The following is a 288,358-nucleotide window of genomic DNA, read 5'->3' on the forward strand; positions in this document are numbered from 1 at the left end:
CCAATTCACATATGTATAATGCACACTAATACATGTGTGAAATAGGACCAATATAAGCACCAATTGACCAAAAACACTCAGAACACTGAAAGACAAATGCGCATCTTAGTGATCTGTTATTATCCATACAGAGTAGACTCGGGATTCTTATCTAGACTGTTAATGCTCTGATCACTGTTGCAGGTAGGCTGTTGACCAGACATCATCCCAGAGGTGGGAGGGTAATTCAGTCCAGAATATTTCTGATAGCCCTCATATGCAGCCTGTGGGAACTCAGACAGTTCCACTGGCCTATTCCTTCTTCTCCACAGCAGCAGAGACACATTGCACATATCATCCAGCGGGGTACACATCACACACCTCATGGTACCTCAGCATACACTCTGACAGAGCCACACATTTGATCATTCTGCTACTTCTACCTCCGAAGGTCTCTGATCTCAATGAGTTTGAACATTCAGGACAAGGCGTTCAATGATAAATCCCGTACATGTCTTCTTGCGGATAATACGAGGTCAGTATTATCATTTTCAGGGAGAGTTTGGGGTCTATGCCTACCTAGTATGTTGCTAAGCAGATGTGCTTCCCTTTCCCCAGTGGTGGGCCGTCAGGGCCAGCAAGGCCTTCTCTGCTGGCCTAAACATCATCAGAATATAATTATTTTTTAAATATATTTTCCCACAAATATGTATTAAATTATTCCCCAGAGTAAGAGTTATACTCTTCATTTCATAGCTTTCCTCTTGGTTGCACTGCTTCCAGCCCCAGGTTGAGATTTGGAGGGCTGGTCTTTGTTAGATCTTTTATCCAATCATATTCAGCCATCATGTGTTGCCAGGGGTCTAAAATCTGCCCTCAGGCCTTCAGAATCAACAGTGCGGGCGCTTGTAGCTTAAAGGGAATGGAAATGAAAATTTAGTGTCAACCAATCAGCTTTAGAGTTGGCTATTGTACGCCTGCTGGCTGGCTCCAGTGTTACACAGGAGCCAGCTAGCAGGCGTAGTGCGTGCACGTCTTTTGATTGGATTACCAATATTGAGAGGCAGGTCCTATGGGCAGGTCTATGCAGAACCTCAGAACTAGGAAACTGAATTTGATAAACAAATTAATTTGCGTACTTCTAAGCTGTTTTTTCAACCCACAAAGGCGGAAGGAGGAGAAGATATCGATTTGGTCGAGGATATAATTATAACGCCATTCTCAAGATGAACTTTTCAAGAAAAGTTAGACTTTGTAAGGAGAGGTCGCCCGACGCCGACGCTACAAAGCCTGTCACAGGCGGGAAAGGGGTTCGTTCGCAACTTTCAAAGTTCCAACTACGAGCGCTATCAATGGCTCACAGGCTCCGAGAAGCACTGCACACTGTACTGCTGGGAATGCCTATTATTTGCAAGTGATCGATTTGGTGTTTGGAGCCACACTGGCTTTGCAAACTTGAGTTGTCTAACCAAGGCAGCAACGAGACACCAAAGTACGGCTGGGCACTTACAAGCAATGGTGCTTTTGAAAACTTTTGGGGACACCCGAGTGGATCTACAGCTCAACGAACAAGCGCGCAGGGCAACGGAGCTGCACAATGAAAAGGTGAAGAAAAATAGGGAAATATTGAAAACACTCATTGATTGTGTCATGTTTTTGGGTAAACAAAGGCCACTGCCTTTCCCCAATATGTATTTTGTTCAGATGTTCAGTTTCCCTAAGGAGAAATGATACATGAGACATATAAGGATAGATTGTGAAGTCAAATCCATTCTAACTGTATATTAGAGCTTATTCATCTGTTGTAAAAGAAGTGTTCAGACAGGAAAATATGAAAACAGTAACAGTATCTCACTGTGTGCAATTCCAGGACTTATATTAAACAACAATCATTGCTGTATTCTGAAGCATGTCATATTTCATTCAGTTGCCTTAGCTAAATATGCCTGTATGCTGCCACCCACCCCAATTACCATAATAATGTGTCACTGCAGGTCAGTCATTCTCTAAACGGAAAACATCAACATAAAGCGTACCTTCAGGTTGCGTTTTGCTGGAGAAATGGCAGTAGTTCCAAAAGCTACACATCCATCATATTGAATGATAGGCCTACTCCTTGTGCTGCGATGTCTTGTGCTCCTAAGCATGTCTTGCATAATTATCTGTTTAGTATAAGTTAATCCTCGTGATTTTCTGGAGCATTCCAGCTCTGTCCCTTCTAAAAGACACTACAGTCTCAAGGGGTCTGAGAAGCCAGCCTGAGCCAGGTACACAGAACATAACCCGGCATGACAAATAGCAGCTCAAGGGCAATTCCATGATAATGGAATTACTCTCAGATACTCCGGTTTTTCACTTTAAAATGCATACCAAACAAAAAACATTGATTTCAAAGTTTAACAAACCATAGAACTAACTCTATGCGCATGGACTACTTTCAACAGTTTTTCCAAAAACACATTTACAGGAAGAACTGTGCGGATTCAAAGTTTGGTAACAGAATAAAAGTGAGGGAGATTTTACTGTAATTCTGTTACCTAACTTTCCATCTCCACAGTTTTTCCAGTAAGTGTTTTTTTTTTTTTTACTGTGTAAATTGTTAAAAGTGGTATTGTATGGTTTGTTAAACTTTGAAATCAATGGCTTTTGTTTGGCATACATTTTAGTCTCACTGTAATTTCGTTACCGTAGAATTGCACTCAAGTAAATACAGTGGAAGGTGGAGGGGATTTACTGTACATGTTTAGGAACTTACAGGGACTTATGTACATACATTGACTTACATACATGAACTCATTGTAAACTTTTTATAGAATCTTACAGAAGCCATGGGCAATGTGGACTGCAGACATGTGGTGAAGTCTCTGTGCATACTATTTTCTGTGGTTCAATGTGTGTAGGAAGGAGAGAACACCTGATATTAATTTAAACATCCAGAATGGTGCAGATATGTTACAAGTAGGGCTGATATGATTCCCTATGAAACATATTGGCTCTTCGCCTGTATCTGTATGTTCTGTGGCTCTGCCACACCAAAATGCACAGAAATATGAATGTTTTCTTTTTATCAAGGGGTTGACATGTTTTCATCACTAGAATGGTACAGTAATAAGACCAAGACTAGTAGAACAAAACAGTCCTCACCTATCCTCGATGTAAAAATGAGCAGTACTTTAGAAAGTGTAAGCCCTGCCTTCAGCATTTCTACAGTATGCCGTTTCTGCTTTGTCCTTTTCCAGTATCTCTGTATCAGGGCCAGCCCCACTCTTTTCAAAGATGGAACAGCTTATTCAATGTGAAGATGCGTGTTCCCTTTGGATAGTCAAAAATAATGAGCAAGAATCATTCAGAACTAGTCTAATGCTCCTAAATATTTATTAGCATCACATCCTACTGGACAATAATTGGATTGTTTCCCTTTTTGTTGAATTCAATGCAAGATAAGCACTACATTGACAAAGCAGATGGGTTTGGTGCAGTCACATGTACATCCTTACTGAGGATGGTCACCCCACTACACAGAGCTGAATGACCAAGGTTGTGTTCAGCAGACAAAAATGGAAGAAAACTCTTAAAAATAGAGTGAACCGGGTCAGTACTGTCCAATGAAAATGTTTGTTTTCAATTCTAAAAAATGTTTTGCTACAGTGTGCCCTAATGAACCAGACCCACCACACTACACAGAGCTGACCAGACTCATTTGCCTCCAGCAGTGATAGCCAGCAGACTGTTTGTCCTCTTCATAATGTTGGGTACAAAGAGCAGTCCTGAGGCTCTCTCAATGATCTCGATGGGCACCAGGAAGCGCTCCAGAGGAATCTTGTTATCCACAGGTGTGTTGGGCATCACATACGAGCGCAGCTCCACCTCTCCCCTCTGCTTCTCCAGGATCACCACCTTGAAGAAATGGGTGGGGACCGCCACATGGTTCCTCCCCATCACCTGGTACTTCACATACATTTTCCCATCTGGTTCCTGTCTATAAGCAAAGAGAAGGAACAGTTATGACTTCTGTATCATTCTCACCTTGGACCCCATTCACACAGATCATGATGCTTGCATAATGCCTGTTTGCAAAAGCAGATCACTGTGTGAATGGCATTTAAGATGGCAACACTGAAAAATACCATTATGTTTGTTATGGAAGTCGGTTTCAAATGACACTCACCTGGGCAGATAAAGTGGTCCAGTGCACACAAACACATTCATGTAGTGCTTGGTAAGTGAACGGCAGTACTGCTCCAAGTTGTTCCATGTATTTTGATTTAAATTTGGGTTCTAGGGGAAGACAAGAGGTGAATAAAATAAACTTGATTTTCTTGAACAGCCATTCATTGATTCATGTACTTTGCTCTGGAAGTGTAGCTACATGGGATTCTGAAGCCTTTTTGACTCATCATTAGTGTTTTAAACTGCACACTTTTATTGCCACCTTTACCACTCGCACACTGTGTAACACTTATTCATCTTCACATTGCCTAATATGCCATGTTTCCCCACAATACATGACTTGCCTGTGGTGAGACATTACTGAGATAGAACGTGTCATCCATTGCCTTTTGATTCCATTTGTGATTGGCAGCTGCTGCCAAATGCCCCCTGTCAAATCCACTGCCTCTGTAGTCTGCATTGGTAGCCCTGTGGTATACGTGCACCGTATCATCCTCTTTAAAGTCGCACAATTTCCTATCTGAAGGTCCAGTCAAGCCATCAGGACTGAGTTGCTCTATAACCCATGCAGCGGTCCTGTTTCTGGGATCATAAGATGTCACGTAGGACTCCCTCGTCTTGATATTGGCGAGAGATGGGAAGCCGTACTTCATTGCAGCTGTTGATCGGGACCCTACCATTTGACCACCTCCTTGGTACGTGGTAAGGTCGGTTGCTGCGTCCACACTTGGAATAGGAATAACGGGTACTCGATTGAGTAATCCATGACTCGGATTTATGCATCTATTCGTCGAATCTCCATTCAGAGACGCACCAATAGCCGCTCCCACAGTCAAGGACACGCCGGAGATAAACCACTTAGAACAGATAACACGATACATTTTATGCACCGGAATAATTACCACAAACTATTACCAAGTCTTTACCGCTTTTACAACAATCAGCTACATAAAAAGTTAATTTCGTATCACACATTTCCACATGCTCATTTCTTTTTCAATACTCGCTGTTATGGAATGGGCGCATGGATATGACGATTTCAGTAGCTACGTCTTAAAGGTACAATACAGAATTTAGTAGGCTCTAGTACAGCGTAAACTACGGTGCCTTCAGAAAGTATTTATACCCCTTGACTTATTCCACATTTTGTTGTTACAGCCTGAACTCAACATTGATTAAATATATTTGTTTTCCTCACCCATCTACACACAATACCCCTTAATGGCAAAGTGAAAATGTTTATACATTTTAGCAAATTTATTGAAAATGACATTTACATAAGTATTCACACCCCTGAGTCAATACTTTGTAGAAGCACCTTTGTGATTACAGCTTTGAGTCATCTTGGGTATGTTTGTATCAGCTTTGCACTGGATTTGGGGATCTTCTCCCATTCTTCCTTGCAGATTTTCTCAAGCTCTGTTTAGTTAGATGGGGAGTGGCGGTAAACAGCAATCTTCAAGTCTTTCCACAGATTTTCTACATCATGTCCAAACAATTGAATTGGCCACAAGTGGACTCCAATCAAGATGTAGTGACGTCTCAAGGTTGATCAAAGGGAATTCGATACACTTGAACTCAATTTGGAGTGTCATAGAAATGGGGTGTGAATACTTATGTAAATGAGATATTTCTGTATTTATTTTCAATACATTTGGAAACATTTCTAAAAACATGTTTTCACTTTGTCATTATGGGGTGTTGTGTGTAGATGGGTGAGAAAACAATGACATGTTATCAATTTTGAATTCAGGCTATAACACAACAAAATGTGGAATAAGTCAAGGGGTATGAATACTTTCGGAAGGCACTGTACAATTGTATGGCTCTGACTATACCAACAACATTTGACCAACGCATTCAGTTTGACAAAATACATTGGTGGTGGTAGATCATCTTTAATTAATCAATTCAGTCGTTATAACATTTCTGCCTGTTGTCTTTGTGGCCTTAATACAACAAAATATTAATGAAAAAAGCGAACTTACAAAACAAAGTTCAAAATAATATTGGGTATAAGAGCAAAGCAGATCAACCTCTGTTTAAAATCATTTGTATTTCACGTTTTTTTTCATCCAAAACTGAGGTTATTGACCCTCTACATTTTTACATTGTCGTATTTCTACGTTATTCTTAATGACAGAGGCCAGCCTTATGACCTTGATCTCAGGTGCATCATGACTCCTTCTGTAGTCCCATATATGTACTCGGGAGAGCAGCCGGGTGGGTTTGTTGTAGATACGGTAGCGGTTGAGATGGTTCTCCTCTTGCCACGCTGCCTCTATGCCATTAACCCTGTCTCTGTCCAGATGCTCCTGGCATGTCCTAGTCAGCTTGTGGACCTCCTCCACAGTCCCTCCAAACACTGCTCCGTCATAGTAGAAGTCCCCCTCATTCAGGGGCACAAAGGATAATGAGGCAGGTCTGCGTTCGTAGAGGAATTTGTCCCGCCTCTCATAGTAGTAAGATAGGTGAACTGCAGCGACAAGCTGGCTGAGCGCCTCAGCTCCCCAGCGCTGGTGAAACTTTATGTAAATAATATGTATTTACTTTCCAACAGCAAAAATCGTAGTTGCTATAGTGAAGTTTTTGATACATGTTGTCAATGATGTCTAAATTGAAGGTGCACTCCCAGATGATGGGTGCCAACCACGACGTCGCTGTCAGAACGTCTGCTCTCCAGCTCTGCAGTGTCTGAGGAAGTCAGATATAGAGAATCATGATCATAGAAAATACTATCTTCTACATTTGGCATATTGCTTTTCTTTTTCTATTAGATTTCAGGAATTCATAATTTTATGTTCGCAAACACAGTGAATTAACTGTTACCTTGGATTCATACATTTGTGCTGTGTGTAGACACATCTAAAAAATAGTTTTTTATTTAATTCCAAGAATGGAAATGAGGTTTTATATTACTGAAAGTACATTGAATGACTCACCTGTCAGGAGAGGTGACCTCTACTTTTATTTGTCTCCAGGTTTCTTTGACATCCATTTTCTTTCCTTTCCCAATGATCTATTGATCCCTGACTCTGAAATGTCAATAATAGCCATAGTGCTTGAATATTAAACATATAATTTAGTGGAAGAGAAAGTCAAGAAGGGAACTGGACACCCAGAGTTAATAGCATGTGCTTGACTTAGACTGAAATACTGTAGGTGCCGGTACTCATTTTGGGTACTGCTACTGTTTATATTTAGGTGCAGGAGCTCCACAATACTTTCGAGCTAATATTCTATAAGAGGTGCAGGAGCTCAAGCAGTAGAACATTTTAGGTGGCGGTACTCAGCTCCGGTGAGTTCCTGCCCAAGTCAAGTACTGCCCATAGGAGTGTCTACTTACCCCCTTGTTGTAGTAGTTGAAGTTATTTCAAGTGAGACTGATGCTGTTGTACTATAAGAGAGAGAGTAGTATTGTGCATGAAGAAGATGCATTATTTGTTTTAGAGTTGGCCAAATGACCACATAGCAAAGTTAGTATTGTTAATTCCAAATTAAATTATTTATTCATGCTGAATCTTAAGAGCCATACCTAAAAGTCTACCAAACAAACATAAAGCACATGCAGAGGATCCTGCAAAGTTAATCAGAGGGATAATTGAATTTAAAATGAACGTTGCCCCTCACCACTTACCATTCAGTATCAGTACACTGCTATTCCCTGGAGGATCAGTGTGTTCTTACCCAAAAATAGCTGTTGTTCCGATGGCTAACTGGGAAGACCTAACATGTGTCATGCTTCTAGGAATGAGTACAAATGTACACATTAATTAATAAGCTCTCTATCATATACATTTTATTAAACCAAGATAGATTTTTTGGAAAATCACAAACACAAAATAGAAGATTTTGCATACCTTATTTTCTGACTGCGGTGCTCTTCTTCCATTGAGGATTTGTAGTGTCTCTCAATCTTATTTTGTGCTTCACAACTGTCATCCAACAAATCATTGGCTGCTAAAATCCAGAGCTGGGATCTTGTTCATTTTGGATATGCACAGTTTCAAAACAGAATTTCATGACAAATATCCAGTAATGATATCCCTTGCATACCAGGTTTCTGATGCTCAGGATAAGGATACATAGAAAAACATAATACTGTAGTATCAATGTCATGCTTTCATATCATAATACTGTAGTATCAATGTCATGGTTTCATATCATAATACTGTAGTATCAATGTCATGGTTTCATATCGTAATACTGTAGTATCAATGTCATGGTTTCATATCATAATACTGTAGTATCAATGTCATGGTTTCATATCATAATACTGTAGTATCAATGTCACGGTTTCATATCATAATACTGTAGTATCAATGTCATGGTTTCATATCATAATACTGTAGTATCAATGTCATGGTTTCATATCATAATACTGTAGTATCAATGTCATGGTTTCATATCATAATACTGTAGTATCAATGTCATGGTTTCATATCATAATACTGTAGTATCAATGTCATGGTTTCATATCATAATACTGTAGTATCAATGCCATGGTTTCATATTGTGTGACCTAAATCAAGCACCTAATTGTAGCTCTAGCATTGTACATGTTTTGTTAGAGACATACGTGATAATGCTCGTTTGTGATCTCAATGTGTAATGTAAGAACAAGTCAAAATAAATATCTAAAGCTAGGTGTGTGTGTGTGTGTGTGTGTGTGTGTGTGTGTGTGTGTGTGTGTGTGTGTGTGTGTGTGTGTGTGTGTGTGTGTGTGTGTGTGTGTGTGTGTGTGTGTGTGTGTGTGTGTGTGTGTGTGTGTTGGATAAAACCTTGGACTGAATTCTTCAACTTTCAGACCTTCAGGCTTTATTCCTTCAACTGTCTGTATGCAATGGCATCAGGAACATCATCTAACAGTCACATTCTCAGGAAGGTTTACAATAATAAAAAGCTCATCGTGGGTCATTTTCTTCAGAATGATAACGTTTACTTGGAACAAAAATAACAATTTCTACAAAAAAATATTCATACATAGATTTGTTTGATTTGGATAGGTTATACTCTCTCTCGTTGCTTCATGATTTCCATGTGACAATTGATTCTCCACCACAAGCTACTGAAACATCAACTCTGGTAAAAAAAAAAAAAAAAAAAAGGTTTACTTTTTCTCCACTTTTCAGTTCAATGATTGTTCCAGGAAACAAATAAACTATGCAGCAAAGTAAGGAAATGTGAATTTGAGAGTAAGATAAACTTGGCATTAGTAGGCCTCAGCAGTGATTACAGCCATCTCTGTTCAGAAAGCAAGTTGGGTAAGTGCAGTATTTCAGTGAGAACAAACTTAGATGTACGACAATACAATTCGCTCTAAACTTTTCTAAGATAGTGATTTTGTTTTTTTGGTATAAGTTCTTTCAGCACTGGCTTTCATAGAGAGAGAGTAACTCTCTCTGTCTCATCGTGGCGAAGGTGACAGGGGGGCTGGAGCCCTCAAACACTCTCCCAGAATGCAACAGCACAGTTAGACTGAGCTAAGCACTGCGAATGGCGGGTCCCAAAAATGTAGCCAGGTGTACTCCAGCTGTCCCGGGTGTAGCTCAGCAAGCAGTGACTAGTCTAAGCAGGGTGTTGGCTAGAAGGCAACTCAGCATGGCAACCAGGCTGAGGTAGGAGGCAGAGGCACCGCTGCAGCCCCTCTCTCCCTCACAGAGCAGCTGCTCACACAGCAGGCCCTTGTACTCTGGCAGACACAGACACTTCTGGTTCTGGAAGCAGGTGCCTCCATTCTGGCACAGCAGCATGTCGTCGTCGCAGACGTTGGCTACGAGGGGAGACAGGGAGGAGATGGAGAATAAGGAGGGAGGAAACAAAGTGGCCCGCTGAATGCCTCAAGCCTAGAAACAATACAGGATACTCTGGTTCTGGCAACAGTTACTGTACATTAACAAGACACCTGTTCTGACCTTACCTGTACAGTTCTAATTTTCTCTTGAATTAGTGATTATACAGTAAAGTTTGCTAGATTGTTATACAACCTTGCGAAGGACTCATGGCGCTCATTGTGCATTGATTACCAATCCATTGGCAAACTTCTCAACTTTAGGCTACTCAGAACAATACCCTCCATTTTACTTCCCCTACACACACACACACACACACACACACACACACACACACACACACACACACACACTCTCTCCTTACGGGAGCAGCCTTGTCTCCAGCTGTATCCAGGCAGGCAGTCCTCGCACTTTGGCCCAGTGGAGCCATCCCTACACTGGCAGTACCCCGTCTCGTTGCAGCGGGCGTGGAAGGACCCCAGCTGGTTACAGTTACACTCTGCACAAAGGGATTAACAAGACATTGCTGTTTTAGTGAGGGTAGAAATACAACACAGCACATGTAAATAAGCTAAGTGCTCATCAATCTAGTTGAAACAGCAGTGTCACTAGCCCCGGTCACATAGACCTACATCAACATAAACATGTCAGTGGTATTATACTGACCATTCTATGCACGTTTAATCATTTTACATGACACGTCTCTCAGCCTGAGGAAACTTTGACAGCCTGAGGAAACTTTGACAGCCTGAGGAAACTTTGACAGCCTGAGGAAACTTTGACAGCCTGTGGCGTTGCTTTACCATTTCTCTGTAATATTATATTACTTTAGTACATGTCTTATCCTTTGCCTGAAAACATTTGGCCCACTTCACAGCTGTATCTTATAACACTGACACTGGATTCTGTGACAAACTTATTTGGATAAAATATCATAAACTTCATTTTTAACATTTGATAAGAGCTCAGCTGACTTCATTGTTCAAACGTTCAGCATTTTCCCAAGGTAGGACAGGGTCGTCTTCATTCGCTACCAAACAGAAGGAAATGGACTGAAACGGGGGAACTTGCCAAGTAAGAAAACTTCCTGATTTTGTTTCCATTGCAAAATGTTGAATGTCCAATAGATCACGACTAACAGTACGAACAGTATTGCTGTTGTGTATGATAGATCCTCCAGTAGGTGTCAGTGTGCCATTGTGTCATTCTTGCTCGGCACTGTGCAGTACTTTGTGTAGTGCTACTGTATTTGTGTAGTAAAATGTTAATCAAGGGTTTATAAATGGGGCTGAAAAGTGTATACGTTCATAGACTATTTATTATGAGTATATATAAATCAGTAATAAATCATTAAACCTCATTGGTTGAAATTGTGTAATTGTAATTTTCTTGGTTTACAAATCATTTGTTTATAAATACACCTGAATGTTGCATGCTGTTTAAAATTGTCGACAGTTACATTTAATTCTTTAGTTACAGTCATTTTTTCATCTTACCTATGATAAATGGGGAGTTGAATAGGATGCATGGCAATGGGCTCCACCAACACAATTCTAATATAGATGTGAAAAGAGCATTTAAAGTATACTTAACAACGTAACAGTTAACAACTTTAGACAGGGTACCTTCATGTATTGTTACATATGCTGCTTTACAAACATTGTATGCTGATTAATTTAGATCCAGCAGGTGTAATTGTAATTCCTTAACATTTTAGGTTACTATGGTATGAATCGCAATGTTTTCAACCTTTTCTGAATAAATGATTAGCTAGCTATAATGATTCTATTTAGCTGTTATAGGCTCAAGGGATCATGCTTTAATACTCTTGACCTGCAAGGGGTCATACAGGAGACATCACAGATTTGCAGATGATTAGTAAGGATTGAAGGCAATACACAATGATACATCTGTCTTGTTTTGCCTTTATCAAACATTTTCCGTTGTGCATATCATTGTGTAATGTATATGAAGGAACTGATGAGAGGTCCTGACCTATACAAACGTTGTCATCGTCCAGCTCGGCAGAGATATTCCGGAAGTATCCCAGTCGACAGTGCTGACAGTTCTGCCCCCTAGTGTTGTGTTTGCAGCTGACACAAGTCACGATGTTGATAAAGTCAATATAACTGCAGCGGTTCGAGTGGCCATAGCACTCACAGTCTGACAAGGGGAAAGAGCGGAGTAGGGTTAGTGGTGGAGGAGGAGGAGGAGGAGGAGGAGGAGGAGGAGGAGGAGGAATGGTCCTATTCAAACTCAGAGGTAGCACTCAAAGTTATTTACTCTACACTCTTAGAAAAATGTTTCCAAAAGGGTTATTTGGCTGTCCCCATAGGAGAACCCTTTTGGGTTCCATGTAGAACCCACTATGGAAAGGGTTCTACATGCAACCCAAAAGGGTTCTACCTGCAACTAAAAAAGCTTATTCAAAGGGTTCACCTATGGGGACAGCCGAAGAACCCTTCAAGGTTCTAGATAGCAAATGTATTTCTAAGTGTACAACTTAACTGTTTCACTCATTATACAAAAGCCAAATGGATAAGACATAGCAGGCTCCATAGACCTGAATTATGCTGAGTTCAGAAACCAGTTCCTGACTTTGTGGCCCCATGGGAAATCCATTGACCTCAATAAGTCAAAATCTGCATTATTTAACCAGCTAACGATCCGGCCTCAATACTGTACATTGATTTACAGAGGTGTAACATGTAATCAATGGTAGCGCAAATACACCAAATAAGTTGTTTCAATTTTTGCATTACAGTCTTGATCAATTGATTGTCATAATGGAGCTTATTATGCATTAGCAGTTTGTTCCATTATACTACAAGAAGCCTAATAATGCTAAATTTACAAGGAGATTTAGATTATGGTTTAGTTGTTTAATCAGGCATCATGTTACATCTCTTTGTTTAGAGGGGATTCATTATTGACACGTTATTTTGAAGATGCTGCTGGTGCAATATGAAGACCTGCTGTGCCACAGAGTAGAGCAGTGAGACGGGGGGGCGGGACAAGGGGGGCGGGGGGGCAAGAACAGCTTATCAAATATGAATGGGCCAATTACCCTACAGTTTGTTGAAAGAATGGCAACTGTCTCACAAATGAATCCACAGTTCAAACAGACATCCACACTAATGACATTACACAATCAGTGGAAACATAGACGCTATAGGTTGTGAGATTTCATTAAGTTCACAATAAAAAGGAACGACAGTATTACTAAAATGGAAGAGAAATTAGTTGCTTACCTTATGAAACAAACAGAACACCAAAATGCAACAAAGAAACGCATGGAAACAACAAAAGATGAATGAATGAAGGAAAATAATGGACAAACTTTAGCCATTTTTCCACAGTTGTCTTGTCCAAACAGATCTAATGCGGGAAATTATTTCTTACCTTGAAACTGGATGTATGCAACCTTAGACTGGCTGTATTTGGACCCACCAGGAATCAACAGTTTGACAACCGCTTGAGAAATAAAGCATATATTTAACTGAGTTATAGCTAATACTAACATGCCAATGTGAACACGCCTCTACTACGCAGTCGCTGAAATATAGGGACCACTAAAATCAAAATGTCTGTCAAACACAAGAGGGTACGACCTGCTAATAGTGAGTCACTGTCAGACATCTCACAGGATTCACAGAAAAAGACAGCATACAATCCATAAATAGTTATCAACCATGTAAATCTACCCATTAACACAAAGCATTGTGCATTACAACGTTCAGTAATTAACAAAGTATAGATATTTACTGCTCTACCAGAACAACATCTCATTCCCAATCAGACAATCCACCTCACCAGCAGTAAGAGGCCTTATTAGGGATGTGTATATTAGGGAACGCGATGGGGAAAAAGTGTAATGTTTTTTTTACAACTGAAAACAAAAATTAGCTTCAGTCTGTTTTCTTCAGTTTTAGTGCCTAATGAACACCACCCTGAAGTGATTGTAATCACCGTCCAAAGCTAGTTTTCAATACTGGTTCATCTACAGCTGATGAGTGGAGTCTAAGTGGTGACAGAATCACCCACACAATAGTATGTGGCCCATTCTGTAACATGTCAACAACAAAAATACATTAGGTTTCACACACACACACACACACACACACACACACACACACACACACACACACACACACACACACACACACACACACACACACACAAACTACTCCTAATGCATGTTAGCAGCTTGGTGCTTTGAGTCAATAGCCTCATGAAACCATGGATCAGGTATCTTACTAGGACATGGGCTCAGCCAAAAAAATGTCTCAATGCTTTTCTACTCCTATTTTGTCCATCAATTATCTGTTTGCACTCTGACCCCCCATTAGGGATGTTTTCCTATAGCAACCAGGCGACTAACACGTCAACTTCAACCCCATTGCTGAGTCACCGTGAGTGGGTTCAGGGAATTCAAAATGGATGGTTACCGACACCGCTACAAATTGACATGCTAATGATAGCAGAATTAGCATACAGTACAAACACTACTAGACTACTGTTGATCAATATACCTTTTTTTGTCTCTTTCTTTTTCACCTTTCCTTTGCTTTCCCATTTGGCTTCAGTTTTGGGGGTAACTATGTACACCAGAGAGATTGTGAGAGATCAGAATAAATAGCAACTTCAAACTGTTTACTCATTCTTTATTAGTGTCGAATGAACCTTTAGGTATTGTCCCCCCAACTATTTGATGAAGCCATTAAGGCAACACCTTGTGTGAAGGTCATAACACCGTACTGACATGACTGCATATTAGCAGCATATAGACTGCATACACAACTGCACATCAGAGGATAATTTTGTTCATTCTAAATGTGGTTCCTTCAATATTTGCAGTGTTATCATAGTTTACTGATGGAATATGCATAAACTTATAAATGGAAGAAAAAATATATATTACAATGTACCTGTTTCCTGTTTAACATTTTCTTCTTTATTTTCCCCTTTCTCACTATCGCCAGTATCAGGAGCTGGACCACCTGAATCGGGAGCTGGACCACCTGAATCGGGAGCTGGATCACCTGAATCGGGAGCTGGATCACCTGAATCGGGAGCTGGATCACCTGAATCGGGAGCTGGATCACCTGAATCGGGAGCTGGATCAACTGAATCGGGAGCTGGATCAACTGAATCGGGAGCTGGATCAACTGAATCGGGAGCTGGATCACTTGTGTCAGGAGATGGGGTTGCTGAAGATGAGTCTGGAGCTGTAGTAACTACATCAGGTGCCTGGGTAGGATCATCAGATGTTAAGGTATCTGTGTCAGGGGATGGAACAGCTGCATCAGGTGCAACTGTATCAAGAGCTAGGGTAGCAGCATCAGGTGTAGATTTGTCTGGTACTTGGGTGGTAGCTGCACCCAGTGCCCGGGAAAGAGGTTCAGGTTCTGAAGTAACTGTGTCGGGAGGTGGAGGAACTGCTCCTGGTATTGAAATAACTCCATCAGGTGTTGAGATAAGTCCATCAGATGCTGAAGTAGCCACGTCAGAGGCGAGTGTATCTCCATTAGATGCTGGAATAAATGTAGCAGATACTGAGGTATCAGCATCAGGTGCTGAGGTAAATCCATTTATTAGTGGTGTTACTATATCAGATACTGGAGTAACTGTGTCCGATGCCAGAAAGGGCACACCAGATGTCGAAGTGAATACATCAGATGCTGAGGTAACGGTGCCAGAAGTTGTGGTAAATATGTCAGATGTTGGAGTCACTGTGTAAAATGTTGTAGTACTGGTGTCAGATGCTTTGGTACTGGTGTCAGATGCTGTGGGACTGGTGTTAGAAGTCACTGTGTAAGAAGTTGTCATTGTGCTGTCTAGTGTTTGAGTAAATCCATCTGATGTTGAAATGGTTGCATCAAACGTGACGTCAGCTGCTTCAGATGATTGAGTAACTGCAATTGTGTACAGAAAAATCATGAGTTGTCAAGATGGCATATTAACCACTATATCAATAATATATTGATGTTGGCTCACTAACTTTTCCCCCATTTCAGTCAGTATCAGTAGAAATGGAATACCCCATGCCCTGATATCATCACTTCCATTGCATCTGCCCTGTGGCCCAACCTCAGGCACAGTGTTCTGTGCCTCCATCCTGTTATGGTTTCATGTATGTATCTATCTCCACGGGCTCCATAATTTTGCCTGTTTTGGTCTCCCTTACCACGACCGGTCTTCTCTCGGCTTGTGAAATATTTAGCAGCTGTTCATTCAATTGGTATTCAGAAATAGATCAGAAATGCTTGAGCTTTGGCTCCCAGCGCAGTAATGCTGGCTCAACCTTGTGCTCCAGAAAGAGATGATGTTACACAATGATAGCGTATTTCATGATTTATCGCCCCTGGCTGTTGATTGTGTCCAGTGACAGCACTTTCCCTGTACGGTGTGAGGTATAGCACCGGCTGGGCGGGCAGCACACAATGCATCGGTGGATATAATCAGACCCTTGCTAAGCAGGAGGAAGGTGCTAAGGGGGCAACAAACAGAATGGCCATTTGATTTAAAAGTAAAATGCCACAAAGCACTTTGGTGTCGTTTTTATTGCAGGTGATTGGAAATGATCTGTTCCATTCTTTTTCCTATAAAACATTCCCAAGGGAATCAAAGTAGCTACATTCATCTGTGTTCTAGAAATCCCTGGGATAAGATCAACATGCTGCCAGTTCCTGAGAAATAGTGAGCCTGCTGGGTATTTAATCTTCCAAACAATCTTCCAAACAACTTCTCACCTTCAGTATTTACAAACTGTCTCTGTCAAAATAGACAAAAACAGCATAGAATGATAGAGTTACCTTATCATCATTGGTCCTGTCAAAGTATGCTTTCCATACTCTCCATACTCCCCTATTCACTCCACTGTCTCTTTATATCTGGGGGTTACAAATGTGGGCTCTGTACAGTGAGTAAAAAAACAAGGCTCTGTTCTAATACTCACCCAGCCTCTGGGGGACACAACTAAGTGTAAGCTAGTAGCTGACACAAGACAGGAACCCCTGAAGTGTAAGTACCCTAGCACATGGAGATGTTAACAGAGCAGCATCATGGCCCACATACCGTATCGTGCCTTAAGGACTACTTTAGCCTCGTAATCATGTTTAATCTCATTACCCCAGTGCAACCTCCGGGGAGATTAAGACACTCTATGGCCTCCAGCAGTCGTGATCCACACTGAAAGAGGTTAATGGGTGTAAATAGGGGGTCTACAGGCTTCTTTGAGTTTTCTCTGACAAACAGTGAGGATTTCTGATCCTCTTGCCTGTCACGCTTACACATCTGTTTCAAGTGAGGCGTGTTTCGCTATCCTTATAGTCCAAACGTTTGTAAAATGTACTAAATGATAGGTCATAGAAAAATCTGTGACTATCAGTATGTCCAAGGTGGATGCATTGCAAGAATAGTCTAACCAATATTCACATGTTTAGATCTATAAACAATATCAAAAAGACATTTACAGAAAAAGGGTGACAAAGCTAATGTAGTGTAAGGGTGCAAAGTCAGAGGTCAGGGATTCCTCCGGTGTATCTGGGTACTTACCTTTCGGCTGCAGTTTCACTGTGGTTGTGGGGGGTGTTACCTCCAGGGGTGGCGAGGTCACTGTGTTTAACGATGGGCTATCTGTCTGGTCGGGACTGGCAGAGACTGGCACAGTGGCTGGTATAGTGGAGGTTTGGTCAGTTGCCACAAGCAACACTTGAGGGAGCAATTGGAGAGCATTTACTGAGTCAGTAATGAGGTAGTTAGGTTGAGAGGTTTATTGTGTATTCATAAGGCAGGTATTCTTTCATTAACTTCAACAGCTACACACCAATGCTCTCCAGATGTTGTCTAACATCATATTACAACTGCAATCCTAGTGTGTGCCTAGTGAGACTAAATGTACCCCGACTAAAATACTTTGAATTCATATACAGTTTGAGGTGATCATACTCTATACTACTACTACTACGAGACTTGTGTTCATCTCACTAGTTTCCCACCTGGTGTGTCGGTGAGGGAGTCCCTGAGCTGCGTGCTGGATGTGGGACCCACCACAGCTGTCACTGTGTCAGTGAAGCTGCTGGTGTCTATTTGGCACAGAAGATGATGGGGGTCATACAGTGTCTCGTAAGGGTCTGACATTTTGAAGTATTCTAACAATGAACGCTATGCTTCTAACTAAAGGTACATTGGCTGAGAGACAGAAATACAAGCACACACACAAATTAATGCACGCACATATAAAACACACACACACACGTACATGTATGCAAACATGCCTACACACACAATATTGGTTTCTTTGCGTTTGACCTATAACCAAATCATGTTTTTTTTATCCCTTATGTCCGATATTTCAAATCATACTAATATTATGCGTCAACGTCAACATGGTTCAGGTATAGCACTAAGCGTGGAGTCTCCCTGTAGTGTAGTGAGACGTTGGGATTCAGTGGGGCACACTTGGAACAGTGGGAGCATTCCTGCTGTCTGGCAGGCTGATGTTTTATTAACGCAGAATCCCTCCCCAGTGGTTGATCATTAGCACATGGCCAAAAGGACACACTCTCAATGCAATCTTTACTTAAAAAGATGCCCAATTATCAGCCGGGAAGAGTTAATACACGCTGGGCACCAGGCAGAAGCGCATATCATTAAGGAAATGTTTGTGCGTGTACTTTGGGACAACTGCTGGAGCATATCTTAGTAGCATCCATGTGGGGAATTCAATTCTGTTCCGCTTTCTTATGATCTGTATTTACATATTTGAATACTACGTGCCAAGAGGAACATCATGGCTTTGTTAGGGTGGGGTATTATTGCCAAATGGCCGTGCTGAAATCATATGTCTGCTGGAGGTGAATTTACCTGTGGTAAACTATCTGGGCTACATGGGACTCACACGTATGTGGAGCAGAGCTAGGTACTGAGGCAAGTCACAATTCATATGTACTGCAGCTGTGGTAACATGAAGGTTGGGAGATTGGGACAGCTTTCCCCTAACCCCTCCCCTCTCCCCCCACTTACTATCTGCCTCAATGGACAACCAGTTTAGAGAATAATGTTACCAGAGAAGATCTGCTCCCTGAATGACATCCCTAGATCATATATCACTCTCAGCCTCTTGATGGTGGAGTTACACTGACGTGTCTGTGTGTACGTGTGTGCGTGCGTGTGTGTGTGTGCTTGAAGGTAATGTAAATGAACACCACTACAATGTGCCATTGCTTGAATTTGTCATCGGTCATCCATAAATTCAATGAATTTCACCTTGTACATACAGTGCATTCGGAAAGTATTCAGACCCCTTGACTTTTACCAGCCTTATTCTAAAAGTGACTAAATAAAAACAATTCCTCTGCAATCTACAAACAGTACCCAATAATGACGAAGCGAAAACATGGTTTTATAAATGTTTGCACATTAATAAAAAATAAAAAACAGAAATACTATGCTACTAATACTTTGCTATGAGACTCGAAATTGAGCTCAGGTGCATCCTGTTTCAATTGATCATCCTTGATGTTTCTACAACTTGATTGGAGTCCACCTGTGCTAAATTAAATTGATTGGACATGATTTGGAAAGGCAAACACCTGTCTATATAAGGTCCCACAGCTGACAGTGCATGTCAGAGCAAAAACCAAGCCATGAGATAAAATAAATTGTTCATAGAGCTCTGAGACAGGATTGTGTCGAGGCACAAATCAGGGGAAGGGTACCAACACATTTCTGCAGCATTGAAGGTCCCCAAGAACACAGTGGCCTTCATCATTCTTAAATGGAAGAAGTGTGAACCACCAAGACTCTTCCTAAAGCTGGCCACCTGGCCAAACTGAGCAATCGGGGGAGAAGGGCCTTGGTCAGGGAGGTGACCAAGAACCCGATGGTCACTCTGACAGAGTTCTAGAGTTCCTCTGTGGAGATGGGAGAATCATCCAGAAGGACAACTATCTCCGCAGCACTCCACCATTCAGGCCTTTATGGTAGAGTGGCCAGATGGAAGCCACTCCTCAGTAAAAGGCAAATGACAGAACTGCTTGGAGTTTGCCAAAAGGCACCTAAAGACTCTCAGAACATGAGAAACAAGATCCTCTGGTCTGATGAAACCAAGATTGAACTCTTTGGCTTGAATGCCAAGCTTCACGTCTGGAGGAAACCTGGCACCATCCCTACGGTGAAGCATGGTAGTGGCAGCGTCATGCTGTGGGGATGTTTTTCAGCGGCAGGGACTGGGAGACTAGTCAGGATCGAGGGAAAGATTAACAGAGCAAAGTACAGAGAGATCCTTGATGAAAACCTGCTCAAGAGCACTCAGGACCTCAGACTGGGGAGAAGGATCATCTTCCAACTGGACAAAGACCCTAAGCACACAGCCAAGACAACGCAGGAGTGGCTTCGGGACAAGTCTCAATGTCCTTGAGTGGCCCAGCCAGAGCCCAAACTTGAACCCGATCGATCATCTCTGGAGAGACCTGAAAATAGCTGTGCAGCAAGCAACGCTCCCCATCGAACCTGACAGAGCTTGAGAGGATCTGCAGAGAAGAATGGTAGAAACTCCCCAAATACAGGTGTGCCAAGCTTGTAGCGTCATACACAAGAAGACTCAATGCTGTAATCGCTGCCAAAGGTGCTTCAACAAAGTACTAAGTAAATGGTCTGAATACTTATGTCAATGTTATATTATTGTTTTTTATTTTTAATAAATTAGTAAACATATCTAAAAACCTGTTTTTGCTTTGTCATTATGGGTTATTCTGTGTAGTTTTAGAATACGGCTGTAATGTAACAAAATGTGGAAAAAGTCAAGGGGTCTGAATACTTTCCGAAAGGCACTGTATTGTATGGTAAATCCTATTACAACCGTCTTGTGATTGTTTTATAGTATTAATATCTAAAAATATTGCCCTTGGTGGGGAATGTATTGTACAGTATGCACTATTTGTGGTGAGAATGGAGGGATATAAATATTCATCACTCATCCCTCCATCATTCCAACCTTTCTCCCTCCCAGAGACAGGGAAAGGTTCTGTCACCGTGAGGAATCTCACCTTGGAGAACAACGCCACTGTGATACAGGGATCATGTGTGGAATTAATATGATATAGAATGATACAGTCATCCTCTGTTATAATCAATCTTTAATCACCTTTAATCCTATGGTTGGGACTGACTACACACCTGGAATTGATAGGAACCCCACCAAGATCTGTATTCATAAAGCATCTCAGAGCAGGACTGCTGATCTAGGATCAGGACCTCCCCTGTTCATAATCTTATTCATTATTTATTAAAAGTCTAAGCCGTTGGGGGTGGTCATACTATGGATCATTTAGCTATTTGATTTCAATTTTAGGGCCCCTTTAGGTATAAAAAAAATATATATATATACACTGCTCAAAAAAATAAAGGGAACACTAAAATAACACATCCTAGATCTGAATGAATGAAATATTCTTATTAAATACTTTTTTCTTTACATAGTTGAATGTGCTGACAACAAAATCACACAAAAATTATCAATGGAAATCAAATTTATCAACCCATGGAGGTCTGGATTTGGAGTCACACTCAAAATTAAAGTGGAAAACCACACTACAGGCTGATCCAACTTTGATGTAATGTCCTTAAAACAAGTCAAAATGAGGCTCAGTAGTGTGTGTGGCCTCCACGTGCCTGTATGACCTCCCTACAATGCCTGGGCATGCTCCTGATGAGGTGGCGGATGGTCTCCTGAGGGATCTCCTCCCAGACCTGGACTAAAGCATCCGCCAACTCCTGGACAGTCTGTGGTGCAACGTGGCGTTGGTGGATGGAGCGAGACATGATGTCCCAGATGTGCTCAATTGGATTCAGGTCTGGGGAACGGGCGGGCCAGTCCATAACATCAATGCCTTCCTCTTGCAGGAACTGCTGACACACTCCAGCCACATGAGGTCTAGCATTGTCTTGCATTAGGAGGAACCCAGGGCCAACCGCACCAGCATATGGTCTCACAAGGGGTCTGAGGATCTCATCTCGGTACCTAATGGCAGTCAGGCTACCTCTGGCGAGCACATGGAGGGCTGTGCGGCCCCCCAAAGAAATGCCACCCCACACCATAACTGACCCACCGCCAAACCGGTCATGCTGGAGGATGTTGCAGGCAGCAGAACGTTCTCCACGGCGTCTCCAGACTCTGTCACGTCTGTCACATGTGCTCAGTGTGAACCTGCTTTCATCTGTGAAGAGCACAGGGCGCCAGTGGCGAATTTGCCAATCTTGGTGTTCTCTGGCAAATGCCAAACGTCCTGCACGGTGTTGGGCTGTAAGCACAACCCCCACCTGTGGACGTCGGGCCCTCATACCACCCTCATGGAGTCTGTTTCTGACCGTTTGAGCAGACACATGCACATTTGTGGCCTGCTGGAGGTCCTTTTGCAGGGCTCTGGCAGTGCTCCTCCTTGCACAAAGGCGGAGGTAGCGGTCCTGCTGCTGGGTTGTTGCCCTCCTACGGCCTCCTCCACGTCTCCTGATGTACTGGCCTGTCTCCTGGTAGCGCCTCCATGCTCTGGACACTACGCTGACAGACACAGCAAACCTTCTTGTCACAGCTCGCATTGATGTGCCATCCTGGATGAGCTGCACTACCTGAGCCACTTGTGTGGGTTGTAGACTCCGTCTCATGCTACCACTAGAGTGAAAGCACCGCCAGCATTCAAAAGTGACCAAAACATCAGCCAGGAAGCATAGGAACTGAGAAGTGGTCTGTGGTCACCACCTGCAGAACCACTCCTTTATTGGGGGTGTCTTGCTAATTGCATATATTTTCCATCTGTTGTCTATTCCATTTGCACAACAGCATATGAAATTTATTGTCAATCAGTGTTGCTTCCTAAGTGGACAGTTTGATTTCACAGAAGTGTGATTGACTTGGAGTTACATTGTGTTGTTTAAGTGTTCCCTTTATTTTTTTGAGCAGTGTATATATATATATTGAATTTGGCCTTTACTACTATAGCCCAGAGAAACGCTTTGAATAAAACATTCATAACAGTCAAAAAATAAATAATACGAAACAAGGTGTTGAAGTGTTTGTTCTATATCTAGGAGATATAAGACAGCTCAGGAAATATATTTACACTACCGTTCAAAGATTTGGAGCCACTTAGAAATGTCATTTTTTTGTCCATTTAAAATAACATCAAATTGATCAGAAATACCGTGTAGACATTGTTAATGTTGTAAATAACTATTGTAGATGGAAACGGCAGATTTTTTATGTAATATCTATGTAGATGTGCAGAGGCCCATTATCAGCAACCATCACTCCTGTGTTCCAATGGCACGTTGTGTTAGCTAATCCAAGTTTATCATTTTAAAAGGCTAATTGATCATTAGAAAACCCTTTTGCAATTATGTTAGCACAGCTGAAAACTGTTGTACTGATTAAAGAAGCAATAAAACTGGCTATGTAGATATGTAGATATTCCATGAAAAAAAATTGCCGTTTCCAGCTACAATAGTCATTTACAACATGAACAATGTCTACACCGTATTTCTGATCAATTTGATGTTATTTTAAAGGACAAATTTTTTACAATTATTTTAAAGGACAAATTAGGACATTTCTAAGTGACCCCAAACTTTTGAATGGTAGTGTGTATATATATACACACATGTATACTGTATATTTTTACACATATTTAAACCCTTTTTTGGGTAGGCACAAAACTAACTTCTATCACATTTCAGGTAAGACCCAAGTGCAGACTGTGTTGAAGTAACAATGTTTATTACAGCAACAGGGGCAGGCAAACGAGGTCAAGGCAGGCAGGGGTCGGTAATCCAGAGTAGGGGCAAAGGTACAGGACAGCAGGCAGGGGCAGGGGCAGGCAGAGTCAGGACAGGCAATGGTCAAAACCAGAAGGGCGAGAAGAGAGACTAGGGAAACGCAGGAGCTGAGATACAAAACACTGGTTGACCTGACAAACAAGACAAACTGACATAGACAGACAGAAAACACAGGTATAAATACCCAGGGAATAAGTGGGGAAGATGGGCCACACCTGGAGGGGGTGGAGACAAGCACAAGGACAGGTGAAACAGATCAGGGCGTGACACCTTCATCCTTTAAAACCGGTTCCGGGTACCTTCAGACGACTCCCGTGACATTTGTGGAAAACGGATACCAACATCGTGTTCGTGAGAGTCTCCCCTTTCCATAGAGTGGTCATAATAGTTTGTAGGTGAAACCGTTCGGACGCTACATACGTTTTCGTGAGAAGGTCGATTTTCGGGATGTCTCATGGAATGACAAAACACCTCTCTAACTCTGCCACCTTTCACCGCAGATGCGGAAGTGAGATATCGGCAGATGCTGTGAATTTAGACGCATCCTATAAAAAAAGAAAACAGGTCTCTAGTTCAAACTGACAGATTTGAATGGGGACTTTTTTTATTATGTTACTTACATGCAATCGACTATAGATTTTATAATACAAATAATCCAAACTGTTCATAGATCAGCCCTCCAAGTCAAAAAAAGGCTGCCTTTGTACTTTAACAAACAAGTGAGAATTGTCTAATGAACAAGCATGTCGAATTAATTTGGAGAAAAAAATATGACTGCCAAGCATCGTAGGTGGATGTAGAGTAGAATCTACTCTCATACCATTCATTTTGAGCAAATGCATAATTGTCTACTAGGTACAGATGTAGTATCTTAAATTGATCAATGTTTTTGTTGCTGAGAATTTTCCTGCACAGCAGGAAATGCAAACTTGTAGTCTATTTATCAACCCCTCTAAAAAATGTCCATTATAATCCACATAATAATTCACATTTCCTGTTGTTGCAGGATACATTTTCTGCTGTAGCAAACTGGCTCAAACCATATGAAATCTCCCTCTGATCCTTTAACTTATTGTGTACATAATGCTGCTGCTACTGTCTCTTATGACCGAAAATAACTTCTGGACATCAGAAAAGCGATTACTCACCGCTTACTGGAAAAAACGTTTTCCTTTAACGAGTCCGACGAGAAGGATATCTTGCTTTCACTGGAACAGGCCCAGATCCACGCCTTTTGCGTGAAACTGTAACATCTTATGTTTCACCGTGACGTGGCTGGATTTTCCATGCACCGGCAGAACAGAGATGCTACCTCTGGTAAGACGAGGGGCGGGGGTGTGTGTCTTTTTGTCAATAACAGCTGGTGCGCGATGTCTAATATTAAAGAAGTCTCAAGGTATTGCTCGCCTGAGGTAGAGTACCTTATGATAAGCTGTAGACCACACTATCTACCAAGAGAGTTCTCATCTTTATTATTCGTACCCATCTATTTACCACCACAAAGCGAAGCTGGCGCTAAGACAGCTCTCAACCAACTCTATAAGGCCATAAGCAAAAAAGAAAATGCTCATCCAGAAGCGACGCTCCTAGTGGCCGGGGACTTTAATGCAGGCAAACTTAAATCCGTTTTACCAAATTTTTACCAGCATGTCACTTGTGCAATCAGGTAAGGAAAAAAAATCCTAGACCACCTTAACTCCACACACAGAGATGCGTACAAAGCTCTACCCCACCCTCCATTTGGCAAATCTGACCACAATTCTATCCTCCTGATTCCTGCTTACAAGCAAAAACTAAAGCAGGAAGTACCAGTGACTCGCTCAATATGGACGTGGTCAGATGATGCAGATGCTACACTACAGGACTGTTTTGCTAGCACAGACTGGTATTTGTTCCGGGATTCATCCAATGGCATTGAGGAATATACCACCTCAGTCATCGGCTTCATCAATAAGTGCATCGATGACGTCGTCCCCACAGTGACTGTACGTACATACCCCAACCAGAAGCCATGGATTACAGGCAACATCCACATCGAGCTAAAGGCTAGAGCTGCCGCTTTCAAGGAACGGGAGACTAATCCGGGCGCTTATAAGAAATCCAGCTATTCCCTCAGACGAACCATCAAGCAAGCAAAAAGCGTCAATACAGGATTAAGATTGAATCCTACTACACCAGCTCTGACGCTCGGATGTGGTAGGGCTTGAAAACTATTACGGACTACAAAGGGAAACCCAGACATGAGCTGCCCAGTGACGCGAGCTTACCAGATGAGCTAAATGCCTTTAATGCTCGCTTAGAGGCACGCAACACTGAAGCATGCACAAGAGCACCAGCTGTTCTCGATGACTGTGTGATAACGATCTCGGTAGCGATGTAAACAAAAGCTTTAAACAGGTCAACATTCACAAAGCCGCTGGGCCAGACGGATTACCAGGACGTGTACTTAAAGCATGCGCGGACCAACTGTCAAGTGTCTTCACTTGACCGAGTCTGTAATGCCTACATGTTTCAAGCAGACCACCATCGTCCCTGTGCCCAAGGAAGCGAAGGTAACCTGCCTTAATGATTACCGCCCCATGGCACTCACGTCGGTAGCCATGAAGTGCTTTGAGAGACTGGTCATGGCTCACATCAACAGCATCCTCCCGGACACCCTAGACCCAAACCAATTCGCATACCGCCCCAACAGATCAGATGACGCAATCTCAAACGCACTCCACACCGCCCGTTCGCACCACAAAGGAACATCTATGTGAGAATGCTGTTCATCGACTACAGCTTAGCGTTCAACACCATAGTGCCCACGAAGCTTATCACTAAGCTAAGGACTCTGGGACTAAACACCTCCCTTTGCAACTGGATCCTGGACTTCCTGATGGGCCGCCCCCAGGTGGTAAGAGTAGGGGGCCCCTCAGGGATGTGTACTTAGTCCCCTCCTGTATTCCCTGTTCACCCACGACTGCGTGGCCAAACATGACTCCAACACCATCATTACGTTTGCTGACGACATTAACATCGACGGGGCTGTAGTGGAGCGGGTCGGGAGTTTCAAGTTCCTTGCTGTCCACATCACCACGAACTATCATGGTCCAAACTTACCAAGACAGTCGTGAAGACGGTACGACAAAACCTTTTCCCCTCAGGAGACTGAAAAGACTTGGCATGGGCCCCCAGATCCTCCACAGGTTCTACAGCTGCACCATTGAGAGCATCCTGACCGGTTGCATCACCGCCTGGTATGGCAACTGCTCGGCATCTGACCGTAAGTTGCTACAGAGGGTAGTGCGAACGGCCCAGTACATCACTGGGACCAAGCTTCCTGCCATCCAGGAACTATATAATAGGCGGTGTCAGAGGAAAGCCCATAAAATGTCAGAGACTCCAGACGGTTTTCTCTGCTACCGCACGGCAAGTGGTACCGGAACGCCAAGTCTAGGAACAAAAGGCTCCTCAACAGCTTCTACCCCCAAGCCATTAGACTGCTGAACAATTCATAAAAATCGCCAAGGGACACTTTACATTGACACACCCCACCCCCCCTCTTGTACAGTGCTGCTACTCGCTGTTTGTTTGTTACCTATGCGTAGTCACTTCGCCCCCACCTACATGTACAGATTACCTCAACTAGCCTGTACCCCCGACGCAGTACCGGTGCGCCCTGTATATAGCCTTGTTATTGTTACTCTTATTGTGTTCCTTTTTATTATTACTTTTTATTTTAGCCTACTTGGTAAATGTTCTTCTTTTTGAACTGCACTGTTGGTTAAGGGCTTGTAAGTAAGCATTTCACGGTAAAGTCTACACTTGTTGTATTCGGCGCATGTGACAAATAAAGCTTGATTTGATTTGTGTCACCACAGAGAAAGGTATCAGAGCAAGGTGCTTAAAAATAAACATGGATTACCTTTCCTCTTGAGTATTCATATTGAGCATATTCCATAATTCATCAGGACAAATGGGGGGAGACATAACCAGGGCCGGATTAAGATTAAGTTTTTTTTATAGCCCCAAAACACCAAACTGTGTTTTTCCAGCAATTGTATTTTGAAATCTGCAAAAGGCAAACGAACAGCCGCAACCAACCATAGAAATATATATCCTTACATTTTTTTGTTTTCCGGCCTCTTCGGCCCCCCACTGGCCTGGGCTTTAGCCCTGGTAAGCCTCTGCGTTAATCCGGCCCTGTACGTGTCTATAGGCTTCCAATTATGAAATAAAAAAATGACTAATTTCCTCCCATGAGCTTAGAATAGTTCAAGCTATCATGAACATTTTAAACATCTCAGAGTACAACTATGAGCCCTTGACATTAGAAAGACCCATTTCAGTGAAAGCTAAATGGACAACTGACCCTGAAGTTCTCCACTGTTAACACCATATCACTTTCCCAATGGACAGTAGCTGGCATAATCACAGTACAGTATCCTGTCCTATGCTGTTCCCGTGGGGATTGTCCTTAGACTTTACTACACTCTACAAACTAGCCTAGAATTTCTCTATTTTCAGACAGCTAAACTAAAAGATTTCTTCTGTGCAAGTGTATTGTGGAATTTGACATTTTCACTTGTGAGGTTTTGAAGTCACTACTGACAGGGAACACAAGCTGTAAAAACTCTCACACTCAGCGCCTGTGAGAGTTTGTCACTTCACGGCAGTAGACAGAGCCATGAGGTGGTTCCAATCTACTGAGCCGCACGCACACGCGCACGCACACGCACACACACACATCAGAAATCACTAGGCCTGTGTCCAGCCTGACATTCTGGGAGATCCAGTTCTATGGAAGTATAATTCAGCACAAATTCTCTCTCTCACACGCACATACAGAAATTAATGCATACAAATACAAACAGAAATGTGCATGAATGCAAACCATCACACACAAACACACAGAGACAGACACGCACAGAAAATGTTTACTATAAATAACGCCATCTTTACTCCTCTGATAACACAACACACATGCAGATATGAATATGTTCTATTCTTTCCAGTATGCTATGCATCATAAACTACTGTAGTGGGGCTGATAAAAACTATGGGTGAGATATACAACACTCATACTCAACCAACCACTTTACTACTACAAACTAAATGACCAAGATTCATCAACTCCTCTCTTCTCCTTTGCCTTTGTGCTACGTCAACACTATAGTATACTTCCCTTTCAGCTTTGCAGTACTACACATTTCCTGGTCATCAGGAATGTACCGGGGACGCATTCTACTGTATGTGCTGCTTTAGTAAATGTACTCTGGTTTAAAAGTCAATAGGAGGCAGGAGGTTGATGAGCTCTCAGGCTGTCTGCGTCTGAAATGGCACCTTGTGTCTGTCATATACCCGAGTTATAGTAAGTGCACTTAAATGGAACGTAATTGCTTTTTTAATGCGATTTTCTCTCAACGCGTAGTCTGATCTTGAACAGGCATGAGAATAGCATGCTATTCACCTCACTATTCGTTGGGGGAGGAGATCAAAGAAATGAAAGTGTGTCTTCAGATACAACGTATTCTGACCTCGACTTAAATTCCCTCATAACTCCACCACCTTTACGCACGATGAAATTATGAATAAGGTCGAGCAACCTGTTGGTTCCAAGTGGAACATCATCTACATCATTTTTTCAGATAGAAAAAACACCATTCTCCATGCACTGTAATTTACAAATTGATAAGAGCTATAAATAAGAGCTAGGTACATGAGTAATCTGTTCAGGTAAGGGGATTGAAAATATTAATGACAGTTGTTTTAGATCTATTTGACCATATGATCGCTGGTGACAAATGTGAAACCAGTCACATGGTGGCAAACTGAAGAATATCAACATATCACCTTTTCCACAGTGACATTTATAAAATGCTGGCCTTATAACTTATATGAAATGTGGAGACCCAAGCAATAGGCTTTTGTAGCCTATCGCAAATGACAGTGTAGTGCCAAACCTACCAAGTTGATTCATGAATTTTTATAAATCGGCAGACTATTCTCTGTATTTAAAAAAAAATACTAGCCATTATCGGTAGCCACCGTCAGTTATACCAACATACATTTATAACTGTCACTGTCTTTAGTGTTAGTTTCCTTACATTTTGCATCATTCTATTACATGGTTAGTTTACCTTTCTTTCCTCTGTCACGTTTGTGTGGTTGTTCCTGAGGATCGCTAGCAATAGTGGCTAACGTATTACAAGTTGTGCAATAATATGGAACAATATAACCTATTTGAATCATTATGGAACGCAGACCATACATAGCAGACATGGATCCTGGTGCATGGTTCACAACAACTGGAACGCTGTCATCACAGTTCCATGATTAGTGAGGATTATTAGGGTAGATTTATAGGACTACCGTTCAACCCCTATTGTACACTTTCTCACCGTCCAATAATTCATGGACGGAGTAATTGAATATGGCAACTTTCAGGATGAATCAAACCACTGTATTTTTGATTTACCAATATATTTAGTGCATAAAGTTTTTTTTAATTCATAAATACTTTGCTAACCCTAAATAATATAAATATTATTTTATAAATAATAATAATAATATTTTGAAATCTACCAATTGGTGCTGAAAGGAGAGGAATATGCATTTAGGCCTACATGGTTTCCTTTTATTGATCCGTAATATTCTGAAATGTTTTCCTGTATATTTTCTAACTAAGGTAGGCTACCCCATATTAAATGGATGGATTTAGATAAATGTACTGAAAACCTTATTGAATGAAAACTCCACTAGAAATTATATTGGCCAGCAAGTGGGAGGTTTTCAGCAGTTCAATTCATTCAGAGCACGCAAGGGAACCACGCCTGCAAAGCCTGTTACGCAGCTAAAAAATGTACGTCTGCATACCAACTTCTGAGAAGTGCGTAGGAAAGGTGTACATTTCCTAAGTCTGAATCGGGCCCATAGTGCACTACTTTTTACCAGGGCCCATAGGGTTCTGTAGTAGTAGTGCACTATATAGGCAATGTAGGGAATAGGGTGTCATTTCGGATGCAGCCTATGTTCCTTTTAGACAGGCACTCTGCCTGGCTGTCAGACACTCCAACCATAGTTGCTCTCCCACCTTCTATACTAGTGGCAACTGTGGGCAGTTGGTCTGTGGGTGGATTGGCTGTAGTTGCCAACGCAGGTGTGGTTGTTGGCAGGGGCTGGACTGTTGTGGGGGCTGAGAGGGCACAACACCAAGAAGGTAGAGAGAAACAGTCAAATTATATCAACAGATGCACTAACATGGGAATATCCAGATCATGGATATACCATCAAATTAACCCATTATGTGATTTCGCTTGCCACAGACATGTACAGAGCCATCACTTGTTTGGCCGTTGTGGAGAACACCTTGCTTTCAACAATATGGTTACTCCACCACCGCTGTGGCTGTACAGCATCTCTTATACAGATGTACGATCTTAATTTGGAAAAACTTTTCTGCAACACAGGAAATGTAAAACTTATAGTGCATTTGAGGTTTAAAAAGGCTTCTGAAGTTAAATTTCCACTTTGAAATTTCAGACTTGATTTTCCCTTACAAAAAATGTATCAACCCCTACAAAAATGTCCATTAATTATGATCCATATAATAGTTTACATTTCCTGTTGCTGCAGCATTATTGTCCTGCTGTAGAAAACTGGCTTAAATTAAGATCTTACATCTTTAGGTCTGCACAGAACCCCCATACACTCACAGTCCCTCTCACACCATGTCCTTGGGCTAGCCCTCATCTACAAAACCTGTTACACTGAAACACTTTGAATCCCCTTCCCCCATTTGAATTATAGACCAGCACTGAGGGATATAAAACTGTGGAAAAATGTGTTGTGAGTGTGATCATTGTGATTACCATGAAGGGACCCACCACAACACCAGAGGGGAGGGACATAAATTATATAATATGATAGACAATAATTTTTATGGCATACGAACAGAGAATGAAAAAGAAATGATAACAAGCTCTATCCCGTTTGATTAGGATTGTTACTTACTGCCAAGAGTCCCAGCAGCCTCACCTGACAGACAGACAGACAGAGAAAGAGAGAGAGTGAGAGAAACAAATGGAGATTTACTCATTTATTTTTGAGAATCAGTGACTTTATTTATATATACTGTATATATTTTTTTTTATAGATGAAGGCTTTTCAGCTTTCAGTGCTTAATGTACAGAACATCAGGCACCAAATCTGTCATTGGAAGCGGCAAGCCCCCATTCCCGCTGTAGTTTGTGAGTTTAGAATAGGGTGCTTCTGCATACAGTGTCAGTGTACATCTGTAGAATTCCTCAAGAAAACGGACTTCTCTCCTGTGAAATGTGACAGCTTCGGCTGCACCACTCTGTGGCTGTATAGAGCAGATGGCCCAAATTATTTTTCAGCCATTACTTCATCCATCAAGTAATGTGCCTGATACAGTATTTTTGGTATAATATGATGTTTGAAGTGTATAGCTGTCAGCTACGTACAGGTATTGGGGGATCCGTTGGGGGTGGGTAGGTAGGATCCAGGTTTCCATGACTTGGCTTTGAAGCCCCTCTCACAGCGAGTGCAGTCCTGGCCTGTCGTATTGTGCTCACAGTCACACTGCAGGCTGCCCTCCCGAAAGGTGCACTGGCCAGCATGGAGGTTACACTTACACCTATGGCAAGATGGGGGGGGGGGGGGGGGGTAGAAGCAACGTCAATCCACAACACTGTTATGGCCTCACTTGAACAACTCCTGTGCTAATCATGCATGATCAAGTACACCTTGCGGTTATTGACATTGTTTTTGATCAATATTATTTTTTATAAATTGCCTTCCTGGATAAATTGCGGTGTTAAAGAGTAAGCCTAAAGAGTACGATTTATAGCACATTGTTAATTTATTGTGAGCTCAAAGAAGAGTATGACGAGAAAGAGAGAGAGAGAGAGGGAGCACAAGAGATAAAACGTTCTTGAAGATCGTGATTGACAATCAGCAGTATGCATTTGCATGTTTTATAAGTGGCAAGAGCTAAATCTTTCAGGGAAACAGAATAAAATAAATAGATAAGAAAATAAAAAAATACCAGGTCAAACAACATTTTCTGATCTCGAGAAATTACCAGGCCATTTACATCCATATCATTTTTTGAAGGGCTAAGATTGAGATGGCGAGAGAGGTGGCAAGCAGGATAGCATGGTAATGGTGACATTTGAATAACAATCATAATCAGATGAGGGAGTCACTTCCAATATAAAGTGTTCCACTCTGGTGAGCCGACCACCCTTCATTTGCATGAAATATTCATAGGACGGACCTCCACACCTCCACAAGGATTTGTATTTTTGTATTTTATTACGGTTCACCATTAGCTGCTGCCCTGCAGCAGCGACTCTTCCTGTGTTCCAAACAAGATTAAGGCAATTACATACAAAATAAAACAGTACATCACACAACACATTATTACACACTACAACACATTATTACACACTACTCTACCACAACATATCTACAATACAACACATTATAACATACTAATCTACCAAATCTCTACAATACAACACATGATTACACACTACTCTACCACAGCATCTCTACAATACAACACATTATTACACACTACTCTACAACAACATATCTACAATACAACATCCATAATACAGCAATATAACAATATTGCAATGTAGGTGTGTGTAGAGTGCATGTGTCTGACTGTGTGTGTACCTCTTCACAGGATGCACTGTTCCATAAGGTGTATTTTTATCTGTTTTTTTTTTGTCTCTGATTTTACTGCTTCCATGAGTTACTTGATGTGGAATAGAGTTCCATATAGCCATGGCTCTGTGTAAGTACTGTGCGTTTCCCATGGTCTGTTCTGGACTTTGGGACTGTGTAGAGACCTCTGGTGGCATGTCTTGTGGGTTATGCATGGGTGTCTGAGCAGTGTGCTAGTAATTTAAACCGCAAGACAAGTAGTGATGCAGGGGAGATTGACATGCATGTTATTAATGATGTTAGGTCTCTGTGAACATTTAAGGGCCAGCCGTGCTGCTTTTGTCCCTCTTTGTGGCACTTGACCATATGACTGGACAGTAATCCAGGTGTGACAAAACTAGGGACTGTTGGACTTTTTGTTGATAGCGATGTCAAGAAAGCAGAGCAGCACTTTATTATGAACAGACCTCTCCCAATCTTAGCTACCGTTGCATCAATACATTTGACCATGATAGTTTATAATGCAGGGCTGAGCCAAGCAGTTTAGTCTCCTCAACTTGCCCCATTTCCACATTATTCATTACAAGATTTAGCAGAGGTTTAGGGTTTAGTGAATGATTTGTCCCAAATGCAATGCTTTTAGGTTTTAAAATATGTAGGACTACACTCTTAGAAAAAAGGGTTCCAGAAGGGTTATTCGGCTGTCCCCATAAGATAACCCTTTTTGGTTCCAGGTAGAATGCTTTTTTGGTTCCAGGTAGAACCCTTTTTTGGTTCCAGGTAGAACCCTATGTGGAACGGATTCTACACGGAATCCAAACGGGTTTTACCTGGAACCAAAAATGGTTCTTCAAAGGGTTATCTTATGGGGACAGCCAAAGAACCCATTTAGGTTCTAGATAGCACCTTTTTTTCTAAGAGTGTAGCTTATTTCTTGCCACCCATTCTAAAACTGACTGCAGCTCTTTGTTAAGTGTTGCAGAGATTTTACTTGCTGTGGTAGCTGACAGCATACATAGACACACAGGCCTTACTCGTGCCAGTGGCAGGTCATTAGTGTAGATTGAAAAAAGTAAAGGGGCCTAGACAGCTGCCCTGGGGAATGCCTGACTCTACCTGGATTATGTTGGAGAGGCTTCCATTAAAGAACACCCTCTTTGTTCTGCTAGACAGGTAACTCTCTATCCACGATATAGCAGGAGATGGAAAGCCATAACATACATGTTTCCAGTATCAGATGATGATTGATAATGTCAAAAGCTAACAAGACAGCTCCCACAATCTTCTTATTATCAATTTCTTTCAGCCAATGATCAGTCATTTGTATAAGTGCCGTACATGTTGAGTGCCCTTCCTTATAAGCGTGCTGAATGTCAGTTTTTTTTTGTACCTCGTCAAACACCTTTTTTTTTTAAAAATGTACCAAGGGTTGGTAACAGGCTGATTGGTTGGCAGTTTGAGCCAGGAAAGGGTGCTTTACTATTCTTGGGTCGCAGATATCTCGTCTCCTCGCCCCTCTTTGCCTACTCATCTCCTCTGATCTACACTTACTGTGCCCTATAGCTAGCTAGAATTCCATTGAAAAACCTGATTGAGATTACAGTGAACTTCCTGAACTCTCCAAAGGAATGCTCTTTGTCTGTAGATGTCCAGCAAACACAACGACATTGTGCCAACATTGTCCAACAACAAATCATACTGTTAGAGGCATATAAAAAAAAAAATCTGAATCTTATCAATCAATTCTGAGTGAAAATACAATAGAATCAGAATTTGGAATTTGGTACTTAGCATATCCAAATACTGACACTTTGATACCATGAAGACGTACAGTCGTGGCCAAACGTTTTGAGAATGAAACAAATATTAATTTTCACAAAGTCTGCTGCCTCAGTTTGTATGATGGCAATTTGTATATACTCCAGAATGTTATGAAGAGTGGTCAGATGAATTGCAATTCATTGCAAAGTCCCTCTTTGCCATGCAAATGAACTGAATCCCCAAAAAACATTTCCATTGCATTTCAGCCCTGCCACAAAAGGACTAGCAGACATTGTGTCAGTGATTCTCTCGTTAACACAGGTGTGAGTGTTGATGAGGACAAGGCTGGAGACAAGGCTGACAGACTGGAAGCTTCAAAAGGAGGGTGGTGCTTGTAATCATTGTTCTTCCTCTGTCAACCATGGTTACGTGCAAGGAAACACATGCCGTCATCATTGCTTTGCACAAAAAAGGTTTCATAGGCAAGGATATTGCTGCCAGTAAGATTGCACCTAAATCAACCATTTATCGGATCATCAAGAACTTCAAGGGGAGCAGTTCAATTGTTGTGAAGAAGGCTTCAGGGCACCCAAGAAAGTCCAGCAAGCGCCAGGACCGTCATCTAAAGTTGATTCAGCTGTGGGATCGGGGCACCACCAGTACAGAGCTTGCTCAGGAATGGCAGCAGGTAGGTGTGAGTGCATCTGCATGCACAGTGAGGCAAAGACTTTTGGAGGATGGCCTGGTGTCAAGAAGGGCAGCAAAGAAGCCACTTCTCTCCAGGAAAAACATCAGGGACAGACTGATATTCTGCAAAAGGTACAGGGATTGGACTGCTGAGGACTGAGGTAAAGTCATTGTCTCTGATGAATCTCCTTTCCGATTGTTTGGGGCATCCAGAAAAAAGCTTGTCCGGAGAAGACAAGGTGAGCGCTACAATCAGTCCTGCGTCATGCCAACAGTAAAGCATCCTGAGACCATTCATGTGTGGGGTTGCTTCTCAGCCAAGGGAGTGGGCTCACTCACAATTTTGCCTAAGAACACAGCCATGAATAAAGAATGGTACCAACACATCCTCCGAGAGCAACTTCTCCCAACCATCCAGGAACAGTTTGGTGAGGAACAATGCCTTTTCCAGCATGATGGAGCACCTTGCCATAAGGCAAAAGTGATAACTAAGTGGCCCAGGGAGCAAAACATCTATATTTTGGGTCCATGGCCAGGAAACTCCCCAGACCTTAATCCCATTGAGAACGTGTGGTCAATCCTCAAGAGGCGGGTGGACAAACAAAAACCCACAAATTCTGACAAACTCCAAGCATTGATTATGCAAGAATGGGCTGCCATCAGTCAGGATGTGGCCCAGAAGTTAATTGACAGCATGCCAAGGCAGATTGCAGAGGTCTTGAAAAAGAAGGGTCAACACTGCAAATATTGACTGTTTGCATCAACTTCATGTAATTGTCAATAAAAGCCTTTGACACTTATGAAATGCTTGTAATTATACTTCAGTATTCCATAGTAACATCTGACAAAAATATCTAAAGACACTGAAGCAGCAAACTTTGTGGAAATTAATATTTGTGTCATTCTCAAAACTTTTGGCCACGACTGTACTGTAGGCTATCACCTTTTCGGGTGTGTTTTATTCAGTGAATATGTCATCACACGGTCTTCAACATTCGCATAAAATGACATACCCAAATGTAACTGCCTGTAGCTCAGGACCTGAAGCAAGGATATGCATATTATTGATACCATTTGAAAGGAAACACTTTGAAGTTTGTGGAAATTAGAAATGAATGAAGGAGAATAACACATTTGATCTGGTAAAAGATAATACAAACAAAAAAACATTTGATTTCTTATTTTTTTCTGTTCCATCATCTTTGAAATGCAAGAGAAAGACCATAATATAATGTTTCAGTTTAGGCGCAATTTAGATTTTGGACACTAGATGGCAGCAGTGTGTGTGCAAAGTTTCAGATTGATCCAGTGAAGAGTTGCAATACTGTACAGTATTTTGTATCAAGTCTGCACAAAAGTGCCGAATTGGTCAATTGATACATTTTCAAGTACATAACTATAGAGAAGATACAAAAATGATATGCTAATACAAAATATAAGTTTACACACTCCCAGGAATGTCATACATGATGGATCATTAGCTTATACACAAATTTTCACACATCTAGATGGCCGGGCGGGGTAGGTATGGAGCCAGAGACAGCAGGGGTTCAAACTGTTGAACCTAGTTCCTACATTTGAATATGAAATTAATTTTATCAAACATAACTATGCCACATTTTATCTCTGGGACTCTCAGGATGACAAATCAGAGCAAGATTACTGAATGTAAGTACATTATTTACCTTCAGAGGTGAATGTAACAAACCAGTTGCTGTGATACGTTTTTTGTTGTTGTGCACTCTCCTCAAACAATAGCATGGTATTTTGTTCACTGTAATAGCTACTGTAAATTGGACACCGTAGTTAGATTAACAAGAATTTAAGCTTTCTGCCCATTTAAGACATGTCTATGTCCTGGAAAGTTTGCTGTTACTTACAATGTCATTCTGATAACGGGTTTCCAGCATGCATACAAAGAAGGGCATTCTACGAGTACGGTCTTAGCACAAACGACAGATGATTGGTTAAAGAGTATGGATGACAGGAAGTTAGTTGGTGTACTGTTGCTAGATTTCAGTGCTGCTTTTGATGTAATTGATCATGAACTGTTACTAGGTAAACTCAAATGTTATGGTTTTAAGTCTGCAGCTCTCTCCTGGATGGAAAGCTATCTATCCTGGAGATGGCAAAAAGTGTTCTTTAATGGTAGCTTTTCAAACAGTAAAGATATACACTGTGGTGTTCCTCAAGGAAGTTGCCTAGGCCCACTTCTCTACTCTATCTTTACTAATGATTTACCTTCAGTAATGAATAAAGCAAGAGTGGTCATGTATGCTGATGACTCTAGCATCAGAATGCAATGAGCTAACATATGTACTGAGCAGTGAACTAAGAATGGTGTCTGAGTGGGTTGATATGAACAAATTGGTGTTGAACATTTCTAAAACTAAATGTATTGTATTTGGTTCAAGATATATGCGTGCTGATGATCCCCAATTGAATTTGTCGTTGAATAGAACACATGTAGAACAAGTGAAAAAACTAAACTACTAGGCGTCATGTTCGACGCAGCTTAATCATGGTCAGAACACATAGACACTATTATTATTAAGATGGGTAAGGGAATTGCTGTTACAAGAAAATGTTCAGAGTATGTAACATCTAGCACTCTGAATCAGGTGATTAAATCCCTTGTCCTATCACACTTAGAGTACTGTCCAGTTATATGGTCATCTGCAGCAAAGAAAGATATAAAAAAGCTCCAAATCGCTCAAAACAGGGCTGCCAGATTAGCGCTTCATTGCTCTATCTGTATGAATATTATCCAAATGCATCAGAATCTCTCATGGCTTCACATTGAAAACAAATTACTATCCAGTCTTCTGATTTTTTTTAGGAATGTTATATATTTTTAAAAACCACAGTATTTTTCTGGCCAGTTAGTACATCCTAGCAACACGATAACCACCAAACCAGACAGGCAAGGACAAATCACCATAAATCTACAGTTTTATATAGAGCCATAGCTGAATGGAACTCTTTACCAATCCATATTTCTGAGGTAAAGAGTAAATCCACCTTCAAGAAAAAATTTAAATAACATCTAACGCTATAGACCATATCACTGGAGAGGAAATAGAAAGCATCAACTGAATGTTAAATGTGTTTCCTGTCAGGTATTTTAATTGTCTGTATTGTCTACTTGTTGAATGTTTGTGAAGTCTTGATTTGTGGTTGTTTGTAATGTCTTGTTAATTGGTGTTGGACCCCAGGAAGATTAGCTAGCGTTACGGTGTTAGCTAATGTAGATCCTAATAAAAATAACAAATTAGTCACATTAGCGCACGTTAGCATCGACCGTCCCGGTATAGGGACACCGATCCCGTAGAGGTTCCTCCTGGTAAAGATAGATACAAGGATGGATTATATGAAGATGTGGCTCTTTCTCATTTCAAACTGAACACAATGAGGAGGATAATTGACAGACAGAGCCTGGTTTCATTCCAAACCGATTGACTTCAATTAAGTCTGTTTTCAAAACCCCCTCTGGAAACTGTTGGAGTTTCTCCCACCCTCTTGAGACCTTTAAGCCATAATTAAAAAATTGGTGACAATCACAGGGCTTTTTTATCCCAGGGCTCCTGGAAACAGAACTCCCATCAAGTGCCTCTTCATTACAAATAAATCAGCAGCCCACTTCGTCTCAGTGCCCTCTGTGAAAACCCCTGGCGCTCTAGCTTATCACTAGGTCCTCCACTTTAGCTACACTATTAATCAATTACAGAACTCTTTCGGCAGTTAGCGATCTCCCACCAAACATTTATGAACAAAGATAATCTTATTCACTCCTTAACATGCCCATGGAACTTGCTCATCAACTATTTTGCAAGAAAGCTCTAAACATTGGATAAATATAGTCTTTCCCAAACCATTTCTGGCTTTCATAGGAACATTTTACATCCTCCTCCACCATTTATGCTTACAAATACTGCATGAACATTTGCATCCACTGGATGGTCCCTTATTACTGTAACAAAGCAACTGTGCCTTATTTAATGACAGAGACCCTACCCAAGCCCTATCCCTGACTGTAATGCTTCCAGGAGAAAGTGCAAGCTCTAAAAAACATCTGATGCAAAATAGATCTGTCTTGTCTGATGGCAGAATAAATGCCTGCTGGCATATTCTAAATGTGCTTAGTTATGGACTGTGAAACACTATGCAATGTGCACACACTAGTAGGCAGACTGGTATGCATCACCATCAACATGAATATTACAAATTATTGACACCTCACGAAAGTGCAAAGTGGACAGTAAAGCCCCATGATTAAACATGGAGAGTGAGCCAAGGACAGGATGAATCATTTGCTACACTGTAAAGGACAATATGGACAAGGTCGCTCTGTCTTTGACAAAAACATATTGTTTTCCCTTCTCCTTTGAGAAGTCACTGAAGCATGGGGGTGGCTGCGGAATAGAGAACAGACCCTCACACCAAGCCGTATACTATATATTAATGGCTCTGCTCACACTACGCTCTACATTCAGGAAGTATCCTGCCTTCACGCAGTGGCTGTCACACACACGTACACAGTCACACAAGTACACACACAAGCGCACACACACACACACACACAGTCATTCATTACTGAGACCATGTTAGATTTTCAAGCGCAAAAACAGTGTGCGGAAATAGTGCTTTTGTCAAGGTGTGAGGATGTGTGCGTAGGATTTTCAAAGTGCCTTCAGAAACCCCCCGTTATGATTGTGGATGGAGCCTCACTCCTGTACTCTCGGAGGAAAATGCTCTCCTTCCTTCCCAGAACCAGGGCAGCTATATCCGGCTGCTGCAGGGCAACACCCCCGCTGCCTGGGCTCATGAGCTCATGTTAAGGGCCAGAGCCAGCCAGGCCCTGCTATTGGGCCAGGATCAAACCCCCATCCGGCCATCTGGAGAGGAAGAAGGAACAGGACCGTACATTCTACATATTTTTTAACAGGGAAGACATATTGAGACCTAGGTCTCTTTTTCAAATGGGCCCTGTATAATACAATATAAATATACACATTATACACAAAATATATATGTATATATACACACACGTTAAAATAGAAAAACCCAGTCATGGGAAGCACTAATAAAACATTACAAACCACCTGGAAAAACAGCATTCCTCCACAAATAAGTCCCCAATCAATACTTTAAATTGCCCAAATGGCACCAGAACATCAAGATGAAATGTGTTTATAAGTTTGTTCCAGCAATACGGTGCATTAAAACTAAAAGCAGATTTACCTAGCTCGGTGGAGACCCTAGGAACATCAAGAGTTAACCAATCCTATGAACAGGTTAGGCAACTCAGGTGTATATACTTCAACAGCAAAGTTGATAAGACAGAAGTTTATGAAGTAGGGCCTTGTAAACACGAAGGAAGTAATGCAGAGATCTGCGGGTCTTTAGCGAAGTCCAGACAACCTTTTGATACAGAATGCAGTGATGAGTATCAAAACTGTCACCTGTAACAAAACAAAGGGCACTGTGGTAGATGGCATCCAATGGATTAAGAATAGTAGCAGCTGCACCTTGATAAATAATATCACTATAATCAAGAACAGATAAAAAGGTTGACTGAAAATGTGATTCCTACTACTTAGAAAAAAGCACCATTTGTTTCTGTAGAAAAAGTCAACTTTAAATCTTAGCTTCTTAACCAGTTCATCTATATGTTTTTTAAAACGTCAAATCCATATAAATCCAAATGCATAAGTATTTATATGCGGGAACACATTCAATTGGAGAACCATCTAATGAGTGAACATGTAGATCTGAAACATTCTTACGAGAGATTAAAAACAACGTGTATTCGGTTTTGCCCCCATTAAGCACAAGTTTTAAATCAGCAAGGGATTCCTGCATAGCTATACAATCTGACAGTAGTTTTGACACAGACCGGATCTACAGTTAGGGCAATAGTATAATAGTATCAGCCGCATGTAGATTAAGTTTACAATTTTTAACAGATTGACCAATGGTATTTATATAAATAGTGAAGAGAACAGGTTCCAAAATCAACCCCTGTGGTACATCTTTATGTACTTTTAAAAATTCAGATTTAAATCCATCAATCATGATGGCCTGAGTTCTGTCACTAAGATAATCATAAAACCATGAACAGGCATTAGAGCTCAGGCCTATCAAGGACAACTTATTCAATAAAAAATTATGATCAACAGTATCGAAAGCTTTTGACAGGTCCACAAATAAAGCAGAACATTTAATTTTAGTGTCTAAAGCATGGACAAGATCATTAACTGGTTGCTGTAATAGTGCTATGCCCAGGCATAAACCCTGATTAGTTTACATTCAAAATACATTTCTAAAATAAAAAAGAGCAAAGTACTGTGATGGAAATGTTATACTTGTGCTTTTCTAATAACTCATTTCTGTGTTCTATTCATGTGCTGTTCTAATAACCAATTTCTGTTTTCATGCAAGTGACTGATTGAACGAATCCTCACTTATCAGTATCTGCAATTTGGTAGTACGCCCAGACCTTGTTTTGAGAACGAAAGACATCTCAGTTTTAAGGTCTCAGCTTTGAGAGAAGCCTTGTGAGGTATTGGTCGGTCACATGAATGAAGCAAATGCTAATGATTAATTAATTATGAATAAGCTAAATCATGCAAATATGACTTCAGAGCTCAGTATATAAGTATATAAGGGAACTAACGGGATATAAGGGAACTAACGGGACTGCCCCATTAGAGCTCTTGACAGATGTTCATCAAGCTTCTTGGAACATCTCCAGCGTGCTGACAATAAACAATGATTCATTTAAGATTGACTTCGAGTGTCCCTGTGTAAGAATTTCCACAACAGTACATTTACCAACGATTCAAGAATCTTAGCTAGACAAGGAAGCCTTGAAATAGGTAGATAATGATTAAGATCACTACTATCCCCGTCCTTATGGAGTGGCAGATCAAGAACTGATTTCCATACTTTTGGAATATTTCCTGATAACATTGTTAAATAAAAGAATGTGGGTACTTAAGCAGACCAGGATCCAATTGGTCGGCCCCTGTGGATTTCTTGTTGTCTATTGCTAGTAAAGCATCCAGTACTTTTTTCTTCTGTAAATAGCCTAAAAGAAAAGCTTTGACTATCATTTCTCTGAACATTCACCAAATTTCCCCTATCAGCATCCAGCACAATATCATTGTGAATAGGCTTAGAAGTTATTTCAAAGAGACAGTCTGCTGAAATAAAATGGTTATTAAATGCATCAATGATGTCATTTTTTCCCTTAATGAGGCCAGTGTCTGAATAATTTTTTTGTGGCAGAGAGGAAGCAGACCCAGTTTTTTTTGGACAGTTTTCCATAATTTAGCCAGGTTCCCATTACAATCCAAAAGAGTGGTTACATAATGCTCTCGAGTGGCGCAGTATTCTAAGGCACTGCATCTCAGTGCAAGAGGTGTCACTACAGTCCCTGGTTCAAATCCAGGCTTTATCACATCCGGCTGTGATTGGGAGTCCCATAGGGCGGCGCACAATTGGCCCAGCATTGTCTGGGTTTAGCCGGGGTAGGCCGTCATTGAAAATAAGAATTTGTTCTTAACTGACTTGCCTAGTTAAATAAAAGTTAAATAAATAAATAAAACATAATCATCAGATTTAGCCTTTCTGATTTGTCTTACACAATGATTCCGCAGTTGCTTAAACAATTGCCAGTCTGGGCCTAAGTCTATGTTCCTGGCCTTGACCCAAGCATCATCTCTTTTATGAATGACTTCTGATCATTCCGGAGTGTACTAGGCATTCAATCTACCTTCAACCCTTCATTTTATGAAGGCAGCATGATTATCCACAATAGTATTGAAGACAAAGCTAAATCAGGCTCAAAGCTAAATCAAGTTCAGGGATCTGAAATACAATCAAGGTCACTAAAATAAAGATAATGTGAAAAAAAGCTTGTTCACTTACGTTTTAAAGTTCCTGTTTGTGATGACACGAGGCTTACACTTTTTGTATTCTCACATCTCTAACACAAACAACTGGGAAAAGGTCACTAATGTCTTGGGCGAAGACACCAGTTGAAACATATTTCTTTGGTGTATTCATTAAAATAAGATCAATCAGAGTTTACTTTGAAGGATCTTTAGGGTTGGGCTGTGTATGCTTAGTCATCATCTGGGTTAGGTTTAGTTCATTACAAATGTATTTTAGATTGTCTGAAGAATGCATTTCCCAATCATAATTTAAGTCACCCAGGATAATTTCTGATTTAGTAAAAGAAGACAACTAGTTAACTCCTCGAGTACACAAAGATTAGCAGAGGTCGGTCGACCACTACAACAGTTATGGATACATTTTTCTCCAGAGAGAAGGCTTAAATATGGTAGCAAAAAAAAACATTTCAAGAATGAAGAATGATCAGTCTACCACCTCTACCCTGTCTGTCAGCTCTAAACACATTATAACCCTCAATATTAATATCAGAATCCAGAATGTCACCAGAGGTCCAAGTTTCCGTCAGTACCAGAATGTCCGGATTCGTCTGCATAGCCCAAATCCTGATGTAATCCAGTTTAGGAAGTAAAATCCTGATGTTCAGATGCATCAACCCAAGTCCTTTACGATTTTTTAAAAGTCACATGGAGTCTCCAACTCAATCAAGTCACTGTACGTTCAATAGGCGGTTGCAGACCCTGTTTGATGGTTGATATTGATATAGTTGGTATGGCTATAAGATTGCATAGAACTGCACCATTTGGTATATCTATCCCTATTAGTATTAGAGGAAGGAAAATACATTTGAATGACTTTTCCAATTACTTTTCTAAAGTTAGCACCAAAGGGCCTGAGGCCACAGCCAATGTCAATATGAGGGACTCTCAGAGTAACCAATGATAGAATGTTATAAACTGACTTACATGGGCTTTGGTTGCTATCGTGCAACAGCCCAAGGCCTCTATGTGATTTGGAAACCGATGGAGTATTAAAGTTTATGGAATTCACATTTGAACTAAAAGCACTGGGTGAGCAGACCACAGTGGGCTCCTATTTTGAGCTAACAATAGCAGATCTAAGAGTGGAGTTCAAACAAATAGGTACAAGATTACAACTGACGACACCCCTGGCAGTATAGACAACAGTACGACGATAACGCTTAGAGAGGATGGGAAGTATTACCTGAGCGGGTTTGGTCTGTCACTGAGTCAATATCTTAACGCGGCCTTGAAAAGGTGAAGAGAGGGTTCAGGCTCCTAGATGGTTTGGGTGTAGTCCAATATCTCTGTAGAGCATCTTTTGCTTCCAAAAAGTGCAGAAATTGTCAATAACAGTTATGCCAACAGAGTGGCAGTAGTCTTTAAGCCAGATATGAAGTGCTAAGAGCCTGCTGAACCTTTCGTAACCACAATCCAGCGACAGCACGGGACCAGAGATAATCGGCTGATTTTCAGAGCCTTTCAGAGTGTTGATCAGCCCAATAAAATCCTGTTTCATTAGCTCTGATTGACCCTTTTTGATGTAATTTTAATCCCAGATGCACTACGACAGCAGCGGCCCTGGGATGCAGGATCGATAACCGAAGCATCCGTCAGCTCCTCATAAATCATCCTTGCTCCTTTATTCTCCAAAGGGGGTGGGGAGGGGGGGCTGGGATGGGATGTTGGTTGGTAGGATGGGAAGAGGGAGTGAGATGGGAGGGGAGAGGTGGCCCCGGCCAGGCCACACTACTGCTACAACGCACGGCTTGAAGTCATATGAAGTCAGTTGCAATTTCAAACACATACTTAGAAACAATGTTTTTAATCCACCTAATATAAAGACATAATCACAGCCTGTAAACAGCTGAATGTTTATTACCATTGGTGAGCCAGAGACGCCAGCTCCACCTTTCAATAAGAAACACGCAAAAAAAGGTTTGCATCTGCCGGAAATTAGAAATTCCGCATTTAGGTGAGTAAATAACAGCAAGTGCTAAACAAATATGGATAGACAGATCAAAGGCTGGCGTAGAGTCAGGTGCCCCGCTCCATCACAGCTGGGAGCTACCGTTAATGGGAGCTGTATTTAATTCCTCAATTTCTCTCGTGAGAATTGCCGGGCGTCCACTCCCACTGCCTCATGATGACTTGCTTAATCCCAAATAAGAATGGATAGCGAGGACACAGGAACAAATGGTGCCTTCCGATTCACCCTCCTGCACAGAGGGGGCCACAACCATCATTATTACAGCTGTTAACACTCACTTCTTTCCCTAGTGGGGCTGTTCATGCATAGAAAGACGAGTGTTCCTCGAGAAGGAAAGAAAGAGAAGAGAAGGACAGAAACACTCAAACGTAGAAATGTACAATCACTTTTTCAAATCAAATCAAATTGTATTTGTCACATGCTTTGTAAACAACAGTTAAATGCTTACTTACGGGTCCTTTTCCAACAATGCAGAGTTAAAGATAACCTACTACTCAGCCGTCAAAACTAGGCTCATAACCACCATGATGCATTTATAGAGTGGGCTACACTTGACTACTGGGATGGTCGGTGAATCTGAGAGGATAAAAGAAATTGCATGACTTCATTCTGTATATCAGTATTGGTTGTTTAGGAGGAACATTGTACTGCTACTCATATTGATTTTCAGGAATACAGGTTGTCTCCATGGGCCTTGAAGAGGATATGTAGAATTGGCTTTAACCCTTCTGCTGTGTTCTGGTCGAATTGGACCGATTTACAAGTTCTCTCTGAAAAATGTAGTTCATTTGATCTGATTATCATAAGGTTCCATGACTTTGTCCACACAGCGCATCTGAACACACAAAATACATTTTGATTATTTTCATAAAATTTTGGGTGTTTTATTTAACTTTTGTACACCTGTGGTGTTCCCGGTCAAAAATGACCAGTGATTAGAAATGAATGGGTGAGACTAAAATTAGTGTATAAAATTGAGCTCAGGCACATGCCCATTCATCAGATGGATACACTTCCTCTCCCAGACCCCCACATGCATGTGTGTTTGAGCACACACACACACACACACACACACACACACACACACACACACACACACACACACACACACACACACACACACACACACACACACACACACACACACACACACACACACACACACACCTCACTCCCCTTCTTGGCCTCCATGGCAACCCCCACAGGAACCTTTCCTCAGTAGAATCTTTCCCCCACAGGAACCACACCTGATGGCATTCTCACAGACAATCGCAACATTGTTTCAATAATATATCAATCTTTTCTCGCAGCTCTGGTATATAAAGCTTTTTTGAGGCCTTGCTCACAATTCATTCTGTGGCAGCACAATGACCAAACGATATACTATATGTGAGGCTCTTGATCATATCTTTGATCATGACACTGGTGAGGAGGAGAGAGTCCTTGTTAAACTTTGACACAAAGTTGTCTGTGATAAATAGCAGAATATGTTTCATCTGAGTGTTTGTTATAATCAAAATAATTCATACATTATGCTTTTTTTACTCAAAAACTAGTTGTATGAGCTCAGGTTAATGAGGCCTACAGGCCATAAATAGCAAATAGAAGTTCAAACCCTGTAATGTTCACAAGAACTTAAGTTGATAAAGAGATCTAACACAACATTAGGTGGTAATATATGTATTATTATGGATTTATAATCAGCTATAATGGGGGCGGTCATTTTGGACTGGGAACACAGAATTAATTAACATGAAACGAACACAACAGGAGGGTTAAACAGCCTTTTCTGCTTTGGTTTAGATCTGTGCCTGGGACCAGAAGGACTCTGACCTCCGCTAATGATAACCTGCTCAGGGTTTTCACAACAGCTCTCCACTGGAGGTAACATTTCACCTGACTAACAGTGAAACTAACAGCCCCTGTACATTCTTATAGAGGTTCTGAGGCACAGGCTTTAGAATGCTGCTAGCCCCTTGCCAGGGAATATGTCTGAGAGAGGCAGTCATACAGAGTTCATTGCTCCACATGCTTTTTGCATTTTCTCTCTTTTCTCTTTCACTGTGCTCTGAGGAACGTCAGATATGAGAAGAAAACAAAACCCTGCTGTTTCCAGCTAATACCCGCGAGAGCACTGGATCCCAACGCAACCCGGAGGGATGGACATCTACAGGAGACTTTTTCTCCACATTTTTCACCCTTGCCCCTACCGGAGAATTTTGCGATTTAAGTGTTGGTGAGCGCCAGCACGGCCCAGGGAGACACCACCTCATGAAGGGAGCAGCAACCCTTCTACAACATCAAGCTGCTGGCTCTTTTACTACCAATCGCCAACGACCTTGAAAGCTTTGGCACGGACATCTCCTTTAAATTATTCACACAGGATGCAAAAAAACCAACATTTACTGCACTCCCAACCAACAAGGGCGGAAGTCAAATGCAAAGCGCAGCTCCTTTTCCTGAAGGGATATGCAGATAGGCAGAGATATACTGTAGATACATAGTGTAAGTGAGAAGTGTAGACAAAGGGGAGCTTTAGAAAGGGAGACGGCTTCAAATTTCCAAGAGCACACCAAAATAGTTAAAGCACACTGGGAAAATAAAAGGGTCCGTCCTTGCATAATTAATTTGTGGGCTCCGTGGGTTGAGTCTCAGTGGGATTCTGCCAATTATGACCAGAATGTGCTGAAAGCACCCGCAGTGCAACTGTCCACAGCAGGGACAGTTAGGGACTGGATCCCCTGCACTTCTCCCACTATACACCATAGTGGAGGCTCCTCAGAGGAGGAAGGGCAGGACCATACTCCTCAGTGAATTTCATAAAAATTTTAATTGTAAAAAAGTTAAGTTATCCTTTTTAGATAAAACTATACTAAATATAGTCACATCACCAAATAACTGAACACACTATTTTGTAAAGAAGGTCTACAGTAGCCTCAACAGCACTCTGTAGGGTAGTACCATGGTGTAGCCAGAGGACAGCTAGCTTCCGTCCTTCTTTGCGTACATTGACTTCAATACAAAACCTAGGAGGCTCATGGTTCTCACCCCCTTCCATAGACTTACACAGTAATTATGACAACTTCCGGAGGACGTCCTCCAGCCTATCAGAGCTCTTGCAGCATGAACTGACATGTTGTCCACCCAATCAAAGGATAAGATAATTAATCTAGCACTGAAAGCATAAACTACAGCTAACTAGCACTGCATTGTATAAAATGTGGTGAGTAGCTGACTCAAAAGAGAGTGAAAGACAGTAGTTGAACAGTTTTGAACAAATTCATTGCTTCCAAAATGAAGGAGAAGCCTAATGAAACACCCTGCTCAAACAGAGGGGTGCTATGTTAGCTAGCTGGCTATGACTTTCCAACACAAAACTGGAACTCTTCCAAGTCAAGGTGTAACTGCTTACTGACTGTACACTAACGTTACTGAATGATTGTAGAGGGTTTACAAACGCGCTAGTTCTATTAGCTATGCTGACTATGACGTTACTTTAGCTAATATGGTGACAACGATGTAGGCTGTTTGTAGAGGTTTGGCTTGGCTGTTATGAGCGTGAACTCTGTTTACGTGGGATCAGGGGTGTATTCATTCTGCCGATTCTGTTGAAAAACGTTTTTTAAACGGAAGTAAACTCAAATTTGTCTCTCGACCTGTGTGCACCTATGTTGTACATTTTAATTTCATAGGCTCTGTCATAGCAACCTCATGATGGGTATAGGGAAAATGTTACTATCATGTGGTAGCCTAAACCTATCGCTGTTACATTGAACTGGGTGAATGGAATATGAATGAGGGTCATCCAATATGCTGTAATAGAAATAAGGCCATGCTCATTAAAAAAAATCTCCTCCCTCCTCTTAAAACAGCACACCGTGTGTAGAAGCACATCTAGCCTTTTTGAGGCCAAAAAGTGAGGTTTGGTTTGAGGGTCCCCCACCGTATGGGCAAAATTTTATTGAAAATATTGCATTTTTGAATCTAATTTCATGCCATTCTACAGATTTTGCCATGGATTGGTGGGAAACTTTTGCAGTTTTAAAGCTAATTTCCTGCAATTCTACACATTTTGTCAATACTTACACCATGTTCATATGATATCAGGACTACTGAGCACATGCCCTGCGTGCCTGGTCAGTAATTTGGTGATGATTACTACAAGATTTAGATAGCTGGCTAGACTACCTTACCAAGCAATCTAAAAATGTTTAGCTGACATGGGTTAATTGGGTAACTGTCAGTGGAAAACTGCTGATGCGCTGCCAAATTTTTAAATTGCATATTGTGTACTCTACTTTTTTAACTCTCAACAGTAAGTTGAGTTCCTAAACTCCTAGCGGCCACGGGGCCCTACGCACATTGCGTAGTCTGCATATAGGCAGAGACGCTTCTGACACAGTGTATCTGTATCTGTGCAATTTATATCTACAGCAAGTGAAGAGAGTAAAAAGCTATATGACAAAGTAATTATTGTCATTGTAAATTATTTGACACACACTGTCTGTACCCTCTCCATGTGACACAAGCACAGCCAAAACATCTGTGTCTGAGTCAGACAGATCATTACCAGGTCACAACTTCCATGACAATCCTATAAGGTCCCTGGAAAGTTCAGGATGTGGCCTATCACTGCTTTGAGCTGTACATCCTGGTAGTAAGGCTAATAATACCCAACTAGCACATAACATTCTGAGAACCATATGTTTCTTAGAGCTTGGTGAGAGCGTGATTGTCCTATGGTTATTTTGCATACAACCTTTCCACAACTTTCTGGGAATGGTTTAGTTTAGTTTATTAGGACCCCCATTAGCTACTGCACATGCAGCAGTTACTCTTCCTGGGGTCCACATATAACATACTAATACATGACAAAGTACAGAACAGATATAGACAAGAACAACATAAGATATTACATTCAATTCTAAATTAAAAATAATAATGTATTTATTTACATAAGTATTCAGACCCTTTTCTATGAGACTCAAAATTGAGCTCAGGTGCATCCTGTTTCCAATGATCATCCTTGAGATGTTTCTACAACTTGATTGGAGTTCACCTGTGGTAAATGCAATTGGTTGGACATGATTTGGAAAGGCACACACCTGTCTGTCTATATAAGGTCCCAAAGTTGAAAGTGCATGTCAGAGCAAAAACCAAGCCATGAGGTCGAAGGAAATTGTCCGTAGAGCTCCGAGACAGGATTGTGTCGAGGCACAGATCTGGGGAAGGGTACCAAAAACTTTCAAAACTTTCTGCAGCATTGAAGATCCCCAAGAACACACTGGCCTCCATCAATCTTAAATGGAAGAAGTTTGGAACCACCAAGACTCTTCCTAGAGCTGGCTGCCCAGCCAAACTGAGCAATCAGGGGAGAAGGGCCTCGGTCAGGGAGGTGACCAAGAACCCGATTGTCGCTCTGACAGAGCTCTAGAGTTCCCCTGTGGAAATGGGGGAAACTTCAAGAAGGACAACCATCTCCGCAGCACTCCACCAATCAGGCCATCATGGTAGAGTGGCCAGACTGTCACGCCCTGGCCTTAGTTATCTTTGTTTTCTTTATTATTTTAGTTAGGTCAGGGTGTGACATGGGGGATGTATGTGTTTTGTATTGTCTAGGGGTTTTGTATGTTGATGGGGCAGTGTCTAGTCTAGGTGTTTGTATGTCTATGGCTGCCTAGATTGGTTCTCAATTAGAGGCAGCTGTTGATCATTGTCTCTGATTGGGAACCATATTTAGGCAGCCATATTCATTGGGTATTTCGTGGGTTATTGTCTATGTCTATGTGTAGTGTTTAGTGTCAGCACTATTTGTTTATAGCGTCACATTCGTCGGTTTGTTGTTTTGTTTAGTTTGTCAAGTGTTCTTCGTTTCGTGTCATTACACGTAGAATGTATTCACTTCACGCTGCGCCTTGGTCCTCCTCTCTTCCACCATACGACGATCGTGACACAGACGGAAGCCACTCCTCAGTAAAAGGCACATGACAGCCCGCTTAGAGTTGGCCAAAAAGCATTTAAAAACTTTCAGACCATGAGAAAAAAGATTCTCTGGTCTGATGAAACCAAGATTGAACTCTTTGGCCTGAATGCCAAGTGTTACTTCTAGAGGAAACCTGGCACCATCCCTACAGTGAAGCATGGTGGTGGCAGCATCATGCTGTGGGAATGTTTTTCAGCGGCAGGGACTGGGAGACTAGTCAGGATAGAGCCAAAGATTAACGGAGCAAAGTAGCAGCACCCCGATCGAACGACGCTGGAGAGACCTGAAAATAGCTGTGCAGTGACGCTCCCCATCCAACCTGACAGAGCGTGACAGGATCTGCAGAGAAGAATGGGAGAAACTCCCCAAATACAGGTGTGCCAAGCGTGAATTTCAGTATTTCAGCATAACGTCTCCTAGAGGTTTCTTCATGGTTCTAATTAAAGTCATGTTCTCAGAATGTTCAGAGATCATAAGTTTAAATATCACTGAAGCCTTGCCACAATAAAAAACAAATGTGTTTGCATGATTAATGCCTAAGCAAATACATTTCCACAGCTGTGTTCGAAAAACCCATACTAACATACAGTAAACTACATACAGTGGCTTGCGAAAGTATTCACCCCCCTTGGCATTTTTCCTATTTTGTTGCCTTACAACCTGGAATTAAAATAGATTTTTGGGGGGTTTGTATCATTTGATTTACACAACATGCCTACCACTTTGAAGATGCAAAATATGTTTTATTGTGAAACAAACAAGAAATAAGACCAAAAAAAACATAAAGCATAACTATTCACCCCCCCAAAGTCAATACATTGTAGAGCCACCTTTTGCAGCAATTACAGCTGCATGTCTCTTGGGGTATGTCTCTATAAGCTTGGCACATCTAGCCACTCTGATTTTTGCCCATTGTTCAAGGCGAAACTGCTCCAGCTCCTTCAAGTTGGATGGGTTCCGCTGGTGTACAGCAATCTTTAAGTCATACCACAAATTTGCAATTAGATTGAGGTCTGGGCTTTGACTAGGCCATTCCAAGACATTCAAATGTTTCCCCTTAAACCACTCGAGTGTTGCTTTAGCAGTATGCTTCGAGTCATTGTCCTGCTGGAAAGGGAACCTCATTCCCAGTCTCAAATCTCTGGAACACTGAAACAAGTTTCCCTCAAGAATTTCCCTGTATTTAGCGCCATCCATCAGTTTCCCAGTCCCTGCCAATGAAAAACATCCCCACTGCATGATGCTGCCACCAACATCATGGTGGGGATGGAGTTCTTGGGGTGATGAGAGGTGTTGGGTTTGCGCCAGACATAGCGTTTTCCTTGATGGCCAAAAAGCTAAATTTTAGTCTCATCTGACCAGAGTACCTTCTTCCATATGTTTGGGGAGTCTCCCACATGCCTTTTGGTGAACCCCAAACGTGTTTGATTTTTTTTTCTTGAAGCAATGCCTTTTTTCTGGTCACTCTTCTGTAAAGCCCAGCTCCGTGGAGTGTACAGCTTAAAGTGGTCCTATGGACAGATACTCCAATCTCCGCTGTGGAGCTTTGCAGCTCCTTCAGGGTTATCTTTGGTCGCTTTGTTGCCTCTCTGATTAATGCCCTCCTTGCCTGGTCCGTGAGTTTTGGTGGACTGCCCTCTCTTGGCAGGTTTGTTGTGGTTCCATATTCTTTCCATTTTTTTTATAATGGATTTAATGGTGTTCTGTGGGATGTTCAAACCCTGATCTGTACTTCTCCACAACTGTGGGATGTTCAAACCCTGATCTGTACTTCTCCACAACTTTGCCCCAGACCTGTTTGGAGAGCTCCTTGATCTTCATGGTGCCACTTGCTTGGTGGTGCCCCTTGCTTAGTGGTGTTGCAGACTCTGGGGCCTTTCAGAACAGGTACTGAGATCATGTGACAGATCATGTGATACTTAGATTGCACACATATGGACTTTATTTAACTAATTATGTGACTTCTGAAGGTAATTGGTTGCGCCAGATCTTATTTAGGGGTTTCATAGCAAAGGGAGTGAACACATATGCACGCACCACTTTTCAATTTTGTATTTTTTGAAACAAGTTATTTTTTAAATTTAACTTCACCAATTATTTTGTGTATGTCCATTACATGAAATCCAAATAAAAATCTATTTAAATTACAGGTTGTAATGCAACAAAATAGGAAAACCGCCAAGGGAGATGAATACTTTTGCAAGGCACTGTACAAACTGGGGTACACGTATTTAAAAAAAAAAAAAAAAAAATTGTCACATTTTCAAACAGTCCAGTTCTAAGCCACGGGAGTTTTTTGAGCGAGAATTAAGACGACTTTCGACTAGTAAGACATGTATAAAAGCAACAGATACCATTAATAAGAAGGGGCTAGAAGCGCCTTTGTCACGCCCTGACCATTGAGAGCCCTTGTAGGTCAATGCGTGACTAGGGTGTGTTCTAGTCGCTATATTTCTATGTTTGGGTTTGAGTATGGTTCCCAATTAGAGACAGCTGATTATCGTTGTCTCTAATTGGGGATCATACTTAAGGTGTCCCTGTTTCCACCTGTATTTGTGGGATATTGTTTTGTGTATGTGCATGTAGCACCACGTAGGTCACGTTTCGTTGTTTGTTTATTGTTTTGCTGAAATTTCACTTTAAATAAAGATGTGGAACTCGAATCACGCTGCGCCTTGGTCCGTCCATTATCACGACCGTGACACTCTTATATAGTGAGCTACCGAGTGGCTAGAACAGGCAAGCCCCATACTATTGTGGAGGACTTAATTCTTCCTGCTGCCGCGAATATGGCTAGGACAATGCTGGGGGAAAAGGCCCAAAAAACTATACAGACAATGCCTTCAACAAACAACACTGTTTCACAACGCATCAGTGACATGGCAGGAGATGTTTTGAAACAATTACTGCTTCGCATACAAGCCAGTGAATTCTATATGTTACAGCTGGATGAGTCAACAGACATGGCAGGCCTGGCACAGCTCCTGGTATATGTCCGTTACGTTTATGTGGGGTCAATTAAGGAAGACATCCTCTTCTGCAAACCACTGGAAACCAGGACAGCAGGAGAGGATATTTTTTTAGTTCTGGACATCTTTGTGACATCAAATGGACTTTGGTGGTCAAGATGTGTTGGTATCTGTACTGATAGCGCAAAAGCCATGACAGGGAGACATAGTGGAGTGGTAATGTGCGTGCAAGCAGTTGCATCCACCGAGAGGCTCTTGCTTCCAAGGAAATGCCTGACAGCTTGAAAGATGTTTTGGACACGACAGTAAAACTTTGTTAAAGCAAGGCCCCTGAACTCTTGTGTATTTACGGCACTATGCAATGATATGGGCAGTGACCATGTAACGCTTTTACCATGCAGAAGTGCGCTGGTTATCAATGGGCAAAGTATTGACACCGTTTGAATTGAGAGACGAGCTTAAATTTTTCACTTGTCTGACCACTTGCATGTTGACAAGTTTCTCACACAACTGGCCTATCTGGGTGATGTTTTTCCCTCGCCTGAATGATCTGAATCTAGCATTACAGGGACTCTCCGCAACTATATTCAATGTGCGGGACAAAATTGAGGCTATGATTAAGAAGTTGGAGCGCTTCTCTGTCTGTATTAACAAGGACAACACACAAGTCTTTCCATCACTGTATAATGTTTTGTGTGCAAATGAACTCAAGCTTACGGACAATGTCAAATCTGATATAGCGAAGCACCTGAGGGAGTTGGGTGCGCAATTACTTTCCCAAACCGGATGACACAAACAACTGGATTCGTTATCCTTTTCATGCCCTGCCTCCAGTCTTCTTACCGATATCTGAACAAGAGAGCCTCATCAAAATTGCAACAAGCGGTTCTGTGAAAGTTGAATTTAAATCAGAAGCCAATGCCAGATTTATGGAATGGGCTGCGCTCAGAGTATCCTGCCTTGGCAAATTGCGCTGTTAAGACACTGATGCCCTTTACAACCAAGTACCTATGTGATAGTGTATTCTCGGCCCTCACTAGCATGAAAACTAAATACAGGCACAGACTGTGTGTGGGAAATTATTTAAGACTGAGACTCTCTCCAATACAACCCAACATTGCAGAGTTATGTGCATCCTTTCAAGCACACCCTTCTCATTAACCTGTGGTGAGTTATTCACAATTTTCGATGAACAAATAAGGTTTTATATGTAATATGGTTAAAAACTAAGCTAAATTATTGATTATTATTATATTATTATTTGTGCCCTGGTCCTATAAGAGCTCTTTGTCACTTCCCACGAGCCGGGTTGTGACAAAAACTCACACTCATTCTTATGTTTAATAAATGTATAGTATAGTGTGTGTGTGTGGCAGGCTTACAATGATGGCAAAAAAACAACATTTGACAGTGCGCTGACCCTGGTGCTAGAGGGGTACACAGCTGGAGGTTGAATGTTAGAAGGGGTACGGGACTATAAAAAGTTTGGAAACCACTGCTGTAAACGAACGGTATCCTTTCAGTTGAGCGTACTAGAGCTTTGCCTGTCTACCGAAAGTTGATGCTGTTGCTATGCAACCTCTTGCTAGCTTGTTTCTTTTACGACTTCAGGTGTTTTCTTAAATTCAATCTGGAGCACCAGAGGGTGCTCAGAGTGCGCTCTGGGCGTTCATAAATTCAGAGCATTGTCAGATTGTCCATTTGTAAGTTCGGGGTGTTCAGAGCGCACACTGGATGCTCTGGCCGAGGAGTAGGGTTGACCCGAGCTTTCTGGCCTCATAACGACAGTCAAGCACCCAAGCTAACTGGCTAGCTACTTCCAGACACAAATGAGAGAACACCTCACTGACCATTTTACTCAACCTAGCAGAGCTGGTTAGGCGGTTTTCATGTTATCCAGACCATTGGTGACTAACTGTGCTGCTGGCAACAATTTAATGTTGCTTATGTTTACTGACACTGGCCATATTCAACGGGTGTTGAGTGTTCGTAAATTCATCAGTTATTCTGCGCTCTGGTACACTCAGAGGAGAGTGCTCTGAAATTGGAGTAGATCACCAGAGCGAATTTACGAAAGCACCCGAATGTCCATTGAGAATGCACAACAACTATACCATTTAGCTAAGCTAAGAATGACGGGAATAATCAAGTCAATAAATGTTGGGTAATTAGTTAGATAGCATATAGTTAATATACTGGTAAGTTTGATATATTATAAGCCAACTAACGTTAGGTAGCTAGCTAACATACCGGTACATACTGCTGTAATGATATGCTATGTGGTTCATAAGGATAACGTAGCTAACAAATTGTCAGCCAACATAACGTGAAAGCTAACTTATTTGAAAAGGCATAGCTTTATTACATTGCTCAACATTTTCTTAACATTTGTCATAATTAGTTAAAGCAAGGAATTTGTATCCGCTCACGTTGGACTTCGGCTGCATATTTAACGCCATTTTCTTCAAATCTGAAAACGATGTGAAGCCACGCCCATTTTCTGAAGAATTGCATTATGGGCCCTAAAAGCACAGAAATAGTGTCCACTGCTTGTATACTTCGTATTTTGGCGAATGTAGTACAACATCCGGGAACTTTTGGCATACTCACTATATCCATAATATGACCAATAAGCATACTATATACTCAATTTACGTCACAAATAATATGGTTAGTATGAGTATTTGAACACAGCATGAGTTCAAAACAGTTAACCTAATCTAGCAGTGTTATCAAAAGTCTTATTGAAACATTATTCAAAAACCTCAAATAACCTATAATCTCCATTCTCAAAACGTAAAAAAATGAACTCCCAGTAAAAGGTTAAAGGAACAATAGTAAAATGTTCTCAGAACCTCCCTGCAACCTAAAAATGTATGTTCCCAGAACAGGTGAAATGTTCACTTACATTCTCAGAACGGTAAAACTGAACGTTTTTAAAGCGGTCAGGTACGTATGGCTTTGTTCCCAGAACCAATGGGAAACCAAAAACTTGCGCTCCCACAACTTCCAAAGAACCAAATGTGCTAGCTGGGTAATGATAATGACCCGTATGCTCTCGATCATTAGAGGACGGATGGACAGGTTGGCTGGCCAGGGATCTCCTACTGTGATGGAGCTGCACCAAAAATAGTCCTCCTCATCATAGAATTGGGCAGATGAAAATTTGATGAGGGACAGCGTGCTGCTGAAATATTCTGTTTGCCTTCATAAGGACACCCTCTTTTGTTTGGGCCCCTGGGGGCATGGGATCCATGTAGGCTGCCATGATATTTACGCCTGAGGTGCTGCTGGCATACAAGTAGGATCCCACACTTAGCAGCCTTTCAAAAATCCCATATCTGCAAACGTTGCTTGCTGCATGAAAACCAGACATTTCCAGCCTTTTCCTAAGAGACAAATTGTCCGCAGAGTAACCTTTGAAAAAACTGGCATCATTGGGGAAACAAACCACTCTTCACTTCAAATGATGCTTTACTCCCTCAATTAAGCCCTTGTAAATTTACATTTCAATATTTCCCTCTACAAATAGAAACCTTTATCCTCTTGCTTAATAACATCTTACTTCAGCAATCTGGAAGATAGAGTTTTTGACAATAAACTATAACGATAACAGACCCAAAATGATCCTGCTGTGACAATTCATATTTTATTTTTTTACCTTTATTGCAATGCAAAGCTAGTCAGAGGATTACTTTTTTATTCACAAATTGACACACTAGAAGCTCACAGTGTCAAATGGCTGTTTCATCTCATTGGGTAATGATGCCCCAACAGTAACCAACCCCCCAAAAAGTATGTTTATTGTCACATACACCGGATAGCAGAGCAGGGGGACTGGGAAGAGCGAGCGTGGGAGAGAGTGTGCTGTTCTCCACTCATACAGAGCTTACTTCCTGAGATGACAGCATTAATTCCTCATGTTCCAACCCCCTGAAATGTTAATTTCATTAGCCGCATTAGGGTTGAACTGTAAGTGTTGGAGTACCAGACGGTGAGCAGTGTTTTCTATTTTCATAATTCATCTGCAACCCAAAGCTGACAACGACAGGGCAGAAAGCATGGACTGGTTAACTCTGTTATCATCCTAAGCCTGGGCAGAGCATCATTAGTCATACAATAAGCTACTCCCCTACAGGGAAACACAGAGAGAAAATAACTGTTGGAAAACTATGGTTCAGTACAGTATGTCTTGTGAACAGGCATACTGTACTGATATATTGTAGGCCTACTAAACATTCAGTAGGAGCAGACAGCAATTCCTTAAAAGGCTTTCAAATTAAAGTTATAAACAGACATAATAACACAATGCATTTCACATACATTTTCTAGAACGGTCCGTTTCTGCAGACAGTCTTGAAAATGTTGGGAATACCCGAGTGGCTGTATCACAACCGGCCGTGATTGGGAGTCCCATAGGGCGGCGCTCAATTGGCCCAGCGTCGTCCGGGTTTAGCTGGGGTAGGCCGTCATTCTAAATAAGAATTTGATCTTAACTGACTTGCCTAGTTAAATAAAAGGTTAAATAAAAATATATTTAAAAAAAATGTAAATGAGAAGAGCATGTGCCTCGACAAAGCAACACAAAGTTCACAGAATCACAAAATCAAGTGCTGAGTCAGCGTGATTCCACAAAATGTTACTACACTCCATGCCACTGTGTGAGTGTGTGTGTGCCATTTCATGCCGTGCACAGGTGTCATCATGCCAGCCAGGTTTCGGCTCTATCGGCAGAATCCCTCAGACAAACAAACTGTATGTGCACTAACTAAGTGTCACGCCCTGGCCTTAGTATTCTTTGTTTTCTTTATTATTTTAGTTAGGTCAGGGTGTGACATGGGGAATGTATGTGTTTTTTGTAGTGTCTAGGGTGGTTGTAAAGTTTAGGGGGTTTATTAGAGTAGTTGGGTTCATGTTTAGTATAGAAGTCTAGCTGTGTCTATGGTTGAGTGTAGGTATCTAGGAAAGTCTATGGTTGCCTGAATTGGGTCTCAATTAGAGACAGCTGGTTATTGTTGTCTCTGATTGGGAGCCATATTTAAGGCAACCATAGGCTTTAGCTGTTTGTGGGGAATTGTCTATGTCGATGTTCTATGTTGCATGTATGCACTTAGTTCTTGCTTAGCTTCACGTTCGTCTGTTTGTTGTTTTTGTTTCGGTTTTTTCCTTCTTCTAATAAAGAGAAGATGTACTTTCCACGCGCTGCGCCTTGGTCCTCTCTCAGTCCCTTTGACGATCGTGACACTAAGTGACGCCTTGCAGTTTCCTCCAGAAGCATATCATTATTGATAATCTGTCGATTACATACCAGTAATGATATATGTACTGTATATAATTACTTGTACAATGGAAGGGCAGGCATCCATTCTCTTGTGGTTTACCGACTCCAGACAGGGCGCGATTGAGCATTTGACCTCGCCCTCACTGAAGCCAAGGCCCATTGCTGGATGTTTGACAGACAGCACTGATTGTGATGGCATAAGGATTTTTTAGAAGCAAACTCAGTAGTCTCATGAAAGTTGTTTAAGTGCCCTCTCCCCTCACTCCCAACCTGCAATCATTACATTCATAATGTTTTTCCTCATACTACTGCTCCACAGCACACGACTCCGCTCTAGAAGCACAATATGCTCCCAAAACTAGGCCAAGTCCTGCATCATGCACAACCAATTGCAGACCAAAGCAAAAATGTACAGAAAGACTGTAGCCTATAGACACAGTAGCAGCAGTGCACTAACTTCATCCCTACCCTTGCCTTACCCAAGACAAGAAAGTTGTGCTGAGGTCATACTGACATTTATTCTTCTGTGCTCTACAGAGATCTATCCAGAGTGTGCCCTCAGTTGAGTCAGTTCCAGATACACGTGTCCTTTTTACCCCCACTCAAATAATGACCTTACAAGGACATAGGCAGGTAAAATAATGGTGTCAGAGACCAGCCCTTTGTCACAGTGACAGTTAAGGATATATCCCATAATACTTTTCACATCTGTGATTGGACAGGCCCATAAGGCTGAGAGGGTCACTGCTGTCACTGTCAGGTGTGACAGACTGTCATCTTAGGGAGACACTCTCTCTGGGCTCCTCGTAATATCAGCCACCCTGTCTTCTTCACAGCTCAAATCCCTCCACAGTCACAACACAGTGCAGCAACACCAGCAATGGAGAAAAGCCACTCCGAGCTCCTGTACACAGGCCTGAGAGGACACCGTTTGACAACTATCTGGACGCCATGCCGACTGGACTGTCTGTGTGGATATAAATGATTGGCTGGAAAACTCTCTCCAATGGTAGAGTTCTCATTCCAACACTGCTAAACACAGTTAACAAAGTAATGCCTGTGTTCTGTATATTACTATATTATTAACAGCCATTGTGGGCTGGGGTGGTGCATGTTTAGAGGTGGTTGGATTGGGAGGATCTGGAGAGAAATATAGTGGTCTCTCCTATTGGTCTCTCCCTTAATCCACTTACTTTCTAAGAGCTTACCGTCTGGATACATGTTTTTTTTTTATTTTTTTTACATGGAGCTGTTTTCCAACGGGAGAGGAAGCAGGAGATTTAAAGGGAGAGAGTTCAAAATGTCACTGTCAGCTCTGCCTACAGGATCCTTGTGGGAAAAAATGAATCATGTTAGCACACAGAGGTATTCCTCCACACTTATATAATCAGGTTGCCCATGTGTCTCCCTAGTCCCAGCCCAAGGAAATCCCCTGTTCCACAGTCACTTAATTAGACTGTGTGGAAGGAGGATCAGGCCTAACATTATACAGTATTACATTCTCACTACCTAGGTTTTGGAAAAGAAAAAAAAATCACAGAAACCCAACAGGCAAAAATTAGCGTCTGGAACCCTAACTTGAGACAAGCCTGTGAACTTCAAGCTTTCGTGGAAAATTATTAATTATAAACAGTTGTTAGTGTCAAGGTCCTTTTCCCCACTGTGACAGGTGCCCGAAACAGGACCAAAGTTTACACAGACCACCTCACAGAGCCCAGGCAGATGAAGACAGCATTAGTGGGGCCTCTGTCTGTCTGACACTTGGGTTTCTGCTGACAGCTCGACGTCTCCTATCATTGTGTATTAGAGGAAGGTGGGCGAGGAGGTCAGACAGATGATGGCTATGCCAATATATTACACCCAACAACTGGAGCCATCTCGAAACAAGATAATACTGTATGCACCAGGGTCACTCTCACACTAACCTAACGTAGCAGGCGTAAAAGATACACCTGAAACTATATCCCCTACTTATTGGTCTTGACAAGAAGAAAAATAAATAAAAACCTTCCCCGACAGTTTTATCTTCTGTGCTGTTCAACCAATCCAGTAAATGTGGAGAAGGAATTAAGATGGAGTGTCACCTTGTTAATGTCCAAAAGTGGAAGTCGCATCACAGGCTGTTACGGCTATCGTCATATTCTTCCTCCTCCTCGGACGAGGAGAGGCGAGACGGATCGGACCAATACGCAGAGTGATTAGTGTTCATAATGATTTATTAAAACGAAACTGAATACTGAATTACAAAACAAATAAACGAAGTGCATAAACCGATACAGTACCGTGTGGTGCAACAAACACAGACACGGAAACAAACACCCACAAAACACACGTGAAACCCAGGCTGCCCAAGTATGATTCTCAATCAGGGACAACGATTGACAGCTGTCTCTGATTGAGAATCATACCCGGCCGAACACAAACATCCCAACATAGAAAATAACACATAGACAACCCACCCCAACTCACGCCCTGACCAACTAAATAAATACAAGAAAAAGGAAAAACAGGTCAGGAACGTGACACAGGCTCTCTTTCCATTTCCCCTTAAAACTGGAACATCTGGTTGTTGTGGGCTGGACAGAGGTCACTCTCACCCCAATCCACCTATCAATGACAGCGTCCCTATTTCCACCCTTTATTTAATAGTTTCCTGATTGTCACAATATGATTCATTTAGATATGTGTTTGTATAATACAAACCAAGGGTTTTCAAATGCCTTCTGGACACAAATAGGCTCCACACCATAAAGATTTTGTAATGTTCTATTTGTAGACTACCCGGCCAGCTCAACTTCATCCACACCAGCTGGTGATTATTTAGATATTGCCGTATCAGGCTTGTGTGTGTGTGCGGTTTAGTCGTTTTCTAAGCAGACAGATTAATTTCAGACTGTGGGATAGTAATGATCCCATGCACGCTGAGTGACCAGAGTGGAGGTCTGAGAATGGTTTCCTTCTTTTCTTCTTGTTCTATCCTTCTTTTAACAGGCGCACGGACAGAATGAGAGAAACAGATATATCTGGTTTGCTCTAGCACGCTGTTTGTCAAAATAATATGTGCCATCTAAGGACAGGCAAGCTATGGTCCTTCCTCCTTGAGGCCGCTTCAAACTAGCACTTTGAGGAACGAGGGAGGAGGAAGGAGGGAGGGAGGAGAAGGAGCAGGGGGAGGAGAGGAGGAAGGGGAAGGTGAGGTGGAGGAGAAGGAGGAGGGGGGGGGTGGAGAAGGAGGAGGGGAGGAGAGAAGGGGAAGAGGAGGTGGAGGAGAAGGAGGAGGGGGGTGGAGAAGGAGGAGGGGGAGGAGAGAAGGGGAAGAGGAGGTGGAGGAGAAGGAGGAGGGGGGGTGGAGAAGGAGGAGGGGGAGGAGAGAAGGGGAAGAGGAGGTGGAGGAGAAGGAGGAGGGGGGTGGAGAAGGAGGAGGGGGAGGAGAGAAGGGGAAGAGGAGGTGGAGCAGAAGGAGGGGGGGTGGAGAAGGAGGAGGGGGAGGGGGAGGAGAGAAAAGGGAGAGTAGGAAGAAGTGAAGAGGGAGGCGAGGAGAGGAGAGAAAAGGGGGAGTAGGAGAAGGAGTCAGTTCCATCCCTGTGCTGATGGTCCTGATGTCATTATAGAGCCCTGGGCCTCCTCCATCCATGTGTGCAGTCCATGTAGGGAGGCACACACACACAGGCCATCAGGGAGGCCGTCCCATCCCCTTTATTTAAACACTGCAAGCGCTTCTCAATACTTAGGGATGATCAAAATATCCAAGAAGAATTTCCTAGTGGTTATTAGCTTAACATGTCCCTATTCCCTGATCATTATAAACCAGTGAACATCAGTCATGGGTCCATTTGACTGCTCAACTTCCCTTGCCCCCATCCTCAACCCCCTTTAAAAACAATTTGCTCTTTGACATACAGGAATAACTATTGATTGACAGCTTGTGTTACCGGAGGTTTGGGCAATGCAATGATGCCTGGAGGGGCTAATTCATACATTTTTATCAATATTTATATTAGCAAAGGTTACTGATTTAGCACTAAGATTGGATTGCTATAGATTTGACTGTCAGTAGAAAGAGCGACCGTTTCTTTGACAGTATCAAGCCGGTTTGTGTTTCAGACAATTTCCTGCACAGCTCCTCATCAGAAACCAAGACCTTGGCCACTCTTTCCTTCTGGACTATTGTATACAGTGTACACTGTACGGTATAACATTAGGACTGTGCATTTTGCCATTTGACTACAAAAAAAGACCCTTACTCAAATATCTTTGCAAGAGATACTGTCCAAAGAGGCAAAGAAAGGTAAGGTTGTGTGTATTTACCTGGCTGGTACATCTATGTTGGATATGGCGTAGAAGTATTTGAGAAGGTTGTCTCTCTGGACGTAGGTTCCCCCCAAGGCCGGCTTCAGCAGCCTCAGTCTCAGGTTGGTGAAGGTGAAGAAGTCCCTCAGGCCCTTCATACTCTCCATGCGTGTGTACAGACTGTCCATATTGAGCAGCTTGGGCCCTGCGAAGATAGCAAAGCGCGCCATCACCTCGAAGCGCAGCACCTTCTCGTTCTTGGAGCCCACCCAGCGAGAGTACTGCTCGGTACAGATGACCCGAGTCACGTTTGTCGCCGACAGGTCCTGCACCTGCTTGGCGGGCATGTCGAAGGCGTCCATGCAGTCGTCGGCGTAAAACTGGTAGGGCTGCCAGGTGCGCCCTTTGTCCAGGGACTTGTCCAGCACCATGACGGTGGGGCGGCCATACTCGAAAGTGACCTGGATGTCATCGGTCAGCTCCAAGCTCTTGTTCCAGGCCAGGGAGATGTTGGCCAGCAGGGGCTCCGGGTAGCGGCTCCACGTCACCGTCTGCCAGTAGGTGATGAGGCCGCTGCTCTCACGGTCCTGCATCAGCTGGGGAGGGTGAGCCAGGTCCGGGTTGGAGGCGTCACATTCGTCACTACACAGGTACGGGTTCTCCTGAAAGAGGGACAGGGGGGAAAAGACAACTGGTCAGTGTTGGAAAACACTGTTCTACTCCCTTCCCTTTAGAATATAGTACACATTTACGATCTCACCATTTTATAACATTCTAAATCCATACTGAGTTTTTTTTTTCATTCAGCATAGTGTCTATGAATTATACAATCTGAGAAAAAAGGGTTCCAAAAGCGTCTTTAGGCTGTCCCCATAAGACAACCCTTTTTGGTTCCAAGTAGAATCCTTTTGGGTTCTATGTAGAATCGTCTGTGGAAAGGCTTCTACATTGAACCAAAAAAGGTTCTACCTGGAACCAAATAGGGTTATTTAAATGGTTCTCCTATGGGAATAGCCAAAGAACCCTTTTAGGTTCTAGATAGCACCTTTTATTAAGTGTAGGAATGACTCCCTAAAGGTTCCTACAAGCTCACAAAGTACGCAACTGATGTTTTTGTAGTATCTATTGGTTCTTTGGAAGCCTTTGCTTATGAGAAACAAGTCAGATAAAATGAAAGTAACATTTGCATTATCTCATATAGGCTACTTCCCCCCCAACAAAGAAACCTGAAACAACCTGGAAACAGATTTTCCTAAACAATCTGGCCAACCTTTTTAATGGGTCCCCCTGGGACCATGTTTGTGTGTTTGTCCCAACATGTTAACACGCTCAGCATATGTCTCCATTAAACACTTTGTAGGCTGTGTTTGGTGAATATCCATCGGGGAATTGCCCTGTATGCAGGAATCATTGCCTCTGGTTATAACAACACTAATTTAATGCACATTGTGAATTAGTGTTTCCATTTAATCAAATGACATCACTCAACAACAAAAAACATCAGAAAGACTAATGAGATGGGTTGCATACCTAAATGTCTGAAAATAGATAGCTTCAACAGTGTTGAGGTGTAACACTAATCTACTGACACAGATGGATTACACACGGAATGGATCAACAAGGGGGGTTGCCTGCTATGTGGTCATCCCTGACCTCTAAATCCCAGTGTCAATACGTCACATTGGTCTGCCTGAGTGCAAACTGTCACACTCGTCACCAACAGTCATACTCACCCACACAGCTTCCAGGCCTGGGTTCAAATACTATTTGAATTTGTATTTGTATTTATTAAGGATCCCTATTAGCTGCTGCCTTGGCAGCAGCTACTCTTCCTGTGGTCCAGCAAAAATTAAGGCAGTAATATACATTATAATAAAAAAAGGTAACATTAAAATACATTTTACAACAGGTTTCACAATACATTAAGTGTGTGCAAATCATCTCAAATACTGTATTTGTGCTTGATTGAGCTTGCCTGTTGCAATTGAACCAATAAAAAAGTCTACAAAATGTCTTAAACCCCAGCTTCCTGGAACTCCAGACAGACAGGCATTAGATATATTTCAAATATACTGAACAAAAATATAAACGCAACATGTAAAGTGTTGGTCCCATGTTACATGAGCTGAAATAAAATATCCCCAAAATTTTCTCTCTCTAAAATGTTGTGCAGTGAGCATTTCTCCTTTGCCAAAATAATCCATCCACCTGACAGGTGTGGCATATCAAGAAGCTGATTAAACAGCATGATCATTACCCAGGTGCACCTTGTGCTGGGGAAAATAAAGGTGCTCTAAAACATGCAGTTTCGTCACACAACACAATGCCACAGATGTCTCAAGTTTTGAGGGAGCGTGCAATTGGTATGCTGACTGCAGGAATGTCCACCAGAGCTGTTGCCAGAGAATTTAATGTTCAGTTCTCTACCATAAGCCGCCTCCAATGTCGCTTTAGAGAATTTGCCAGTAAGTCCAATCAGCTTCACAACCGCAGACCACGTGTAACCACACCAGCCCAGGACCTCCACATCCGCTTCTTCACCTGCGGGATCGTCTGAGACGAGCCACCCGGACAACTGATGAAACAGTGGGTTTGCAAAATGAAGAATTTCTGCACAAACTGCCAGAAACCGTCTCAGGGAAGCGCATCTACGTTCTTGTCATCCTCACCAGAGTCTTGACCTGACTGCAGTTCGGCGTCATAACCGACTTAGTGGGAAAATGCTCACCTTTGATGGCCACTGGCACGCTGGAGAAGTGTGCTCTTCACGGATGAATCCCCATGTCAAAAATATCTGTACACAATTCTTGGAAGCTGAAAATGTCCCAGTTCTTCCATGGCCTGCATACTCACAAGACATGTCACCCATTGAGCATGTTTGAGATGCTCTGGATCGACGTGTACGACAGCATGGTGGTCATCCTAGATACTGACTGGTTTTCTGATCCATGCCCCTACCTTTTTTTAAGGTATCTATGACAAACAAATGCATAGCTGTATTCCCAGTCATGTGAAATCCATAGATTAGGGCCTGATGAATTTATTTCAATTGACTGACTACCTTATATGAACTATAACTCAGTAAAGTTTTAGAAATTGTTGCATGTTGCGTTTATATTTTTGTCCAGTGTGGTATTTCAACCTAGGTCTGATGGCTTCAAGTGATTTGGCTAGAGTACTGTAAAAACCACAGCTTTTTTGAATGTGTGTGTGTGAGTATGAAAGTGCATGTGTGTTTACGTGGATGTATGCATGCCAGATTATAGGATTATTGCCTGCTCACACAGGATAGTGGTACAAAGGATAGTAATCCCCCTGTATGTTCATGGCATTATGAGAACCACACACAACAGGTGCACAGTTTCCTCTACCTCTAGCCCCCAATCCTAGCCTCCCTCTGCAGAGCACACGAATCCATTCCAACTGCTACACCAGGTGGCTTTCTCCACTAAACCGCTCCAGCAATTATTCACACAGGATTCCTGTCACAGTTAAAGAGCAGCCCAGCGCTAAGCAGACTGTACCCCACTTCTCAGTGACAGCCATGGGGAATTCTGTCAACAAACCCAGAATGGATCGCTCTCGCTCTCTCGTACACACACAAACTGGAGGGGATCGTGCACCTCGATCCCCTTTCAGTGACCAACAGGTCTTGTGTATTTTTAAGACGATCCAACATTCTATCTATTCTGATAACAGAGGGGTTTCTCTCTCTGTTAGAGTGGAAGCCCTCCACTGATCCCCCCCTTTAAGATGTAGTCTAATAGCATTAGTAAGGCACTACGGCCTGTAACCAAGGATCGCTGACGTCTGAATAGGGTTGCACATTTTGGGGAATATTCAGAGGTGGAAACTTTCTGTGAATTAATGAAAATATATGTAAGTTAATATTAATACCATTAATATTAATACTAATTCATATTAATACAGTCGTGAAGAGGGCATGACAAAGCCTATTCCCCCTCAGAAAACGAAAAAGATTTGGCATGGGTCCTGAGATCCTCAAAAGGTTCTACAGCTGCAACATCGAGAGCATCCTGACTGGTTGCATCACTGCCTGGTACGGCAACTGCTCGGCCTCTGACCGCAAGGCACTGCAGAGGGTAGTGCGTACGGCTCAGTACATCACTGGGGCTAAGCTGCCTGCCATCCAGGGCCTCTACACCAGGCGGTGTTAGAGGAAGGCCCTAAAAATTGTCAAAGACCCCAGCCCCCCCAGTCATAGACTGTTCTCTCTACTACCGCATGGCAAGCGGTACCGGAGTGCCAAGTCTAGGACAAAAAGGCTTCTCAACAGTTTTTACCCCCAAGCCATAAGACTCCTGAACAGGTAATCAAATGGCTACCCGGACTATTTGCATTGTGTGTGCCCCCCCAACCCTTCTTTTTACGCTGCGGCTACTCTCTGTTTGTCATATATGCATAGTCACTTTAACTATACATTAATGTACATACTACCTCAATTGGGCCGATCAACCAGTGCTCCTACACAGTGGCTAACCGGGCTATCTGCATTGTGTCCCACCCACCACCCGCCACCTGCCAACCCCTCTTTTACGCTACTGCTACTCGCTCTTCATCATATATGCATAGTCACTTTAACCATATCTACATGTACATACTACCTCAATCAGCCTGATTAACCGGTGTCTGTATGTAGCCTTGCTACTTAATATAGCCTCGCTACTGTATATAGCCTGTCTTTTTACTGTTGTTTTATTTCTTTACCTACCTATTGGTCACCTAATACCTTTTTTGCACTATTGGTTAGAGCCTGTAAGTAAGCATTTCACTGTAAGGTCTACACCTGCTGTATTCGGCGCACGTGACAAATAAACTTTGATTTGATTTAAAATGTAGATGTTTTTTGTATTGGATATATTTACCATATCATATGGAGACAGAAACATAAACATTTTACATCATCATAAGTAGACATAATTGCAAATGATTAAATCCTTCCTATATCAATAAAAATACAATTTAGTTACGAATTAAACTTTAATTAAATGAGTTGACTCTTCACATGGGATGATTTCACTGAACAACTATAGAAAGGGAATATTGAATGATCCCCAATGATCCATCACATCTCCCAAAAACGTTTTCAACATTCGTCTGTAAAATTATAGTCTAGAAACTCTAAAGCTGTGGTTGTCTTCCTCTCAGTCTTCCATTACTTCTCCCTGGACCTCCTCAATGTCCACCTCTTGAACATCAGACTCTGAGGCCTCATTTTCACTGTCACTTTCCAACCTTGTTGAGGATGGCTCGTTGTATTGGTCAGCCTGTTGCGTGCTTTGGTGTGTGTGTTCCCAAACAAGGACCAGCTGTGCTCTGAGGCAGTTGATGTTGGTGGGATTTGGAGGATGATAGAAGCAACAGGGGAAAGAGCCTCAGATCGTCAAAGTCCCTTCCACCAGGTGGCTGATAAGATATGTTGTTCACGGCTGCCATATTGCATCTCCATCCCAAAGCCCTTGCTTGGAAGTGTACTTTGCCAGACTGCCATGAACCTTGCCCTCATCCAGGCCAAGGTGGCGAGACACGGTAGTGATGACACCATAGGCCTTGTTGATCTCTGCACCAGACAGGATGCTCTTGCCAGTATACTTGGGGTCCAACATGTACGCTGCGGCGTGTATGGGCTTAAGGCAGAAGTCTTCACGCTTTTTGATGTATTTCAGAACTGCAGTTTCCTCTGCTTGGAGCACCAGTGAAGTGGGCAGGGCAGTAAGGATTTCTTCTCTTACATCTGCAAGCAGAGTCGAAACATCAGACAGAATGGCATTGTCTCCCTCAATCCTTGCAATGGCTACTGCTATAGGTTTCAGGAGTTTCAGGCTGCTTACCACTCTCCCAAAATACATCATCCAGGAGTATTCTCTTGATGGGGCTGTCCATATCGGCAGACTGTGATATGGCCATTTCTTGGAGAGACTCCTTCCCCTCCAGGAGACTGTCAAACATGATGACAACACCACCCCAATGGGTGTTGCTGGGCAGCTTCAATGTGGTGATCTTATTCTTCTCACTTTACTTGGTGAGGTAGATTGCTGCTATAACTTGATAACCTTTCACATACCTAACCATTTCCTTGGCTCTCTTGTAGTGTATCCATTGTTTTCAGTGCCATGATGTCCTTGAGGAAGAGATTCAATGCATGAGCAGCACAGCCAATGGGTGTGATGTGAGGGTAGGACTTCTCCACTATAGACCAAACAGCCTTCATGTTCGCAGCATTGTCTGTCACCAGTGCAAATACAATCTGTGGTCCAAGGTCATTGAAGACTGCCTTCAGCTCATCTGCAATGTAGAGACCGGTGTGTCTGTGGTCCCTTGTGTCTGTGCTCTTGTAGAATACTGGTTGAGGGGTGGAGATGATGTAGTTCATTATTCCTTGCCCACGAACATTTGACCACCCATCAGTGATGATTGCAATACAGTCTGATTTCTCTATGATTTGCTTGACCTTCACTTGAACTCTGTTGAACTCTGCATCCAGCAAATGAGTAGATAAAGCATGTCTGGTTGGAGGGGCGTACGCTGGATGAAGAACATTCAGAAATCTCTTTCAATACACATTGCCTGTGAGCATCAGCGGTGAACCAGTTGCATACACAGCTCGAGCAAGACATTCATCAGCATTTCTCTGACTACGTTCCTCCATTGAGTCAAAAAAAAAAATCTGATTCCAGGAGGACCATGAGCTGTTGCTATCGATTTATCATTTTCACCTCAAATAGAAGTAGAGGGACTTTTGTCAGAGGTTGCTTGTTGTGAGGGTTGAGGGAACTTTATGCACTTGGCCAGATGAATCTGCATCTTTGTTGCATTCTTCACATATGATTTGGCACAGTATTTGCAAATGTACACTGCTTTTCCTTCTACATTAGCTACAGTGAAATGTCTCCACACATCAGATAGTGCCCGTGGCATTTTACGGTAAAGATGAGAAATAAATGAGTAAAAAAATAATAATACAATTCCATGTACAGATAAATTGTTAAGCAGTTAGATTAAACAACTCCTTTGTAAGATAAATGTTTTAAAATGAAACATGTACGGAAACAGGTGAATTAACACTCCTCAGTTAGCAGGCTTAAGCAAGCTAAAAACCACATGGAGCAAAAACTAACTAGCAGAAATTGTTATCAATTCAGAAAATATTTAAACACACTTTGCTGGAGGCTACTATTTACTAGTTAACAAAAAATTCTGTATATCATATAAAATATATTCACCCCACCCAGTATTGTAATCAAAACTTACCAGAAAGCATGTAGTCCTTGGCTCAGACAGTGTAGTAGTGTGGGCTCTATAGCATCTCATTAGTGTGCAAGATCTTGAGAATCAGCTGTACAGTCGTGGCCAAAAGTTGAGAATGACACAATTTTAATTTTCACAAAGTCTGCTGCCGGAGTTTGTATGATGGCAATTTGCATATACTCCAGAATGTTATGAAGAGTGATCAGATGAATTGCAATTAATTGCAAAGTCCCTCTTTGCCATGTAAATGAACTGAATCCCCAAAACACATTTCCACTGCATTTCAGCCCTGCCACAAAAAGACCAGCTGACATCATGTCAGTGATTCTCTCGTTAACACAGGTGTGAGTGTTGACGAGGACAAGGCTGGAGATCACTCTGTCATGCTGATTGAGTTCGAATAACAGACTGTAAGCTTCAAAAGGAGGGTGGTGCTTGGAATCATTGTTCTTCCTCTGTCAACCATGGTTACCTCCAAGGAAACACGTGCCGTCATCATTGCTTTGCACAAAAAGGGCTTCACAGGCAAGGATATTGCTGCCAGTAAGATTGCACCTAAATCAACCATTTATCGGATCATCAAGAACTTCAAGGAGAGCGGTTCAATTGTTGTGAAGAAAGCTTCAGAGCACCCAAGAAAGTCCAGCAAGCGCCAGGACCGTCTCCCAAAGTTGATTCAGCTGCGGGGTTGGGGCACCACCAGTACAGAGCTTGCTCAGGAATGGCAGCAGGCAGTTGTGAGTGCATCTGCACGCACAGTGAGGCAAAGACTTTTGGAGGATGGCCTGGTGCCAAGAAGGGCAGCAAAGAAGCCACTTCTCTCCAGGAAAAACATCAGGGATAGACTGATATTCTGCAAAAGGTACAGGGATTGGACTGCTGAGGACTGGTGTAAAGTCATTTTCTCTGATGAATCCCCTTTCCGATTGTTTGGGGCATCCGGAAAAAGCTTGTCTCGAGAAGACAAGGTGAGCGCTACCATCAGTCCTGCGTCATGCCAACAGTAAAGCATCCTGAGACCATTCATGTTTGGGGTTGCTTCTCAGCCAAGGGAGTGGGCTCACTCACAATTTTGCCTAAGAACACAGCCATGAATAAAGAATGGTACCAACACATCCTCCGAGAGCAACTTCTTCCAACCATCCAGGAACAGTTTGGTGACGAACAATGCCTTTTCCAGCATGATGGAGCACCTTGCCATAAGGCAAAAGTGATAACTCAGTGGCTTGGGGAACAAAACATCGATATTTTGGGTCCATGGCCAGGAAACTCCCCAGACCTTAATACCATTGAGAACGTGTGGTCAATCCTCAAGAGGCAGGTGGACAAACAAAAACCCACAAATTCTGACAAATTCCAAGCATTGATTATGCAAGAATCGGCTGCCATCAGTCAGGATGTGGCCCAGAAGTTATTTGACAGCATGCCAGGGCGGATTGCAGAGGTCTTGAAAAAGAAGGGTCAACACTGCAAATATTGACTGTTTGCATCAACTTCATGTAATTGTCAATAAAAGCCTTTGACACTTATGAAATGCTTGTAATTATACTTCAGTATTCCATAGTAACATCTGACAAAAATATCTAAAGACACTGAAGCAGCAAACTTTGTGGAAATTAATATTTGTGTCATTCTCAAAACTTTCGGCCATGACTGTACATGTGATGGAAGAATGCACTGTGCATGCAGAGGGTTGCAATTCTATTGAATTGGGGATAGTTTAACCAAAATATGCCACAAGATCTAGAATTGCCTTGTGTATCCCACAAAAAAGGTTCACTGTTATAAGCTAACATTTTTTATGAATTTAAGCAAAGTTCCCGGCTTAACTTCCCATGGAAAATTTCAGAATTTTTTTTACCGGAAAGTTTACGACCGTTTGCAACCCTACCTCTGACCTACCCTGAAGACGACCTCACCAGTTCGTTCACACAGTCAGAGGCCAGTCGACATTATTAATCCCAATCATAGTCAGCCAGTCGACATTGTTAAGACATTGTTAAGACATTGTCTTTAAGTCCAATCAGAGGGACATCTGTGGAACTGCACTGACCGAAATAGGAAAAAGGAAGAGACATGTAGAGAGGAGAGGAGAGGAAAGTGAAGAGAAGAGAGCCCAGAGATTTGGACAGGACCACAGTCTACAAACATGCCCAACTGCATTGGTGTGGATGGAAAGTCATGTACTGTATGGGAAGCTAGTGTTTAGCGCTGCTATTTACCCACCTGGAGAGATGTGTCTCCTCTCCTCTCTGGCTCTCTTGCTTGACTTAATTACAGTGAAAGAAGCTCCTGTGGGAGGGCTGCTGATATAACAGCTGGGAAACAGCAGCCTAATTATACCAGAGAGAAAACAAGCCTCACAAGAGCCTCACCTTTCCCAGCATGGACCACAGCCTACTGTATTTTAATCTGCACGCACACACTATGATGTTCATAGCACTGTAAAAGGGCTGTTCAAAATCAGAATGTAATCAATCAAAAACCCCATTTTTTTCATGTTGGTTTCCTAAAAATCTTGTAATTCCCTGAAAGGTGACGTAGACGATTACCACACTAACAACTTAATTTGAAGAATTCCCCAAGACCTCCAGTTGCATGACAACAGGCAGATGGAGATTATTGCATGTGGTCATAGCCAAATGGGATGAAATCTTTCCCCTTTGGGAGCACAGGAGGGGGGCTGAAGCTGCCAGGACTTATGTATAATTCATGACACAGGACAAAACTGGCCAAAGCTGCACATTTGTGACATTACAGTACCTCTACACCGGTAGGATAAATACACCATGGTGACATATCTAATCTAAACAGTTCTCATAACACACTGCAAATAGTGTACCAAATTGAAGCCCTTTCTATAATGCACTCCACTGCTGTGTTGTAACCTGCAGTGCTATTTTTAGTTTTGGATGTTTTTACATTCTAATGTAGGGCATTTCTGTTGAAAAAGAGTACTGGTAAATAATAATTTGAGCTCATAGGATTGAGAGTGGCAGTGATGACTCACTTCACATATGGACACTGTCTGTCTCCTCTCTTTGTCTTTCAATGTGTGTATAATTACATCAGAAGTGGGTCTGATTTTTGTTGTTTTGCATAGCTCCCGCCCTCCCTCGTTCTATCCCTCCCTCTCTCCATGATTCTCTCCCTCAGTATTACTTTCCCTCTTCCCTCCTCTAATTGAGCAATGCTACATGCAGTCTGCTCTGTTCCCAGCAATGGTATATACAGTCTGCTCTGCTCCCAGCACTGAGTAAAAATGCAATGGCATTTCCTGTGGGCCTACATTGACAGATACAGTATTTGCTCTAAATCATTCATGAGCAGGAAAGCTTTTCCAAGGAAAGTCAACATACTCAATAGGGGGATGGCTTATTCTAAGCAATGAAGTTGCTTTTTTAGTTAACTGTCCCTTTAATGTAAATGTTTTGTTAACTCTCCCTTTTGTTAACTCTCCCTATAATTGCAGGCACCTCTGAGCCACAGAGATGTGTAGAGATCGCTACTATCAGTCCTCAAATGGAACTTCCTGTGTTATACAGGCTATTGAGCATTAGCGATCTCTATACATCTCTATGCTCTGAGAGCACCTGCAACCAATTTCCCTCATTAAATACCCGCGTTCCTTTGTCTTTTAGTTCAGTGCCAAACAAGCCATGCAGTTGTGAAGAACTCTCCCGCATTTATCCTTTTATTTCTGTTATCTGTGCGTCACAGTATCCAGCCACACACAAATCAATAATGGACATTGAATGGATTATGACTGAAAGAAGAAAATGAACGGGAGCACAGACTCTAAAATGCCACCTGACGTCGCTCTCCCTATCGTCGTCTTACTGGGACACCTGCTTCTGTATCAGCACCTACCTCACCCAGTGCATTCAGAATAGGCAACCTGCTTTAACCATTTTTATGATTTTTGAAATTTTTAAGTAGAGGCGTGGATTAAAAAAAACAGTGTGACCACCATGTGCCTCACGCAGCGCAACACATCTCCTTCGCATAGAGTTGATCAGGCTGTTGATTGTGGCCTGTGGAATCTTGTCCCACTCCTATTCAAAGGCTGTGCGATGTTGCTGGATATTGGCGGGAACTGGAACACGCTGTCGTACACGTCGATCCAGAGCATCCCAAACGTGCTCAATGGGTGACATGTCTGGTGAGTATGAAGGCCATGGAAGAACTGGGACATTTTCAGCTTCCAGGAATTGTGTACAGATCCTTGCGACATGGGGCCGTACATTATAATTCTGAAATGTGAGGTGATGGCGGCAGATGAATGGCATGACAATGGGCCTCAGGTTCTCGTGATGGGATATCTGTGCATTCAAATTGCCATCGATAAAACGCAATTGTGTTCGTTGTTCATAGCTTATGCCTGCCCATACCATAACCCCACCATGGGGCAGTCTGTTCACAATGTTGACTTCAGCTAACCACTCGCTGCCATACAAGCTGTCTTCTATCTGCCCGGTACAGTTGAAACCGGGATTCATCTGTGAAGAGGACACTTCAAGTGTGCCAGTGGCCATTGAAGGGGAGCATTTGCCCACTGAAGTCGGTTATGATGCCGAACTGCAGTCAGTTCAAGACCCTGGTGAGGACAACGAGCATGCAGATGAGCATCCCTGAGATGGTTTCTGAAAGTTTGTGCAGAAATTCTTCAGTTGTGCAAATCCACAGTTTTATCAGCTGTCCGGGTGGCTGGTCTCCGACGATCTTGCAGGGGAAGAAGCCGGATGTGGAGGTCCTGGGCTGGCGTGGTTACACGTGGTCTGCGTTTGTGAGGCCGGTTGGACATATTGCCAAATTCTCTAAAATTATGTTGGAGGTGGCTTATGGTAGAGAAATGAACATTTAATTTCCTGGCAACAGTTCTGGTGGACATTCCTGCATCCAGTATGCCAATTACATGCTCCCTCAAACTGCATACTTTAGTGGTCTTTGTCCCCAGCACAAGGTGCACCCGTGTAATGATCATGCTGTTCAATTAGCTTTTTGATATGCCACACCTGTCAGGTAGGTGAATTATCTTGGCAAAGGAGAAATGCTCAATAACAGGGACATGCACAAAATGTTATAGAAATAAGATTTTTGTGCATATGGAACAATCTTGGGATCTTATTTCAGCTCATGAAACATGGGACCAACACTTTACATGTTGCGTTTTATATTTTTTTCAGTGTATATACAATATTGTTTTTATGACTGTCCACACTCAGTTTTACATGTGACCCATATAAGATTTGCTCATTCACACTGATGTTGTCTCTGAAGTAGCACACAGATACAATGCTAATTTCCTGTCACCTTTTATTGGATGACACTTAAAATCTGACTCCCTGTGGCCTCTAAAGATCCCTTATCAATCATGGTGAGAGACAGGGTGTTAGCATGAGCCAGGTTGCGACATCGAGCCTATCATGGCTATCTCTAATTATCCCCCTTTCAATTTGGCACAATCCATCCTAACCTCTCCACTACCACAGCCAATGTGAGGTTTGCAATCTGGCAAAAAGAAAGCTGCTGTAAGCATTACCCAGGTATATGCCACATATTGCTGCATGTTTAGTTGTAAATGTGATGATCATAATTACCATTGGGGATATTTAGGATGTTAAAAGTGACTTGTCACTAAACACAGACAGATGCTCAAATCAGTGAGTAAGTCTATGGCTATATGACAATTGATCAGCAGAAGTTGCAGATAACACAGTATCAAAATGTACATAGTATGCTTTGTGATCATTATTTGACCTGTGAAGGTCTCTCTTCATGGGTTCCAAAATATTATTTGCCATTTTGTTGCAGTTCTACAGTTCACTGTTTCTGTCCCCATGTAGTACAGCCCAGCTGGACAAATTATACATCTGTTTATTCTACAATCAAGCCAGCTGGTTGCCCACAGCAACATTGTCAGCCTCTCTTAGACCCTTGTCAGCACCACCCCCCAAAAAACTGAGCTTACACATAAACAAGCGTATAACTTTACAGGATACAAAATACTACAAAGAAATGTGAATGTAGCCCTATACCATTCACATGCGCTCATGATAGTGCACCTCGCATAGCCCCATAGTCTAGTGTGTCCTGTTAAACAATGTTGGTTATAAGTTAGTGATGGGGGGTGGGAAATCGTTAGTTACATACAGTATGGAAATATTTTGGGAAGATAATGCCTGACTCCAAGTATCGATTTGTAAACAAACAAAAAAAGTCTACCTAGTCAGCTGTACCTGCACCAAAAATCTGGTATTTTGCATCCTAAGACTTCTCCATCTTCTTTTTAAATTGTGAGCCAACATGTTTTCAGCACTTTTATTTCCATGACTGATCAAAACTAATTTTCTCATGCTCTCTCCTGTCCCTCTGCAGCAGACACAGTATAGTGAGCAATATGTTTGGAACATCAAATCCCAATAAAACCGCAGTATCCAATTGCAATACATAGAATAGTAATTCATATCAGTACCTAGTATCTCTCCAGGCGTAAGTCCCGTAGGAAGGCAGAGTTCCACAAACACAATACAAATGTAATCTAATAATATTGTTTGAAAATCAAACACATTTTAATTTAGTTAAATAACCAGAGATAGACTTAGTGGGTTTTAGTATGCAACCGTTAGGTAATAAATTACTGTATTGATGCATAAACCTGTGTAACATTGTCCAATGTACTAATGTTCAATTACCTGACGATTTTGAAGATAAAGTATTTTCTGATTTGTTTCAGTGTATTTCTGCTGCTAAAAAAATATATATATATTAATATATTTAATATTTATATAAAATAATTTTTTATATAATTAAGTTATTATATTCTATTGGTGCATTTATGGAGACAGTGATTCCACACAATTTTAATTGTCTTTAAGTCTTGTTTACATTTTTCACTATAATTAAAAGTAGGTTTCAACTCTTCTGTCCTGAGTTGTCTCATAGAAAAAGTACATTGTCATGCCATCATTGTCCTACCATTAGCTCGAGGTAAAAGGATCAGATACCCTACCCACATCCTAATTAACAACTCCTTCCATGTCAATTTTCTGTTATAGAGACAACACTTCAAAGTTTAGGCCTATTGTAAAAATCATGAACCTGAAACTTACCAGAGTACAGAACCTCTCCGGGGGATTGCCGCAAGTGATGCCGGGGGGATCCACCGTAATTTGCATGAACTCTTTCATAGCCGTGGGTTTGGGCTGGCATGCGTAAAACTCCCATGTTTGTCCATTATCCATACTAACCAAACTCTTGCATATGTCATACTGGCCAAGTGTCAAAGTCACAAAGTGCAGAAGAAAGACCACCTGTGAGAACATGGCACTCGTAGAGACCACATCCATGGTCCAAGACCGAGTGTCCGGAGGGAGGCAAGATGTGCCACCGTCGGTCCACACACAAAGAGGATCAACTTCGAATCTGTTTTGAGGTTTTCATGTTGAGACACCTGCCGCTTGTAGGATACGACCTAACTCTGCTGGATGTCTATACAAATCTAGGCCTATGCCTTCCCAAATAAGCTACATGTACTTCCGTTTCGAAATATGTGTTGTCCTAAATTGAAATTACATCAATGAAAGCATCCCTTTAAAGTATAGTTAGTTGCACGGTAAAAGGAGCCTGTTGTGTTTGATATTGTTGACATGCAAATCTTGCTCAGATCAAACACCTTTGGCACTCCAGGCAAGTCACACTAAAAGCAGTCGCATGTCCATGAGTGTCCTATACCATTTAGAATATTCCCGCTGTCCACTCAGAAGCTCCCTCTTGATGAGATTTTGTTGAGTTTAATGTCATTCAAATGATGGGTTTACAGGCTCCATCTTTGGCTATATCGAAAAGGAGAAAAGACAATTTGTTTAACACACACTGGACGATAAACGTGGTTTCCACGTGAAATAGACGTTGAATTGATGGCACACTAAAACTCTACTGTAGGCTACTGCTACTTCTTTATTGTTATTATAATTGTTTAAGACAACTAACAAACATCAATCTTTAATTAGAGAAACTTGAACATATTTGAAACCCTTTATAATAAATATTGGTGTAGACCTAAATCTGAAATATTGTAGCCGTTCAATTTGTTTTCACAACCAATTCATATTCATAAGACTACCATAATTGATGCATTTTCGTAACTCAAATGCAAGTTCAAAAAGTTATCCAACGTCCCCACAGAAGGATGACTGTTGAACTCATATACTCTGCCATTAGAGGTAACGGAACTGTCGACCATTTCTCCCAGGCAAATGGAGACATACCTAGGCTACACTTTGCAAATAAGTACGCTAGAAATGTCGCATTGTGACAAATTCTATAAACTTTGAAAATGTTTCGTTTCCCAGGTGGGGGACGGATGTTCTCAACTTTGACACTACAGCCTATGTCAAACCTCTAAAGCTCTCTGTAGTGTATTTCTGATTCCAAATGTATTAAGGTAATACGAAATATGTGGCTAGTCATTACTGCATGGTTGCAAGCGTTATTCATTTTTGACGGTGCAATTAGTCTTTAATAGATACATAAATAAGCACCATCAATTCCTCATGTTCTAGGTAGAACTCGAATAGCACGGCACTTACCAAATTGCTCCGAGAGGGTCGGCATGTTTATATTCTGCCATGGGTGCATCCCTTTGCAAAAGTGTTGTCAGCATTCTGAAGCCTGCCGTCGCACCTTGTTTCGTCGTTAAAAAGAAGCTTAACGTCACTGTATTTAACTGTATTCCCTTCAGTAAGAGGATTAGATGAGATGCTCTCCCCTTCTGTTTGTTTCTCTTCTGTTTGACACTTTTGAGGAAAGCAGTACGTTGTTAGGATGATACCGACTACATCCCGTACGCGAAATAGATGACTTCTTCTAAATATATCATATTTCAATACTTTTTCAGGAATGGCACTGCGTCTATTCATGTTCCCCTACTTTTTACGATATCAGTTTTGTCCTACGCGCTCAAGGGCAGAAGGAAATAGCTTAATTTCTCTCTCTCTCTTTCGACCTCACTTTCCCCATGCATTAACACACTATCTTATTTCAAAAATTCCCTACTGCTCTTGTTCTCCTGCGCTCTTTTCGTCTCCATATTTGGCTATCAGAATCTGATCTGCAAACTACGTGTTTGTGAAGAGGGTGCGCAACTTCATCTACCGCCCAGTAATATAACCATCCCATGAGTCGATCGGGCTACCTGTCCTGCTTAAAGGAACAGCTCAAACGAGTCACTCAAGGCAGATATGAATATCTAGTTTTCACTCAGCAATAGAATAACGCAAATTGTTTTACAGTTAAACAACTTGAAGTTCCTTTATAGCTCTTGAAAAGTATTGCCTATGTATGCTATACAGTCTAGGCCTGTAGCCTAAAACTCTAGAGGAATATGTAGGCTAGCTTATGCTTTTTTATTGTTGACAAATGCATTAATGAATAATTAAGATGGACAATAAAACGAAAAAGTAGCCTAACCCTAAAGGTGCGACTTTTGGATATAGGTGTAATTCAAGTAATAGCATCAAGCCAAGGGGAGCTTCTTACTTAAGGAACACTAAGTTGAGCTGTCCATGGTCCTGATGGCCACACACACTTTATTTGTTGCTGTAAATTTAACCTTGATTTAACTAGGCAAGTCAGTTAAGAACAACTTCTTATTTACAATGACAGCCTACCCTGGCCAAACCTGGCCGACGCTGGACCAATTGTGCACCGGCCCTATGGGACTCCCAATCACGGCCGGATGTGATACAGCCTGGATTCGAACCAGGGACTGTAGTGACGCCTCTTGCACTGAGATGCAGCGCCTCAGACCGCTGCGCCACTTGGGAGCAGAGCAAAGCAATGAGTGTAAAGCCTACACATTTCTACAAGGTCACATGAAGCCAAATTATTGTCACAGGCAGGCAGTGACACAATGCACATGAAGCCAAATTATTGTCACAGGCAGACAGTGACACAATGTTTGTAGACAGAAAACTTAGCAATGATTAAAAAAATTGATTAAGGGGGAAATGTTATACCTGTTGTTGGCAAATGAGAGCAAAAGTGTGGGCATGGGAAGAGAGAACTACAATTCCCTTGCTACATGCAATCCAAATCAATGACGTTGTTTATGCGACATACAGTCCCAGCGTGTGGAAAAAATGGCGGACGCAATGAACGTCGGTGTGAATTTAGAAGCATTTTCTCAAGCAATAAATGCTATTCAGGCACTTCGTTCGAGTGTAACAAGGGTTTTTGACTCTCTGAAAGATGGGATGAAAAACAAAGAAACCCTTGAAGGACGCGAAAAGGTTTTTATTACCGAGTTTCAAGATAACCTGCAGTCTGTGAATCGCGACTTGAAGTGAGTAACGTTAGCCGTAGCTAGCTGTAAACCGAAGAAAATGCGAAATATTTGCTGTAAACAGACAGCATGCTGTTTAGTTATAGTCCGTGAGGAATGTATTGTTGAAGTAGAAATGGTGTGTGTGTATATATGTAACGTTAGCTTGTGTGTGCTCAAGAGCAATTAATAATAATATATGTATTTTATATAGCGCTTTTCGTTGCAAAAATTAAAAAAAACGCATAATGGCAACTAGCTAGCTAACCCCAGCACACTGGCAGTCTTACATGCACACCCCAAGTGCTTTCCATTGCATGGTGATTGTCAATAGCTATGTTTCCATCCAATTGGCGAAAGTTTTTTATGCAAATATTCTAAAATCAGCATGAAAATAATATGCGCATTTTCCCACCAGAGATGTGTTTCCATCAAATTGACTTGTTGCAGATAAAAGGCGGTGTGTGATGATGTAGTTCACATAAAACAAACCTATTGGGATTAAATTCCCATCTACTGATAAAAAAAATACAAGTTAAATGGGTTTCCATTTAACCAGCCTGAATTCAAAATGTATTGAAAGTTGTTTTTTTACCCATCTACACACAATACCCCATAATGACAAAATGAAAACATGTTTTTAGACTTTTTTGCAAATATATTGAAAATGAAATGGGTTTCCATCACATTTTCAACTCTACTGATGAATGTTGCATTATATAGTGAGTGCCCACTCTGCTATTGGCACGTGCGCTGTAGCTGTAGCCAACAGCGCTATATAGCCTACATGATTAAATTATTATGGACAAAAGAGTGAGATTTATTTTTATTTGTCAAATGGCAACAAGCATCGATCATCATGTTTTTTCCCCCACCTTTATTTAACCAGGTAGGCTAGTTGAGAACAAGTTCTCATTTACAACTGTGACCTGGCCAAGATAAAGCAAAGCAGTGCGACACAAACAACAACACAGAGTTACACATGGAATAAACAAACATACAGTCAATAATACAACAGAGAAAGTCTATATACAGTGTGTGCAAATGAGGTAGGATAAGGGACGTGAGACAATAAATAGGCCATAGTGGCAATTATTACAGTATGGCAAATTAAACACTGGGGTGATAGATGTGCAGAAGATGAGTGTGCAAGTAGCGATACTGGAGCAAAATAAATAACAATATGGTGATGAGGTAGTTGGATGGGCTATTTACAGATTGGCTATGTACAGGTGCAGTGATCTGTGAGCTGCTCTGACAGCCTGTGCTTAAAGCTAGTGAGGGAGATATGAGTCTCCAGCTTCAGTGATTTTTGCAGTTTGTTTCAGTCATTGGCAGCAGAGAACTGGAAGGAAAGGTGGCCGGAGGAATTGGCTTTGGGGGTGACCAGTGAAATATACCTGCTGGATCACGTGCTACGGGTGGGTGCTGCTATGGTGACCAGTGAGCTGAGATAAGGCGGGGCTTTACCTAGCAACGACTTATAGATGACCTGGAGCCAGTGGGTTTGGCGATGGATATGAAGCGAGGGCCAGCCAACGAGAGCATACAGGTCGCAGTAGTAGTATATGGGACTTTGGTGACAAAACGGATGGTATTGTGATAGACTGTATCCAGTTTGCTGAGTAGTGTTGGAGGCTATTTTGTAAATGACATTGCATAGTCAAGGATCGGTAGGATAGTCAGTTTTACGAGGGTATGTTTGGCAGCATGAGTGAAGGATGCTTTGTTGCGAAATAGGAAGCCAATTCTAAATTTAATTTTGAATTGGAGATGCTTTATGTGAGTCTGGAAGGAGAGTTTACAGTCTAACCAGACACCTAGGTATTTGTAGTAGTCCACATATTCTAAGTCAGAACCGTCCAGAGTAGAGGTCGACCGATTATGATTTTTCAACGCCGATACCAATATCAATTATTGGAGGACCAAAAAAGCCGCTACTGATTAATCGGCCGATTAAAATTTGTATTTGTAATAATGACAATTACAACAATACTGAATGAACACTTATTTTAACTTAATATAATACATAAATAAAATCTATTTAGCCTCAAATATATCATAAAACATGTTCAATTTGGTTTAAATAATGCAAAAACAAAGTGTTGGAGAAGAAAGTAAAAGTGCAATATGTGCCATGTAAGAAAGCTAACGTTTAAGTTCCTTGCTCAGAACATGAGAACATATGAAAGCTGGTGGTTCCTTTTAACATGAGTCTTCAATATTCCCAGGTAAGAAGTTTTAGGTTGTAGTTATTATAGGAATTATTGGACTATTTCTCTCTATACCATTTGTATTTCATTAACCTTTGACTATTGGATGTTCTTATAGGCACTTTAGTATTGTCAGTGTAACAGTATAGCTTCCGTCCCTCTCCTCGCTCCTCCCTGGGCTTGAACCAGGAACACAACGACAACAGCCACCCTCGAAGCAGCGTTACCCATGCAGAGCAAGGGGAACAACCACTCCAAGTCTCAGAGCGAGTGACGTTTGAAACGCTATTAGCGCGCACCCGCTAACTAGCTAGCCATTTCACATCGGTTACACAAGCTTTATCTCGGGAGTTGATAGGCTTGAAGTCATTAACAGCGCAATGCTTGACGCACAAAGAAGAGCTGCTGGCAAAACGCACAAAAGTGCTGTTTGAATGAATACTTACGAGCCTGCTGCTGCCTACCACCGCTCAGTCAGACTGCTCTATCAAATCATAGACTTAGTTATAACATAATAACACACAGAAATACGAGCCTTAGGTCATTAATATGGTCGAATCCGGAAACTATCATCTCGAAAACAAGACGTTTATTCTTTCAGTGAAATATGGAACCGTTCCGTATTTTATCTAAGGGGTGGCATCCATTAGTCTAAATATTCCTGTTACATTGCACAACCTTCAATGTTATGTCATAATTACGTAAAATTCTGGCAAATTAGGTGGCCCAAACTGTTGCATATACACTGACTCTGCGTGCAATGAACGCAAGAGAAGTGACACAATTTCACCTGGTTATTATTGCCTGCTAACCTGGATTTCTTTTAGCTAAATATGCAGGTTTAAAAATATATACTTCTGTGTATTGATTTTAAGAAAGCATTGATGTTTATGGTTAGGTACACATTGGAGCAACGATACGCACCGCATCGATTATATGCAACTCAGGACACGCTAGATAAACTAGTAATATCATCAACCATGTGTAGTTAACTAGTGATTATGATTGATTGATTGTTTTTATAAGATAAGTTTAATGCTAGCTAGCAACTTACCTTGGCTTACTGCATTCGCGTAACAGGCAGTCTCCTCGTGGAGTGCAATTAGAGGCAGGTGGTTAGAGCGTTGGACTAGTTAACTGTAAGGTTGCAAGATTGAATCCCCCGAGCTGACAAGGTGAAAATCTGTCATTCTGCCCCTGAACGAGGCAGTTAACCCACCGTTCCTAGGCCGTCATTGAAAATAAGAATGTGTTCTTAACTGACTTGCCTAGTTTAAATAAAGGTGTAAAAAAAAAAAATACAGATTTCCGATTGTTATAAAAACTTGAAATCGGCCCTAATTAATCGTCCATTCCGAATAATCGGTCGACCTCTAGTCCAGAGTAGTGACGCTGGACAGGTGGGTAGGTGTGGGCAGCGATTGATTGAAGAGCATGCATTTAGTTTTGCTTGCATTTAAGAGCAGTTGGAGGCCACGGAAGGAGAGTTGTATGGCATTGAAGCTTGTCTGGAGGTTAGTTAACAGTGTCCAAAGAAGGGCCAGAAGTATACAGAATGGTGTCATCCGAATAAGACCCCCAATGTTTATTGGAAAGGAGCATCAAGCTCATCACTGCACTTTCACCACACTGAAGTTCATCACAATTTATTTAATCTGTAGCCTAATAAACTGCATGCTTTCCCAACGAGTCTAGTGGGAGGACCACACAACATGTCATCGTGTGACTCCAAGTTTACTTTGATATGATGGTTATTATCAATATTTGCGCATAAGCTTTCCAGCAAAATTTCTCGCATAATTTTACAGACACAAAAAGATCTCACCTTGTCTAGCATATTCTGTTTTGTAGACATTTGGAAAGTTTACCAACATAAATTCTGTTTCCATCAGGCCTGTCATGACATTTTGTATCTGACTTACTTTACTCACATAAAAAGGTTGGATGGAAACCTGGTTGAATGTGAAACATTTGTTCCGCTCGCTAGATACTGTTGATGTGAAGGACTCTAACATAAATATTAATCTCCCACAAAGGAATATGCTGAAAAATCAAGATTTTTTTGTGGACTACTTTGCAAAAGTATAAATTACATCAGATTTGTAAAATATTAACAGAAAAGCACTTTTAATTGAAAATATTGGGCATTTGCTATGTGCGCTGTTTTCTTTGGATAGTCTAGTAAATCTTAGATGATTAATATACATGTGTATTGATATAATTTCTGTGTTGGCTCCATTGTGGTGAATCTATTCTGTTGTCTTTTTATTGATGTGTTAAAGGGAACAACAAGCCTATTCTAACAGCTGCTATTCTATGTACTTGCGTAGTGAATTGGAACGCCTCAGTACGCTGGTTGGCAGACCTTCAGAGAGTCATCCCCTTCACAACAGTGGCCTGCTGAGTCTGGACCCAGTTCAGGACAAGACTCCGCTGTACAGTCAGCTCCTTCAGGCTTACAAGTGGTCTAACAAGGTAGGCTAAGCTTTTCTACTGGGCTAAAAATTCAAAATATAAGGCCAGTATTCAGTCGTAGTGCATACTGGATTTTCTGCAATGCAGTTTCCCTCATGTTGTGTGAAATATTGGAATCTTGTGGACTATTTCCTTGGATGTCAATGTGAAGCCCCTCCATCCTTAAAAATATTTGTTTGTATCCCATCTATTATCCCAATTTTAGACATTGTAAACTCATTGATAAAGTAGCTCCCGTTTCCTCCGTGATACGCTTCCAGTGCATTAGCTAAAGACCTACAATGACATGCTAGCATCTCTGTTAGCCAAAAAAACACCTGACCACCCTATTGTTACGAAATTGTTACGTTTTTAAAGCATAGGCTGCTGCTACTCGCTGTTTATTATCCATGCATAGTCACTTTACAAATGATCTCGACTAACCTGTGTCCTCACACATTGACTCGGTACCGGTACCCCCTGTACATAGCCTCGTTATTATGTACATTTGTTGTTACTTTTTGATTGATTTAAAAAAAAAAAACTTTTGTTTATTTAGTAAATATTTTATTAACTCTATTTCTTGAACTGCATTGTTGGTTAAGGGCTTGTAAGTAAGCATTTCACGGTAAGGTTGGAACAAAGAACTTTCTTCTGAAACTCGTCAGTCTATTCTTGTTCTGAGAAATTAAGGCTATTCCATGTGAGAAATTGCCAAGAATCTGAAGATCTCGTGCAACGCTGTCTACTACTCTCTTCACAGAACAGCGCAAACTGGCCCTAACCAGAATATAAAGAGGAGTGGGAGGCCCCGGTGCACAACTGAGCAAGAAGACAAGTATATTAGTGTCAAGTTTGAGAATCAGACACCTCACATGTCCTCAACTGGCAACTTCATTAAATAGTACCCGCAAAACACCAGTCTCAACGTCAACAGTGAAGATGCGACTCTGAGATGCTGGCCTTCTAGGCAGAGTTGCAAAGAAAAAGCCATATCTCAGACTGGCCAAAAAAAAGAAAAGATTAAGATGGGCAAAAGAACATGGACACTGGACAGAGGAAGACTGGAAAAAGTGTTATAGATAGACTAAGTTTGAGGTGTTCGGATCACAAAGAAGAACATTTGTGAGACGCAGAAAAAATTAAAAGATGCAGGAGGAGTGCTTGACGCCATCTGTCAAGCATGGTGGAGGCAATGCGATGGTCTGGGGGTGCTTTGGTGGTGGTAAAATGGGAGATTTGTACAGGGTAGAAGGGATCTTGAAGAAGGAAGGCTATTACTCCATTTTGCAACGCCATGCCATACCCTGTGGACGGCTCTTAATTGGAGCCAATTTCCTCCTACAACAGGACAATGACCCAAAGCACAGCTCCAAACTATGCAATAACTATTTAGGGAAGAAGTCAGCCGGTATTCTGTCTATAATGGAGTGGCCAGCACAGTCACCGGATCTCAACCCTATTGAGCTGTTGTGGGAGCAGCTTGACCGTACGTAAGAAGTGCCCATCAAGCCAATCCAACTTGTGGGAGGTGCTTCAGGAAGCATGGGGTGAAATCTCTTCAGATTTCCTCAACAAATTGACAATTAGAATGCCAAAGGTCTGCAAGGCTTTAATTGCTGCAATGGAGGATTCTTTGACGAAAGCAAAGTTTGAAGGACACAATTACTATTTCAATTAAAAATCATTATTTATAACCTTGTCAACGTCTTGACTATATTTCCTATTCATTTTGCAAATAATTTCATGTATGTTTTCATGTGTCGAATCGGAGGGCCTTTTGTCCAGACCTCTGGCAGTCTCTATGGGGGTGCCACAGAGTTCATATCTCGGGCCGACTCTTTTCTCTATATATCAATGATGTCGCTCTTGCTCTTGTGGATCAGGTGATTCTCTGATCCACCTCTACGCAGACAAAACCATTCTGTATACTTCTGGCCCTTCTTTGGACACTGTGTTAACAAACCTCCAAACGAGCTTCAATGCCATACATCACTCCTTCCATGGCCTCCAACTGCTTTTAAATGCTAGTAAAACTAAATGCATGCTCTTCAACCGATTGCTGCCCGCGCCCGCCCGCCTAGCATTACTACTCTGGACGGTTCTGACTTAGAATATGTGGATAACTACAAATACCTAGGTGTCTGGTTAGACTGTAAACTCTCCTTCCAGACTCACATTAAGCATATCCAATCCAAAATTAAATCTAGAATCAGCTTCTTATTTCGCAAACAAAGCATCCTTCACTCATGCTGCCAAACATACCCTAGTAAAACTGACTATCCTACCGATCCTTGACTTTGGCGATGTCATTTACAAAATAGCCTCCAACACTCTACTCAACAAATTGGATGCAGTCTATCACAGTGCCATCCGTTTCGTCACCAAAGCCCCATATACTACCCACCACTGCGACCTGTATGCTCTCGTTGGCTGGCCCTCGCTACATATTCGTCGCCAAACCCACTGGCTTCAGGTTATCTTTTTACTCGTTGCTAGGTAAAGCCCCACCTTATCTCAGCTCACTGGTCACCATAGCAACACCCACCCGTAGCACGTGCTCCAGCGGGTATGTTTCACTGGGCATCCCCAAAGCCTTTGGCCACCTTTCCTTCCAATTCTCTGCTGTCAATGACTGGAACGAATTGCAAAAATCACTGAAGCTGGAGACGCAACTACCTCATCACCATATTGTTATTTATTTATTTTGCTCTTTTGCACTCCAGTATCTCTACTTGCACATCATCATCTGCACATCTATCACTACAGTGTTAATGCCAAATTGTAATTATTTTGCTTCTTTGGCCTATTTATTGCCTTACCTCTTTAATCTTACTACATTTGCACACATTGTACGTAGATTTTTCTAATGTGTTATTGACTGTACGTTTGTTTATCCCATGTGTAACTCTGTGTTGTTGTTTTTGTCGCACTGATTTGCTTTATCTTGGCCAGGTCGCAGTTGTAAATGTGAACTTGTTCTCGACTGGCCTACCTGATTAAATATAGGTGAAATACATCAATGGAAAACAAGGACATTTCTAAGTTACCCCAAACTTTTGAACGGTAGTGTATCTAGCTTATTTTTATTTCAGGGTGACTGTTGCCTTTATTTCGCACTGGAAAGGGTGCTCACTAAGTCACCATTGTGGACTAATATTGTTTTAGAAATAAGATTTTTATGTATCACTGTGACAGTTTTCTGATCATGTTCTGGAGTGCTTGTGATGGAGCCAGTCACAATGTTTGATGTAGCCTAATATAAAAGTCCAGGGCTCTCCTGTTGAGAATGCACAGATGTCTCCCACTCCAGTAGCTGATACACTTGTGCCTGAAGTGATCTTGAACCCCATGTCCCCATTTTCAATGTCCATTTTCATGGGGTACTTTGGCTTTCTTTGATCACTTGGCTTTCAGAAGAAAATAACTCAATGAATGTTATTTCCCTTACACACAAGACTCCCTCCTAGTGCTCTTATATAGATAAGAGAAAGCAAGGTAGCGTGTCTTCATTAAGGAAGATGCAGTGCCTTCAGAAAGTGTACATACCCCTTGACTTATTCCTCATTTTGCTGTGTTATAGCCTGAATTCAAAATGTATTAAATAACTGTGTTTTTCACCAATCTACACATAATACCCCATAATGACAAAGTGAAAACATGTTTTTAGACATTTTTTCAAATATATTGAAAATTAAATACAGGTATCTAATTTAAATAAGTATTCACACCCCTGAGTCAATACATGTTACAATCACCTTTGGCAGCGATTACAGCTATGAGTCTTTCTGCCTAAGTCTGTAGAACTTTCCACACCTTGGATTGTACAAGATTTGCCCATTTTATTATTTTCAAAGACTTTAAGCTCTGTCAAGTTGTTTGTTGATCATTGCAACACAGCCATTTTCATGTCTTGCCATAGATTTTCAAGCCGATTTAAGTCAAGCGTAACTAGACCGCTCAAGGACATTCAATGTTGTCTTGGTAAGCAACTCCAGTGTAGATTTGGCCTGTTTTAGGTTATTGTCCTGCTGAAAGGTGAATTCATCTCCCAGTGTCTGACTGAACCAGATTCCCGGCTAGGATTTTGCCTGTGCTTAGCTCCATTCAGCTTATTTATTTCCCTGAAAAACTCCCCCGTCCTTAACGATTACAAGCGATTACATAACATGATGCAGCCACCACTATTTTTTTTAAATATGGAGAGTGATATTGAGTAATGTATTGGATTTGCCCCAACACTTTGTATCCAAGACAAAAAGTAAGTTGCTTTGCCACGTTTTTTCCTGAATTATACTGAACAAAAAAAATAAATGCAACATGCAACAATTTCAAGATTCTACTGAGTTACAGTTCATATAAGAAAATCAGTCAATTTAAGTAAATAAATTAGGCCCTAATCTGTAGATTTCACATGGCTGGGCAGGGGCGCAGCCATGGGTGGGCCTAGGAGAGCCACTTGGGAGCCAGGCCCAGCCAATCAGAATGGGATTTTCCCCACAAAATGGTGTTATTACAGACAGAAATGCTCCTCAATTTCATCAGCTGTCCGGGTGGCTGGTCCCAGACGATCCCGCATGTGAAGAAGCCGGATGTGGAGTCCTTGGCTGGCGTGGTTACAAGTGGTCTGAGTTTTTTTTGTCCGTTTCTACGTACTGCCAAATTCTCTAAAATGACGTTGGAGGTGGCTTATGGTAGAGAATTGAACATTCACAAGGTGCACCTGTGTAATGATCATGCTGTTTAATCAGCTTCTTGATTTGCCACATCTGTCAGGTGGATGGATTAACATGGCAAAGGAGAAATACTCACTAACAGGGACATAAACAAATTAGTGGCTGCCGCCTGCAAGTTATATAATTTCAGGGAAAATGTGGTCAGTCTGGAATTATGCAATTCTGATATAATTTTTTTTTTTTACGTATCGATATAAATAAATAATTTGTTTTGAAAAATATGGGGGAAAATGAAATAAATCTATTTTTTTATAACAATCTTTTATCTGTCATATTCCATTTTTTATATAAAACATTTTGAATATCTTTCAATAATTGTAATGTTTGATATCAACCTATTTCTGATATCAATAATTCAAATTATTCTGTGTTTAATATATATGTTTTGAATATGATATTGATAATTACATTTTTATATAAAAAATCGAATTACTGATATAACCATTCAAATGGTTGATATTGAAAATTATATTGATATCAAGAAATACAGTTATTGATATATATTTTAAAACTACTTTGCATACATAATCTGAGCCGTTGCCTTTTTAGGTCCATGACCACCCGAACTTGATCAACGGTTATTGTCTGCTAAAGAAATAAAAAAAATACACGTAACTGTCTCCCATTCCAGTGTGTTGCTTTTTTTGTCCAAAGGGAGGATAAAAACAGTTGATCAATAGAAGTTTTCCAGCTATTGATCAGTCGGCTAAGGCTGCATACCTGCTGTCTTTTCCCATGTCTCTATCTGACTTGCTTGCCAACTTGATTCCTCACGGTCATGGGCAGAGGGCACCCACCCAAATCCACTGTGAAGTTTCACTTCTTATGGTAGTTTGTCTCACGTCAACGGTACTTTCATTCATCATTACCAGTGCATATGGAACTCCGGATGTTGTTGAACTACTTTTTGGATGTATGCTGAACAAAAATATAAATGCAACATGCAACAATTTCAAAGATTTTACTTAGTTACCGTTCATATAAGGAAATAAATGTATTAAATCTGTAACGTTCTTTGCTTCACGGAAACATGGCTCACTCGAGACACGCTATCGGAATCGGTAGAGCCAGCTGGTTTCTTCACGCATCGCGCCGACAGAAACAAGCATCTTTCTGGTAAGAAGAAGAGCGGGGGAGGGGTATGCCTTATGATTAACGAGACGTGGTGTGATCATAACAACATACAGGAACTCAAATCCTTCTGTTCACCTGACTTAGAATTCCTCACAATCAAATGTCGACCGCATTATCTACCAAGAGAATTCTCTTCGATTATAATCACAGCCGCATATATTCCCCCCAAGCAGACACATCGATGGCCCTGAACAAACTTCATTTGACTCTATGTAAACTGTAAACCACATATCCTGAGGCTGCATTCATTGTAGTTGGGGATTTTAACAAGGCTAATCTGAAAACAAGGCTCCCTAAATTCTATCAGCATATCGATTGTGCAACCAGGGCTGGTAAAACCCTGGATCATTGTTATTCTAACTTCTGTGACGCATATAAGGCCCTCCCCCGCCCTTCTTTCGGAAAAGCTGACCACGACTCCATTTTGTTGCTCCCAGCCTATAGACAGAAACTAAAACAGGAAGCTCACGCGCTCAAGGCAGGTTCAATGCTGGTCCGACCAATCTGATTCCACGCTTCAAGATTGCTTCGATCACGTGGACTGGGATATGTTCCGCATTGTGTCAAACAACAACATTGACGAATACGCTGATTCGGTGAGCGAGTTTATTAGCAAGTGCATCGGCGATGTCGTACCCACAGCAACTATTAAAACATTCCCAAACCAGAAACCGTGGATTGATGGCAGCATTCGCGCAAAACTGAAAGCGCGAACCACTGCTTTTAATCAGGGCAAGGTGACTGGAAACATGACCGAATACAAACAGTGTAGCTATTCCCTCCAAGGCAATCAAACAAGCTAAGCGTCAGTATAGAGACAAAGTAGAGTCGCAATTCAACGGCTCAGACACGAGGTATGTGGCAGGGTCTACAGTCAATCACAGACTACAAAAAGAAAACCAGCCTCGTCGCGGACCAGGATGTCTTGCTCCCAGACAGACTAAACTTCTTTGCTTGCTTTGAGGACAATACAGTGCCACTGACACGGCCCGCTACCAAAACCTGCAGATTCTCCTTCACTGCAGCCGACGTGGCATCCCCAGCCGCGTCCTCAGAGCATGCGCAGACCAGCTGGCTGGTGTGTTTACGGACATATTCAATCAATCCTTATCCCAGTCTGCTGTTCCCACATGCTTCAAGAGGGCCACCATTGTTCCTGATCCCAAGAAAGCTAAGGTAACTGAGCTAAACGACTACCGCCCCGTAGTACTCACTTCTGTCATCATGAAGTGCTTTGAGAGACTAGTCAAGGACCATATCACCTCCACCCTACCTGACACCCTAGACCCACTCCAATTTGCTTACTCCCCCAATAGGTCCACAGACGATGCAATCGCAACCACACTGCACACTGCCCTAACCCATCTGGACAAGAGGAATACCTATGTGAGAATGCTGTTCATCGACTACAGCTCAGCATTTAACACCATACTACCCTCCAAACTCGTCATCAAGCTCAAACCCCTGGGTCTCGACCCCGCCCTGTGCAACTGGGTACTGGACTTCCTGACGGGCCGCCCCCAGGTGGTGAGGGTAGGTAACAACATCTCCACCCCGCTGATCCTCAACACTGGGGCCCCACAAGGGTGCGTTCTGAGCCCTCTCCTGTACTCCCTGTTCACCCACGACTGCGTGGCCACGCACGCCTCCAACTCAATCATCAAGTTTGCAAACGACACTACAGTGGTAGGCTTGATTACCAACAACAATGAGACGGCCTACAGGGAGGAGGTGAGGGCCCTCTGAGTGTGGTGTCAGGAAAATAACTTCACACTCGACGTCAACAAAACAAAGGAGATGATCGTGGACTTCAGGAAACAGCAGAGGGAGAACCCCCCCCCTATCCACATCTACGGGACCGCAGTGAATAAGATGGAAAGGTTCTAGTTCCTCGGTGTACACATCACTGACAAACTGAAATGGTTCACCCACACAGACAGCGTGGTGAAGAAGGCGCAGCAGCGCCTCTTCAACCTCAGGAGGCTGAAGAAATTCGGCTTGTCACCAAAAGCACTCACAAACTTTTACAGATGCACAATCGAGAGCATCCTGTCAGGCTGTATCACCGCCTGGTACGGCAACTGCTCCGCCCGCAACCGTAAGGCTCTCCAGAGGGTAGTGAGGTCTGCACAACGCATCACCGGGGGCAAACTACCTGCCCTCCAGGACACACCCGATGTCAGTACAGGTGCATCATTCCTCTCCTTAAAGTACAATATTCTGTGTAAAAGAGAAAGACTTGCTCAGTGGTTGGTGAAGGGAGGGAGGTGTCTTTGTCCATCTTCTCCCCACCTCCACCCCTCTCTGGTGTCTTTTTCCCAGCCCAGGCGTGAAGCAGAGTTGGAGGGAGATTAGCTCTGTCTCCCCCACGCCTCCAGAGGGGTCCACAGAAGGGCCGGGGCTCTGGTGCAGGAGTATCGACTCTCCCCGTGCACTTGGCCAAAGACTACAGCACTGACCCTTTCTCCTGCATTCTTTATGTTAATGTGAACACAATTGATTAGAGAATTACCAGTTCCGCAAATATAAAGGAAGCAACAAACAAAAAAAGTTTGCACAGTTGTGCTGTGACTCATGTGTGCACAAATGGTAGGCTATACCCAAGCTAGTGGTAAACCAAGGTCATTAACAAGGGTACATGATGCTTCTGGAATTGCCATTCATCTCAGGTTCTTTTTCTCCATGAATTGCTTTCCAGGATATTCAATAACATGGATTGTAGTTCTCATAAAATGATAACAAAGTGTGGAAAATGATACAGCCTGGTTTAGAAATACAACCAGATTTCAAGACGGGATGTATGCAAGAATGAGTAAACAAACATTTCATTAAAGGGAAACATGTTCAGCCCACGGCTACTACTTGTCACTCACCATAGCCCAACCGTAGATATGTTCAGTTTGAGAAAGCTCAAGGTCCATTTTGTCCTGAGGCCTAGACTATTATGTTTAATAAAAACATATTTTTCTTCCTATTGCTCTAATGTAAGGTGACCATGTAGCTCACTTGGTAGCCTGTTTGCCCTGTCATGTTCTTTTTGGCCTTAAGCAAGGTGAATTATATATTAGCCAACTCCTCTGACTGCTGTTTCACTGTGCGAAAATACACACAAGCTCCTACACTGATACATAATAAGTTTTCTAAAACTATTACATTGAAATCTAATTGTATTTTTCACAGGTGTAGATTAACAGGGAAATGCTTACTTGCGGGCCCCAACAATGCAGAGAGAAAAATAATAGAAAGATGATATCATGAGGAATAAATACACAATGAGTAACAATAACTTGGCTATACACTGAGTATACCAAACATTAGGAACACCTTCCTAATATTGAGTTTCGCCCCCCTCCCTTTTGCCCTCAGAACAGCTTCAATTTGTCGGGGCATGAACAATCTACAAGGTGTCGAAAGTGTTCCACAGGGAGGCTGGCCCATGTTGACTCCAATGCTACCCACAGGTATGTCAAGTTGGCTGGATGTCCTTTGGGTTTTGGACTATTTTTGATACACACGGGAAACTGTTGAGTGTGAAAAACCCAGCAGCGTTGCAGTTCTTGATATAAACCAGTGTGCTTGGCACCTACTACCATACCCAGTTCAAAGGTACTTTTGTCTTGCCCATTCACCCTCTGAATGGCGCACACACACACAATCCATGTCTCAATTGTCTCAAGGCTTAAAAATCCTTCTTCAACCTGTCTCCTCCATCTACACTGCTTGAAGTGGATTTAATGAGTGACCTCAAAAAGAGATCATAGCTTTCACCTGGTCAATCTATCATTGATAGAGTAGGTGTTCCTAATGTTTTGTACACTCAGTGGATACACATGTACAGGGGTACAAGGTAATTGAGGTAGATATGTACATATAGGTAGGGGTAAAGTGACTTAGCAACAGGATAGATAATAAGCAGTATTAGTATTATAAGCAGCATTCTGATCCAAATCCAAAATGCTTGTGACAAAGACCTTTCATGTCTAAGACCATGGGCTACGTGCCAGTGAAAATAATATCTTGGTTTGTTAACTACATCAGTCTTGACTGCTTAATCATATTTGTCTGCTAAATCAATGCGTTAGCCTACATTATTTTAGTCCATAATTGAATCGTGATTCCATCGCACCTCATTCTCTTAGGTCAGAGGTCGGCAACCCGTGATTTTTGGTTTTAGTTAGAACAGTATAATAAATATTGATTACAATCAAACCTGTTTGTATTATAATACTTGTATATTGTGCTTTATTATTCAATTTCATGTGGCTTGATGTGGGTATTTCAATTAATCACTGGAGTACAATATTTCCTTTTGTTGGTAGGTTTTTAAATCCAAAAAGTAACATCACTCCTGTAGCATATTTAATGTATGTTCACGAGTTTCGATTCTCCCTGCAACTTCACCAGACAGCCATTGTGTCCACTACTCTGTGGCCCTGAACGTCAGATTTCATGGTAATTTGATCCGACTGCTATCCGTGGTGCTGAATATCATATATTGCTGCTATTGTGCTCGAAAGGGCTGGAATTTATTTTGCGTCTCCCTCAACAGGTGACATCAATAAGAGATCATAGCTTTCACCTGGATTCACCTGGTCAGTCTGTCATGGAAAGAGCGTGTTTTGTACACTCAGTGTATATATACATTATTTTAATAGCAGGACACTAAGGTTCATTGTTCCACTGAAGAGTATGAATTAGGCTGTTTGAGAAGATTTAAATCCTAAGTAACATGTACACTCATTGTTTGATGTACAATATACAGTGCATTTGGAAAGTATTCAGACCTCTGGACTTTTTCCAAATTTTGTTACTTTACAGCGTTATTCTAAAATTGATGAAATCAATTATTTTCCTCATCAATCTATACACAATACCCCATGATGACTAAGCAAAACAGGTTTTTAGACATTTTTGCAAATTAATTATTTACAGTTGAAGTCGGAAGTTTACATACACACCTTGGCCAAATACATTTAAACTCAGTTTTTCACAATTCCTGACATTTAATCCGAGTAAAAATTCCCTGTTTTAGGTCAGTTAGGATCACCACTTTATTTTAAGAATGTGAAATGTCAGAATAATAGTAGAGAGAATGATTAATTTCAGCTTTAATTTCTTTGATCACATTCCCAGTGGGTCAGAAGTTTACATATACTCAATTAGTATTTGTTAGCATTGCCTTTAAATTGTTTAACTTGGGTCAAACGTTTCGGGTAGCCTTCCACAAGCTTCCCACAATAAGTTGGGTGAATTTTGGCCCATTCCTCCTGACAGAGCTGGTGTAACTGAGTCAGGTTTGTAGGGCTCCTTGCTCACACACGCTTTTTCAGTTCTGCCCACACATTTTCTATGGGATTGAGGTCAGAGCTTTGTGATGGACACTCCAATACCTTGACTTTGTTGTCCTTAAGCCATTTTGCCACAACTTTGGAAGTATGCTTGGGGTCATTGTCCATTTGGAAGACCCATTTACGACCAAGCTTTAAGGAGAAGTTTATCTAAAGTTTAATGTATAATAGCTGTATTTTCATCAACATTTATTATGAGTATTTCTGTGAATTCATGTGGCTCTCTGCAATATCACTGCATGTTTTGGAACTACTGAATCGAACACGCCAATGTAAAATAAGATTTTTGGATATAAATATGAACTTTACCGAACAAAACATACATGTATTGTGTAACATGAAGTCCAATGAGTGTCATCTGATGAAGATCATCAAAGGTTAGTGATACATTTTTATCTCTATTTGTGCTTTTTGTGACTCCTCTCTTTGGCGGGAAAAATGGCTGGGTTTATCTGTGACTTGGTGGTAACCTAACAATCGTTTGTGGCGCTTTCGCTGTAAAGCATTTTTTAAATCAGACACTGTGGCTGGATTAACGAGAATTTTATCTTTAAAATGGTGCCTAATACTTGTATGTTTGAGAAATTTGATTTCTGAGATTTCTGTTGTTTTGTATTTGGCGCCCTGCAATTTTATTGGCTCTTGGCGAGGGGTTCCACTAGCTGTCCTAGAAAGGTTAACTTCCTGACTGATGTCTTGACATGTTGCTTAAATATATCCACATAAATGTCCTCCCTCATGATGCCATCTATTTTGTGAAGTGCACCAGTCCCTCCTACAGCAAAGCACCCCCACAACATGATGCTGCCACCCTCGTGCTTCACGGTTGGGATGGTGTTCTTCGGCTTGCAAGCATCCCCCTTTTTCCTCCAAACATAACGATGGTCATTATGGCCAAACAGTTCTATTTTTGTTTCATCAGACCAAAAGACATTTCTCCAAATAGTACGATCTTTGTCCCCATGTGCAGTTGCAAATTGTAGTCTGGCTTTTTTATGGCGGTTTTGAAGCAGTGGCTTCTTCCTTGCTGGCCGGCATTTTAGGTTAGGTCGATATAGGACTTGTTTTACTGTGGATATAGACACTTTTGTACCAGTTTCCTACAGCATCTTCACAAGGTCCTTTGCTGTTGTTCTGGGATTGATTTGCACTTTTCGCACCAAAGTACGTTCATCTCTAGGAAGCAGAACGTGTACTATTGTTTGTACAGATAAAGATGGTACCTTCAGGCTTTTGGAAATTGCTTCCAATGGATGAACCCGACTTGTGGAGGTCTACAACTTTTTTCCTGAGGTCTTGGCTGATTTCTTTTGATTTTACAATGATGTCAAGCAAAGAGGCACTGAGTTTGAAGGTAGGCCTTGAAATACATCCACAGGTAGACCTCCAATTAACTCAAATGATGTAAATTAGCCTTTCAGAAGCTTCTAAAGCCATGACATAACTTTCTGGAACTGTCCAAGCTGTTTAAAAGACACAGTCAACTTAGTGCATGTAAACTTCTGACCCACTGGAATTGTGATACAGTGAATTATAAGTGAAATAATCTGTCTGTAAACAATTGTTGGAAAAAGGACTTGCCGACTTGCCAAAACTATAGTTTGTTAACAAGAAATTTATGGAGTGGTTGAAAAACGAGTTTTAATGACTCCAACATAAGTGTATGTTAACTTCCGACTTCAACTGTTTATAGTCTTAATTCCATTCCTTCAGATGTGTGTATTTTGTGAAATTGTTAGATATTACTTGTTAGATATTACTGCACTGTTGGAGATAGAAACAAGTTTTTCACTACACCCGTAATAACATCTGCTTAACACGTGACAAATAAAATTTGATTTGTACTTTCCTCCATCTTTCCCTCAATCCTTACTATTCTCCAAGTCTCTGACGCTGAAAAACATCCCTGCAGCATGATGCTGCCACCACCACCATGCTTCACCGTAGGGATGGCGCCAGGTTTCTTCCAGTTGTGATGCTTGGCATTCAGGCAAAAGGGTTCAATCTTGGTTTCATCAGTGCCTTTTGGCAAACTCCAAGTGGGCTGTCATGTGCCTTTTACTGAGGAGTGGCTTCCGTCTGCCAACTCTACCACAAAGGCCTGACTGGTGGAGTGCTGTAAGATGGTTGTCCTATGGAAGGTTCTCCCATCTCCACAGAGGAACTCGAGCAATGTCAGAGTGACCATCAGGTTCTTGGTCACCTCCCTGACCAAGGCCCTTCTCCCCCGATTGCTCAGTTTGGCCAGGCGGCCAGCTCTAAGAAGAGTCTTGGTGGTTATGGTATGGGCAGGCATAAGCTACGGACAATGAACACAATTGCATTATATCAAGGTTAATGGGAATGCACAAAAATAGCGTGACTAGATTCTTAGGTCCATTGCGAGGCCATTTTAGAGGTATCTATGACCAACAGATGCATATCTGTATTCACAGTTATGTGAAATCCATAGATTAGGGCCTAAGGAAGTTATTTAAATTGACTGATTTCCTCATTTGAACTGTAACTCCTTAATAATCAATGAAATTGTTGCATGTTGCTTTTATATTTATGTTCTGTATATATACACACACACTACATGACCAAATGTTTGTGGACAACAGCTCGTTGAACATCACATTCCAAAATCATGGGCATAAATATGGAATATGCCACCCCCTTGCTGCTATAATAGCCTCCAATCTTCTGGGAAGACTTTCCACTAGATGTTGGAACACCGCTGCCGGGACTTGCTTCCATTCAGCCAAACTGTTGCCACAAAGTTGGAAGCACAGAATCGTCTAGAATGTCACTGTAAGCTGTAGTGTTAAGATTTCCCTTCACTGAAACTAAGGGGCCTAGCCGGAACCATGAAACCATTAATTCCACCTCCACCAAACTTTACAGTTGGCACTATGCGTTCGGGCAGGTAGCGTTCTCATGGCATTCGCCAAACGCAGATTTGTCCGTCAGACTGCCAAATGGTGAAGCGTGATTCATCACTCCAGAGAACGCGTTTCCACTGCTCCAGAGTACAGTTGCGGCGGGCTTTACACCACTCCAGCTGACGCTTGGCATTGCGCATGGGGATCTAAGGCTTGTGTGCCGCTGCTCGGCCATGGAAACCCATTTTATGACGCTCCCGCCGAACAGTTCTTGTGCCGACGTTGCTTCCAGAGGCAGTTTGGAACTTGGTAGTGAGTGTTGCAACCAAGGACAGATGATTTGTACGCGCTACAGTACTCTGCGGTCCCGTTCTGTGAGCTTGTATGGCTTACCACTGCGTGGCTGAGCCGTTGTTGCTCCTAGACCTTTCCACTTCACAATAAGAGCACTTACAGTTGACCGGGGCAGCTCTATCAGGGCAGAATTTTGACAAACTGACGTGTTGGAAAGGTGGCATCCTACAGTGGTGTAAAGTAGTTAAGAAAAATACAAGTACCACTTAAGTAGGTGTTTGGGGTATCTGTACTTTACTATTAATCTTTTTGACAACTTTTACTTCACTACATTCATAAAGAAAATTATGTACTTTTTACTCCATACATTTTCCCTGACACCCAAAAGTACTAGCTACATTTTGAATGCTTAGGACAGGAAAATGGTCTAATTAACACACTTATCAAGAGAACATCCCTGGTCATCCCTACTGCCTCTGATCTGGCGGACTCACTAAACACATGCTTCATTTGTAAATTATGTCCAAGTTGGAGCGTGCCCCTGGCTATCTGTAAATAAATCCACTAGAACATGTGGCCAGCTGCTTTGCTTAATATAAGGAATTTGAAACAATATTTTTATTTTGATACTTAAGTATATTTAAAACCAAATACTATTGTCTGACATTTGGGTACTTTTTCCCACCACTGGCATCCTATGACGGTGTCACGTTGAAAGTCACTGAGCTCTTAAGTCCATTCTACCAGCAATGTTTTTCTATAGAGATTTCATGGCTGTGTGCTCATTTTTTTTTTACACCTGTCAGCAACGGGTGTGGTTGAAATGGCCAAATCCACTAATTTGATGTATATTTTGTGTATATATACAGTACCTGTCAAAAGTTGGCACTCACGTACTCATTCCAGGTTTTTTCTTTATTTTTACTATTTTCTACATTGTAGAATAATAGTGAAGACATCAACACTATGAAATACACACATGGAATCATGTAGTAACCAAAAAAGTGTTAAATCAATATAAACGTTGCAATGATGCCCCTGCTCCCCTTTTGCTGCTCGTGTCCCCTCTCGGGCCACCTGTTTGATTTGCTTGTTCAATTGTGGGAGCCCGTGTGAAGTTCTACTGGCCCAATAGTTTTGGTATTACCTTTTCCAGGAATTCGTCCATTCCGGTTGTTCCACAGCTTTAGGGAAATTTACGAAATTAAGATTTGAACGGCAACTGAAGACCTCCATCCCATTTAATCTTTCAGTAAGCCCCGTAATTATGTATTTTGTTCATCCACCGTTTTCTGGAGCTTTTCCCGTGGGATATCCTCCAGAGTTAACATGGTTTCGGCCTTCTCTACATGTTTACCCAGCTCAGCCATATCAGTTTAGATTTTTTTAACATCAGATATCTGCTTAGACAGTTTCTCATTGCCAGTGCGAATTTCTGTCAGTAGCGTCTCTAAACTCACTTCGTTAGCTACTCGGTCCATGGTCACATTGTTTAGCTGTGCTTGTTTGTGTCCATTTCTAGATGTAGTATTTGCCATAACATGTAGTTGCCAAGATAACGTTTCAGTTATTTCTTGAATCACCTTCACCCGACTACCTCACGGTCGACATATCAAAAATTGGATAGCTAAAAGCCGGTTTCTGTTTCTAACTGGTAGTTAAACTTACCTTTTGTCCCTGTTTAAAGGCCCCTCCGTTGCGACGTAACCTGAACGCCCATCTGCGGCCCGCTAATCGTTAGCTGTCTTATCGGCTGCTATCTGAATAGGTCTATCGGACAATTTTCTTGGGTCACTATAACTATATCTATTTTGCCAATTGGACTGGTCCCCTCTACCACACGGAACCCCACTTATCTACCGATGGAAACGCACGAGGTGGCTAAAAACCGACCTCCATCCTCTGCCAGCTTGCTACCCATGGCCCGGCTAGCTCTCTGAATCGCCGTGACCCCAACCAACCTCATTACTCACTGGACCCTTATGATCACTCGACTAAGCATGCCGCTCCCTAATGTCAATATGCCTTGTCCATTGCTGTTCTGGTTAGTGTTTATTGGCTTATTTCACTGTAGAGCCTCTAGCCATGCTCATTATACCTTATCCAACCTTTCAGTTCCACCACCCACACATGCGATGACATCACCTGGATTCAATGATGTTTCTAGAGACAATATCTCTCTCATCATCACTCAATGCCTAGGTTTACATCCACTGTATTCACATCCTACCATACCTTTGTCTGTACATTATACCGTGAGGCTATTTTATCGCCCCCAGAAACCTGCTCCTTTTACTCTCTGTTCCGGACGTCCTAGACGACCAATTCTCATAGCTTTTAGCCGTACCCTTATCCTACTCCTCCTCTGTTCCTCTGGTGATGTAGAGGTGAATCCAGGCCCTGCAGTGCCTAGCTCCACTCCTATTCCCCAGGCGCTCTCTTTTGATGACTTCTGTAACCGTAATAGCCTTGGTTTCATGCATGTTAACATTAGAAGCCTCCTCCCTAAGTTTGTTTTATTCACTGCTTTAGCACACTCTGCCAACCCAGATGTCCTAGCTGTGACTGAATCCTGGCTTAGGAAGACCACCAAAAACTCTGAAATCTCCATCCCTAACTACATCATTTTCAGACAAGATAGAACGGCCAAAGGGGGCGGTGTTGCAATCTACTGCAGAGTTCTGTCCTACTATCCAGGTCTGTACCCAAACAATTCGAACTTCTACTTTTAAAAATCCACCTCTCTAAAAACAAGTCTCTCACTGTTGCCACCTGCTATAGACCACCCTCTGCCCCCAGCTGTGCTCTGGACACCATATGTGAACTGATTCCCCCCATCTATCTTCAGAGCTCGTGCTGCTAGGTGACCTAAACTGGGACATGCTTAACACCCCGGCCATCCTACAATCTAAGCTTGATGCCCTCAATCTCACACAAATGATCAATGAACCCACCAGGTACAACCCCAAAGCCGAAAACACGGGCACCCTCATAGATATCATCCTAACCAACTTGCCCTCTAAATACACCTCTGCTGTTTTCAACCAAGATCTCAGGGATCACTGCCTCATTGCCTGCATCCGTAATGAGTCAGCGGTCAAACGACCTCCACTAATCACTATCAAACGCTCCCTGAAACACTTCAGCGAGCAGGCCTTTCTTATTGACCTGGCCCAGGTATCCTGGAAGGATATTGACCTCATCCCGTCAGTAGAGGATGCCTGTTTTTTTTTTTTAAATGCCTTCCTCACCATCTTAAATAAGCATGCCCCATTCAAGAAATGTAGAACCAGGAACAGATATAGCCCTTGGTTATAGCCCCAGACCTGACTGCCCTTAACTTCTTTGGGGTACCCCCCCTTCTTCTCAATTTCCGCCTAAAGACATACCCTAATCTAACTGCCTGTAGCTCAGGCCCAGAAGCAAGGATATGCATATTCTTGGTATCATTTGAAAGGAAACACTCTGAATTTTGTGGAAATGTGAATTGAATGTAGGAGAATATAACACAATAGATCTGGTAGAAGAAAATACAAGGAAATAAACATACGTTTTCTGTTTTTTATTGTTGCTGCATCATCTTTCAAATGACCAAGAACAGCCAAACATACAGATAGGATGCTGTGGATGATTTGAATGAAGAACATAAAATGGCAACAATAGCTGAGCAAAGGTTTAGACAGATAACTTCAAAAATGAGCGAGCTACATGACATTGAGCATGAAGTCACCCAGGTGTCCCACACAAATGTACCCAAGTGGCCGAATTGGTACAGTGATACATTTTGAAGGAAAGAACTATATAATAATACATAAATGCTATTCTAACACACCCCCAAAAAATTAATATATATATATATATATATATATATGAAAAAAATAATTAAATAAATAATAATAAACAAACAAATAACAAGGGTAACTATTTACACATTTTCTATTTACAATATTGTGAAGACCCTCAGTCCTCTACACAATATTGTGCTGCTGGTGCCATGGCCCATAGCAGTCTCTTTCTGCTGTAAAGCAGAGGCTTACTGAACAGGTGGTGCAGGTGATGGGGCATTTCCTGTGACAAAGGGCACAACGGCGTCTCCCTACTGTGCCCTTTTTGCCCTGAGGCACATTCATGCCTGCAGAGATGAATCTGGGCAGGTGAACACCACTGGTTGGAGCAGAAGGTGCTGCAGTGGACTTGCTGTAGCTAGCAAGCTCCTGGATGAGCAGCTCCCTGAAGGCTAGCTGTGAGATGGGGGGCTGTCTCTATCAATTTCCTCTATAATTTGGGTTAAATCTGTATACCTAGACTTTGTTTTAGCTATTCCTGATTTATTCGCCATAATTTAAATATATAAACTTGTTGAAAATGGTATTGAATATGTACTGCTATGCTTAACACTCGTGGCTCCTTCAAGTAGGATTTGCAATGGCGAATGAACCTCTTTTACGCCAGAGTTTACGACAAAGGCTGGTCTTCAAACTTATAACCATTACATATTGCCGTTTACCTCAGCTTATTGGCTATCTTCCAAGCTAGATTTCAAGATGATCAGTGGTCATTGGGCCAAAATACAGTCAATCAACGATAGACCGGTCCTACCATTGGTGCGCAATGAGGTCATTGATTGGTGTCTTCAAATCGGTTTGTTTCGGTCAATACGTCCCGGGAAAGAGCCATCATGTATGGTTGTGTTAGTAACAACCAGAGGATTGCAATGAAACCAACCATGACTGGATAAACGTTTGTTTAGTGTGTGTAATTACCACGAACGCTTCGTCCAAAGTTGAATGAGACGGAAATCACGACGCAACCGGTTTACAAATGTTTCGTGTTAGGCTATATAAATTGATTTTATCAAACAAAACGAACATTCACTGTGTAGTTAGGACACTTGGCATTGCCACCAGAGGAAGATCTTCAATGGTAAGCGATTTATTTTATTGTTATTTCTGACTTTCGTGACGCTAATGGAAAATTGGAAAATGCTAGTAATACTTGTGTGTGTGGGGCGCCGTCCTCAGAAAATCGCATGTTTGCTTTTGCAGTAAACCTTTTTGAAATCTGACACAGCGGCTGGATTAATAAGACGTTCATCTTTTAAATGATGTAAGATACATGTATTTACAAGAATGTTTAATACAACGAATGGTGTATTTAAAATGTTAGCTCTCTGCAGTTTCACCGGATGTTGGCCTGGTGGGACGTTAGCGTCTCACCTACCCTAGAGAAGTTAACCAACACAAAAATATCCTATGGCGTTCTGCATTAGCATCGAACAGCCCCCGTGATATGCAACTTTTCAGGGAAGTTAGAAACCAATATACACAGGCCGTTAGAAAAGCCAAGGCTAGCTTTTTCAAGCAGAAATTTGCTTCCTGCAACACAAACTCAAAAAAGTTCTGGGACACTGTAAAGTCCATGGAGAATAAGAACACCTCCTCCCAGCTGCCCACTGCACTGAGGATAGGAAACTGTCACCACCGATAAATCCACTACAATTTCTACGGCTGGCCATGCTTTCCACCTGGCTACCCCTACCCCGAGCAACAGCACTGTACCCCCCACAGCAACTCGCCCAAGCCTTCCCCATTTCTCCTTCTCCCAAATCCAGTCAGCTGATGTTCTGAAAGAGCTGCAAAATCTGGACCCCTACAAATCAGCCGGGCTAGACAATCTGGATCCTTTCTAAAAATGATCTGCCGAAATTGTTGCAACCCCTATTACTAGCCTGTTCAACCTCTCTTTCGTGTCGTCTGAGATTCCCAAAGATTGGAAAGCAGCTGCGGTCATCCCCCTCTTCAAAGGGGGGGGACACTCTTGACCCAAACTGCTACAGACCTATATCTATCCTACCCTGCCTTTCTAAGGTCTTCGAAAGCCAAGTCAACAAACAGATTACCGACCATTTCGAATCCCACCGCACCTTCTCCGCTATGCAATCTGGTTTCAGAGCTGGTCATGGGTGCACCTCAGACACGCTCAAGGTCCTAAATGATATCTTAACCGCCATCGATAAGAAACAATACTGTGCAGCCGTATTCATCGACCTGGCCAAGGCTTTCGACTCTGTCAATCACAACACTCAGCAGACTCAACAGCCTTGGCTTCTCAAATGATTGCCTCGCCTGGTTCACCAACTACTTCTCTGATAGAGTTCAGTGTGTCAAATCGGAGGGCCTGTTGTCCGGGCCTCTGGCAGTCTCTATGGGGGTGCCACAGGGTTCAATTCTTGGGCCGACTCTCTTCTCTGTATACATCAATGATGTCGCTCTTGCTGCTGGTGAGTCTCTGATCCACCTCTACGCAGACGACACCATTCTGTATACTTCTGGCCCTCCTTTGGACACTGTGTTAACAGCCCTCCAGACGAGCTTCAATGCCATACAACTCTTAAATACAAGTAAAACTAAATGCATGCTCTTCAACCGATCGCTGCCTGCACCTGCCCGCCCGTCCAGCATCACTACTCTGGACGGTTCTGACTTAGAATATGTGGACAACTACAAATACCTAGGTGTCTGGTTAGACTGTAAACCCTCCTTCCAGACTCACATTAAACATCTCCAATGCAAAATTAAATCTAGAATCGGCTTCCTATTTCACAACAAAGCATCCTTCACTCATGCTGCCAAACATATCCTCGTAAAACTGACCATCCTACCGATCCTCGACTTCGGCGATGTCATTTACAAAATAGCTTCCAATACCCTACTCAATAAATTGGATGCAGTCTATCACAGTGCCATCCGTTTTGTCACCAAAGCCCCATATACTACCCACCACTGCGATCTGTACGCTCTCGTTGGCTGGCCCTCGCTTCATACTCGTTGCCAAACCCACTGGCTCCAGGTCATCTACAAGACCCTGCTAGGTAACGTCCCCCCTTATCTCAGCTCGCTGGTCACCATAGCAGTACCCACCTGTAGCACGCGCTCCAGCAGGTATATCTTTCTGGTCACCCCCATAGCCAATTCCTCCTTTGGCCGCCTCTCCTTCCAGTTCTCTGCTGCCAATGACTGGAATGAACTACAAAACTCTCTGAAACTGGAAACACGTATCTCCCTCACTAGCTTTAAGCACCAGCTGTCAGAGCAGCTCACAGATTACTGCACCTGTACATAGCCCATCTATAATTTAGCCCAAACAACTACCTCTTCCCCTACTGTATTTATTTATTTTGCTCCTTTGCACCCCATTATTTCTATTTTTACTTTGCACATTCTTCCACTGCAAATCTACCATTCCAGTGTTTTACTTGCTCTAATGTATTTACTTCGCCACCATGGCCTTTTTTGCCTTTACCTCCCTTATCTCACCTCATTTGCTCACATTGTATATAGACTTATTTTTCTACCCTATTATTGACTGTATGTTTGTTTTACTCCATGTGTAACTCTGTGTTGTTGTATGTGTCGAACTGCTTTGCTTTATCTTGGCCAGGTCGCAATTGTAAATGAGAACTTGTTCTCAACTTGCCTACCTGGTTAAATAAAGGTGGGGGGGAAAAAAGGAGAGGATGAAAACCAGAAGTGTTTTGACCCTCCAGGACTGGAATTGAACAGTCCTGCGTTAAGCCCATATGACAGATGATGGTAGTAGCTAGCCACGGCAGAAGTCAACTGCAGCAGCAACGTAGCACAGTGTATACAGTAAGGCCTACATATTATTCAATAATAGTGGCTCTACTCCCACTTCAGAATATTGTTTGGGAACTCTTTCACAAAGAAGATAATACTGAATAAACATGTCATTTTCGAACGTTCTGACAGCATTTCTTCCCCCTTTTCAGTCAAGTTACAGAGCGCTCCCAAAACCCCCATGTTGGAGAGAGCGGGAACAGCAGGGTGCTGTGTGAACGGAACCGGTTATTATCTCCATTCAGCTCTGACACAAGCTCTAGTTACCTGCTACCCATTCCGTTCATTTAGAGCCAGCTGTGTCCTTGCCTGTCCAGGGCCCCAACCTCCACAACTCCCTGCATCTCCTCCCAATGGCGAACCGTGACTATTGGTCCTAGGCCTTCAGTTGGAGAAAACATTTCCAATACATCAAATCAAATTCAAACCTCAAGAAAATAACAAACAGAGCATCACTGAAAGCGCCCAACATTATATTGTGTAGTCGGACCATACTAGCACGCTCAAGTGCAGGTGAAGCAATGCTTTTACGACAAAATCAAAACGGGACACAGCTCACACAGAGACAGCACACGGACACAACAGCGGCACAAAAGTAGCGGTGTGTGTTAATCACGAGGGAACCAAGCCAGGAAAATCCAGATTACAACCTGTTGTGATAATTGCATTGTTTAGGCTAATCTACAACCCGTTAGAAATGCATTCATACGCCACCGTGATATAAGGACAAAAAGACATACATCGTTTCAAAAGAAACAGTTCCAACAGACAACAGTCAAATATAGGATTAACTACTGATTCAGGACCACGGAGAGTTGCTGCAACTCAAAGCAAAGAAAACGGGTGCCCTGCCTCCAAAATTTCAGCATGCTGAAAGAGAGTGCTGATAGAAACAGCAGCCACACACAGCATCAAATAATGTGAAATAATAAGCTGCCCATTCACTCAAATAAATAAGCCAGTAGACCTCAATCATAACAATAGAAAAACAACCATTTAGTAGTTCCAACACGAAATTAACAAGCCAGCTATTACTTCCCATTGCAAACATATTTTAAATCCCTTTCAACACACCAAATAACCAGCAATCTAAAGTTCAAATGCAACAATGTTTCACACGCATTATATCAAAGAGATTAATAGCAACAGCAAGCAAACTGTACATTTAAAAAAAAAAACTGTGCCACTCACCAGATGATCAATTGAAAACTAAGGCCATCCTCCAGTCCTTCTTTATGACATGGGCAATGGCAGGGACATATACTTTGTCCTTAGATTTTACAGTGCATCTAGAAAGTGTTCAGACCCCTTCCCTTTTTCCACATTTTGTTACGTTACAGCCTTATTCTAAAATGGATACAATTATTTATTTCCCTTATAAATCTACACCCAACAGTTGAATGGCAGAGGCCTTCTGTCCAGCTTCTGAATACCAAGCCAATGGCTGGCTGAGCTAGATTGGTTGTGTCTGGGTAGAAAAATCTAAGAAAAATTCTGATTGGATATTTTTTCTCTTCAGTATTAAAGGCCTAGAAGGCCCTCAGGGCTCCCCAATGTGTCATCCCCATCCAGCATAATGGGAGAGAACAGTCAAAGAGTTTTAACTATAGGATTAGTGGGAGCATCAAAGTAAGTCTCATTCACATTTTATATAGGAAAAATGTCAATCACGTTAAAACACAAAATAGGGAATCACAGAGGGGCAATTCTGATGATGGCCGATTATGTTGATGTAGAAGTTACACGGAGCTTGTCTGAAAATAGTTTGACTTGAGTTCAACTCTCGAATGACAAAAACGGTCAATGATGAATGTGTCATTCAATTTCATACGTCTTCATGAAATTGGACTTTGTGGCCATAGCCTAGAAGGCACATATTAATAAAGGCCTGATGAAAGACCTCCACCTCTACAATGAGGTGTTCTCCGTATACTGGGCGCATAACTCATTATCGCTGATGGATTTTGCCATTGGTTTTCTTTATCACAGGACAGTAAGAGGGAACAAGCAGGGTTATGCGAAACGCAAATGAGATTGGACATATTCCTCACAGGAAACTAATTTGGGTTTAAACAAGTTTCTACTGACTCTGATTAAACAAGAAGAAGCGGTGTGACAGTGCAGTCCTGTTTTAATAAAAGCCTAACCGCCAATGACCGCTGCCGGAATGACTGAACAAATGCTCCCGTTTTATTTTTTTTTATCAGTAATCTTTTCACAAATAAAAAAACAGAATGGGAACCTTTTGTTGGGCATACACTACACGTAAATGTAAAATCTTATCTTGGACGTGCTCACATTTTGCGATTTCCTTGTCCCACATCTTTCATTCCTCAACCCCAGGACGTGGCCGCTCTTACTACACGATGATTCCCAAGTTGATCCAGCCCTGCTTTTTTTCGGTTGTCAAAGGAATTTTGATTTGCACATTATTAAGTGCAGAAACATAAAAAATAAATGGAGGCGCAGAATATGGACTTAATATGAAATAATGATAATATTAAATTATCTTTTTGGTTTCTGTCATGGTAGGACGCACGCGGATGTAATATTGATGGAGTTCGTTTTGCATGGCCTGGTGCCTCGTATGATGCATTTTGCATTATATGATGCAAAACGCATCATCATAAGATACAAAAACTATTCAAAATGCATCATAAAGGGATGATTTCCGTATCTTTAAAGTTAAATATCGCTCAAACCACGCCAGTCCCAACGTACTGATCATTGCCCAAGTTCATAGGATTTCACCCCGATCATGAAAATGTGTCTTGGGCGGCAAAACGTGACGAATGTGGCAAAATCATGTAGTGTATGCCTGGTATTAATTACACCCCCCCCAACTCCTCTTTTACGCTGCTGCTACTCTCCGTTTATCATATATGCACAGTCACTTTAACTATACATTCATACATACTACTTCAATTAGCCCGACCAACCAGTGCTCCCGCACATTGGCTAACCGGCCTATCTGCATTGTGTCCCGCCACCCGCAAACCCCTCTTAACGCTACTGCTACTCTCTGTTCATCATATATGCATAGTCACTTTAACCATATCTACATGTACATACTACCTCAATCAGCCTGACTAACCGGTGTCTGTATGTAGCCTCGCTACTGTTTTTCACTGTCTTTTAACTGTTGTTTTATTTCTTTACTTACCTATTGTTCACCTAATACCTTTTTTTGCACTATTGGTTAGAGCCTGTAAGTAAGCATTTCACTGTAAGGTCTACACCTGTTGTATTCGGCGCACGTGACAAATAAACTTTGATTTGATTTGAGCAACCTCTTACCAACAGCATAGAATCATTTTAGAATACACTTTGATATCAGAAACAACTTGGGGTCGTGCACATTGGTGAGGCAACCGCTACAGGCATAGGCTAATGCAATTGACAAAGTGTACTGTGAAAGATTATGGAATATTCCAATTATTGGATTGCTCAAAGAAGATTGGCTGAAAAATCATCATGTCCACAGGGTTCAACACAACGTGTTGGCTAGTTTTGGAAGAAAATACACTGCAAATAATGAAAGAAATCCAAGATGAAAAGGTCCTTCTGAAAGCATCAGACACGAGCAGTTACAGATGAATCTGTGGTATTCAGAAAACAAATATTTGGAAAATATTATCAAAAGGTCCCCTGCAGTCCTGAACTTTTTTAATGAGGAATTAGCAGGCGAAAGCAAACACAGGCGACTGTTCCTCTAAGCTTTATAGTCCCGTGTCTGAGAACTAATAAGGGATCCAAGCCAGCAAAGTTTGAACATCAAACATCTTTTCTCTGAGCAGCATATTTTCAAAAGGTCTTTGCTTTTTAAAAGTTGATTCCCCCTCCCCCTCACAGTCCAGATCTTCCAAACTGACCAGCCATTAGTTGTGTCTTTGCCGCAATCTGCAGACATGTGCTCCATCATTACTGGCAAAGCAGAGCCGTGTTGTGTGGTGTGGAGGCAAGCTTTCTGCTCTCTGATCATAACTTAGGTAAGGGGCTGAGCCCCGTCATTCATCTGTTTTGACAGCCTTGTTCAACAGATGATTAAGACTTACAACCTGTTGGTGGAATATCGGGACTGTGCAGAGAACAAAATTATCAGCTTATTCTATTGCCATCAGGGTTTTTTGATTAGACTAGTTTACCAAGAAAGATAGAGACATAAGTAATGACATTGGATGAGAAATGCTGTACACGACGCCAGTCAGAAGGATTTTTACCAGTAGCAAGTGAGGTCGTTCAAATGCCACATTAATGCATTCTAGCATTGAATTCTAATGCATGAAACTGTATATTGAATTGAATTTCACACCAGCATTACGGAAAAGCAAGATGTGAACCTTCTCACTAATTAAATTGAGTGCAAGTGAATGGAGTAATGTAGATCTAGAGAGGGATTTTTTAAGATAACATCAATGCATAATTTGCTATTCGACCAATTCTCAGAAAGATAGGACTAATAGTGGCTTCTTAATCTCTGAGATCATTAGCTGTCTGGGTTTGTGGCCGCTGGCCTCTTGCTTTTTAAGTGGGGAATGTAAGACTGCCGCTGGCAATGTGACCTTGAAGAAGCAAACAGGGCTGGAAGGGTTGAGGGGAAATGTAGCAATGCAGTCCGGAGGATACAGCTTAGCACTGTATATCAGTAGCCGCGCCACATCTGCAGTGCCTTCAGAAAGTATTATGCAGACCTCGACTTATTCCACATTTTGTTGTGTTACAGCCTGAATTCAAAATGGATTCAAATTGTTTTTTTCTCACCCATCTACACACAATACCCCATAATGAAAGAGTGAAAACATGTTTTCAGACATTTTTGCTAATTTATTGAAAATGAAATACAGAAATATCTAATTTTCCTATGTATTTACACCCCTGAGACAATACATGTTAAAATCACATTTAGCAGCGATTACAGCTGTGAGTTTTCTGGGTAAGTCTAAGAGCCTTGCACACCTGGATTGTACAATATTTGCACACTTTTTTTTTTATTCTTCAAGCTCTGTCAAGTTGGTTCTTGATCATTGCTAGTAGAGGTCGACCGATTTATGATTTTTCAACGCCGATACCGATTATTGGAGGAACAAAAAAAGCCGATACCGATTAATCGGACAATTTTATTTATTTATTTGTAATAATGACAATTACAACAATACTGAATGAACACTTATTCTAACTTCATATAATACATCAATAAAATCAATTTAGCCTCAAATAAATAATGAAACATGTTCAATTTGGTTTAAATAATGCAAAAACAAAGTGTTGGAGAAGAAAGTAAAAGTGCAATATGTGCCATGTAAGAAAGCTAACGTTTAAGTTCCTTGCTCAGAGAACATGAGAACATATGAACATGAGAACATATGAAAGCTGGTGGTTCCTTTTAACATGAATCTTCAATATTCCCAGGTAAGAAGTTTTAGGTTGTAGTTATTATTGGAATTATAGGACTATTTCTCTCTATACGATTTGTATTTCATATACCTTTGACTATTGGATGTTCTTATAGGCACTTTAGTATTGCCAGTGTAACAGTATAGCTTCCATCCCTCTCCTCGCCGGTACCTGGGCTCGAACCAGGAACACATCGACAACAGCCACCCTCGAAACAGCGTTACCATGCAGAGCAAGGGGAACAACTACTCCAAGTCTCAGAGCGAGTGACGTTTGAAACGCTATTAGCGCGCACCCCGCTAACTAGCTAGCCATTTAACATCGGTTACACCAGCCTAATCTCGGGAGTTGATAGGCTTGAAGTCATAAACAGCGCAATAGCTGCTGGCAAATGCACGAAAGTGCTGTTTGAATGAATGCTTACGAGCATGCTGCTGCCTACCACCGCTCAGTCAGACTGCTCTATCAAATCATAGACTTATTTATAACATAATAACACACAGAAATACGAGCCTTAGGTCATTAATATGGTTGAATCCGGAAACTATCATCTCAAAAACAAAACGTTTATTCTTTCAGTGAAATATGCAGGTTTAAAAATATATACTTCTGTGTATTGATTTTAAGAAAGGCATTGATGTTTAGGGTTAGGTACACGTTGGAGCAATGACAGTCCTTTTTTGCGAATGCGCACTGCATCGATTATATGCAACGCAGGACACGCTAGATAAACTAGTAATATCATCAACCATGTGTAGTTATAACTAGTGATTATTATTGATTGATTGTTTTTATAAGATACGTTTAATGCTAGCTAGCAACTTACCTTGGCTTCTTACTGCATTCACGTAACAGGCGGGCTCCTCGTGAGGCAGGTGGTTAGAGCATTGGACTAGTTAACCGTAAGGTGGCAAGATAGAATCCCTGAGTTGACAAGGTAAAAATCTGTCATTCTGCCCCTGAACAAGGCAGTTAACCCACCGTTCCTAGGCCGTCATTGAAAATAAGAATAGGTTCTTAACTGACTTGCCTAGTTAAATAAAGGTGTAAAAAAAAAAAAATTGTTCCAATTGTTATGAAAATTTGAAATCGGCCCTAATTAATCGGCCATTCCGATTAATCGGTCGATCTCTAATTGCTAGACAGCCATTTTCATGTCTTGCCATATATTTTCAAGCCGATTTAAATCGAAACTGTAATAAGCCACTCAAGAACATTCCATGTCTTCTTAATAAGCAACTCGTGTAGATTTGGCCTTGTGTTTTAGGTTATTGTCCTGCTAAAAAGTTAATTTGTTCCCCAGTGTCTGTTGGAAAGCAGACAACCAGGTTTTCCTCTAGGGTTTTGCCTTTGCTTAGCGCTATGCCGTTTATTTTTATCCTAAACATTTCCCTCGTCCTTGCCGATGACAAGCATACCCATAACGTGATGCAGCCACCACCATGCTTGAAAATATGAAGAGTGGTACTCAGTGATGTGTTGTATTTGCCCCAAACATAACATTTTGTATTCAAAAAACTTTTTTTGCAGTTTTACTTTAGTACCTTACTGCAAAACGGATGCCTGTTTTGGAATATACTTTTACTTATTTTCACTCTGTCATTTAGGTTAGTATTGTGGAGTAACTGCAATGTTGTTGATCTATCTTGAGTCCTCCTATCACAGCCATTAATGACCTTATACTGAAACTATCTCAATGTGAGGCAATATTATATGGGGGGGGTGATTTTATTTGTGTGCGGGATGCAACTCTAGACAAATCATCAACTAAACTGTATTCTATTCCTAACATGTCTAAGGTATTAAACCACAACAGATCCATCTCGTTGATATGTGAACTGTGGAGATATTAATATCCAACTGAAAGACAATACTCCTTTTACGCTCATGTCCACAACTCATATTCAAGTATTCACTTTAAAAAAAATTGTAAACCTTTCTTCATTTGACTGTTTCTGTGTAAATGCCTTTGAATAATTACAGACCATATCCCATTTTTTTGAAGGCACTGAATACCAATTATTCAGTGCCTTCAGAAAGTATTCATACCCGTTGACTTACTCCACATTTTAGTGTTACAGCCTGAATTCAAAATGTATTAAATTGTTTTTGTTTTTTTCTCCCATCTGCACACAATACCCAATGATGATAATGTGAGAACATGTTTTAAGAAATGTTTGCTAATAAATGAAATGCAGAAATATCTCATTTACGTAAGTATTCTCACCCCTGAGTCATTACTTTGTAGAAGCATCTTTGACAGCAATTACAGCTGTGAGTCTTTCTGGGCTCCTGAGTGGCGCAGCGGTCCAAGGCACTGTCTCAGTGCAAGAGGCATCACCATAGTACCTGGTTTGAATCCAGGCTGTATCACATCTGGCCGTGATTGGGAGTCCCATAGGGCGGCTCACAATTGGCCCAGCATCGTTATTGACCCAGCATTTTTATTTTTACCAATCCACCCAATCCACCCCCATGCTTCACAGTAGATATGGTGTTCTTTGGATGCAACTCAGCATTCTTTGTCCTCCAAACACGAGGAGTTGAGTTTTTACCAAAAAGTTCTATTTTGGTTTCATCTGACCATATGACATTCTCCCAATCTTCTTCTGGATCATCCAAATGCTCTCTAGCAAACTTCAGACGGGCCTGGACATGTACTGGCTTAAGCAGGGGGACACGTCTGGCACTGCAGGATTTGAGTCCCTGGCGGCGTAGTGTGTTACTGATGGTAGGCTTTGTTACTTTGGTCCCAGCTCTCTGCAGGTCATTCACTAGGTCCCCCCGTGTGGTTCTGGGATTTTTGCTCACCGTTCTTGTGATCATTTTGACCCCACGGGGTGAGATCTTGCGTGGAGCCCCAGATCGAGGGAGATTATCAGTGGTCTTGTATGTCTTCCATTTCCTAATAATTGCTCCCACAGTTGATTTCTTCAAACCAAGCTGCTTACCTATTGCAGATTCAGTCTTCCCAGCCTGGTGCAGGTCTACAATTTTGTTTCTGGTGTCCTTTGACAGCTCTTTGGTCTTGGCCATAGTGGAGTTTGGAGTGTGACTGTTTGAGGTTGTGGACAGGTGTCTTTTTTATACTGATAACAAGTTCAAACAGGTGCCATTAATACAGGCAACGAGTGGAGGACAGAGGAGCCTCTTAAAGAAGAAGTTACAGGTCTGTGAGAGCCAGAAATCTTGCTTGTTTGTAGGTGACCAAATAATTATTTTCCACCATAATTTGCAAATAAATTCATTAAAAATCCTACAATGTGATTTTCTGGATTTTTTTTCCTCATTTTGTCTGTCATAGTTGAAGTGTACCTATGATGAAAATTACAGGCCTCTCTCATCTTTTTAAGTGGGAGAACTACAATTGGTGGCTGACTAAATACTTTTTTGCCCCACTGTATGGTCAGCATAATCAAAATGAATAGATTATCAAGGTTGATGTATTTATTCTTGGCCCTGCCAGTTTCAATTCCATGTACATTTTTTAATAAAAGAAATGGCCTGCTCTCAACTGTATTTGGAATGGAAAGACCTTGAGTCAAATTGACTGTTTTACACTTACCCTATAAAGCTGGAGTTCTTGGACTACCTCTTATGAAGATGTATTACTGAGATGCACAATTGCCTTCACTTAAACAATGAACAGCAGACTATCCTTGTGCATTTAGGAGTATCAAAGCCACAAAAGTAATACATTGTGATGTAAAATATATTCACTACTTCGGGTCCAAGGCATCGAAGAAAAAAACAGACAGTCCAATGATTCTCAATTCCATTTGTATTTGGGTAAATGTACATGCATTCATGAGGTGGAAAAGCCAGTATCGTCAGGCATCCCTGTTTGGAATAACCCCACCTTTCCTCCAGTGTCCTTTAAGTCCTCGTTCCAAAGTGGCATCATGAATTTTGAACATGAACATTACAAGAAAGATTTGGAATATCCAAGGCCCAGATCTTACAACTCAGAAATCGTATTCAATTGCTTCAACAGAATCTGGATGAACCTAAGGCATCTAGCACAGAAAAAATCCTGAAAGAAGCTGCTACGCCAAAGAAGTTGATTGCCAAGTTATATTAAGGGTTGATTGAAACTATACCTGATGGTTCAGAACCTATAAGGAAAAAATGGGAAAAGGATCTAAATGAAGAAATTGAGGAGAACCATTGGTCACAGATATGTGAAAATGCTCATCATACCTGTTCCTACAACCTAAGACTTAAACTACTGCAATTTAAGATAATTCATAGGACTTGTTCACAGAAATGTCACATCTCTGTTGGAGATGCAAAAAGCATTACATATTCTGTGGTCCTGTGTCAAACTGACACCATTTTGGGATAATATTTGTATCATTTCATTGTGTCTATGAATTTATATTCATCCATCTCCACGATTATGTCTGTTGAAAATGTAAATATTACTGATCAATATCAGAGAAATGTATAGCCGTCAATTGGAAAGCTTTGTATTCACCTTCAATAACAAACTGGAGGACAGAAGTATCTAGTTACATGCCTTTAGATATGGTATATTATAAAGTTAAACAAACAACTGAGAGATTTGACAGAATTTGGAGGACATGCAGTATGTTGATCACCTTGGAGAATGTTTTGCATAGTGGGCGTTTTGTTTTCATATTTGAAAGAAAAATGTCAAAACAGAATCCAGAAGTGTTTCGGCCCTCGAGGACCGTAATTGAACAGCCCTGGGCTAAAGCATCACTGTCTGCTCTGCAGCTTTTATGCTTGTTTATTTCTATCCATTGGATTTAGTGTGTTTGGCATTCAGGTTGAGCTTCACTGGGCTCCTGCAGCATCGGGCTTCTTCACAATCCAGGCCTAACAAAGTAGCCTCATTAGCCATGAAGAGGAGGCTTGGTCAATTAAAATAATTCCCCGTTAGCACAGCTGCTTTGGTCAGCCAAATTTAGCCAGGGGAGTGCTGTGTAGTCTGCCTCTCGCGTTGATTTGATTTGAAACGGCTCTCCGTAGCCGCACATCTTGGCTAATTAGTTCAAGAGGAGGAATATTTGAATAGCAATTAATGAGCTGCGGGATTATATGAGCCCCAATTTAAGTGCTCTGTCTGTGGATGAGCCCTGTGGCGAATCGACAATGAAGTGAGGTGATGTACCGTAGGATAGCTGGTGGAATCAGTCCAGATGAGACCTGCTATCTGTTTGCACTGCAGCCAGGAGACCCTGAGGAATGGTGCTAGGTTGTCCTCTACCTGTTGATTTTATTTCGGTTGTCTCCTGTTGTGGTAATACTTTGTGACATACTGGTATAGGCTTACTGCATTTTGATACAGGATACATTAAAGCTGATCAGAAGTATGGCTTTATCATATCAGCAATTTTCAACCTGTTGAAAAATTGCTGCATAGAAACCCTTAACATTGACTAAACAAAAATATACACAGCATGAAACAATTTCTAATATTTTACTGAGTTACAGTTCATATAAGCAAATCAGTCAATTGAAATGAATACATTAGGCCCTAATCTATGGATTTCACATGACAGGGAATTCAGATATGAATCTATTGGTCACAGATACCTAAAAACAAAAATAGGGGTGTGGATCAGAAAACCAGTCAGTATCTGGTGTGACCACCATTTTTACCTCATGCAGCGCGACACATCTTCTTCACATGGCGTTGATCAGGCTTGTTGATTGTGGCCTGTGGAATGTTGTCCCACTCCTTTTCAATGGCTGTGCAAAGATGCTGGATATTGGCGGGAACTGGAAAACTCTGTCAAACACGTCGATCCAGAGCATCCCAAACATGCTCAATGGGTGACATGCCTGGTGAGTATGCAGGCCATAGAAGAACTGGGACATGTTCAGCTTCCAGGAGTTGTGTATAGATCCTTGCGACATAGGGCCGTGTATTATCATGCTGAAACATGAGGGGATGGCGGTGCAGGAATGGCAAGACAATGTGCCTCAGGATCTCCTCACGGTATCTCTTTAAATTGCCATTGATAAAATGCAATTGTTTTCGTTGTCCATAGCTTATGCCTGCCTGCCCATACCATAACCCGACCTCCACCACGGGGCACTCTGTTCACAACATTGACATCAGCAAACAGCTCGGCCACACGACGCCATACACATTGCCTGATTTCTGCCCGGGTACAGTTGAAACCGGGATTCATCCGTGAAGAGCATACTTCTCCAGCGTGCCAGAGGCCGTCGATGGGGAGCATTTGCCCAATGAAGTCGGTTACAACGCTCAACGGCAGTCATGTCAAGACCCTGGTGAGGACGATGAGCACGCAGATGAGCATCCCTGAGACGGTTTCTGACAGTTTGATGAAATTCTTCAGTTGTGCAAACCCACAGTTTCATCAGCATGTCCGGGTGGCTGGTCTCCGACCATCCCGCAGGTGAAGACGCCGGATGTTGAGGTCCTGGGCTGGCGAGGTCATGTGGTCTGCAGTTGTGAGGCCGGGTTGGATGTACTGCCAAATTCTCTAAAAAGAGGCAGCTTATGGTAGAGAAATGAACATTCAATTCCCTGGCAACAGCTCTGGTGGATATTCCTGCAGTCAGCATGCCAATTGCACTCTCACTAAAAAATTGACATCTGTGGCGTTGTGTGACAAAACTGCACATTTTAATGGCCTTGCATTGTCCCCAGCACAAGTTGCACATGTGTACTGATCATGCTGTATAGTCAGCTTCTTGATATGCCACACCTGTCAGGTGGATGAATTATCTTCCCAAAGATGAAATGCTCACTAACAGGGATGTTAACAAATTTGGTGCTCAATTTTAGAGAAATAAGCTTTTTGTGCTTATGGAACATTTCTAGGATCTTTATTTCAGTTCATAAAGTATGAAGTATTTTTGTTCAGTATAAGTTGACTAATAAAACATTTATTATACACGGAGGGTAAAAAAACATTATGAACACCTGCTCTTTCCATGACACTGTCTGACTAGGTGAATGCTATGATCCCTTATTGATGTCACCTGTTAAATCCACTTCAGTCAGTGTAGATTTAAGAAGGTTTAAGGTTTAAGAACGATTTTTAAGCCTTGAGACAATTGAGACATGGATTGTGTATGTATGCCATTCAGAGGGTGAATGGGCAAGACAAAAAAATGTAAGTGTGTGCCTTTGAATGGGTTTATGGTAGTAGGTGCCAGGCTCACCTGTTTGAGAGTGTCAAGAACTGCGATGCTGCTGGGTTTTTCACGCTCAACAGTTACCCGTGTGTATCCAGAATGGTCCACCACCCAGAGGACATCCAGCCAAAGGCAGGCCTGTGGTCGAAAATGGGTCATTGATGAAAGCGGACAAAGGAGGCTGACACGAATTGTGCAGAGCAACAGATGGGAAATGGGCTACAATTAGTCAGCTAACAGTCCAGTACAACATTGGTGCTCAAAGACCCATAAAAGAATGCACAACGTGTCATACCTTGACACGAATGGGTTATGGCAGCCGACGACAGAGTTCCACTTCTTTCAGCATAAATGTAAAACTGCGGATGCAGTGGGCTAAGGAACGAAAACACTGCACCCTGGAGAATTGGAGAATCTGATGAATCCCAGTTCCTGCTATTTCATGCTTTTGGGAGGACTAGGGTATGGAGAAAACCCCATGGGTACATGCATCCATCCTGTCCCGTGTCAACATTGCAGGTTGGTGGTGATGGTGTGGGTTGTGTTTTCATGGCACATATTGGGCACCTTGATAAAAGTGGAGCAACCTTTAAATGCCACAGGATATCTGAACATCATTGCCAGTCAGGTGCATCCTTCATGGCAGCAGTGTATCCATCTGCAAATAGATTTTTTCCCAGCAGGATAATGCCCTATGCCACAAGGCTAGGATTGTCCGGGAATGGTTCCACGAACATGACAGTTAATTCCGCTTACTGCAGTGGCCTGTCCAGTCACCAGATCTCAATCCAATTGAGCATCTGTAGGATGAGATGGAACAAGCTATTCGGAGTAGAGATCCACTACCAGCCAACTGGTGGGAAGCATATGAGTCAACATGGGCCAGAATCCCTGTGGAACGCCCCAACGAATTGAGACTGTTCTGAGGGCAAAGGGTGGTGCAACTCAATATTAGGAAAGTGCTCCTCATGTTTTGTACACTCAGTGTACATGCTTATAAAACATTATGCTAATTATACCTGTAAATTCATACCAAATTAGTAATGTCTTTATCAGGCCTGTACATACCCTGTTTTTATTTTTGGGGAATATCAAATAGAGGTATTGCTGGTCCCTTTAGGCTTTACTGTCACATTTGACACCTGCCGTTGGGCTGTAGGACAGACGCTGATTTTAACACGCGTGTTCTGCATAGCTTCCATCTCTTTCACGCCGTTTCATCAGACGTGGAGTGGCACTGCCGACAGGCTTCTGTCGCTTCTACATCAAAGTGAGAGCTGCTTTACTTGCCACTCGTCGCTCCCAAACCAACGACAGGAGGAGAGGGGGAGGCAGAGTGGGCAGGAGTGGAGGATATAGTTGGGCTACCAAACAAAATATTTCTCCTTTTTAAGTGAGCAGATTGTTGTCAGGCTTGGGTTTTAGCTTTGGGAAAACAGTCGGCTACAGTGTCTCAATTAAACTTGATGATGACTCACTTCTTTTCTTATTTTTCTCTACTCTGCTGCCAATGTTATCTTGTGAATTTTCTTGTTTTGTGTGGGCTGCTCCAGGCTAGAACAGAGGACACATTATAATATGTAACAGTACAGCTTTCAACATGTCATGTGTCACTTAACTCAAGGTCAGATTTCTACCTTTTATTAACTTTAATCTGACGCCTGTCACATTACTGTCACATCGTTGGCCTTGGAGCTGTATTTAAGTGTCTCAAGGTTTAGTGACAAAACAGACCCAGACTAACTCAGCTTTTGGGTATTCACTATGTATGCTTGATGTGATGTGGTTTAGAGCTCCTCAGGATGATCTCAACCCTGTAATAGAGTACCGTCTGAAGTGTCTTGTCCTTCTCACCACAGTAGATACATATCCTACCACATGGTTCCAATGGTTCTGTGGGTTGTTAAAGCAAGGTGCATTTGGATTTAAGCATTGGCCATATATGTCTTAATCCCTAATGCCCCATGTTTCCTGTTAGGCCTAGTTATTGTACTAAAACATGGCATGTTTTTATTATTTTCTGTTCTTTTCTCCCCATTCAGTTGCAGTACCATGCTGGCTTGGCGTCCAGTCTTCTTAACCAGCAGTCATTGAAGCGCTCAGCTAACCAAATGGGGGCATCTGCCAAGAGAAGACCCAAAGTCCAGCCCAGTACCCTGGTTCTGCCACCACAGTAAGTACAGCCCCTCTTCCTGCTTAAACATTTCCATGATAGTTGCTAATGCAATGGCTGAATGACTGAAAGATGAATAATCTCCCTCCAGTTATTTGTCTTTCTGTTTAGAGTTGTCATAGTCCAGAGGGATCATGTGACTAATACAAATGGTGCATTGTCTTATTTTGTTGTCTTAGACCTCTTGCTTTGATAGGAGAGTGATGAGAGTGGGGGAAGGGCATGCAGGAGGTCTGGTTGGAGGGACTGAGGGACGACGTCCCTGGTGGAAGATGAAAGTGGTTGAAGGAGAGCGAAAATAGTGGTCCCCGCGGGCATAGTGCGTGGTCCCCAGCTGGAAAAGCTGCTACAAAACAGAAATCCATTGTGTGTTGGGCTCTTATGAATAGTCCTTGATCAGTGTGGCATTGTACCCTTAATAATCTTTGTACCCTGGTCTTTGAAATCGCCCACCTTTTTTCATCAATGTGCCTTTTGATAGATCTAGGCTTTGGTTTTCATAATGTTATTACAATGCAGCTTTCTGGTGGATCAGGTTTGCAGAATGTGTGAAAATGGCACCTGGTGCTCTCTTCTGTTCACCCTCACACCCCTTGTCAACAAAAGAAAGATCCTCACAAAATGTCAGATTCACTGGGTTTGGGTGACATTTTCCCCCCATATTTCCCATCTGGCACTTTAGCAGTTTTTGGCTTGGGAGGTAGGGCTGTCTTTGCTCAGTAAAGTGTCTGCACTCTGGATGTAAAAGGAAATATCAATAGTGGGCAACAGTGAAGGCACGGCTGTCACTGTACATCTTCCCTGAGCAGCTTCTCACTGTCCGTTTTCCTGCGTTGTGCCGGGGTGACTCTGAGCTTTGGGGAAGTCTAATGGCTCCGTACAGCACAGGAAGAGAGTGGATGAAGAGTGGGTCAAGGTGAAGCCAACCAGCGGCTGCTCTGTCAAACGTCATTGTTCTGATGAATTTGCCGTTTCTAAAAGGAGCAGCCAGCGCATGAATTATGCAGCACAACCTTTAACTTTTTTGCATCCACCCTCTGGCATTTTTCTTCTGTATGTAGCTACAGAAATGCCCCAGAAAGTGCACGGTGTAATTACAGTATTCCAAAGAAATGTTGATGGTAGTGAAAATGATATGATAGTACTGAAAATGATATAATAATGGGTTTATGCAGACACTCTAGCTACCAAGGAGTCAACTCCTTAACAGACACATTTCTGTTGGAGATTAGATCAAAGGCAGGCCATTAGAGACTGGCCAGGGTGATTGTTCAATTCGAAATATGCTTTGTCATGTGAGCTAATCCTTGAAATCAATCATGGTCAATGTATGGAGAAACCAGGTTATACAATCTAATAGCCTATTAGTCCAACAAGTCACAAGAAGAGTTTGGCATGCAGGAGTCAAGACTGGATGCTGAAGAGATTAACAAATAATAGAATACATCTGACTGCTAACTAGCATGCCTCATGGTAGGACGACGTCTGGGATGTGGCTTTGGTATGAAAGGGGGTTTCCAGACGCATATGAGAGAAGCGAAGAGGCAAAATTCTATTTTGCTGAATTTGCCGAAATAGTCATACCTGAACAGCAAACCTGGTTTTTAAAAAACAGATAAAGCAACACCTCACTGCACAACGTCTCTCCCCTATTTGACCTAGATATTTTGTGTTTATGTATTAATAAAATTTTATTTGTCACATACGCATGGTTAGCAGATGTTAATGTCAGTGTAGCAAAATGCTTGTGCTTCTAGTTCCGACAGTGCAGTAATATCTCACAAATTCACAACTACAGTTTAAGTCGGAAGTTTACATACACTTAGGTTGGAGTCATTAAAACTCGTTTTTCAACCACTCCACAAATTTCTTGTTTACAAACTATAGTTTTGGCAAGTCGTTTAGGACATCTACTTTGTGCATGACACAAGTCATTTTTCCAACAATTGTTTACAGACAGATTATTTCACTTATAATTTGCCGTATCACAATTCCAATGGGTCAGAAGTTTACATACACTAAGTTGCCTGTGTCTTTAAACAGCTTGGAAAATTCCAGAAAATGTCATGGCTTTAGAAACTTCTGATAGGCTAATTGACATCATTTGAGTCAATTGGAGGCATACCTGTGGATGTATTTCAAGGTCTACCTTCAAACTCAGTGCCTCTTTGCTTGACATCATTGTAAAATCAAAAGATATCAGCCAAGACCTCAGAAAAAATAGTTGTAGACCTCCACAATTCTGGTTCATCCTTGGGAGCAATTTCCAAACGCCAGAAGGTACCACGTTCATCTGTACAAACAATAGTACGCAAGTATAAACACCATGGGACCACGCAGCCGTCATACCACTCAGGAAGGAGACGCGTTCTGTCTCCTAGAGATGCACTTTTCGCAACAAAGTACGGTCAAATCAATCCTGGAACAACAGCAAATGACCTTGTGAAGATGCTGTAGGAAACAGGTACAAAAGTATCTATATCCACAGAAAACGAGTCCTATATCGACATAACCTGAAAGGCCGCTCAGCAAGGAAGAAGCCACTGCTCCAAAACCGCCCAAAAAAGCCAGACTACGGTTTTCAACTGCACGTGGGGACAAAGTTTGTACTTTTTGGAGAAATATCCTCTGGTCTGATGAAACAAAAATAGAACTATTTGGCCATAATGACCATTGTTATATTTGGAGGAAAAAGGGGGATGCTTGCATTGCAAGCCGAAGAACAACAACCCAACCGTGAAGCACGGGGGTGGCAGCATCATGTTGTGTGGATGCTTTGCTGCAGGACAGACTGGTGCACTTAACAAAATAGATCATGAGGGAGGAAAATTATGTGGATATATTCAAGTAACATCTCAAGACATCAGTCAGGAAGTTAAAGCTTGGTCGCAAATGGGTCTTCCAAATGGACAATGACCCCAAGCATACTTCCAAAGTTGTTGCAAAATGGCTTAAGGACAACAAAGTCAAGGTATCGGAGTGGCCATCACAAAGCCCTGACATCAATCCTATAGAAAATGTGTGGGCAGAACTGAAAAAGCGTGTGCGAGCAAGGAGGCCTACAAAACTGACTCAGTTACACCAGCTCTGTCTTGAGGAATGGGCCAAAATTCACCCAACTTATTGTGGGAAGCTTGTGGAAGTCTACCTGAAACGTTTGACCCAAGTTAAACAATTTAAAGGCAATGCTACCAAATACTAATTGAGTGTATGTAAACTTCTGACCCACTGGGAATGTGATCAAAGAAATAAAAGCTGAAATAAATCATTCTCTCTACTATTATTCAGACATTTCCGGTTCTCAAAATAAAGTGGTGATCCTAACTGACGTAAGACAGGGAATTTTTACTTGGATTAAATGTCAAAAATTTAAAAATTAAATAAATGAACTGAGTTTAAATGTATTTGGCTAAGGTGTATGTAAACATCCGACTTCAACTGTACCTTATACACACAAATGTAAAGAAGATGGAATAAGAATATGTACATATAAATATATGGATGAGCGTTGGCCGTGCGGCATAGGCAAGATGCAATAGATGGTATGAAATACAGTATATACATATGAGATGAGTAATGTAGGATATGTAAACATTATTAAAGAGGCATTATTTAAAGTGACTAGTGATACCTTTATTAAAACTTCTTATGGCTGAGATCCCGTTAACGGGATTGATATCACAACAGCCAGTGAAAGTGCAGGGCGCCAAATTCAAACAACAGAAATCTCATAATTAAAATTCCTCAAACATACAAGTATTTTACACCATTTTAAAGATAAACTTGTTGTAAATCCAGCCACAGTGTCCGATTTCAAAAAGGCTTTACGACGAAAGCACACCAAACAATTATGTTAGGTCAGTACCAAGTCACAGAAAAACACAGCCATTTTTCCAGAGATAAAATTAATCACTAACCTTTAATGATCTTCATCAGATGACACTCATAGGACTTCATGTTACACAATACATGTATGTTTTGTTTGATAAAGTCCATATTTATATCCAAAAATCTTAGTTTACATTGGCGCGTTATGTTCAGTAATGTTTTGCCTCCAAAACATCCGGTGATTTTGCAGAGAGCCACATCAATTTACAGAAATACTCATAATAAACATTGATAAAAGATACAAGTATTATACATGGAACTTTAGATAAACTTCTCCTTAATGCAACCGCTGTGTCAGTTTTACGGAAAAAGCACACCATGCTATAATCTGAGTACAGCGCTCAGAGCCCAAACAAGCCATACAGATATCCGCCATGTTGTGGTGTCAACAGAAATCAGAAATAGTATTATAAATATTCACTTACCTTTGATGATCTTCATCAGAATGCACTCCCAGGAATCCCAGGTCCACAATAAATGTTTGTTTTGTTCGATAACGTCCAGAATGTATGTCCAAATACCTCCTTTTTGTTCGCGCGTTTAGTTCCAAAATCCAAATTGATGACGCGCAGGTCAGACAAAAAGTCAAAAAATTCCATTACAGTTCGTAGAAACATGTCAAACGATGTATAGAATCAATCTTTAGGATGTTTTTAACATAAATCTTCAATAATGTTTCAACCGGAGAATTCCTTTGTCTTCAGAAATGCGATGGAACGCAGGTCGCTCTCACGGGACCACACATGATCAGCTCATGCCAGACACCTGACTCAAAGAGCTCTCCTTCCCTCATTCTTCACAGTAGAAGCATCAAACAAGGTTCTAAAGACTGTTGACATCTAGTGGAAGCCTTAGGTAGTGCAATATGACCCCAAAGACACTTTATATTGGATAGGCAAACCTACAAACCTCAAGATTTCCCACTTTCTGGTTGGATTTCTTCTCAGGTTTTTGCCTGCCATATGAGTTCTGTTATACTCACAGACATCATTCAAACAGTTTTATAAACTTCAGAGTGTTTTCTATCCAACTCTACTAATAATGTGCATATCTTAGCTTCTGGGACTGAGTAGCAGGCAGTTTACTCTGGGAACCTTATTCATCCAAGCTACTCAATACTGCCCCCAGCCATAAGAAGTTAAATCCATTTGTAAAATTGCCAGTGATTTGGTTCTGTATGTTGGCAGCAGCCATACAGTTAGTGATGGCTGTTTAACAGTCTAATGGCCTTGAGATAGAAGCTGTTTTTCAGTCTCTCGGTCCCAGCTTTGATGCACCTTTACTGACCTTGTCTCCTGGATGATAGCGTGAACAGGCAGTGGCTCGGGTGGTTGTTGTCCTTGATGATCTTTTTGGCATTCCTGTGACATCGGGTGCTGTTGGTGTCCTGGAGGGCAGGTAGTTTGCCCCCGGTGATCCGTTGTGCAGACTGCACTACCCTCTGGAGAGCCTTGCGGTTGAGGGCGGTGCAATTGCCGTACCAGGCGGTGGTACAGCCCAACAGGATGCTCTCGATTGTGCATCTGTAAAAGTTTGTGAGGGTTTTAAGTGACAAGCCACAGTTCTTCAGCCTCCTGAAGTGGGTGGACCATTTCAGTTTGTCCTTGATGTGTACGCCGAGGAACTTAAGTTTCCACCTTCTCCACTACTGTCCCGTCGATGTGGATAAGGGGGTGCTCCCTCTGCTGTTTCCTGAAGTCCACGATCATCTCCTTTGTTTTTTTGTCGTTAAGTGAGAGGTTGTTTTCCTGACACCACACTCCGAGTGCCCTCACCTCCTCCCTGTAGGCTGTCTCGTCATTGTTGGTAATCAGGCCCACTACTGTTGTCATCTCAAACTTGATGATTGAGTTGGAGGTGTGCATGGCCACGCAGTTATGGGTGTACAGTAGAGGGCTGAGCACGCACCCTTGTGGAGCCTCAGTGTTGAGGATCAGTGAAGTGGAGATGTTGTTTCCTACCTTCACCACCTGGGGGCAGCCCGCTTAATGATGAGCTTGGAAGGTACTATGGTGTTGAATGCTGAGCTGTAGTCAGTGAACAGCATTCTTACATAGGTATTCCTCTTGTCTAGATGGGATAGAGCAGTGTGATGGCGATTGCATCGTTTGTGGACCTGTTGGGGTGCTATGCAAACTGAAGTGGGTCTAGATATGTAGCTATGTGCGCCATTTTAAAATTAATCTAGTTCTGTTATTGTCTATGAATGTTCTGTATTATGTCATGTTTTGTGTGGACGCCAGGAAGAGAAGCTGCTTCTTTCGCAACAGCTAATGGGGATCCTAATAAAATACCAAACAGTCAGATCACTGTATCAATGAGGCAGATCACTGTCATGCGTATGTGTTAATCCTCTAAATGGAGTCATGCTGAATGTAATCAGCTAAACTGGCACATATTGACTGACTCCTCTCATGCATAAGCCAACCTCCCTTAGACCGCTAGCTACCCCCCCCGTCTGGATTATTATGTTAAGTGGTTAACACATTTAGGTTAATCATGCATCTCTTTGAGCTGCTAGAGTTGCTGCTTTGTTTAATCCAGAGACGCAGTGACCGAGTTAGAGCGATCTATTGTTAAAAGTGAAGATAAATGTATGTTTAGAGTCAAACTAACCAGTAAGCTTGATCGTGATTCCGACTGACTGATATCAGATCTATTTTTTCTCTGGAGGGGTACCACTGTACACTGAGTGTACAAAATATTAGGAACACCTGCTCTTTCCGTGACATTGACTGACCAGGTGAATCCAGGGGTGAAAGCTATGATACCTTATTGATGTCACCTGTTAAAACCACTTCAATCAGTGTAGATGGTGAGGACACAGGTTAAAGAAGGATGTTTAAGCCTTGAGACATGGATTGTGTATGTGTGCCATTGAGGGTGAATGGGCAAGACAAAATATTTAAGTGTCTTTGAACGGGGTATGGTAGTAGGCGACAGGCCCTCTGGTTTGAGTGTGTCAAGAACTGTAATTCTGCTGGGTTTTTCATGCTCAACAGTTTCCCTGTGTATCAAGAATGGTTCACTACCCAAGGACATGCAGCCAACTTGACACAACAGTGGGAAGCATTGGCAGCAACAGTGGCCAGCATCCCTGTCGAACGCTTTTGACATCTTGTGGAGTCCACACCCCAACGAATTGAGGCTGTTCTGAAGGCAAAAGGGGGTGCAACTCAATAGTAGGAAGGTGTTTGTAATGTGTAGTAATATGGTGATATTGCCTCTGCTTCTGGAAGGTCACCTGCATACTGTGAGCCGTGCAATGTCATTTTTGTGGGACTCGTGCTGGGGTTGTCGTCTGTTGGCCAACGATGATAATTCTGTCTCTCCTGGGACACAGACCTTTGTCCTTGGAACATCAATTCAGATTGGCGTTGTCACCTTGGACTTGTCTATTCCTATCAGCATAGAGGCTAAGCAGGTCTATTGGGAGCCAACCCTATCCCCTTCCCCACTGCACTGCTCTCTTAGGTCTGGCCTTGTCACAAGCATCACACAAACACACGGGCCCCACGTCCACTCACATATTAACACGGTAACAGAACAAGAGGAGGAACATTTCTGAAACACAAGCTATTTTTCACATTGATCTTAAATGTGACATCACATTGTAACTGGGGTGATCATTTCCAGATGGTTTGTCTTCTCGTTGAAGCTTGGGCCATCACATGGTTCTTCCCATTTTCTTTCATTGATCCCTAATATTCTGAAACCATCTCTCCATATATTCTAGTGAGTCTGTGGATAAAATTCCAACTAAAAAAGGTACACCATTTTTAAAGGGATAACTTAAGATAAAAGTACTGAAAAGCCTATTGAATGAAAACTTAATGAGAAAATCTGTTGGCCAGTAAGTGGGAGTGTTTTCAGCAGTTGAATTACATTTATTTTGCGTGCACAAGGGAACCATGCCTGCAAAGCCTGTTAAGCACCTGCACAAGTTAAGTCTGAATACCAACTTACTGAGAAGTGAGTAGGAAAGGCATGTGTAATAAAGGTGTAATATCCTAAGTCGGAATCAGGCCCTATGTACATTGGGTTGAACATAGGCAGTAGAGTTGCTTAATAAAGATGCAGAACAATGACAATTGGCAGCATTGTAGGGTGCAGGCTGCCAGACAGTAACAAGACAAGACTTGTTCTTACATCTAGCTGCTTAATAATTCATCTATGGAGTGAAACTCATTTAACCACAACACAACACATTTTCACTGACTCAAATCAGTATTGTAAATTAACATCTCCCTAGGCGTTGGATACTTGCCATTCTGGGCTAGGAGTTCCAAGTTCCACTTATAACCAAACCAAGATATTTGAGCCTGACCCCCCCAAACGTCCCCTGGTACATGTATGGTTCAACATTAAAAACTTCAGTACACCCTTTAAAAAAACAGCGGCCTCTGTTTCTTTAACTTGCAAGAAAAGCACTTGGATCGCAGGATGTCTCCAGTCCCCATGTAAAGTCGACTTCCCTAAAACGAAACCATGCACCATGGGGATACTCAATTAGCATAGCCCTAATTACTTGATATTGAGCTGCTCCCTAAATATTTGCCTCTGTGTGTAGAAGTGGCTGCCATATCATCCTTTGTCCTAATGAGGGCTTGGAATTGCCAAGACCTATATTATCACAATACTTAGGTGCCAATATAATATGTATTGCAATTCTGCTGCAGAGAAACAAGAGAGAGCCAAGAGAAAACAAGTTTTGGAGATAAGTGCTCAAAAATGTTGGCACAACATTTTAAAGATTTAAAAAGAAGACGGAGAACAAGCTATAGGATAAGAAATGCCAGAGTTTTGGCACAGGTACAACCGACAAACACTAGCTAATGTTTACTACTTAGCAAAAAATCATATATATACACTACCAATCAAAAGTTTGGTAGTGTATGTATAAGGGTTTTTCTTCATTTTTACTGTTTTCTACATTGTAGAATAATAGTGGAGACATCAAAACTATGAAATAACACATATGGAATCATTCAGTAACTGGAAAAGTGTTAAACAGAGATTCTTCAAAGTAGCCACCCGTTCTTTGCCTTGATGACAGCTTTGCACAATCTTCAGAAACGTTGAGCTCTGCCATGTCTGGTGTGCTCACAGCAAATGTGGCCCTGATGAGAGACAATAGTCTATAGATGGTTCGGAGGGTTAAAGATGAAAACACAATGGCGCAAAAACGTTCAGCTCGCTGTAGACTGACAAAATGTTCTTTCTTTTTCTTGTGGGGAGAGCACCCCTGTGCTCTGATTGGCTTCTCAATTTAAGCCTTCATCAACAGCCGAATATTCTGAATGTTGAATTGGGAAAGTCAACCACCCCTTGCCACCAAGTCCTCCATGGTGCGGGCAGCAGGTGATTCTGGGACATCATCATGTAACCTAGTGACCACATTGAGCAATCAAAACCCAGCAATCAAATTCAAATGCTCCAAACAGGGAATTTAGGCCTAACTCTATGCGAGAGCTGATTGTACATATGGATTAAAAAAATAGGACTTGACTAAAAGAAAACACATGAAGATTAGATTGTCTGTGTAGCAGCTAGTCTTTTTGAAGCTACAGTATGAATACTGTATTTATCCTTCCGCTGACAACACTACCTTATGCACTTTGCTGAATATTCCTCCACTGAATAATCTTCCCATTAGTGTTCATGAGAGATGTTTTATTGAATAATTTACCAGGCATAATATTGGTAATATAGAGGGATGAACGTGGACTTGGTTTGGTTATAAGTGGAACTTGGAACTCCTAGCCCAGAATGGCAAGTATCCAACGCCTAGGGAGATGTTAATTTACAATACTGATTTGAGTCAGTGAAAATGTGTTGTGTTGTGGTTAAATGAGTTTCACTCCATAGATGAATTATTAAGCAGCTAGATGTAAGAACAAGTCTTGTCTTGTAACTGTCTGGCAGCCTGCACCCTACAATGCTGCCAATTGACATTGTTCTGCATCTTTATTAACTTGTTTGGGATAGGGGGCAGCAAAAATCCAAACAGGAAGTGGGAAATCTGAGGTTTGTAGTTTTTGAACTCACCCCTATCGAATACAGAGTGGGATATGGGTTATTTTTCACTTCCTAAGGCTTCCACTAGATGTCAACCGTCTTTAGAACGTGGTTTCAGGCTCCTCATGTGAAGGGGGGCCGGATGGGAGCTGTTTTACTAAGGGGTCTGCCTACAGCCTCGTTCTCAGTCATGCGCTTTCACTTGAGAGGTTGCTCTCGTTCCAGTGCAATTCTACAGAAAATGGAATTCTCCGGTTGGAACAGTATTGAACTTTTATGATAAAAACATCCTTTAGATTGATTCTATACTTAGTTTGACAAGTTTCTTCGACCTGTAATATAACTTTTTGAACATTTCGTCCGAATTGGACCAGATTGCGCTTTTGGATTGTTTACCAAACGCCCTAACAAAAGACGCTATTTGACATAAATGGACATAAATGATGGACATTATCGAACAAAACAAGCATTTATTGTGGAACTGCGATTCCTGGGAGTGCATTCTGATGAAGATCATCAAAGGTAAGTGAATATTTATATATGAATAATATGAATAATGTTGACTACCCAACATGGCGTATATTTCTCTGGCTGGTTTGGGCTCTGAGCGCCGTTCTCAGATTATGCTTTTTCCGTAAAGTTTTTTTGAAATCTGACACAGAGGTTGCATTAAGGAGAAGTGTATCTAAAGTTTCGTGTGTAATAGCTGTATTTTAATCAACATTTATTATGAGTATTTCTGTGAATTCATGTGGCTCTGCAATATCACTGCATGTTTTGGAACTACTGAATCTAACACGCCAATGTAAAATAAGATTTCTGGATATAAATATGAACTTTACCGAACAAAACATACATGTATTGTGTAACATGAAGTCCTATGAGTGTCATCTGATGAAGATCATCAAAGGTTAGGGATTCATTTTATCTCTCTTTGTGCTTTTTGTGACTCCTCTCTTTTGGCGGGAAAAATGGCTGGGTTTATCTGTGACTTGGTGGTGACCTAACATAATCGTTTGTGGAGCTTTCGCTATAAAGCATTTTTGAAATCAGACACTGTGGCTGGATTAACAAGCATTTTATCTTTAAAATGGTGCCTAATGCTTGTGTGTTTGAGAAATTTGATTTCTGAGATTTCTGTTGTTTTGTATTTGGCCGCCCTGCAATTTTATTGGCTGTTGGCAGTCCTAGACAGGTTAAGCAACTCTACTGCCTATGTTCAACCCAATGCACATAGGGCCTGATTCCGACTTAGGATATTACACCTTTATTACACATGCCTTTCCTACTCACTTCTCAGTAAGTTGGTATTCAGACTTACCTTGTGCAGGTGCTTAATGGGCTTTGCAGGCATGGTTCCCTTGTGCACGCAAAATAAATGTAAATCAACTGCTGAAAACACTCCCACTTACTGGCCAACAGATTTTCTCATGAAGTTTTCATTCAATAGGCTTTTCAGTACATTTATCTTAAGTCATCCCTTTAAAAATGGTGTAGCTTTTTTAGTTGGAATTTTGTCCACAGACTCAGTAGAATATATGGAGAGAATGGGTTCAGAATATTAGGGATCAATGAAAGAAATCCATCTAAATATATGCATATTCGTCTCTGTTTCAGCACCAATTGGTACATTTTAAAATACTCTGATCTTGTAGATTATTTAGGGTTAGGAAACTATTTGTGAATAAACATTTTTTTTAAATCAGGTTTGGAGAGCCTTTAAAAACATTCAGTTCTTCAACCCATGGTAATATTGGAAGATTAGTGTACATAGAATTATAATAGGGAGAATAGTGTACAATACTAGGCTATACCCTTGTCTATTACCTGCACTAGCCATGGAACTGTGTGACGACACAGCCAAGTATTGTGCCATGCGTCGGGTTCAAACTGTTGCAGCTTGGTCTGAGCTCCGCTAAATAACAATTTAATTAGCCCACATGTCTTTAAAAAAAGATATATACTACCGTTCAAAAGTTTGGGGTCACTTAGAAATGTCCTTGTTTTTGAAAGAAAAGCAAAAATGTTGGTCCATTAAAAAACATCAAATTGATCAGAAATACAGTGTAGACATTGTTAATGTTGTAAATGACTATTGTAGCTGGAAACAGCAGATTTTTTATGACATATTTACATAGGCGTACAGAGACCCATTATCAGCAAACATCACTCCTGTGTTCCAATGGCATGTTGTGTTAGTTTGAGAAACAGACGCCTCACAAGTCCTTAACTGGCAGCTTCATTAAATAACACCCACAAAACACCAGTCTCAATGTCAACAATGAAGAGACGACTCCGGGATGCTGGCCTTCGAGGCAGAGTTGCAAAGAAAAAGCCATATCTCAGACTGGCCAATAAAAATAAAAGATTAAGATGGGCAAAAGAACACAGACCCTGGACAGAGGAACTCTGCCTAGAAGGCCAGCATCCCAGAGTCGCATCTTCACTGTTGACGTTGAGACGGGTGTTTTGCGGGTACTATTTAATGAAGCTGCTAGTTGAGGACTTGTGAGGTGTCTGTTTCTCAAACTAGACACTCTAATGTACTTGTCCTCTTGCTCAGTTGTGCACCGGCGCCTCCCACTTCTCTTTCTATTCTGGTTAGAGCCAGTTTGCGCTGTTCTGTAAAGGGAGTAGTACACAGCGTTGTACGAGATCTTCAGTTTCTTGCCAATTTCTTGCATGGAATTGCCTTCATTTCTCAGAACAAGAATAGACTGACGAGTTTCAGAAGAAAGATCTTGGTTTCTGGCCATTTTGAGCCTGTAATCAAACCCACAAATGCCAATGCTCCAGATACTCAACTAGTCTAAAGAAGGCCAGTTTTATTGCTTCTTTAATCAGTTTTCAGCTGTGCTAACATAATTGCAAAAGGGTTTTCTAATGATCAATTAGCCTTTTAAAATTATAAACTTGGATTAGCTAACACAACGTGCCATTGGAACACAGGAGTGATGTTTGCTGATTATTGGCCTCTCTACGTACGCCTATGTGGATATTCCATAAAAAAAATTCTGCCCTTTCCAGCTACAATAGTCATTTACAACATTAACAATGTCTACACTGTATTTCTGATCAATTTGATGTTATTTTAATGGACAAAAAAATTGATTTTCTTTCAAAAACAAGGACATTTCTTAGTGACTCCAAACTTTTGAACGGTAGTGTATATTATCAACTGTTACTAATGATCCTCAGCAACAACCAGCTGAAGGGAACTAACAGTAAATTGACAGTTGAATGTGTGTGGTTATTAGGCCTACTGAGGGTCGGTCGATACTGATAGTTGCTAATATTTAACATGATAGAAAAGAGGCGGGTTGGCCAATAAATAAGACATTCGAGACTGCCCCTCCCTGCAAGTTAAAAGGCTCTACAATTTAAATTCTGCATAATGGCACAGCATTTCATAAACTTTACTGTGGGAAAGTTATGTTGATATGCTTCAGTTTGCTGCCATATGACTGGTTTCACATTTGTCTCCAGCTATTATAAGGTAGAATTGATCTAAAACAACGGTCATTTATATTTACAATTCCCTTATCCAAACTGATTACTCATTTACCTAGCTCTTATCAAGTTGTAAGTTGTAATGCATGGAGAATGCTGTTATTTCTATCGGAAAAAAGAGAGTATATACTTTGTCCACTTGTACTTGAAACTAGCAGGTTTGCTAGTTTTATTCATGGTTTCATCTCAGGTAAAGGTAGTGGAATTATTAGGGAATTTACTCAAGGTCAGAACAAGGCATATCTGTAGACACACCCCCATCACACCTTCATTTATTCTATCTCCACCCCAAAAGAAAAGCGGGTAAATAGCATTCTATTAATGAGGGGAATAAAACAATTTCGTACATTTTAGAATAAGGCTGTAACCTAACAATGTTTAAATAAATAAATAAATACTTTCCAAAGGCAGTGTTTAGACCCCTTGACTTTTTCCACATGTTGTAAGGTTACAGCCTTATTCTAAAATATCATTAATCTACACACAATACCCCATAATGACAAAACAAAACAAAAAAGTTTTTTTTTTTGTAATTTATATGAAATAAAACAAGACATCACATTTACATAAGTATTCAGACCGTTTACTCAGTACTCTGTTGAAGCACCTTTGGCAGTGATTACAGCGTTGAGTCTTCCTCTCAAGCTCTGTCAGGTTGGTGCACAGCTATTTTCAGGTCTCTCCAGAGAGGTTTGTTCGGGTACGAGTCCGGGCTCTGGCTGGGCAGTTCAAGGACATTCAGAGATTGTCCCAAAGCCACTCCTGCATTGCCTTGGCTGTGTGCTTAGGGTCGTGGTCCTGTTGGAAGGTGAACCTTCGCCCCAGTCTGAGGTCCTGAGCGCTCTGGAGCAGGTTTTCATCAAGGATCGCTCTGTACTTTGTTCAGTTAATCTTTCCCTTGATCCTGACTAGTCTCAGAGTCCCTGCTGCCAAAAGACATCCCCTCAGCATGATGCTGCCACCAATTTGATTTGATTTGACCACCATGCTTCACCGTAGGGATGGTACCAGGTTTCCTCCAGACGTGACGCTTGGCATTCAGGACAAAGAGTTCCATCTTGGTTTCATCAGACCAGAGAATCTTGTTTCTCATGGTCTGAGAGTCTTTAGGTGCCTTTTGGCAAACTCCAAGCGGGCTGTCATGTGCCTTTTACTGAGGACTGGCTTCGGTCTGGCCACTCTACCATAAAGGCCTAATTGGTGGAGGGCTGCAGAGATGGTTGTCCTTCTGGAAGGTTCTCCCATTTCCACAGAGGAACTCTTGAGCTCTGTCAGAGTGACCATCAGGTTCTTGGTCATCTCCCTGACCGAGGCCCTTCTCCCTGGATTGCTCAGTTTGGTCGGGCGGCCAGCTCTAGGAAGAGTCTTGGTGGTTCCAAACTTCTTCCATTTAAGAATGATAGGATTCTGTCACAGTGGCCTCTGTCTCGGAGCTCTACGGACAATTCCTTCGACCTCATGGCTTGGTGTTTGCTCTGACATGCACTGTCAACTGTGGGACCTTATGTAGACAGGTGTGTGCCTTTCCAAGTTATGTCCAATCAATTGAATTTACCAAAGGGGGACTCCAAGTTATAGAAACATCTCAAGGATGATCCATGTAAACAGGATGCACCTGAGCTCAATTTTGAGTCTCATAGCAAAGGGTCTGAATACTTATATAAATATTTTTTATACATTTTCAAAAATATCTAAAAACCTGTTTTCACTGTCATGTGTAGATTGCTGAATAAATTGTTTTATTTAATCAATTTTAGAATAAGGCTGTAACCTAACAAAATGTAGAAAAAGTCAAGGGGTCTTAATACTTTCCAAATGCACTGTTTTGTAGTTTGAAACATTTGCAATTTTTTTTCCCTAAGGGTAAAAATGTTCTCTGTCATTCTCCAGGTATGTGGACGACGTGATATCAAGGATCGGCAGGATGTTTCCAGACATGTCAATTGAACTCTTCCGACCCAACGGGACGTCAGCAGTACTTCTGGTAAGATTCCTCCTCACCACCGGGAATACAACACTCCTCTGGTCCAAAACTGCTTCTCACACATTCAACATCTGACCAATTATTCAAGTTTGGAAGGCCACTCCCAATATAAATATATAAAAATGCTGACCAAGATGATATTTGCATGGTGTCAGCAATATCCACAAAAGAACATGCAAGCTATGCACCTAGTCCTCAGTTTTTTCCTTCATCGGATACCAGAATGAGTGCAGCTTCCTGTCCATGACTGCTGTCCAAAAATACAGAACCAAGGAGCTATTATGGTGTGTGCATTCTGTGGCAAGAAATCCATGATCGAGGAACACTGGTTAAGTTCCTTGACTAATGATTGTCATGTGCAGTTGAAAGGGTACTGCACATCTGACTGTTCATGCAAGAGGTAGATTATAGAGAAACATCTTCAGTCCTCCTACCAACACTAGGTTCTCCCCAGCTCTGCTTTTGCTCTGAGTTTTATTTATACGAAGTGCTTAAGCATTCGAAGAAGACTTGAACTGTTAAATATTAATACTACCTGTAACCTCTAACGAGTCACAAACCCGGATCCGGGATTCCCCCCCATCAAAAAAGCTGACTAGCATAGCCTAGCCTAACCCGACAGGGATATCATATAACATAATTTTCATGAAATCACAAGTCCAATACAGCAAATGAAAGATAAACATCTTGTGAATCCAGCCATCATTTCCGATTTTTAAAATGTTTTACAGCGAAAACACAATATGTATTTCTATTAGCCAACCACAATAGCAAAAGACTCAACCGCATATTTTCACCATTTTTCTACCGCATAGGTAGCTATCACAAAACCGACCAAATAGAGATATAATTAGTCACTAACCAAGAAACAACTTCATCAGATGACAGTCTTATAACATGTTATACAATAAATCTATGTTTTGTTTGAAAATGTGCTTATTTGAGGTATAAATCATAGTTTTACATTGCAGCTACCATCAAAAATATCACCAAAGCAGCCAGAATAATTACAGAGAGCAACGTGAAATACCTAAATACTCATCATAAAACATTTATGAAAAATACATGGTGTACAGCAAATGAAAGATAAACATCTTGTGAATCCAGCCAATATTTCTGATTTCTTTTAAGTGTTTTACAGCGAAAACACAATATAGCATTATATTAGCTTACCACAATAGCCAAACACACAGATGCATTTATCAGCAGCAAAAGGTAGCGATCGCAAAAACCAGCAAACGATATAAAATTAATCACTAACCTTGACCAACTTCATCAGATGACAGTCGTATAACATCATGTTACACAAAACACTTATGTTTTGTTCGAAAATGTGCATATTTTGAGCTGCAAACCGTGGTTATACGTTGTGAATATATAGCATCGATTCACCAAATTATCCGGAGATATTTTGGACAGTCACCTAATCTGACCAAAGAACTCATCATAAACTTTACTAAAAAATACATGTTGGACAGCAAATCAAAGATACACTAGTTCTTAATGCAATCGCCGTGTTAGATTTTTTAAAATAACTTTACCATAACAAACAGCTTACGTTATAGCGAGGCAGCGCCCGCAAAATGGGCGGAAAATAGGACTAAACATTTTCCACAGAAATACGAAATAACATCATAAATGGTTCCTACTTTTGCTGAGCTTCCATCAGAATCTTGTACAAGGAGTCCTTTGTCCAGAATAAATCGTTGTTTGGTTTTAGAATGTCCTCTTCTCCTGTCGAATTAGCAACCTTAGCTAGCCATGTGGCGCGAACATGTCCAAATTCTCCTGACGCAAAGAAAGGAAAATTCCAAAACTCGCAATAAACGTTGAATAAACTGATACAACTCGGTTGAAAAAAAATACTTTATGATGTTTTTATCACATCTATCAAATAAAATCAGAGCCGGAGATATCTACCATGTATACCGAAAGCTTTTCAGAAGCCAATGTCGATGTCCTTCCCGCGCCTAGGTAGAGAAAGGAAATTGTGGTCACGTCATTCCAAGAGCTCTTGTTCGACCTCAGATCAAGCTAGACACCCCATTCCACCTTCCACTGCCTGTTGACATCTAGTGGAAGGCGTATGCAGTGCATGCAAATCCATAGAAATTAGGCAATTGAATAGGCAGGCCCTGGAACAGAGCATCGTTTTCAGATTTTTCACTTCCTGTCTGGAAGTTTGCTGCCAAATGAGTTCTGTTTTACTCACAGATATAATTCAAACAGTTTTAGAAACGTGAGAGTGTTTTCTATCCAATAGTAATAATAATATGTATATTGTATAGAGTACGAGGCCGTTTAAATTGGGCACGATTTTTTCCAAAGTGGAAATAGCGCCCCCCTATTGACAATAAGTTTTAACATGGTTCCCTGGGATGTGTGGTGGAGCTCTGCTCTACAGTAGCATACATACTGCTGAACGACACAGCTACTGTTCTTTACCGTCTCTTACCACAAAAAGGGCCCTACAAAGTCGGTGCCTCTGACTTAGTGATGTGAGGAATAGCACTCTGGTCAGTCTTGCTATTTTAATCATGACCGCCAGGTCGTCAGCACTCAGCACTTTGGCCTTTCCTTTAAGTATTTTAGTATTTTATGACAGATCCCCATTAGCTGTTGCCAAGGCTACTCTTCCTGGGGTCCAAACAAGATTAAGGCAATTACATACAAAATAATACAGTACATCACACAACACATTATTACACACTACATATCTACAATACAACACATTATAACATAATTATCTACCACATCTCTACAATACAACACAACACATTATTGCACACTACTCTACCACAACATATCTACAATACAACATCCATAATACAGTAATATAACAATATTACAATGTAAGTGTGTGTAGAGTGCGTGTGTTAGCGTGTCTTCACAGACCGCGCTGTTCTCCTTATGAGGTGTAGTTTTTTCTTTTTTTTCTTGCATTAGTTACAGTGCCTTCAGAAATTAATAAAAAATGATAAGCCGAAATGTCAATAAGTATTCAACCCCATTTATGGCAAGCCTAAATAAATTCAAAAGTAAAAATGTGCTTAACAAGTCACATAATAAGTTGCAAGGACTCACTCTGTGTGCAATAATAGTGTTTAACATAATATTTGAATCGCTACCTCAACTCTGTACCCCACACATACAATTATCTGTATGGTCCCTCAGTCGAGCAGTGAATTTCGAACACAGATTCAACCACAAAGACCAGGGAGGTTTTCCAATGCCTTGCAAATAAGGCCCCCCCCCCTTTTTTAATTTTTTTTATTAAATAAATGTTCCCCCCTTTTCTCCCCAATTTTTCGTGGTATCCAATTGTTAGTAATTACTATCTTGTCTCATCGCTACAACTCCCGTACGGGCTCGGGAAAGACGAAGGTCGGAAGCCATGCGTCCTCCGATACACAACCCAACCAAGCCGCACTGCTTCTTAACACAGCGCGCCTCCAACCCGGAAGCCAGCCGCACCAATGTGTCGGAGGAAACACCGTGCACCTGGCTCCCTTGGTTAGCGCGCACTGCGCCCGGCCCGCCACAGGAGTCGCTGGTGCGCGATGAGACAAGGATATCCCTACCGGCCAAACCCTCCCTAACCCGGACGACGCTAGGCCAATTGTGCGTCGCTCCACGGACCTCCCGGTCGCGGCCGGCTGCGACAGAGCCTGGGCGCAAACCCAGAGTCTCTGGTGGCGCAGCTTGCGCTGCGATGCAGTGCCCTAGACCACTGCGCCACCCGGGAGGCAAGAAGGGCACCTTTTGATAGAGATAAAAACATTTAAACAAAGAAGACCTTGAATATCCCTTTGAGCATGATGAAGTTATTAATTACTCTTTGGATGGTATACACCCAGTCACTACAAAGATACAAGCGTCCTTCCTAACTCAGTTGCTGGAGAGGAAGGAAAACGCTCAGGGATTTCTCCGTGAGGCCAATGGTGACTTTAAAATATTTACAGGGTTTAATGGCTGCGATAGGAGAACTGAGGATGGATCAACAAAATTGTAGTTACTCCACAAGACTAACCTAATTGACAGAGTGAAAAGGGAACCTGAGCAGAATAAAATATTGCAAAAGATTCATCCTGTTTGTAGCGCATTTACTAAAGTAGCACTGCAAAAAATGCGACAAAGCAAATAACTTTCTGTCCTAAATACAAAGTGTTATGTTTGGGGCAAATCCAATACAACACATTACTGAGTACTAATGTTCCCCATAATTTTTTTGTAGCACTGAGAAAATGTAAAGTCTTTTGAGTGAAATTTTTGTGCAACTTCCGGTGCGCATTTACAGTGAACACTGAGGCTATACCCTTACAGTTTTAGACAGTAGCCTTGTGGCCAATGTTCCCTCAAAAAAATATCAACAGTGAGCAAATTTCAGGTCTGCTAAGCTCAAACTTGAATGTTGTGTGGAGTACAGGCTGAGTCGTGCGCAATATAATGTTTTGTTTCGGTATTTTGCATTGAAAGTGGCTAATATTGCATTGATTCGATCACAATTGCCACAGTAAAGGGAAACGTTGATAGTGTTAGCTAACAGGGAGAGCTCTAGAATGTTGAGTGAAGTTAAATCTCATGCTTCTCTCTGTGGGCTGATAGTTCTTCTGCGCTTTGCGTGGCAGTCCCAGGGGAGCTACCAGGCAGTCTCGGGCGCATTTGAGCATAATATAGGCCTACCAACAAAACTAATAGACAAAATCCAATAAGATTTTCACATGGAAATATATTTTGATTTCAATGATATAGCCTACCGTAGCCTATATGTGGTGTTCAATGCAGGCCTAGATTGCATGAGTCTTTTAAAAACATTTTTACATTATGAAGGGCTTGACATTATTTTACTTGGTCTGGTACACCATGTGCCAAATAGGTGACTGTAAATAGCATTGTGTTGTATGATGCAAGAAACCACTTTACAAAATAAAATGTATTATTATTACAATATAGAAAATTAGACAATGTAGGCTGCCCCTCTGCCTATTGGCTTATTTGCATATTCAAGCATGTCTCAAAATACAACACTGCTCCTTCTAATTAAGACATACGCTTTTTACAGACAGCTTGAAATGTAGCCTACGCGTTCCTGCCCTATACATATCTCTAACTAGGCTAATCATTTGCTAAGGAGCAAAGAATATCAACAAATCTGCACACGTGCGGATCTGCGCTCTGATCTGAAAAGCGTATTTACTCGTGGGTGATTGAAAGACCACTCTGTTGCGCTCTGGCTATGCCTCCAACAATATCAGACTCAATCTTGCAAAGTCAGAAAAGGGGCTTATATAATGTTTACTCAATCACAGATAAAACTATATGATCTATAGTGAAAATAATGGGGCGAACTCAGTGATGTGCAATCTCTTGGGTCTCTGCGTGGCCTGGCATTTCTTCTGCACCGGCACTCCTGAAGGAGGTGCACGGCTGCGCACGAGCACAGTTTAGAGGGAACATTGCTGAGTACAACTCTCCATATTTTCAAGCATAGTGGTGGCTGCATCATGTTATGGGTATGCTTGTAATAATTAAGGACTGGGGAGTTTTTCAGCATAAAAAATAAACGGAATGGAGCACAGCCAAATCCTAGAGGAAAACCTGCATCTGTCTACTTTCCACCAGACACTGGGAGATTAATTCACCTTTCAGCAGGAAAATAACCTTAAACACATGGCCAAATCTAACTGGAGTTCATAGGAGGTTGGTGGCACCTTAATTGGGGAGGACGGGCTTGTGGTAATGGCTGGAGTGGAATGGTATCAAACACATAGTTTCCATGTGTTTGTCATTCCATTCGCTCCGTTCCAGACGTTATTATGAGCCGTCCTCCCCTCAGCAGCCTCCACTGCTGGAGTTGCTCTTCAAGAAGACAGTTCAAGTTCCTGAGTGGTTGAGTTAGATTTTCAAGCTGATTTAAGTCAAAACTATGGCAAGACCTGAAAATGGGTGCTTAGCAATGATCAACATTTGACAGAGCTTGAAGAATTTAGACAATAGTAATGGCCAATTGTTGCACAATCCAGGTGTGTAAAGCTCCTAGAGACTTACCCAGAAAGACTCACAGCTGTAATCGCTACCAAAGGTGATTCTAACATGTACTGACTCAGGCGTGTGAATACTTATGTAATGAGATATTTATATGTTCCATTTTCAATAAATTTGCAAACATTTCTAAAAACATGTTTTCGCTTTGTCATTATGGGGTGTAGATGGTGGAGAAAACACAACAAAATGTGGAATAACTCAAGAGGTATGAATACTTTCTGAAGGCACTGTACTTGATGTGGAATAGAGTTCCTTATAGTCATGGCTCTATGTAGTACTGTGCGTTTCCCATTGTCTGTTCTGGATTTGGGGACTGTGAAGAGACCTCTGGTGGCATGTCTTGTGGGGTGTGCCTTGTGGGGTATGCATGTCTGAGCTGTGTGCTAGTCATTTAAACAGATAGCTTGGTACTTTCAACATGTCAATACCTCTAATAAAGATAAGTAGTGATGCAGTCACTCTCCTATACTTTGAGCCAGGAGAGATTGACAGGCATGTTATTGATGTTAGCTCTTCGTGTGCATTTTAAGGGCCAGCCGTGCTGCTCGGGCCAACTGTAATTTGCCTATGTCCTTTTTTGTGGCACTTGACCATATGACTGGGCAGTAGTCCAGGTGCGACAAAACTAGGATCTGTTGGACTTGTTTTGTTGATAGCGATGTCAAGCAAGCAGAGCAGCACTTTATTACGGACAGACCTCTCCCAATCTTAGCTACCCATCAATACATTTTGACCATGACAGTTTACAATGCAGGGCTGAGCCAAGCAGTTTAGTCCCCTCAACTTGCTCCATTTCCACATTATTCATTACAAGATTCAATTGAGGTTTTGGATTTAGTGAATGATTTGTCACAAATACAATGCTATAAAAAAATATATATTTAGGACTAGCTTATGTCTTGCCTCCCATTCTAAAACTGACTGAAGCTCTTTGTAGCCAATAAGACTTCTGAACAGTTAATCTAATGGCTACCCAGACAATTTACATTGACCCCCTTTATTATTTATTTATTTATCTTAATTGGTTTCCACTGACTCCCTTGAACTGGCTGTATGCACTCACTAGATCGGCGGGGGGGGGGGGGTAAAGTTCGGCCCGCGAAACATACATTTTTTTCTCCCCAATTTCGTGGTATCCAATTGGTAGTTACAGTCTTGTTCCATCGCTGCAACTCCCATACGGACTCGGGAGAGGCGAAGGTCGAGAGCCGTGCGTCCTCTGAAACACGACTGCTTCTTGACACAATGCACGCTTAAGCCGGAAGCCAGCCGCACCAATTTGTTGGAGGAAACACTGTATACCTGGCGACCGTGTCAGCGTGCATGCGCCCGGCCCGCCACAGGAGTCGCTAGAGCGCGATGGGACAAGGAAATCTCGGCCTGCCAAACCTTCTCCTAACCTGGACGATGCCAATTGTGCGTCGCCTCATGGGTCTCCCAGCCACGGCCAGCTGTGAGACAGCCTGGGAATGAACCCGGGTCTGTAGTGACGCATCAAGCACTGCAATGCAGTGTCTTAGACTGCTGAGCCACTCGGAAGGCCCCCACAAATTGATTTTAACAAATAATTAGTCCCCCAAAAAATGCGTCCCTCCGTTGAATTTCAAAATCCTGATGTGGCCCTCGAGCCAAAAAGTTTGCCCACCCCTGAACTAGACTCTACCCACACACTCACACATACTACACTGACACTCCAACACACACACACACACACACACATGCACATGCATATTGACGCCATGCACATACATACTCACACATAGACACACTTTACATATGCTGCTGCTACTCTGTTTATAATATATCCTGATTGCTTAGTCACTTTTACCCCTACCAACATGTACATACTCTGTTACTTCAATTACCTCAACTACCTCGTACCACTGCACATTGACTCGGTACTGGTACTCCTTGTATATAGCCTTATTTTTTTTATTGTTACTATTTCCTTTTTTTATTTAGCATTTCATTGGAAAGTCTACACCTATTGTTTTCGGTGCATCTAACAATGATTTGATTTGTTAAGTGTTGCAGTGATTTTACTTATTGTGGTTGATGTGTTAAGTCATCAGCATACATAGACACACAGGCTTTACTCAGTACCAGTGGCAGGTCAAAAGTAAACATTTTAAAAAGTAAGGGGCCTAGACAGCTGGCCTGGGTAATGCCTGACTCTACCTGGATTATGTTGGAGAGGATTCCATTAAAGAACACCCTCTGTGTCCTGTTGGACAGGTAACTCTCCATCCACGATATAGCAGGGAATGTAAAACCATAACACATACAGTACTTTTTTCCAGCAGCACATTTTGATCGATAATGTCAAAAGCTACACTGACGTGTAACAAGACAGCTTCTTATTATCAATTTTTTCAGCGAATCATCAGTCATTTGTGTAAGTGCCGTACATGTTTTTGTGTAAGTGCCGTACATGTTGAGTGCCCTTCCCTATAAGCATGCTGAAAGTCTGTTAATTTGTTTACCGTGAAATACACTGAACAAAAATATAAACACAACATTTAAAGTGTTGGTCCCATGTTTCATGAGCTGAAATAAAAGATCCCAGACATGTCCCATATGCACAAAAGCTTATTTCTCTCAAATGTTGTGCAGAAATTAGTTTACATCCATGTTAGTGAGCATTTCTCCTTTGCCAAGATAATCCATCCACCTGGCAGGTGTGGCATATCAATAACGTTGAGTAAACAGCATGATCAGAACACAGGTGCACCTTGTGCTGGGGACAATAAAAGGTCACTCTAAAATGTGCAGTTTTGTTACAAAACACAATGCCACAGATGTCTCACATTTCTCACATTTTATAGGAGTGTGCAATTGGCATGCTAACTGCAGGAATGTCCACGAGCTGTTGCCAGATAATTGAATGTTCATGTTTCTACTATAAGCCGCCTCCAACGTCATTTTAGAGAATTTGGCAGTACGTTCAACCGGCCTCACAATCGCAGACCAAGTGTAACCACGGCAGCCCAGGACCTCCACATCCGGGTTCTTCACCTGCGGAATCGTCTGAGACCAGCCACCCAGACAGTTGATGCAACTGTGGGTTTGCCCAACCAAATAATTTCTGCACAAACTGTCAAACCGTCTCAGGGAAGCTCATCTGCGTGACCATCGTCCTCACCAGGGTCTTGACCTGACTGCAGTTTGGTGTTGTAACCAACTTCAGTGGGCAAATGCTCACCTTCACTGGCATGCTGGAGAAGTGTGCTCTTCACGGATGAATCTTGGTTTCAGCTGTACCGGGCAGATTGCAGACATGGTGTCGTCTGGGCGAGTGGTTTGCTGGAGTCAATGTTGTGAACAGTGTGGTGGGGTTATGGTATGGGCAGGCATAAGCTATGGCAATTTGAATGCACAGAGATCCTGAGGCCTATTGGCATGCCATACATTCACTGCCATCACCTTATGATTCAGCATGATAATGCACAACCCAATGTCTCTAGGATCTGTACACAATTCCTGGAATCTGAAACTGTCCCAGTTCTTCCATGGCCTGCATACTCACCAGACATGTCACCCGTTGAGCATGTTTGGGATGCTCTGGATTGACGTGTACGACAGCGCGTTCCAGTTCCCACCAACGCCCAGCAACCACTCACAGCCATTGAAGAGGAATGGGACAACATTCCACAGGCCACAATCAACAGCCTGGTCAACTACGTAATGTAGATGTCACACTGCATGAGGATAATGGTGATCACACCAGAAACTGACTGGTTTTCTGATCCAGGCCCCTACATTTTTAAAAGTTTTTTGTGGCCAACAGATGCATACCTGTATTCTCAGTCGTGGGAAATCCATAGATTAGGGCCTAATTTATTCATTTCAATTTACTGATTTCCTTATATGAACCGTAACAGTAACATCTTTGAAGTTGTTCCATGTTGCGGGTTTTTTAAATTTATTTTTATTTAACCTTTATTTAACCAGGTAGGCTAGTTGAGAACAAGTTCTCAGTTGCAACTGCGACCTGGCCAAGATAAAGCATAGCAATTTGACACATACAACAACACAGAGTTACACATGGAATAAACAAAACATAGTCAATAATACAGTAGAACAAAAGAAAACAAAAAGTCTATATACAGTGAGTGCAAATGAGGTAAGATAAGGGAGTTAAGGCAATAAATAGGTCATGGTGGCGAAGTAATTACAATATAGCAATTACACACTGGAATGGTAGATGTGCAGAAGATGAATGTGCAAGTAGAGATACTGGGGTGCAAAGGAGCAAGATAAATACATAAATACAGTATGGGGATGAGGTAGGTAGATGGGCTGTTTACAGATGGGCTATGTACAGGTGCAGTGATCTGTGCGCTGCTCTGACAGCTGGCACTTAAAGCTAGCAGAGACTTGTAGATAACCTGTAGCCAGTGGGTTTGGCGACGTGTATGAAGCGAGGGCCAACCAACGAGAGCGTACAGGTCGCAATGGTGGGTAGTGTATGGGGCTTTGGTGACAAAACGGATGGCACTGTGATAGACTGCATCCAGTTTGTTGAGTAGAATGTTGGATGCTATTTTATAGATGACATCACCGAAGTCGAGGATCGGTAGGATGGTCAGTTTTACGAGGGTATGTTTGGCAGCATGAGTGAAGGATGCTTTGTTGCGATATAGGAAGCCAATTCTAGATTTAATTTTGGATTGGAGATGCTTAATGTGAGTCTGGAAGGGGAGTTTACAGTCTAACCAGACACCTAGGTATTTGTAGTTGTCCACGTATTCTAAGTCAGAGCCGTCCAGAGTAGTGATGCTGGACGGGCGAGCAGGTGCGGGCAGTGATCGGTTGAATAGCATGCATTTAGTTTTACTTGCATTTAAGAGCAGTTGGAGGCACGGAAGGAGAGTTGTATGGCATTGAAGCTCGTCTGGAGGTTAGTTAACACAGTGTCCAAAGAGGGGCCAGAAGTATACAGAATGGTGTCGTCTGCGTAGAGGTGTATCAGAGAATCACCAGCAGCAAGAGCAACATCATTGATGTATACAGAGAAGAGAGTCGGCCCGAGGATTGAACCCTGTGGCACCCCCATAGAGACTGCCAGAGGTCTGGACAACAGGCCCTCCGATTTGAGACACTGAACTCTGTCTGAGAAGTAGTTGGTGAACCAGGCGAGGCAATCATTTGAGAAACCAAGGCTGTCGAGTCTGCCAATAAGAATGTGGTGATTGACAGAGTCGAAAGCCTTGGCCAGGTCGATGAATATGGCTGCACAGTAATGTCTCTTATCGATGGCGGTTATGATGTCGTTTAGAACCTTGAGCGTGGCTGAGGTGCACCCATGACCAGCTTTGAAACCAGATTGCATAGCGGAGAAGGTACGGTGGGATTCGAAATGGTTGGTAATCTGTTTGTTAACTTGGCTTTCGAAGACCTTAGAAAGGCAGGGTAGGATAGATATAGGTCTGTAGCAGTTTGGGTCTAGAGTGTCACCCCCTTTGAAGAGGGGGATGACCGCGGCAGCTTTCCAATCTTTGGGAATCTCAGACAATACGAAGAGAGGTTGAACAGACTAGTAATAGGGGTTGCAACAATTTCGGCAGATAATTTTAGAAAGAGAGGGTCCAGATTGTCTAGCCCGGCTGATTTGTAGGGGTCCAGATTTTGCCGCTCTTTCAGAATATCAGCTATCTGGATTTGGGTGAAGGAGAAATGGTGGGGGCTTTGGCGGATTGCTGTGAAGGGTGCCGGGCAGTTGACCGGGGTAGGGGTAGCCAGGTGGAAAGCATGGCCAACCGTAGAGAAATGCTTATTGAAATTCTCAATTATAGTGGATTTATCGGTGGTGACAGTGTTTCCTAGCCTAAGAGCAGTGGGCAGCTGGGAGGAGGTGCTCTTATTCTCCATGGACTTTACAGTGTCCCAGAACTTTTTTGAGTTAGTATTACAGGATGCAAATTTCTGTTTGAAAAAGCTAGCCTTAGTGTTCCTAACTGCCTGTGTATATTTGTTCCTAACTTCCCTGAAATATTTTTTGTTCAGTGTAGCATTGTATCTAGCTGACCGGTGGCTTCAACCATTTGTCTGTGTCTTTGCTCAATGATGCTAAGATCCCTTCATGCGCCAGTACTGTGTCCAACTCTAATCCATTTGGCGTGCGAAGACAGAAATTAGAGGATAGAGAGGGTGAGAGAAAGAGAGGCAGAAAGAGAGAGGCTGGCAGGGGAGAGAAAGAGACAGGAAGATTACAAATACGCCATCCAAATGATGTATATAAACCCTGGATTGCTGATATGTATTGGCCAGTGAGATGCTTTGACGCCACCGGTCAGCCATATTGGCACTCCTCAGTAGGAACAGTCCTCCATAGGAATTAATGGAATTCAATGAAATTATTAAAGGACAAAATGTAAGAGGTTTTTGTTGTTGTAGTGGGGACAGTAACATTAGAAGATTCAAAAAATTATACTTTAACTTCTCTGGGATATGTGGGACGCTAACGTCCCACTTGGCCAAAAGCCAGTAAAAATGCAGAGTGCCAAATTCAAATAAATTACTATAAAAATCAAACTTTCACAACTTTGTTGTGAATCCAGCCAACATGTCTGATTTCAAAAAGGATTTACGGGGAAAGCACACCTTGCGATTATGTTAGGTCAGTACATAGCCACAGAAAAACACAGCCATTTTTCCAGCCAAAGAGAGGAGTAACAAAAGGCAGAAATGGATTTAAAATGAATCACTAACCTTTGATGATCTTCATCAGATGACACTCATAGGACTTCATGTTACACAATACATGTATGTTTTGTTCGGTAAAGTTCATATTTATATCCAAAAATCTGAGTTTAGGCGGGCCGCTACTGTCTCACTTGGCCAAAAGCCAGAGAAAATACAGAGCGCCAAATTCAAATAAATTATTATAAAAATCAAACTTTCATTAAATCACACATGAAAGATACCAAATTAAAGCTACACTGGTTGTGAATCCAGCCAACATGTCAGAATTCAAATAGGCTTTTCGGCGAAAGCAAACGATGCTATTATCTGAGTTAGCATCATAGTAAACAAAGAGAAAGAAGCATATTTCAACCCTGCAGGCGCGATACAAAACGCAAAAATAAAAAATATAATTCATGCCTTACCTTTGACGAGCTTCTGTTGTTGGCACTCCAATATGTCCCATAAACATCACAAATGGTCCTTTTGTTCGATTAATTCCGTTGATATATATCCAAAATGTCCATTTATTTGGCGCGTTTGATCCAGAAAAACACCGGTTTCAACTTGTGAAACATGACTACAAAATATCTCAAAAGTTACCTGTAAACTTTGCCAAAACATTTCAAACTACTTTTGTAATACAACTTTAGGTATTTTTTTACGTAAATAATCGATAAAATTGAAGACGGGATGATCTGTGTTCAATACAGGATTAAAACAAACTGTAGCTAGCTTTCTGGTCATGCGCCTCTAACAAACAGGACACTTCGAGTGACCCTCGTTCAAGATGGCCGTACTTCTTCATTACACAAAGGAAAAACCCTCAACCAATTTCTAAAGACTGTTGACATCCAGTGGAAGCGGTAGGAACTGCAAGAAGGTCAATTAGAAAGCTGTATTCCCAATGAAAATCCATTGAGAAGAGAGTGACCCCAAAAAAGAAAAATCTGAATGGTTTGTCCTCGGGGTTTCGCCTGCTAAATAAGTTCTGTTATACTCACAGACATGATTCAAACAGTTTTAGAAACTTCAGAGTGTTTTCTATCCAAATCTACTAATAATATGCATATCTTATCTTCCGGGGATGAGTAGCTGGCAGTCGAATTTGGGTATGCTTTTCATCCAAATGTGAAAATGCTGCCCCCTATCCTAGAGAAGTTAAGGAACATTTTTCTATGTATTCTTCTTTTTAATGTTGAGCGCAAGATAATTTAAAATTATGCATTGTCTGTAATGTAATAAACATTACAAATACAATTCTAGACATAAATGCATTTCTATAGCTTCCATAATTTGTTGTAAAATTATGTGGAAGTGCCAAGATGGAGTTGCGGTTGCTTTAAAACAGCGCCCCCTGTCAGTCATCTAATGTATATATAAATCATTGCTCCATCCCCACCAACAGGGGTTCACTGGCTCACAGATGGCCCAGGTGGCAGGCTGGCAGCCCAGCCAGATCCAGTTCTACTCCCAGCCCTGTCCTCCATAGTACACCCAGGCCTCATTACCTCACCACCACCGTCACTGGTTCAGCAGAGCTCGAAAGAACACAGTCATTTAAATACAAGCAACCCATATGTCGGTTTCTTGCACGTGGATTTGTTAATGGACTGTTAGTTTTGTAACAATCACTGTGTGTGTGTGTTTTGCCACTGTTAAAGTTAATAATTTGTCCATCCCTTAAAGTGGGTTGTAAGGGATGGACAATCATTTTTGCGTCGCCCATCAGAATACAATGTACTTCATTGTCAGAAGATTTTTAAAGAGCGGTTAGCTTTCGAAAAGCCCAGAATGTACGAATTAACGATTTACAAAACTGAAGATCTTGCCTTTTGGGGTGGTGTGTCCTTGAAGGAATTTAGTGAAAAGGGGGTATGCACTGTTGTAGAACATGACTGACAACTGACAGGCGTGTGTTCTGCTAAGGGAAATCAATAGCATAGAGGAACAAAGTCTACCAGGCCACCATGGGTTTCGTCTGGTAACCTGTAATAGAAAATGAAAGGCCCTGCTTGTGCTGTGTTACTCGCTCTCCCCCTTTCTCTCTTTCTCTCCTCTCTCCCCATCCTCCCTTTCTCTCGTTTTCCCCTTCTCTCTCGCCCCCATTTTCTTTCTCTCTCGCCCCCATTTTCTCTTTCTCTCTCACCCCCTTTTCTCTCTCTCTCGCCCCCATTTTCTCTTTCTCTCTCACCCCCTTTTCTCTTTCTCTCGCTCATTCATCCACCCTCTCTCTCTCGCTCTCTCTTTCTCATTCTCACGTTCTGTGTTTGTAAATGGCGTCAGCAGCGAGAGGGAATGCAGCGTTAATTGGGGCGGTTGATTGAGGTCAGAGGAAAGGCTCAGTGTTGTAACTTTAATGTGTTACAGAGTTAATGTTTAAGTTAATTCATTGAGCTGTATCTAAAGATATTTCTTTACAGTTATTTACATATGTAATTGTATTGGTTAGTATTGAATTACGCTTTTGACTGCAAGTTCCAGAATGCCTTGCGACAGGAAGTAGAGAGTGAACGCGCTAGTTAAGTGCAATTATCAGGTGATTGATGGTTCCTTTGCGCTAGCATCTTACTGGCATTGCTCTGTAGAATCTAAAGTTGTTAAATGTAACGTGATCAAGAATTATTACTAAAAGAAGCTTTCATATCAAACCCGACGTCCCGAGTCATTACTTTGAAGATAGTTATTCTATATTTTGGTGCCGAAACCCGGGATATGAGCTGCGACGAAGAAGCGGCTGAAATGGCTGAGGAGGAACGTCGGCATGAAACCGAAAGAATGAGACGAAAGCGGGGTACAATTCGAGGTGCCACAACACGGATTTTGAATCAGATTGACGTGGAAATAACCCAGTCAAATCCGGATACCGATCACTTGAGTACATTGTTGGAATTGCTGTCAGCTAAGGAGAACAGTTTGTTTGAACTTGATCGTGGAATTGAACAGTTAACCCCATTGGACGGATTGGAGGCAGAGATTGCATGCACGGAGGATTACAAAGAGCGCGTGATCATGCTGAAGAGCCGTGCACAACGAGTGATAAAGAAAAACCAGGATCTCAATCCACTAGCAGCACGGGTGAGTGACGCTAACTCCAACAGATCACAGAGACAATCAGTAAGGTTACCAAAGTTGATTATTGAGACATTCTATGGAGATGTCAGTATGTGGCAGGAGTTTTGGAGCCAGTATGAGACCGCTATTCACAACAATGATTCACTGTGTAATAAAGAGAAGTTTACCTATCTGAAAACATATCTCACTGGACCAGCTGCAAAGGCAGTAGCAGGACTGATGTTAACAGACAGTAACTATGATGATGCAATCGCTCTACTCAAGAGCAGATTTGGAAGAAAAGATCTTGTGATTAGTGCTCATATGTCAAAGCTGCTGAATCTCACCCCTGTGAAGAAATCCTCTGATCTAAATGCATTGAGGCAGCTATATGATGAATGTGAAATTCAGATTAGGAGCCTGGAATCACTGGGTGTAGTGTCAGAAACCTATGGAAGCCTACTATGCCCAATCTTACTGCAGATGATTCCAGAGGACATAGCTCTTGACTATAGTCGTCAGAGGGGAGTAGATGATGAATGGAAAGTGTCTGAGATTGTCAGTTTCCTACAGAAGGAGGTTCAGAGCAGGGAGAGAGCGCTACAAATGACAAGATCATGCAACCAACAGAAAGAGAGCAAACCATGGAACAAGTCATGCTTCTCCAATGAAATGAAAACAAAAAGACCCAACATGCCCTCTGCTGCAGCACTGCATACAGCCAGCCAGAAGGAACAAAACTGTCTATTATGTGACAGTGCAGACCACAAATCAGAAAACTGCCCTGACCACAATATTGCTACACGCAAAGAGAAACTGAAGAAAATGGGAAGATGCTTTGTATGTTTAGGACAGAGACACATAGCAAAATTCTGTAAAGTCAAAGATGTGTCATGTGCAACATGTGGAAGCAGACATCACATTGCTGTGTGTACCGGTAAGAGGAGTGAGGTGCAACCCCCTACTGTTTCTGCAGATGCTGTTGTTTCCTCAGTTATTCCCCATTCAGTGAAGATGAAACCAGATGGACAGAACACTGTGTTGCTACAAACGGCAAAGGCATGGGTAGAAGGCCCATCGGGCAGGAAGATAGCTCGTTGCTTACTAGATGGAGGCAGTCAGAGAAGCTTCATACATGAAAACCTTGTGAAGGGCTTGAAGCTACCAGTAATCAGACAAGAGGCACTCACTCTTCACACGTTTGGCTCCTCTGCCCCAGCAACGTCCCAACGCAACACAGTGAAAGTCATCTTGGAGAATGTCTGGGACAAACAGCAGAGAATAGAGATAGAGGCAATTGAAACCCCACAAGTGTGCACAGCTGTGATGAAGGTTCCTGGTGAACAGATTCGACATGAGCTCAATAGAAAAGGACTGCAGCTCGCAGACTTTCCAGGAGATGACAATGATCCTGAACTCTCTGTCCTGATAGGAGCAGACTACTACTGGCAGATAGTATCAGGCAGAGTGGAGCGACTGACGGAGACGCTGGTTGCTTTAGAGAGCACCTTTGGATGGTCGGTGCAGGGACCCGTGTTCATGTCAAGTGTCGCCGAGGCAACTTGCATGTTCATCCCACTTGATGAAGACACACTAGTCTCCAAACAACTGCATGCATTCTGGGAGCTTGAGTCTCTGGGTATTATAAGCGAGAAAACACAGAACCCAGAGGAAAACGAGGCTCTACAGAGGTTCGAGGAAACAACCACCTTCAAAGATGGGCGATACCACGTGGAGTTGCCATGGAAACGAGAAATGCCAGAACTCAAAGACAACTATAGAATCGCCAAGAAACGGTTTGAAGGTCTGAAGAAAAGACTGAAGAAGGATGTGACGTTGTACAGCAGATACAATGAAGTGGTAGAGGACTACTTACAACAGGATATGGCAGAGGACGTGCCCAAGGACAACGCATCAAGTGCAGACAACGTAAAATACTACTTACCTCACCATGCAGTACTCCGAGAAGATAAGGTGACAACAAAACTGAGAGTGGTGTTTGATGCCTCGTCCCATGAAGATGGCTGTCCATCCCTCAATGACTGTCTACTCACAGGACCGAACCTGAATCCGGATCTGCTCAGCGTTCTGATAAAGTTCAGACTACATGAGATCGCATTCATGGCAGACATCAAGAAAGCTTTCCTGCAGATATCCCTAGCAGAGAGAGACAGAGACGCCGTGAGATTTCTATGGCTCACAGGCCCACCAAGGGGAGAAAATGAAGAGGAGCTGCGTGTGCTGAGGATGAAAAGAGTGGTATTTGGAGCTTCCCCAAGTCCATTTTTGCTGGCAGCTACAATCAGGAAGCACCTAAAACAATATGAAACAGAACAACCAGAAGTTGTAGAGATACTGAGAGAGTCACTCTATGTAGATGATTTCATTGCAAGTTCACGCAATGTTGAAGAGGCTTACCTTGTGACAACAACTGCAAAGCGAATGTTGTCGATTGCAGGCATGGACCTCTGCAAGTGGATGACCAATTCTCCTGAATTGAAAACAAAATGGGAGGAGAGTACGACAACTGACCACCCGTTGACGCTAGAAACACAAGGATTAGTGCTGAAGGTTTTAGGTTTAGTATGGAGACCGGAAACGGATGACTTTGTTTGATCTCAGGCCGCTACTGAGCATTCTAAAGCAAAAGGAAAACACAAAGAGAAGTGTTCTACAGTCGTCTGCACGTATCTTCGACCCTCTTGGTTTCTTAACTCCCTTCACCATCAGGATCAAGTGCATGTTCCAGGAAATGTGGGAGAGGGGACTCAGCTGGGACGAAGAATTACCGCCTGATCTGACACGAGAATGGCAACAGTGGTGTTCAGAACTACCCCAGTTACACCAGCTCACCATACCAAGGTGGTACAGAACAGACATGCGGCCACAGAATAGCCACACTCTGAAACTACACGTGTTCTGTGATGCAAGTGAAAGGGCTTACAGTGCAGTAGCTTACTTGCAAGGTGAGTCACAAGACAGGGAAACAACAAGTCTAGTCGCATCCAAGTCCAGGGTAGCCCCACTCAAGAAAATGACGCTGCCACGCCTGGAGCTCATGGGAGCTGTGATTGGAGCGAGACTCGCAAACAACTTGATGACCACACTGAAATTGGAAGAAAAACAGATCCAAATGTGGACAGACTCGATGATCGTGCTGCATTGGATTTGCAGCTCAGCTCAGAAATGGAAACAGTTTGTTGCGAACAGAGTGACGGAGATCCAGTCCTTGACCAATCCAGAGTCATGGTCACATATTGAAGGGAAAACTAATCCAGCTGACCTCCCTACAAGAGGACAAACTGTTCGAAACTTGACACAGAGCGAGCTATGGTGGAATGGACCCAGAATTCTGATATCACCCAATCAGTCCGAAGAGACTGATGATAACAAGGTTCCGGAAGAGGTGAATATAGAACTCAAGTCCAGCTGCCAGGTTACTGTACAACTCGCAGCAAACAGCACAGCAATCACTGAACCTGTGTTGGAGCTTGAAAGGTACAGCAAACTGAAAAGAGTGTTCAGAGTCACCGCCTGGATAAAGAGATTCATAGCCAATGCTCGTACAACCATAAAGATACAAGGTGAACTGACTGCTGACGAACTGTTCGATGCAGAAAAGTACTGGATTAAGGTAACACAACAACAGAGTTTTGGACAGGAGATCAAACTACTGAAGGCAGGAAAAAGCCTAAACAATGACTGTAAAATCAGAGAACTGAAACCGTTCCTGGACGAACACGAACTACTCAGTGTAGGAGGAAGACTGCAACAGTCCAGCTTCACATTCAGAGAGCAGCACCCATGGGTTCTGCCCAACAAGTACAGATACTCAGAAATGCTGATACAGTACCACCATGAGAAGGTGATGCATTCTGGAGCAAGAGACACTCTAGTACAAATCAGAGAGCGATACTGGATCTTGCGTGCTAGGCAGCTAGTCAAGAGCACAGTGGCAAGATGTATAGTGTGCAAAAGATTCAAGGCAAGAGCCGGACAGCAGGTCACTGCGCCTTTACCAAAAGACAGAATAACTGAATCGCCACCATTTGAAGTCACAGGTGTGGATTTTGCAGGACCGCTCTATGTGAAAGAAAATGGGTCTGTGAAGAAGTCATACATTGCACTGTTCACTTGTGCGGTAACCAGAGCAGTGCATTTGGAACTGGTCTCAGATCAGTCCACAGAGAAATTCCTGTTAGCTCTAAAAAGATTCATCTCAAGGAGAGGATTATGCAAGGTAATCTACTCAGACAATGCAAAAACGTTCAAGAGAGCTGATCAGGACTTGAAAGAGCTGTGGAAGGCAATCGAAGAGCCCCAACTCTTGGCTTTTTTCTCAGAAAGGGGCATCACCTGGAGGTTCATCGCCGAGCGAGCAGCCTGGTGGGGCGGATTCTGGGAAAGACTTGTCAGGTCAGTGAAAACATCCCTGCGAAAGGTTCTTGGGAGAGCTTCACTCAACTTTGAAGAGATGTGCACAGTCCTGACAGAGGTTGAAGCAATTCTAAATTCTAGGCCTCTGACCTTCGTGCACAATGAAGTGGATGAACCACAACCCCTGACCCCAGCACACTTCCTGGTGGGTAAACGACTAACCTCTTTGCCTCCAAAGCCATTTCCAGCTGACACTCAGCACCCAACGCTAAACAAGGAGGACATGACACGCAGATGGAAGTACAGGCAGAGACTTGTGACCAGCTTCTGGAACAGTTGGCGAAGAGACTACTTGCTGGATCTAAAGTCAGCACACCGCTGTGATACACCACAGCCCACCCCACTGAAAGCGGGTGACGTTGTACTCATTGGAGAAGATAACACACCCAGACAAACCTGGAAACTAGGAAAGATTGAGGAACTGTTTCCAGGCCGAGATGGCCTAGTTAGATCATGTTCAGTTCGTACTGCTTCAGGGACTTTGTTGAGGAGACCTATTCAGTTGATATACTGCCTAGAGATCTAGATGAACAAAGTTGTTCATCGGGGGGGGAGGATGTTGTAACTTTAATGTGTTACAGAGTTAATGTTTAAGTTAATTCATTGAGCTGTATCTAAAGATATTTCTTTACAGTTATTTACATATGTAATTGTATTGGTTAGTATTGAATTACGCTTTTGACTGCAAGTTCCAGAATGCCTTGCGACAGGAAGTAGAGAGTGAACGCGCTAGTTAAGTGCAATTATCAGGTGATTGATGGTTCCTTTGCGCTAGCATCTTACTGGCATTGCTCTGTAGAATCTAAAGTTGTTAAATGTAACGTGATCAAGAATTATTACTAAAAGAAGCTTTCATATCAAACCCGACGTCCCGAGTCATTACTTTGAAGATAGTTATTCTATACTCAGCTCGTGTAATCCCCTCCAGTGGCAGGCGAAGGCTAAAGGCGTCCACAGGCTTCCCATCCGAAACTGTTCGGAACAGTTCATGCATATATTATGATGGCATTTTGTGACATTTTTGCTCGGTTTGGTCTTGGGCAATTTTTGGGCTGGTCGTGTACATTACATATTTTCTCGAGGCAAGATTACGCCCCTTCGTCAGTAATTGGTCAACAGTAGGGATTCTACAATAGTGTTGTCATTCAACGATAGACGACTCGTTTTCATGGACATTTTTTCCCTTGAGTAATATTACACCGAACATCTTAGTTACAGTACCTTCAGAAAGTACCTTTTCCACATTTTGTTGTGTTACAGCCTCAATTACAAATTGATTAAATGTAGATTTTCTGACACTAGCCTACACACAATAGGGCTGTCCCCGACAACAGCAACCGTTGTTCGTCGACAGAGTCGTCTGTTCCTTCGCCCAATCGATTGGTCGACATTTTACAATACAGTCAACTACATGTAGGCTACTGAGCTTGTTTGATGCTTTAAGCACTGCGATGAAAAATTAATTCACAGATTCTGCCGTTAAGCTCCAGAAGGTGCGGGTAATGGGCTACACCATCAGTTGGCAACGTTTTCCATTTGGTGTGCCAAGTTATCGTACCATTTCTACTGACCTGCATGCCAGTTATTTTAGACGCAGTATTTGCAGCATACTGCAGTTATGCTGCACTCTAACTGTAGTTATACTGCAATTATACTGCACTCTGACTGCAGTCTTTTTTCGTGATGGAAATTATACAAATCTAAAAGTAACTTCTGTTGCCATTGCCAATATTTAACAATAGCCTACATAAAGCCAACAAATAAAAACATTACAGCCCGCAAGTATAAAATATCCTTATCATCACATTGGCTACGCGTGGCCAATCTGCAAGGAACTTGAAACATTGTATTAACTTGGTCTGGCGCGAAGCTTGTGCAAACTTGCAACGTTGTATAAAATATTCTGGGCCCTCAGAGTTTCCTGTGCCATTGAGCTCCAGACAGACAGACACTGCTGTAGGCTGTTTACGCAAGGAATAAGAAGGTAGGCCTATTTTATGAAGTTTCCACCAGATCAGAGCATGACATTTTTTCCCCTTTCATGCTGTGGTAATCGAAAGCGAGAGAGCTGGAAAGATTACATTGAGGAACTATTGTCAATGGATGTAAAAACAGACTTTGTTAACTTGCTGTTTGAGGTCAAGAAAAAATTACTTTGAGAAGCTCCACAATGATGGTGAGTTAATAAGACAATCAGAAATAGTATCAGATACCCAAATGGGCACATTTTTATAGGGCTACATTTGCACGCAGGCCAGGTAGACTAGTACTACTTCTATATGCATACTAAAGTGTGTGTCCTTACTCAAGATTGACAGGAGCGTTCCGAACAGAAGACAATTAATAAATTGACAACTCGTAAATGGAATAGGGAGAAAATTACACTTTTTTCTGACAAGTGTAGTCTAGGTTGTGCGCTCTGCAAACGTGTCTACTACTACAATGATAACTTTAAAACTGTAACATTAATATATTGAATGCATTAACATAATTACCTTAACCAAACAAACATTGTAGATTAGAAATTATGGGAATTAACGGTAAATGTACTACTGGTGATACTGGTGTGCCGTCCCCTCAGCCTCCCAATGGATTAGTCCACTGACAGACGTGAAATCCTTTAAATAAATTTGCCACTTCTCGACTAAAAAAACCTTAGGCTGTTGGTCGACCATCAACAAAACAATCGACCAGTTGACTAAATGTGGTCAGCCCTAACACACAGTACCCCATAGTGTCAAAGTGGACTCATGTTTATCTTTACAAATTAATAAACAATTAAAAGCTGAAATGTCTTGAGTCAATAAGTATTCAACCCCTTTGTTACGACAAGCCTAAATAACTTCAGGAGTAAAAATGTGCTTAACAAGTCCCATAAGTTGCATGGACTATAATAGTATTTAGATAGCCAGTATGAGGGTTTGCACTTAGTTAGAATGAAAGGCGGATGGTGCGTGGAGGAGAAAATATCTGTAGAGTTCAAAAAGTACTCGCATGAAAAGGAATAACCCAAGGAGTCCGAGATGATGTAAAAAAGAATGTAATTAATTGAATCCATGCTCGAAAGAATACAAAAAGTGAAAAGGCAAGGTGCTAAATAAAATGAAAAGGGAACAGAGCATATGTTTCGGCCTTATGCCTTCATCAGTGCTGTAGAAACAAATTAAGAAGACAACTACTTAAGAAGACACACCTGCTGTACGTAACAGGTGCAGGCAGATAGTTGATTAGAGACTGGCGAATCGGAAGTCAATGCATATTAACAAGGAATACATAGAAGAGTATCAAAAATTGACAATTCAAATGTCACATATAATTGGAACGAGACAACAGTCTGGGCTATATAATATCAGAAGCAATAGATGTGAAATACTCAAGTAGGCGAAACATTTCTTTGTACAGCACTGTCGTATGCATAAGGGCAAAACGTATGCTCTGTTCCTTTTTCATTTTGTTTAGCACCTTGCACTTTCACTTTTTATTTCAAGCATGGATTCAATTAATTATATTATTTTTTTCCATTGCGACCTCCTTGGGTTATTCCTTTTCATGCTTTTGGGTGTGAGTACTTTTTGAATGATGTTCCAAAACATGCATATTGTTTGAAATAAGACACTAAAGTAAAACTGCAAAAAATGTGGCTACTTTGAATACAAAGCATTATGATTTGGGCAAAACCAACACAACACATCACTGAGTACCACTTCATATTTTCAAGCATGGTGGTGGCTGCAGCATGTTATGGGTATGCTTGTCATCGGCAAGGACTAGGGAGTTTTTTAGGATAAAAAGAAACGGAATAGAGATAAGCACATGCACAATCTTAAAGGGAAACCTGAAACCTGACCTTTCAGCAGGACAATAATGTAAAACACAAGGCCAAATATATGCTGGAGCTGCTTACCAAGATGCCATTGAATGGTCCTGAGTGGCCTAGTTAAAGTTTTGACTTAAATCGGCTTGAAAATCTATGGCAAGATTTGAAAAAATCTAGTAATGACCAACAATCGAGGTGAAAATCTCTTTAGACTTACCCAGAAAGATTCACAGCTGTAATCGCTACCAAAGGTGATTCTAACCTGTATTGACTCAGGGGTGTGAATACTGCGTCTTGATAGTTATGTTTGATGACCCTAGTTGTTTGTTGTTGCCTCTTTTGAAACATTTGAGAGGAGCAGGGGCGTGCTGTACATGGGGCTCATTCATTTAATTTTAAAGTGACCTTGTTGGGGTATCGATCTAAATTTAAAAAATGAAAAAAATCCCACATCAAGGTCGCTACACCAGGAGCGGAACTGAACACCTGGGCCAAGGGGAGCGGGGCGGGCAGGCAGCGCTCCATGTGTGGATTATTGACCTGATATCCTCTGACTGGCTTAATTCTGAGGGGGAGAGACCCTCCAAGCGCTGAGGTCAGGACAGGGAGACCAACAAACATGGCCGTCATCAAAAGATATAGCCAGCCTCAGCAAACCCTCAACAAGCAGGATCAGGTAGCAGACTGACTGGCAGCCAGGTGGGCAAATAAGTCCTGTTTTGGTGATGAAATAAATCAGTGATCCCTCTCACACTGTTTTTTTTAACCAGTTCAAAGAAGAAACAGATTCACTGTCAACAATTCACTCCCCCTTGTGTCACACAGCAGCATTGTTGGATTTAATTGACTTTTTCTTCAGACCAAATGATTAACTGTCAAGAGGAAAGGTTATTGTTGTTTTTTCTACCATTTGTTGCCCAGAGCCACACAAACTCAAAAAACTTGACGTCATTCCTTATGGTGACATATCAGTGGGCTAATAGTTTGGGATGTTAAATTATGAACCTCTACGTGTCTTTGGCATGTTTGCTGTGAATAGGCTATAGGATGTGAAAATGGCAGAGCATTTTATTGCAAGGCTGACTTCCCTCTTTCTCTCACTATCTTTTTCTGTTCTCCATCTCAACTTGTCAGCTTTCTTTTTTTCCTCTCAGGACCATGGAGGATGTCAGTCACATCCAGACCCACTTGTTGCTTGGAAACTGTTACTTTTTTTTAATTGTGTCTCCAATTTGTTGTGTGCTCTGCTCTCTACAGTATGCGATCTGCTGCCCACTCTCTCGCTAAATAAAACGGCCCACCATCTGTGAGCCTATGCTGCAGCCACGGACAGAAATGTACTTTTCCTTTTCCTAATTAACCACAGTAGGCCAGCTCATCGGGGTCCAAAGTGGAGCTCTGTTCTGCCCACTGAGTCATACTTTTAGTCTGGGCATCAGGAGAGCACTTTGTAAACGTATGAAGTATAGCTGCCTCGGATGGAGTCAGCTAGTCTCATTTGTAAAATATGTAATAGTAGTGTGTCAGTCATTTCAAACGCGTTTGAAACATTCAGAAAATATTAAGTAGAGAGTACCTGAGTGTAGGGAGAAGTCTTAGACTCTATGCTTGTGTTTATTGTGGTTGGGAATATGTTCAACATAATCTGTCAACATTTGTTCAGGAAGGAGACCCAGATCAATTCCTCATGTAAGCGTACGTGCACCTGTGCGTCTGTGTGTGAGTGCACTGCTAGGCTTTCGTCTGTCCCATTTTCATTGGATAGACAGAGCCATTAGTTGATGTTTGTATTTTAGCGCCTCGTTCGTGTAGGTTATGTAGTACTTTGGAGCTCCACACACACACTCTGTTTGGACCTCCACAGAGAGAAGGCATCAAGGACTAGAACAAGGCACTATGTTAAAGGTGATTCACAAACACAAGTCAGGGCACTGGCTGGGCCACTCAAGGACATTCAGAGACTTGTCCCGAAGCCACTCCTGCGTTGTCTTGGCTGTGTGCTTAGGGTCGTTCTCCTGTTGGAAGGTGAACCTTTGCCACACTCCGAGGTCCTGAGCGCTCTGGAGCAGGTTTTCATCAAGGATCTCACTGTACTTAGCTCTGTTCAGCTTTCCCGTGATCCTGACTAGTCTCCCAGTCCCTGCCTCTGAAAAACATTCCCACAGCATGATGCTGCCGCCATGATTTTATTATTATTTTATTTTTATTTCATCTTTATTTAACCAGGTAGGCTAGTTGAGAACAAGTTCTCATTTACAACTGCGACCTGGCCAAGATAAAGCAAAGCAGTGCGACACAAACAACAACACAGAGTTACACATGGAATAAACAAACATACAATCAATAATACAATAGAAAGAAAAAGAAAGTCTGTATACAGTGTGTGCAAATGGCGTGAGGAGGTTAGGCAATAAATAGGCCATAGTAGCAAAGTAATTACAATTTACAGATTAACGCTGGAGTGATAGATGAGCAGATGATGATGAGCAGATGATGGTGTGTAAGTAGTGATACTGGTGTGTAAAAGAGCAGCAAAGTAAATTAAAACAATATGGGGATGAGGTAGGTAGATTGGGTGGGCTATTTACAGATGGACTATGTACAGATGCAGCGATCGGTTGGCTGCTAAGATAGCTGATGTTTAAAGTTTGTGAGGGAATGTAAGTCTCCAGCTTCAGCAATTTTTGCAATTCGTTTCAGTCACTGGCAGCAGAGAACTGGAAGGAAAGGCGGCCAAAGGAGGTGTTGGCTTTGGGGATGACCCGTGAGATATACCTGCTGGAGCGCGTGCTACGGGTGGGTGTTGGTATCGTGACCAGTGAGCTGAGAAAAGGTGGAGCTTTACCTAGCATAGACTTATAGATGACCTGGAGCCAGTGGGTCTGGCGACGAATATGTAGCGAGGGCCAGCCGACTAGAGCATACAAGTCGCAGTGGTGGGTGGTATAAGGCGCTTTGGTAACAAAACGGATGGCACTGTGATAGACTGCATCCAATTTGCTGAGTAGAGTATTGGAAGCTATTTTGTAGATGACATCGCCGAATTCGAGGAACGGTAGGATAGTCAGTTTTACTAGGGTAAGTTTGGCGGCGTGAGTGAAGGAGGCTTTGTTGCGAAATAGAAAGCTGATTCTAGATTTGATTTTGGATTGGAGATCATGCTTCACCGTAGTGATGGTGCCAGGTTTCCTCCAGACGTGACGTGACGCTTGACATTCAGGCCAAAGAGTTCAATCTTGGTTTCATCAGACCAGAGTATCTTGTTTCTCATGGTCTGATAGTCCTTGAGGTGCCTGTTGGCAAACTCCAAGTGGGCTGTCATGTGCCTTTTACTGAGACAATTCCTTCGACCTCATGGCTTGGTTTTTGCTCTGCCATGCATCAACTGTGGGATCTAATATACAGTACCAGTCAATAGTTTGGACACACCTACTCATTCAAGAGTTTTTTCTTTATTTGTACTATTTTCTACATTGTAGAATAATAGTGAAGACATCAAAACTATGAAATAACATATGGAATCATCTAGTAACCAATATTTTATATTTTATATTCTTCAAAGTAGTCACTCTCTGCCTTGATGACAGCTTTGCGCGCTCTTGCTTTGCACATGCATTCTTTGCACACGTATTCTCTCAACCAGCTTCGCCTAGAATGCTTTTCCAACAGTCTTGAAGGATTTCCCACATATGCTGAGCACTTGTTGGCTGCTTGTCCTTCACTCTGCGATCCAACTCATCCCAAACCCTCTCAATTAGGTTGAGGTTGGGTGATTGTGGAGGCCAGGTCATCTGATGCAGCACTCCATCACTCTCCTTCTTGGTCATATCGCCCTTACACACCTGGAGGTGTGTTGGGTCATTGTCCTGTTGAAAAACAAATGATAGTTCCACTAAGCGCAAACTAGACGGGATGGCGTATCGCTGCGGAATACTGTGGTAGCAATGCTGGTTAAGTGTGCCTTAAATTCTAAATAAATCACTGACAGTGTCACCAGCAGTGCACCATCACACCACCTCCTCCATGCTTCACGGTGGGAACCACGAATGCGGAAATAATCAGTTTACCTGCTCTGCGTCTCACAAAGACATGGCTGTTGGAACCAAAAATCTCAAATTTGGACTCATCAGAACAATGGACAGATTTCCACCGTTCTTATATCCATTGCTTGTGTTTCTTGGCCCAAGCAAGTCTCTTCTTATTATTGGTGTCCTTTAGTAGTGGTTTCTTTGCAGCTAACAGACCATGAAGGTCTCCTCTGATATGTTGATGTGTCTGTTACTTGAACTCTGTGAAACATTTTATTTGGGCTGCAATCTGAAATGCAGTTAACTCTAATGAACTTATTCTCTGCAGCAGAGGTAACTCTGGGTCTTCCTTTCCTGTGGCGGTCCTCATGAGAGCCATTTTCACCATAGCGCTTGATGGTTTTTGCGTCTGCACTTGAAGAAAGTTTTATAGTCCTTGAAATTGTTTAACACTATTTTCTGTTTACTACATGATTCCGTATGTGTTATTTCATAGTTTTGATGTCTTCACTATTGTAGATTAAAATAAGAAAAAACCTGGAATGAGTAGGAATACAAACTTTTGACTGGTACTGTATGTAAATAAGATATTTCTGTTATTTATTTTAAATACATTTGCAAAAATGTCTAAAAAACAGTTTTTGCTTTGTCATTATGGGTTATTGTGTGTAGATAGATGAGGGGGGGGGGGAGTTATTTAATCCATTTTAGAATAAGGTTGTAACATAACAAAATGTGGAAAAGGGGAAGGAGTCTGAATACTTTTTGAATGTACTGTATATCAAATTTATTTATAAAGCCCTTTTTACATCAGCTGATATCTCAAAGTGCTGTACAGAAACCCATCCTAAAACCCCAAACAGCAAGCAATGCAGGTGTAGAAGCATGCCAGGTTCTTCATCCTCTAGTCAACTGTAATTTTAGCTGTTTACAAATAAATGTTTTTCTAGACTCCATATTGACTTGTGAGGTACATAAACTTCTGACAACTTTGATTCGGTGTGAACCGTCCATGTAATGATGATGATTGATTTGTTGTCAATTACAAACTTTCTTGCAGAATAATTTATAAATACTGAAAAGGCTACTAAAACTACAGAAAAGGCTCTTAAAATGGAGGATTTATTTGGATTTGCTGAAGTGAGCTTGTTGACTGTTTCTCAGACATGGGAGAAGTCAGTACTCAGTCATTCAGTCAATGTGTACTTGAGCCTCATGTCCTGGGCCTGGCCAGGGTAAAGCAGAGCAGAGAGCCAGGGCCCTGCCTTTATAAAAGGCCTGTCGTCAGTAATGTATTTTCCCTTTGAGCACCTGTCTTGGCAAGTAGCGAGCAGGCCGCCGGAGAGGTTTGACAGCCTTAGAGCCGCCCTGACATAGCCCAACCGCTAAAGACTGGAAAATGTGTGTTGCTGAGGAACCCTCATGAAATATGAATGGATGCTCCTGCGTTTTCTAGACATGTTTGATCACGTCAGAGAATTTTCTAGTCCACGCTCCTACGTTGAACTTAAAGGGGCCTTCCAGGTCTGCAGTATTCAATTGTTTCAAAATGTATTTTGGTGTGTCATCTCTCTGAAGGACTTTTTGAGAGACATGTGTGTACTTCTCTCAGTAGTGGTTCTGGGTTGATCCACAGTTTATCCTACATTGACTGGCCATGCAGCAAGACTTTCCTCCTCTCATCATACTGCATAAATACTGCATTTACCTAGTTAGCCTTGAACTGTTTTGGAACCATCACTGTCTTTTACTAGTCTGTGATAACACTTAACAGGAGTACGTTTCTCACTCGATGGGTTCAGGCGCTCCTTGAAATTTGTTTGCTGATCACCTCTCCAATTAGCTGGCTTACAAGAGATGTGGAAGTGACAAGCCTTTTACAGAAGCCTCTTAGGCCATCTAACAGGCCGTCTTCTGTGGAGAAACAAATTATTTTCAATGGTGATATTTTCTCCATTAATGGATTTATTCATTTATGCATGGAGGGTTGTTAGATTTTCTGTCACCGGACTTAAAAAGTGTCCTTTTGTTTTTTGTTTTGGTGTGCAGAACAATCCATCAAGTCAAATGTTTTTGAAGTGTTCGACAATGCTGGGGGGGTTTTCCTCACTGCACAAATTCAAATACCGACCACAGTAAGATGAACATTTTCTCTCATAGCTTAGAGCTTACAAATCCACTATGAACTGAAACTCTGATCAGTTTCCATTGTATTTAGAGCTAGAAAAACATCCAACTGGTCAATTATTTAATAAGAAACGATTTAATGAGTCATCTGAAATGACTATTGCAGATGTCTTGGGGGCACTTCATTTTACGGTACTGCTTCCACAATGTTTGTATGATATTAACAGGAAATGATCTGGCAACAAATGGATATGTTAGAATTCAACACAATTGGTAACTACTGTAACTGGTACTAAATTGTACCCATGAAACGGTTTAATGATTTAATTGGTTAGCTTATTACTGTGTAATGAACATGTTACCATGTAAGCCTACCATAAGGCTTTCACAGACTCCAAAACAATGTCAACACAATGTTCTCAGCTTGGGGAAGCCTGATGAAGACAATTTAGTTGTGAACGCTATACTATATTCATGAAAATAGTTTTTTTGTAGATATAGCCTAATGTCGAGGTAAATGGCTGGTAACATTCGTAAAAAAGACTGCCTCTGATTATTTAGGTCTTTAATTTATTGAAAAATCAATTTCAAAATGTGTAGGCCTACTTAGTATATTTTGTAACATGCAACCTCTTTTGAAACATCTTCTTTCTTTTCTCTCGAAGGTGTTGTTGCTCCGTTCATGCAAAGTTGTTCTGCTAAGTCTGCCATTGAATCCAACTGGCTTGTTTAAATGAAAGGTTTTCTCAGTCACCCCCTCTTTCTCATGTTTGAGTGGAGTCATGAAAGCCCTCCCAAATACTGTGCTCTCCCTGTCAGTCTGGGACCGTCTTCCCTCCCGTTCGCCAACTGAGCCGGAGCGCTGACTTGGATGAATAATTCCGACTGGGTAGAGCAGGCGATAAGCACCGCTCTTTTGTTCTAGGGACGCTGCTGCTGTTGGAACAGCTTTGACAAATAAAGCAAGGGTTTTTTCTCTTATCATTCTCCCCCTCTAACCCCTTCTCTCCCCCTATATCTCTCTCTCTCTCCTCTCTCTCTCTCTCCTCTCTCTCTTTCTCTCTCTCTCTCTCTCTCTCTCTCTCTTTCTCTCTCTCCCTTTTTCTCCATCTTTCCCTCTCTCTCCCTCCCTCCCTCTCTGGTACCTAAAGAGGTCAATTTCTGCTGTTTCTTTCTTATCCCCTGCTCTTACACAGAGATAGTCAAAGCCCTTTGTAAGCTTTACTCAGCCTTGAAAGATCAAGGTCAATATCTAACAGGGCACACTTTGCAACTCAGTAATTATGTATGTCAAGCGTGTGTCAGATGAAAAGAGGTGTCTGCTCTTTTCCAAGGTTAATTCACTGGAAAGTACAATAAGCCTATTGGGCCATCCAGTGGAGAGCACTGTAGGTTAACCTTCGCCTCAAGGGGAGAGTGAAGGGTAGAGAAGTCTAAGCACATTTCTTTGACATGGCAGTTGGTTAGGAGAGGTTTGAACAAGGCTTCATTTGTCGTTGTCTTTTCATCTCTGCTGTCTCTTCCTTTAGGTGACGTTGGGGAAGGTGCTGAAAGCCATTGTGGTGATGAGAAGCCTGTTCATAGACCGGACCATCGTGAGAGGATTCAGCGAGAATGTGTATTCTGAGGATGGCAAGGTATTGTGTTCAGGGTTAAAAGTGCCCAAACAGCTGGATTGGGTAGTACTGCATGAGATGGTGAGGTGCGACCCTCTCTCCATTGAAAAAATATGCATACGGTTTTACTTCACATAAGGTATTACTTCACATAAGGTATTACTTCACATAAGGTATTACTTTACATAAGGTGTTACTTTACATAAGGTGTTACTTTACATAAGGTGTTACTTTACATAAGGTATTACTTTTACACTCAGGTCAAGAGACGTCATACTAGGCATATTATCTGTACACATCCCAGGAGACTTCAGTCTAGAGGTCTTCACGGGTCCCAAAAATGTTGATCCATTCCGAAATAGATCCGTGGCTTTCCCACATGACCCAATATGCATCCCGGAGCCAACTAGGTAAAAAACATGTCGATGTGCCCTTGAGCATGGGCACTTAACCCTAATTGCTCCTTTAAATCACTCTGAATAAGAGTGTATGCTAAATAACTCAAATGTTTATAAAAAAAAAAAAAAATAAATAAAAAAAAAGCATAAATTCATTTTTTTAAGAGACCCATTCCGAATGGACCCTAGGACAGTTAGACCCGTTGCAAAAAGGCCTGTGGAAAAACAGACCCCAACAGACCTGTGCCGGTTCGGATCAGAGAGACCCATTCACTTCCGAGAGTAGAAAAAGAGAGAGAGAGAAACCTGCTAGCGCCATCAATAAACAAGCGATATTGGCCAAATGATTTACAGTTGGAAGTCGGAAGTTTACATACACCTTAGCCAAATACATTTAAACTCAGTTTTTCACAATTCCTGACATTTAATCTAAGTAATAATTCCCTGTCTTAAGTCAGTTAGGATCACCACTTTATTTTAAGAATGTGAAATGTCAGAATAATAGTAGAGAGATTGATTTAATTCCGCTTTTATTTCTTTCATCACATTCCCAGGGGGTCAGAAGTTTACATACAGTCAATTAATATTTGGTAGCATTGCCTTTAAATTGTTTAACTTGGGCCAAACGTTTCAGGTAGCCTTCCACAACCTTCCCACAATAAGTTGGGTGAATTTTGGCCCATTCCTCCTGACAGAGCTGGTGTAACTGAGTCAGGTTTGTAGGCCTCCTCGCTCGCACGCTTTTTCAGTTCTGCCCACAAATTTTCTATAGGATTGAGTTCAGGGCTTTGTGATGGCCACTCCAATACCTTGACTTTGTTGTCCTTAAGCCATTTTACCACAACTTTGGAAGTATGCTTGGGGTCATTGTCCATTTGGAAGACCCATTTGTGACCAAGCTTTAACTTCCTGACTGATGTCTTGATGTTTCTTCAATATATCCACATCATTTTCCTGCCTCATGAGGCCATAATTTTGTGAAGTGCACCAGTCTGTCCTGCAGCAAAGAACCCCCGGCTTGCAAGCATCTCCCTTTTTCCTCCAAACATAACGATGGTCATTATGGTCAAACGGTTCTATTTTTGGTTCATCAGACCAGAGGACATTTCTCCAAAAAGTACAAACTTTGTCCCTATGTGCAGTTGCAAACCGAAGTCTGGCTTTTTAAAATTTTATTATTATAATTTTTTCTCCCGTGGTATCCAATTGGTAGTAGTTAGTCTTGTCTCATCGCTGCAACTCCCATACGGACTCGGGAGAGGGGAAGGTCGAGAGCCATGCGTCCTCCGAAACACAACCCAACCAAGCCGCACTGCTTCTTGACACAATGCACATCCAACCCGGAAGCCAGCCGCCCCAATGTGTCGGAGGAAACACCGTACACCTGGCGACCTGGTCAGCGTGCACTGCGCCCGGCCCGACACAGGAGTCGCTAGTGCGCAATGAGACAAGGATATCCCTGCCTGCCAAACCCTCCCCGGACAACGCTGGGCCAATTGTGCGCCGCCTCATGGGCCTCCCGGTCGCGGCCAGGTGCGACAGAGCCTGAGCTCGATGCAGTGCCTTAGACCACTGCATCACCCGGGAGGCCTGTAGTCTGGTTTTTTTATGGCGGTTTTGGAGCAGTGGCTTCTTCCTTGCTGAGCGGCCTTTCATGTTATGTCGATATAGGACTCGTTTTACTGTGGATATAGATACTTTTGTACCTGTTTCCTCCAGCATCTTCACAAAGTCCTTTGCTGTTGTTCTGGGATCGATTTGCACTTTTCGCACCAAAGTACGTATCCTTCCTGAGCGGTATGACGGCTGCGGGGTCCCATGGTGTTTATATTTGCGTACTATTGTTTGTACAGATGAATGTGGTACCTTCAGGCGTTTGGAAATTGCTCCCAAGGATGAACCAGACTTGTGGAGGTCTACAATTTTTTTCTGAGGTCTTGGCTGATTTCTTTTGATTTTCCCATGATGTCAAGCAAAGAGGCACTGAGTTTGAAGGTAGGCCTTGAAATACATCCACAGGTGCACCTCCAATTGACTCAAATGATGTCAATTAGCCTATCAGAAGCTTCTAAAGCCATCACATCATTTTATGGAATTTTCCAAGCTGTTTAAAGGCACAGTCAACTTAGTGTATGTAAACTTCTGACCCACTGGAATTGTGATACAGTGAAATCATCTGTAAACAATTGTTGGAAAAATTACTTGTCATGCACAAGGTAGATGTCCTAACCTACTTGCCAAAACTATAGTTCGTTAACGATAAATTTGTGGAGTGGTTGAAAAACAAGTTTTAAAGACTCCAACCTACATTTATGTAAACTATAACAAATTATTTAAAAAACTATTTATTGTGTTTAAATGTGTAGGATATTCAAAACTTTATAGCCCATTGTTTTATGGGGTTTACTTTCTTAAAACAATAATTGACCACCTCCCGGTTCAGCTGTCAGAAATGTTTGCGCTAAATGCATCAAGACATTGCATACATATAGGCCTAGGAGTCCACTGTATGATATTCATCAAAATGGACTGAATCACTGAGCTGACAAGGTAGAAATCTGTTATGCCCCTGAACAAGGCAGTTAACCCAATGTTCCCCGGTAGGCCGTCATTGTAAATAGGAATTTGTTCTTAACTGACTTGCCTAGTTAAATAAAGGTTAAATAAATATATAGCCATACCACACCTTGACGATGGATCCTTAACTTTATTAGGGTAATATTGGGTAATATCAAAAGTAAGGCATCTTTGTTAATACGGAAAATACAAACAGGTTATTGCGTCATTAAATACAGTTTTGCATCTCGCCCCTCCTTTTCATGGTTTGAGTGCGTGTGCGAGTAGCCTACCGGCAACACAACATTAGAGTTGGAACTGTTAATAGGCTTAGGCCTATATTGCAGCATTTACCAACAAAGGTGTGTTTCTACCGCAGGCCTAAAAAACATGAGCTGGCGCACACCCCAAAAAATGAGTTTGTGTGGCGGTGCTGACTAACGGAAAATAAACTAAACTATCAAAATAGTCGCACTCTCCATATATTAACTCCCAATAATTTATTGGGTATTTACCAATGTTTCGACATAACTGTGCCACCTTCTGTGATGGCCTACCCAACAAATGACTGCAATAGGCTAAAGTTATTTATTTTACAACAGGCTTACTTTTAATCTGAAATTAAAAAGACAGTTCGAACTTAATTTTGCCAACAAAAATGTCGCAACAAAAACACTTTGAGCATATTTAAAGAACTGGCTCTTAAATAGGCCAATAATAATGATGATGAGAAACCAAATTATAATAAATAAATCAAAGTTAGAAAATTGCATCAAACCTGAATAGCGAGTTGAATACAGTCCATTTGGCCACGCCAACCTTTTTCTCGTCTTTGTTCACTCACAGAGATTCCCCTTGTCGGCTTCTTTTCACTATACTCTTTCTCCTCTAGCTTTCGTTGAACTTCATTAAAAATGTCCTCCATCTTTGCAATCAACAGCCGCAGACACGTGTGAGGCGAGTGGCCTGAACCAGGTTCAGCTGGACATAAGCTATACGTTTTATTGAGTTGCTATTGGCTGACACAGATAACAAGTTCACACAATTGTCATCACCTCACACATTAAATTAAGAGGACGGGTCCAGTCGGTAAATCAATTTTAATTGCACATACCTGAGACCTGTAGCCAATATACACTATATATACAAAAGTATGTGGGCCCACCTTCAAATTAGTGCATTCGGCTATTTCAGTCAACCCCGTTGCTGACAGGTGTATAAAATTGAGCACACAGCCATGCAATCTCCATGGACAAACATTGGCAGTAGAATGGCCTAAATGAAGAGCTCAGTGACTTTCAATGTGGCACCTCATAGGATGCCCTTTCCAACAAGTCAGTTTGTCAAATTTCTGCCCTGCTAGAATTGCTCTGGTCGACTGTAAGTGCTGTTATTGTGAAGTGGAAACATCTAGGAGCAAAAACGTCTTAGCTGCGAAGTGGTGGGCCACACAAGCTCACAGAACGGGACCACTGAAGCGCGTAGCGCATAAAAATTGTCTGTCCTCGGTTGCAACACTCACTACCGAGTTCCAAACTGCCTCTGTAAGCAACGTCAGCACAAGAACTGTTCATCGGGAGCTTAATGAAATGGTTTTCCATGGCCAAGCAGCTGCCAACACGCCTAAGATCACAATGCGCAATGAAAAAGTGTTGGCTGGAGTGGTGTAAAGCTCACCGCCGTTGGACTCTATAGCAGTGAAAATGCTTTCTCTGGAGTGATGATTCGTGCTTCGCCATCTGGCTGTCTGACGGACGGGTCTGGGTTTGGCAGATGCCAGGAGAACGCTACCTCCCCGAACTGTAAAGTTTGGTGGAGGAAGAAAAATTGTGTTGGGGCTGTTTTTCATGGGTCAGGCTAGGTCCCTTAGTCCCAGTGAAGGGAAATCTTAACGCTACAGCATACAATGACATTCTAGACAATTCTGTGCTTCCAACTTTGTGGCAACAGTTTGGGGAAGGCCCTTTCCTGTTTCAGCATGACAATGTCCCCGTGCACAAAGCGAGGTCCATACAGAAGTACCTTTGTCGAGATCCACAAACTTTTGGTCATGTAGTGTATTCGACTCGACCCAGATCCGAGACAGAAGTCTGAATTTAGGAACCACTCGGGTCCTGGGTCAGATCTCAGAGTTTCTGGTCTATTGGACCTGTGAAGACCTCTACTTCAGTCTACTTGAGACTGTCCTGGCTACAATGAAGGATCCCTCTGGGCTATGTATTCAAGTGACCTCATATAGCCTTTTATACAATGGGGCTGATGGTCTCCAGCTGCTAACGTAAGACGATACAATCCAGGATCTGGACCTCCATTCCTCATTGTCAGTTTTCTGTTGGCGCGGCTGAATAATTTAGGTGACCACTTCCTCTCTTGCACACTCACATGAAAAACTTGTAAAGGATAGGTGACATTGGCTTTCCTCTACGATTTCCACTCTATCAGATTCAACATTAATCCCTAATTAATTTTGAATGTGGCTCTGTGTTGGTGTTTCGCCCTCACTCAGCCAGAGAGTAAGGACTCTTTGAACTGACATCAATATTAGGAGGCCATCAAAGCCACAGAGAACCTTGATCACCATTAATTATGCCAATTTGAATGGTAGACTTCTGAACCTCCTGCCAGAACAATGCTGTCTGATGTACTCAACTGTGTGTGTGTGTGTGTGTGCGTGCGTGCGTGCGTCCGTGCATTTAGTGTTTCAAATCGAGCTCTCACATACACTACCGTTCAAAAGTTTAGGGTCACTTAGAAATGTTCTTGTTTTTGAAAGAAAAGCAAAAAAAATTGTCCATTAAAATAACACTAAATTGATCGGAAATACAGTGTAGACATTGTTAATGTTGTAAATTACTATTGTAGCCGGTAACAGCAGATTATTTATGGAATATCTACATAGGCGTACAGAGGCCCATAATCAGCAACCATCATTCCTGTGTTCCAATGGCAAGTTGTGTTAGCTAATCCAAGTTTATAATTTTAAAAGGCTAATTGATTATTAGAAAACCCTTTTGCAATTATGTTAGCACAGCTGAAAGCTGTTGTCCTGATTTAAAGAAGCAATAAAACTGGCCTTCTTTAGACTAGTTGAGTATCTGGAGCATCAGCATTTGTGGGTTCGATTACAGGCTCAGAATGGCCAGAAACAAAGCGCTTTTCTTCTGAAACTCGTCAGACTATTCTTGTTCTGAGAAATGAAGGCAATTCCATGCGAGAAATTGCCAAGAAACTGAAGATCTGGTATAACACTGTGTGCTACTCCCTTCACAGAACAGCGCAAACTGTCTCTAACCACAATAGAAAGAGGAGTGGGAGGCCCCGTTTCACAACTGAGCAAGAGGACAAGTACGTTACAGTGTCTAGTTTGAGAAACAGACGCCTCACAAGTCCTCAACTGGCAGCTTCATTAAATAGTACCCGCACAACACCAGTCTCAACGTCAACAGTGAAGAGGCGACTCCGGGATGCTTCTATAATTTAGCCCAAACAACTACCTCTCCCCCTACTGTATTTATTTATTTATTAATTTTGCTGCTTTGCACCCCATTATTTCTATCTCTACTTTGCACATTCTTCCCCTGCAAATCTACCATTCCAGTGTTTTACTTGCTATATTGTATTTACTTCGCCACCATGGCCTTTTTTTTGCCTTTACCTCATCTCACCTCATTTGCTCACATTGTATATAGACTTATTTTTCTACTGTATGTTTGTTTTACTCCATGTGTAACTCTGTGTTGTTGTCTGTGTCGAACTTCTTTGCTTTATCTTGGCCAGGTCGCAATTGTAAATGAGAACTTGTTCTCAACTTGCCTACCTGGTTATATAAAGGTGGGGGGAAAAAATGAATGAAAAAAAATAGAACCTGTAATCGAACCCACAAATGCTGATGCTCCAGATACACAACTAGTCTAAAGAAGGCCAGTTTTATTGATTCTTTAATCAGAACAACAGTTTTCAGCTGTGGTAACATAATCGCAAAATACTTTTCTAATGATAAACTTGGATTAGCTGACACAACATGCCATTGGAACACAGGAGTGATGGTTACTGATAATGGGTCTCTGTACGCCCATGTAGATATTCCATAAAAAGCAGCCGTTTCCAGCTACAATAGTCATTTACAACATTAACAATGTCTACACTGTTTTTCTGATCAATTTGTTGTTATTTTAATGGACAAAGAATGTGCTTTTCTTTCAAAAACAAGGACATTTCTAAGTGACCCCAAACTTTTGAACGGTAGTGTAGATGTAACTGCCACAACTACCCAGGGTACTTTATAGAGATAATGTGCTCCATGGAAAATGTTTTGAAGTCCAGACATTCCCAAAGCTCCACCTAGGATGAGTTAGACAGACACAACAGCAACTAGGGTTTTGTTTAGGATGTCTCGCACCCCCGCCCCTCAGGCTCCAACATCCCTATTTCTGCCATTTTCTCCACTAATTATCATACGGTAAGAAGCAGCAGGAGCAGCAAGCTGAACCTTCTAGCATACAGAGAGAGGGGGAAAAGTAGAAGGAAAACTGCACTATCAAAGGAGGGCTTCAAAGACTATCGAAGGCATCTCTTGGGTAATTTGTGATCCTGTATTATTTTCCCTTCAAAGGGTCTCTGTGTGTCGGTAGTGGGTAAAGGGACAGAGGGGGATTGAATCCGATTTCTCTAATAAATGCTGACACCAGGCCTGTTTGATATTAGTTTCAGGGTAGTGTTTTGATTTGCTATCGCCTTTTGAAACTGTTTGGACGACCTTCGCACAATCTCCTGCCCTTCTCTCCCAGTTCACTGAAGGACCATGCATGTCACAGGACACCAGGGGAGCAAGAAGAGAGGAGTCATTTGAACTTAAAATATAGACCTGATCAAATTATCAATACAATGTTAATGAATGGTATTACAAAGATTATAGACTTAAGTGAAAGTTGGTGTAGTCCAGAGGTATTTAACTCTTACCGAATGAAGTCCAGAGCCTGCTGTTTTTTATTCATTTATTTCCCCCCACCTTTATTTAACCAGGTAGGCCAGTTGAGAACAAGTTATTGTTTACAACTTTTCTGTTCTACCTGATAATGAATGGCACACACCTGGTGTCCCAGGTCTAAATCAGTCCCTGATTAGAACATTGAAAAAATGCAGTGGAACTGGCTTCGAAGTCCATAGTTGAGTTTGAGGGGTGAGGTCAGTCTTGATGACGACTACACGTGTACTCCAATCTCATTGTTCTAAATATTCAAAATGAACACTTGCTGTGATTTGTATTGTATACAACTGAAGAAAATAATGTGTGTGGATTTGAAAATGTACAATTGATTACATAGATATGAGAATAATATCATTTTATCTCCTCAGCTGGATATCTGGTCAAAGTCAAACTATCAGGCATTTCAAAAGGTGAGACCCTATCTCTATGTTTACTCCAAATGGAGATACAATGCACAACCTGAGGAACTCACGAGTAGTCATATAGTTCTCCGTATTGTGGAACCCTCTGTCTCTCTCCCGTTGGGCCAGCTGTTGCTGTGTGTTCTCTCCCACTTGTCAAGCCCTGTCATACCAAAATGTACTCTGTTTCCGGTCGGATTTCATTTCAAACTCATTTCTGGCGAGCATATGGGGGTTATGAGTCGTCCTCACTTCCCTCTCATCCTCCCTGACCAAATCTCATCAGGTGGAGTCATCGCCATGGCAGCATACGGGCAGCCAGAAAGCCACACACACCAACGACTGGGATGGAGCCAGCATTAATAGAAAGAGGGCCCCCAATTGTGTTTTTCATAGAGAATTGTCACTTGTGCACCCTGGCTGTTCAAAGCACAGTATGTTTTATTTCTTGATCTCATCCTAATGCTAAGTCAAACAGACCGTGAGGAAGGAGAGAGAGGGAGGATGGCACCTCTCAGCTTCCCCCTCCCATCTGTCACTGCACAGGTCTGACTTGTCACCAAAGCCTCTTTGTTAACCGCCCAGTCATATCCTTACATCTTCTTTGAGGAGAAAGGCCCCCCCCCCCCCCCCCCTTCTGTTTTGATATGTTTTCCCTGTGCATTTAGTGAACTATATGCCTGCCATGTGTTGCTAATAGCCGTGTCCCTCATGCTTTGCCAGATGGTAAAAATGTAATAGCAGTGGACATATTGACTGGACACAGAATAAAACAATACTAGCTACATCGACAGAAGAACTTAGTTACGTAATAGATGGCCCACAGATAATTGCATGTGGGATGAATATTTGATTTTGATCAAAGTATTAAGAATAATAAGAAACCCAGTCACTGCCAAGTGAATGTGTAGGAGGGAGAGATGGATACAGTATACGCTATGATTAGTATTGCTCCAATGACAACCATGCAGTAGTCTACCAGAACTCTTTTAGTTATTTTAAAAGTGAGTAATAAGTACTCTGTCTTTGAAAACATCTTGTTTTACTTGACCGCTTGTATTGATTATGTTATGTAATGCTTGCTCATAAAACCATATTGAATTGAAAATGAACTGGCAGGCTTAATGTGATTTTATTGTTTCAGGTTTAGCAGAGAAAATTGGAATGTTCTCAAATGTTCATGTGTTTTTACAAGCCCCGTTTTCTCTCTGAGGTTACGGATCACGCCACCACTGCTCTGCTGCACTACCAACTTCCACAAATGCCCGACGTGGTGGTACGGTCCTTCATGGTGAGCACATTCACAAAGCAAACTCTACATAACCCTCTCCCACCCTGTGTCTGAGCTCCTCTACTTGATAATCCACTCTGTCTTTTGTCCCATATCTTCACCATGTACACATAGCCGATGGATTGCACTGGCATTGTTAGTCAGTCCAGGCATCTTATCACACAGTACTGTAACAGTACCTCATTTGATTTAAAACTCTGAGACTAATTTTTGATAAGGGGAGGAGGGGGCTGAAAATTGTCAGGCTATTACTGAATAACTACTGGTTGAGTCGGACAAAGCTTCCATTTCTCACTGACGCTAGTAGCCAGTCACCACATAGAGTCCAATTGAGGAGGTACCTCGGGAAGCATAGAAAATACTTGTTATTGTGTGATGTATCAGGTACCATCGGATGTTCTTACTCCTGGCTTCCCGGAGTGCAGGGCGGGGTTATATATTAGTGTTTTAGTCTTTAAATAGCCCGACTGTCCACTCTGTAGACCCATGCTCTTAGTGCTGAAGTGAGGGAGATTGATTAGCTCCGGTGCTGAAAATCAATGAGATACTATTTTGATCTGGCCCGGGCCAGGGTGTGGGGGCTAGGTAGCACCGGGAGGGGTTTCAAACAGACGGCTCGGCTTCAGGGCCAACAGCGGGGCGCCTCCTTTACTGACCTGTCCTCATTTACAGCTTGACACTGTCCAGAAAGACATGATCACTACGTACCCAGACATCACCATGTTTTGAAACATCTTAAGACATCTTAAAAAGTCAAGACATCTTTAAGGTGCATCTATAGACTGTCTCAATACGTCTTAAGACAATCTTAGAATGAATGAGACGTTTCAAGGCACTATAAATAGTATTTATATGGTTTAGTTGTTTACTTATTGATTCCATGTATGTCTTGTAGTGATTTGGCAATCACTTACTCATTGCTAGCACAAACTTTACAAAAAAATCTGTTTAAAACAGATCACTTCAACACTTGCAGGATACCTCTGATGTGCTAGAGTAGGACCTAAGAACAGTGAAATACAATATTACATTTAAGTATGTGATTATTTCTCAATAGATGTAAATATTCAGATAGAAAAGATGGGCAAGAGTCCAGGCTCTGTCGCAGCCGGCCACAACCGGGAGACCCATGGGACTGCGCACAATTGGCCCAGCGTCGTCCGGGTTAGGGGAGGGTTTGGCGGGCAGGGATGTTCTTGTACCATCGCGCACTAGGGACTCCTGTGGTAGGCCGGACGTAATGCAGGCTGACACGGTCGCCAGGTGTACAGTAATTCCTCCGACACATTGGTGCTGCTGGCTTCCGGGTTAAGTGGGCGTTGTGTCAAGAAGCAGTGCGGCTTGGTTGGGTTGTATTTCGGAGGATGCACAGCTCTCGACCTTCGCCTCTCCCGAGTCCGTAGGGGAGTTGCAACGATGGGACAAGATTGTAACTATCAATTGGATACCACGAAATTGGGAGAAAAAAGGGGTAAAAAAAATGTTTGATATAGAAAAGAATAGATGGTCATGATAGGAAACTAAATGTATAGAGTCTTAGAAATAGATGGTCATGATAGGAAGCTAAATCTACAGATTCATAGAAGTAGATGGTCATGATAGGAAACTAAATGTATAGAGTCTTAGAAATAGATGGTCATGATAGGAAACTAAATGTATAGAGTCTTAGAAATAGATGGTCATGATAGGAAGCTAAATCTACAGATTCATAGAAGTAGATGGTCATGATAGGAAACTAAATGTATAGAGTCTTAGAAATAGATGGTCATGATAGGAAGCTAAATCTACAGATTCATAGAAGTAGATGGTCATGATAGGAAACTAAATGTATAGAGTCTTAGAAATAGATGGTCATGATAGGAAGCTAAATCTACAGATTCATAGAAGTAGATGGTCATGATAGGAAACTAAATGTATAGAGTCTTAGAAATAGATGGTCATGATAGGAAGCTAAATCTACAGATTAATAGAAGTAGATGGTCATGATAGGAAGCTAAATGTACAGATTAATAGAAGTAGATGGTCATGATAGGAAGCTAAATGGACAGATTAATAGAAGTAGATGGTCATGATAGGAAGCTAAATGGACAGATTAATAGAAGTAGATGGTCATGATAGGAAGCTAAATGGACAGATTAATAGAAGTAGATGGTCATGATAGGAAGCTAAATGGACAGATTAATAGAAGTAGATGGTCATGATAGGAAGCTAAATGGACAGATTAATAGAAGTAGATGGTCATGATAGGAAGCTAAATGGACAGATTAATAGAAGTAGATGGTCATGATAGGAAGCTAAATGGACAGATTAATAGAAGTAGATGGTCATGATAGGAAGCTAAATGGACAGATTAATAGAAGTAGATGGTCATGATAGGAAGCTAAATGGACAGATTAATAGAAGTAGATGGTCATGATAGGAAGCTAAATGGACAGAGTTCTTGTGATGTTGCTTCCAGAGGCAGTTTGGAAGTCGGTAGTGAGTGTTGCAACCGAAGACAGACGTTTCAGCATTCGGTGGTCCTGTTCTCTAAGCTAAAAGTAAAGGGGTGTGAGTACTTCCTGAAGGTACTGTTTGTCTGCAATCAATCCTGTTTAAAGGAACAGTTGGCCTAAGTCGAGTCTTAAATAGCTACTAAAACAGTCAAACAAATATGGCTTTTCTGCACCTTTTTCTCAGTTGCTATTCCATAGGCTTGCAGAGACATTTCTCTCTCCTTACACATAACTGTATGTAGCCTTCTGGTTGCAGAGCTAACCTGAGATTGTTGTAATGGGTATTTTCTCACGCTTCCCAGTGAGAGTGGTGAACATTACCCTGGCTGGTGATGAATCTTGGAGCGAGGTTTTAATCCTCTAGATTGATGGTGCCAGTGAATGTGTTCTGCCAGGTGTGTGACTGAGAGGGAGGTGTGGCTGGCTGGAGCCCACTGACTGGCTGGGAGAGACAGCGGTGAGGGGGCCCAAGCAGGATCAACCCATTTCACCTCCCTGGGTTGATCAACCGCAGGCCCCCACATTGGGTCTCTCTCATCATTGTCAGCACATATGCTCATTGTAGTGGCCATCATTGAGTTTTGATTCAAAATTTGATGTTTTACTAGAATCAGTCTATTGGTGAATCCTCCTGACTAATATATCACTGTCCTCCTGCCTGAATGTCCCTTTTCTGCTCTCCTCGGCAGACCTGGCTAAGAAGCTACATCAAGCTGTTCCAGACCCCGTGTCAGCGCTGTGGAAAGTTCCTGCAGGAGGGACTTCCCCCGACCTGGAGAGACTTTCGTACCCTGGAGGCCTTCCACGACACGTGCAGGCAATGAGGAAACGGTGGGGGAAAAGTTCCACTGGAAACTGCTCTGACAACTCATCTGATAAGACAAGAGCATGGCAAGACTTCACCTTCTCTTCAACCTCTGTCTACATTGTGCATGTAGAGCAACAACCCCGGGATGTATAGACTGTCATGCCTGGCTGTCCACTTCCTGGTTGAATAGGCAGCAGGCAGCTGACTGGGTTGGACTGGGATGGAGAGAGGGCTCCAGTAAGTAGGGGGAATTCCAGTTTACAGACGTCAACATCAGAATTAAAATCTGCCAAGACTGCCACCGTTGACTCTTTCATCATTAACATGACATGAATGTTGTTTAGGTCTGTAAGTCCCCCCTCCCCCGCTGTGTATGATGACGTCATATTAATGAGTCTACCTTTAACCTAATCTCACACAGCTGACCAAATGTTTGCCTTCTAGAGAAATGTTCATTGCTCCTACTCCAGTCCCCTGGTCGTGCCTTTTCTTCTGTTCCACCCAACTCTCCAAATAACAAAATAAAAAGTTATTTTGCATCAAAGGTAGAGCGAACATATTCATGCCTCAAATCTTGTGCCGTTTTTTGGCATTGTGTTGTAATTGGTCACTTTTATACAGGAGCCGGGTTTAATATTTCTTGATCTATGCTGGATATGTGGAGGGAAAAGTATTTTTTGTGAGGTGGTAGTTAAAAAGTCAACTTCTGTAAGTAGGTCATGACCCTTAGGTATTTAGATGGCAAGCGAAGGGAATTGCTAATTTTGTACAGATGTAATATCTTAATTTTATCACCCTATTGCAGGAGAACTTTCATGCAATGCAGGAAATGTTTAACTTGTAGGCTATTTGAGGTTTTAAAAGTTTGTAATTGCCATTTAGAAGTTTGACTTGATTTTACCTGCCAAAAAAATTTATCAACCCCTACAATAATGTCCATGAATTATAATCCACATAATTTCAGTTTCCTGTTGCTGCAGGATTATTTTCTTGCTGTAGCAAACTGGCTCAAATGAAGATCCTACATCTGTAGAATTAGGCGCCTGCCTTTTTGTACATTTTCAAAAGAATCTGTCTTTTTTTATAACCGTTGTCTAAATAAAGTACAGAATTGTTTTAATTGTAGCCGTCTGTCATCTTATCTCAATCTTCTGGAGGATGGAGGAAAGAGTCTTATCAATTCACAACACATTTTGAATATCTCTAGTCTTCAATGTTGTTCATCAATTTTCAGATTAGACATTACACATGCATTTCATCATTCATGGGGCTCTTTGTGACTGTGAACAGCAGTTATCAAGGATCCTTGGCACATTCTCAAAGAGCATACCGTTCACAGTCAAATGTAGTCTAAATGTTTTACACCACACGCAAAACTGAAATACTGAACCAAGGTAACAACACTCTCCAAACGAAACACTTTGTTGCACAGTTTTGAAAAAACAATGCGTTTACGTGAGGGATTGAGATTGCATGAAGAGTGAAAGTGGAATGGGCCATTGTTTAGTAACCTCCCCAGTACAGTACGGACATTGTTTAGTAACCTCCCCAGTACAGTACGGACATTGTTTAGTAACCTCCCCAGTACAGTACGGACATTGTTTAGTAACCTCCCCAGTACAGTACGGACATTGTTTAGTAACCTCCCCAGTACAGTACGGACATTGTACTTTGTCACCTCTGTACATGTCGCTTTCTGGCTTTCCAGCTCTGAATTATTGATTTTGTTTCTGTTACGATGTAGAATCAGCCATCGAAAGAGCCAGTCAGATGAAGCAGAAAAGGAATAATGATGATGGTAACAGCATACTGTTAGTGCCGTCTCCTCCATAGGACAGGACCGTGTGTCTGTCCATCTGTTTTGTCCGTCCGTCCGTCCATTGGAAGCGGTCAGTGCTCTGTTCAGAGATGCTCCACACACCCCTTCCATCCAGTTTATTTAGCTGTGTAAAATAGCCACCGGGCCCTAATCAGAGGTTTTGAAAAAATGGCCCCTCTATGTCCTCCTGGGAAGCTACACTAGGATACACCAGAACGCGATAGAGATATGAGTGGGATATACAGAAGAAAGTGGGGGACCTGGAGATGGAACCCCTGCCTCCAGGGGCAAGTGTTTAGTCTGGACTCTTCACGTTACCATTAGACCAGACTCTGGAACACTGGGTAGCTACTGTACACTTGAGTATGAGGATGTGAATGTAATTTTATGTTTGTAAAACAGACTCACTCCTAATAATGAATCATGAAAACATAAAATGGTACAGTATATGATAGTTTACACTAGCTAGTGTTGCAATCTAACGGTTGTCTGACTGAACACCAGAAGAATACTTCTCTGGACTATTGGTAACCGCTGCTCTAGGCTGTCGCCGCTGCTTGCTGGTCTCGCAATTACTTTTTCTCGCTGTCTCAATTCTTCTTCAGTGTATTCCGGTTCGAATAAATATGGCTGTATGTTCCCATGTAAAATATATATTTTTTAAATGGTGTCATCCAGCTCTTCTTGGTAAGAGGAATCCTCAGAAGCAGCCATTTTAGCTAATTATGGGAACTTCGATGAGACAAGTCCAGTGGCTCTATTGAACAAGGACAACCATATCTACTCTCTGCTAGCGTGAGGGGGCAATCGGTGAAAAAGGCCACAACAATTGCTACAAAACATGACTCCATTCATTTTTTATATCAGACAGCAGGCTCAATCAACCAATGACGTCATTGGTTGAACTCTCCCTGCGCAAAAATAAAATAACACAGCTTTAGTGCATAATTATGTCCGAAACACCCGATCATCAATCAGAATTATGTAGGGAGACTGGAAGAACACCCCAAATAGTGTCTAGCGGTGAAGTTTCCCTTTAATAGAACAATAAGAAGGAGCGTTCCAAACGTCTCTGCCAATTCCGGCTAGTTTAATGTAGTCTATTTTGTTCTTCTTTTGAGGTGTTTTTACTTATGCAACGTCTATGATTATATGGCAAAAATTCACTAGCTAAATAACTAACAACTGTAACGATGTACACTACATGACCTAAAGTATGTGGACACCTGCTCGTTGAACATCTCGTTCCAAAATCATGGCTATTAATATGGAGTTGGTCCCCCCTTTGGTGCTATAACAGCCTCCACTCTTCTGGGAAGGCTTTCCACTAGATGTTAGAACATTGCTGTGGAAACTTGCTTCCATTCAGCCACAAGAGCATTAGTGAGGTCGGGCACTGATGTTGGGGGCGATTAGGCCTGGCTCACTGTCGGCATTCCAATTCATCACAAAGGTGTTCGATGGGGTTGAGGTCAGAGCTTTATGCAGGTCAGTTAAGTTCCTCCACACTGGTCTCGACAAACCATTTCTGTATGGACTTCGCTTTCTGCACGGGGGCATTATCTTTCTGAAATAGGAAAGGACCTTCCCCAAACTGTTGCCGCAAAGTGTGGAGCACAGAATCGTCTAGAATATCATTGTATGCTGTTGCGTTAAGATTTCCCTTCACTGGAACTAAGGGGCTTAGCCCGAACCACGAAAAACAGCCTCAGACCATTTTTCTTCCTCCACCAAACTTTATACTTGGCACTATGCTTTCGGGCAGGTAGCTTTCACCTGGCATCCGCCAAACTCAGATTAGTCCGTCGGACTGCCAGATGGTGAAGCGTGATTCATCACTCCAGAGAATACGTTTCCACTGCTCCAGAGTCCAATGGCAGCGAGCTTTACACCACATCAGCTGACACTTGGCATTGGGCATAGGATCTTAGGCTTGTGTCCGGCTGCTCGGCCATGGAAACCCATTTCATGAAGCTCCCTTGTTAGAAAGGTGGCATCCTATGACGGTACCACGTTAAAAGTCTCTGAGCTATTCATTTAGGCCATTCTACTGCCAATGTGTGTCCATGGAGATTGCATGGCTGTGTGCTCGATTTTATACACCTGTCAGCAACGGGTGTGGCTGAAATAGCCAAATCCCCTAATTTGAAGAGCTGTCCACATACTTTTGTATATATAGTGTATTTGAGAGACAACAAGTGCTTATTGTGTAAATGTATTTATGTTTTCAATAAACATTTGGATAAACAATATGATTCAAAGCCAACCCTGTCTGTTTTGCACAAAAGATGCATGCAGCTGTCTAAAGGAGGTTCTTACATGGGTCCCCATTTATGATTAATATTACCTTCTCTCACACATCCAGTATTCCTATGGAGTTGACTGATGCCTGTATGAATCCCTCCTATTGCCAATGTGTGCTCTTAAAACTCCTCAATGTCTAATTATTGCTCCCCAACACTGCTTATGATTGATAATGAGTGCTGGTGTTGCTCTCCCCTCAAGTGTGAAAGAAGACCAAGAGAGCAGGGTGTAAGGTGTGTAGCTAGCAACGCTGCTGGATGACTGGTGTCTGCAGAGCCAACTGTGCCCCGCGCCGTAAGCCTCCTCTGGGTGGATGCAAAGTTAGTTTAGGGCCTGCACACTTTTCAGTGCACACACTGGTAGTTAAGACTACTCAATTATCCTCACAGGATTCACTATCCAAATACACACTATAATGTGTGTTATGTTAGAAAATGTTGACATTATACACAGACAAGACGTGTTCCTCCTAGTTTAATAAAGTTTCCCCTCGTCATGAAAATGGAAACTGACAGCATAATAAAAGAGTGGCTAAGTCTATGTCAAAGGTTGTCAAAAACCTACTGAACAGACACCCTGACATTTCTTAATTACAGTGGAGGCTTTTGTTTTTAACCATGGACTCCCATTCTGCCTGCATTACTGAGTAGAGGGGTTGTGGAAGGAGGTCTGTGTAAGGGAGGTCAGTCGTTGTCCCGGGCGGCAGATGGTGATGAGTTCCTCTCGATGCCAGGAGAAGTCTGGACAGGCTCCATTCACACAGCCCTAGGCGTATGTAGGAGGTGCGTACACCGGGGTCGGCCTCAGCAGTGGAGGCCACATCCAACTCCCATCTGTTCTTTGGCTCCACCACCAGATCTCCAACTAGCACTGTGTTATCAGCAGCACTCCACCACTTGAGTCCTGCCCTCTCTCTGGTCATGGAAAGGTCATTAACTGTGAACCTGTCCAAACCACACCACAGTAATGATTGTATATCAGCATGTTTGAATAGAAAGATAAAGTGACACATTTGAATGGCATTTAAAATGATGCTGCAACAATCTGAGGAACCTTAGCAAGCAGTACATATCATTGGTCCTCCGTATGTTTACAAGCTTTCTAATAATTTGATATTTAACTGATTATGGCAGTAGGCAGAGTATGGCATTGGTCATGTCAACACCTTACTCTGCTTATCTTCAGCATAAGGTCGTAATCGAAGTAAGCATACGCTGATTAAAACACCTGGTTTTCTGAAAAATGTTTTGAATTATTAGACATGTAAACAGCTTAATCAGAGTTCCAGCGATGTATTTGATCTGCACATTTTATTAAAAAATATATATTTTACCTTTTTTAAACAGGTAGGCTAGTTGAAGACAAGTTCTCATTTGCAACTGCGACCTGGCCAAGATAAAGCAAAGCAGTTTGACACATACAACAACACAGAGTTACACATGGAATAAACAAACATACAATCAATAATACAGTAGAAAAGTCTATATACAGTGTGTGCAAATGAGGTAGGATAAGAGCGGTAAGGCAATAAATAGGCCATGGTGGCGAAGTAATTACAATATAGCAATTAAACACTGGAATGGTAGAATGTGCAGAAGATGAATGTGCAAGTAGAGATACTGGGGTGCAAAGGAGGAAGATAAATAAATAAATACAGTATGGGGATGAGGTAGATTGGATGGGCTAATTTACAGATGAGCTATGTACAGGTGCAGTGATATGTGAGCTGCTCTGACAGCTGGTGCTTAAAGCTAGTGAGGGAGGTAAGAGTCTCCAGCTTTAGTGATTTTTGCAGTTCATTCCAGTCATTGGCAGCAGAGAACTGGAAGGAGCGGCGGCCAAAGGAGGAACTGGCTTTGGGGGTGACCAGTAAGATATACCTGCTGGAGCGCGTGCTACGGGTGGGTACTGCTATGGTGACCAGTGAGCTGAGATAAGGCAGAGCTTTACCTAGCAGAGACTTGTAAATGACCTGGAGCCAGTGGGTTTGGCGACGAGTATGAGGCGAGGGCCAGCCAACGAGAGCGTACAGGTTGCAGTGGTGGGTAGTATATGGGGCTTTGGTGACAAAATGGATGGCACTGTGATAGACTGCATCCAATTTGTTGAGTAGAGTGTTGGAGGCTATTTTGTAAATTACATCGCCGAAGTCGAGGATCGGTAGGATGGTCAGTTTTACGAGGGTATGTTTGGCAGCATGAGTGAAGGATGCTTTGTTGTGAAATAGGAAGCCGATTCTAGATTTAATTTTGCATTGGAGATGTTTAATGTGAGTCTGGAAGGAGGGTTTACAGTCTAACCAGACACCTAGGTATTTGTAGTTGTCAGAACCGTCCAGAGTAGTGATGCTGGACAGGCGGGCAGGTGCGGGCAGCGATCGGTTGAAAAGCATGCATTTAATTTTACTTGCATTTTAGAGCAGTTGGAGGCCACGGAAGGAGAGTTGTATGGCATTGAAGCTCATCTGGAGGTTAGGTAACACAGTGTCCAAAGAAGGGCCAGAGGTATACAGAATGGTGTCGTCTGCATAGAGGTGGATCAGAGAATCACCAGCAGCAAGAGTGACATCATTGATGTATACAGAGAAGAGAGTCGGCCCGAGAATTAAACCCTGTGGCACCCCCATAGAGACTGCCAGAGGTCCGGACAACAGGCCCTCCGATTTGACATACTGAACTCTATCAGAGAAGTAGTTGGTGAACCAGGCGAGGCAGTCATTTGAGAAGCCAAGGCTGTTGAGTCTGCTGAGTGTTGTGATTGACAGAGTCGAAAGCCTTAGCCAGGTCGATGAATATGGCTGCACAGTAATGTCTCTTATCGATGGCGGTTATGATATTGTTTAGGACCTTGAGCGTGGCTGAGGTGCACCCATGACCAGCTCTGAAACCAGATTGCATAGCGGAGAAGGTCCGGTGTGATTCGAAATGGTCGGTAATCTCTTTGTGAACTTGGCTTTCGAAGACCTTAGAAAGGCAGGGTAGAATAGATATAGGTCTTTAGCAGTTTGGGTCTAGAGTGTCTCCCCCTTTGAAGAGGGGGATGACCGCGGCAGCTTTACAATCTATGGGAATCTCAGACAATACGAAAGAGAGGTTGAACAGGCTAGTAATGGGATTTGCAACTATTTCGGCAGATCATTTTAGAAAGAGAGGGTCCAGATTGTCTAGCCCGGCTGATTTGTAGGGGTCCAGATTTTGCAGCTCTTTCAGAACATCAGCTATCTGGATTTGGGTGAAGGAGAAGTGGGGGAGGTTTGGGCGAGGTGCTGTGGGGAACGCAGGGCTGTTGACCGGGGTAGGGGTAGCCAGGTGGAAAGCATGGCTATTCGTAGAAAAATGCTTATTGAAATTCTCAATTATAATGGATTTATCAGTTGTAACAGTGTTTCCTAGCCTCAGTGCAGTGGGCAGCTGGGAGGAGGTGCTCTTATTCTCCATGGACTATAGTGTCCCAGAATGTTTTTGAGTTTGTTTGAAAAATCTAGCCTTAGCTTTCCTAACTGCCTGTGTATATTTGTTCCTAACTTCCTTGAAAAGTTGCTAATGCAGAACGCCACAGGATGTTTTTGTGCTGGTCAAGGGCAGTCAGGTCTGGAGAGAACCAAGAGCTATATCTGTTCCTGGTTCTATATTTTTTGAATGGGGCATGCTTATTTAAGATGGTGAGGAAGGCACTTTTAAAGAATAACCAGGCATCCTCTACTGACGGGATGAGGTCAATATCCTTCCAGGATACCTGGGCCAGGTCGATTAGAAAGGCCTGCTCGCTGAAGTGTTTTAGGGAGCGTTTGACGGTGATGAGAGGTGGTCGTTTGACCGCTGACCCATTACGGATGCAGGCAATGAGGTGGTGATCGCTGAGATCTAGTTGAAAACAGCAGACGTGTATTTGGAGGGCAAGTTGGTTAGGATGATATCTATGAGGGTGCCCGTGTTTACGGATTTGGGGTTGTACCTGGTGGGTTCATTGATAATTTGTGTGAGATTGAGGGCATCAAGCTTAGATTGTAGGATGGCCGGGGTGTTAAGCATGTCACAGTTTAGGTTACCTAGCAGCACGACCTCTGAAGATAGATTGGGGGCAATCAATTTACATATGGTGTCCAGGGCACCGCTGGGAGCAGAGGGTGGTCTATAGCAAGCAGCAACAGTGAGAGACTTGTTTCTGGAAAGATGGATTTTTAAAAGTAGAAGTTCAAATTGTTTGGGTACAGACCTGGATAGTAAGACAGAACTCTCCAGGCTATCTCTGCAGTAGATTGCAATACCGCCCCCTTTGGCAGTTCTATCTTGTCGGGAAATGTTATAGTTAGGGATGGAAATTTCAGGATTTTTGGCGGACTTCCTAAGCCAGGATTCAGACACGGCTAGGACATCCGGGTTGGCAGAGTGTGCTAAAGCATTTCATTTTAAATAATTTATCTTACAAAGGAGTTGTTTAATCTAACTGCTTAACTATTTATCTGTACATGGAATTGTATTTGGGGTTTTTTACAAAAAAAAATCTGATCTTTACAGGAAAATGTCACGGGCACTATCTGACGTGTGGAGACATTTCACAGCAGCTAATGTAGAAGGAAAAGATGTGTACATTTGCAAATACTGTGCCAAATCACATGTGAAGAATGCAACAAAGATACAGAATCATTTGGCCAAGTGCATAAAGTTCCCTCAGCGCTGACAACAACCAACCTCTGACAAAAGTCACTCCTATTCGAGGTGAAAAGGATGAATCAGACACCTTATCGATAGCAACAACTCATGGTCCTCCTGGAATCAGAAGTTTTTTTGACTCAATGGAGGAATGTAGTCAGAGAAGTGCTGATGAATATCTTGCTCGAGCTGTGTATGCAACTGGTTCACCTCTGATGCTCACAGGCAATGTGTATTGGAAAAGATTTCTGAATGTTCTTCGCCCAGCATAAACCCCTCCAACCAGACATGCTTTATCTACTAATTTGCTGGATGCAGAGTTCAACAGAGTTCAAATCAAAGTTTATTTGTCACGTGCGCCGAATACAACAGGTGTAGACCTTACAGTGAAATGCTTACTTACAGGCTCTAACCAATAGTATGAGGTGAACAATTGTTAATTAAAGAAATAAAAACAACAGTAGAAAGACAGCAAAAAACAGTAGCGAGGCTATATACAGTAGCGAGGCTATAAAAGTAGCGAGGCTACATACAGACACTGGTTAGTCAGGCTTATTGAGGTAGTATGTACATGTAGATATGGTTCAAGTGAAGTGAAGGTCAAGAAAATCATAGAGAAAGACTGTATTGCAATCATCTCTGATGGGTAGTCAAATGTTTGTGGGCAAAGAATAACTAACTACATCATCTCCACCCCTCAATCAGTATTCTACAAGAGCACAGACACAAGGGACAACAGACACACCGGTCTCTATATTGCAGAAGAACTGAATGCAGTCATCAATGACCTTGGACCACAGAAGGTATTTGCACTGGTGACAGACAATGCTGCGAACATGAAGGCTGCTTGGTCTAAAGTGGAGGAGTCCTACCCTCACATCACACCCATTGGCTGTGCTGCTCATGCATTTAATCTGCTCCTCAAGGACATCATGGCACTGAAAACAATGGATACACTACAAGAGAGCCAAGGAAATGGTTAGGTAAGTGAAGGGTAATCAAGTTATAGCAGCAATCTACCTCACCAAGCAAAGTGAGAAGAATAAGAGCACCACATTGAAGCTGCCCAGCAACACCCATTGGGGTGGTGTTGTCATCATGTTTGACAGTCTCCTGGAGGGGAAGGATTCACTCCAAGAAATGGCCATATCACAGTCTGCCGATATGGACAGCCCCATCAAGAGGATCCTCCTGGATTATGTATTTTGGGAGAGAGTGGTAAGCAGCCTGAAACTCCTGAAACCTATAGTAGTAGCCATTGCACCGATTGAGGGAGACAATGCCTTTCTGTCTGATGTTCAGACTCTGCTTGCAGATGTAAGAGAAGAAATCCGTACTGCCCTGCCCCCTTCACTGTTGCGCCAAGCAGAGGAAACTGCAGTTCTGAAAAACAGCGTACATGTTGGATCCCAAGTTTGCTGGCAAGAGCATCCTGTCTGGTGCAGAGATCAACAAGGCCTATGGTGTCATCACTGCCGTGTCTCGCCACCGTGGCCTGGATGAGGGCAAGGTTCTTGGCAGTCTGGCGAAGTACACTTCCAAGAAAGTGCTTTGGGATGGAGATGCAATATGGCAGTCATGCCAACATATTCCATCAGCCACCTGGTGGAAGGGACTTTGTGGATCTGAGGCTCTTTCCCCTGTTGCCGCCATCATCCTCCAAATCCCACCAACATCAGCCGCCTCAGAGCGCAACTGGTCCTTTGTTTGGATCAAATCAAATCAAATGTATTTATATAGCCCTTCTTACATCAGCTGATAACTCAAAGTGCTGTACAGAAACCCAGCCTAAAACCCCAAACAGCAAGCAATGCAGGTGTAGAAGCACGGTGGCTAGGAAAAACCCCCTAGGAAGGCCAAAACCTAGGAAGAAACCTAGAGAGGAACCAGGCTATGAGGGGTGGCCAGTCCTCTCCTGGCTGTGCCGGGTGGAGATTATAACAGAACATGGCCAAGATGTTCAAATGTTCATAAATGACCTGCATGGTCAAATAATAATAATCACAGTAGTTGTCGAGGGTGCAGCAAGTCAGCACCTCAGGAGTAAATGTCAGTTGGCTTTTCATAGCCGATCATTAAGAGTATCTCTACCGCTCCTGCTGTCTCTAGAGAGTTGAAAACAGCAGGTCTGGGACAGGTAGCACGTCCGGTGAACAGGTCAGGGTTCCATAGCAGTACGGCCAGGTGGACTGGGGACAGCAAGGAGTCATCATGCCAGGTAGCCCTGAGGCATGGTCCTTGGGCTCAGGTCCTCCGAGAGAGAGAAAGAAAGAGAGAAAGTGAGAGAGAATTAGAGAGAGCATACTTAAATTCACACAGGATACCGGATAAGACAGGAGAAGTACTCCAGATATAACAAACTGACCCTAGCCCCCTGACACATAAACTACTGCAGCATAAATACTGGAGGCTGAGACAGGAGGGGTCAGGAGACACTGTGGCCCCATCCGATGATACCCCCGGAAAGGGCCAAACAGGAAGGATATAACCCCACACACTTTGCCAAAGCACAGCCCCCACACCACTTGAGGGATATCTTCAACCACCAACTTACCATCCTGAGACAATGCAGAGTATAGCCCACAAAGATCTCCGCCACGGCACAACCCAAGGGGGGGCGCCAACCCAGACAGGAAGATCACGTGAGTGACTCAACCCACTCAAGTGACGCACCCCTCCTAGGGACGGCATGAAAGAGCACCAGTAAGCCAGTGACTCGGCCCCTGTAATAGGGTTAGAGGCAGAGAATCCCAGTGGAGAGAGGGGAACCAGCCAGGCAGAGACAGCAAGGGCGGTTCGTCGCTCCAGAGCCTTTCCGTTCACCTTCACACTCCTGGGCCACACTACACTCAATCATATGACCCACTGAAGAGATGAGTCTTCAGTAAAGACTTAAAGGATGAGACAGAGTCTGCGTCTCTCACATGGGTAGGCAGACCATTCCATAAAAATGGAGCTCTATAGGAGAAAGCCCTGCCTCCAGCTGTTTGCTTAGAAATTCTAAGCACGTAGATGGAAAAAAGCTGTCCTTGAAACAGTCTTGATATGTTCGTCAAAAGAGAGATCAGGGTCCAGAGTAATGCCGAGGTCCTTCATAGTTTTATTTGAGACGACTTTACAACCATCAAGATTAATTGTCAGATTCAACAGAAGATCTCTTTGTTTCTTGGGACCTAGAACAAGCATCTCTGTTTTGTCCGAGTTTAAAAGTAGAAAGTTTGCAGCCATCCACTTCCTTATGTCTGAAACACAGGCTTCTATCGAGGGCAATTTTGGGGCTTCACCATGTTTCATTGAAATGTACAGCTGTGTGTCATCCGCATAGCAGTGAAAGTTAACATTATGTTTTCGACTGACATCCCCAAGAGGTAAAATATATAGTGAAAACAATAGTGGTCCTAAAACGGATCCTTGAGGAACACCGAAATGTACAGTTGATTTGTCAGAGGACAAACCATTCACAGAGACAAACTGATATCTTTCCGACAGATAAGATCTAAACCAGGCCAGAACTTGTCCGTGTAGACCAATTTGGGTTTCCAATCTCTCCAAAAGAATGTGGTGATCGATGGTATCAAAGGCAGGACTAAGGTCGAGGAGCACGAGGACAGATGCAGAGCCTCGGTCTGACGCCATTAAAAGGTAATTTACCACCTTCACAAGTGCAGTCTCAGTGCTATGATGGGGTCTAAAACCAGACTGAAGCATTTCATATACATTGTTTGGCTTCAGGAAGGCAGTGAGTTGCTGCGCAACAGCTTTTTCAAAAAAGTTTGAGAGGAATGGAAGATTCGATATAGGCCGATAGTTTTTTATATTTTCTGGGTCAAGGTTTGGCTTTTTCAAGAGAGGCTTTATTACTGCCACTTTTAGTGAGTTTGACACACATCCTGTGGATAGAGAGCCGTTTATTATGTTCAACATAGGAGGGCCAAGCACAGGAAGCAGCTCTTTCAGTAGTTTAGTTGGAATAGGGTCCAGTATGCAGCTTGAAGGTTTAGAGGCCATGATTATTTTCATCATTGTGTCAAGAGATATAGTACTAAAACACTTAAGTGTCTCTCTTGATCCTAGGTCCTGGCAGAGTTGTGCAGACTCAGGACAACTGAGCTTTGGAGGAATACGCAGATTTAAAGAGGAGTCCGTAATTTGCTTTCTAATGATCATGATCTTTTCCTCAACGAAGTTCATGAATTTATTACTGCTAAAGTGAAAGCCATCCTCACTTGGGGAATGTTGCTTTTTAGTTAGCTTTGCGACAGTATCAAAAATACATTTCGGATTGTTCTTAATTTCCTCAATTAAGTTGGAAAAATAGGATAATCGAGCAGCAGTGAGGGTTCTTCGATACTGCACGGTACTGTCTTTCCAAGCTAGTCGGAAGACTTCCAGTTTGGTGTGGCGCCATTTCCGTTCCAGTTTTCTGGAAGCTTGCTTCAGAGCTCGGGTATTTTCTGTATACCAGGACGCTAGTTTCTTATGACAAATGTTTTTAGTTTTTAGGGGTGCAACTGCATCTAGGGTATTGCGCAAGGTTAAATTGAGTTCCTCAGTTAAGGTGGTTAACTGATTTTTGTCCTCTGACGTTCCTTGGGTAGGCAGAGGGAGTCTGGAAGGGCATCAAGGAATCTTTGTGTTGTCTGAGAATTTATAGCACGACTTTTGATGCTCCTTGGTTGGGGTCTGAGCAGATTATTTGTTGCGATTGCAAACGTAATAAAATGGTGGTCCGATAGTCCAGGATTATGAGGAAAAACATTAAGATCCACAACATTTATTCCATGGGACAAAACTAGGTACAGAGTATGACTGTGACAGTGAGTAGGTCCAGAGACATGTTGGACAAAACCCACTGAGTCGATGATGGCTCCGAAAGCCTTTTGGAGTAGGTCTGTGGACTTTTCCATGTGAATATTAAAATCACCAAAAATTTGAATATTATCTGCTATGACTACAAGGTTCGATAGGAATTCAGGGAACTCAGTGAGGAACGCTGTATATGGCCCAGGAGGCCTGTAAACAGTAGCTATAAAAAGTGATTGAGTAGGCTGCATAGATTTCATGACTAGAAGCTCAAAAGACGAAAACATCATTTTTGGGGGGGGGAATTGAAATTTGCTCTCGTAAATGTTAGCAACACCTCCACCTTTGCGGGATGCACTGGGGATATGTTCACTAGTGTAACCAGGAGGTGAGGCCTCATTTAACACAGTAAATTCATCAGGCTTAAGCCATGTTTCAGTCAGGCCAATCACATCAAGATTATGATCAGTGATTAGTTCATTGACTATAACTGCCTTTGAAGTGAGGGATCTAACATTAAGTAGCCCTATTTTGAGATGAGAGGTATCACGATCTCTTACAATAATGGCAGGAATGGAGGAGGTCTTTATCCTAGTGAGATTGCTAAGGCGAACACCGCCATGTTTAGTTTTGCCCAACCTAGGTCGAGGCACAGACACGGTCTCAATGGGGATAGCTGAGCTGACTACACTGACTGTGCTAGTGGCAGACTCCACTAAGCTGGCACACGCACAACAAACCACGCAACAGGCTGACCAATACAAGGGTTGAAAAATTGGTTGCCAATCGTGCAAATTTGAGGCTTTTTGAGCCTGACAACGAGCCATCCTCAACAAGCTTGGAAAGTGACAGTGAAGATGAGGCCTCAGAGTCTGATGTTCAAGAGGTGGACATTGAGGAGGTCCAGGGAGAAGACATGGAAGGCTGAGAGGAAGACAACCAAAGCTTTAGTTTCTAGACTGTCATTTTACAGATGTATGTTGAAAACGTTTTTGGGAGATGCGATGGATCATTGGGGATCATTCAATATTCCCTTTCTTTTGTTGTTCAGTGAAATCATCCCATGTGAAGAGTCAACTCATTTAATTAAGGTTCAATTCATAACAACAACAAAAAAAGTAATTTGCATTTATGTCTACTTATGATAAGGTAAAAGGTTTATATTTCTGTCTCCATATGATATGGTAAATATATGCAATTTAAAAAACATCTACATTTAAATGGATTTAATATTAATTTGCATATATTTCTGTTAATTCCCATATAGTCCTGTTAATTCCCACTGAAAGTTTCCACCTCTGAATATTTCGCAAAATGTGCAACCCTATTCACACCCCTTGACTTTTTCCACATTTTGTAGTGTTACAGACTGAATTTAAAATGGGTTCAATTGAGATGTTGTGTCATTGGCCTACACTCAATACCCCATCATGTCAGAGTGGAATTATGTTTTTAGAAATGTTGAAAAATGAAAAGCTGAAATGTCTTGAGTCAAGTATTCAACCCCTTTGTTATGGCAAGCCTAAAAAAAGTTAATGAGTAAAAATGTGCTGAACAAGTCACAAGATGCAAGGACTCACTCTGTGTGCAATTAGAGTGTTTAACATAATTTTTGAATGACTACCTCATCTCTGTACCCCACAAATAAAAATATTTGCAAGGTCCCTCAGTCGAGCAGTGAATTTCAAACACAAATTCAACCACAAAAACCAGGGAGGTTTTACAATGCTTCGCAATGAAGGGCTCCTATTTTTTTTAAAGCAGACATTTGAATATCCCTTTGGGCATGGTGAAGTTCTTAATTACACTTTTGATGATGTATCAATACACCCAGTCATTACAAAGATACAGGCGTACTTCCTAACTCAATTGCAGTAGGAGAGGAAGGAAACCGCTCAGGGATTTCACAATCAGGCCAATGGTGACTTTAAAACAGTTGCTGAGTTGAAAGCCTGTGATAGGAGAAAGCTGGGGGTGGATCAAGAACTTTGTAGTTACTCCACAATACTAATCTAAATTACAGAGTGAAAAGAAGGAAGACTGTACAGGAAAAAAATATTCCACAACATGCATCCTGTTTGCAGTAAGGCACTAAAGTAAATCTGCAAAAAATGTAGCAAAGAACTTCATGTCCTGAATACAAAGTCTTATTTTTGGGGCAAACACAACACATCACTGAGTATCATGCTTCATATTTTCAAGCATGGCGGTGGCTGTATCCTGTTATGGATATGCTTGTCATCGGCAAAGCCTAGGGAGTTTTTTAGAATAAAAAGAAATGGAATAGAGCTAAGCACAGGCACAATACTAGAGGAAAACCTGGTTCAGTCTGGTTTCCAACAGACACTGGGAGACAAATTCACCTTTTAGCAGGACAATAACCTAAAACGCAAGGCCAAATATACACTGGAGTTGCTTACCAAGACAACATTGAATTTTCCTGTAACGTCCTGACCAGAGTTCTTATGTGTTGACCAGAGTTGACCAGAGTTCCTATGTTGTGTGTCTAGTTTGTCTGTTTCTGTGTTCAGCCTAATATGGTTCTCAATCAGAGGCAGCTGTCAATCGTTGTCCCTGATTGAGAATCATATATAGGTGGCTTGTTTTGTGTTGGGATTTTGTGGGTGGTTGTCTCCTGTGTCAGTGTTTGTGCCACACGGGACTGTGACGGTTAGTACTTTTGTTGTTTTGTATTCTTGTCTAGTTTTCATGTCATTAAATTATGGAAACTTACCACGCTGCACAATTGGTCCTCCGATCCTTCTCGCCTCTCCTCGTACGATGAGGAGGACGACTTAGACTGCCATTACAGAACCACCCACCTAACCCGGACCAAGCAGCGTGGAAACGGGCAGCAGCGACAGCAGCAGCGGTACCAGGAGGAATGGACATGGGAGGAAATCCTAGACGGTAAAGGACCCTGGGCAGAGCCAGAGGAGTGTCGCCGCCCCAAAGCGGAGCTGGAGGCAGCGAAAGCAGAGAGGCGGCATTATGAGGCGCTAGCAAGGCAGAGCGGCTGGAAGCCCGACAGGCTCACCCAAAAATTTCTTGGGGGGGGGGGGGGCTAAAGGGGAGTGTGGCGAAGTCAGGTAATTGACCTGCGCCAACTTCCCGGGCTTACCGTGGAGTGAGAGGGCGTCGTACTGGTCAGACACCGTGTTATGCGGTGGAGCGCACGGTGTCCCCAGTACGCGTGCTTAGCCCAGTGCGGGCTATTCCACCTCGCCGCACTGGCCGGGCTAGAGTGGGCATCGAGCCATGTGCCATGAAGCCGGCTCAACACATCTGGCCTCCAGTACGTTTCCTTGGGCCGGTGTACATGGCACCAGCCTTACGTAGGGTGTCCCCGGTTCGCCAGCATAGCCCAGTGCGGGCTATTCCACCTCGCCGCACTGGCAGGGCTACGGGGAACACTCAACCTGGTAAGGTTGGGCAGGCTCGGTGTTCACGAGCTCGTGTACTCCTTCACGGTCCGGTATATCCGGCGCCACCTTCCCGCCCCAGTCCAGTACCACCAGTGCCTACACCACGCACCAGGCTTCCAGTACGTCTCCAGAACTCTGTTCCTCCTCCACACACTCTCCCTATGGTGCGTGTATCCAGTCCGGTACCACCAGTTCCGGCACCACGCACCAGGCCTACTGTGCGCCTCAGCAGGTCAGAGTCGGCCGTCTGCCCAACGCCGCCTGCACTGCTCGTCTGCCCAGCGCCGCCTGAGCTGCTCGCCTGCCCAGCGCCGTCTGAGCCATCCGTCTGCCCAGCGCCGTCTGAGCCATCCGTCTGCCCAGCGCCGTCTGAGCCATCCGTCTGCCCAGCGCCATCTGAGCCGCCCGTCTGTCCCGAGCCGTTAGAGCCGTCCGTCAGTCAGGAGCCGCTAGAGCCGCCAGCCAGTCAGGAGCCGCCAGAGCCGCCAGCCAGTCAGGAGCCGCCAGAGCCGCCAGCCAGTCAGGAGCCGCCAGAGCTGCCAGCCAGTCAGGAGCCGCTAGAGACGCCAGCCAGTCAGGAGCCGCCAGAGCCGCCAGCCAGTCAGGAGCCGCCAGAGCCGCCAGCCAGTCAGGAGCCGCCAGAGCCGCCAGCCAGTCAGGGGCCGCCAGAGCCGCCAGCCAGTCAGGAGCCGCCAGAGCCGCCAGCCAGTCAGGAGCCGCCAGCCAGTCATGAGCTGCCTTCCAGTCATGAGCTGCCCGCCAGTCATGAGCTGCCCGCCAGTCATGAGCTGCCCGCCAGTCATGAGCTGCCCTCCAGTCATGAGCTGCCCTCCAGTCATGAGCTGCCCTCCAGTCATGAGCTGCCCTCCAGTCATGAGCTGCCTTCCAGTCATGAGCTGCCTTCCTGTCATGAGCTGCCCTCCAGTCATGAGCTGCCCTCCAGTCATGAGCTGCCACTCAGTCATGAGCTGCCACTCAGTCATGAGCTGCCACTCTGTCATGAGCTGCCACTCTGTCCGGAGCTGCCACTCAGTCCGGAGCTGCCACTCAGTCCGGAGCTGCCACTCAGTCCGGAGCTGCCCTTCAGTCCTGAGCTGCCTCTCTGTCCTGAGCTACCTCTCTGTCCTGAGCTACCTCTTTGTCTTGAGCTACCTCTCTGTCCTGAGCTACCTCTCTGTCCTGAGCTGTCTCCTCTATCTAGGAGGGACCTTTATGAAGGTTCCTAGACCAGGGTCGGGGGCGAGGGTCGCCACTCAAAGGACGCTAAGGAGGGGGACAAAGACAATGGTGGAGTGGTGTCCTCGTCCTGCGCCGGAGCCGCCACCGCGGACAGATGCCCACCCAGACCCTCCTCTTGAGTTTTAGGGGTGCGTTCGGAGTCCGCACCTCAGGGGGGGGGTACTGTAACGTCCTGACCAGAGTTCTTATGTGTTGTGCTTGTTTTAGTGTTTAGGGTTTTAGGGTCAGGACGTGAGCTGGGTGGGCATTCTATGTTGTGTGTCTAGTTTGTCTGTTTCTGTGTTCAGCCTAATATGGTTCTCAATCAGAGGCAGCTGTCAATCGTTGTCCCTGATTGAGAATCATATATAGGTGGCTTGTTTTGTGTTGGGATTTTGTGGGTGGTTGTCTCCTGTGTCAGTGTTTGTGCCACACGGGACTGTGACGGTTAGTACTTTTGTTGTTTTGTATTCTTGTCTAGTTTTCATGTCATTAAATTATGGAAACTTACCACGCTGCACATTGGTCCTCCGATCCTTCTCGCCTCTCCTCGTCCGATGAGGAGGACGACTTAGACTGCCGTTACATTTCCTGAGTGGTGTAGTTACAGTTCTGACTTAAATCGGCTTGAAAATCTATGGCAAGACTTGATAATGGCAGTCTAGCAATGATCATCAACCAACTTGAAAGAGATTGAAGAATTTTTTAAAGAATAATGTGCAAATATTGTACAATTCAGGTGTGCAAAGCTCTTAGACTTATCCAGAAAGACTCACAGCTGTAAACGCTGCCAAAGGTGATTGCAAGATGTATTGACTCGGGTGTGAATACTTATGTAAATTATATATTTATTTTCTTAATCTATTTTGAATTCAGGCTGTAACACAACAAAATGTGGAATAAGTCAAGGGGTATGAATACTTTCTGAAGGCACTGTATGTCCAAACTTAATCAAATAGGCTTCCCAAATATAAAGTAGTCACTGTTGTAGAATGTTTCCATCAGGAAGCCTGATTTCAGATGTCCATGTAAACAGGATTATTAGGGAAATCATTCTTCTTGCAAAGCATGTAAATGTTAAAATCGAACTACTTTAATCTGACTATTCACAATTATCACATTGTGTGCATGCTACCGTACTCAATGACGGGGGGTGGGGGTGGGGGGGGGGGGTGCTCTTGGCTGAGGAGTAGTGAGGCACCAAGCTAGTGATACAACAGCCCTGAAAGCTCTCTGAATCAGATGCTCTACTGGCTCCTGGACAGAAATAGAACTGTATTCCATTCCATAACAGATGGTGAAACTTTCACAGAAAGAAACAAAAGTCAAGTACAAGATGCACAGTATTAGAGAGAAAGGGGAAAGATTTGCTACTCAACAGTAGTTCTGCTGAGGCAAATCTAGCCCAGCAGTTGGCCGCAGGTGGTCTTACAATCACATTCACTTTTATGTGATTGTGTGTTTTTATTGATTCTATGGAATCCAGGATCCCCTGGAAAACAGTGGGAATTGTTACTGAGGGGACTTTCCTGGCTAAACAGATGAAATGACATTCACTAATGTACATGCCATAACATTGATACCGTTGGTACATTGTCCAGTAGTTGGAACTCACCAATACGAGTTTGTAATGGTAGACATGCAGTATATAGTTTTATGATGAAGTTCTTAAACGTTATACTGTGTAAATGTTATGCCTATGATTAAGTTGTAGCACTGGGAGAGAAAAAAGAAAAGCACAACGATATGATTAGACAGGCTAATCACAGAATAAGTTTGCAATAAACAGTGAGAGATGTACTGCCCTGATGAACCCCACGTATTAAAATATTCATTATAGTCATCCAATTAAATATCATCTCCAGGGCATTGTTCTTTCAATGCTGTAATTTTTATATATCTATGCAAATGTACAGTTATGAATAAGTGCTTGAACTTTTCATAATGCTGAATTACAGCATTCTAATGTCAGTTTCTTTATTTGGAAACAGTGCTTTAGTGTGATATTTGACAGAATTGAATTTGCTTCAAAGAAGAATGCGTTATTCCTAGAAGTTTTCAGTGGACACCGGGCAGCAGTCTTCTAATTCATTGATAATTGTGTTTAAATTAGAGTCCCTATCAGTTCAGTAAACTATGGCAAAAACACATAGGTTTACAGATTTGGAGGATTGGAAATCGGGCCCTATTGTGATAATTGAATACTATTTGTTGTCCCTAGTTCCTACTAAACAAAACAGGGAAACTAGAATAGCATCGAAAAAGTATTATAATCAATGTGCAATATATTCCCCCATTCTCTTCCTTCTGGGAACAAGCATTTCCTGGCTGGTTGAAGCCACTAAAGTGAATTAGTAGCCTGGCAGAGCATTAAAGGCAGCACAGTCAGGGCAGCTACAGTATCAATAGCCTGGCAGAGCATTAAAGGCAGCACAGTCAGGGCAGCTACAGTATCAATAGCCTGGCAGAGCATTAAAGGCAGCACCGTCAGGGCAGCTACAGTATCAATAGCCTGGCAGAGCATTAAAGGCAGCACAGTCAGGGCAGCTACAGTATCAATAGCCTGGCAGAGCATTAAAGGCAGCACCGTCAGGGCAGCTACAGTATCAATAGCCTGGCAGAGCATTAAAGGCAGCACAGTCAGGGCAGCTACAGTATCAATAGCCTGGCAGAGCATTAAAGGCAGCACCGTCAGGGCAGCTACAGTATCAATAGCCTGGCAGAGCATTAAAGGCAGCACCGTCAGGGCAGCTACAGTATCAATAGCCTGGCAGAGCATTAAAGGCAGCACAGTCAGGGCAGCTACAGTATCAATAGCCTGGCAGAGCATTAAAGGCAGCACAGTCAGGGCAGCTACAGTATCAATAGCCTGGTAGAGCATTAAAGGCAGCACAGTCAGGGCAGCTACAGTATCAATAGCCTGGCAGAGCATTAAAGGCAGCACAGTCAGGGCAGCTACAGTATCAATAGCCTGGCAGAGCATTAAAGGCAGCACAGTCGGGGCAGCTACAGTATCAATAGCCTGGCAGAGCATTAAAGGCAGCACAGTCAGGGCAGCTACAGTATCAATAGCCTGGCAGAGCATTAAAGGCAGCACCGTCAGGGCAGCTACAGTATCAATAGCCTGGTAGAGCATTTAAGGCAGCACAGTCGGGGCAGCTACAGTATCAATAGCCTGGCAGAGCATTAAAGGCAGCACAGTCGGGGGCAGCTACAGTATCAATAGCCTGGCAGAGCATTAAAGGCAGCACAGTCAGGGCAGCTACAGTATCAATAGCCTGGCAGAGCATTAAAGGCAGCACCGTCAGGGCAGCTACAGTATCAATAGCCTGGTAGAGCATTTAAGGCAGCACAGTCGGGGCAGCTACAGTATCAATAGCCTGGCAGAGCATTAAAGGCAGCACCGTCAGGGCAGCTACAGTATCAATAGCCTGGCAGAGCATTAAAGGCAGCACAGTCAGGGCAGCTACAGTATCAATAGCCTGGCAGAGCATTAAAGGCAGCACAGTCAGGGCAGCTACAGCCCCCGGTGGTAAACACACCTTGAAATCTGGATTGGAGATTAGCAAGTCACTGAGGTCAGAAGACTGATTGATAATTTAATTAAATGCAAATATTAAAATAGATGTTTATATCCGAGTTGCAGCTTGAAAGTGCTACTGTGGGGTCCGTAGGGGGTTAATGATGTGAATTGTATTGATGTTGGGCTCTCTGACAAGTGTTAACTGATTTTCTGTCCCTGGCAGAATTGTGATGCTTGTTAATCCATTGAAGTCAGATCGTGGTAGGGCTCAGTAGGTATAGGTCATCGCTAACAGGATGCTAATGAGGGCCGGCTAATACATTTGTGCTTTATCAGCCAATCAATGCATGCTGCAGCCGGCTGTAGCCCGGGAAGCTAGCAGTGCCGTGAGAAACTGGCCCCAGGTTCAAAACCTCCCAGTCACCCACCCTCCAACTCCGGGCCTATATTTTTGTTCCTTCAAAGGGTTTGAGGTTTTAATTTTCCAATTCCAACAAAGTAAATCATTTGTTTTACTATAGACAGTTGAATTGACATCAAATAATCTGAGATACATGATACTAACAAATTATTTGGGGGTTTCAAGCAGGTTTTTATTGACCACTTTCCATGTGGTAAAATTGACCATGGCACTAAATTACATAATGCAAAATCAAGGGATATACTGTAGACAGTGGCATTAAAAATGTATTCTCAAGTGCTTTTGGGTTTGCCAAGTGCATTACTCTCAGACATGCAGATGATAGTTTGGGGGCAATACATTAGTCCTTTATTAAAACTCTCAGAGGAATGGTGTTACTCAATCTCTTCCACAGCGCGGCCTGCTCCCAGAGAGCACAGCTCTGTTAAAATGTTTTACTTTAATCCCTGAACTGGCAGGCAGGAAAAGGAAGGCGAGGAATTAATCTTGGAGAAAGATCCTAAATAAAAACAGCGAGGAATAACCAGCGCTGGCTGCCAGGCAACTATACTGCACACGTCCTTTGTCTTTTTAAATGGAAATCGTGTAACACTGTTGGATTAAATCATAGCTGGGGAGAGAGGGCCGCTCAATCCACATTCCGGACTAATCTGTATCCCTATGACCATCTGTGTCTCGCAGGGCTCGGGGGGTGTTAGACTTTTCAAACACATGCAGAGAACGTCTGTCGAGTCAGCCTGTTCTTCTACACAAAGACATTCATGCAGAAAAGATGGATATCAGCTCACATTAAACTTGCCACATATAAACCCTCAGATCAGATCTGTGTGGATTGGGGATGAGATCCACAGATGAAGTGCCTACGCCATAGCACATAAACTTGTCACAGGGGCATGATGTCTTTTGAAACTGAGGGCCGAGGCTTCCTCAAATGTATCCACTTGCACACTGAAAGTATAAAATATATAGTTATTTTTTTTGCATATACAGTGCATTCGGAAGGTATTCAGGCCCCTCAATTTTTTCCACATTTTGTTACGTTACAGCCTTATTCTAAAATTGATCAAATATAGATATTTTTCTCATCAATCTACACACAGTACCCCATTATGACTAAGTAAAAACAGGTTTTTAGAATTTTTTGCAAATGTATTAAAAATAAAAAACAGAAATACCTTATTTACATAAGTATTCAAACCCTTTGCTTTGAGAAAATTGAGCACAGGTGCATCCTGTTTCCATTGATCATATTTGAGATGTTTCTACAACTTGATTGGAGTCCACCATTGGTAAATTCAATTGACTGGACATGATTTGGAAAAGCACACACCTGTCTATATAAGGACAGTGCATGTCAGAGCAAAAACCAAGTCATGAGATCGAAGGAATCGTCCGTAGAGCTCAGAGACAGGATTGTGTCGAGGCACAGATCTGGGGAAGGGTACCAAAACATTTATGCAGCATTGAAGGTCCCCATGAACACAGTAGCCTCCATCATTCCTAAATGGAAGAAGTTTGGAACCACCAAAACTCTTCCTAGAGCTGGCCACCCGACCAAACTGAGCAATCAGGGGAGAAGGGCCTTTGTCAGGGAAGTGACCAAGAACTCGATGGTCACGCTGACAGAGCTCCAGAGTCCCTCTGTGGAGATGGAAGAACCTTCCATAGAACAACCATCGTGCAGCACTCCACCAATCAGACCTTTATAGTAGACTGGGCAGACAGAAACCACTCCTCAGTAAAAAGCACATGACAGCCTGCTTGGAGTTTGCCAAAAGGCACCTAAAGGACTCTCAGACCATGAGAAACAAGATTCTCTTGTCTGATGAAACCAAGACTTAACTTGAGTCTTAACCAAGGCTCAAGCATCACATCTGGAGGTAACCCGGCACCATACCTACGGTGAAGCATGGTGGTGGCAGCATCATGCTGTGGGGATGTTTTTCAGCGACAGGGACTGGGAGACTAGTCAGAATCGAGGGAAAGATGAACGGAGCAAAGTACAGAGAGATCCTTGATGAAAACCTGCTCCGGAGTGCTCAGGACTTTAGACTGGGGCGTAAGTTCACCTTCCAACAGGACAATGACCCTAAGCACACAGCCAAGACAACGCTGGAGTGGCTTCGGGACAAGTCTCTGAATGTCCTTGAGTGGTCCAGTCATAACCTGGACTTGAACTCGATCTAACATCTCTGGAGAGACCTGAAAATAGCTGTGCAGTGACGCTCCCCATCCAACCTGACAGAGCTTGAGAAGATCTGCAGAGAATAATGGGAGAAACTCCCCAAATACATGTGTGCCAAGCTTGTAGTGTCATACCCAAGAAGTCTCAAGGCTGTAATCGCTGCCAAAGGAGCTTTAAGAAAGTGCTGAGTTGTGTGTCGATTGATAATGGAGAAAAATGATTTTATACATTTTAGAGTAAGACTGTAACGTAACAAAATGTGGAAAAAGTCAAGGGGTCTGAATACTTTCCGAATGCACTCTGTATTCAAAGATTGGATTTGGCCATTGCTTAATTGCTGCATGTCACTTCTGATCTCCCTACTCCAAAGATAACATGCACCTAATGTATACAGTTTCAATGGGCATGGTAGCCCTGCTTTACCCTACTCTGCCCCCTCTCATCCTAATGGAAAGGATATGATGGGATGCTAAATGGTCTGATAGAGTTCATGAAATTAAATAATTGTACTTGGTGAAATCGTATTAGTTGAGCACGATCACATATGACCTTCACTCAAAATTAATAATGCATTTAATGTTTATTTGAGGCTCATTATCAAATTCTATAACTTTTTCGCTGGATTATCTTTTTTCTCAGTGACAGACCAGAGATTTGATTTCTCTGTGATTCGTGTCAACTTCTAAGAGAGCATGTTCACCAAGAAATTGCAATGTTTAATTTATAAGCAAATCAAAATGATTAAATATATCATCTAGTAAGAGGTGACTACCGATTATTACATTAAGTTTGTTCATAAAACCTTGTATACCGGGATGTAATATGCAGTATTCATTTTTTATTTGCTATTGGATTTGGATTTGGAATACAGACACAATTTCAATCAACGAATGCTTTCTGTTTCTGAAACAAATCGAATGTAAAGCACAATCACATGATCACACCCTTGTTTGGATGTAGCAGTTAATTATCATTCAACATTGTTGTATTACTATCATTTTACTATATACTGTCATTATACAAAGAGGGTCAGTAATAAGAGGTAGCTAATTACCATACAACAGATGGGCAACCAATTACAAACGTGCACTTTTACACTGTTGAATTCTACAATTTGAACTCAGCTGGAAACGCGTAGATGTATTTCTGATCTAGCTTCTCTAACAGGAGCATAGCTTCTTTAATTTGCATGAAAGTCTAACCTTCATTAGAGATAAGCAGATCACTCCAGGGGCCATTCTTAAATGATTCTTCAATGCGTTTGATTTTAGATTTCTCTGCTGTTTGAAGGCCCCTACTTAGAGTGGAGGAAGTGCATGACCAGAATACTAACCTAATGTATGTACTTGTTCACAAAGGAAGTGGATTGACCTCTATTCAAAGAGGAGCAAGATAACCATGGAATGTGGAATACTATTTGTCAAGGAAGTTTTGATGTCCTGAAGGTTTGAGCGTCATTTAAAAAATAATAATATTTAACCATTATTTAACTAGGCAAGTCAGTTAAGAACAAATTCTTATTTACAATGACAACCTACCCTGGCCAAACCCAAACCCGGACGACGCTTGGCCAGTTGTGCGCCGCCTTATGGGACTCACAATCACGTCCGGTTGTGATACAGCCTGAAATCAAACCAGGGTCTGAGTTGTTGTTTGTGTCGCACTGCTTTGCTTTATCTTGGCCAGGTCGCAGTTGTAAATGAGAACTTGTTCTCAACTAGCCTACCTGGTTAAATAAAGGTGAAATAAATAAAATCAAATAAAAGTAGTGATGCCTCTAGCACTGAGATGCAGTGCCTTAGACTGTTGAGCCACTCGGGAGCCCCTCATTAAGCACTACTTTAAAATAATTTCATCTTACAAAAAAAAGTATGTAACTTTGAATCATTACCAATTCATACCTTGAGGTAAGAAACCACTTAAACTACAGCGATGAAAGAAATGTCAACACTGCTAATTTCTGTAATCAGATACCACCCAGTTTATTTTAGTTTATGTTAGAACATACTGCATCTAAATGAATTTAGAAGAAAATGCTTCATCATTCTTTTATTAATGTTTGAATATTTATCCTGGCTTTCCTCGTTACTTTGGGAGCGATATGCTAGCTGTCATATTCCCACTAAATATGTAAGCAGAAAGAAAATAGAGCGCACTACACCATGCATTCCAATGAGGGAGGGATATTAGAAATTCCTTTTGATGGGAAATCTATTTGAATATCTTTCAAGCTGTTTTTCTTTAAAGATACATCATACAAATACTGTACTCCTGCCATAAACCGCCAAAGGTAGTTTGGGACATTTGAAATTATATTGTGAAATATTCCCAAGCATTTCTCTGGAAATAATCCTTTGAGTAAAAAATTAAATAATATATAATAATAATAATAATAATAATTAAACTCAAAATAAGGTTTCCAAAATAGTAAATTGTGTCCAATTCGTAGAATTCTATGACTATGAGTGCACACTTTGTCAGCCATGTATGCCTGGGCATTACTGCAAGTAGCATACACTTCAAATATCTCTGTTCTTATGTTGTCCCAAGTAGTATATTAATGATTATGTTTTATTAACTACTGCTGAGAGAATTGGCCAAGCAACAGAAACCCCATGGATTTTCAGACTCTAAATAGCTCCTTTATTCCTTGTTGCATCAGTGTCTCCATCATCCTCCTCAACTTTTTAAATCACCAGCTGCCACTGCTTTACTGTAGAGACATCCCTCACCTCTCATCGAGCACTTGACTCTTAAAATAAGTCTGCTCTACCAGTGCACCAATCTTAAGGATGTGTGATGTAAGATGTTTTTATTTTCTTAGTGTAGCGATACATTCTGCTTGTAATATGGACATGGATAAATAATGGATCTTTGAGGGGCCACTTCTCCAAGGTCTTCATTATCCTCAATTTATCAGGAGCCAGAAAGTTAAAGAGCTGGCTTTAAACACCACGCCTCTGTCCTGCTCCACATGGCTTGGTCTAAACGCCATGTATTGCAGATGTGTTACTCCCCTGGCCCTGTCCAACTGCTTCCGTCTTTCTCCTGCATCGCTGAAAAGACCCGCTCAGCTTCCCCTATCAGATCCCATGTAATCACTCTTTAAGCATACTGTCTTTTGTCTTTTCCTTTACCTCGGGGGAAAAGCCTGTTTAGGACCGTGGCCACTGCTGTGTGCTTGGCCAAGGTCACAGAGAGACTATCGCTGCACGTCCTTCCTGCAGACTACAGTAATGAGGGATGTGTTCTTCTTGTTCCAGGATAGACTACATTTCCTCAAGGGTACACAGTCAAAGTGCATACAGACTGAAGCATCAAGCAAGGGTAAGAGACTCAAAGAATAGTATTGGGAATGGACCAGCAAACAGAGGAATTAAAACCTTGTAAAATTGTCTGCACTGTTATACAATATTGCTATATTTTAAAGGTGTGCGTGCGCGTGTCTGTGTGCGTTTCGGCGTGCGTGTTGGGGGTCAGAGCAGAGATGTGGATGGGATAGTAGCTCACCATCAATACGTTTTTATTGAATCACAGGGCCTGTCACCTGAAATATAACAGCGTGACCCTGCTGACAGGTGCCTGAGATGAGATCTTCTTCCTTCCTCTGCTCTTTCATGGAAGACTTGTCAAGGTCTGTGTCAATAATAGATGGGAACGGTGCATCTCTCAGGCCTGGGGGGGATTTTACATTTTAGTGAATTTTGTAAGCAATCACCATGTGCACACAGAAGTGTGTGTGAGAGAACTCGAGAGACCGGGAGAGGGAGAAAGAGAGAGGAAGAAAAGAGAGAGGGGGGAGAGGGGCAGAAAGAGAGATGGGTAAGAGAGAGTGAGATAGAGAATGAGAGAGAGAGGTGGGGGGATGGGGAGGGGTGGAGGATACTCATACATTTTTATCACCAATCTGCATGCTGCCTCTTAAATAATGTATTGATCTCTGGACTTGTTCTTAATTCCCCTGTTATCTGGGTGTGCAAAGTAGACGTGGTTGCTCGTGATGGATGAGTGGTTTGGCCAAGCTGTCTATGTACTTTGACAGCCATAGTCCCACTTCAGTGCTGGAGGTGACCTTTGCCAAGGTTGGAAGAGTGGGCATCTTTTTCAAACCTCTTCCATTTAAAATGCAGATTAGAGCACAGTTCCTATAGTTACTGTCGTTGATGTCACTTTTCCAAAGAACAACTTGAATATAGTAACCACAGCCTAAATGTTCCAACTGAGATCATTCATGTGGTATGACAGAGGATATTGGCGGGTAATGTGTCAATGTACAATACCAGTCAAAAGTTTGGATACACCAACTCATTCAAGGGTTTTTCTTTATTTTTACTATTTTCTACATTGTAGAATAATAGTGAAGACATCAAAACTATGAAATAACACATATGGAATCATGTAGTAAACAATTTTTTTTTAAAGAAATCAAAATACATTTTATATTTGAGATTCTTCAAAGAAGCCACCCTTTGCCTTGATGACAGCTTTGCACACTCTTGATATTCTCTCAACCAGCTTCATGAGGTAGTCAACCGGAATGAATTTCAATTAACAGGTGTGCCTTGTTAAAAGTTCATTTGTGGAATTTCTTTCCTTCTTAATGTGTTTGAGCCAATCAGTTGTATTGTGACAAGGTAGGGGTGGTATACAGAAGATAGCCCTATTTGGTAAAAGACCAAGTCCATATTATGGCAAGAACAGCTCAAATAAGCAAAGAGAAATGACAGTCCATCATTACTTCAAGACAACATTTCAAGAACTTTGAAAGTTTCTTCAAGTGCATTCGCAAAAACCATCAAGTGCTATCATGAAACTGGCTCTCATGAGGACCGCCACAGGAAAGAAAGACCCAGAGTTAGAGGATAGGTTCATTAGAGTTACCAGCCTCAGAAATTGCAGCCCAAATAAATGCTTCACAGAGTTCAAGTAACAAACATATCTCAACATCAGCTTTTCAGAGGAGACTGCGTGAGTCAGGCCTTCATGGTCGAAATGCTGCAAAGAAAACACTACTAAAGGACACCAATAAGAAGAAGAGACTTGCTTGGGCCAAGAAACATGAGCAATGGACATTAGACCGGTGGAAATCTGAGATTTTTGAGATTTTTGGTTCCTACCGCCGTGTCTTTGTGAGATGCAGAGTAGGTGAATGGTTTGTCCTCTGACAAATCAATTGTAACTTTCGGTGTTCCTCAAGGTTCCATTTTAGGACCACTATAGTTTTCACTATATATTCTACCTCTTGGTGATGTCATTCGGAAACACAATGTCAACTTTCACTGCTATGGGGACGACACACAGCTATACATTTTGATGAAACATGGTGAAGCCCCAAAGTTGTCTACCCTGGAAGCCTGTGTTTCAGACATAAGGAAGTGGATGGCGGCACATTTTTTACTTTTAAACTCTGACAAAAGTTGTAGGTCCCAAGAAACAAAGAGATCTGCTGTTGGATCTGACAATTAATCTCGATGGTTGTACAGTTGTCTCAAATAAAACTGTGAAGGACCTCTGGGTTACTCTGGACCCTGATCTCTCTTTTGACGAACATATCAAGCATTTTTAATGGACAGCATTTTTCCATCTACGTAACATTGCAAAAATGTTAAACTTTTTTCAAAAAATTAGGCAGAAAAGCTAATCAATGCTTTTGTTACTTCTAGATTAGACTGCTGAAATGCTATACTCTCTGGCTACCCAGATAAAGCACTAAATAAACTTCAGTTAGGCTGCTAGAATCAAATTTGATCATATTACTCCAGTGCTAGCCTCTGTTCCTGTTTAGGCTAGGGCTGATTTCAAGGTTTTACTACAAACCTACAAAGTATTAAATGGGCTTGCTCCAACCTATCTTTCTGATTTGGTCCTGTTGTACATACCAACACGTACGCTACGGTCACAAGATGCAGGCCTCATTATTGTCCCTAGAATTTCTAAGCGAGCAGCTGGAGGCAGGGCTTGCTCCTATAGAGCTCCATTTTTATAGAATGGTCTACTTATCCATGTGAGAGACTCAGACTCGGTCTCAACCTTTAAGTCTTTACTGAAGATCATCTCTTCAGTAGGTCCTATGATTACGTGTAGTCTGGACCAAGGGTGCGAAGGTGAACGGCAAGGCACTGGAGCAACGAACCACCCTTGCTATCTCTGCCTGACTGGCTTCCCTCTCTCCACTGGGATTCTTTGCCTCTGACCCTATTACGGGGGCTGAGTCACTGGCTTACTAGTGCTCTTCCATGCCATCCCCAGGAGAGGTGCATCACTTGAGTGGGTTGAGTCACTGACATGATCTTCCTGTCTGGGTTTTGTGCCCCCTCGTGCGGAGGAGGAGATCTTCGTGGGATATACTCAGCCTTGTCTCAGGGTAGTAAGTTGGTGGTCTGTTGATATCCCTCTAGTGGTGTGGGGGCTATGCGTTGGCAAAGTGGGTGGGGTTATATCCTGCATGGTTGGCCCTGTCCAGGGGTATTGTTGAACAGTGTCACCCGACCCCTCCTCTCTCAGCCTCCAGTATCTATGCTGCAATAGTCTATGTATTGGGGGGCTAAGGTCAGACTGTCTTATCTGGTGTAAGTATGTTAAGTATGCTCCCTCTAATTCTCTCTCTCTCCCTCCCGGAGGACCTTAGCCCTAGGACCATGCCTCAGGAGTACCTGGCCTGGTGACTCTTGGCTGTCCTCAGTCCACCTGGTCGTGCTGCTGCTCGTGTCAACTGTTCTGCCTGCTGCAATGGAACCCTGACCTGTTCACCTGACGTGCTACCTTGTCCCGGCCATATACTTTTATAATTTGCCACCGTGCTTCTACATCTTCATTGCTTGCTGTTTGGGGGTTTAGGCTAAGTTTCTGTATAGCACTTTGTGACATCTGCTGATGTAAAAATGGCTTTATAAATACATGTGATTGATTGATTTGATTGAAATGGGTGTGGTATCCTCGAGTTATGTTTGTGTAAAGCCGCAAACACACCGTTGTTGCACCAGTGGTGTAGTGGGTTGGGTATACATTAAACATGGCCTGTCAGAAGGTGTTGACTTAGGAAGTCTTACTGGACAGATTGCTCTGCATGTCACATTTTTACCCCACACAAAATGGAAAAGCATGATTCTCACTTTTCATGAATTCAAAAATGCATGCCTTCATCTACCTTCTACACCCCCTCACCCCCCCCCCCCTCTCAGTAATGTAAATTTGGTCTTTGATAATAAATACACTGAGGCAGTGAGAAGTGCATAGACTGAGTATACTATAATTTATATTTCAGCTGAACACATGCAGCCCATACTGAGCTCCTGATGCCGTCTGTATGGGTTCCTTGGAGAGGGGAGGATAGTGTGTTTGTTATTCATAGAGCTATTAGTGAAGCTGTTAATGAATTGGACCACTCGCTCAACGCTGGGTATTGTTTGTTTTGTCCTATTTGCTGTTAACTAGATGCCCATAGACTTTAAGGCAACCAGGGGGGTTTTAATAAAAAAATAAGGAAAACAGCATACAGATCTGCAACTGAAAACCTTTTTTTTTTAATGAATAATGAATTACTAATATCTTAGCAAACCTCCTGGGGTCCCAAACAAATTGTGATACTGTTGTTGTAGTTTTAGTGATGAGATGGCTTTGAGCCATGGTAAAACCACATTGATGTCTGGGTCTTTAGGTTTTGTGTTTCAACCCGTCCAATAACTCATTGCCAGAGGTAGAACCTAATTAGTAACTACACCCCATTGCAGATACAGTACCTCCCTCTAAAACAGATCAATACATTTATTAAATAAGCCTTCTCTACAGTATGTAGGAATGTTATTCAGAACCCGTATACCAAATTGTAGTTGTGATCGTCACAGCATAAATATAAGGTAAACAAAACGCATGGGAAAGAATACTCAGAAACAGCAGAGTTTGAATAGGTATTGTAATATTAATCATTGAAAAAGGAAAGTGTGTGTGTGTGTGTGTGTGTGTGTGTGCGTGTGTGCGTGCGTGCGTGTGTGTGTGTGTGTGTGTCCCGCCGGCGCTCTGGCAGTTAGTGTGGCTCTCAATGTTTTTTACACACCCCAACAAACATAAACATCAAAGATGTGTGCTGTCTCAATGGAAAACTTTCTCACCTTCAGCTCAACCATCAAATAATCCTTTTCTCTTAACTCAAATCTCAAAGATCAGATAGGTAGTCTTCACTTAAAGAGATGTCAATCTTGATGCAACTTTCCTGGTTCAATAAGATACATAAAAAAAAATATGTTATAGAAGGAAACTCACCTGCTCCTGTGCATCAATTAGATCACGTTGTTGAGCAACTAGTTGATGATAGAGATAGATGGCCATCTAGTGGCCACCAATGTCCACTGAACAACATGGATATATACAAAAGGAATATTCTCAGCTTGTGGTATAGAGTTGCCTTTGTCAAATGGACATAATAGGCTATAGGATATATCAGTTTCCCTGAGCAGAGGTAGTGCATCCCTGCCCAACTATCCTGCAAGAATGGACTTGATTGATCTGACAGATTTCCTGCTGATTTCAAATCAAATCAAATAGTATTTGTGACATGCTTCGTAAACAACAGGTTTAGACTAACAGTGAAATGCTTACTTACGGGCCCTTTCCAACAATGTAAAGAGAAAGAAACTAGAGAAATAATATACAACTAATAATAAAATGAATAACAAATACACAATGAGTAACGATAACTTGGCTATATACATCGGGTACCAGTACCGAGTTGAGTTGATGAGCAGGGGTACAAGGTAATTGAGGTAGATGTGTACATACACTTAGTGTATAAAACATTAAGAACACCTTCCTAATATTCAGTTGCACTGTTTGAAAATGTAGGGGACTGTTTTTACTTTAAATATGAAATGACATGAGCTGCATACTCCACTAAACCCATAATAATATGTCATATTTATATTTTCTCTCCTATTTCCTATACTAAAACATGCATCATGATTAAAAACACAGTCAATAACGTCTCTCAATTAAATTCAAGGAATTTTATTGGCATGGGAAACATATATTAACATTGCCAAAGCAAGTGCAATAGATAATATACAAAAGTGAAAAAAAAACAATAAAAATGAACAGTAAACATTACACTCACAGAAGTTCCAAAAGAATAAAGACATTACAAATGTCATATTATGTATATATACAGTGTTGTAACGATGTACAAATGGTTAAAGTACAAAAGAGAAAATAAATAAACATAAATATGGGTTGTATTTACAATGCTGTTTGTTCTTCACTGGTTGACCTTGCTGCTGTGATGGCACACTGTGGTATTTCACCCAGTAGATATGGGAGTTTATCAAAAGCGGGTTTGTTTTCAAATTGTTTGTGGATCTGAAGGAAATATGTGTCTCTAATACATTGGGTAGGAGGTTACGAAGTGCAGCTCAGTTTCCACCTCATTTTGTGGGCAGTGTGCACATGGCCTGTCTTCTCTTGAGAGCCAGGTCTGCCTACGGCGGCCTTTCTCAATAGCAAGGCTATGCTCACTGAGTCTGTACATAGTCAAAGCTTTCCTTAAGTTTGGGTCAGTCACAGTGGTCAGGTATTCTGCCACTGTGTTCTCTCTGTTTAGGGCCAAATAGCATTCTAGTTTCCTCTGTTTTTTTGTTAATTCTTTCCAATGTGTCAAGTAATATCCTTTTGTTTTCTCATGACTTGGTTGGGTCTAATTGTGTTGCTGTCCTGGGGCTCTGTGGGGTGTGTTTGTGTTTGTGAACAGAGCCCCAGGACCAGCTTGCTTAGGGGACTCTTCTCCCTCTCTTCTTAAATCTTGTTTTTCAGCCACTCCACAAATTTCTTGTTAACAAACTATAGTTTTGGCAAGTCAGTTAGGACATCTACTTTGTTCATGACACAAGTAATTTTTCCAACAATTGTTTACAGACAGATTATTTCACTTATAATTCACTGTATCACAATTCCAGTGGGTCAGAAGTTCACATACACTAAGTTGACTGTGCCTTTAAACAGCTTGGAAAATTCCAGAAAATGATGTCATGGCTTTAGAAGCTTCTGATAGGCTAATTGACATAATTTGAGTCAAATGGAGGTGTACCTGTGGATGTATTTCAAGGCCTACCTTCAAACTCAGTGCCTCTTTGCTTGACATCATTGGACAATCAAAAGAAATCAGCCAAGACCTCCACAAGTCTGGTTCATCCTTGGGAGCAATTTCCAAACACCTGAAGGTACCACGTTCATCTGTACAAACAATAGTACGCAAGTATTAACACCATGGGACCACGCAGCCGTCAAACCGCTCAGGAAGGAGACACGTTCTGTCTCCTAGAGATGAACGTACTTTGGTGCGAAAAGTGCAAATCAATCCCAGAACAACAGCAAAGGACCTTGTGAAGATGCTGGAGGAAACAGGTAGAGTCCTATATCGACATAACCTGTAAGGCCGCTCAGCAAGGAAGAAGCCACTGCTCCAAAACCGTCATAAAAAAGCCAGACTACAATTTGCAACTGCACATGGGGACAAAGATCGTACTATTTGGAGAAATGTCCTCTGGTCTGATGAAACAAAAATAGAACTGTTTGGCCATAATGACCATCGTTATGTTTGGAGGAAAAAGGGGGAGGCTTGCAAGCCGAAGAACACCATCCCAACCGTGAAGCACGAGGGTGGCAGCATCATGTTGTGGGGGTGCTTTGCTGCAGGAGGGACTGGTGCACTTCACAAAATAGATGGCATCATGAGGCAGGAAAATTATGTGGCTATATTGAAGCAACATCTCAAGACATCAGTCAAGAAGTTAAAGCTTGGTCGCTAATGGGTCTTCCAAATGGACAATGACCCCAAGCATACTTCCAAAGTTGTGGCACAATGGCTTAAGGATAACAAAGTCAAGGTATTGGAGTGGCCATCACAAAGCCCTGACCTCAATCCTATAGAAAATGTGTGGGCAGAACTGAAAATGCGTGTGCGACCAAGGAGGCCTACAAACCTGACTCAGTTACACCAGCTCTGTCAGGAGGGCCAAGCTTATTGTGGGAAGCTTGTGGAAGGCCACCTGAAACGTTTGACCCAAGTTAAACAATTTAAAGGCAATGCTACCAAATACTAATTGAGTGTATGTAAACTTCTGACCCACTGGGAAAGTGATGAAAGAAATAAAAGCTGAAAGAAATAATTCTCTCTACTATTATTCTGACATTTCACATTCTTAAAATAAGTGGTGATCCTAACTGACCTAAAACAGAGAAATTTTACTTGGATTAAATGTCAGGAATTGTGAAAAACTGAGTTTAAATGTATTTGGCTAACGTGTATGTAAACTTCCGACTTCAACTGTATGTGTGACTTCCATGTTGATGTCCTCTTTGCGGGGGAGAGGCATAGGTCTGATCTGAGGGGGCCTAAATGGGGTGTGGGCATGGTTGACTTGAGGGGGTGTTGATTGGCTGGGGTGGGGGTGTGTATGTGGCTGGTGGTGTTGTGGTCTGGATGTAGGTCCTCTCAGCATGGGTCCTCTATGTGTAGGTCCAGGGGGAGGGGTCCCGCAGGTCTGGGAGAGTGTCTCGCTGGTCTGTTCGGGGTGTCTATTGATCTGTTGCCCCTGTGTGAAGTGTTGGGACTGCGTTTGAGAGCAATGTCCTTTAGAGTCCGGGTGAAGGTGGGCACTGCTGCCTTGTATAGGTGGACCTGGTCATAGAGGCAGTTCAAGTCAAGGGTGGAGTGGTGGGCCAGGAAAATATTTGGTTTTGAGGCACAGTCATGGGAAATACCCACTGTATGGTAGCAGGGTGGAAGTCTTTTCGTGGTAGCAGGGTGGAGATAACCACCTGTGCATTGGGGAAAGTAGAAGAAGCTTTTTCAATCACTCCCTTCAGTGCTGTGGCCACCATTTCCTGCTGTGTCTCAGGTAATTTGTGCCTGTGTGTATTATTATGTGACTAGGTGAACCTAGTTGGTCCTCAGACAGAAGGTCTAGGGCGCGCTGGGTGTTTGGACATCAGAGTTTAGACACACTGCGTTTGGCAAAAAGTTGTTTTTCTTGTATATATTTCCCATTTGAGTCCATAAGGAGTACAATCTGTGTCTTGTGTGTGTCCTCAGTGGGTGTGGGGTTGTCAGGAGGGCTATCAGGGTGGCTGACAGGGGGGGCAACCCTGGGCTTGGGGTTCTTCGTTTGTCTGTTCTGCTGTGAGGTCGACGCTATGGTCAGGGTCTGGTGTGGACTGTTCTGCTGTGGTGTTGAGACTTTTGTCGGGAGCTGAGGTGGGCTGTTCTGCTAGCTTCTCTGCGGAGGTGGCCACCTCTCTAGTGGGTTGTTCTCTGTCACACGCCATCTCCCTCACTCTCTTCTCCAGCAGTCTGATTCTCTCCTCTAGTGGTCGGTTCTTCTCCTGCTCTTGCTTTTTATATTGTTGAAGTTGTCTCACCACAGTCCAGAGTGCAGATATGTCCCTCTCCACCTCCAGCTCTCCAGGTCTGGTTAAGGGGGTGTTATTGTGCTGGACTGTTGTCAGGGTCTGTGCTGACTGGAGTGTAATCACCTGCTGTTCCAGCTCCACCTAACTTACCTCCAGCTGGGTAAATGTATCCTTCATTTCAATGAGGGGGTAGTACTCTGTGCTGGGAGATTGACTTTCCGCTTGGGGTTGCTCGTCTGCGGGGTTATATAATGAAGAGGTCTGGTCTGACCCGCTTGGGGTGGGGGTATCTTTCTCAAGGGAGAGCGTCTCCTGCTGGGCTAATTCTTTGATTAGGTGAAAGTCAGCTGAAACTGGGGTTGCTCTGAACAAATACTGTTCCAGACTTATAGAGATTTATATTAGCTGACTCAGAGTCCTTGGTGTCTAGTGTCCTGAGTTTCCACCCCTCGTTAACACCCCCCCCCCCCCCTTTTAACAGAGGGGTAGTGTGCTAATATAGCACTGTGCCATGCCAGGGGATGGTTTGTGTGGAAGATGAGGTTGCTGATGTTCCCATTTTTATAATAGTCAGCAAAAAGTGTGTCTTGATTTTCCATAAGGAGCTTCATTTTGTGATATTTTCTTGCCTTATCATTCTTTACATACACAGGGTACTGTATTTGAATTACCTCTGAACAGCGGGAGGCAGCTTGTAAGGCCTCTCCATTTGTTTGGAGTAGACTGCGACTTTCCTGCCATTGTTGGGCTAACGGTATTTGACACCTCTCACTTGACACGTCAGTGCTAATTGAAGTTGTATCAAGCTTGGCAGCCTTAATTTAGCATTCAGTCCTTATAATGTAATGATTTTTCTTCTTGGCGTTTGGAAATAAAATATAGCTTCAGACTAAACATTACTCACTCAGTTCCAGGTTGGATGGTGTTTTCAGGTTTCTGTTGTTTTCCAGAGCATTTGCTGTATAGCGTTGGAATAATAATCTTTGGTAATTGTAAGCCTTCCAGGTGATTCCGTAATTCCGTCCAAAATCAGGTTGTAAGTTTTGATTTGGAGTGAAGGTTATGTTGTAAAAGGTAGCATCCTGTATATGTTCCTGACAAAATAATCTAAGTTTATCTAACTCTAAATCTATATATTTTTAAAGATTCTCTCACTCTCTCTCTCATCTATCTATCCTACCCTGCCTTTCTAAAGTCTTCGAAAGCCAAGTTAACATACAGATCACCGACCATTTCGATTCCCACCGTACCTTCTCCGCTATGCAATCTGGTTTCCGAGTGGGTCATGGGTGCACCTCAGCCACGCTCAAGGTCCTAAACGATATCATAACCGCCATCGATAAAAGACAATATTGTGCAGCCGTCTTCATCAATCACCGCATTCTTATCGGCAGACTCAACAGCCTTGGTTTCTCAAATGACTGCCTCGCCTGGTTCACCAACTACTTCTCAGATAGAGTTCAGTGTGTCAAATTGGAGGGCCTGTTGTCCGGACCTCTGGCAGTCTCCATGGGGGTGCCACAAGGTTCAATTTTTGGTCCGACTTTTTTCTCTGTATACATCAATGATGTCGCTCTTGCTGCTGGTGATTCTCTGATCCACCTCTATGCAGACAACACCATTCTGTATACTTCTGGCCACTGTGTTAACAAACCTCCAGACGAGCTTCAACGCCATACAACACTCCTTCTGTGGCCTCCAACTGCTCTTAAATGCTAGTAAAACTAAATGCATGCTCTTCAACCGATCGCTGCCCGCACCCACCCGCCCGTCTAGCATCACTACTCTGGACGGTTCTGACTTAGAATATGTGGACAACTACAAATACCTAGGTGTCTGGTTAGACTAAACTCTCCTTCCAGACTCACATTAACCATCTCCAATCAAAAATTAAATCTAGAATCAGCTTCCTATTTCGCAACAAAGCATCCTTCACTCATGCTGCAAAACATATCCTCGTAAAACTGACTATCCTACCGATCCTTGACTTCGGCAATGTAATTTACAAAATAGCCTCCAACACTACTCAGGAAATTGGATGTAGTCTATGACAGTGCCATCTGTTTTGTCACCAAAGCCCCATATACTACCCACCACTGCGACCTGTATGCTCTCGTTGGCTGGCCCTCGCTTCATATTCATTGCCAAACCCACTGGCTCCAGGTCATCTATATGTCTTTGCTAGGTAAAGCCCCACTTTATCGCAGCTCACTGGTCACCATAGCAGCACCCACTTGTAGCACGCGCTCCAGCAGGTATATTTCACTGGTCTTCCCCAAAGACAACTCCTCCTTTGGCCGCCTTTCCTTCCAGTTCTCTGCTGCCAATGACTGGAACGAATTGCAAAAATCACTGAAGCTGGAGTCTTATATCTCCCTCACTAACTTTAAGCACCAGCTGTCAGAGCAGCTTACCGATCATTGCACCTGTACACAGCCCATCTGTAAATAGCCCACCCAAATACCTCATCCCCATATTGTTATTTTATTTGTTTGCTCCTTTGCACCCCAGTATCTCTACTCGCACATTCATCTTCTGCACATCTATCACTCCAGTGTTTGTTTGCTAAATTGTTATTATTTCGCCACTATGGCCTATTTATTGCCTTACCTCCCTAATCTTACTACATTTGCACACACTATATAGATTTTTCTATTGCATTATTGACTGTATGTTTGTTTAGCCCATGTGTAACTCTGTGTTGTTTGTGTCGCACTGCTTTGCTTTATCTTGGCCAGGTCGCGGTTATAAATTAGAACTTGTTCTCAACTAGCCTACCTGGTTAAATAAAGGTAAAATAAAAATAAACTCATGAATCAGATTATTCTACTAAATCCATCACCGGAGGGCACACTTTTCGTCGCGTGCACTAACATTTCTTCATTCCAGCCACAAGGGGGAGGTATTGATTATGATACTGAACCGAGTTGTCTGTTTCTGGCTGCTAGTCTGCCCATCATCATCATTCTCTCATCGTCGGGGTCTGGCTGGGATAGTAGAAATTGCTGGTTGTTGTATTTGCGTCGGAACTATCAAAGCTCAATCGCTTTGGCTGAAGGATGTGGGATTAAAAGAGAATAAAAGGTCAAAATACCTCCCTGGATTTAATTTGTTCCACGATACTGTCTCTGCTTCGAAATGTCGGGGAAAATAGAGAGTAAACCAGGTAAGCACGGCTAGACTGGACTAAATAGCTAACGGCAGCTAGCTAGGGTTTCCACTAAATAACACAGCTACAAATTCAGATTCCACAGCCACAAAGTCAAAATATAGCATTTTGGTCTTAATTTAAGGTTAGGGTTATTACGGTTAGTTTGGAAATATGAGTTGAAGAAGATAAATTGTATAAATGGGCGGGGTTTAGCCATAATTATGATTTTGTGGCTATGTTAACTAGTGACGACCTCTCGCTAGATGCTAGTCAGTCTGATTTGTCTGTCTTTTTTCTTCTAGCTAGAAATACGGCCGCATCACCCACCAAACGTTCACATTCTGTCGCAGCGTTAGCTAGGTAGCTACTACCTAGTCAATATTGGTCAAACATTCAATCAGTGTTTAACTTGCTAACATTAGCTAACTAACCAGGCAAAGTTAGATTGCTAGCATTGGCTAGGCTACCTACATGGTAGCCTAGCTAACTGAGTTAACGTGATTGAAATGGGAAAACACAACTTTCATATTTTATTACAATGTTGCTATAAATATATTCGCATTTAATTAGTTATCTAGCTAGCTAGTTTTTTTTTATTCTGAAAAGCTGGTGGCGAATTTATAGAATGTCTAGCAAACTAGCTAGCTAAGATAGCTAGCTTTCGAGCTAGTTAACGTCAGCTGTCGAGCTACAGTCTGAATAGCCCGAATAGCAACTTGTTTTGACAGTATTGATAGTAACGTTAACAAGGTAGCTAGTTAATTATAGCTACATCATAATCTAGTTTGCTTGTCACTGTAACTTTTAAAATACACAGTGACAGTAGCCGTCATTCATTCTAGGTTACCTGATAAATATGGTCTAGCTAGCAATGTAGTAGTAGTGTTTTCTCCTTTATCCCTATGATTTACAGCCAGTAGCTGTCAGGGTTGTTTATTACCCTCCACCACCTGCTCTGACCTTCCTGATCAGGGACTAGCTATTCGAGGAGAATAACAAGTACTTTGTCTCATTCACAGTGTGAGAGTCTTGCCCTTCTCATGGGTTATTGAGAACTAGTGTGAGTCATAGTTCACTGAAAACCTTCCTACATCCTCTTTGGCTGGAGAGTCACTTCTAGCTACTTCAGTCAAGTGTCCCCATCTGTAGCCAGTATGTATGTGTTCTATGTATTTAGTGAGTTGACACTAGAGAGCTAGTTGAGTCTGCTAAGGAGTCAGTCAACCCATCTTTTTTGACACCTTAAAATGAATTGGGTGTGTTTATGATGAAATGTGTTACTCATACCTGCCATACAATTCAGGAATGATCAGATTAAAGTTTATACTGTTTCAGAGAAGACTTCAGGCCTATTGATTTGCTCTCTGTTGGGTTGTTGCGTGTTTAGAAATGTACATACATCTGGAATTCTAAATGGCAGGGCCAGCACTAATCTCAGGAGGTGTTGTTCACTACTGGTTCATGGTGAACTAGAAGTGGTAGGATCAGGATGTCCTTGTTGAGTGTGTGCTGTGATTCTGATCAGTGGCAGCTGGTTGGTGTTGGTTGAATGACTGTGGACAAGCTAACGCTTTAATAACAGTGTTGACTCATCGGATGTGTAATTGCAGTGGTGTTCAAATGAGCTGATTAGATATAATCAACTCTAGTCTTAAGCGGCCATTGGCAACACATTCCTTTTAGATTGCTGAAAAAAATTGTGTTGGCTATCTAGGAGTGCACATTAAGAGCTTCCCAGCAGTGGTTGTCAGAGGAAGGCCTTCTTGCTGCCATACAAAGTAGATCCTGTCCCTTTGGGCTCGAACCAGGTACCTTCTGCACATCAACAATATGCACTCACAAAGCAGCGTTACCTATCACTCCAAAAAAGCCTTGGTCTTTGCGGCGCAAGGGAAACAACTAGCTTACTTCAAGTCTCAGGGGGAGTTTCATCACTTGCACAAGGGATGCTACTAGCATACCGCCCAACAAGCTAGCGATTCCAAATGGGCTAGGCAACACAGATGGGTGGGGGGAATTGCGGTACTGTGTTTTATTTTAAATTATGTCATTTTTATGTTTTGCAGGCTAAATGTTACCAGAGCCGGCAGATCAGTTTGGAACAGTCTGAGGCCCTATTGTATATGTGTTCTCTCTTGTAGCTATGATTCTTGATACTTTCCCACTGAGAGATAACTATAGAGGCTATGTCTTTATTGTGGCAATTTTTTAAACAATTTACCTTAATCTTCAGTAATCCTCCCACTGGTTCTCTGCAGTTCCTCTTGGTCTAGGGCCGTATCCACAAAGCGTCTCAGAGTAGGAGTGCTGATCTAGGATCTGTCCATACAATCATATTAATTATGAATAAAACCCCCAAAACTGATCCTAGATCAGAACTCCTACTCAGAGACGCTTTGTGGAAACGGGCCCTGATAAGTTCTGATGCATCATTATGCGTGACCTACATTTGTGGTTCTTTTGGGGGGCTACTAACAGTCATGACTCAGTCATACTAGCCAGCAGATCCGACCTGCTTGTTTACAACTGCTTACAGCTGCACTAGGGTAGGTAGAAGCCACAGCATCCATTTTGGAAAGGCAGTTTCAGCCAATCAGCTCTTTTGTTGTTCAACGAGACATTCTAGAAGAAAAATAAACGCACACCTATTAGGCGAGGTGCTGGCTAGCGGAGTTGAAAACTTGAAAATAAAGGAGAGCCGCACACTCTAGCTCAGATGCAAAAATGTAATGTCCAACGTTTCGACAGCCAAGCTGTCTTCATCAGGGTATGATCAAACACTGCGGTATGACTCGTTTATATAGTGTCAAAAGACACAGGTGTCTGTAATCATGGCCAAGTGTGGCCTAATATCATTGGTTAATTATCAAATATTAAAATGTCATACAAAGAACAGCATACAAAAAAACAAATGGATAGCATACGATCATAGATTCATTTTAGACTGCACAAGCAGACAAACAATTACAATGGCAAAGTCACAATAATCACAAGAATGGCTTCAGATCAAAGTCTACTTTGAGACCGAAGGGAGCAAGGGTCTTTAAATTAAAGATCCAGGCAGCCTCTCGTTTTAACAAATTATCAAGGTCACCCCCTCTCCTAAGGAGGGTGACATGTTCGATGCCAATATAACGCGGAGACGAAATCGATTGGTTTGCTTCCAAAAAGTGGGCCGCAACTGGGTAAGTCAAGATTTTGCACCTTATGGTGCTACGATGCTCTGAGATACGTACTTTTAATTCGCGCTTTGTTTTACCCACATCATTTTTACCACAAGGACAAGTTATAAGATAAATAACTGCCTTAGTGGAGCATGTGATAACACCTTTGATTGGGATCTGTTTCCCTGTTTGTGGGTGTTTGAAGGATCTACATTTATAAGTGCCATTGCATTGAGCACAGCCATTACACTTGTAATTTCCACCCAGTAGGGGCGCGAATAGAGGTTGTTCAGGAATATCTTGGGGTGGTAAATCAGGGTGTACCAATTGGTCTCAGATTTCTGCCCCGCGAGAATATGACCAAGGGACGGTCAGAAAACACATTACCGAGACTATCATCGGATTTTAGAATGTGCCAATGTTTGTGAACAATTCCCTTAATTTGTTCAGAGCACTTAGAATAGCGGGTAGTTAGAACGCAAGAATGCGTCTTTTTGCGAGACTGACCTTGAAAAAGGTCATGTCTCTTTTTGTTTTGAATTTTCTCAATGGCAATATTAATCTGATCATTTTTGTACCCCCTCTCCTTGAATTTACTTTGCGTCTCAGCCATATTTCTGTCGAAATCTGAATGTTTTTTGCAAATTACACTATATAAACGAGTCATACCGCAGTGTTTGATCATACCCTGATGAAGACAGCTTGGCTGTCGAAACGTTGGACATTACATTTTTGCATCTGAGCGCCTAGAGTGTGCGGCTCTCCTTTATTTTCAAGTTCAACGAGACATGCCATTCCATAATGGCTGCTGTTGCTACTGCTAGCAAAAAACAAAAAAAATGCTTTATTGTCACACACAGGATGGGTGCAGTGAAATGTGTTGCTTTACAAGGTCAGCCATAGTAGTACGGCACCCCTGGAGCAAATTAGGGTTAAGTGTCTTTCTCAATGGTACATCAACAGATATTTCACCTTGTCGGCTCGAGTATTCGAACCAGCGACCTTTCGGTTACTGGCCCAACGCTCTTACTGCTGGCCCTACATCATGTCCGGTCTAGCATGAGGATGAATATGGACGTTTTCTTAACGAGCAGTCATTCAATCTTCTTGTTGTAGGAAACGGAGGGCAGAGCCATCCACATCAACCTGGCTGTAGTGGAGCGGGTCGAGAGCTTCAAGTTCCTCAGTGTCCACATCACTAAGGAATTAGCATGGTCCACACACAGGAGGCTAAAAAGATTTTGCATGGGCCCTCAGATCCTCAAAATGTTGTACAGCTGCACCATTGATAGCATCTTGACTGGCTGCATCACCCCTTGGTATGGAAACTGCTTGGCATCTGACAGAGGCACTACAAAGGGAAGTGCGTACAGCCCTGGGGCCGAGCTCCCTGCCATCTTGGACCTCTATAACAGGCGGTGTCAGAGGAAGGCCCTTAAAATTGTCAACGACTGCTAAATAGTTAACCAAATAGCTATTTACACAAACTCTTTTGATTCATCACATACGCTGCTGCTACTGCTTATTATCTATCTGGTTGCCTTGTCACTTCTGCCCTACCCATATGTACATATTTACGTTAATTACCTTGTATCCCTGCACATCTACTCAGTACTGGTACCCTGTGTATATAAACCAAGTTATCGTTACTTGTTGTGTATTTATTCCTTGTGAAATTATCTTTCTATTATTTTTTGATTTTTCTCTGCATTGTTGGGAAGAGTCCGTAAGTAAGCATTTCACTGTTAGTCTACACAATTTGATTTGATAGATAGATTTGTGTAACAGTTGGGATAATGGGACAATTCTAAGTGCAACGCATTTCTCATCCCTGAATTGATGTAAGTTTTTTTCCGAGCCATATCTCGCGCCAGCTCCACAGTGTCTTAATATACACAGGAATGCTGTCCGACCCTAGTGCAGCTGTAAGCAAGGGGGACGGATCTGCTGGCTACAGTCATGCCTGTTCTGTTCTCGCCTTTCTTTACAACCATGGTGGAGCGATTTCCACCCTTGCACAGAGACCGAGCAAACAGGGGAGTGGTTACTGCACCCTCTTGCTCATGTAAATGTTATTTTCAAGTTAGCTAGACTGGCTGTTGCAGATGGATATATAGCATTCAGGCCATGTTGTTAAAAGTAGCTAGGAACAGTTATTCTCTACACTCAAAATAGTAATTGAAGAACTAAGCTAAGTTCCAGTAGCATTGTGTTCTAGTTAAATTAGTTTTGAAATAGAGGAAGTAATGAGTAGGACCCGGAAGTTCTAAAACAGGCTATGTAGGCTAATGTCTAAATGTATCTATTACAGGAAGTGAAATGGTTCAGCCCTCACAATGTTGGAAACTGATGCCTTGGCCATATAGGCTAGGTTATCTTTTGGTTTAATAGTCAGGCTGCTTGAAGACCTGAGAGCAAAGTGACCCTTTATAACTTGTGGAGCAGCGGGACATGTCAAAGAAGTACATTCAACAACATCAGAGAGCAGTCAGAACCCATACATACAAAGGCTCCTTTTGGCATTTCAATGTCATGGTGTTGGTGTAAAGTAGGAGCAGAAAGGTGTGTTATACAGAGGAAACCGAAACATTGATCCTGAATTTGGACATCTGCCTGTTCTGTTTAAGTTAACGCTGACATGAAGGCACAATGTTTTGCTACCTCTTTATTGTTGTGATTTCTGATGATTGTTCCCTAGTTCTTTTTCTATTTTATCTTGACCCAATTTGTTGTTGAATGTCCATAGATGGATCAATTCTGTCGCTCATGATCAATGAATTAATTTTCTTAGTAACTCAAGCACTGCTCAATTTTGTGCCCTGTTTGCTATTGGGCTATTGCATTGGAGTGTTTCTTACAACTCATTATAATGGCCTCTGTGTATTAGCCTACTTGATGACTGGGTGTGCCGTAGATGTTGCTGGCAGTAGGTGTGAGCAGCAAACGTAGGCCTTTTTGTATTGCTTCAACCTGTCTACACCGCTTAAATCAATAAGCAACTCAATGTTTAGGTTAGGTAAAATATGGGGTGCTTATATTTGACCTGTTTCACACATGTGTAACCTGTACAAGTGTGTGGTGTGAAATGCAAAAAACACATTTCCATATCCCACTCACCCTGAGACACCCTCAGAGAGTGGGGTCACGGCATGGGACCAGCCATTATTGACGGCGACCCGGGAGCAATTAGAGTTAAGTGCTCAAGGGCAGCCGGCCGGCCAGATAGCTGCGTCCTTCCAGACAGATATGTAGGTCCGGCCGGCCAGCCAGTTAGATCAGCCATTCTTGACTGCGACCCTAGAGCAATTAGGGTTAAATAGTGTTAAGTGCTTATTAAGGGCAGATCGATAGATTTTTCCTCTAGTCGGCTCTGGGATTCGAACTACCAACCTTTTTGTTACTGGCCCAACGCTCTAACTGTTAGGCTACTTGCCGGTGTAAGCTGTTTATTGAAAGTCTTGACTGAAATAATAGTGTACAGTTATTGTAGTGGGACTGGGAGTACATACAGTCTTTTCACACCCACATTTGTGTCCGCCGATCCTGATGATCACTCTTATCGCTGAATGCAGAAATGATATGACAGCAATAGATTTGATTGATTTCTTCTGGAGATCTAGTGGGCATTAGCGAGGTTCACGGCGTTGTTGTCCTTTCCACATGATGCCTGTCTACCATTGGACACGTGTCCGAACTCCGGTGAATGTAAGGCCCCTGCTGCTCAGGCAAAACTTGAGTTGAGCAGACAAGCTGTTGCCACGGGCGTCTCCAGGGGCAGAATTGAGTTGAGCAGACAAGCTGTTGCCACAGTTGTCTCCAGGGGCAGAATTGTGTTGAGCAGACAAGCTGTTGCCACAGTTGTCTCCAGGGGCAGAATTGAGTTGAGCAGACAAGCTGTTGCCACGGGCGTCTCCAGGGGCAGAATTGAGTTGAGCAGACAAGCTGTTGCCACAGTTGTCTCCAGGGGCAGAATTGTGTTGAGCAGACAAGCTGTTGCCACAGTTGTCTCCAGGGGCAGAATTGTGTTGAGCAGACAAGCTGTTGCCACGGGCGTCTCCAGGGGCAGAATTGAGTTGAGCAGACAAGCTGTTACCACAGTTGTCTCCAGGGGCAGAATTGAGTTGAGCAGACAAGCTGTTGCCACAGTTGTCTCCAGGGGCAGAATTGAGTTGAGCAGACAAGCTGTTGCCACTGTTGTCTCCAGGGGCAGAATTGAGTTGAGCAGACAAGCTGTTGCCACAGGCGTCTCCAGGGGCAGAATTGAGTTGAGCAGACAAGCTGTTGCCACAGGTGTCTCCACGGGCAGAATTGAGTTGAGCAGACAAGCTGTTGCCACAGTTGTCTCCAGGGGCAGAATTGTGTTGAGCAGACAAGCTGTTGCCACAGTTGTCTCCAGGGGCAGAATTGAGTTGAGCTGACAAGCTGTTGCCACGGACGTCTCCAGGGGCAGACGTGCGGTGTGTGGTGTGCAGCACTCCACACCGTCTGCCCTCGGGTCTGCACCGATGTGGAACTAACGGAGCTTTTGTGGAAACCACTGCACATTAGGAGGCTCAAGTGTAGCACTGCACAGGGAAAGGGAATCATAACATGCATAGATCTAGTTTTTATATTGCTACGTGACATGTCTATGAAATTAGCAGGAGACAACAACACACCCAGTGACAATCATAGTTTTTCTCCATAGATTTGAAAACTGCCTCTAAAAGGAGAAGTCCACTTAATTTGAACAGGATCTGTATTTTGGATGTAAATGGCATGTTATAGAAGTACCCAGACCCTTTTTTGCACTCTTACTTGTTTTTGAGAAACTTATCCCACTACCTATACTTCCTCGTGCTCGTTCAGCAGTTGTGCACACAGGTTGCACAGAGAAGTATCACTCGAGTTGCACAAAATAGAATATAACTTTGCAGATAAAGTTCGTAATGACACAATTTCATGTGTCCAACATCAAAAGGCCTGCATCACTGTACTGAGAGTGTTGTCGTTTCTAAAATAACTTATTTGGGGCGTTTGTTCATGTTTTATCTGTGCCCCGGCAACTGCTGAACGAGCATGAGGAAGTATATCGCTGGTGGGGTAAGTTTCAAGTGAGATCGCATAAAAAGTGTCTGGGCACTTCTATAAAATATCCACACCTCTGGTATGCTCCCATAGTGATTCAGTGATCCAACTCGATTCAAAACGTATTTTTTTGTGTCTGATAAGAGGGAGCATACCAGAGTTCCAGACATTCCTTATTGTTTTATACTTTCTTCTGTCTTGCAACTGAGAAATTGGATGTGCATATTCTTCTCTTTTCTACACTTCTATTACATGCCATTTACAGTGGCAAGAAAAAGTAGGTGAACCCTTTGGAATTACCTGGGGTTCTGCATAAATTGGTCATAACATTTGATCTGATCTTCATCTAAGTCACAACAATCGACAAACACAGTTTGCTTAAACTAATAACACACAAACAATTATACGTTTTCATGTCTTTATTGAACACACCATGTACACATTCACAGTGTAGGGTGGGAAAAGTATGTGAATCCTTGCATTTAATAACTGGTTGACCCTCCTTTGGCAGCAATAAACTCATACAAACATTTTCTGTAGTTGCGGATCAGACTTGCACAACGGTCAGGAGGAATTTGGGACCGTTCATCTTTACAAAACTGTTTCAGTTCAACAATATTCTTAAGATGTCTGGTGTGAACCGTTCTCGAGGTCATGCCACAGCATTTTAAATCGGTTGTGGTCAGGCCTCTGACTGGGCCACTCCAGAAGACGTATTTTCTTCTGTTGAAGCCATTCTGTTGTTGATTTACTTCTGTGTTTTGGGTTGTTGTCCTGTTGCATCACCCAACTTCTGTTGAGCTTTAATTGGCGGACAGATAGACTTACATTCTCCTGCAAAATGTCTTGATAAACTTGGGAATTCATTTTTCCGTTGATGATAGCAAGCTGTCCAGGCCCTGAGGCAGCCCCAAACCATGATGCTCCCTCCACCATAGTTTACAGTTGGGATGAGGTTTTGATGTTGGTGTGCTGTGCCTTTTTTTTCTCCACACATATTGTTGTGTGTTCCTTCCAAACTACTCAATTTTAGTTTAATCTGTCCACAGAATATTCTGCCAGAAGCGCTGTGGAACATCCCAATGCTCTTTTGGGAACTTCAGACGTGCTGCAATGTTTTTTTTGGACAGCAGTGGCTTCTTCCATGGTGTCCTCCCATGAACACCATTCTTGTTTAGTGTTTAACGTATCGTAGACTCGTCAACAGAGATGTTAGCATGTTCCAGAGATTTCTGTAAGTCTTTAGCTGACACTCTATGATTCTTCTTAACCTCATTGAGCATTCTGCACTGTGCTCTTGCAGTCGTCTTTGCAGGACGGCCACTCCTAGGGAGAGTACCAACAGTGCTGAACTTTCCCCATTGATAGACAATTTGTCTTACCGTGGACTGATGAACATCAAGGCTTTTAGAGATACTTTTGTAACCCTTTCCAGCTTAATGCAAGTCAACAATTCCTAGTCTATTTAATCTATTATCTGAGATCTATTTCGTTCGAGGCATGGTTCACATCAGGCAATGCTTCTTGTGAATAGCAAACTGAAATTTTGTGAGTTTCTTTTATAGGGCGCAAGGCAGCTCTAACCAACATCTCCAATCTCTTCTCATTGATTGGGCTCCAGGTTAGCTGACTCCTGACTCCAATTAGCTTTTGGAGAAGTCATTAGCCTATGGGATCACATGCTTTTTACAACCTACACCGTGATTGTTTAAATTATGTATTCAATATAGACAAGAAAAATACAATAATTCGTATGTTATTAGTTTAACACACTGTGTCTGTCTATTGTTGTGACTAAGATGAAGATCAGATCAAATTTCTGACTAATTTATGCAGAAATCCAGGTTATTCCAAAGGGTTCACATACTTTTTCTTGCCACTGTACATCCAAAATACAGATTTGGTTCAAATTAAGTGAACTTCACCTTTACCATTGCCTGATCATCCATTCCGTAGCTATTTCAGAAAGATGTTTACCATGATCTGCCCATGGGAAGACAGAGATTTACTGGGATCTGATAATCAACCTTTTCCTGTAAAAAAATCTCACGTCATAGTTTCCAAACTGGTCAAAGCAACCTAGTTAGCCTGACGAAGACTTGTTGTGACTCTATTCTGGAAACTCATTCATTTTGTTCACTGCTGGCAGCAGGCAATCACAATCACAACAACCTGCCTGTTTTAGCGGAAGGGTGGCACATCCCCAGAGACTGATGGGCACTGCCAGGAATTCACAGCAAACACTGGATGAGATGAGCAGTGAATGGACATCCAGACTGCATTCATCCTCATTGACTCTATAGGCAGAAGCATTTCACCCCCAGTTGTGAAGCCTGCTGATTCTCTCTCTAAAGCCATTGACAGCTCCCATGCTTCTGTACACAACGGAAGAGCAGCACAATCATTGGTGTTTATTTATGTACTCAATATCCAGTTTCAACCCCCCCTTTTCACCCATTTAGTATGGGTATGCCAGCAGCATCAAACTTTTGTTTTCAGTTTCTCTGCAAATCTTCACTACCTCGCAGAGAAGGGGAAATGGGCTGTATCCTGTATAGGCTACCTGAGGTGTTTTGAATGCTGTGCTGTGCACAACTAGTGCCTTCCGAATAGGCTTCACTGATGCATAATGTAGCTTAGCGCATTAAGCCCTTTGTTCAATTTGAGTTTGTAGTCAAATAATATTTCACTTTTGTTTAAATAGTCTGATTTTCAAGGGAAGCTCACTTAAATTACAAACTTAAGCTACATACACTGAACAAAAATACAGTATAAATACAACATGCAACAATTTCAAAGATTTTATTGAGTTACAGTTAATATAGGTCCAAAATTCATTACGCCCTAATCTACGCATTTCCCATGACTGGGAATATGAATATGCATCTGTTGGTCATAGATACCTTAAAAAAAAGGTAGGAGCGTGGATCAGAAAACCAGTCAGTATCTGGTATGACCACCATTTGCCTCATACAGCGCGACACATCTCCTTCACATAGAGTTGATGAGGCTATTGATTGTGGCCTGTGGAATGTCCCACTCCTCTTCAATGGCTGTGCGATGTTGCTGGATATTGGCATCCCAAAAATGCTCAATGGGTGACGTCTGGTGAGTAGGCAGGCCATGGAAGAACTGGGACCCGCTGATCCTCAACACTGGGGCCCAACAAGGGTGCGTTCTCAGCCCTCTCCTATACTCCCTGTTCACCCATGACTGCGTGGCCATGCACGCCTCCAACTCAATCATCAAGTTTGCAGACGACACTACAGTGGTAGGCTTGATTACCAACAACGACGAGACGGTCTACAGGGAGGAGGTGAGGGCCCTCGGAGTGTGGTGTCAGGAAAATAACCTCACACTCAATGTCAACAAAACAAAGGAGATGATCGTGGACTTCAGGAAACAGCAGAGGGAGCACCCCCCTATCCACATCGACGGGACAGTAGTGGAGAAGGTGGAAAGTTAAGTTCCTCGGCGTACACATCACGGACAAACTGAAATGGTCCACCCACACAGACAGCGTGGGTAAGAAGGAGCAGCAGCGCCTCTTCAACCTCAGGAGGCTGAAGAAATTCGGCTTGTCACCAAAAGCACTCACAAACTTCTACAGATGCACAATCGAGAGCATCCTGTCGGGCTGTATCACCGCCTGGTACGGCAACTGCTCCGCCCACAACCGTAAGGCTCTCCAGAGGGTAGTGAGGTCTGCACAACGCATCACCGGGGGCAAACTACCTGCCCTCCAGGACACCTACACCACCCGATGTCACAGGAAGGCCAAAAAGATCATCAAGCACAACAACCACCTGAGCCACTGCCTGTTCACCCCCCTATCATCCAGAAGGCGAGGTCAGTACAGGTGCATCAAAGCGGGGACCGAGAGACTGAAAAACAGCTTCTATCTCAAGGCCATCAGACTGTTAAACAGCCATCACTAACATTGAGTGACTGCTGCCAACATACTGACTCATCTCTACCCACTTTAATAATGAAAAATTGATGTAATAAATGTATCACTAGCCACTTTAAACAATGCCACTTTATATAATGTTTACATACCCTACATTACTCATCTCATATGTATATACTGTCCTCTATACCATCTACTGCATCTTGCCTATGCCGTTCGGCCATCCCTCATTCATATATTTTTATGTACATATTCTTATTCATTCCTTTACACTTGTGTGTATAAGGTAGTTGTTGTGAAATTGTTAGGTTAGATTACTTGTTAGATATTACTGCATGGTCGGAACTAGAAGCACAAGCATTTCGCTACCCTCGCATTAACATCTGCTAACCATGTGTATGTGACAAATAAAATTGGATTTGATTTGGATGTGGAGGTCCCGGGCTGGCACGGTTACACGTGGTCTGCGGTTTTGAGGCCGGTTGGATGCACTGCCAAATTCTCTAAAATGACATTGGAGGCGGCTTATGGTAGAAAAATTAACATTAAATTCTCTGGCAACAGCTTAGGGGGACATTCATGCAGTCAGCATGCCAATTGCACACTCCCTCAGCACTTGAGACATCTGTGGAATTGTGGTGTGTGACAAAACTGCACATTTTAAAGTGTCCTTTTATTTCCCCAGCACAAGGTGGACCTGTGTAATGATCATGCTGTTTAATCAACTTCTTAATATGCTACTCCTGTCAGGTGGATGGATTATCTTGGTAAAGGAGAAATGCTCACAAACAAGGATGTAAACAAATTTGTGGACAAAATCTGAGAGAAATAAGATTTCTGTGCATATGGAAATTTTCTGAGATCTTTTATTTCAGCTCATGAAACATGGGACCAACACTTTACATGTTGCGTTTATTTTTGATCAGTGTATTTATTTCCTTACCTTGTTATCAGTCTATGGAAAGGAGAGACTATAGTCAACATTTTTGGGTTTGTTTACGTAGCCACTGCCACAATCCGCTAACTGTAGTTAGCAACTTCCTTCAAACTGCACACAGAGACATAAAAATGGTATCCACGAGTTAATCTGGGGAAGTAGATAAATGGCTTCATTGCCATAATCCTGAAGTATCCCTTTAAGGTCAGCTGGCTAACAGTATTGTGGAGCACAGAAGTCCGGGTTGGCTGGTTTTGAACCCAATCGGTCACACAGGCATGCACAGTGCAGCACCGCCTGCAGTCAACTCTTAGAGGGCCGTGATGGGAGACAGATTGTTTGGATATCATGAGAAAACATGTAGTATTGTAAATAAACTGTTAGTTGCCATAGCAGTGGTCTTTCCAGATTCGGGGTGTTGGGGTTGTGGGGAATCGCTGCTCTCATAACAGTGAGCACGAGTGAGAGTACGCCTTTTGTCATGTAGTGTGTTAAGTCACCACTTAAACACTCCCTAATAAATAGTCCCATGTGCAACACATCATTCCGCAGAAGGTTCTCTCATACAGCTGATGTCATTGTGTCCCAGCCCTTTTGCCTGTACGGGTTGCTAAAGGATTCATTTGGGCCATGGCCTTCATGCAGTTGACAATGAAAAACAGGCAGATTTGTTTTATGTACTCTACAAAGTATTTTAGGTTTTGAGGGTAACCATTATTTCTATACAGTTGAAGTACAGTATATGTTATTTTTTATGAGGACAGATTACAAGGCTCTCACTCATATTATGCAGTTAAGGCTAATATGTGTACTTTGTTGGTGAGGTAGGCCTATCTATTATCTCACTCTGACAAAAATTATCTTTTGAGGAACACATGCACAAAATCGTCAGAGGATCTCTCCTATATTGATTGTTCTTCAGAATTGACGTGCTTACTATTTCTTATAGGCCGAAGTTCTGAACAAATGCAGTTGGGAGAGGTTGTGTTTCATGTAACATTAAATGAAACTTCCATAGTTTGATGTGTGGTGTCTCGAAAAGTGACTTTCTAACTAGTGTTCTCTCAATTCACGCTCCCTTGATTATGAATATTAGCGGTTCTTCTCTTAACTCTGCCTCTCTCTCTTTCTCCTCCTCAGACTCCCAACGCTCCCATTTGTCTTCCTTCACCATGAAGCTTATGGACAAGTTCCACTCTCCCAAAATCAAAAGGACACCCTCAAAGAAAGTCAGTAAGCCGTCTTTAGAACATGGTGTCAAGACTGCGGAGAAACCTGCTAACAAGGTGTGTTTAATGTATATATTTCTCCCTCTACATAGGCCTCAAGTTTTTGCTGTGCCCGTCTCAAAAATTGCAATTAGTTGTTGATTTATATCCTACAAGAAAACAGAGTGAGACTGTGAAGGCAGAGTGACAAACAAGACCTCATGTTATGCAATAATCGCACAACCAAGATGCCATTACTAAAAGTAATGCCATGCCAGCAAGTTCACGATTGCTGTCACGTTGTCTTACTTTTGCAGAGTCTGAGTCGGTTAGAAGAGCAAGAGAAAGATGTGGTCAGTGCCTTACGTTACTTCAAGACCATCATTGACAAGATGGCGGTGGACAAGAAGGTGCTGGAGATGTTACCAGGCTCTGCCAGTAAGGTCCTGGAGGCCATCCTGCCTTTAGTCCAAGTGGACGCAAGGATCCAGCACAGGTGAGTCTGGCCCAGGGGATATACAGTGCATTCGGAAAGTATCCAGACCCCTTGACTTTTTCCACATTTTGTTATGTTACAGCCTTATTCTAAAATGGATTAAATAGTTTGCTTTCCTCATCAATCTACACACAATACCCCATAATGACAAAGCAAAACATTTTTCTATAATGTATTTTGAAAAACCTGTTTTTGCTTTGTCGTTATGGGGTTATTGTGTGTAGATTGAGGGGGGGAAATGATTTAATACATTTTAAAATAAGGCTTTAACGTAACGAAATGTGGGAAAAGGGAAGGGGTCTGAATACTTTCCAAATGCACTGTATCTGGAGCTTGTTGGCCCATTGAGGGTTTTTAGACAACGCTTCAACCGTTACGAGACGAGATCCAGCCAAATGTCATTTTAAGGTTGCTGATTATGTTAGTTTTAAGGTTGAAATCATGAGGAACCTTCAAAGACTGATACAGAATTGCCAACCAACCATGGAGTGTTTTTGTCAGTCTGTTAGCCCAATCTTTCCTCTGGGGTGTTCACAGCTCGGGGGTGTCCTCCTGTCTGAACCGTGTGTACCAGAGTCTGGGCAATCTCATCCGTTGGTCTGACCAAGTCATGCTGGAGGGGGTCAACCTGGAAGATAAAGAAACCATCGTTACCGTCACCACTGTGATCAAGGCAGTGCTTGATGGTGTTAAGGTAACGTTAGCATACCAGACCGTCACCACTGTGATCAAGGTAGTGCTCAGCGGTGTTAAGGAAAGGTTAGCATACCAGACCGTCACCACTGTGATCAAGGCAGTGCTTGATGGTGTTAAGGTAACGTTAGCATACCAGACCGTCACCACTGTGATCAAGGTAGTGCTCAGCGGTGTTAAGGAAAGGTTAGCATACCAGACCGTCACCACTGTGATCAAGGTAGTGCTCAGCGGTGTTAAGGAAAGGTTAGCATACCAGAAAACAAGTAAACATGAAATGTGAGACATCGCAGATTATGTGTACCATTTAATGCACGTTATGGTTTTTGGGGAAATGGTAGCTAGCCGTGTACTTAGTACTCTCTCGGTAAGAGATGGTAAAAATGGCAATGAAGTTGTCTAGCATTTATTAACTGCACACGGTGATTGTCCACAGGAGCTAGTGAAACTGACCATAGAGAAACAGGAGCATCCTTCCCCCACGTCTCCTGTCAAACCAGTGCCAGTGGCGTCCCCACCCGAGAGGTGAGTGAGCCACGGAGGACATCAATACACTCCTCCACTAACCTCATTCTCTCATATGTTCAGTAAATATATATCAGACTTGATGGTAATTGTACAAGATGTAAAACAACATCAGTTAACAACTTGCATACCCACAGTGCTGCTGAGCTGCCTGCCAATGAGAAGGAGAGTCTGGACAAGAGCTCAGCCACATCCCAATCTATGGAAGTCCTGACTGAACCCACTGGAGAGGAGGAGGAGGGGGTGGTGGCCCCGCCAAAACCCCCTCTCCCTGGCCTCAAGATAGCTGAACACAAGTAAGAGCTCATTTCACGGAGATAGTGTCTGTTTCATAGCTTCAATATACAGTAGTTCATCAATGGAGCCCCCCTATCACTGGCCCAGACATGTCGCTTCAGGCAAGTCCAAGTCAAGTCTCCAGTATCTCACCTCTCTTTCTTCAAATGGCACAGAGCTGCATATCAATATCATGATCCACGCAGGATACCATTGCATTCTGCAGGATACCATTGCATTCAGACTTAATAAACTGCTTCGGAATGGGAAAAGTTTAACCCCTCATAAGATCATTTAATTGATTGCTCTCAGTCACAGCACAAGGCAGGGTCAAGTCTGCACTGAAGTAGATGCAGTAGCCAAGTCACAAATCACTGATTAGCCAAGACTCAAGTCCCCAACTCTGTATACTTGTTAGGCCTGCCGATAGCACAGCACACAGCTCTCTTGAAGCCAACACCAATTTATCAACTGAAAAACGTTCATTGTATACCACTCATCACATTGAATGTCCTTGGATTACAGACCAATGTGATTGCTGCTCGTCTCTTTACAAGAAGACGAGAGGTACAATAGCTGGGAAACTGTGTGTTATAAGTAGTCTTGATTCTTTAGAAAGCTTTATAGACTTTGAAGGGGGTAATAAAGGGAGGTGTCAGAAATTAGACTTCCTCTGGTGAGATAACTGTCACGGCACCATCTCTGAGGCTCTTTTCTTTTGGGAGAAACTGGGCTCGGCAGAGGCTGGCGAGTTTACGGCCAGAGAGTGACGACAAGGAATGGAAATGGACCAGATTCCAGAGCCCACCACAAACACACTGGACAGCAGCATATCCAGACACTTCTAAATACTTAAAGGCTCTTTGTCTTTCCTTCTGCTCCGAACAGTAGCTCTCTGAATTTCACTTTTCCCGCAGCTGGTGCGAGTAGCTCTCTGAATGTCACCTTGCCCACAGCAGGTACGGGTAGCTCTCTGAATGTCACCTTGCCCACAGCAGGTACGGGTAGCTCTCTGAATTTCACCTTGCCCGCAGCAGGTGTGGGTAGCTCTCTGAATGTCACCTTGCCCACAGCAGGTACGGGTAGCTCTCTGAAATTCACCTTGCCCACAGCAGGTGCGGGTAGCTCTCTGAATTTCACCTTGCCCAGAGCAGGTGCGGATAGCTCTCTGAATGTCACCTTGCCCACAGCAGGTGCGGATAGCTCTCTGAATGTCACCTTGCCCACAGCAGGTGCGGGTAGCTCTCTGAATGTCACCTTGCCCACAGCAGGTGCGGGTAGCTCTCTGAATGTCACCTTACCCACAGCAGGTGCGGGTAGCTCTCTGAATGTCACCTTGCCCACAGCAGGTGCGGGTAGCTCTCTGAATGTCACCTTGCCCACAGCAGGTGCGAGTAGCTCTCTGAATGTCACCTTGCCCACAGCAGGGTAGCTCTCGACAGCGGTCTGTGTGTCTTACGCAGGGGCACACTGCAGATTTTGTCGTTGTTCTTTTTTGTGGTAATTCGTTTTTATTTTTCTCCTCCCTGGGGTCTTGCCTTGTCACCCTCACCCCACTCCCTAACTGGCATAGAGTATATCCTCCACCTCTTCATCACCACAGCTGCCTGCCTGCCCTGCATCTTGTCATTGGGCCATCTGTGTGCACTGCGGTGTGGAAACAATTCAGTAGCTGCTGCTCTCTCCACCGCTATCTGTTTGTGGAGGGGGAAAAAGCAGCCAGGCAGTGCCCCGTGCACTGCACATTTTTCCCATTGTTCTGCTACTACAGAAAGCTCTCGGAAAGTGTCAGATATTGTATATTATCTCTCAACCCACCCAGGCCAGTGTCAGTGCAGTCTTTTCCCAACCTCCCTTCACCATACATACTACATAATACATACTACACTGTACACACAGAAGAAGTGAATCAGTCAGTGTACTGTGGCTAGGGCTGCATGCGTGGCTTTTGGAATACATTTACATTTACATTTAAGTCATTTAGCAGACGCTCTTATCCAGAGCGACTTACAAATTGGTGCATTCACCTTATGATATCCAGTGGAACAGCCACTTTACAATAGTGCATCTAAATCTTTTAAGGGGGGGGGGGGGGGGGGGTTAGAAGGATTACTTTATCCTATCCTAGGTATTCCTTAAAGAGGTGGGGTTTCAGGTGTCTCCGGAAGGTGGTGATTGACTCCGCTGTCCTGGCGTCGTGAGGGAGTTTGTTCCACCATTGGGGTGCCAGAGCAGCGAACAGTTTTGACTGGGCTGAGCGGGAACTGTACTTCCTCAGAGGTAGGGAGGCGAGCAGGCCAGAGGTGGATGAACGCAGTGCCCTTGTTTGGGTGTAGGGCCTGATCAGAGCCTGAAGGTACGGAGGTGCCGTTCCCCTCACAGCTCCGTAAGCAAGCACCATGGTCTTGTAGCGGATGCGAGCTTCAACTGGAAGCCAGTGGAGAGAGCGGAGGAGCGGGGTGACGTGAGAGAACTTGGGAAGGTTGAACACCAGACGGGCTGCGGCGTTCTGGATGAGTTGTAGGGGTTTAATGGCACAGGCAGGGAGCCCAGCCAACAGCGAGTTGGAATACTTTGCATTGATGGACATTGCACGCTGCTTCATATTTAAATGATGTCACCCTCTTCTCTCCTTCCAGTCCTCCTGCTCTCCCTCCAAAGAAGCGCCAGTCTGCCCCCTCCCCCACCCGGGTGGCAGTAGTGGCCCCCATGAGCCGCACCACCAGTGGCTCCAGTCTTCCCATGGGCATCGGCCTCCACAAACAGGTACAGTGACTCCAGTCTTTCATGGGCATCGGCCTCCACAAACAGGTACAGTGGCTCCAGTCTTCCCATGGGCATCAGCCTCCACAAACAGGTACAGTGACTCCAGTCTTTCATGGGCATCGGCCTCCACAAACAGGTACAGTGACTCCAATCTTTCATGGGCATCGGCCTCCACAAACAGGTACAGTGGAAGGAGCAGCTACACACACTGGGGCTGTGTCTGAAATGGCACCATATTCAGTATGGTGTACTACTTCTGGCCAGGCCCCATAGGGAATAAGTTGCCATTTTGGATTTTTCTATGTTTTACACCGGGGTGAGACATATATCAGCCATTTCTTGCACTGTTTCTTTTTTGCCGGCTTATGTATTTTTCCACTAAAACGTGTCTTGTCACCTCTCTCTGGTTGGCAGGCGTACGAGGTGGATGCTCTGCATCGGCGCTTCTCTGGGGGCAGCCATTACTACGGAGGGGAGTCGCCGCGCATATCCCCCTGCAATAGCATGGGCAAGCTGAGCAAGTCCGACGAGCAGCTGTCCTGGACAATGGACAGTGGGCAGTGCTCACGCAACACCAGTAGTGAGGCTCTGGGTGAGTACTCAAATGGGCGTCAAAGCTCGATCTTTAACCAGAGATCCATTTTATTTTTCAAATAATGTAAACTATTTGGTGGAATGTGCTTTGTGGCTGCCCGAACGGGCAAGTAAAATGTTGTATTTAAGACAACGTTAATTTGCTTTGACTTTAGTGTTCCATTTGTACATTTTACTTGCCCGTTTGGGCAATATTTCGTGTCACATTCACTCAATTCCATTCCAACCCCTCCCTCCACACGTGCTCAGTGCGCACACAAGCTCCTGTTAGGTCTACAGAAATAAATGCCTAAAAAAATATATCTGATGGGATACACAAGCTACATTCCTTGCCAAACGATGACAGTTTTATCACAAATTCAAAATGGACTGGTTGTTTGAAGTAGGAAAATGTGTTCCAACAACAAGCTGCAGTTTTTGAATAATTGCATCCCATCTATTTTCCGCTTAAGCTACTTTGCGAACTGCTAGTGCCATTTAGAATGAGACTTCCTCTGGACATAGACAGGTTCCCCCCTAAACATAGACAGGTTCCACACTGACAATATGCAGAAACATTAGTTTGACTAAGACAAAGAGCGTATTTTCATCAGAAACATCAAGCATGCAGTGGCAAGAAAAAGTACATTACCGTTCAAAAGTTTGGGGTCACTTAGAAATGTCCTTGTTTTTGAAAGAAAAGCACATTTTTTTGTCCATTAAAATAACATAAAATTGATCAGAAATACAGTGTAGACATTGTTAATGTTGTAAATGACTATTGTAGCTGGAAACGGCTGATTTTTTAATGGAATATCTACATAGGCGTAGAGGCCATTATCAGCAACCATCACTCCTGTGTTCCAATGGCACGTTGTGTTAGCTAATCCAAGTTTATCATTTTAAAAGACTAATTGATCATTAGAAAACCCTTTTGCAATTATGTTAGCACAGCTGAAAACTGTTGTGCTGATTAAAGAATCAATAAAACTGGCCTTCTTTAGACTAATTGAGTATCTGGAGCATCAGCATTTGTGGGTTTGATTACAGGCTCAAAATGGCCAGAAACAAAGGACTTTCTTCTGAAACTCGTCAGTCTATTCTTGTTCTGAGAAATTGGCAAGAAACTAAAGATCTCGCACAACGCTGTGTACTACTCCCATAACACAACAGCGCAAACTGGCTCTAACCAGAATAGAAAGAGGAGTGGGAGGCCCCGGTGCACAACTGAGCAAGAGGACAAGTACATTAGAGTGTCTAGTTTGAGAAACAGACGCCTCAAAAGTCCTCAACTGGCAGCTTCATTAAATAGTACCCGCACAACACCAGTCTCAACGTCAACAGTGAAGAGGCGACTCCGGGATGCTGGCCTTCTAGGCAGAGTTTTTCTGTCCAGTGTCCGTGTTCTTTTGCCCATCTTAATCTTTTATTTTTATTGGTCAGTCTGAGATATGGCATTTTCTTTGCAACTCTGCCTAGAAGGCCAGCATTCCGGAGTCGCATCTTCACTGTTGACGTTGAGACTGGTGTTGTGCGGGTACTATTTAATGAAGCTGCCAGTTGAGGACTTTTGAGGCGTAGCTATTACAGTGAAATAAATCCATTCTATTGTTTGAGGAGAGTGCACAGTTTTGAACATGAAAAGTTATTAATAAACAAATTAGGCACATTTTGGGCAGTCTTGATACAACATTTTGAACAAAAATACAATGGTTCATTGGATCAGTCTAAAACTTTGCACATACGCTGCTGCCATCTAGTGGCCAAAATCTAAATTGCAGCTGGGCTGGAATAATACATTATGGTATTTCTCTTGCATTTCAAGGATGGTAGTACAAAAAAAAATACACAAGACTGGTTGGTTTTTTCTTTGTATTATCTTTTACCAGATATATTGTGTGTTATTCTTCTACATTCCTTTCACATTTCCCCAAACTTCAAAGTGTTTCCTTTCAAATGGTCCCAAGAATATGCAAATCCTTGCTCCAGGGCCTGAGTTACAGGCAGTTAGATTTGGGTATGTCATTTTAGGTGAAAATTGAAAAAAAGGGGCGGATCCTTAAATCCAAGGGATCACATACTTTCCCCAACCTGCACTGTGAATGTTTACACAGTGTGTTCAATAAAGACATGAAAATGTATAATTGTTTGTTATTAGTTTAAGCAGACTGTGTTTGTCTATAGTTGTGACTTAGATGAAGATGTTCTCAACTAGCCTACCTGTTTAAATAAAGGTGAAATAAAAATAATAAAAAACGATCAGATAACATTTGATGACCAATTTATGCAGAAATCCAGGTAATTCTAAAGGGTTCACATAGTTTTTCTTCCCACTGTATGCCTACTCACCAAATAGATGTCATGGCCATAATTCATCACTATGCAGTGTTCAATGTGGAATTGTTCATCCATTTTGAAAATTCCGAAGATTAAATCGAACGTCTGTATATCGAAAAGAAGACAAATGTTGGTTTGTAACCCTGAATTTTTTCTTTCATCTCAAACAAATTGAGTCCCGTTTCAAATGATCCCTCTTTGATAATAACTGCTCCAGGCATGAGATGTGCATCACTTCACACTGGCAACTTTATTCATTTGGAAAAATATTCAGTTATATTGTTTTATTACATCATGTTTTTTTTTACTATAAAATAGGTGTCTTGACTATGATAAGGGCTCAGGAAATAAGAGCGTCTGTCTACTAACTTAACAAAACAAGGCTATGCCATTACACAGCCATAGAGTTCTACAAGCAGGTTACTGCCTTTTTGAAGATTGTGTTTCACGATATAATATAATAACCAGTTGATATTGTTTTTTAAAAATGTTATCTTATATGACACTTGCTTTTTTATTGAGGCAATTTAGCTATTAGGATTTATTTGTAATGGTTATGATACATTATGTGCTGTTGCAATCTTATGACATCTAAAAAAAATGCGCACAAAAAATCCAGTGCGGGCCTTGTGTTCTAAAAAATAGTTTTTTTTCATGCGAGTGCTCGAACAGTCAAAACATTTCAAATGCTCATCCCTAACACACACACATGAAACTCACACACAACACAAACACGTATGAGTTACATGTTCCTGCACTGGCTTCACAGAGGTCTGATTAGAGAGGAGCTCATTAGGTAGAGAGGAGCCCATTGGTTTTCGAGAGGAGCCACTATGAGCCCATTGGTTTTCGAGAGGAGCCACTATGAGCCCATTAGTTTTCGAGAGGAGCCACTATGAGCCCATTAGGTAGAGAGGAGCCACTATGAGCCCATTAGGTAGAGAGGAGCCACTATGAGCCCATTAGGTTAGAGAGGAGCCACTATGAGCCCATTAGGTTAGAGAGGAGACACTATGAGCCCATTAGGTTAGAGAGGAGACACTATGAGCCCATTAGGTTAGAGAGGAGACACTATGAGCCCATTAGGTTAGAGAGGAGCCACTATGAGCCCATTAGGTTAGAGAGGAGCCACTATGAGCCCATTAGGTTAGAGAGGAGCCACTATGAGCCCATTAGGTAGAGAGGAGCCACTATGAGCCCATTAGGTAGAGAGGAGCCACTGAGCCCATTAGGTAGAGAGGAGCCACTATGAGCTCATTAGGTAGAGAGGAGCCACTATGAGCTCATTAGGTAGAGAGGAGCCACTATGAGCCCATTAGGTTAGAGAGGAGACACTGAGCCCATTAGGTAGAGAGGAGCCACAATGAGCTCATTAGGTAGAGAGGAGCCACTATGAGCCCATTAGGTAGATAGGAGCCACTATGAGCCCAGTCGGTTAGAGAGGAGACACTGAGCCCATTAGGTAGAGAGGAGCCACAATGAGCTCATTAGGTAGAGAGGAGCCACTATGAGCCCATTAGGTAGATAGGAGCCACTATGAGCCCATTAGGTTAGAGAGGAGCCACTATGAGCCCATTAGGTAGAGAGGAGCCACTATGAGCCCATTAGGTTTGAGAGGAGCCACTATGAGCCCATTAGGTTTGAGAGGAGCCACTATGAGCCCATTAGGTTAGAGAGGAGCCACTATGAGCCCATTAGGTTAGAGAGGAGACACTATGAGCCCATTAGGTAGAGAGGAGCCACTATGAGCCCATTAGGTTTGAGAGGAGCCACTATGAGCCCATTAGGTTAGAGAGGGGGCACTATGAGCCCATTAGGTTAGAGAGGAGCCACTATGTGCCCATTAGGGTAGAGAGGAGCCACTATGAGCCCATTAGGATAGAGAGGAGACACTATGATTCCAGCAAGAGAGGCCTGTCTCTTTGATTAGGAGCACCGTGGTCATCACGGGAATGAGTCAACACACGCAGGCAGGAGCTTTCTGTTCCTGCCACCTCCAACAGCACAGAGCATTGTTTACGAGCTGTGACCACCATCCTGTGAGCAAAGAGACAAGACTTCACCGAGGCTGCATCTCAATAGTCTTTAAGCAGCCACCTCTCCTTCATCTGCATCAGTCTGGAAACAGCATAGCAGGGAGGAGGGCAATATGGTGGATGCTTACTGGGAATTTGTTGAGGAGAGGAAGCCATGCGATGCTATTGAGATGCAGCCTCAAAAAGTCTAAGCTGTAATACCACGGCTGAAACCTTCTGGGACCGAAGACAAGAAAGTGATGGTTGTCAAGGCAATGAGAACGTTGCACCAAGTCATCAGGTGGCCCTTTTCTCAGTGGAAGGAGAAGCGAGCCATTTTGTGCCTTCTCCATTGTGATCAACTGACGTGTCATGGATCAGTTTCAAAACCAACCCTTTGTGAAATCCCAATATCCCACCTCACCCCCTAATGAAAATAGATTCTGCCAATGTGTTTGTTGTGCTCCTGAGTGTTTTTTTTAGAGAAAAGTACCTTTTATGCCAAAGTGACAGTGTGGCTTTGTTTTCAGTGCTCTGTGTGGTGACTCACCTGTCTCCCGTCTCTCTCTCTCTCTCTCTCCCTTCTCCCCTCCACAGACACCACAGACCACTATGACCCGGACTACGACTTCCTGCACCAGGACCTGTCCAGCCTGGAGCAGATGACTCCTGTGCCAGTGGGAGCGTGCCTCAGCCCCCTGCCTGAGTCCCACAGCGAGTCTTCCTCCCCCTGCCCTGGCCCCGGTCCGCCGCTGGCACAGCCCCACTTCAGCCCCCTCCAGGGCTGCTCCGTGTCCCCCCTCTACTCCCGCATGACTTACGCCCTGCCGCCCCCTGCCCTGCCGGAAAAGAAGCGCCGAGGTGGCGCCTGCTCGGGCTTTTCCGATGGCTCCTACTCGGGCTCCTCCTGGTGCGTTTCTTTTGAGCGCCACCCATCCCAGTACGACAACCTCATGGAGGAGGACCTACCGCCTGTGCCCCCCTTCCCCCTGTTCACGCCCGACATCTCGCCCCTGTGCCATGCCGCCGGGGGGTTTGTGTCCGAGTTCAGCAGCAGCGAGACGACAGACGTACCTCAGAGTCCACCGCCACTCCCTGAGAAGAAGAGCCGTCACAGTGAGTATCTGACGTCAGGGGCAGGCAGAAATAATTCATAAAAAGCCTTATACAATCTCTACTGTTACCAGGGTTTTCAAATTTAAGCTCCAAATACAGCGGATTAGGCTCCTTAGGTATGTCTGTAATGCACATGGAGGCCTACTGCTGTGCTATAATAATAAAACCACAGAATTAAATAGAACACATTATATTTTATCTCAGTGTAATGTTCGGGTCCCAAGTTTTTTTTCCAGTAGGGTGGGTTCAGACGAAACCTGGCACCCTTAAGGCGTCAGCAAGCTTCAGTTCGGCTGGCGCCTAGCCAAACTCGGTTAGGGGAACCGAACGATTGTACTCGCATGCTTCCTTAAAAGACCTTCGCTTGAAAAACAAGAAAAAAAGCACCAATAGTACTGTTTGTCCTTTTTGAGATGCCTTAGCCAGTATACACTTCCTCAAAATAGTTAGAATTAATCTAAGATAACTCAAGAAATCTGTCATTCATTTTGATGTTTTTGCCGAGGATATCTTAGATTATACATCTAAGATGTTTGGTGCAGTATTTTGTGAATGAAAAAGTGTGCAAGAAAAAGAGTAATCTCTTGTTGAATGACAGCAAAGACTTTATTGAAGAATCCATACTGTTGACCAATCACTGACGAAGGGGCGTAGACTTCTATGGGGTCAATTTCACGCCATATGTTTTGAATTCAAAATAAAATAAATCGTGAACATGAAAAATAAAGTTGAGAATGTAAACATTATATTTTCGAGGACGAAATAATGGATGTTGAAATCAAAAACCCAACAATTGAAAGCAAAATGTATAGAATTGTAAACAAAAATAAGACCTCAAACCCCAAAAACTTGTAAGCAAATAATTTTAAAGCGAAAGCAAAACTCTATGACAAATGATACTTTTTTTTTTTTTTTTTTTACTAATGCAAAAATCGTTTTCGGTTCAACTTTCCCAGCAACCAATCCTATTGAATAGATTTTGCCTCCGCTCTTGCCTGAATGTACTACCTTTCGGTTACGCTACTCGTATCTTTGCTTTCACTGCCAGTCTTTTCGATTGCGAGTTTAGGCATAATTTTCCCGTGAAGGGCAAGGTTTAGAGGCAGGCGTAGTTTAGGAGTGACGGTTCGTCTTAACCCAATCAATGAACATGAATTACCTGTCGCACAACATTCAGCGCAGGTGTTGGTAACTGGTTCGCCATACACCTGCGCCAAACTTTGTGCAACAGGTAATTCATATGTTTACCTAAGTAGTTAGATGGTTTGTTATTAAATGTATTAGATAGGCATGCTTCTAATATCCGTACATTATTGACCCGTGACTGACAATTATGAAGTCCATTAGCTAACACCCTAAAACTAGGTGACGTCCGACCGTCTACTTAAATAGGCAATAGAAAAAAAGCCTGTCTATCATGTTCATTGATTGGACCATACGTCAGGACTACCGGGCATGATGACTCCTTGCTGTCCCCAGTCCACCTGGCCTTGCTGCTATTCCAGTTTCAACTGTTCTGCCTGCGGTTATGGAACCCCTACCTGTCCCAGACCTGCTGTTTTCAACTCTTAATGATCGGCTATTAAAAGCCAACTGACATTTATTCCTGATTATTATTTGACCATGCTTGTCACTTATGAACATTTTGAACATCTTGGCCATGTTCTGTTATAATCTCCACCCGGCACAGCCAGAAGAGGACTGGCCACCCCTCATAGCCTGGTTCCTCTCTAGGTTTCTTCCTAGGTTTTGGCCTTTCTAGGGAGTTTTTCCTAGCCACCCTGCTTCTACACCTGCATTGCTTGCTGTTTGGGGTTTTAGGCTGGGTTTCTGTACAGCACTTCGAGATATTAGCTGATGTACGAAGGGCTATATAAAATAAACTTGATTTGATTTGATTGGGTTAAGACAAACCGTCACTCCAAAACTAGCGGACCAATGGAGACTCATCGTCTACGCCTCCCTCTAAACTTCGCCCTTCACGGGAAAGTTATGCTAAAACTCGCAATCGGAAAAAGACTGGCAGTGAAAGCAAAGAAACCGACTTCGAAGCAAAGATACGAGTACCGTAACCAAATGGTAGTACATGCAGGCAAGAGTGGAGGCAAAATCTATTCAATATGATTGGTTGCTGGGAAAGTTTAACCAAAAACGATTTTTGCATTCGTTTTCTAAATTCTTTGGGTTTTGCTTTTGATGTCTTATTTTTGTTTACAATTCTATACATTTTGCTTTCAATTGTTGGTTTTTGATTTCAACATCCATTATTTCACCCATCCTCGAAAATATAATGTTTGCATTCTCAACTTTGTTTTTCATGTTCACGATTTATTTTATTTTGAAATCAATACATATGGCGTGAAATTGATCCCGTAGACTTCGGCTACCAACTTCGGTTTGCCTCAAGAAAAAATGTGCGCCCGAACAGATGGGAAAAAACATACCCTAGTCTAAAACGTCATAATATATGCACAAACTCTTCCGAACTGTTTCGGCTGGGAAGCATTTGGACACCTTTATTGGGCAGGTGTGTCCGTCTGATACATGCTTGTAATCCCTGCAGATCTGCCATACTTATTATGTTCCTATAGGATTTGGTTGTTCCATCTTGCCCTCAACCCTCTGTCTGCTAGCTAGACCATCACAATGGGGCCAGCCATGTTGGATAGGACATGCTGCTGCTGCTGAATGAAGAGCCGTTGGGAGTTCCATGTGCTTCATGTTTGTGCTGCGGGCTGGCCCTGTGGGTGTGTGTGGATGAGTCCACAGCTAGGAGCCCTGTGTGCACACACACACACACACGGAGGCCTGGAGGTTTCACTTATGCCAGCCCTGTGAGCTCACATGAAATAATGCATTTGTTGATGGAATGTGTCAGTTAATAGAGGAGTGGACTCTCCCGGGTGTGCTGGAAATGAGCTTGTGCTGATTGGCCCTCTCAGCGTATGTGTTGAAGGGTGGCCATAACTATGTAGTAATCAGCACATTTTAAATGTTCAGTAGCACTATAAAGAGCTTAAAACCAGGACCAGCAGGTTTGGCCGCACTTGTGCCTCCGCTAGCCTGTTTATTTAGATTTTCAACAGCAGAGCACTGTTCTAATGACTAAATGGTCAGGGTTTCTACAGTGCTAGCATTGTCATCTCCCCCAAAATACGATTTTCTTGTTTTGAAATTGTATTTAATGCACACCACGACCATTTTTCATTTGACAATTTACAGGATTGGAAGTGAAGTGCTCCATTTAAACCAACGTTTGACATGTAGAGTTTCCTCCTCATCTAAACACTATAACAATGTGTAAACGGTTTGGGATACTCTGAAGAACACTGTCATTATCATCTGCAAGCGCATTGTCATTGTAATATCCCCTGTTTTTTTGGTCTGTGTTTGTGTGTGTCTGTGTGTGCGTGTGTGTGCGTCTGTGTGCGCACGTCTCACCCCCACAGTACTGAAGTACATGCAGTTTGTGGAAGACTACTCGGAGCCCCAGCCCTCGGTTTTCTACCAGATGCCACAGAGCAACAGCATCTATGAGCAACGCAACAAGCGCTTCCAGGAAGTCTACGGCTTCAACGACTCGTTTAGCAGCAGCGACTCTGTCCACGAGCCCCTCCCACCCCCGGCACTGCCACCCAAACAGAGGCAGCTGGTAAACTATAGCCCCTCACCTCACACTGAAGCCACACTGAGGCCTCACACTCACCAGTGTTACAACATGCAGTACGCCAGCCCATCCACACACCCATCACTTACCAAGGCTCAATACATATGTATTTCAGGAAACTAATTTTCTTATCATATTGTACCAAGTGTGTAGGATTGAGTGGTGAGTGAGTCCATGATGTTTTAGCCCATCTGTATACCATAGAAGAAGAAAAGCAGGGTGTTAAGTCCTGAACATCCAGAAGGCAAGCAGACTCTAGTGGTAACTCATCTCCAAACTCTACTTCAATACATAGAGAAAACATTTTAAAAGACATGTTTTATTGTCATATACACCGGATAGGTGCAGAGAAATGTGTTGCTTTACAGGGTCAACCATAGTAGTACGGTTCCCCTGGAGCAAATTAGGGTTAAGTGCCATCCTCAAGGGAACATAAGCCGATTTTCCACCTTGTCGGCTCGGGTATTCGAACCAGCAACCTTTCAGTTACTGGCCAAACGCTCTAACCAGTAGGCTACCTTTTGCATCAGAAAAAAACATCTTAACAACAAATACAAATCAGTGCAACGGTACAATTTAAATTACTACCACTTCTCAGTAAAATGTTTTTTTCCCCCGCCGGCATAAGACGATTGGCCTTTTGTACAGACTTGTCCTCCATGATGTCCCATCTTACATCCCACCACTGTACTAGAATTTGTTTTCATCATTTTGGCCATTTGTTATGTTTGTTTCAGGCCTCTGCAAGGCTGTAGTAGTTCACTTCCCAGATTATATTCAATGCCATAATCTCTCTACCAGACATTCATGGTTGGAAAAAGTCATTTGCTCTGCCAGAAAAAAAACATGAACCCAATATAAATGAGTCAATCCATGCTCAAGGTTTATCCATGATTACAGATCTTTTTAAGTATATCTGAAGCGGATCAAAATGTGAGAAACGAAAATGAAACATTTCTGCACATTTTTTTTTCTGTTATTTGACCTTGTGGATTACTGCATGCCCAGTTCATATTGGGTGAGGATTAAGACGAATCACAGAATCCTCTGGGGAGCAGGGAAATAAAACAATGATTGGTTTGAACTTAATCTATAGATGTAGGCAGGGGTGCAACTTTGATTTTAGAAGTGGGAGGGACATAAACATTTAAAAATGAAATGTATCCAGTCGGATAAACACACCAAACAGCCTACCAGACCGCTCTGAGGCTTCTGCATGGTCTTAAAGCACACCATTGCCTCGTTTTGTATCACATTCCAATGATAAAAGGGGTCCGAATGTGAGGGGGACATGTCCCCCGTCCCCAGTGAAAGATGCGCTCCTGGATGTAGGGAGGGAGAGGAAAGGGTGTTTGTGTTTCATGTAATCAAAAAGTTGTTTCTGTGCTGGCGGTTGTTAACTGCCATGTCCACATTGTGTACTTTCTGATTGCCAGAATGAATAGACTTCTACCTGAGCAGAATGTCCACTCACTTCTGATACAGTAGCTAGTTATTTCCATTTAGGCCAGTCGTGTGCTTTGCACAGTATGTAGGCATAGTTCAACGTGGTCTCAGGGCAATTCGTATTATTCTGTACGTAAATCTGTGGCACTCCATTTAGTATGATATATTATGTTACGTTAGGTTGCATTATGACTTGCCTAGTTAAATGAAGGTAAACATTTTATATATATATATATATATATATATATATATATTTTTTTTTTGTATTATGAATGGAGTAGCGATCAAAATCAAATGTTATTAGTCGCATGCACCGAATCCAACAGGTGTAGTAGACCTTACCGTGAAATGCTTACTTACAAGCCCTTAACCTACAATGCAGTTTTTATATATTTACTAAATAAACTAAAGTAAAAAAAAAAAATAGGTCATTTGTACATGTAGGTAGGGGTAAGGTGACTATGCATAGATCATACAATATCATACTAATTATAGGATGTATAGTATCAAACGTCTTACCTGGATGTACAATAGCATACGAATTGGATGATATACCTTATAATACATCTTGGCGCATGTATAGTATTATACTATTTCTCTGAGACCAGGTTACTCAGAGATATACCTTATAATACATCTTGGCGCATGTATAGTATTATACTATTTCTCTGAGACCAGGTTGCTCAGAGATATACCTTATAATACATCTTGGCGCATGTATAGTATTATACTATTTCTCTGAGACCCGGTTGCTTAACAACAAAGGAGAATCATGGAAATAATTTACGTTGGCAGTTAGGGAAACTAATGACAAAGGTTAGGATAATTTATGTAAATGCTTAGGTGAAACGGGTTAAAGGGAAAATCCACTCAAACTATATTTTAGTATTTTTTCCTTTAGTCCACTGTTGATACGTTCCATGTTTATGCACTAGTCGGAACTAGGAAACTCTGACATTTCCAACATGGTAACTGCGTTCAACAAATCAGCAAGTCGGAAATGTTGGAGTTTCCTAGTCCCGACAAGGATGTGAACGCGGACTAGTTCCCAGCAGTGTCACCGGCCACATCATCATGATGATGCGTTTTTCATCGTAAGATGCGTTTGAAATGAAAATAAAACATTTTGGGGCTTCATTTTCCATTGCACTCATCAAATCTCATTCCTTTTTTCTTTTTGGAAAGCCCAGCCTCCATCAGAGCGATGCATAACACAGAGGTAACAGTAGAATATTAGAAAGCACTAGTGTGTTTCTATTTTAACGCTTTGTCTGCCGTAGCATTCTTTTAGTCCATCAAGCCTATTGTTTTCTGCTGCTTCTAGATTGGGCTTAACTATCTGCGTAGACCTACGTCTTCTTTTGCTAACTAACATCTCCCACTGTACTTTCTCTCTGCTCCTCTCTCTCTACTTTCTCCTTTCCCCACGCTCTCCTCCCCCCCCCCCCTTCCAGGCCTCCCACTCTGCCTCTTCCTCGTCCTCTTCCTCGTCCTCTCTCTCCTGCCACCTTCAGCAGTCGCAGGCTGCAGTGGTGGTGGAGGAGACGGGGGCTGCTCTCAGCATGTCAGTCTCTAACTCCTCCCTGACCACCCCCATGGTGAGTGACTCTCAGTGGGCTTATCTGCCTGCCTGTCTGATTCTCTGCTCTTCTCACTCTCTACAGCAGACTTGGCTTTAAATAGTATTTGTTTTCTTTCTAAAACGTTTTATTTAACTTGGAAAGTCAGGGGCAAAGTGCGGTGCTAAATCAAATAAAAGTGTTGCACTTTGGGAACTATTTAATTGGTCCCACCGTGTCAGGCAAGCTCGATCAAGTGCATCAGAAGTATTTGAAAGAAAACCAATACCAGTTGAAACCTTGTCTGCTCCGCCACAGACACGACTGTGCTTCTGCTTTTGAAGTATTGACACCAATACAAAACGTTATTTTATTAGCCATTAGCCATTGTAGACATGTTCAGTTACTGATAAGGGAGTATATTGTGCAAAAACCACACACTGGCAAACACACGTTCATTCTTCACTCTCTATCAGACGCCTCAATATTTACACACTAAATGGCAATCTCTGTCAGAGAGAAAGCATGCAGTTGAAAAGGTGTGTTTTCATCCAGAATTTGTGAAATGTGTTATTTATTTTAGCGGATGTCATTCATTTAAAACTGGGGCTTGAACACAATCCAGAACCATTATGATACAAACGCAGCAAATGAATGTTCTGTATTCTTTGTCTAATCATTCTAGTTTTGGAGCAATGTTGAGGACAATTGATCTGTTCTTGCTGAAGAACCATTGATCCTTGTTGCACCCTTTTGACTTGGTTTCAATTAAATCTATATGCATGGGATATTCAACAGATCTGTTACAAGTTACAACAAGCACATTTTGTGAATATGTCATTTTGAAGAGACTGAGTTGAATTAGGAATTCTAGTCACTGACTGACCAGTCAGATACAGACAATATAGCCTACAGTCATATTGTTCTCCGATGGCAAGTATGCCAATGCATCTCAATTATTTATTAAAAAAAATATTTGCTCTTTGACCTTGTAGATCTCTCAAGTAGCTTTTGTCTTAATCTCTCTCTCTTTCCTTCTCATTTCTCGCCTTCGCTCTCTCAGCATAAGACAGTTCTCCGGTCCTATTCTCAGGACTTTGCGCCTCTCTGCCAATCTTCCATTCCATATCTTCTCTCATCTATCTCTTCCCACTCTGCCATTGTCCACCAATCACAGAGCATGGACCTAGCGGCCCCGGGCAGTGGCAGCCCTGACCCTGTGCTGGTGGCCAACGGCTCTCTGGACAGCTCTGGTGGCTCTCTTGCTATCTGTCTTCTCACTGACTCTTCTTTCTCTGACACTCGTCAAACCTCTTTGGTGAGCCCTAGCTGTGTGTTGTGACAACACTGTGCCTAACACTGTGCGAAAAGAAAATGTGATTGCGTTTGACAGGGGGGGTGCTATTGAAGAAGAGCACAGATCTGAAGTAGGGTATAAACATTGTTAGCAAAGGGCTGTTTCAATATCGGTGACATGATGTTCTTATCCTTGAAAATAGGCCAAACCCTAGGTAAAAAAACAAGTCTGCAGCTCTATGTATGCTGTGGTGATTGGAACAGTTGGTTCTTAGTGGTTTCATTTGAGATGATATACAGTGGGGCAAAAAAGTATTTAGTCAGCCACCAATTGTGCAAGTTCTCCCACTTAAAAAGACGAGAGGCCTGTAATTTTCATCATAGGTACACTTCAACTATGACAGACAAAATGAGAGAAAAAAAATCCAGAAAATCACATTGTAGGATTTTTAATGAATTTATTTGCAAATTATGGTGGAAAATAAGTATTTGGTCAATAACAAAAGTTTATCTCAATACTTTGTTATATACCCTTTGTTGGCAATGACAGAGGTCAAATGTTTTCTGTAAGTCTTCACAAGGTTTTCACACACTGTTGCTGGTATTTTGGCCCATTCCTCCATGCAGATCTCCTCTAGAGCAGTGATGTTTTGGGGCTGTTGCTGGGCAACACGGACTTTCAACTCCCTCCAAAGATTTTCTATGGGGTTGAGATCTGGAGACTGGCTAGGCCACTCCAGGACCTTGAAATGCTTCTTACGAAGCCACTCCTTCGTTGCCCGGGCAGTGTGTTTGGGATCATTGTCATGCTGAAAGACCCAGCCACGTTTCATCTTCAATGCCCTTGCTGATGGAAGGAGGTTTTCACTCAAAATCTCACGATACATGGCCCCATTCATTCTTTCCTTTACACGGATCAGTCGTCCTGGTCCCTTTGCAGAAAAACAGCCCCAAAGCATGATGTTTCCACCCCCATGCTTCACAGTAGGTATGGTGTTCTTTGGATGCAACTCAGCATTCTTTGTCCTCCAAACACGACGAGTTGAGTTTTTACCAAAAAGTTATATTTTGGTTTCATCTGACCATATGACATTCTCCCAATCTTCTTCTGGATCATCCAAATGCTCTCTAGCAAACTTCAGACGGGCCTGGACATGTACTGGCTTAAGCAGGGGGACACGTCTGGCACTGCAGGATTTCAGTCCCTGGCGGCGTAGTGTGTTACTGATGGTAGGCTTTGTTACTTTGGTCCCAGCTCTCTGCAGGTCATTCACTAGGTCCCCCCGTGTGGTTCTGGGATTTTTGCTCACCGTTCTTGTGCTCATTTTGACCCCACAGGGTGAGATCTTGCGTGGGGCCCCAGATCGAGGGAGATTATCAGTGGTCTTGTATGTCTTCCATTTCCTAATAATTGCTCCCACAGTTGATTTCTTCAAATCAAGCTGCTTACCTATTGCAGATTCAGTCTTCCCAGCCTGGTGCAGGTCTACAATTTTGTTTCTGGTGTCCTTTGACAGCTCTTTGGTCTTGGCCATAGTGGAGTTTGGAGTGTGACTGTTTGAGGTTGTGGACAGGTGTCTTTTATACTGATAACAAGTTCAAACAGGTGCCATTAATACAGGTAACGAGTGGAGGACAGAGGAGCCTCTTAAAGAAGAAGTTACAGGTCTGTGAGAGCCAGAAATCTTGCTTGTTTGTAGGTGACCAAATACTTATTTTCCACCATAATTTGCAAATAAATTCATTAAAAATCCTACAATGTGATTTTCTGGATTTTTGTTTCTCATTTTGTCTGTCATAGTTGAAGTGTAACTATGATGAAAATTACAGGCCTCTCTCATCTTTTTAAGTGGGAGAACTTGCACAATTGGTGGCTGACTAAATACTTTTTTGCCCCACTGTAGGTACTTGTTTGTTTTGTCTGGCTAGTTGTGAGAAGCTTTCGCATTCAGAACCACATTTGCTTTTTCCTAGCATCTGTCATTCTCTTTGCTGTCTTTCTTTTTTCCCCCGTAGAGCGAAAGCGCTAACGAGGAAGGCGGGGAGGGAGAGTACGTTAATCTGTACACATCCAGCCAAGCCAACGGAGATGGGCTCTCCCGCCGAGTAAGTAGCCTTAGCAGAGAGGCTGCATGGGAGCGAGGAGAGAAAAGCGTGCTTTCACAGACAGTTGCACCATGACTGACAACAGACCTCACTAAGTAACCCTATCTGTATGTGACCTAACCACTCAGGATTCGCTGTGTCTCTTCGACCGCTTGGCATGCCCTGCTTTGGTTACTGCCTGTACATTACCATGTTTCTCTTCCTTTCCCCAAATCCCCTACTACTGGACTGTCCCCATTAGAGGTCGACCGATCATGATTTTTCAACGTCGATACCGATTATTGGAGGACCAAAAAATACCGATGCCGATTAATTAATTTATTTGTAATAATGACAATTACAACAATACTGAATGAACACTTTTATTTAAACTTAATATAATACATCAATAATATCAATTTAGCCTCAAATAAATAATGAAACATGTTAAATTTGGTTTAAATAATGCAAAAACAAAGTGTTGGAGAAGAAAGTAAAAGTGCAATATGTGCCATGTAAAAAAGCTAACGTTTAAGTTCCTTGCTCAGAACATATGAAAGCTGGTGGTTCCTTTTAACAAGAGTCTTCAATATTCCCAGGTAAGAAGTTTTAGGTTGTAGTTATTATAGGAATTATAGGACTATTTCTCTCTATACGATTTGTATTTCATATACCTTTGACTATTGGATGTTCTTATAGGCACTATAGTATTGCCAGTGTAACAGTATAGCTTCCGTCCCTCTCCTCGCCCCTACCTGGGCTCAAACCAGGGACACATCGACAACAGCCACCCTCGAAGCATCGTTACCCATCGCTCCACAAAAGCCGTGGCCCTTGCAGGGCAAGGGGAACAACTACTTCAAGGTCTCGGAGCGAGTGACGTCACCGATTAAAACGCTATTAGCGCGCACCCTGCTAACTAGCTAGCCATTTCACATCGGTTACACCAGCCTAATCTCGGGAGTTGATAGACTTGAAGTCATAAACAGCTCAATACTTGAAGCACAGCGAAGAGCTGCTGGCAAATGCAGGAAAGTGCTGTTTGAATGAATGCTACGAGCCTGCTGCTGCCTACCACCGCTCAGTCAGACTGCTCTATCAAATATCAAATCATAGACTTAATTATAACATAATAACACACAGAAATACGAGCCTTAGGTCATTAATATGGTCAAAACGTTTATTCTTTCAGTGAAATACGGAACCGTTCTGTATTTTATCTAACAGGTGGCATCCATAAGTCTATAATATTGCTGTTACATTGCACAACCTTCAATGTTATGTCATAATTATGTACAATTCTGGCAAATGAATTAGTCTTTGTTAGGAATAAATGGTCTTCACACAGTTCGCAACGAGCCAGGCGGCCCAAACTGCTGCATATACCCTGACTCTGCTTGCACGGAACGCAAGAGAAGTGACACAATTTCCCTAGTTAAAAGAAATTCATGTTAGCAGGCAATATTAACTAAATATGCAGGTTTAAAAATATATACTTGTGTATTGATTTTAAAGAAAGTCATTGATGTTTATGATTAGGTACATTGGTGCAACGACAGTGCTGTTTTCGCGAATGCGCTTGTTAAATCATCACCCGTTTGGCGAAGTAGGCTGTGATTCGATGAGAAATTAACAGGCACCGCATCGATTATATGCAACGCAGGACAAGCTAGATAAACTAGTAATATCATCAACCATGTGTAGTTAACTAGTGATTATGTGAAGATTGATTGTTTTTATAAGAGAAGTTTAATGCTAGCTAGCAACTTACCTTGGCTTCTTGCTGCACTTGCGTAACAGGTAGTCAGCCTGCCACGCAGTCTCCTCGTGGAGTGCAATGTAATCGCCCACAATCGGTGTCCAAAAATGCTGATTACCTATTGTTATGAAAACTTGAAATCGACCCAAATTAATCGGCCATTCCGATTAATCGGTCGACCTCTAGTCCCCATTCCCTACTAAATGGGCCTATGTGTAGTTCTAGCTCAAAGGACATCAGTCACTCCCCTGTCATTGTCTCAAGGGGGATTTGTATCCAAGTGACAGTGAGACATTTTCTATCATGTTCATAAACTTGGCCGTTAAGGCCAGTGGTGGTTGTCCACCTGGGTCAGGTCTGGATCGTAGTAACTAATTACAACTGGATTCATGAATGGCTCTGAGTTAAGTCTGTGTATTTAACATCTTGCGTAAGGCCTTTCATCAGGAAGGACAGCCCAATAAAACCACTAAACGCTCAGCTTATTTATTCACTCTTTCTCGCTCAAAGTTTTCCCCATTCCCCGCGTTTTTAGTTTAAAAAATCTGGACTGTCTTCTGGGTTGGAGATGGGTACATACAGAGCCTTCAGAAGGTATTTACACCTCTTGACTTTTTCCACATTTTGTTGTGTTACAGCCTGAATTTAAGGTGGATTAAATTGAGATTTTGTGTCACTGGCCTACACACAATACCCCATGAAGTGGAATTACATTTGTAGAAATTTTTACAAATTCCAAAATGTCTTAAGTCAATAAGTATTCAACCCCTTTTCTTATGGCAAGCATAAATACGTTCAGGAGTAAAATTGTGTTTAACAAGTCACATATTACATTGCATGGACTCACTCTGTGTGCAATAATAGTGTTTAACATTTGAATGACTACCTCATCTCTGTACCCCACACATACAATTATCTCTAAGGTCCCTCATGGCCAAATCTACACTGGAGTTACTAACCACGATGACATCTAGTTTTGTCTTAAATCCATGGCAAAACTTGAAAATGGCTCTCTAGCAATGATCAACAACCAACTTGACAGAGCTTGAAGAATTAAAAAAAGAAAAAATTGCAAGTATTGTACAATCCCGGTATGCAAAGCTCTTAGAATCATTCTTTCTGGGTAAGACTAACATGTAACTCAGGGGATTTTAATATTTATCTAATCAAGATATATTAGTGTTTTATTTTTCTTACACATTAGTTATTTTGTGTAAAAAAAAGAAAAGAAAAGACAAATCAATTTTAATCCCACTTTGTAACACAACCAAATGTGGAAAGAGTCAAGGGGTGTGAATATTTTCTGAAGGCACTGTATATTAAGTGTATTGTGTATTTAGTGTTGCACTTGCACTAGAGAAGTGAGGCTAGAGTTATGCATGTATCCATACCACAGGAGATTGGTGGCACCTTAATTGCGGAGGACTGGCCCATGGTAATGACTGGAGTGGAATAGGTGGAATGGTATCAAATACATTAAAGACATGGTTTCCATGTGTTTGATGTCATTCCATTTTCTCCATTCTAGTTATTATTATGAGCCGTCCTCCCCTCAGCAGCCTCCACTGATCCATAGAGCGTGTGATATTAATAGTGTGTGTGAACTACCATTGTCTGTTTTCCTCAAAGCTGACGGAACAACTCACTGAATACTAAGTTGAAACCTCCATGTGCTTAGACAACGTACCCACACATCTACCTTAACTAAGAAAGCATTTACCTTTATCTTGACCTCAGGGTCATGTTCATTAGGTACCGAACAGAAGAAAATAACCTGAAACAAGCATAGAAATAAATGGCCAATGAGAAATGCACATTTTCGTTTTCAACTGCAAATCATTGTGAAACCTTTTCTGTGCCATGCCCTAACGAACATGACCTCAGGCTGCTGGATTTGGTGTGAGACCAGTCCTAACCACTCTGTGTTGTTATCAGGACTCGTCTGCCATAGATGACTCACTGGAGGACACTGCCTCAGAGAACCCACTGTGCAATAACAAGGACATGTCCGATGACCGGTAAGAACCCATGCCATAACAGTCTGGCCTTTCTGTTTCCTTTTATTTTGAGGTTAAATAAATAATACAATATTCTCCATTGTTCCTACTCTCCAGTGACAGAAGGAAGGATTCCCTTTTTTGTTATATTATTTTTCTCTTTCTCTCTCACTCAGCCGAAGACAAAAGTCCTCTGAAGATGGGCAGAGTAGCGAGGAGACGGATGAGCTTTCCCTCATCGATCACATGGAGATCATGTCCCGGTTAACACTAAAGCAGGAGGTAAACGTGTCCTCGTTTTCTACTGTTGATGGTCAGTCCATTTTACCTTTTCTCTTTCAGATCAAGCTGTTTAATCATAGAGCAGGAGATGCCTATTTTTATGTGAGACTTCATAGGATCCTACATGGCTCTACGGTGCGACTATTTTACAGACACAATGCACGCTTAACCCGGAAGCCAGCCGCACCAATGTGTCGGAGGAAACACCGTACACCTGGCGACCGTGTCAGCGTGCATACGCCCGGCCTGCCACAGGAGTCACTAGAGCACGATGGGACAAGGACATCCCTGCCGGCCAAACCCTCCCCTAAACCAGCCAACGCTGGGCCAATTGTGCGCCGCCCCATGGGTCTCCCGGTCACGGCCGACTGTAACAGAGCTTGGACCCGAACCAGGATCTCTCTAAGGCAGTGCCTTAGACCACTGCGCCACTCGGGAGACCCCTGTGTCCAAACTTACCTGAAAGTCTACTAAAGTGTGACTTTGTTCTCGTGTTTCTTGGCTATTTACATCGTTTTGTTCACACACTAGGTTGTATTTCAATGTTAGTTTGAGCTTGCTCAACTGCTAGCGAAGAGACATGTCGGAGAATCTCATCTCTCACAGACAGACATGTGAGTCCCACCGTTACAATGGTAACGTCCCGCCCCTTAAAGGGGCAGCTGAAATGTTTTGTCTCACCTAAATTACATTGTAATTGATTCAGCATGGAAGACTCCAAAAACCAAACTTTTTGCCATTTCTTAGGATAACAACACTCTTCCTCATACTTTTATTGTGCACCTACATTTTATTTTTGTCCTCGTAACTTTTTCAACTTAGGAGCACATGTGCTAATACATAGTACTAATACAGAATAAGCCACCAATCAGCTGTTTACAGAGAGCTTGCCCTCTGCTGGCCCCTGCTTCTGTAACTCAAATGCAACGTCCCTGTATGTTACTGTTACGAGGTCCAGAGCCTGCTGGTTTTCTGTTCTACCTGATAATTGCACCCAATCAGTCCCTGATTAGAGGGGAACAATGAAAAAACACAGTGGAAGTGGCTTTGAAGTCTAGAGTTGATTTTGCGGGGGCTATATGATCACATTCTCAGTATGTAGGTGACGATCTGGAGTTAGCATGGTACGGTCAGTGCAGCTTTAGTAGCGCCTATCCCCTTATAGAAAACCCCCTCCTGGCTAGCATGGCTTTTCAAAACATATTTTTCAATATTGTTAGAATGGTTTCATCAGGACAGTCACTTGTAGGGCTACACTAGGACTCCTCATGAGGTCAACGCTTAGGCTAATCCTCTCTCTCTCTGCCCTTACAACTTTTCATCTGTCCACATGTGATACCAGAACGACGACGGTCCAGATGTCCGAGCCGGATCGGGGGATATTTTATTAGTCCACGCCACAGAAACGGACCGCAAAGGTATTTATGACCTCCGTAGTACACCCCCCTCCCCCTATTACATGCAGTCGGTGTCCACTCAGATGGAAGGTACAAGTTATATGCTTTAGCTACAATAGTAATTTACAACATTAACAATGTCTACACTGTATTTCTGATCAATTTGATGTTATTTTAATGGACAAAAAAAGGTGCTTTTCTTTCAAAAGCAAGGACATTTTTAAGTGACCCCAAACTTTTGAACGGTAGTGTAAATAATGAATTTATAGTCCAAAAATGGATGTAGCAACTAAGGATTCCAAGCTTTTACTAGTACTGCTTTTCTATAATACACCCAGACTTTCCTTCCTCCCAAATAGAGCTCTGGGGAAGTGAGAGGATATTCAGTAATCTCCTTTGTGGTCTTCTTTTCCAGATCTTGTCTTGTACTGTGAGGCTTTCCTGACGACGTACAGAACGTTCATAACCCCAGAGGACCTTATCAAAAAGCTGCACTACAGATATCCTTTCCATGCTTCATTTCTCACATGTGGACCCAAAGAGTTTCCTCCAACAAAGCCTGATTGGTTGAGACAATGGGGAACGGGTAGAAAAATCCCTACCACATCACATAGTCGTATACACTCTGAATACTGTAAGATGTGTAATATACTTTGACTAGTTGTTTGTTTTCCTTAACACCTCCACACATACACCAGGTTTTGTCACTGCCCAGATACCTTCAAGAAGAAAGTCAGCAAAAACACCTTCTTTGTTCTCGTCCGTGTGGTGGACGAGCTGTGGTGAGGTCTCTAGCCTGCCATTTGACCAGAAGTCTAGCTATCAAAAACCTGCAATCTGCAAAGAAAAGTTTGTCCTTCAATGACTGTGCAAACAATGACGATTCTTATTCACTTTTCCTTTGGTCTGTTCCTGGTAAAAGGGGGGGGGGGGGGTTAACCAGTCATGATTACAGAAACGCAAACTAATGACTTTTTGGCTATTTTCACTGTAGACTCGAAGAAGAAAAAAATTGGGGGGGGGTATGTTTCTCATATCAAAATAAATGACTGAGCACAGAATGCATCCCTACACGTCCTACAAAGAGAATATCAAACAGAGTTCAGAGCATGATGTCAGATATGTCATATCAAAATTAGTGCTTTCTTCAATATCAACGTGTGACAGCTGTGATCAGCCAGCCGCATCCCCTACCAGCCAATAGCCTGCTCGGTTGTCTGCTCTTTTTGCGCATATCCATCAGTTTTCAAATGTAATTTAGCTGTGATGGCAAGCTGGGGTGTGCAGAGAGTGATAGGGCTTCTGTTACATTTGTTTAATTATTGGAGCAGCTCGCAGCGCAAGTAAACACCTCCTCGGGTCTTTTTCCACCTCCACCACCCTCTCTCATACCATTCTCTCATCTCTCCATCCCCTCGGCTGTGTGTGTGTGTGTCAGTCTGGTGGAGATGACGGAGGACATCCTGATGCAGCTGATGGACTTGGTGTTCAGGCTGGTGTGTAACGGTGAGCTGAGCCTGGCCCGCGTGCTCCGCACAAACATCCTGGACAAGGTGGAGCAGAGGAAGCTGCTGCGCTACACCTACTCCCTCAAACCACTGGCCGCAAGAGGTGTCGCTGCCAGGTAGGTCCGCCCGCAATTAGTGGACGAGGATACTGTGACAGCTAAAACGTCACGTCCCTTGTTTCTGTATAATGGATCAATAAAGATTGTATTGCAATGTATTTTGTATTGTTTCAGAGAATGTTACCGCTTGCAGAGGCATTTAGAAATGTTCTGCTCCGTGACAGTGAAGGATTTCCTTGTTGTGTTCCTTGCTGAACATCAATGTATCACAGTGTCTAGTTCTAACTTTGGCCATGTTCACTTTCTTCTAATTTCTTCCCCCCATTTCCTGTGTGAAACTTTAGACCTGGAACCCTGCACGACTTCCGAAGTCATGAGATCGCCGACCAGCTAACTCTCCTGGATGCAGAGCTCTTCTACAAAATTGAGGTAGCTCATCCAAGCATGTCTTTCTCCTCCTCCTGTGTATGCTGCCCCTCTGCCTAAAAAGTAGTTATTTGTGTCTCTCTCTCTGGACAGATCCCTGAGGTGTTGCTTTGGGCTAAGGAGCAGAACGAGGAGAAGAGTGCCAACCTCACACAGTTCACAGAGCACTTTAACAACATGTCCTACTGGTAAGTTTGCACCTCACATCTTCTCTTAGTCACCACGCTGCTTCTCTTCTTCCCTGCAGCACTTCAGTTCACTGCTCTCTCGCCGAGAGGAAAGCGGCCAGGTCTGGAGAACATGTGGTGACAAACTGATGCATCTCTCCCCCTTCGTGTCTCTCTCAGGGTACGCTCCATAATCATTCTGCAAGAGAAAGCCCAGGACCGAGAAAAGCTCCTCCTCAAATTTATCAAAATAATGAAGGTATTCCTTTTTAAATGTGGATACTTGAGCAAACAGTTGTTTAGGGCGTGTTTGTTGAAAAAGCAACAAATTCTCAGGTGCATTTTAAGATGGTCTCCCTCCACTCTCTTGCAGCACTTACGGAAGCTAAATAATTTCAACTCATATTTGGCAATATTATCTGCCTTGGATTCAGCTCCCATCCGAAGACTGGAGTGGCAGAAAACAACCTCAGAGGTGAGTTAGACTGTGGTCTAATCGATGTCCAAAGATTTCTCCGAAACATCAGTTTATTGAAGAGAAAAAAAGGTGTAATCTTCACAGCAGTTACTGTAAGGTACCTCTAATATGAACTCTCTCTACACATGTTGGTGTTGTTTGACGTTAACATGGACGACTGTCACTGTTCTCTTTACAGGGCCTAGAGGAATACTGCACGTTAATAGACAGTTCCTCGTCGTTCCGGGTCTACCGAGCGGCACTGGCAGACGTGGAGCCCCCATGTATACCATATTTGTAAGTCAACCTGCTGGTTTAAAGTGTATGCACTTTACTGTTCTGTAAGTCAACTTGCTGGGTTAAAGTGTTACACTTCGCTGTCACAAGTGATGCAAATGGATTTGCACGTCTACCATTTGTATTGCTTACTTTGCATTTCTCGTCTTTACTGTTTATTGTTTTTTTTCCTCACACGACACACAGGGGTCTTATCCTCCAGGACTTGACCTTTGTCCATCTGGGCAACCCTGATCAAATCAACGGGAAGGTCAACTTCTCCAAGCGCTGGCAGCAGTTCAACATCCTGGACAGCATGAGGCGCTTCCAGCAGGTGTATGTATACAGTGGCCAATCTGGCTGTCGCTCTCATACAGCTTTATGTTCAACGCACTTTTCTTTCACGTAACAATTTGTTAATTCATTGGCCTATCTTGGAATTTTATATTTTCCATGAACTTTTACCATTTTTGCAATGTTTAGATGGTGTTTTCCCTCTCTCCCAGGCATTATGATCTGAAACACAATGACGATATTGTCTCCTTCTTCAACGACTTCAGCGACCACCTGGCAGAGGAGGCTCTGTGGGAGCTGTCTTTGAAGATCAAACCTCGGAACATTACGCGGCGCAAAACAGAGCGCGAAGAGAAGACATAGCAACATGTCCCACTGTATTGGGCCTTGGGTCATTTTACAAACTCTTCATGATTACAAGAGACTACAAACGAGAACTGTGAAGGCAGCTGAAAGACTGGGATGTTTTTTTGTTAGTAGTTTACAGGACCTCTCCGACTTAGGATTCTCTGTTGTGGATTGCACTGGGTCTCAGTCCGTGTGTGAGCAAAGCCAGTGGGATAGACACTGTGCAGAGCACAAAGTGTTGGGAGGCTTGCAAAAAGATTCCTCATGTTCACCGTTGTCGCCAACCCCATCCACCCAATGCCATATTATGGGTATAGTCCAAGCATTTCAGGATCTCACAACCAGAGACGTTGTCCTGACTAAAACCATATCATACTGATGTGTGCCATGGGAAACACCACTCAGTGTCATTCAGTTTAGGCTTCTTTTTTTAAATACGGGACACCAGCCCTTTTTTTGATGACACAAACTGGGATGCCATAACGCCTGACATGGCAGAGAACCGCTGTTGGTGGTGCAGAACTTTGAGGCAAATACCTCAAATCACCCGGGTCTGCTTCAAGACTACTGGTGGTAAAGATATTACTGATGCACACAAGACTGAATTTTGTAGTTCAAGGAAGTGTTGTATGATACTGTTTGACTGATGCAATTCAGTTTTCCTTTTGTTCTTTAAAAGGATGTGAAAAGGATACTTCAGAAATGGGGAGAAGTGATATGAAGTTTATATACAGTACCAGTCATAAGTTTGGACACCTACTCATTCAAGTGTTTTTATTTGTACTATTTTCTACATTGTAGAATAATAGTAAAGACATCAAAACTATGAAATAACAAAAAAAAAAGGTTTTACCTTTATTTAACTAGGCAAGTCGGTTAAGAACAACTTCTTATTTACAATGACTGCCTACCCTGGCCAAACCCGAACGATGCTCCCAATCACGGCCGGATGTGATACAGCCTGGATTCAAACCAGGGACTGTAGTGATGCCTCTTGCACTGAGATGCAGTGCCTTAGACCGCTGTGCCACTCAGATCCCACATATGGAATCATGTAGTAACCAAAAAAAAGTGTTAAACATGTCAAAATATATTTTATATTTGAGATTTTTCAAAGTAGCGACCCTTTGCCTTGATGACAGCTTTGTACACTCTTGGCATTCTCTCAACCAGCTTCATGAGGTAGTCACCATTTCAATTAACAGGTGTGCCTTGATAAAAGTTAATTTGTGGAATTTCTATCCTTAATGTGTTTGAGCCAATCAGTTGTGTTGTGACATGGTAGGGGTGGTATACAGAAAATAGCCGTATTTGGTAAAAGACCAAGTCCATATTATGGCAAAAACAGCTCAAATAAACAAAGAGAAACGACAGTCCATCATTACTTTAAGACATGAAGGTCAGTCAATCCGGAAAATGTCAAGAACTTTGAAAGTTTCTTCAAATGCAGTCACAAAAACCATCAAGCACTAGGATGAAACTGACTCTCATGAGGACCGCCACAGGAAAATAACACCCAGAGAGTTACCTCTGCTGCAGAGGATAAGTTCATTAGAGTTAACAGAGGAGACTGCGTGAATCAGGCCTTCATGGTCAAATTGCTGAAAAGAAACCAGTACTAAAGGACACCAATAAGAAGAGACTTGCTTGGGCCAAGAAACACGAGCAATGGTGGAAATACCTCCTTTGGTCTGATGAGTCCAAATTTGAGATTTTTGGTTCCAACCGCCTTGTCTTTGTGAGATGCAGAGTAGGTGAACGGATGATCTCCGCGGTTCCCACCGTGAAGCATGGAGGAGGAGATGTGATGGTGCTTTGCTGGTGACACTGTCAGTGATTTATTTAGAATTCAAGGCACACTTAACCAGCATGGCTACCACAGCATTCTGCAGTGACACGCCATCCCATCTGGTTTGCGGTTAGTGGGACTATCATTTGTTTTTCAACAGGATAATGACCCAACACACCTCCAAGCTGTGTAAGGGCTATTTTACCAAGAAGGAGAGTGATGGAGTGCTGCATTAGATGACCTAGCCTCCACAATCACCTGACCTCAACCCAATTGAGATGGTTTGGGATGAGTTGGAAAAGCAGCCAACAAGTGCTCAGCATATGTGGGAACTCCTTTAAGGCTGCTGGAAAAGCTCATTGAGAGAATGCCAAGAGTGTGAAAATCTGTCATAAATGCAAAGAGTAGCTACTTTGAAGAATTGTTTAACACTTTTTTGGTTACTACATTATTCCATATGTGTGTTTTGATGTCTTGTTCTACAATGTACAAAATAGTCAAAATAAAGAAAAACCCTTGAATGAGAAGGTGTCCAAACATTTGACTTGTATACTGTATGTGCACTTAAAAATCGAACGAACACCTCACGAGTGGCGCAAGGCACTGCATCGCAATGCTTGAGGCGTCACTACAGACCCGGGTTGGATCCCAGGCTGTGTCACAACCAGCTGTGACCAGGAGTCCCGCAGTTGGCCCAGCGTTGTCCGGGTTAGGGGAGGGGCTTTACTTGTCTCATCGCGCTCTAGCAACTCCTTGTGGCGGACCGGGTGCCTGCAGGCTGATTTCGGTCATCAGTTGAACAATGTTTCCTCCGACACATTGGTGCAGCTGGCTTCCGGGTTAAGCGGGCGGGTGTTAAGAAGCGCAGTTTGGCGGGTCATGTTTCGGAGGACGCATGACCTGACCTTCGCCTCTCCTGAGCCCGTTGGAGAGTTGCAGCAATGAGACAAGATCGCAATTGGATATCACAAAATTGAGGTGAAAAGGGGGATAAAACATTCATGAACAAAAAAGTGATGTGATTTGTGTCAAGGGATCTATGCATAGCAGTGAACATTACAGCAATCATAAGTGGACCTTAGACTTGATATGGACATGCTTGGCTAAGGTCCATATCAAGTCTATCTCAAAGACTGAGGGACCCCTCAATGCCAAATGAAGCCCTTTCTAGCGCAAATACAAGATGGCACATTATCCCTTGACAGAATCAGACCACAGATCCCTGTGCAAGTAAATAAAACCTGCAGTATTTCTACATGTTGTGTGTGCATTATTTATTCCTCTCTGCCATAGTCATACCGTGCAGTGTGCAATTGGATGGCATCAAGTAAGCATAGAATGAATGGAGGGTCAATGGAGGTTTTCCTGATGAATAAAACATTTCTAATGGCAATCATGCCTGAAATATGACAGTCAGAAGCTCAGTCAGAACATACTTGGAAAAATCTGTTCTGCGCCATTGGACAATTTTCTCCCCACTTCATTGAAGAAGTGAACCTTGAGTCTCAAATTGATTGCAGTACCAAAGACAGAGTAGAGGGCGCAAAGTCAGTGCACCGATGTATTCCAGTGTAAACACAGGAGATTCCCTAAAAACACACCACTTCGATACAGCTACAACCGGACGTGACTTTTTTGGAGCAAGTTAGAACTTACGCAGCAGGTTTGGAGAATTAGGTTAGGGTTAGCGAAAATTCTCTTCTAACCGTCTACAAAGTCACTTCCAGTCCTAGCTGTATCAAAGTGCCGTTTTTCGGGAGTCCCGGCCGCAGAGCTGTCCATCCGTGAGACCATAAATCAGTAGTCGACTCGAGGGTCTGCTGCCGTGGAGACAGCCTCTAATTGTCTAAACTTGGGGAGATTCTCATTTGGTCAAAAGACCATCCTCTCCTCGACGACTCAGTCCTCTCCTCCGTGACCTGGAAACCGATATGTGGTCGAGTAGTGTCAATGAGTTAGTAGGCGACCGGAAGAGTGTCCTCACCTCCTCCCGCCGAAGAAGCACAAGGCTTTTTCTCATTTGGGAAAAAGTCTGTCCTCCATCTCTCCTCCGTAACCCGGAAACCGATAATTGGTCGAGGAGATGTCAATTCATTAGTAGGCAAATGGAAGACGTCCTCCCCTTCTCGATAACCACCTGTCATCGAGGATATTCATGTGTATCCTGAGTCCTCCACAGAAGTGTTTTAAAATTTGCCACACACCCTTTGAATCAGCTTTTGTTTTGGTCGGAGGAAAGCTTGCACACATTTAAAAACAATATGCTACTTATAGTTATCGATAAAATGGCAAAACTAACTTGTGTTTTTATGACTGCACATTTATTCAGGGTTCTACCACTGTAAACGTAATTTGTGAGTTATATCATACAAGCGCATTTTCGTCCCCATTCCGTCTCCTCGCCGCCTCTCCTTGATTGCATTTGACCTTTTACAAATGGAGGCAAGAGGGGACGGAGGAGAGCAGACGCAGGAGTTGAGCAAGTCAAATTGAGAAAAGGCGTAGTGCTATCTGGGATCCTTGTGTCGTCCCTACCATTCCCTCATAAATAAGTACTACCCAATATCTACACGATTGCTTTTGAGATGTGTATAAACCACTGTTACTTAAGTAGTAGAGGTCACATAAACAATGTTAATCTTACCAACAATGGCCTCCAGTCTTCTTATGTGGAGGGCCTCCTTGGCAACAGGTAAACAAAAGAGGAAGTAGAATGGGTAAGTATACCAATATGAACATACTGTACATGTGCATACAAACACATACTTATTAGCTAGCAAACAGAAAACAGAGGCTACATAGCTACATTTCAATAGGTCCGTGCTATCTGGGATCCTTGGGACATACCTACCTCATTAATGTTGACATAATGAGTAAGGGTTAGGGTAGGGATGTCCCAAGGATCCCGGATAGCACTGTACCTTCTCGGTTACCTTTTAACTTTTTCAAAAGGGGTGAGAGAGAGCACACAGGAGTTGAGCAAAACCAAATGAGAATCTCCCACGGAAATTCAGGCTAAAGTTTTGCGATGGTTTGAATGGTCAAAGATGGAAAAAGTACCCAATTATCATACTTGAGTAAAAGTAATGATGAAATAATAAGTAAACAATTATTCAAGTAAAAGTGAGTCACCATGTAAAATACTACTTGAGTAAAGTAAAAAAATAACTGGTTTTACTATGATTCAAATTCCTTATAACCAGTTGAATGATATGTCAACATTTATATTTCTCCCTAAATAGACATACCAAAACGTAATTATTTTTCATGATGGCCATAAACAATAACTGGTCATGTTGCATAGTTTAAGAAAGGTCTTGAACATTGTTGTATAAATTGCTGAGGTGTACTCACTTGAGGACTCAATCTCAAGTACATAGTACAAATATTATGAAAACATTTTTTTAAATTTAAAAAAAAAGTGAGCTTGAAATGACAGATTATTTTAATATAGTAACACCTTTCCCCTTTAATCATTTATTTTACGGTTATAACATACTTAGTGACAGTACAATTTTGGAACTATTTCATATAACTGACAGCAGAGAATTTTCTACTAAACGTCCTCCAAGCGGCGCAGAGACACCATTAAAATGTGTGCAGACTCGTTACAACTTTAACTTTAAGCAATAAGTGCTTTTGTCCGTCTGTGACCAAGAGAAAGTGGTGTTGCTCCAATTCTATGAAATGATTGTCATTTTTCATGTGACAGCTAAATCTGGCAGACAATATCACAGCGAGATGAAACCACAACTGTTGGATTCGCAAGACCGTTTATTTAACCTTTATTTATAATAGGCAAGTCAGTTAAGAACAAATTCGTATTTACAATGACGGCCTATCCCAGCCAAACCCTAACCCAAACGACGCTGGGCCAATTGTGCGCCGCCCTATGGAACTCCCAATCACGGCCGGTTGTGATACAGCCCAGGATCTGTAGTGACGCCTCTAGCACTGAGATGTTGTGCCTTAGACCGATGCGCCACTCGGGGGCCCTTTTAAATACTGCCTCCCAGGCTGGGCTCTGGCTAGGCCAGAAAGTCTGACATCACTCCCTATGCAAATGTAGAGGTAAGCAAACCGGACGGCACAATTATTAAAACATTTTTACATTTAAAGGACAGCGAAGGGCATACTCCAACACAGACACCATTTCGATCAGAAGCATTAGGGATGGCCGCGCGTTCTCTTGATCCAAGTCCATGAGTTGCACCATTTTGCTGTCTTGCTTTAGAATTCTAAATGTAACAAGTACTTTTGGGTGTCAGAGGAAATGAATGTGAGTAAAAAGTACATATTTTCTTTAGGAATGTAGTGCAGTAAAAGTTGTCAAAAACATAAATACTCAAGTAAAGTACTTGTGCACCATTCTTCAACAGTATGAGGTATGTTGGGTATCTTTGCTCCCGTTTGATGGGTGTGGTGGGGTGTGCCATGATCATATTGCTATTTACAGTGATGGAAAAAGTACCCAATTATCATACTTGAGTAAAAGTAAAGATAGAAAATTACTAAAGTGAAAGTCACCCAGTACAAATCTACTTGAGTGAAAGTCCAAGTATTTGGTTTTAAATATACTTAAGTATCAAAAATAAAAGTATAAATAATTTCAAAGTCCTTATATTAAGCAAATCAGACAGCAATATTTTTATTTTATTTACAGCTAGCCAGGGCCACACTCAGACATAATTTACAAAGGAAGCATTTGTGTTTAGTGAGTCTGCCAGATCAGAAGCGGTAGGGATAACCAGGGATTGTCTCTTGATAAGTGTGTGAATTGGTAAATGTGCCTGTCCTGCTAAGCGTTCAAAATGTAAAGAGTACTTTTGGGTGTCAGGGAAAATGTATAGAATAGAAAGTATATTATTTTCTTTACAAAAGTAGTGGAGTAAAACTAAAAGTTGTCAAAAATATAAATAGTAGTACTTTAAAGTATTTTTTACTTTACACCACTGGCTATTTATAAAAATCCCTCATCCATGCATGATATGGATTTTAGTTTTCATGCCCAGTCAAATAAACAAAATCAATTATGTTTATTTAAATGTTTCTAAGAATATTCCAAACTTAAAGATTTAAAAAAATTAGATACCTACTTTAGAAAAGAAGAGGAGAATATTTTTAAGTGTCAACTTTATTTCTCATCTCCCAATACTAATCTCTCCTTAACCATTGAGGTTCTGCCATCATTTTTCACATCATCATTTTGATATGCCAAGTGAGTCCAAGTCAAAGCTAACATTTTATATTAATTTTTATACTGGAGTCAAAATCCAACGTCCGAATGTAGTGGAGGTGATTTTTAATTCCCACCAGTTTCCCAAGGTCAGTAGGACAGACATCAAATAATGCAGTGAGTTGATGAGTTCAAGTAGCATCTACAGAGGACTGCAGTCAAATATCCTGTATGTCAAACTAATGAGCAGGGACTCCTGTTGCAAAAAAAATCCTCATATCTCTCTGTTAGACAACTATGTGGGCATCATGCAATATTCTCAGAGATGAATCATTAATTTATTCAGACCCCCCCCCAAGAACCGTGTCTCCACTTGGAAGTTGAAACATGTACCTCTCAATCTTCTGTCTGATGCCCACACAGGGTACAGTCATGTTTTGTGCATTCTCTTCATGCATCCTCTTAGGGTTTCATTTGTTTTGAAGCATCAATCACAAATCACTGCATTTACATATTCTCTCCACAGTGTGTATTCTCTTATGACTGTTTAATGCACTTGCATCACTAAGCATTTTCTTCAGACAGGACACAAACCCTGAGTGAGTTGGAAACCAGTGGTGAAAGATTTGCTACTATTTTAGCAGTAATGTGGTTTCTTCCCCTCTGTGACTCCTCATATGCAATTTCATTATATGCTTATTCTGATTGGATTGCTGAGTGAAACATTTGTCACAATCCTGACAGCGAAATTATTTATGATTTATCACCCGTATGAACCCTCATATGCACTTTCAGATGACTTCTTTCGGTAAAATGTTTGTTATAAAGATGACAAGGATGTGGTTTGTCTCCTGTCTCCACCTCGAGCAAAACATTTTCCACAATCCTGACAGCGATGCGATTTCTCCTCTGTGCGGCTCCTCATATGGGTAATTTGTTTAGAGTTGGACCTGATAGGTGATTTCAGATGGGACACCACGGATTTCCTGCCCTTAGAGCTGATAAGGGAGCTTTGTACTTTTTCTGTCCGCATCCTTTTTGATTTCCGCGTCTTCAAAGCTGACAGAGGTCCTTCACTCTCATTCCAGTCAATAACTTCACTATTTCACCCTGAGCTGCAGAACAGGCTGGATTTACTGCAGAGATGGGCTTATAGTCACTGGCTAGTTCTGATGAGTCCTCTTCCCCAGGTTCTGTTTTGATCTGTTCAGTGGAGGGGTCTTTGTATTATTTACTTCGGGTTATGCTCAGATGTGAGGACTCGTCATACTCACTTTTCACACTGAAAGGAATGAATACAGTCTTTAGTATCATACTTCAGCTCTTGAAATGGCTTTTCTCCATGGCTGGTCATAAGTTCCTCCTGTTCCTCTTTAATCTGTGTGGGTTTTGAGTCCTGCTCCAGACTGAGGCTACATTCTTGTTCACAATGGTTCTGCTCAGGGGAAACCTCTTCAGAGACTGTGGTTTTCTGGAGATCTGAAGGGAAGGAGAAAGAATGTATTTGAAATAAGGGTTTCTGTAAACCTGGCAATATTTCAGGTGCAGCGAACAACTAAGTTACCATTAGAATGCACATGAAAAGCTTTGTATGCCTATTTGGACCATTCAATGTAAATTCTTCAATATCTACCTTCATATGTATGTTACCCGTTTGCAACGCTCATGGAATTACTAATATAACGGAATGATCCCAAGGTTTATGTACACATCCACCCTCTAAACCACCATAATCAAAGTTTTTCAACTGGTCGCTCAGGACAGCATTGTTTCCGTTTAATGAAACGTTGCATGCTGTGCCCCCTGGGTCATATTCATTAGAGCACACCGCAATAAACCGTAGCAAAACATTTTGCAATGTATACTCAATGTGGCCTTGGGTTCCCAAGAGCTCCCCATGCCATGTAAACTGGACCCTCAGCAGCAGAGCTAAAGCTTGTGTCTGAGGTCGTGCATTGCTGTTTAGCTGCAATTAGGATATTTTCGACTAACCTTAACTTAGCGACACTTTCTTCGTTCTCAATTTGAAAGTCACCGATACTTGCTAAACTCCCATGACTAATTGCAGGGGGAACGTTGGAATATAGAAAAGGATCTGTCATTAAATTTGTAGCAAAAATGTAATAACAGAGCATTTTCTAAGTCAAAACGTTCCACCTGCAACTAGCAATGGGAGCAACACCGGTGTCTTCCAAGTCAAGAATGTAGAAAGTATTGCCATGTAAAGGTTAGTTGAAAAACAGCTGACGGTGCTATTCATTACCTAAGCCACGGGTACTCAACTACTACTTGAGAAGGTCCGGTCACACAAATTTCCAAGATGGCAAAGTTCCAGATGGATATTGTCATTTATCGGCGTAGTAACAAACCCCCACCTCGTGACCCATGTGACGCCAAACTGTTCACACCCCTCGTTGGTGCAGAGAAGATTTTGCTATTTTAAAGCTAATTTCCTGCTATTCTACACACCTTGCCGATGTATTATGTGTGTTCATACTGTACGATACGTGACTCAACAAAATCAATGGGGGCCACCTGGGGGGTCGAGGCCCCTAGACACAAAGGGTGCGTTCATCTGCCCAGGAGTTGCTGACGAATGCCAGATATTACAACGCCAGGACAGGTATTTTACGTATCAGCTAACTGCATCATAGTTATAGCAATCTGGTGCCTGACCGACAACGCGGTCAATGACACGCATCCATTGGCTGACGCATGCAACGTATGAGCAGGGGAATGCAACTGTAATCTGGCAATGATAACGACAAGATTTAGATAGTTGGTTAGCCCAGGGTTTCCTAAACTCGGTCCTTACTTAGCTTATTTAGTTTTAACCAGCTAATCTGCCATGATGGATATCAGAAATTAGCTTCGCTAAAGTACCCAAACAAAGCCAAAGGAGCGCGATGAGCAGCGATGCCGAGCTCCAGCTAGCTACGTGTGCAGAACCTAGCCCCCCTTCCACAAGCGCCAACATTTGTATTTATTAGGCAGCAGCTACTCTTCCTGGGTTAAATATTGGTCACAAATGGGTCTTCCAAATGGACAATGACCCCAAGCATACTTCCAAAGTTGTGGCAAAATGGCTTAAGGTCAACAAAGTCAAGGTATTGGAGTGGCCATCACAAAGCCCTGACCTCAATCCTTTAGAAAATGTGTGGGCAGAATTGAAAAAGCGTGTGCGACTAAGGAGGCCTACAAACCTGACTCAGTTACACCAGCTCTGTCAGGAGGAATGGGCAAAATTCACCCAACCTATTGTGGGAAGCTTGTAGAAGGCTACACTAAACGTTTGTTAATCAATTTAAAGGCAAAGCTACCAAATACTGATTGAATGTATGTAAACTTCTGGCCCACTGGTTATGTGATGAAATAAATAAAAGCTGAAATAAAACACTCTACTATTATTCTGTCATTTCACATTCTTAAAATGAAGTGGTGATCCGCACTGACCTAAAACACGGAATTTTTACTAGGATTAAATGTCAGGAATTGTGAAAAACTGAGTTTAAATGTATTTGGCTAAGGTGTATGTAAACTTCCGATTTCAACAACACAAAATCCACGTGTACATAGTGTGTGTGTATGCATGTGTCTGTGCCTGTGTTTTTCTCTTCACAGTCCCCGCTGTTCCATAAGATGTATTTTTATATTTTATTTAATCAAAATTTACTGCTTGCATGGCTCTATGTAGTATTGTGCGCCTCTCATAGTCTGTTCTGGACTTGGGGACTGTGAAGAGACCTCTGGTGGCTAGTCTTGTGGGGTATGCATGGGTGTCCAAGCTGTGTGCCAGTAGTTCAAACAGACAGCTAAGTGCATTCAACAAGTCAATACCTCGCATAAAAACAACTAGTGATGAAGTAAATTTCTCCTCCACTTTGAGCCAGTAGAGATTGACATGCTTATTATTAATGTTAGCTCTCTGTATCCATCCAAGGGCCAGCCGTGCTGCCCTGTTCTGAGCCAATTGCAATTTTCTTAAGTCCCTCCTTGTGGCACCTGACCACACAACTGAACATCAATATGTTTTGACCATGACAGTTTACAATCCAAGGTTAATCCAAGCAGTTTAGTCAACTCAACTTGCTCAATTTCCACATTATTCTTTATAAGATTTAGTTAAAGTTTAGGGTTTAGTGAATGATTTGTCCTAAATGTTTTTAGTTGAAATATTTAGGACTAACTTATTCTTTGCCACCCATTCTGAAACTAACTGCAGCTCTTTGTTAAGTGTTGCAGTCATTTCATTTGCTGTAGTAGCTGGTGTGTATAGTGTTGTCATCCGCATACATAAACACTGGGTTTACTCAAAGCCAGAGGCATGTTGTTAGTAAAAATTAAAAAAACAGAGACAGCTGCCTTGGGGAATTCCTGATTCTGCCTGGATTATGTTGGAGAGGCTTCCATTAAAGACCCCCCTCTGTGTTCTGTTAGACAGCTCTCTTTATCCACAATAGAGCAGGGGGTTTAAAGCCATAACACATACTTTTTCCCAGCAGCAGACTATGATCGATAATGTCAAAAGCCTCACTAAAGTCTAACAAAACACCCCCCCCCCCCCACAATCTTTTTATCATAGATTTCTCTCAGCCAATCAGTCATTCGTGTAAGTGCTGTGCTTGTTGAATGGCCTTCCCTCTAAGCATGCTGAAAGTCTGTTAATTTGTTTACTGTAAAATAGCATTGTATCTGGTCAAACACAATTATTTCCAAAAGTTTACTAAGGGTTGGTAACATTTGAGCCAGTAAAGGGGGCTTTACTATTCTTAGGTAGTGGAATGACTTTCGCTTCCCTCCAGGCCTGAGGGCACACACTTTCTAGTAGGCTTGAATTGAAGATATGGCAAATAGGAGTGGCAATATCATCCACTGTTATCCTCAATTTTCCATTCAAGTTGTCAGACCCCGGTGACTTGTCATTGTTGATAGACAACAATTTTTTCACCTCTTCCACACTCGGAATTCAAAATGACAATGCTCGTCTTTCATAATTTGGTTAGATATACTTGGATGTGTAGTGTCAGTGTTTGTTGCTAGCATGTCATGCCTAAGTTAGCTAATCTTGCCAATTAAAACAATAATTAAAGTAGTTGGTAATATCAGTGGGTTTTATGATGAATCTGATTCAATGAATGATGGAGCTGGGTTTGCCTTTTTGCCCAAAATGTAATTTAAGGTGCTCCAAAGATTTTTTACTATCATTCTTTATATTATGCATCTTTGTTTCATAATATAGTTTCTTCTTTTTATTCAATTTAGGCACCTGATTTCTCAATTTGCAGTACTTTTGCCAATCGGTTGTGCTGACAGATTTATTTGTCATACCTTTTGCCTCATCCCTCTCAGCCATACAATTTTTCAATTCATCAATCCACAGGGATTTAACAGTTTTTACAGTCATTTTCTTAATGGCTGCCTGCTCATTAGTAACTGGGATAAGCAACTGGTTACAGTTTGAAGCTTTTTCTTGAGTGGGCAGCTTGACGAAAGCCAGTCAATATCGAAATCACCCAGAAAGCATACCTTTCTGTTGATATCACAGATATTATCCAGATACTGACTGTTAGCACTTGGTGGTCTATAGCAGCTTCCCACAAGAATGGGCTTTAGGTGAGGCAGATGAACCTGTAGCCATATTACTTCAACAGTATTTAACAGGAGATTCTCTCTAGGCTTTCAAGGAATGTGGCTCTTAAAGATATACTTCTCCTTAATGCAACCGCTGTGTCAGATTTCAAAAAAGCTTTACGGAAAAAGCACACTATGCAATAATCTGAGTACAGCGCTCAGAGACCAAAACAAGCCATACAGATACCCGCCATGTTGTGGTGTCAACAGAAGTCAGAAATAGCATTATAAATATTCACTTACCTTTGATGATCTTCATCGGAATGCACTCCCAGGAATCCCAGTTCCACAATAAATGTTTGTTTTGTTCGATAAAGTCCATCATTTATGTCCAAATACCTCCTTTTTGTTTGCACGTTTAGTTCACAAATCCAAATTCAAGAGGTGCAGGCACTTAGTTCAGACGAAAAGTCAAAAAAGTTATATTACAGTTCGTAGAAACATGTCAAACGATGTATAGAATCAATCTTTAGGATGATTTTAACATAAATCTTCAATAATATTCCAACTGGACAATTCCTTTGTTTTTAGAAAGGAAAAGGAACGCAGCTAACTCTCACGGGCGCTAGCCTGTTTGAGCTCATGGCATTCTGCCAGATACCTGACTCAAACAGCTTTTATTCTCTCCCCCTTCACAGTAGAAGCCTGAAACAAGGTTCTAAAGACTGTTGACATCTAGTGGAAGCCTTAGGAAGTGCAATCGGACCAAATTTTACACTGTATATTGGATAGGCAAAGACTTAAACCTACAAACCTCAGATTTCCCACTTCCTGGTGGGATTTTCTCTCAGGTTTTTGTCTGCCATATGAGTTCTGTTATACTCACAGACATCATTCAAACAGTTTTAGAAACTTCAGAGTGTTTTCTATCGAAATCTACTAATAATATGCATATCTTAGCTTCTGGGCCTGAGTAGCAGGCAGTTTACTCTGGGCACCTTATTCATCCAAGCTACTCAATACTGCCCCCCAGCCATAAGAAGTTAATATAGACTGCAACACCGCCCCCATTGGCATTTCTGTATTTTCTGTAGAGGTTATAACCATGTATTGCTACCACTGTAACATCAAAGGTATTATCTAAGTGAGTTTCAGAGATAGTCAGAATATGAATGTCATCTGTTACTAGCAAGTTATTGACTTCATGAACCTTGTTTCTTAGACTACATATGTTAATGTGGGCTATTTTTAGCACTTTTCTGGGATGCTTGACTGTTTTCATTGCTTTACTGGGAAGCTTAGCAGAAGTAGACATGCTCATGCTATTTATGTTAGTGCAGTGTGAGCTGCACACAGTGGACTTCCTACTAGGGCACACCGCCTCAGTGCTAACAGCATAACTCTGGTTCATAGGCACATGATTATTGCATACAATAGCTGTGGGATCAGCAGAGGCATTCAGGTCAGTTAGAGGAACATAAATGATAATGGCTTCACAGCCCCCTGCACCTCTGACTGTTCCTGACGATCTTGGAACAGAGGAGCCAGCACAGGTTAGCCTAGAATCCTACCCTACCCGCAGGTTCTAAAAAACGTTCACATTTTATTGTCATGAGTCTTGTCCTGGAGGCAGAACTGAGCGATTTCCCCTTATATAGGCCAGATGCAAAGTCAAAATTGGCTATATTGTAAAAATTCATAAAAACTAAAATTACCAAAATGTTGGGTATTAATTTAAGGTTAGGGCTAGGCATTTGGGTTAGCAGTGTGGTTAAGGTTAGGTTTTAAATCAGGTTTTATGACTTGTAGCTGTGCCAGCTCGTGACCACTCTGCAGAGCTGCCTCCAGAACAAGGTTCATTCAAAAACGCTAACCTGCAAAACATTAATTTTATCGCAACTGGTTCATAAGAAGAGTGGTTGTAATACTCAGTTACTGCAGATTCAGTATTTTGTTTCCCGGGTCGAAAGTTCTGTTTTTGGGTCCAACGCTAACGCACAAGACCTTCACCTAATCCGGGTATTCTAACTGGAAGCATACATACTAAAGGATTTTCTAGGCACACATCAAGCAAGGAGTGCATTGCACTGTGGAAAGAAAAAACTATTCGAAATGCTATGGAACTGAGGTGTCAGCACTTAACGATGGCCAGCTGGCAAGAAATCGCATGTACTTGTTGGCGTTTGTGGACATTAAATTCCTTGTTTCAAACCAGCAACCAGTGAGGGGGACACTGGACGCGATACACTAGAGTCAAGGAGAGGGGGGAAATGGACTTTTACTGTCTATGATAGAATATACTCTCAGAAAAGAAGAGTAACTTAACAAGGGGTAAAACCATTTGGATTCAATCACTTTTTGACAGCATCCCTTTTGATTTAAACAAAACTTTCCATACATTTTGCCCATGGAAGAAGTGGTCAGAAAGTGACTTCTTGAACCTGAACACCAAAACATTCAGGAGGTAAAAGGTTGACCCCACCCAATCATTACTGGAAAAGATAAACAATTGATCTTGATATCATTTAAAAGCTTACAAAGTGTTGTCAAACAATTATTATTTCTAGAATTGTTTTTATAAAAATGTCATTTTTAAACCTTTAACGTCAATTATCTAAAACTGTGTAAACCCCAATCATATTTGCATATGTTGTAGCTTAGACCCTATTTCACATCTTCTGAGGTTTTTGTGTTGTGCCCGCCATCGGTTGAGACAGAACATGCTCTTGAATACAGGGTGGGTGTCCTTTCAGCATTCATAGACTGGACCTATCCCTTCAGTAACCGGAAGGTTGCTGGATCGAATCTCCGAGCTGACAAAGTAAAACTCTGTCGTTCTGCCCCTGAGCAAGGCAGTTAACCCACTGTTCCCCGGGCGTCGAAGACTTGGATGTCGATTAAGGCAGCCCCCTGCACCGCTCTGATTCAGAGGGGTTGGGTTAAATGCGGAAGACACATTTCAGTTGAATAGATTTCGTTGGACAACTGACTAGGTATCCCCCTTTCCATTCCAACCACTGCAATTTAGCTGGTACACGACTGAAATGTACATTTTAACTTCTAATTACTACCACGAAGAAGATTGCCTGTCCAACCACCATCAAATGTCAACTTCAATAGTCATGTCTATTCTATTATCTATATTTGTATGATTTCAATAGGTTTCCTATGGAGTATTGAAGATATCATTTAAAACAGGGATGTGCAACTGGCGGCTCCCCTTTATTAGAATACCTGTTGTGCCCGCCATCGGGTAACAGGTAATCTTAGGTTTCATTACATACAGTCGGGAGGAACTACTGAATATAAGAGCAACATCAACTCACCATCGTTACAACCAGGAATATGACTCTCCCGAAGCGGATCCTGTGTTTTGCCTTCCACCCAGGACAATGGATCTGATCCCAGCCGGTGACCCTAAACAACGTCGCCGTAAAAGGCCAAACGAGGCGGTCTCCTGGTCAGGCTTCGGAGACGGGCACATCGTGCTCCACTCCCTAGCATACTACTCGCATATGTCCAGTCTCTTGACAATAAGGTTGATGAAATCCGAGCACGGGTAACATTCCAGAGAGACATCAGAGATTGTAACGTTCTTTGCTTCACGGAAACATGGCTCACTCGAGAGACGCTAACGGAGTCGGTGCAGCCAGCTGGTTTCTTCACGCATCGCGCCGACAGAAACAAACATCTTTCTGGTAAGAAGAGGGGCGGGGGTGTATGCCTTATGATCAACGAGACGTGGTGTGATCATAACAACATACAGGAACTCAAGTCATTCTGTTCACCTGACTTAGAATTCCTCACAATCAAATGTCGACCGCCTTATCTACCAAGGGAATTCTCTTCGATTATAATCACAGCCGTATATATTCCCCCCCAAGCAGACACATCGATGGCCCTGAACGAACTTTATCTGACTCTTTGTAAACTGGAAACCACACACCCTGAGGCTGCATTCATCGTAGCTGGGGATTTTAACAAGGCTAATCTGAAAACAAGACTCCCTAAATTCTATCAGCATATCGATTGTGCTACCAGGGCTGGTAAAACCTTGGATCATTGTTATACTAACTTCCGCGACGCATATAAGGCCCTCCCCCGCCCTCCTTTCGGAAAAGCTGACCACTACTCCATTTTGTTGCTTCCAGCCTACAAACAGAAACTAAAACAGCAAGCTCCCGCGCTCAGGTCTGTACAACGCTGGTCCGACCAATCTGATTCCACGCTTCAAGACTGCTTCGATCACGTGGATTGGGATATGTTCCGCATTGCGTCCAACAACAACATTGACGAATATGCTGATTCGGTGAGCGAGTTCATTAGAAAGTGCATTGACGATGTCGTACCCACAGCAACGATTAAAACATTCCCAAACCAGAAACCGTGGATTGATGGCAGCATTCGCGTGAAACTGAAAGCGCGAACCACTGCTTTTAACCAGGGCAAGGTGACCGGAAACATGACCGAATACAAACAGTGTAGCTATTCCCTCCGCAAGGCAATCAAACAAGCTAAGTCCCAGTATAGAGACAAAGTAGAGTCGCAATTCAACAGCTCAGACACAAGAGGTATGTGGCAGGGTCTACAGTCAATCACGGATTACAAAAAGAAAACCAGCCCCGTCGCGGACCAGGATGTCTTGCTCCCAGACAGACTAAATAACTTTTTTGCTCGCTTTGAGGACAATACTGACACGGCCCGCTACCAAAACCTGCGGGCTCTCCTTCACTGCAGCCGAGGTGAGTAAAACATTTAAACGTGTTAACCCTCGCAAGGCTGCAGGCCCAGACGGCATTCCCAGCCGCGTCCTCAGAGCATGCGCAGACCAGCTGGCTGGTGTGTTTAAGGACATATTCAATCAATCCTTATCCCAGTCTGCTGTTCCCACATGCTTCAAGAGGGCCACCATTGTTCCTGTTCCCAAGAAAGCTAAGGTAACTGAGCTAAACAACTACCGCCCCGTAGCACTCACTTCCGTCATCATGAAGTGCTTTGAGAGACTAGTCAAGGACCATATCACCTCCACCCTACCTGACACCCTAGACCCACTCCAATTTGCTTACCGACCCAATAGGTCCACAGACGACGCAATCGCAACCACACTGCACACTGCCCTAACCCATCTGGACAAGAGGAATACCTATGTGAGAATGCTGTTCATCGACTACAGCTCAGCATTTAACACCATAGTACCCTCCAAACTCGTCATCAAGCTCGAGACCCTGGGTCTCGACCCCGCCCTGTGCAACTGGGTCCTGGACTTCCTGACGAGCCGCCCCCAGGTGGTGAGGGTAGGTAACAACATCTCCACCCCGCTGATCCTCAACACTGGGGCCCACAAGGGTGCGTTCTGAGCCCTCTCCTGTACTCCCTGTTCACCCACGACTGCGTAGCCATGCACGCCTCCAACTCAATCATCAAGTTTGCGGACGACACTACAGTGGTAGGCTTGATTACCAACAACGACGAGACGGCCTACAGGGAGGAGGTGAGGGCCCTCGGAGTGTGGTGTCAGGAAAATAACCTCACACTCAACGTCAACAAAACAAAGGAGATGATTGTGGACTTCAGGAAACAGCAGAGGGAGCACCCCCCTATCCACATCGACGGGACAGTAGTGGAGAAGGTGGAAAGTTAAGTTCCTCGGTGTACACATCACGGACAAACTGAATTGGTCCACCCACACAGACAGCGTTGTGAAGAACCTCAGACAGCGTTGTGAAGAACCTCAGGAGGCTGAAGAAATTCGGCTTGTCACCAAAAGCACTCACAAACTTCTACAGATGCACAATCGAGAGCATCCTGTCGGGCTGTATCACCGCCTGGTACGGCAACTGCTCCGCCCACAACCGTAAGGCTCTCCAGAGGGTAGTGAGGTCTGCACAACGCATCACCGGGGGCAAACTACCTGCCCTCCAGGACACCTACACCACCCGATGTCACAGGAAGGCCATAAAGATCATCAAGGACAACAACCACCCGAGCCACTGCCTGTTCACCCCGATATCATCCAGAAGGCGAGGTCAGTACAGGTGCATCAAAGCAGGGACCGAGAGACTGAAAAACAGCTTCTATCTCAAGGCCATCAGACTGTTAAACAGCCACCACTAACATTTAGTGGCCGCTGCCAACATACTGACTCAACTCCAGCCACTTTAATAATGGGAATTGATGGAAATTATGTAAAAATGTATCACTAGCCACTTTAAACAATGCCACTTAATATAATGTTTACATACCCTACATTACTCATCTCATATATATATGTATATACTGTACTCTATATCATCTACTGCATCTTGCCATCTTTATGTAATACATGTATCACTAGCCACTTTAAACAATGCCACTTAATATAATGTTTACATACCCTACATTACTCATCTCATATGTATAGACTGTACACTATACCATCTACTGCATCTTGCCTATGCCGTTCTGTACCATCACTCATTCATATATCTTTATGTACATATTCTTTATCCCTTTACACTTGTGTGTATAAGGTAGTAGTTGTGGATTTGTTAGGTTAGATTACTTGTTGGTTATTACTGCATTGTCGGAACTAGAAGCACAAGCATTTCGCTACACTCGCATTAACATCTGCTAACCATGTGTATGTGACAAATAAAATTTGATTTGATTTTGATTTGATTTGAATACACAAGGTGCAATTTCAAAATTTGGTTGTGCATCAGCAGTTTCTCGTTACTGACAGTCACTCAATTAGCCCATGTCAGCAAAACATTTTTAGATTGGTAAATTAGTCTAGGGGCCAGCTATCTAAACTTGTAGTAATCATGATTGAATTACCGACCGGGCAACCCCCATTGGTTTTGCTAGTCACTCTCCCTCAAATTAAAGCGGCAAACATTTAAAACTGCTAATTCTTCTTTCCACCCAATGGCAAAACAAGTAGAATTGCATTACATGAGTTTTAAAATTGCCAAATTCTCTCTCCGCCCATGGCAAGTGTAGAATTGCAGAAAACGTACTTTAAAACTGCAACATTTTCTGTACCCCCCCATGGCAAATTGTGTAGAATATCAGGAAATTCACTCTAAAACATCTATTTTTCTCTCCGCTAAAATGTTTTGCTTGCAAGGTGGCGGGGGCCCCTAAGCAATATTTCGCTTAGGGCCCCCCAAAAGGCTGGCTCTGACTGCATGTGTGGGTATGGATGTGGTACGCAGACCCGTGAGCCACTGCAGTCCCTCATGATGAGTTCAGATTTTTTGTGGCCCCCACACCCATCAAAGTTGCCCATCCCTGATTTACAACAATAGATATTCTCATTCAAGTCAACATTCTCTGATGTGTGGACCTCCAACCCTCTTTGTGTTACCATTTGAAAGTTGTTTTTAGAACATTTATCAGCCTAGACATGACACCCACCCTGTATTCAAGAGCATGTTGTCTCAACCGATGGCGGGCTCAACACAAAAACCTTAGATCTTAAAAATGGTCTAAGCTATAACATATGCAGAAATGTTTATTTTTTTTGTTGTTGATCATTTAAAAAAAGGTAAAAATACATTTTATATTTTTGAACTATTTGAGGAAATTATCAGTCTCAACCGTTTATCTTTTCCAGTGATGAAGACATGGATGGCTCATGGTATGGTGGGTTATTATGCAAAATGGATCAACTTTGGGCACCTCTATCTCATAAATGTTTTGGCATTCAAGTCCAAAAAGTCACTTTCTGACCACTTCAACCATGGGCAAAAATGTATGGAAAGTTTCATTCAAATCAAAAGGGGTGCAGTCAAAAAGTGATTGAAATCAAATGGAACAATCCCAAATGCCTTGTTTGCATAAAGGCCTACTGTAGCTCTGATTGGTGTAGACAGTTTTTTATTAATTGTCCAAACGTTAATTGTCCAAACGCACGGCCGCATTCCCACTCTATATTGCTATAGCATTTCACAAATGCCTTAGTGTATGTAATTCCCAAACATTAAGAATTGATGAACACTTAGATTTGGTCATTTTCAAGTTCTCGCTTGTCAGAAAATTATTTTTAAAAGTGTCATTCTTCCTGGGGCGTGTACATGAGCAGATTTTATAATATTTCATGCTGCTCAAATGCTGTCAGCTCCACTTTAAAATCACTGTAGAGTAAGTGTGTATTTTGCATTTGAAATTATTTTGCAATGTAATATGAAAGTAGAGGGATTTATGTTTCTAGATACGTACCGCAATTGAGAATCGATTCATGTTTAGATGGAGTATTTGACTGTTTTGGCTTCCAGAGCCAACTCGCTTTTATAAAAGAATATGTAAGGTCCTTATAAGTACTAAAGTAGTAGCCTAACGTTAGGCTCCTTTAGTCCATT

General features: G+C 42.4%; 5 protein-coding genes across 6 annotated transcripts; 2 read left to right on the forward strand and 3 right to left on the reverse strand.

Moving 5' to 3' along the window:
• Window positions 1-3,350: 3,350 nt before the first annotated feature.
• endog (endonuclease G) lies at window positions 3,351-5,150 on the reverse strand. The gene is made up of 3 exons (XM_039001296.1): window positions 4,494-5,150; window positions 4,148-4,257; window positions 3,351-3,958 (listed from the first exon to the last, which is right to left on the reverse strand). The coding sequence occupies exons 1-3, from the start codon at window positions 5,028-5,030 to the stop codon at window positions 3,676-3,678; spliced, it is 930 nt and encodes a 309-aa protein (XP_038857224.1). The 5' UTR covers window positions 5,031-5,150; the 3' UTR covers window positions 3,351-3,675.
• Window positions 5,151-6,236: 1,086 nt separating this feature from the next.
• On the reverse strand, window positions 6,237-6,993 carry LOC120050483 (histo-blood group ABO system transferase-like). Its single transcript, XM_038997072.1, has 3 exons — window positions 6,979-6,993; window positions 6,746-6,843; window positions 6,237-6,672 (listed from the first exon to the last, which is right to left on the reverse strand). Exons 1-3 carry the CDS (start codon window positions 6,991-6,993, stop codon window positions 6,237-6,239), a joined length of 549 nt encoding a protein of 182 aa, XP_038853000.1.
• Window positions 6,994-9,698: 2,705 nt separating this feature from the next.
• LOC120050492 (netrin-G2-like) lies at window positions 9,699-78,971 on the reverse strand. Its single transcript, XM_038997085.1, has 7 exons — window positions 78,735-78,971; window positions 64,372-65,015; window positions 32,243-32,415; window positions 31,770-31,793; window positions 11,937-12,104; window positions 10,306-10,440; window positions 9,699-9,922 (listed from the first exon to the last, which is right to left on the reverse strand). Exons 1-7 carry the CDS (start codon window positions 78,969-78,971, stop codon window positions 9,699-9,701), a joined length of 1,605 nt encoding a protein of 534 aa, XP_038853013.1.
• A 2,786-nt stretch (window positions 78,972-81,757) lies between these two features.
• On the forward strand, window positions 81,758-184,602 carry med27 (mediator complex subunit 27). Its single transcript, XM_038995353.1, has 8 exons — window positions 81,758-81,967; window positions 86,490-86,634; window positions 123,203-123,333; window positions 138,640-138,733; window positions 170,455-170,562; window positions 178,851-178,892; window positions 180,097-180,174; window positions 183,359-184,602. The coding sequence occupies exons 1-8, from the start codon at window positions 81,765-81,767 to the stop codon at window positions 183,491-183,493; spliced, it is 936 nt and encodes a 311-aa protein (XP_038851281.1). The 5' UTR covers window positions 81,758-81,764; the 3' UTR covers window positions 183,494-184,602.
• A 38,598-nt stretch (window positions 184,603-223,200) lies between these two features.
• Window positions 223,201-268,294, forward strand: rapgef1a (Rap guanine nucleotide exchange factor (GEF) 1a). 2 transcript variants are annotated; one of them, XM_038995439.1, is made up of 24 exons: window positions 223,201-223,389; window positions 237,593-237,738; window positions 237,978-238,156; window positions 238,694-238,850; window positions 239,286-239,374; window positions 239,512-239,670; window positions 242,290-242,416; window positions 242,831-243,008; window positions 247,939-248,457; window positions 251,907-252,109; window positions 258,442-258,531; window positions 262,205-262,287; window positions 262,443-262,548; window positions 263,891-263,966; window positions 264,361-264,445; window positions 264,635-264,727; window positions 265,384-265,569; window positions 265,857-265,941; window positions 266,032-266,126; window positions 266,286-266,364; window positions 266,479-266,580; window positions 266,762-266,859; window positions 267,046-267,174; window positions 267,345-268,294. In XM_038995439.1, exons 1-24 carry the CDS (start codon window positions 223,362-223,364, stop codon window positions 267,493-267,495), a joined length of 3,243 nt encoding a protein of 1,080 aa, XP_038851367.1. In that variant the 5' UTR covers window positions 223,201-223,361; the 3' UTR covers window positions 267,496-268,294. The 2 variants fall into 2 exon arrangements, 1 of the variants encoding a protein (XP_038851367.1); XR_005477101.1 differs by lacking the exons at window positions 267,046-267,174; window positions 267,345-268,294 and having other exon boundaries at window positions 266,032-266,286; window positions 266,762-266,773.
• Window positions 268,295-288,358: the final 20,064 nt, after the last annotated feature.

Source organism: Salvelinus namaycush, chromosome 1 (genome assembly GCF_016432855.1).
Source record: "Salvelinus namaycush isolate Seneca chromosome 1, SaNama_1.0, whole genome shotgun sequence".
Taxonomy (NCBI): domain Eukaryota; kingdom Metazoa; phylum Chordata; class Actinopteri; order Salmoniformes; family Salmonidae; genus Salvelinus; species Salvelinus namaycush.

What these genes read in the sequence shown, in the direction of transcription:
- endog (XM_039001296.1), bottom strand. Translation starts at nt 5,030, where the DNA reads ATGTATCGTGTTATCTGTTCTAAGTGGTTTATCTCCGGCGTGTCCTTG. An exon ending in TCAGTAATGTCTCACCACAG is followed by an intron (nt 4,258 to 4,493) that starts GCAAGTCATGTA and finishes GTCTTCCCCTAG; the next exon opens with AACCCAAATTTAAATCAAAA. An exon ending in GGACCACTTTATCTGCCCAG is followed by an intron (nt 3,959 to 4,147) that starts GTGAGTGTCATT and finishes CTTTGCTTATAG; the next exon opens with ACAGGAACCAGATGGGAAAA.
- LOC120050483 (XM_038997072.1), bottom strand. An exon ending in TTAGACATCATTGACAACAT is followed by an intron (nt 6,673 to 6,745) that starts GTATCAAAAACT and finishes TTACATAAAGTT; the next exon opens with TCACCAGCGCTGGGGAGCTG.
- LOC120050492 (XM_038997085.1), bottom strand. Translation starts at nt 78,971, where the DNA reads ATGGATGTGGTCTCTACGAGTGCCATGTTCTCACAGGTGGTCTTTCTT. An exon ending in CGGAGAGGTTCTGTACTCTG is followed by an intron (nt 65,016 to 78,734) that starts GTAAGTTTCAGG and finishes TCCCTCTTTCAG; the next exon opens with GAGAACCCGTACCTGTGTAG. An exon ending in AACATAGATGTACCAGCCAG is followed by an intron (nt 32,416 to 64,371) that starts GTAAATACACAC and finishes ATCTTGCCATAG; the next exon opens with GTGTAAGTGTAACCTCCATG.
- med27 (XM_038995353.1), top strand. Translation starts at nt 81,765, where the DNA reads ATGGCGGACGCAATGAACGTCGGTGTGAATTTAGAAGCATTTTCTCAA. An exon ending in ACCCTGGTTCTGCCACCACA is followed by an intron (nt 123,334 to 138,639) that starts GTAAGTACAGCC and finishes GTCATTCTCCAG; the next exon opens with GTATGTGGACGACGTGATAT. An exon ending in TGGTGGTACGGTCCTTCATG is followed by an intron (nt 180,175 to 183,358) that starts GTGAGCACATTC and finishes TCTCCTCGGCAG; the next exon opens with ACCTGGCTAAGAAGCTACAT.
- rapgef1a (XM_038995439.1), top strand. Translation starts at nt 223,362, where the DNA reads ATGTCGGGGAAAATAGAGAGTAAACCAG. An exon ending in ATCAAAAAGCTGCACTACAG is followed by an intron (nt 264,446 to 264,634) that starts ATATCCTTTCCA and finishes ACACCTCCACAC; the next exon opens with ATACACCAGGTTTTGTCACT. An exon ending in GGCAGAAAACAACCTCAGAG is followed by an intron (nt 266,581 to 266,761) that starts GTGAGTTAGACT and finishes TTCTCTTTACAG; the next exon opens with GGCCTAGAGGAATACTGCAC.